The 243793-nt window shown below is 43.4% G+C and overlaps 3 protein-coding genes and 1 pseudogene across 5 annotated transcripts; 2 read left to right on the forward strand and 2 right to left on the reverse strand.

Annotated features, from left to right (window-relative positions):
- Nucleotides 1-13026: 13026 nt before the first annotated feature.
- Nucleotides 13027-91866, reverse strand: LOC143268222 (insulin-like growth factor 2 mRNA-binding protein 2). Of its 3 annotated transcripts, XM_076549362.1 has the most exons (16): nt 91589-91866; nt 48761-48809; nt 47028-47079; nt 43188-43251; nt 40867-41139; nt 39093-39227; nt 35562-35684; nt 34352-34487; nt 31907-32035; nt 25964-26032; nt 24342-24458; nt 19380-19454; nt 17886-18017; nt 16214-16327; nt 14773-14861; nt 13027-13837 (listed from the first exon to the last, which is right to left on the reverse strand). In XM_076549362.1, the coding sequence occupies exons 1-16, from the start codon at nt 91747-91749 to the stop codon at nt 13789-13791; spliced, it is 1767 nt and encodes a 588-aa protein (XP_076405477.1). In that variant the 5' UTR covers nt 91750-91866; the 3' UTR covers nt 13027-13788. The 3 variants fall into 3 exon arrangements, with proteins under 3 accessions (XP_076405477.1, XP_076405478.1, XP_076405479.1); XM_076549363.1 differs by lacking the exon at nt 31907-32035 and having other exon boundaries at nt 13687-13837; nt 91589-91832; XM_076549364.1 differs by lacking the exons at nt 13027-13837; nt 31907-32035 and having other exon boundaries at nt 14273-14861; nt 91589-91863.
- A 476-nt stretch (nt 91867-92342) lies between these two features.
- LOC143268227 (uncharacterized) lies at nt 92343-168689 on the forward strand. The gene is made up of 10 exons (XM_076549373.1): nt 92343-93091; nt 113080-113217; nt 152729-152799; nt 155767-155791; nt 159297-159419; nt 162810-162880; nt 163548-163572; nt 164945-165058; nt 167889-167959; nt 168627-168689. Exons 2-10 carry the CDS (start codon nt 113184-113186, stop codon nt 168687-168689), a joined length of 597 nt encoding a protein of 198 aa, XP_076405488.1. The 5' UTR covers nt 92343-93091; nt 113080-113183.
- LOC143268188 (bcl-2-related protein A1 pseudogene) lies at nt 109268-109764 on the reverse strand (annotated as a pseudogene).
- On the forward strand, nt 168627-242465 carry LOC143268225 (uncharacterized). The gene is made up of 25 exons (XM_076549371.1): nt 168627-170139; nt 172970-173040; nt 173708-173732; nt 176921-177022; nt 183063-183130; nt 184116-184137; nt 192131-192192; nt 192923-192947; nt 196187-196294; nt 202351-202421; nt 203154-203178; nt 208878-208948; nt 209683-209707; nt 213066-213173; nt 218910-218980; nt 219715-219739; nt 228065-228099; nt 228907-228931; nt 231954-232088; nt 234804-234871; nt 236224-236248; nt 238279-238319; nt 238703-238733; nt 240155-240214; nt 242133-242465. The coding sequence occupies exons 1-25, from the start codon at nt 170019-170021 to the stop codon at nt 242426-242428; spliced, it is 1716 nt and encodes a 571-aa protein (XP_076405486.1). The 5' UTR covers nt 168627-170018; the 3' UTR covers nt 242429-242465.
- The last annotated feature ends 1328 nt before the right edge of the window (nt 242466-243793 follow it).

Below are 243793 nucleotides of genomic sequence, written 5' to 3' on the forward strand. Positions count from 1 at the left end.
TCAGGGTGGCCTTCTGCATCAACAATCATTTGCTTGGTCCTAACATATACCATAGTGGTGCCACAGTCTCAATGCCAGTGTTCTACTCACAGGACCACTAAGCCCAGTATGAGATGTGTTCTAGAGTCATGATGAGAGCACTCATCTGAAAACCAAAGAACTGGTGGTGCGGCCCTGAGGCCCTGAGTTTGATCCCCAATGCCACCAAAACCCCCTCTGTTCACACTATGAGTGGTTGTGCTATCAATTCAGTATAAAGTTGTATTTGTGACTGGGGACTTTTGTCTCTGTTTTTGCTTACACAGAGCAAACGATGGGGGCGAAGTTCCATGGCAAGGTGTGTTCATAGTAGGTCTGCCACTTCCACCCTGTTCTCCCTGCAGCACTCACGTGTTTACCTCCAGACTTCTGGATATAGCCAAGACTTACATGTTTTTCTATTGCTTCCCTAAAGAAGGTATAATAAACCATGCACAGCCCTTGATTTAACCTCAGCTGTTCTAGACCCAATTCCTCATGTTCCTTCGCATTGCTGAGTAATTTAAGGCACTGTGGCTTATTGCTGTACCTTCCTAAACAGATGTTGAGGGTACCAGTCTTTCTTATCATGAACAGTACAGTGAGACAGGTACCTGTCTTGGGGGTAGGTTACTTGAAATGGGGTTGCTGGGTCAAATACCCAGGAGCATTTGTCATTTTGCTAGGTACTGCCAAATTTCCTTGCACAGAGGTAGCTGCTTCTCCCCTCATCCCCAGACATGGCTTCACTGTGTAGCCCTAGTTGTCCTGAAACTCAATCTGTAGACCAGGCTGGCCTTGAACTCACAGAAATCCACCTGCCTTTGCCTCATGAGTGCTGGGATTAAAGGTGTGCACTGCCACCTCTCAACTAGCTTCATTTTTAAATTTGTGTGTGTGTGTGTGTGTGTGTGTGTGTGTGTGTGTGTGTGTGGTTGTTTGGCCTGTGTTGGAGCCCATCTAGGTTTCCTGGTGGCTTTATCCAGCAGTCTGCATAAAGAGGATGATTGGACTACGGGCCTGAGTATCAGGTGTTTGGAAGGGTCTGCACTTGGCTGTACCTAGCAAGGGGGAGGTCCTCTGCTCCTCCCCTTGCATTGTCATAAAAAGTCCTTTGGAATAAAGTTCTGGCCTGATGGATTAGGATGCAGGCCCTCCCGAGGCTATCCTGTATTTTCTATCTATTTCTCTCCCTTTCTATACTTCTAACTAATATTTCCTGCTGCTCCTATTCAAGAGTACTCTGGGGAAAAGTGGGGGTGGGATGGCCCCCCACAGATGGTGCCAGTGAACAAGGACAAAGACAAAAAGAAAATCCAGAGTACTTGGCAAAAGTGAGAGTAAGGACCTACCTGCCAGTAAGCAGTTGAATCAGTCCAATTTTGTAGTGAAAAATGTTAAATGAGGCAGGGGGGTTTATCCTCAGGAGAAAAAGAAAAAAAGGGGCCTAAAGGATGCCCAAGTGCTACAGTAAATGTTTGTCTTTGTCTATGTTTCTCTATGTTTTTCTCTCTTTTTAGTAAAATAAGCCACAAACTTACTTTGAGATATTAGGGGAGAATAAGCTTTAGGTATATACCTTGTGAAGGCTTAGGTGAATTTAGAGTGGAGTACTGGAGTAGGTTTTCCCAGCCTAGCACACAGAGAGTAGTGTGTCTGGCAGTCTGCGAGTTTGGCAGTCTGAGCGGCTTCAGAAACTCCAGACGCCACTAAGAATGATGGACACTAGGGGCAGCAAAACAGCCACAGCCAGGCATCTGCAGCTGAGGCCCGAGGGACATTAGCGCAGTGCAGGTGGCAGATGCCCGAGGGCCTGCAAGCTTTCTGCAGAGAGAAAGCAGCAGTGCGGAGAGGAGTGAAGACCACAGCAGGTAGTGGATGGAAGCGCAGCCAAGGCTTCATTAGACCCTAGTGGCTGGTACAGTCTTGCCTCTTGGAACCGTAGTCCCTGGCAGTCAGAGCCCCGAGATGCCATGGGAAAGGCAGAGAGCTGAGCAGGTGACACAGCAGAGGTGACAGGGAAGAGGCCAAGAGCCAAGCGAGCAGCTGGAGTGCTGGAGCCCAGGGAGCTAGAGGCATGCTTCAGGCGGGGGCTCTGCAGGAACTGCTGGGACACAGCCCAACCTCCCAGCAGCAGGGTGTGGCTGGAGCCATGGTATCGCCCTGGGGTTATATTCAGCATGCAACAAGAAAGCATCCAGAAGTTTCTGGGACCCAGAGTGCTGGAAGCAGGTAATGGGACCCAAGGAAGCCACAGTAGCAGCTGGATTTCCTCCCAGAGCCAGGGTTGCTGTAGGAAAGCAACAGCTCATGGCAGCTGAAGGAGCCTTGAGCCTGTGTGGCTGTAAGGTGATTGAAAGCTTTCTATTCTCAGGACTCGGAGGTCCCAGAAATGACCGGTTATGAAAGGCACAGACAGACTGGGACTGTAAAAGCTGTAAAACTGAGCTAGCAGCAAAGGCTTTGCAGTTTCTGTTTGCTGGCTAAAAGAAAGTCTCTTTTGAGAGGGCTTTTCACCAATCAGCTCTTGTGGAGCTAATAGCTTTCATCCCGAGGGAAAGACTAATATAAAATGCTGTTGTAATTGAAAGTACTTCTGACCATGAGAACAAAAGTTGCAGAGATACTTGTTTGAACTAAAATTGTTAACTGCAAAAAGGTTTTGGTTGTGAGAAACATTTCTTCATATTTGGAAGTAGAAGTCTAATACCAGAATTTTTTTTTAACTTTTTGCACTTGAAAAACTGAGATAAAACTACAAAAAGGTTTTGGTTATAGGTTTCTCCATATTTGGAAAGCTGGTACCAGAATTTATTATTTGAATCTTTGGACTTAAGAAATGAATTGCATAGGGTTGATTTCATTGCAATGGGACAATTTTGAATTTACTTATGTATATAGTCCCTATCAATGGTGATGACTTAGGAACTGTTTTATGGAACTATTTTTGTTAAAAAATGGAACTGGTTAAATGGAGAAATTTATTTTTTGTGCTTAAGCTCAAGATGAAGTGTATGCATATGTGCTTTATTAGCTGTGGTGATTCATGAATTGTTTTGTGTTTAAAATGGAACTATTTATATAAAAAAGAAACTGCTTATGGAACTGGTTTTGTGTTACAAATGGAACTGTTTAAATAGAGAAGTTGGAGTTTTTTTCTAACTAGGCTTGATATTTAGTTTAAAAATTATAAAGAAACAGGGGAATTAATATTCCTTAGTCTATTTAATTTAAAAAAAGTATTTTCTTATTGAGTGGATTAATGTTATGTTTTGTTAGTAAGAAATGCAAATAGTTATACTAAGAGATTACTTTAAAGTGTAGAGAGTTTTATTAAGAAATTGCTTTTGAATGTTTTGCTGAAGTTTTTTTTAAGTGTTAATGGTTATATTGAGAATATTGCTTTTAAATGTAGGTTTGTAGGAATTATAATTGTATATAATATTTATGTTAGTTATTATGTTATCCTAAACGGAGAAGTTTGGGTTTTCTTCTAACTAGGCTCGAAATTTAGTTTAAGAAATTATAAACAAAAGGAAATGTTATATTCTCAGGCTATTTAATTTAAAAAATATTTTCTTGTTACTTGAGTGGATTAATGTTATGTTTGTATAGTTCTATTAAGAAATTGCTTTTGAATGTAGCTTTGTAGGAATTGTAATTGTGTATGGTAACTTTTATGATAGAGTTATTAATCTATTGATATTGATACACCAAGTTAGTTCAAGTTCAGGGAGTATTTAAGTTTGATGTGGATGCATCAGAAGTTTATCCTATGTTGTGTTAGTAAGAAATCCAAAGGTTATATTAAGAGATTGCTTTAAAGTGTAAAGAGTTTTATTAAAAAGTTGCTTTTGGATTTTTTGCTAAAGTTTTTTAAGTGTTAATGATTCTATTCAGAGTTTGCTTTTGGATGTAAATTTGAGAGAACTGTAATGATGTATAGCAATACTTATGTTAGAATTATGTTAACCTGCTAATGTTAATGATGAAGCTAAGTGAGTTTTTAAGTTTGATGCATTTGCATCAGGAGTTTGACTTGTTTGATGCAGTTGCATCAAGAGTTTTTTTTATTTTAAAAGGGTTTGATGCAGCTAAGACTGCTGTAGTCATATTAGACCAATTTCCAAAAGGACATTCCATCTATATCATCTTCTACTCCTTCAGTGGGAGGTGTGACAGATTTGGAGATTGCTGTGAGCTCTTAATAGGAATTTTTTTCTTTTTCTTTTTTTTAAATATTAAGAAGGGGGACCTGTTGGAGCTCATCCAGGTTTTGTGGTGGCTTTATCCAGCAGGTTTGCATAAAGAGGATGATTGGACTATGGGCCTGAGTAGCAGGTGTTTGGAAGTATCTACACTTGGATGTACCTAGCAAGGAGGATCCCTTGGCATTGTCATAAAAAGCCCTTTGGAATAAAGTTCTGGCTTGATGGATTAGGATACAGGCCCTCCCGAGGCTATCCTGTATTTTCTATCTGCTTCTCTCCCCTCTATACTTCTAATATTTCCTGCTGCTCCTACTCAAGAGTACTCTGGGGAAAAGTAGGGGTGGGATGGCTCCCCACAAGCCTGTATGTATATCTATGTATCATGTTCATGCAGTGCCCCTGGAAGCCAAAAGAGAGCATCAGATTCCCTGGAACTAGACTTATCGTAGTTAGCTGCTATGTGGGTGCTGGGAATTGACCCTGGGTCCTCTGCAAAAACAGCCAGTGCTCTTAACCACTGAGCATCTCTCTAGCCCCCAAGAGGTATTATTTTGTATCACTCCCTGCTGTTTCCTGCAAAGCCTGAAATACTTATTTTGTTTCTAGCTAAAGGTGATGAGCCTCTCTGATTTAGAGCATTTCAGTCCTTAACAACCAGCCAGTGGAAACCTAGGAGGAGAGTGGCAGGCAGTTTTTAATGGGTAGTCATGGGAGAGGCATGAATCACATTTGTTCATGTTCTGTGGCTAGAACTTAGTCATAGGGCCACATCTTTCAACAAGGATCTTTAGGATACAGTGTGATTGAGGACTAATCAGATAGCACTTTGCAGCAATCTTTAACATTTATTCAATCTTTTTTCTGTTTTAAATTTTTTATTACTGCATATGTGTGGAGTGTGTGTGCATAGGTCAGAGAACAACTTTGTAAAGTTTGTTTTCTCCCTCCTCCTTCCCATGGGTTGCATAGTTACTTGGCAAAAACCTTAACCTTCAAAGTCATCTTACTGGTTCTTTTCTTTGAGAGGGTCTCACTATGCAGCCCAGCTTGGCCTTGACCATGATCCTCTTTCCTCAGCCTCCTGAAAGTTGAGATTACAGATATCTGCCACTATTAGTGGCCTGGGAATACTCTCAGCTGAATCATTGCAAAAAGGTAGTTTGGGTATAAAAATCTCCAATAGTAAGTTACCTCCTTGGGCCTATGCATGAGTCATTAACCAGACTTACAACACCAGGCATTCACTCCCTCCATTTGGGTAGGCTTCAAATCCAGCATGGAGAAGTTGGTTGTTCCTATAACACTGTGCCATTATTGCACAGGTGGGCACATCTGGCCTGGCAGGTTAGTTTTGATCTTCCAATTGGAAGAGACCATTGGTAACTTTTCTTGCCCAGCTGCCTGCTTCACATCTTGTGGGAACTTTGAAAATTAGCCAACAGGGAAGAAGTAGTTTCCAGCTCAGTTCTAGCTTGCTTTCTTTGAATGTTGCAATCAAGATGCATGGTGTCTTCCATGGAGGCTTCATCCTCTAGTTCTGATGAGTAACTGACAAGAGCCTGTATTGCTCTAAAGGTTTCTGAGTCCTCCCTGATCAGATCCTGTGATGGCTAAAGTTGTATTTTAAAATACTGTGCTTAGGAGATCTTTAAAGCAAAATTGCCTCTAATATGTAAATCCTAATTGACCAAGGACAGATCACTTCCTGGAATCCTGGGGGCTATTTATTATTCATGCAAGATAACAAGTCACACCTTTTCTCTTCTGTAAAAAAGCTTGGTTGCCCCAACTGCACAGGATGTGCTTGATTACACACAGGCAGAAAGAATGTCAGGATGTATGTTTGCCCAATTGGACAAAAGTGGGGAGTATATACCTTTGTGATTTGTGCCTTTATAGGCTCCTGACTAATGTAATTTATATCCATACTATGGCAATCCCGGGTATGAACCTGGCCAGTGTCCATTGTCCTGGCCAGTATTTAATAAAGCCTGCTTCAAATTGGGCTCAAAAATTGTAGTTGTGGTCTTATTCTCATCAGGTGAGATTTACAATCCCATGATGGTGTCCCACACCCAGTACCAGGGTTTATTTAGTGACCCTTTGCTAGGGGCAACAGTATTACCCATGCAGGGTGTCTGCCTGTAATCCCTTTTGCATTTTTTTAATTGGGTTACAAGATAGTGTCTGCACACAGCTTTTTTTTTCGAGACAAGGTTTCTCCGTGTAGCTTTGTAGCTTGTCCTGGATCTTACTCTATAGACCAGGCTGGACTTGAACTCACAGAGATCTGCCTACCTCTGCCTCCTGAGCGCTAGGATTAAAGGTATGCAACACCACTGCCTGGCTTCCACATAGCTTTTTGTACACCCCTTGTTTTGGCTATCACTTACCCCTTGACCCCTTGATTTTCAATCCCCCAGTGTGTCCCCTGCTTAAACCTTTCTGCCCCTAATTGAAGGGTTCACAACACGCCCCCCCCCCCCCCCGTCGCATTTACCAGGCGGACACTTCTGCCTAGCCAATTCCAGTCAGGCCGGACACCTCCGCCTAGCAAGTTCCGGCGCCTCACACGTGTTCTTGAGACCGGGGGTACCCCCGACCACGGTCTTCATTGGCTACGGTCAGCCCCTATCGCAGGCCTAACTTTTCTAGCCGTCTCCCACGTCTGCAGCCTGAGATATTTCTTGCGTTAGGGCCACCACCGTTGGTGCGTCCTGGGAGCCACGTGAGGCCGGCACGTCCATCTCCTTGACGAAGGGCCAAACGTTGTCTGGATTCCTGGGGAATCCTTTCCTCACCGTGGAGGGGGCCCCTGCTTCTGTGGCTGACGAGTCAAGGAGCAGCCTGCGCCCGGTATCCGCCCTTGGCCTTGGGGACGCCTGGGGCCTTGGCTCCGGATCACATTTATTTTTTATTTTTCTGCCTCCGATGCAGACATGGGAAACAAGGCTTCCAACCCTGTTAGTCCTTCCTCTCCGTTAGGCTGTCTTGTTGAAGCTTTAAAACCTCTCAGTTTAATGCCTTACGTAAAGATTTCTAAGCTAACTTGTTTATGTTCAAAAAAGTGGCCAAAGTATGTTTTAAAAAATAACAAAGAGCCGCCGAGTGGCTCCTTAGATCCCGATATTTCACGGGAGCTATCCAATCACTGTCGGTGTTCAGGCAAATGGAAAGAGTTGCTTTCTTCTTTCTCAACGCTAAACTGTCTCTTCTCGTTTCCTTCTCTCCTGCTCATATGCTCCTAGCTGTACGTAAACCAGAGGATTCTCTGACTCTGGAATCTCTGACACTAGATCTTGCTAAGGAACCAATAATTAAAATTCATGTTCCATCCTCTCTCTCTAACAGAACTCTCTCAGATACAAAGTAAGCTGGGTTCTTATACATCTAATTCTGCTTCCTTTATTAAACAGTTTCAATATATAACTCAATCTTATAGTCTCACCTTTCATGATTTCCTGAGGAGCTCAGGTGTGTATGGGAGCAGGCTAGGACTCATACAGACGAAATTCATCAAACTAACCTTTCACATCCCCCAGGAGCTGAAGCGGTTCCTGACCGAGAGCCACACTGGGACTACAACACCCAGAGTGGCTGTCTAGCCAGAGATAGGTTTATTACCTGTCTCCTGACAGGCCTCTGTAAGGCTGCCCTAAAACCAGTAAATAGTTCAGGATAAATACGAAAATCTGTCTCTTGTTCCCCAGACCTACCTGACTAAAACTTAAGCATCTGGAGAGCAAGGCTCCTGACCCCACAGGCAAAAGAGTCACCTGTGGCATTTAAGGTGTGCCAGGGAAGAGATAAAAGCCGGAAAACAAAATTGCCAAGTGCTGGCACTCGCTGACTTCCAAAAGCTGTTGGGTCCCTGTTTTAAATGAGGAAAAGGCCACGGGCTACCGAATGCCCTGCCAGGCCATCAACAGCCTTGTTAAAAGTGCCGCCTAGAAAGACAGAGTCAGCTGACTGCCCCCAGGCACCAAGATGCTTGGGTACATCAAGCTAAGACCTCCAACAGACCTAGGCTTGGCTACAGACATGACAGGGAACCCAGAACGCAGCAGGGAAGCGATCCGTTTCTTTCCTTCTGGACACCAGAGCCATTGACTCAGTCCTGGGAGTTTTGGGATGCCACCTCCTTTATTGTCGGGGTTGGGGGACAGCCTTATCTACCTCAGCAGACACCGCCATTTAATTGTATTTTCAGAGGCATCCCTCTCACACATACATTCTTAGTGGTGCCAAGTTGCCCTGTACCTTTAATGGGGAAGGATCTCCTAGCTAAGGTAGGAGCGTCCATTTCTTTTCACTCCACACATTTGCCTCCTCCCAGACACGCCAGCAGCTCTCCGACTTCTCCTAGCCAGTAACTCTACAGACTCCAAATATGCTTTTCATATCCTCCTGTCCCACGCTGCTATTTGGAGGGAGCGTGGACTTCTCACAGCAAAAGGAGGATCCGTGTCTAACTCAGGCCATATAATGGCCATGCTGGAGGCTTCCTACCTCCCCAGGGCTACAGCTCGATTTTACCCATATGGCCACTGTCAGGAAAAGTTAAATATCTCCTCAGACCAGTTCTAACACCAGGTCTTTTTTCCAAGCCTCCAACTGTTCCAGATAGCCTGTTAACTCCTCTTTTATGTCACCTAAGGTCTATTCCATGGAGCTATGCGGACTGCTCACTGCCTCAGCCGTGTGACAATCCTTGCCCATCTCCAATACACATTGGGGATCAGGTTCTTCTCTTTCCTCCAGACCAGCGCCCTTTGCCCCTTTCCCCTAAGTGGCAGGGACCCTTCAAGGTAATTCTTGTAACCCCCACAGCTGCTAAACTTGAGGGCTTTCCTCACTGGGTCCACCTGTCTCACCTAAAACCCTTTATCTCACCTCCATCCCAGAAAAATCTCTCTTCATATACAGTGAAACAAACAGGGCCTCTCACTCTCAAGCTCCAGAGGACATCAGGATCCACTGCCTTGTCACCGATTCCAGAGGAATAAGGTATCACCCCTTCCTTTCCCAACCAGGGCCACACAGAGCCGGAGGCAAAAAGAACCATCAAAAATACCTAGGCGGTAAAGAATAATGTAATACAACAATTTATCATTGTTCAATACGCAGCAACTGATCACCTGTGTTTCCTAAGTGCTAACCTAATAAGGGAAACAGGTGCCTTAAATAAACTACCTCCAGCAAGGCTTGCCTAAGGAAAACAGGTGCCTTAAATGAACTACCTCTAATGAGGCTTGTCTCAGATAGAAATTAAGCAGAGTACTAAGACCAGATCTACCTCAGGTAAATGTCACATGCCTCTATCTGGGCAGGCCAAATCTACCTCAGACAAATGCCAACTCCAAAATAAAATAATAATGATTCTTTCTCTCTAAGCTCTCTCTATGTCAACAGTATCTTGTTAAATGGGAGGCCCCCAGCACCAGCACGGATGGACAGCCGCAGAACCAGGAGACGGCAGAACGTCGTTCCAGGACCTCCACCATCATCCCTGGACTTCACAAGATACCCCTCACCCCCCCCCCCAAGAGCCAACCAACGCCCACTATTCAGCTGGAAGCAGTCTTTGAGAGAAACGTCGCCCCCATACCCAGTCAACCACAATTTTTTCTTTTTTTAAAAAATAAGAGTCGGGAATGAAGGGTTCACAACACGCCCCCCCAACGGTCGCATTTACCAGGCGGACACTTCCGCCTAGCCAATTCCGGTCAGGCCGGACACCTCCGCCTAGCAAGTTCCGGCCAAGGCATCTCGCGTGACCAGAATCCATGACATTACATGGCAGCGTGCAACGTGACCATGTGATCTACACACACGCGTGGAGTAGTGACGTGACCTGGCCACGCCCCCAGCCGGTTTTAAAAGTGGAGCGCCATGTTTCCCAGTCTCTCTTCACACACGTGTCTCTCCCACAGGCCTGCGCACTCTCTATCCCTTTATCTCTAATAAACTCTTATAAGCGGATTCTGTCGTGTTTCGTGACGTTTCCTTGCAGGGTAAGAACACAACGCAGCTAAATAACTAACACTAATACTCCCCTTTCTTTTTACCTGTGGTTCTGTTTCTCATGCCTGAAGGCACCACCCCTCTGCCCTCCAATGCCCACTTCCTACTTTCCTTTCTTTCACAGCAAAAAAACCAAGAGTCACAATTAGGATTCACATGTGAGAGATACCACGTGGCATGTGTCTTTCTGGAGCTAGGTGATCTCAATAGTACATTTTTTTCTAGTTCCATCAGCTGCAGACTTTATAATTTTTTCTTAACAGCTGTATAAAATTAAGTGTATAGACACTATATTTTCTTTTTATTAAACTTTTTAGTCTTATGTGTTTGTGAGCCTCACATGTGTGGGATTGCCTGAGGAACTGGAGCTGGAGTTACAGGCAGTTTTGAACCATGTGGGTACTGAGAACCAAACCCAGGTCCTCTGGAAGAGCAGTAAGCCCCTTTAATGCTGAACCATAACCCTGGCCCCATGTACCACATTTTCATTATATATTCATCATCTAGGCTGCTTCCATTTCTTAGTTACTGTGAATAGAACAGCAATTGTTAATATTCTGACCCATCCCTTGGGGCCACCCTGGGTCCTGACATAAAAGCCTCATTTTAAGGAAAATCTCCTCCCCCCTTCCTCTCTCTTCTGTTCTCTTTCTCCATTTCCATGATGTGTGCACACCTCAGCTTTCTCTCTTATCTTTCCTCCGTTTCCCTCTTTCCTTTCTTTCCATCTATTATAATAAACTCTCCACGCGGATGCAGCGCCTGGGTGTGAATGACTTTCCACGTGCAGCTGCCCCTGCTGCATCTGCCCAGTGTGTTTTCCCTCACATGTGGGATACCCTGGCCTGGCCAGCTGGGAGTTCTCCACTCCTGCAAATTCGTAACAGCAATGAACACAGATGTGCTGCTCAATGCTGTCCTCTAGTACAGCATCACCCTTGCAATCAGGAACGCAGTGCTGGGGTTGCCTGCTCTGGGCATTCGCAAGACCAGTCCTGCTAACAGTCATGGATGGGGGTGGGCTCACAGCGTTCTACCCCTTCCTGCTGAACTATCGGTTATTGATAGATTCTTAAGGAGGGGAAGCTGTTGTCTTCAGTTGTATAGCCACTGCTGAGCCCACCAGGCTACAAAGGAAGCCATGGAAAGTTACATAGGACAAAGCTAACAGATGAGAAGGTGTGGGAGATACGGGGTAGATAAGGGTGTAGGGGAGCTAAGAGGAGATGGAGGTAAAGAGTAATCTGTAAGGATTCTGTAGATGCACAGCTCGAGGGGAGGGGGTCTCCTCTGGCGCCTTATACGTCATCAGCGGGCGACTGCGTCCCAGCCTAAAAGCCAGACATGCACCCCCACGTGTTCTCTCTCTCTCCCTCTCTCCCTCTCTCCCTCTCTCTCTCTCTCTCTCTCTCTCTCTCTCTCTCTCTCTCTCTCTCTCTCTCTCTCACACACACACACACACACACACACACACACACACACACACAAACACACACACCCTCTCTGCTCTTGGTCTCTGTCTCTGCTCTGTCTCTGTGCACCCCTCTCCTTCTGTTTCCTCTCTGCCAGGCCTGGATTCTCCTGTCCTATCCCCTCTTCTAATAAAGCCCATTCTAACTCTGGTAACCATGGCTCATGATTCTTCCACCCATGATTCTTCCACCATCCACCAAACCAGCACCGCCGCTGTAACCAGCGCTGATCTAGTGCCGTATAACCTTTCATAATCTGTACGCATTAATTTGTTAATTTAATTAACCTTGATGCATAGCCTTCTTAAGATTTCCTTCTGGCTATGATGGGACACCACGTGTAGCCTTGAGGCAGGGGGAAGGGCTAGGACTTGCCTCTACTGGATGTGCCTCCCCCTGGGAGGCCTTGCCTTCTTGTGGGGGGAGTGGGGGGTTAGTTGGGGGTGAAGGCTGGGGGAATGGGAGGGGGAAGAGCGGGGATCTGATTGGTGTGTAAAATGAAAAAAAATTCTTAATTAAAAAAATGGAGGGAAAAAAAAGATTTTCTTCTGGAACCAAACAAAGAGACCTAAAACTGGGTTGATTTTTGCTTCTGAATTTTTGTTTCACAACTTTTTTGGGGGATTATAGCCCATTAGAAATTTTACCAGGAAAAAATTCAGAACCTGTAGCTATATTAAAGGGTTAAAGGTGTGCATCACCATGCCCGTTTTACATATTTCTAAGCTTCCATCTGTACTGATATTTAAAGAGGGACAATTAGGAGACAGGTGGCCAACTCAGCAGTTCTCAACCTATGGGTCGCAACCCCTGGGGGTTGTTGAAAGACCCTTTCACAGGGGTCACCTAAGACCACTGGAAGACAGATATTTACATTATGATTCATAACAGTAGCAAGATTACAGTTAGGAAGTGGCGATGAGATAATTTTATGGTTGTGCGTTACCACAACATGAAGAACTGCATTAAAGGGTCAGCATTAGGAAGGTGAGAACCGCTGCTCTAGAGGAAGGGAGAGCCTCTGTCCTGAGTTGCCTGACATGTCCTGCCCGGGCATGTAGTTCTACAGATCCGCACAAACTGCCATCCCACGGGGACCCAGCAGAGGCGCACTTCCCACAAGCCCCCAGGCGAGACTGCTGTGCCCGCTGCACACTGACTCACGGAGCTGGGTCCCTCCCAAGAACCAGGTGGACAAGGAGCTGCCCGGGTCCGACTGTCCAACTACTGTCCCCCTAGGCCTCCAGCTGACACCCCCGGGGGACACAAGGCTCAGCAAATAAGACACCAGGACGCCAGGATCTTGTTAGCTTGGATATATTTTTTTTTTCTTTTTTTTGTCACAGAACACTGTTTGCAGTAGAGGAAATCGGCATTGCAGTCTGGTGGTGTCTTGGCTTCTTCACATAACCAGGACGTGGTCATCCTTCAGCGCAAAAGCCCTCATGGCACGTACCCTATTGAAATTCAGGACGGCTCCAATATCATCTGTTTTTCTTTGTCGTTTTTTAAAAATAAACATTTTTAGATTTGTCCACAGAAGGCCACGCAGGCTCTTGGCTAGCGGAAGACAAGTCTGAACAGTCGCTGCACACTTGGGCTGCCGCCTGCTCCAGGCTGGCAGTTGAAATCTTTTTTTTTTTTCAACTCATTTTTATTAAAAAAATAAAAAATGCTCCAACTATCAGTTTTACAAAATCTCTAAGGGAAACACAAGAGCAAGGTGCTGAGGTAAAAAACACCTGAGGTAGCTTTATTTGTGTGTTTTTCTCATTTTAAAAAAATCTGCAAATTTAATGCCCTGGGCCAACAACCTCGTATAAATTGCTATTTTCCTGCACTTTAAATTTTTAAAGAAAGAAATAATTTCACTACTAAATGTTGATGGCTTGTATACCAAAATGTAAAAAGACAAAGTACATTCTTTCTTTCTGGAGTTTTCCTTTGTTTGGTTGGCTGGTTGGTTTGGAGGGTTCCCGCTTTCCTCTTCCGAGATGGGAGGAGTGCCATCGACTCTTGTTCGCTTGAGGAACCAAGTGTAAGCTGAAGCTGGTTCGTGTGTTTCACGTTTGTTCCGTTTGTGTGATGTGATAACTCAGAGCACTGCTTTGCCTGGGGGGGGGTGTGCATAGATACGGGGGGAACAGAAAAGGACGAAGGGGTTCAGAAGGATGGCGGGCAAAGAGGAAGGGAGGGGAGGGAGATAAACAGAGAGAGATAGAAATATATAGCAGTATGCAAAAAAAAAAAAAAAAACCAGTTTAAAACCTGTGAAGCAGAGAAAGGGGTGCATGGGGTAAACAGGTGACAAGGGCCTGGGGCCCCTCCTCGGGGACGGTATCCCTTCTGTTGATAGACACAGGTGACCCACGACTGCCATTAAGTGTTCCTGACGAGATCTCCCTCCAAGTGAAGTTCGTGTGGGCGGCTCAAAGTTCCTTTCTCTACCAATGGACCTCACCCAAGACTTTATTCTTTGAAGTCTAGAAAAGCCTGCTTTCTCTTCAAAAAGAAAACAAAATTAATAATCGAGTAAAACTTGTAGTTAGTTGAGTTATTTGATATATTATTTCTAAAATATATTAACGCTGCAGGCACCCTGTGTAACCCACAGGCCACACATCTTAACATCTTTCCCCTTCTAGTATGTACAGACATGTACAGAGACAACGCTCCACAGCAAAGAAAAGGCTGCGGATTTCGCTTTGCTTTGAGTCACCTATGTTAGTTCAACTGAAAGGGAGAGCGTCCTGGGAGCCGAGGAGGGATCTGAGTGGATGGGCAGTGGATGGCTGGAAGCCTGCAGAAGCCAGGGGAAGCTGGGCACAGGCCAACTGGTGTTTCTGGGGAACCCGGGCCCTCCCTATGGCCTCCTGGATCCCAGGATGTGCAGGGGTCTGCAGGCCCTGGCTGCCCTGCAGACTTCTCACTCCTCAGGATGGTCTTTGGTTTGCTCCCGATCTGCTGGCTGTTTGGTCTCGTCTCTCTCGGGGGGGTTGGGAGGGTTACATTCATCTCTTGTTTGCTGGCGCCTGTGGGGGCCTCACTTGCTGCGCTGTGAGGCGACTCCCTGAGGGTATTTCTGCTCCTGCTGCTTCACCTGCTGTACAATTTCCCTGATCTTGCGTTGCGCAGTCTGCAGCGGAGAGAGGGAGGGAGGGCACAGGGAAGAGACAATCCCAGTTCTGGGGCCCCCACAGGGAAACAGAGGGCTCCGGACTTGGGAAAGGTTGAGTGCTCGGACCAATCTTACTTCCCCCAGGTCCCTTCTGCCCACGTTCAGCTGCCAGGGACAGAAGTTTTCTTCCCTTCACCAAGCCAGCCGGGTGCAAGGTGGGAGGGGGCGGGGAGAGGAGGGTGCACTGGGGTGGGAGCGGGGGTACCTAGCAGCTCACAGGGAGCAGATGGCCAGGGAGTAGCAGGAGAGGTCAGTGATGGGGTGGAGGCCAAGGGCCCTGCCACGCCCACCTGAGCTCTGGTGTGCCCCTCCCCTCCCCACCCCTTTCCGAAGCACTGGAAAGACCAGGAAAGGGGAGACACTAGCGCCCTGACAAGCCCTGAAGAACAGGAGTTCCAACCCTGAGCCACAGCTTCCCACGGGCTGAACTCTGCCACTGGCCCAGGCAGCAGTCACAGGCAGCTGGCCACCGAGCAGCTGGGAGTCGTTTTCACAGCTGCCCTTCTTCTTTGGCCTCCAGGAGGATCACAGCCGCCCTCTTCTAAAACCCGCCCAGCAAAAAAGCATCAAGACATCGAGGCCACACACTGGGCCACATGTCCCTGCAGCGCTGGCTTCTGTGAGTGCAAGGCAGCAGTGACGTGGAGTTCTGGGGAGACCCGGGAAGAGAGCGGCAGAATACTAGGTCCCTTTCCTTGGTATTCTGAGCCGCCCCTTGGGGACTTCTTGCCCAGCGTCCTGATGTCGTCTTATGTAAAGTCCTCTTTAAGAAAAAACTCCCCCTTCATTGTCTCTCCTGACTCATGCCAGAGGTAGAGTGCACCTCCCTCTTTCGCGCTCTCTCTCTCCCCCTTTAATAACAAACTTTCCGCGTGGACATCTGTGTCTGGATGCTGAGATTAAACTCTCCACCTCTCCACACATCTGCATGGCCGGTCTCCCTCACCCACCAGGGCACCTTGGCCCAACCCGCCAAGGCCTCCCTCGTCACAACACCTCTGTGAGTAGTCACTTTCCACAGTGAAAGGTGGCCACCTGGCTGCTCTGCTGGGGGCTGGCTGGACATGTGGCTCCTCAGAGGAAGGCTGGGAGGGCAAGCGACGCTAAGCTCCCGACCCCAGCGCATCATGCTAGGAGCCTTGCACCAACCGTTTCCAGTCCCCGAGGTCAGGGGCCAGGGAGGGCTTCCCCCGTGTGTGCTGTGTGGTGGTCAGGAGGGGCTTTAAGCACACGGCCACTCGACACAAAAATACAGTACGTGAATTAGTGGGAGGAGCTGGGCAGGAGGCAGGGCCCTCACAGGATAGTACCTGGCTGGTGAAAAAGTGTCCGATGATCCTGACGATCACTTCCTCATTTTCATCTGGGGTTTGGTCACGAGGCACGATAACTTCTGCGCTTGTCAAGTTCTGGAGCTCATTGACCTGGAAAGGCAGAGAAGGAAGTGAGTGAGTAACACACACACACACCCGGCCCCCCAGCCCGCCCACCCCGGTCACCCATGAAGCTGATACTTGGGCTGTGGACGGAGAAGCTAACCGCCCGCCCCCTTTCCTTCTCCTGCCTCAGCTCCTGTAGGTTTGGCTCCAAAGGGCTGACTGACAGAGAAATGGGGGTGTAGCCCTAACTCCACGAGGCTCTGCCTCTCAGGCTGAATGCTCCCATTCTGCAGACACTCGTGCGGACTTCTAGTAAGAGCCCAGGTCAGTGGCCCACTTCTGGACCTGCTTCCCTGGCTGCTGGCCAGGAGCTATGGCCTCCTCTGACTCAGAATAAACCCACCCACTTCCTTCTCCTCCCTCTCCTCACCCCCCCCCCCCCCCGCCCTCTTCTTTCCTTCCTTTGCCCCCTCTGCTCCCTTTGGGCCAAGGTTGGCCTTGAACTTGCTCTATAGGCGAGGATGACCATGCACTTCTATCCTCCACTCTCCGTTTGGCTGGGTTCTACCTGCCCTGGCCCTTGGCATTGATGCTCAGCTCACAGGCAGGGTGAGGGGCTCAGAGGGGTGGCCACCCACAGCTGGGGAGAGAGAGGATTCAGTGACCGCTTCCAGTCTCGGTCTCCAGCACTTCAAGTCTGTCGAGCGGTCAGTGTGCGTACCTGGGGTTTGGACTGCACTTGTGGATCCTAGCCAACTACATTCTCTTGTGCATGACTCACCACGTCTAGAATCTGCACTGCCCGACCCCAGTTCCTGCCACTCAACGTCACTTCATCATCACAGGCCCAGAACTGCTCCGGTCACCTCCTCACCAAGTGAGAAAGCCAAAATCTTGTGTCCACAGATAACCTATTGATGTCTAGGGATCAATATTCTTTTCTCGGGGGGGGGGGCGGCTGAAGGTTGACCCCAGGGTCCCATACTTGCTAAGTGCATGCTCTATCGCTGAATTATGCCTCCAGCTCCGCAATCCAGCTGACGTGTGTTACTGAGACCTTCAGACTGGACACATAAATTACACTTTCTCACCCTATTGCTGAGCTAACTCCCCTAGAGCGGATGGCCAGACTTGAGAAAGAACCAGAAAATGGGATGTGCAGTAGGGAGTGAGAGGGTCCCTGGAGACTGTGGTCCAGAGACAGCACAGGGCAGCTGCAGCCTCCGAACTTGGAAACCAGACAGAGAGGGGTCTCCAACGGGTTCTATCTGCTACATGTGGATGTGAGGGTGGGGGTAGGTGGGATGGGAGATGGCCTTCTTGTCTTGGGATATAAACAGGGCTGGGTGGCATAGTGCTCAGGAAGAGGGTGGGCTTGACACCATGGAACTGGGCCCTTAGTGCTAGAGCCCAGCGGATGACCTTTCTGTCCTTGGAATCCCCATGCCTCATGCATCCTGCACGTGCCGGAGCCCAAGCGTGTCAGCCCAAGGCCCTCAGACATGCTGAGAGCGAGCAAAGGAGCGAGTGAGGGTCTGAGGGGAACCGGGCATGGCCAGGGCAGGGAACTCATCCAGGTGAAGGGAGTCGGGAGCCAGCTTACGGTTTTCCCCCCTTTGCCGATCACGCGGCCGGCTGTGGACGAGGGAACACGGATGTGGGCTTCCAGCTTCACCTCTTCTTTGGGGTTAAAGAAGTTTTCTTCCTTCAGCTTCCCAAAGATCCGTCCCTGAGCCTGAGGACAAGATGACTGGTGATCGGGCCACTCGGTCAGCGCTGTGCGGGAACTCGGGAGTCCCAGGGACGGGATGTGTGGGCTTCCCTCCAGGCACGGGGCAGCTGCCCACCCGCCTCAGTTCTGCCACCCATCTCAGCCACCACGCTCCACCGTCTGTGCATGCTGCCGAGCCTCGTGATCTGCAGGTGACTGCTTCCTCTAAGGAACGTGTGTGTCTAGGCAAGGGCAACCGTGAGCCACCAAGACTGCACCCTGTTTTCATATGCCCAGTGCCTGTAAGTACGTGATTGGCTGAATGTGTTTAAGGCATTCTTAACCCCCCTCCACTGTATGCTCAGTTCTCTGGTTACTGAAGGAGGCAACAGGATCTGCTAAGTCTCAACACGCCGCTGCTTTTGTGGTGCTGAGAATCAAACTCATGGCCTTGCACATGCTGGCCAAGTCATCATCTCATCATGTACTTAGTCGTTAGTATGTTGTGGGACCATCGCCACTATCCAGAATATTCTGGATCCATCTCAGGGATGGGACAAGCCCATAATCCCAACCTTTGGACAGTCGAGGAAAAGAATTGCAGGTTAAGACCAACCTGAGCAATTTAGTGAGGCCCTGAATCAAAACTGAAAGAAGAGGACTAGGAATGTGGCTCAGTGGCCGAGTGCTTGCCGCCTCCTATGTGTGAGGCCCTGGGCTTAATCCCGAGGACTGCCCGCCACTCTCAACCAGCCTACGTCTTTCTCTATGGTTTGCTACTGGACACATGCACGTGGAACCATGGCCTCCATGCTCTTATTTCTCTAGGGTCATTCCTCTGTAGCATGCATTGGACAAATCATTCTCTTTTGTGGACATACCACATTTTGTTTATTCAGTGCCAAGCTTCTGGTCCCCTGTGATTTTCATTGTAAGAGCTGAACTTTTATAAATCAAAGCACATTTCTGACTTCTTGAAACGCAAGTTTTAACGTTCCTCGAGGAAGGACATCAGACACAGAGCCATGCTCCTCGCAAAAGAACTCTCCCCCAACGCTGCTAGAATTCCCTCACAGACTGCCAGAACTTCCACGACAAAAGGTTCTCCTCTGCACCTATGTTAACGCTCTCAGCTGGAGAAGCCCAAGACGGCCGCCCAATCAGAGACATGCTGGAGGCACTGGCCAACTGGGCACCAACGGACACCCTGCCTTTCCATGGAGAGAAGACAGAGCACAGAGGAGAAACGAGGAACCAGGCACAAGTCTGACCCGTGAGCAGCAGAAGGGGAAGTGGACACCAGGCTGGCAAAGCAGCACCTCAACTCCCCTGGGCCGTCTGCCCAGCACCCAGAGCCTGCAGGCCGGCATGGGCTTTGGTACTGACCTTGAACTGGGCTTCAGGTGGCCCGGTGATGATGACCATCCTTTCACTGACATCTGGACCTTCTGCCGGAGCTATCTGCGGTTTGAGAAAAGGAACGTGCTGATGCCAAAGCTCCTGTGCTTGCCGGAGAGCATTAAGAGCATGCCGGCACCAGCTGATGACCAGCCTCTGCCTCTGAGCGCCACACATAATGCCACCTCTGCCCTGGGTCTTAGGAAGTCTGACCGTAATTCTCAGTATCAAATATGGGTCTCTGGCTACCCAGGGCCAGTAGTTACTGCCTGTCCCTGCAGTGAGCACCCTTCCAGAACTTGCCTCTTCCCTCAGCCAAGTCCTAGGAGATACAGGCTCTGCCAACCCCCAGGCTCAGAGGGAAGGGAAGGTTAGTCCACAATGCTCTCCAACTGGTATCTAGCTGCTTCCCGCCATGACGAAAATGGACTAAACCTTTGAACTGTGAGAAAGCCCCAACCGAATGCTTTCTTTTATAGGAGCTGCCGTGGTGGTCATGGTGTCTCCTCACAGCAACAGAACATGTACTGTGACAGGAGTTGGCACCAGGGAGTGACAGGCCTGACCACGCTGCTTGGGGGTGGAATGTAGACTTTGGAACTTTGGATTAGGAAAGCAGCTGAATGCTTTAAGCAGGGCTTAAGGAGCCACTATCACTAGGAGCATGACGGCCAGTGTTGAAGGCAATTTGGACTGTGAAGTCCCAGCTCAAGAAGGTTCAGAGGGGAAGGGTATTAGTAAATGGCCTAGAGACCATTCTTGCGATGTTTGGCTGAAAAAAAAAAAAAGGGGGGGGCTGCTTTTTGCTCTTGTCCCCACCCCCCACCCCCCAAAAAAATCTGCCTGAGGCAAAATTGAAGCATTTTGGATTAATGGCACTAGCAGAGATTTCAAGATAGACTAGCACTGATTCTGTTGTCTGGATATTAGTGGTCACTCTCATGCAGATCTATAATGAAAAGGAGCAAGCTGAGAAAGGGAAAATACAAAATGTACATTTTGAGGAGAAAAGGAACACCAGGGAGTATAATAGAGATAAGTCTCGTACTCAGGGAGATAAAAAGTTTCAAGAAAAGCCTGATGCTCAATGGAATAAAGGGAGTGGTGACCTCAGGGCAAGATCCCACCCAGCTAAGCTTCCAACTTGTGAAAAGGAATTAAAGAAAAGTTTAGTCATGAAGAAAACCATCAACAACAGAAAGCTGATGAAAATGTATTTGAATGAGGGGGACAAGTTCCAGGACCAGCAAACAGAACTTGGCAGCTTCAGCCATGTGGTTCTGGCTTTAGAGTCCAGGATACAAGTCAGGTGCTGTGGACTCTCCCTCCATGGCTAAGAAAAGCTACAGACACCAGTGTGCTGGGGCCCAAAGAGGCCATTGTGTGACGCTGTGAAAGTGAAGCCTGGATTTCACTGGAGACCCCAAGATGTTGGAGATGCCACAGTCATGAGGTAGCTGCTGAGGAAAGCTACTCATGGGGAGTGGAACCAGCTCAAGAGAGAGCAGTGTGCTGCAGTCAACAGAGCTGAAAGGAGTTGGAGATCTGAAGAGCGCTTGATATCAGACCTGGAGATGCAGAGTTTGGACTCTGTCCAGATGGTTTTTAGTTTTTAGTCTTGCTTTGATTCACTAATTCCTCACTATGCTCTCTTTCTTCTCTTTTGGAATGATAAAGTATATTCTGTGACATTGTATGTTGAAAGTATGGCACCTGCTTTTTGATTTTGATTTTATAGGGATTATAGTTAAGAGATTGTCATGCATTTCAGAAGACACTTTGAACTTTGGAATTTTAAACAGTGTTGAGACTATTATACACCACAGGGACTTTTGAAGCTGGACTGAATGCGTTTTTGCATTATGATATGGCTACAAGACTATGGGGTCCAGGGAGTGGAAAGTGATGGTTTGAATAAGAATGACCTCCAGAGGTTCACAGTGGAACGTCTAGGGAACCGCACATTGGTAGAACACTGACTAAGACAAGGTCTTTATTACATTTTCTCCCAGCACATCTCGACTTCCTTAAACAAATCTTTAGGGGAGGAAGAGGAAGAGGAAAAAGGAGAAGGTGACAACAAAACTGAGCTGGACCTGGCAGTTCATGTCAGTAGCCCCTGCTACTGAGGAGGCTGAGACAGGACGGTCATTCGAGACTAGATGTTAGAGGTTAGCTTGAACACACGCACGCACGCACGCACGCACGCACACACCTCTCCTCTCAAAAACAAAACAAGTAAATTAAAACTCAATCATCAAATCAAGGCAGAATGAAACGTAATTCAAAGTCAAATGAATGGGAAGCACATCAGGAACATAGCGGTGAGGAGCCAGGAGCCACAGGTGAGCACACAATGCATCGTGCAACGCCTGACACAATTCTCAACTCAGCTTCTCTAGAGCACTGGCCCAGCCAAGCACAGTGACAGCAGAGCAGAGCACACTCAGGAGGTGGAAGCAGGAGAATCAGGACTTCAAGGTCATCACAGGCGCCAAGGTAAGCTGGCGGTTAGCCTAGGCTATGAGACCAAGTCGCAGGCAAGCAAACAAAAGATAGGTGGAACATCGTCCATTACAGGGCCGCTCAGGCAGAGGGAACCCAGGGTCAGGGAGGTGCCATTCACTCTGCTCTGTGGTATACTGTCTCCAAAGCTCAGAGACCTTCACTCAGAGGTCTGATTCTGTTTTCACCCCATCTAGGCTCTAAGCCAGGGTCTACCCTGGGACTTCAGGGTCCAGTGCTGTGTCCCAGCTTCCTTGGGAACACTCATCCACTGCATGGTGTCACCTTCACTGATCTAGAAAGGAGGACCCTTCATCGAGACCTCTGGAGACTCCTCTGGCCTTGCTTACTTACTCTGTGGCATGAGGACAAATGAAAGACATAGGTAACCAGTAAGCAAGCTCCCGAGGACCACCCTCCATGGTGGGCAGTTATTGCTTGGTGGTAGCCGCAGCATGTTCAGGGGATGGAGACTGGGGCAGGCTGGCCCTGAGACAGGTGGCAGGAAGCCCTGTCTACTTCAAGATTCACCATTGGCACAGAGTCCTGAGAATGCTGTGGAGCGATGCCTACAGGACTGATCAGACCTGCGTCTGAACTCCCTCGCTCTTCGTTTCCCTGAAGGCGCTAACTGGGAATGACTCTGAAGATCAGTAAGGTTGCTACAGGAGGAGGAGGCCGTGGAGCAGAAACAGGACAATCTGGGCAAGTCTCGGCTGTCACACTCTGTAGTTTTGTGGCCTGGGTAGATAGTCAGACCTCCTGGCTCCACTTCTCATAAGCATTAGCAAATGGGGAAGTTATTGCTGTGGTCAGCAATAGCAGATGGTCAGGATCCTAGAGGTCAATGGAATTTATATCTAAGAGCCTAGGCTGCCCACTTAGGTTCCTTGCTCAGTTCCTATTGTCTCACTTCTTCCAGTGAAGTGGGGCTTGGATGAAGGAACCCCTCAAGGCTCTTTGGTCCAAATTGTCTCACTGTGGGTTTTCAGCATCTCAGACTACAGCACTGAGCACCAGCAAAGATCTCCTGGATGCAGCCAGCCTGTTCTCATCGCTACTTTCTCCACTGTCTAGGCCAGGAAGCTGCCTGTGTCAGGCCACTGGACATAGAGGACCGCATGTCCGCATCACAGCCGCCCGGTCTAGGCTTCACCCTGTGTGAGTACGAGTCTCTGACTGCAAGCAGACAGATGCAGGCTGAGGGTGCAGCAAGGTGCAGTTCTTTGCCAACGGCACTGCAGTCCTCATTCTGCACAATTCAGAATATTCTGGGTTTTCCTGTTTGTTTATTATTTTCTCTGTCATACTTGCTGCAGGAGAAACTCCAGCTCTTAGGGAGAAAGTGTAAGTATTCTTTCTCTCCAAGTCATGAGACTCAGTTTCATAATTCGGGGTTGTCTCATGGTAGCCAATTGTCTTCCACAGCAGTGGGAAGTGTTCCTGGCAGTGTTTAGCATCTTAGCAGAGCTGACAGACGGGCTTGAAGCAGGCCCACACCAAACAATCCTTGACACCCGAGAGAGGCAGAATCTGGGGCTAACGGCAGCCGCATCTGCACACACCAATTTTCAAGCCAAGAGGACGTCCCTAGCCTTCTGCTCAGTCCTGGCCTCCTAACAGGTAATGCCATCAGCTCTTGTCTGCCCATGATTTTATCAGCACCTTCCAGAAAGTTCTTCATTCAATTTGTTTTCTCATAGTCTGTAAGTCCTTGAAGCATAGACTAATGCTGTGGGATGGTCTGTATGTCAAATTGCTCTGATTGGTCAATAAATAAAACCTGATTGGCCGTGGCTAGGCAGGAAGTATAGGCAGGACTAACAGAGAGGAGAAAACAAAGAATAGGAAGGCAGAGGGAGACACTGCCAGCTGTGTGGCATGTGAAGATGCCAGTAAGCCACGAGCCACATGGCAAGGTATCGATTTATGGAAATGGATTAATTTAAGCTATAAGAACAGTTGGCAAGAAGCCTGTCACGGCCATACAGTTTGTAAGCAATATAAGTCCCTGTGTTTACTTGGTTGGGTCTGAGAGGCTGTGGGACTGGCGGGTGACAAAGATTTGTCCTGACTGTGGGCAAGGCAGGAAAACTCTAGCTACAGACTAATGACGCACCGGTGTGCTGAGTGCTAGCACAAATGCTCCTTCCACTCGAGCACATCCCCTCAGCTGGGGGGTGGGGGGGATCTTCAGCCTTCTTTTATCCTCTTGAGAAGAGGGGACAATGCCAATCCTCAGAGGACCCGGTTTGGTCAGTACTAGTATCTTTCTTCTAACGTAGTTGTTTGGTGGAACTGGAAAGGACTATGAAGAAGAATGGGAGCAGACAGGAAGGGTCCTGGAAATACATTCTGCAGATTCTGTCTCTAGGTGGTGTAAGAACTGTCTGGCACTGACCAGAGGAGACCAAGGGGACAGGCAGCTGGCAGCAATGATCTTACCTTGATAGAGGCACCAGCAAATCGAGCCAGCTGTTTGATGTGCACCCCCTTTTTCCCGATGATAGCACCCACAGCCTGGGTTGGGATGAAGAGATTCACAGTCTCCTGCTCTGGGTACTAGAAAAGAACACGTGCGAACTGTCAGGCTCACTGGGCACCTCACAGCCCAGCCAAGTACCGTAAGAGTATGGGAAGGCCTCACTACCCAGGGAGATGGCCAACACGGCATGGTGGATCTTTGTGTGACCTGGTGCTCTCTACATGAACCCAAGCGGGATTGCATGAGCCTACAATCCCCTCTGGGTCTGTTTGCTGGGCACAGGCAGCCTGGGTTCTCTGACATGCACAGATTTGATATGTATGTTTCCTGTGCCTTCATCCGAGACCAGAATGGTTGTGGGGGCTCAGTGGATTAAAAAGTGCTTGTCACGCAAGCCTGATGGTCTGATCCCTGGAACCCACGGTGGGAGGAGACATTTTCTGAAAGTTGTCCTGGCCAGCCAAACACACCTGCCCACAGACAGAGGGACAGCTGTCCAGTCCCTCCATAACTAGAAATACCATTTCACAAGGCGGCTCACTCTGTGCCCAGGCCCCATGGCGAGTACCAGGGATGGGCAAGCCACTTGTCCCTGGAAACCCCCGAGGAAAGAGCGGCTCTTAGGTCAGGCTGCCAATGGTTCTTGTGGGAGTGCTGTGTCTTCAGGGTCAGACTTTGATTAAAGAACACCGACAAGGAAAAAAAAGGTGTGGTGTGGTGTGTGCCTATGCACACGTTCATGGGCACACGCACACATTGGAGGCCCGAGGTTGATGCTGCCGTCTTCCTCACTCACTCCCTCCCTTAGCTTTGACACCGAGAATCTTATGGGACCTGGCCAGTGAGATCCAGGGGTCCCATCACTACTTCCTCAGCACTAGGAGCACCACCACACCTGACTTTTATGTGGGTGCTGAGGATTTGAACCCAGGTCTGCAGGTTTGTATGGCAAGTACTGTGCCAACTGCGCCACATCCCTTGCCTACTGGAAACTTTTCTTTAGCTTATTAATATTTGCTAACTGGTTTTCTTTGTGTTTTTAATATATTTTAAAAAGTGTGTGTGTGTGTGTGTGTGTGTGTGTGTGTGTGTGTGTGTGTGTGTGTGTACGTAAGTGCAGGTGCCTACAAGAGCTAGAGACACTGGATCCCCTGGAGTTACACGTAACCGTGAATCACCTGATGTGGGTGCTGGCATCTCCAGTCCCCTGAAGAGCAGTGTGCACCCTTAATGACTGAGCCACAGCTCTAAGTCTTTGGTTCTTTAAGGAAGGATTTTACCCTGTGTGTAGCTTAGGCTGGCAGGAAACTCACTACACAGCCCAGGCTGACCACAAACTCAATCCTTTCACCTCCCACTCCCAGGGTCATCTAAGAGGCCACACAGTCGAGGAGGCTCCCCAACACTGAGTGAGAAGCAGGGTGGCTTGGTACTTACACTCTGAGCCATATCCTTCTGGGACAGCCTAGAGCCACAGTGACCAGTCACACTGTAACCAGTCACTGGCCTGTTCACCGGGGCCATGTGGGGCAGCTGTGGAGCAGGAAGGATGGTGGCCGGGGCAGGTTTGAGGGGCACTTACGGAGTGATGATGCGGGAATGGGCCGAAATGGTGATGAGGGTACAGACTGGAGAAGTATCCGGAGTGGGTCTGCATATTAATGAGACGTTCAGTGAGTCAGGTGTCCGTTTCCAGGCGGCGCATGTGCTCTGTAACCAACACCACCGTCCCATCCACAAACTTGTGCCTTTGTGTCTCTAATCCCTGAACCCTTGACAAGGTGTCACCTGGCTGCATCAGGCCCCGGGCCGGCCGCAGCTTCTAAGATGAGCCTTGCTCTCTAGGCATTCAGCCCAGTCCCACTGCTCAGACCCGCCTTTCAGTGAGGACAGGGCTCGTGGCTCCTGTTCCATGGGGGAACGACAAGTTGTGCATTACAAGCACAGAGAATCCTGGGGACAAAAGCCAAGAGTTATTCAGAACAAGCAAATGTGATCTTGGGAGGACGGAGCAGTTAGCTGCATCAGAGATTCCCAGAGGAACAGAAGCTCAGTGTGGAGAAACTGAGAGTGTCAGTAAGAGAGAGGGAGCAGACAGACAAAGACATCGTGTGCAGATGTGGAGAGGAGAATCAGGAGGGCAGATGTGGACTCACGACGCAGAGCTGGCTATGAAAAAATCACAGTTGAAGCAGTAGCTACTTTTTAATTGAATACCTGCAGTATAGCAGGGACAATGATATTCTACATCTATTTATAAGTTCTTAACCCGCATAGTGATAACATACCCGAGTTCATAGTCTTCTGGGTAGGACACTTACTAAGTGAGCAAAGCTGTGTTAATTATGTTTTACATAAGGTCATGTAAACAGTGCTATCACTGTTACCCCCAGCAAGACGGTGGCAGGTGCGGAGCACCAAGGCACGCAGCCCTGCCCGACAGAGGGCCATGTGGGTGAAGCTTGGAGCCCGAGGACAGCTGAGGCCCCGAACACATTTCAGGGTGATGTGTGTGTCTTCCACCGTCTGCATCTCCAGCTAGACTCAGCTCCAGATTAAGATCCACCTGTGATTTCTTACCAACAAAACCAACTGTTCTTTTGAGCTCGGAAAGAAAAGATGAGTGCTTCCCAGGTTCTAGGGAAGGGCCACAGCTGTGGGCAGCATCAGGGCTCTTGCTCTGGTTGAACTGAAGAGACTGCAGTGATGTCTCTGCCCACAAGAGGGCATCACCAGACTGGGATCCCAGGAAAGCCTCGCGTTTTGAAGGTGGGCCAAGAGGAAGCTGCATCTTTTTGAAAACTCTCTGGGAAGCACAGGGACTCCAGGTCCTTTATCTGTGCAGGCTCCTGTTCTGGGGTGCGGCTAGTAGGCACAGGGGAGATGATTCCTGTAGCTTTTTCGCTCAAGGCTCTAAACCAAGGGAGATAGGGCCTCTGCCTGCCTCTGGCCAGAAGCATTATTCCTTCAGTTCTCATAGCAAAAGTGATTCCTGTAAATTGTGATTCTAACACCAATGCAAGGCCAAGAACAGATCTAGAGCACAGCTTGTATTCCAAGTCCTCAGGGTCCTAACATGAACACGGCCCAAATCAGAACCATCCTGGGACAACGAAGAGATTTTTAAATAAGCTATAAAAGGGTGATGAGGACAGACTCCTTTTATCCATAAGTCAGAGCCACAGGATTGCTAGAAGGACAGAATTCTTTCTCAGCAACCAGGAAGTCATTTCTAGCTGAGACTCGGACCTAATCGAGTGTGAATCTCTAGCTCTTTTACAAAGTGGACCATTTTTTCAAAGCTTTCTGAGTCCACCCACAGACTCAAATGCCTATATCAGATTGTGTTTGACCATCCACTCACTCACTCACAAGCTTTTGAGCACCCATGTGGGAGACCTTATTTTAGGAGACAGGGACACAAAGGACTTATGGTCTATGTGGGAGACAAATGCAGAAAAGAACTTCAGAGAAGTCTTCAGACATTGACCACAAAGACGGAATGAACGAGCAGCCCCTCCGGCTGGGCCTGGAGACTCCAAGCCCAAGATCACACATGGCCCTCGGCAAGAAGTATGTGGAGCAGCGGGGTTCCTAGGTCAGGCCAGGATAGGTTGGCCTCTTTGAAATTTAGACAGAAGGCTAGCATGGCAAATACAAAGGCATTTGGAAGGGCATAAGGAGAAGGCAGGGGGTTGAGATCATGCCTTGTAGACCTGGTCCAGATGTGGACTGACCTCAAGAACATCTGTGAGCCAAAGAGTGTGGACTGTTTCAAGTACGAATGAGTATTTATCTACAATGAAGTCGGTGTCTGTGTCCTTTCTCTTCCCATCTCCCCTTGCTAAGGTGGCGGTGACGGTATCCAATAGAAAGTGATAAATTGTTTCCTCTGGTGATATATATATATATATTGGTTTCTTGAGACAGGGTTTCTCTGTGTAACTGCGCTATTTCTGGATCTCACTCTGTAGACCAGGCTGGCCTCAAACTCACAGAGATCCGCCTGGCTCTGCCTCCCGAGTGCTGGGATTAAAGGTGTGTGCCACCACTGCCGGGCATATTCTTTTTTTTTAAATGGTTTTATCAAGACAGGATTTCTCTTTGTAGCCCTGGCTGACCTGAAACTCACTCTGTAGACCAGGCTGGCCTCGAACTCACAGAAATTCATCTGCCTCTGCCTCCCAAGTGTGGGAATTAAAGGCGTGTGCCACCACTGCGTGGCTCGCTCTAATTTTCTTAATAAGAGTTGCAGACTTTCACTTTTCCATTTTCTACTGGCTTATGTATTTGATGGTGACAGTTCCCTGTATTCCGGGCTAGCCTCAAACTCCCTGTGTAGCCGAGGATGAACCTCTGCTTTGCTGCCTCACCCCTCTGTGCTCTGGTGACACGTGACTCCACACACCTGGCTCCTGCGGTGCCCAGCACCCAGGCCTGGGCCTCACACCTGGCTCCTGCAGGCACCAGGCCCTGGGCTTCTTTGCCTTTCACAAGTACTTACCAATTGGGCCCAGTCTCCTGCTAGGGACTTTTGTTAAATCTACAGGTGATAAGGGTTTCCTGCTCATTGTGGCTGTCTCCTGCATTCTCTGGGATCTTGCTTTCTTTCAGAACTTGATCACTGTGTCTGTTGACTGGCCTCGCTGCCCTCCCCCCCCTCTCAATTTTATTTTATGTGCATTAGTGTAAGGGTGTCAGATCCCCTGGAACTGGAGTTACAGACGGTTGTGAGCTGCCGTGAGGGTGCTGGGGATTGAACCTAGGTCCTTTGGAAGAGCAGCCAGTGCTCTTAACCACTGAGCTACCTCTCCTACCCCACCCCACCCCACCCCCAACACTGATTCTTTATACATGCCCAATGAGATTTCATTGTACTTTCATGTATTTAAGTTAACTCGAGAGGATATATTAATGAGACCATGGGGAGGTTTGTTGATAATGTTCTCCCGAGGCTCTACCTGACCTCACTGAAGAGTGGTTAAGAGCTCAGGCCGCACCAGTCCCGTTGGCAGGGGCGTGGGTGAGCCAGCCCCGGAGTTGTGAGCATGGGAGAGCCGCCCCCCTTGCCATCTGCCACGAGGCATCATGGGCGGGAGAGAGATTTATATATATATACACATACACTATTAGGAATCAAGAAGCAAATGACCACAAGGTCAGATATTAAAAAATGGAAACAATCTGTTATGCACAGCCTCATGGCGTTGTTGTTTCTAAAATAGAGACAAAATGGATTCTCCCCTCACGCTGGAGAGCAAACCCAGGGCCCTGCATGTGACAGGCAAGCATCCCTCCACCGACTCTCAACCCAACAACTGAAATGGACACTTCATAGAAATTACAAACTAACCAAAAAGGCCAAAAACTTTGAAAAGAAATGGAAAAAAAGTCATCTTTTTCTAAACAAAAGTTGCCAGATCAAGATGTTTCATGAGTAGAATTTATCCTATCTAAAAGCAACAACAACAACAAAACTCAGTATATTTTCTTTCATTTTGTCAAATAGTAAAAGCCGCCAGCTTTCCAGTCCATTCTTTGTGGGAAAAAAACCACAAAAACACAAGCCAGCTTTCTGCTGAAACCGCCAGACAGTATAAAAGTGTAGTGACTCCCGTGTAGACACAGTTGAACGGAATGGGATGAGGTGCAGGAATTCGATGAGGTAGGCTGGGGGACAGCTGGAACTGGGCAAGGTGGTGCATTCACCCTTGCGGGGGTGGGGTGGGACAGGAGATCAGCGGCTCGAAGCCACAGTTAGTGAGACCAGCTTGGGCTACCTGAGACCCTGTCTCAAAGAATCACAAGCAAAACAAAGGCAGAGCTGGATTTCCAGTTGACTGATAAAACAGCAGATAACTCAATAAATTACTTTGGGAAACTGGCTCTTCACTTGGAAAAATAATAAAGTTAGATCAAGATAAATCCCCTGTAAAATAGTTATGAACAACCCCCAGCAAAACCAGCAACTAAAAATTAGTGTAAGGAAAACATTTTTACAGTCTTGAATGAAGAGGCTTTTTCCTTAGCATGGCATTAAAGGCCACGCGCCCCCCCCCAAAAAAAAAATCACATATTCAGTTTTTATTTATTTGTTTCATTTTCTTGAGACAGGGTCTACCTACGTAGCCCAGACTGCCTGAAACCTCTGGAATCCTACCCCCTCAGGCTCTCAGGTGCTACGATTAGAGGCAGGAGCCACCATTCAAGGATTAAGAAAACATTATCTTTATGCTTAAAAATCCAGCACCAATTTGGTCTAAGAGAATGCTGTGACGGTTAAATTGCATACATCATTTCCTACTGTAATTCCAGTTATCAGGGGCTTTAGCTTTCAGACAGACTCTAAGGCTCCTTATTCAGCCCGTCCCAGGAAGTGAGCCGTCTTCGGTGGCTTCTAACGGCACTTACTCGGAGATTACGTCTCACAGCAAAGGTAAAGGATGTGAACTCCCCATCCGCCGCCCCCGTGTGTGTCTGCCACGACCCCTCCATTACACAGCCCAGTGGTGGCTCCTTCCTTTCCTTTAAGGGAAATTGGACAGAACCGAAGAGATGGTATGCGGTGACTCCCAACACCTCAGAAAAGCTTCTGCCGGATGGAAGGTGCTGGGCCTGGTGCCAGCTCGTGCCGGTTTTGAGTGAACGCAAGGGGGCCCCTCCCCAGGAGCCACTAGCCACGCCCACTACACCAGGGAGCAGAACAGAACTGGCTCACCCACCTGATTCTCCCCACTGAGACAGTTTATACACAAAACAAGCCATGTGTTTAGAGAAGAAAAAGCGGGGGAGGGCAGCTGTCCCGTGTCTGGTGTCCGGTGTCTTCAGGCCCCACTTGGTCATGTACTAATCCTGAATGATGATTGTGAATGAGGGCAACAAGCGGGAAACATACCATTCACGTTTCTTCTGAGAGTTATGAGTCAAACCACACTGACTGATAACCTACTAAATATCAGGCAGTGTGCTGTTTAGACTCAGACACTGGGGCCTTTTCCTTTTAAAACTTCCTTTCAATAAAGTATGTCTGAATTATGGACAAAGGTGGGAATGTGTATCTACTCAAGAATAATCCAGGTGTCATCTGTATTAAACAAGGGACACTCATGAATGTTGTCTGAAACAGCCACGGGGTTTCTCTGTGTAGTTCTGGCTGTCCCGGAACTTGCTCTGTAGACCAGGCTGGCCTTGAACTGCCTCTCTGCCTGCCGAGGGCTGGGATTAAAGGTGTGCACCACCACTGCCAGACCAACAACTTTTATTTTTATAAAACGGACCTCGAGTGAAAGCATCGGGAAGCGAGCGGCTCTTGTTCTCTGTGGCAGGACACTTACCATGTTTGAGAGCACACGTTCAGAGCTTGGATCGGTGTCAATCTCCCACTGGAAAAGCTTTCACTCGAATAATAATCACCCACGGAGACAGAATGCAAATAACCACTTTTGCCCTTACTCAACATGGCCGAGTAGCTGAGCTGCCTGGAGGAGCCCAGCCTGGGGGAGCCTCAGGACACCGAGCTACTTACAGCGAAGGGGTGGTAGGGGGCACTGGGGGGGACCCCACGGGGCCCTGCTGGTGGAGGAAGCACGGACAGTCCTGTTGAAAAGATGCCAAGTGCACTGAGGTTCAACCCTGGGATTAGATTGGCTTGTTGCTGGGGACAGAAACGAAGAAAAAAGATGAGGGAGAGAAGCCCAGAGAGGCCAGGCCGGCCGTGGCCACTCCCCACCTCCTGTCTGCACAGCACCAGTGTTTCCCTGTCTGTCCCGCCCCGGTACCTGGACTTCCTCACCTTGTACTGGGCGTGGACAACAAACCTCACCCTCTCAACCTAACTCTGACATTCCCTCAAAGCTTCCCCGTCCCCCTTGGGTGTAGCTACGCATCTGACTGTGGTCAGCCACGCCTTCACCAGCTGCTTTCCTGCTGAGCCCCGGCTGCTACCCACCATTCCTGCTCCCTCCACACCCTGCGCCCTTTCACCTCTGGACTCCGGTGCCCTATCATTGGTCCTTCCTGCTCCCCTGTCCAGGTGTCTCCCCGACCCCCTCCCAGTTGACATGGCCTTTTCTAGGCTCTCCTAACACTCCTATTCCCTCAAAGATACAAGACAGAATCACGGGCTCAGTGGCTCACTTCTGCCTCACTTCCCGGGGTCAGTGGCCATGTTATTTAGAGCTGTATTCAATATCTGACACACAGTACTCCATATTAACATTTGCTGGATGAGAACAAACACCAGTGTTTTCTAACCACCCAAGGACGGGTCAGAACCTTCAAGATCTCCTTCCTTATTTCACATTTCTACCTAGCATCCTCACCAGGGCTGGAGGCAGAGAAATGCAGTCCCTGTGCTGGCCTGTGCCCAGCCTGCCTCAATCCTTCTCTGTGGGTCAAGTCACTCTAGAAAAATGTCCCTTTTTGTAAAAATGGAGAACAGCAAGCCTGGATCCTTCACCATCACCTCACGCTGTATGTTAAGAGCTGGTGATTGTGTGATTTCTCTCACAGAGAGAGCATGGACTTGGCACAGGTGTCTAAGGGACATGTGCTGAAATGGTGATGTGTAGGGCACCTACACCCCTTCTGAGCACATCCAGGTGTTCACGGACAGAGATGTTTAGCAAAGACAGAGTCCCCAGGAGAATGAGACGGCCAGAAGAAAATGCCACCACGCTGCTCACTCAGGATGCTCTGCCTCTGCCCATCCTGGCCCACAATTACTGTGTGGTAGGCAGTCATGGGGGGGGGGGTTCCAGAGGTGGGGGATGGGATGCTGACCCGGGGAAGAACCGTGCAGCGTTGCTGAGGGAGGCGGGGCGGCAACACAGATCGCCGCCAGGTCAGTGTTTACTCCTCTGTGAGATGTGAGTGTGGGGCATGGGAAGAAGAGGAAGGGTCCAATGGAGCCTAGAGGTCAGTGAGGTTGATAACTGTGGGGGCTGAACTGTGGCCCATGACGGCTGGTCAGAGGACCCTTTCCAGTCTCAGAAGATGATAGTGAAAAATGAAAGATTTCACTCTTCTGAGATGAGCCTGGACTTTGCTGACGGGGAAACAATTTTAAACAATTAATAAGGCGAGAATTAAGGAACAGGAAGAATGTGCTAGAGAGCGCTCAAGTGGGTGACAGCATTTACTAGGCCAACTACAAGCGCCAACCAGCAAGCAAGAGATGCCAATCAGGAGTTAGCCCCTGCCTTCCTCCCACCAGCCACTCAGAAATGCCTGCTTCAGATAGACTTTCCCCCCAAACAGCCCAGACTAGACATGGTCTCTCTACCCTATGACGCCATCTGTTTTAACCCTGAATAATTAACTCCAGGCCTTACCTATGCTACACACATATTACCACAGAGGTAAACCTCCAGCCCAGTCTTTTAAATATATAAAGGAGATAGGGTTTCACTATGCACCCCCAGCTGGCTTAGAACTCATTATGTAGACCACGCTGGCCTCGAACTTACAGACATCTACCTGCCTCTGTCTCTCCAGTTCTGAGATTAAAGGTGTGTGTCACCAGGCCTGGCTAAAGTATATACTTGGGATTTTAAAGAAAGAGAGGACACAATATTACACAAAGTTTAGAAAACAGGGGAACCCACTTTCCTGGACCCGTAATTTTTATTCTCATATCACAGCATCCAGCCCTGTTGACCCACATTACTGTGTGTGTGTGTGTGTGTGTGTGTTTGTGTGTGTGTGTGTGTAGCCCAGCTTTGAAACCTTCCTGTTCCAATATATGTGATCATGAGCATCACCCCACTTTGCGGTCTGGAAGGTAAGATTTTACTGGCTCATGCTCATCTGTGTTTACCAGATTAAAGACATCTTTAATCCTAGGAAGTCGGACGCTCTTCCCATCTGCCCTAAGGCACCTCCTCCTCAGCTGAAGGACAGCTATCCTTACAGAGCTCGGGTCCTGCCTTAGCTGTCGGAAAGCCAAGCGAAGGAAGGGCTGGGCACTTACATTAACGGCCAGCATATCGTTTTCGAAGGCCTCTCGCAGCTTCTTCATGATCTCTATCTCAGCATTGGCGCATGCATCAATGGCGCCCTTCACCGTGATGGTTCTCTCAGGGTTATAGATGCTCAAATCCTGCAAGCTGGCCAATGAGGAAAAGATGGGAAGAATAAAATTCCAGACCACAAACACATCCTGGTAAAGACTTGATTTTTTTTTCCTAACACTGTAGCATAGAATCCTGCTATCTAGTCGCAAGTCTTACTAGTGATTAGTACTATGAACCTTGGCTTCACGAATGCTAGAAAATGTTGTGGAATAATCTTTTTGTACACTGTGAAGATATGTTATTCTGATTTGTTTACTAAAAAGCTGAATGGCCAATAGTTAGGCAATATTTTCAGGCACATAGGATGCTGGGAAGAAGAGAGGAGTCACCAGCCAGACAGAGAAGAAGTAGAAAAAGTAAAAAAACATAGATTAAAAGATATGGGTTAGGACTGGAGAAATGGCTCCGAAGTTAAGAGCACTGGCTGTTCTTCCAGAGGTCCTGAGTTCAATTCCCAGCAACCACATGGTGGCTCACAGCCATCTGTTATGAGATGTGGTGCCCTCTTCTGGCCTGAGTTACACATGCAGACAGAACACTGTATACTTAATAAATAATTTTTTTTTTTTAAAAAAGATATGGGTTAATTTAAGTTATAAAAACTAGTTAGAAACAAGCCTAAGCTATCGGTCAAGCTTTCATAATTAATAAGTTTCTGTGAGGTTATTTGGGAGCTGGCTGGTGGGACAGAAAATTCTGACTACAGGAAAGCCTTCTACCTCTGAGCTATGTCCCTAGCCCCAAGTCTTACTTTGTATTTTGAGAAAGGTCTCACTAAAGCTCTCCTTGAGTTCACTGTGCGGCCAAGGCCAGCCTTGGACTTTTGCTTCAGCTGCCTCTTCTCCCAAGAGCCTGGATTACAAGCTTGTGCCGCAGAACTGACCGGATTTTTTTTTTATCTTAACAATTTCATGGTGCTGGGGATGGAGCCCAGGGCCCCCCTCTTGCTGGTCAGTGCTCTGGTGGGCTATAGAGCCAACCCTATGGACCTGCTTCCTGCTGCTCAGAGTATGGCACGGCTGAGCATTTCCACTCTGGAGAAAAGTAGAGGCTAGGAAGACTCAATCAGTCGCTCCTGAACATAAGTAGTCTGAAGGGGGAGCTTACGATGAGATGGTGATCTTGGTCCCTGTGTCATGTTCAATTTTCTTCAAATTTCTGCCTTCTTTGCCAATCAGTCTTCCAACCAAGCCATTGTGGGCCAAGATTTTCAGAGGCACCTCCTCAGCTCTAAAAAAGAGAAAGTAGATTCACCACTTAGAACAGACGCTGCGTTGTCTCTGGGCGTCGTTATCTTCACTTCTTACAAATGGAAACCCATTTTTTAAGGTTCTTTCCCACTCTTAGCTAATAAATCCTGACTGAAATGAGCCACACAGTGGTAACTCTACTTCCAGTTTCTACTCACTAGTAGCCAGGTGGCAGTGAGTGCGTCCAGATGCAGGCCAGTGGGAACTACACTAAAAAATAGAATCCCATAGAATCTAGCAATCCCACTTCTGGGTATGTATCAAAAAGGAATCAAAACCATGACTATTTGCAAACCGACATTCACAGCAATATCATCAAGAAGCAGTCAAGGCACAGCAGTATAATCCAGATTGGGGGGTGGACATTTTATGTGCTACAGTGTGGAAGAACTTGAGGGCTGAGATAAACCAGTCACAGGAAGACAGATCCATGTGACCCACTCATAGCAAGTATTAAAGGCAGCGGTTCTCAACCTTCCTAATGCTGCGGACCTTTAATGCAGTTCCTCATGTTGTGGTGACCCCCAACCACCATTATATTCTTTTTTTTTTTTTTTTTTTTTTTTTTTGGTTTTTCGAGACAGGGTTTCTCTGTGTAGTTGTATGAGTGTTTTGCCTGCATTACAGAAGAGGGCATCAGACCTCATTACAGACGGTTGTGAGCTGCCATGTGGTTGCTGGGAATTGAACTCATGACCTCTGGAAGAGCAGTCAGTGCTCTTAACCGCTGAGCCATCTCTCTAGCCCCCCATAAAATTATTTTTGTTGCTACCCTATAACTAATTTTGCTATTGTCATGAATATCTGGTTATAGAGGACACCTGACATGTGACTGTGAAACGGGTGTTTGACCCCAGGAGGCTGTGACCGACAGGTTGAGAACCATTGGTCTAAGTAACCCAATTGGTGAGAACAGCGAGACGAGACTAGAAAGTCAGAAGCTGTTGAATGGGCCAAGGGAGGTTCAGGTTTGTAACCTGAGAAAATTCTGGACATGTATTTTATAACAGTGTGAATGAATACATTGTTATGTGTATTTTACCACAATTCTTCCAAACATTTAAAAAGGCACACAACGTGACAGCCTTCCTTTCAAGTTTGGGATATCTTCCTGTGGTGATACAAGGTCTGAGATACTGTAAGGAAAGCAAAGCAAACATCCCAGATCATTGAGTCCAAGGTTCCAGCGACCTCGGAGCTTTTCTAACTTAGGGCTCTGTGTTATTTGACAATACGTTTCTCACTACTTACGCCACTTGTATTTTCTACTAATTGAGAGCGGAAGTGTCTGAGAGGCACATCATTGCAAGGCACCCAAATCAACAATATGGTAGAGGCTGTCCCAGGATGCACCCCTCAGAGGGCAGAGGAGCCTGTCTGCCTTGCTCTCTGCGCATCCCCAGTGCATACAGCCACATCCAGCACACTTGGCAAATTAAAGGAAGCTTAGTGTCTTATTGTGTATCATGTGCCTTGTCCTCGCCCCCTCTGGTCCTGTCCTCCCGGGACCCTCGAGTCACTCCCTGCGTCCCCGAGTCTTGGATGAGTCTCGTGTGCAGGCTGATTTCTCACCGCCATGATTACTCCTGCTCATAGCTGTAGCTTCTACACGAAGCTCAGTGCTCGGCCCAGGGCAGCTGCTCAGAAAAACTCAGACATTCAAACTCTATCGTGGTTCTGTCCGACATCTTAAAATCCCCATCTGCACACCCATCTTGTGGCCATTTTATAAGTGGCGTAAAACTAATCAAAAGAACCAAGGGGGGTGTTATTTGTAAAAGCCTCAATAATTTAGATCAAAGAAGGGTTCCCTCAAATTAAAGCCATGACATTTAGGGGGCTTCAAACAGTTGCAAGTAAAGTAAATACCTGATAACTGTCAGGTGAGATGGGAGAACAGATCTGTAACGTTGATCTTTTTAGAACACTTTAGTCTTGGTTCCGCACATCACATCTGCTATTATTTGCCAAATGAGTTTGATATTCAACGTTTCTCTATAAAGCTGCCACCACTGCCCACAGATTTTGAAGACTGACAGTCTTTTTTAAAACTACAGATAAATTTAAGTAAAACCTAAGCTGCTGGGTACACTTGTGAAGGACTTTTCTTTTTCTTTTTCTTTTTTTTTTTGAAACAGAGTTTCTCAGTGTGGCCCTGGTTGTCCTAGAACTCTCTGTAGACTAGAACGGCCTTGAACTCAGAGACACCTGCCCTGCCTCTGGAGTGCTGGGGTCAAAGGTGTGCATCACCACCACCCAGCTATTTTTCTTAATTATATGAAGTGGGAAGATCCACCTTTAACCCTTTAATCCACCTTTAATCTGGGCCACAACTTCTGCCAGCAGCCTGTAGAAAGGACTGGAAGAAGGAAGCTCCTGCTTTTGCTGGCCAGTCCACTCCTTCACTGGCATCAGAGTGTACCTCTTTGGGATCCCATCTACTGAAGACCATCTGAGACATGCAGCCTCATGGGCCAAACAAGTGCTGGACTCTTGGATTTCTTATTAGTGGACAGCCACTGCTGGACTAGCTAGACCACATAGGTCACAGCCTGTAGGCCACTCTCATAAATTCCCTTTCTCCCCATCTCTCTCTCTCTACACACACACACACACACACACACACACAAATATATACACAGACACATATATACATATATGAACATATACATTTATATGAACATAAATTCATATATGTGGAGGTCTTGTATGTGTATATATATAACATACATATTCTAGTTGTATGTAGTGTATACATTACATACACATTCTATTTATATATAATGTTCATGTGTATGAATATATGTATATATACATATGTAAATTCATTCTATCAGTTCTGTTCCTCTAGAGAACCCTGAGTAATACAAACATGATCCTCTCTACCTTTATTGAATAACACACTTAAGAGCTTTTTAACATTTTTTTTCATTCTTCTCTCACATATTACATCCCAACCACCATTTCTTCTCCCTCCCCCTCTTCCCCCTCTCCTCCAGATTCCCCACCCCCCCCACCCCACCCACCACCCACCCCCATCTTCCCTCAGAAAAGAGCAGGCCTCCCAGGGACACCAACCAAGCACAGCATAATATGCTACTATAAAACCATGCATATACTATCACAGCTGGACAAGGCACCCAGGAGGAGGAAGAGAGTCCATAAGTAGGCAGAAGAGTCAGGGACTGCCCCCACTCCCACTGTTAGGAATCCTACAAAAACACCAAGCTACTTAGTCATAACACACACGCAGAGGACCTGGGTCAGACCCTACAGGCTCCCTGGCCTCTGTGAGCCCCCATCCATCCTAGACAGGTGATTCTGTGTGCTGTGTTCTGGCGGAGCTTTTTAACATACTTCTTAATCTTACAGCACTGCACGAACTTACAGTTTGGTCTCATCAGCCTCTTTCTGCATAATTTCAAGAATCATGCGGCACGCTTCAGATGTCCCTTCTGGGGTGGCATGGATGGTGACAGGCTTCTCTGCAGCCCCAGAGTTCTCCTTTCTGTGGATGTCTACCCTATAGGGAAAGAATCAGGAGCCATAGCAAAGCAATGCCCAACAGGGCCTTGGACGCAAGAAAGCACAGCCCCGGCCAACACAGTGAGGAGAGCGGAAATGCCATCAGCACACTTGCAGCTCAGGCTGCTCTCCGAGGGGCCGGTATGCAAGGGGGCTTGGACCAAATGTAAGCCCCCCGCAGCTCCGGTCAGAAGGGGGCCGTTCTGACAGGAGTGGTGCAGGACCAAGGCACCCAGACAACCTGCTACTAAAGCCAGCTTGGCTAATGAAGTATTTTGTGCAGCCTTCAAATGTCTAGAGAAGTGAAGAGCAACATGAGAAGGGAGCAGCCCAACAGAGCAGTGCTGACCTCTGCCATACATGAATCCGAATTCCAACACCAAACTCGAGCAAGCTTTGTGTATCGGAGCGTGGGCAGAGGGACAGAGAGACAGAGGGACAAAGGTCTGCCTCTCTGCCTTCCTAAGGTTCTGGTTTCCTTTCTGTTGGCAGTCTGCCTTCCTCCAGGCTCTGTCCACTTTCAGAGTCTCGTAACTGATGGCAGCCCCTTCCACTTCACTGTTAGAAAGAACCCAGTCTTCAACCTCTTTCTCAAACTGGGACCCACACTTCGAGAACTAATGTCGCTTCGCTGAAACGTAAGCCACCTTACACAATTTTTGCAATCAGAACAGAGACATAAAAATTACTTTATAATGCTGAGATAAAAGGCGTGCGCCACCACACCCAGCTAGACTACAACTTCTTACTTCAGCATTTCCCTCCAGGGAATATGCACGCTGGGTCTTAACCATCAGTGTCTGGGGGCGGGGTGGGGGGTGGGGTGGGGTGGGGGGTGTCCTCTGCAGGTTACAGGACATTCACTCAGGACTGGAGTAAGACACACCAGCTCAGGTAAGAGTATTTGCTAGCAATCTGGTGCTTTGCAACGTCAGTTCATTTGATCTGCCCAATTGTGTGCTTTCTCACAACGATCCTGGTAAAACACAGTGGCTTCCTTTTTCACAGAAGCAACTGATACTCAAAGAGATGAACTAGTTCATAAAAACCTGAACACACGTCACTGTTTTCAAGTCTTACGTCTTCATTACAGTGTGCTGTGGTCTTAACGGTCACATAAAAATCAACAATTGTACAAATCATTTTGCCCACTGGCTGCTACCTCCAGTTCAGCCTTCTTACACAGAAAGCCAGACACAAAGCCAGATACTTGCTTGTTCGATGTAGCAGTGACCCACAGCTTCTACAGAAAACAACCTAGATGGTCTAAAGAATGGCTAACCCAAGGCTGACTCAGTAGAAGGTAAGAGCTCACACCAGAGCATCCTATGACCAGGGCTCCTCTCAGCCACTGTGGAACCAGACCTGCTCACAGAACGCCAGTGAAAGGGACCATCCTTCCTGGAGGTCCTCAGTCTTCTCTTCATGGACTCAGCCTTTCAGGGAATGATGATTACGTCATCAGCATGACCACTCACCACAGCCCCCACCAGAGGTGAGTCTAGCCAGTCTATCGGGAGAAGAGCTGCTCCATATGACAAAGCCTTCCACTATAGCAACAAGTGCTCCGAGCATGGCGGAGACAGGATGCAGGCGACCCCTCAGAAGGAAGCAAAGGAAGCCCTGGCGGCACGTACCGGGACTGGGTCTGTTTAGTGATGTTCTTGATGGTCAAGCCCTCCTTTCCGATGATGGCACCAACAAACTGGGTGGGGACCAGGATCCGCAGCGGGAAATCAATCTGTCTGGCCTGAGAAGAGCTCCCGGGGCTGTGGCCTTGTTCCCGGGAGGAGTGGTCCCCACGCTGGACTCGCTGAGGGGGCGGAGGAGAGCTCACCTCTTCATCGGGGATGTAGGAAATCTTGAAGGAGTAGTTCTCAAACTGATGCCCACTCAGCTTCTCAATGGCTCTGAAACACAGCGGGGTAGGAAGGCTTAGCGGAGAGTACAGGAAAGCCTGGGTGTCTGGAGGAGGGGCTGACTCACTTTGCTCACTAGCCACTTATGTGGTGCCTGTGCCAAGCACCAAGGATGCAGAGACAAATCCCGTCTCACCCCTGGAGTCTCAGGGGACGATCTTTCCGCATCTAGGTCTAGGTGACTAAGGCACAATTCTGCGGTTTGCATCCCCATCCCCAACCTCACCCCCCCCCCCGAGACTAAACTCCTCTCACCAAAAACTCTAAGTAGGGGTCCAAGAGAATTGCTTTCTAACTGTAACACGTCTTCATGATTATCTTAATCATATCACAAATTTAAATACATTCGAGAAATTCAGAAACCCATAAACACAAATGAGGGAAGCTATAGAATGGATAGTTCCTTGTCCTTATTATGCATTGTTTACTAAAACGTATTAAAAATGGATATTCTATTTCTGGTCCTTAAAACTCAGTTAACATGCTAAACATTTTCCATCATCAAATATTTTTATAGAATCCATTGCCCACTCCACTGGACACAACTGTAAACGAGGTCAGCCTTCTCCACTGGACACAACTGTAAACGAGGTCAGCCTTCTCCACTGGACACAACTGTAAACGAGGTCAGCCTTCTCCTCTGGACACAACTGTAAACGAGGTCAGCCTTCTCCCGGTTCGCTGTAACCTTTGCTACTGAGCCTCCCTAAGCTTGGACATTAGGCCCAGTCTCTTGAAAAATCACATTACCCTGGGTACCTCTGAAGTTACAGCTCTTCCTCAGGGGCAAACGCCTAGAGACCAGACTGCCCAGTGTCCGGCTGGTAACGTCTCAGTATTCACTATTCTCTAGCAGATAGGGTGTGTCTGCCCTCAGTCCTCAAGGTTACAGATTATCTACAAATAACCATTATAAACAACAAGATCTACCTCTGTGTTTCCAAAACTGTACATGAAGTGGGAGAATGCCTTACATGTTTCTGCAGCCATCCTACTGGGTAACACTGAGGGTTTGCGAATTCATTCCAAAACAGAACCTTCTGAATTCAATGAAGGCAAGCGGGTAACGTGTAGATCCAGCCACGTGGCACTGGGCTATGGCTAGGATGGGCAGAGGTGGCATGGCCTGGCCAAGCTTCACAGCAGATGAGCCCGTACGTTTAGCAATGACCAATTATTTACCTTCCTGAGCCTGTCGGTAGGAAAATGGGTACACTATGTCTCCACACGTGCTGAGAACTGCAACAGCAATGAGGTAATTACCTTGGAATGGGTATAGCCTGGGCTACACACAGCCAGGAAGTACGACTACCCGTTATACTTCTAAGTTCACCGGCCTATGAGGCACTTCAAGGACCTCCTACCAACAGAAACTTCTTAGCTAGGCATGGCAGGACATGGCTATAATCCCCCCACCTCAAGCCCAAAAGATTTAAAAAAAAAAATCTTGTTTTTTGTTATTGTTTAAAAAACTTTTAGAAGTAAACTCTAATCATTATTGAAGCAACAGAGTAATGAACGGAATAAGAGTAGAGAGTCCAAGTCCGGCACATGGGTGGAATATTCCCAGACAATTAAGCCTGCTGTTGTCGCTGAGGTGAATCCTTTTTAAAATATCGTACACATTAAAAACTACTGCTTTAGTCTCCATTCAGTGAGTGTGGACAGAAGGCTGTGCACACTCCTTGTGGAGAACGAGCATGCTCCAGGTAAAGAGGCTCCAGGTAAAGAGGCCCCAGGAAGCTCGTCAAAGTGAGCCCATGGGTGCGGTATCATAACCGCTGGTATCCTTCCCTTCCTGCTGATGCCAAGTTCAACACTGTTCAACACGGAGTCCCCTGGATGATCACCCAACAGCCTGGGACGAGCTCCCTGGGGTTGCACAGACATGGATACCCTGGAGTTGTCCTGGCATGCCCAAGAGGATGTGGACTGGCTGGCACCTGTCTTCTCAGGAAGGGTTTCCAGGAGCAGGACTCAAAGGAAACCAGAGACAAGCCCGAATACACGTTCAAGGAGGCAAACCCAGACCCACTTACATCTTTGCTTCCTCTCTGGTCGCATAGGTGACGTTGACAACAGCGGTTTCTGTATCTGTATTGACTGGGGGAGAAATGAAAATCGCATCATCATTTAAAAAGAGCTATCCCCCTCCAGCCCGGGGAAGGCTAACTTCAGGGGGAAACCCTTAACCAGAGTCATGTGCACCTCTGTTTACTATCATTATAGAATCTGTAAATCAAATGTATACCACACTCTGTAATCAGTTGCACCTATAAAACGGTGCCCTGAATTTCCCTTATTTTTTTTAAAGATTTATTTATTTATTAAGTATACAGTGTTCTGCCTGCATGTACGCCTGCAGGCCAGAAGAGGGCACCAGATCTCATTGCGGATGGTTGTGAGCCACCACGTGGTTGCTGGGAATTGAATCAGGACCATCTGGCAGGACAACCAGTGCCCTTAACCACTGAGCCATCTCTCCAGCCGGAATTTTACTTACTTTATAAACATACAATAATAGTAAGGAAAGTCAACCATATATATCTGTGGCATGCAGTGTGTGTGTGTGTGTGTGTGTGTGTGTGTGTGTGTGTGTGTGTTTCCATCCATCCATCCATCAACCCATTCATCTATGATAACAACAGGAGACTGAGGCAGGACAGGAAGCCTGGGTTATACAGCAAGTCCCTATCTCTAAACAGACACAGACATGTAGACAGAGAGACAGACAGACACAGACACAGACACACACACACACACACACACACACACAATTCATTCAAAGGGCATGATTGATGAAGCTTGCTTTAACCCAGAAAACATAAATGTTTACACAAAAACCAAGAATGACTAAATTGGATCCTCTATTCAAAACAAGACGTTGTGGAATTTCAAGTCAACAGCAGTAAAAAAAAAAAAATTCTGGAAAGTCACAATAAAGCTCCCTTTCAAAGTAGCAATACTCCTTCTTAAACTTCAGGGGTTCTAGGACCATCCCCGTTGTAACATTATTAAAATGTAAAGAAATGTGACTCTGAGATTCTCAAAGGAATCTGGCATCCCCCAAACATTAAAGACTCTAAGATAAAACCATATTTTGCCCAGTAATTTCAAAGCAGCTTCAGACTTGATGGGGGAGATGCTGGGGGACCAGTAGGAAGGAGGTGCACAGTCAGCAGTAGCTATCAGCACAATGATTGACACATCATCAGCACCGATCCCGGCCCTGGCCTCTGCCCTGGTGCACTCAGGCTGCTCCTAATGGTTCTTACTCACAGATGCCCACAGAGCAAGCGGGGGTATATCACCGTCCTCACTCAGTGTCAGTGCTAAGTCAGAGGCTTCCAGTCTGCAGCTTTCTAGACCGACAGAGAAGGCTGCAGATGCAGACTCCCAGAAAAGGCATCCTCTAGGAATCCCGGATCCTGCGATTTTGCTCTCGCTTTTCACTAATAGTCTCTGCCCTTCAAAGATATGTCTTCTGCAAGTCACGTTGTCCTTAATTCTAGAGGAAGCTGAGCTCCATTTAAATAATTTACTTCATTGCTCATGAAAGCCATGTTCCTAAGACTTTACTGACAGGCTCTACTGGATCAAAATCACCCAAGAAACACGACAAATGAGCAGCTCGGTGGCTTGCTCTGTGCCTCAAGGTGCTGGAAGTTGGGCAGTCTCCAGTGCTCAGGTGCCGAAGGGCAGCCTGCTGCCCCAGGGCCCTTGAACATCTTCTCAGGTAGCACCATCCTGAATCGATTTCATGGTTACAGCTGCTAATCTGTCTCCCTCTCTCCAAATCTGGGATTCCAGGTATGGGCCACCACACCCAGACCAGCACTTTGTTTTTACAACTTTTTTTTTTCCAAGTTCCCACCTGCTACTACTAGAATGTCTTCCTTTCAACGACAAGGAAGTGAAAACTGAGAACAGAGTTCATAGAAAGCATTTTTCCTTCCGAGTGCTTTTCTTTCAACTCTGAGCATGGGCAAGCAGTTATGAGAAACAGAGAAATGTTCTTAATAATCGTGGAGGGGAGCATACCCACGTAATTGCTGTTTCAAAATGAGTATGCTTAGTACACTGACAGACTGGACCATCTGTAAGAAATCGGATTCTATATGATCTTTCCCTAAGGACTTTGTGATCCTTTACACTTGTCTACAAAATACATCAACAGGTTTCCCCTGAGTGATGTGACCATTCGACGCTATAGGAAGGGTAGAAATCACACTTATTTTACGTAAGTGGAGACGGAATCGGTGCGGTTCAGTTGGTGAGGCTGAGCGACTGTCCACGGGTTCACAGGCAGGGGGCGATCAGGGCCAATGTAAACGCCACCTTTACCATACTTTGGCGTCTTCATTGTCAGTGTCCTGTGATCCACCTTTCCAAGACTCCTACAGAGCTATACAGGACATCAGCTTCAGGTGTCCTTTTGGTTCCCCTTAAAAATCAGTGCTTTGGTCCTTAGCCAATAAAAATGAGTAGCATGAGAGAAGGAATATTTCCTGGGCATATGCAGTGCTGTTCCTGTGATGGTGGGCCTCAGATCTGAGTGCACACAAAACCACTCAGAGATTCTTGATTCAACCATAAGCCATTCCCTCCACCCCTGTAGTAGGAATGGTCGAGGAAATGGACTCAAACCAGTTGCCAAGGCATGGGACATAACGTACTTCCTTATGAGCCGACCTGGAGTCTGCCTGAGGGCCTAGCAACAGACGCTGTCAGAGGTCCTGATCATGACCAGCCAGTGAGGGATGACCACACAATGCCACCAGGTTGGGACACAGCGTGGGTGCTGGGAGGAGGGTATATAAGGCCTTCCCCGTTATTGAATAAATGAGTTTGCTGTTTGCCTTCAACTGACTCCCAGTGTCTGTGTCATTGATGCTGTGCCTTCTCGATCCCTCCCTGCAAGGGAGCCGTTAAAATCCAGCAACACACCCTGAGTCTCTGCATGTTTGTGGTGAACCCTAGGAACCTACATTTTCATAAGTGTCTCAAGACTCCTGGCAGGGAAAATCTACCTCATAGTAAACAGATGTTAGGTTGTGTCCTCACCTCCTAGTGAGCTGGAGTTAGTTAAGTAACAGCAGTGTTAACTATTCTCAGATGAATTAAGCTTGTCCCATCCGAACTATGTTTATCCAGAGCTTATGCATGCAGGTGCCTGAATGCTGGGTGAGGTGGCCACACCTCCAATCCCAGCACTCGGAGGCAGAGGCAGGCAGGCCTCTATATGAGTTTAAAGCCAGCCTGGTATATATATATATATTGAGTGCCAGGTCAACCAGGGCTACACAAAGACACCCTGAAAGAATATTCCTTGCTGGGCGGTGGTGGCTCACGCCTTTAATCCTAGCACTCAGGAGGCAGAGGCAGGTGGATCTCTGTGAGTTCGAGGCCAGCCTGGGCTACCAAGTGAGTTCCAGGAAAGGTGCAAAGCTACACAGAGAAACCCTGTCTCAAAAAATCAAAAAAAAAAGCCGGGCGTTGGTGGCGCACGCCTTTAATCCCAGCACTCGGGAGGCAGAGCCAGGCGGATCTCTGTGAGTTCGAGGCCAGCCTGGGCTACCAAGTGAGCTCCAGGAAAGGCGCAAAGCTACACAGAGAAACCCTGTCTCGAAAAACCAAAAAAAAAAAAAAAAAAAAAAAAAAAAAAAAAAGAATATTCCTTGAACTGAACTATATAGATATATAGAGATGACAGATGCCTCTGACAGGCAGCTGTACAAACAGACACTAGCGGAAGAACATGTCAAAAGCGTTGGGACTTACTACTTCTCCCTGATGACCCCAACCTGTAAGAAATATGATGCCCTCTCCAACATTCAGTGAGCTAACCTCCTCGTGTGTTTAACCTCCTCGCTCATTACCTTGTTCCACATTCTCCACTGTCCCACACTCAGCCAACAGTCCATCCAATACCTGTAAAGGAACAGCAAGAAAAGATCATAAAAAAGACACTGATTTGCCTCCGCAAGTGAAACACATTAAAACAGAGACATAGGAATAGTGTAAATAAGTTGGCATTTCAGGTCTTCCATAAGAACTCTACACATCTAAGAATTCAGGACTTTTTGCTGATTGCTTCCCAACAGCCTATTCAATAAGATGACACCACACAATTTTGGAGTCTGGTAACTGAACAGTTATACTCATCTGATGACTCAAAACCATGCTATTGAAATGAAAAGCAGACTAGAAGACAGAGCTCATTTTTCTTTAGGGGATTTAACAATTCTTCCTTTGGCCTCCTTATTTATTCAAGTAATAGACTGTGTAGACTTTTCCATAGTAAAAAACTGTTCTTGAGGATGGAGAGATCCCAGCACCCACATGGCAACTTATAACCACCTGTAACTCCAGTTCTGGGGGATCAAATGACTTCTTCTGGCCTCGTGTGTTACTGAACACATGTGGTGTACAAAGACCCACACAGACACACACACACACACACACACACACATAAAAATAATAAATCTTTTTAAAAATTTGTTCTTTTGCTTTGTTTTGTTTTGTTCTGAGGCAGGTTTCTCTATGTAACTTTGGAGCCTTTCCTAGAACTCACTCTGTAGAACAGGTTGGCCTCGAACTCAGAGATCCGCCTGCCTCTGTCTTCCGAGTGCTGGGATTAAAGGTGTGTGCCACCATCACCTGGCAAAAGTTTGCTTTTTTAAAAAAAAGATTTATTTTTGAGATAGGGTCTGGCCGTCCTGGAAATCCCTACATAGACCAGGCTAGCCTCAAACTCAAGAGATCAGCCTATCTCAGTCTCCTAAGCACTGGAATTAAAGTCACACACCACTATACACCACAATGCCTGGTTATTTTGTGTGTGTGTGTGTGTGTGTGTGTGTGTGTGTGTGTGTGTGTGTGAGAGAGAGAGAGAGAGAGAGAGAGAGAGAGAGAGAGAGGGGCATGCGCTTGCAGAGGCCAGAGGTATTGGATCTGGGGTCATAGGTAAGCCACTCAATTTGACTATTGGAAATGGAACTTGGGTCCCCTGCAAAGGCAGCTCTTCAGCCTCGTCCTGTTTCTTCTTCCGCTTTTAAAGATAAAGATAAAACAGCTTTTTTTTGAGGCTGGTCTGGTATCCTGTGGGTTAGGGCAGTTTGTTCCTAACAGTGGGGCCACTCCTTGCATCCTACTGTATTTAAGATAGCAATCTTAGACTTGGAGTGCCCTGCAGATATATCTTTAATGGTTACTCATGGCAACTAACTCAGAACAAAAACAAACAAACAAACAAATCTACTCCGACAAAGGACTTTCTGTTTCCATAGGTTTCCCGGTGCCTCAGCCAATCAGAATGGGGAACAACAAAAATCGTTCATCAGATCATACGCTAAGAATCACAAAGGGGTGCACACTTTGTCCCCTGGCTGGTGTGCAGGTGTTTGTGGTGTGGTACCTGAGGGAGAAGACTGTGAGAGGCCAGAGGGCACCTGGCTGGGGAGGGAGAAACAAACAACCTCTAAATCGCACCGTGTGCCCAGCCCTGGAGAGGAAGGACAGGACCCAGAGGTGTGGGGGACACGTCTCAAGGTCTCTGAGTCCTAAAGCAAAAGGAAGCTAAGGCAAGGAGGTGTCTGGAGTCCCGGCTTACCTCCCACTGCAGGTGAGGCGGGATGTTCCGAATCTGGATTTTTCTGCTCCTGTAAAGACAAGAGCAGTCTAGAACATTTTCTCCATACACTCCAACTTCAGCAAATAACAAAATCAGACAGAAGATCATAAACCAAGTTCACTGTCCAACTATATGCACCAACCCCCCCCCCCCACACACACACACAGAGAACATTCCTACAGTGGATAGTAGGCTCCGGGTTTTAAGGTTTCCAATTACCTTGGGAGGAGAAAAAAAAATCCACAAATCGCAACAAGTTAAAGAAACTACAATTTAAATACAGATTTACATTTCCAATTTCCTACTAGAGAAGTCAGAAGATAAACCACCATATATTGTTTCTATGATTATTCTCTCAAAACATTCATGCTTGCAACTGATCCTACCCCCAGGTTCAAACACACTGGGTAAGGTCACAAATACTATGGGCTTAAACAAAATCAGATTTTGTTTCATGTCAAATTTCATTTAAAAATTTATTTCCAGAAGGTAATTTATTTGCGGTTCGAAATTAAAACATCATAACAATTTTCCATCTCCCGCTCCCCACTGGAAGCAACTTCTTTCTGTGTATCTTCAGTTTCATGTAAATACAGACTTACGTCTCTTACAGAAGCACCGGTACGTTCTCCAGTCTGTACCTTGTTTTTTCACCTGATAGTAACACACTGACAATCTTCCTGTCTTAGAAAGCTTCCTTGTCTGTTTCCTACCCCATGAATGTCTGGCATTTATTTCATCTAGCCACTTTCCTTATCGTGAGTATTTAAACTCTCCCCTCTCCCCTCTCTTCCTCCTCTCCCCTCTCCTCCCCCCTATCTTTAAATTCAGAGGCCGTTCATAAGACACCCTGAAAGTCTGATGGCTCTAAATGATTTAGGTATCTTCTGTGTTTGTTTTTGTTTTTCAAGACAGGGTCTCTCTATATGTAGCCCTGGCTGTCCTGGAACTTGCTCTGACCTCAGACTCATACAGATCCTCCTGCCTCTGCTCTCCGAGTGCTGGAATTAAAGGTATGTGCCGCCCAGCTCTTCTGCCTTTTTTTTTTTTTATGTAAACAATTACATAGAAAATGTAATTAAAATTACACAGAAAATAAGCCAGGCATGGCGATCTAGGTTTCTTATACTAACAATCATAAGACAGGAGGATCATAAGTTCAAAGCCAGCCTGGGAAGAAAGGCATCATGGTCTTTCTATTCTCATCTGCTGAGACCCTATTAAACCCTGGGAAGACCCACCAGTGTACAGAAGTGCAATTTTCATTGAGCTCCAATTCCATCAACACTCATTTGCGGGGAATGCTGGAGGAGGGATGTGGTCCCCATTCCTTTTCCCTTCTTTCTGGTGCTAGTATTTCCAAACAGTGTTTGTACAGGGCCACATGCATCCCCATGGCTTCAACCTTGGCAACAGCCTTGGAGGAACAAAGAAGTACAGACTACGAGAAGGAAAACCAGTGAAGCGAGCAGCTCATCTCTTCCCTGCACGTGCAGGTTTGAGAAAGTGCCCGCGGAGGCCAGAGGCCAGCCTCGGGTGTGTTCCGGCAGACTCCGGGAGCCTAGAGACAAGGTCTTGCAGCAGCCTGGAGCTCCCCAAGGCTACTAGGTACACTAGGTTGGCTGGTGCAGGGGTCACACGCGTGAGCTGCCGTGTAGTCTTTAAAGTGTGAATGCGCTGTGCTAATGGCTAGTACGGGTGAGGATGTAAAACCTCACATCTTATGGCCGGATGGAAAAAGCAGCAAGAATCAAGAGCCACTTTGTTGTCTCCAGGTCCTAAAGCCTGGCTTAGCATGCTCTTTGGCCCCTGTTCTTCATAAAGAGGCAGGCCTACGGTGGCTGCACGGAAATTTCCTACAGACGGCGCACCAAACCCATCTGTAGAAAAGTCATCGGAATTTAAGAAGATAGAGTATGTCTTAAAAAAAAAAAAAAGTTTGTTATTTCCAAATATAAATATTGACTAACTGCTAACCAAAAATATAGCCCACAGACAGCAACTTATTCATGAGCTCAAGGACATCCGAACAAACATAGCTACTGCACAGTGAGTATCTATCAGCACGTGATAAATAAGTTATATACATATATAGTTATATATATAGTCATATATAGTTATATATAAATAAGCACAGTTATAACAGACAGCTGTTAAAAATGGAGTAGATATATACACACACGTACCCTTGCAGGGAACTCTCTAAGGCACATCGTTACAGAAAACCAGTTACTAATTAAGTTGATCCTGGTTTTGTAAATTATTTGTATGTATATGTGTACATGGGGGTGTGTGTGCACTATGTGTGGGTGCCCATGAAGGCCAGAATCAGACCCCCTAGAACTGGAGTTACAGGTGGTTGGGAGCCAGCCACCAAGGGTGCTAGGAACTGAACTCGATCCTCTTACAGGAGCAGTTCATGCTCTCAGCCACGGAACCACATCACCAGCCCCCCGGACGCAGACCATAACATACGGGCTGTTATTATGGCTGGCTTGTATCTACTATGTAGCCAAGGATGGCCTTGAACTTGTGGAGACAGATTCTCCTTTCTCAGCCCCTCAGCTACTATAAGAGTTTTAATTGTTGACCTTTGTTTTTAAACAAGTAAGACAGGGCTAGAAACACAGCTCAGCAATCCAGAGCACCGAAGAGTAGGTCTGTACACATGTATACGTGCAGGAAACTCACTGACGATGGCCGAGCAAGGCACTGATCTATGACTACAGCAGAATGGCGCTCGGAGCCATGTTATTGTTTCATCCCTTCAGCAGAACAGTAGTGTTTGGTTTTCTCCTAGGTCCACGGCCTATGCAGTCTCCGTGCCTTGGCCACCCAGGCAGTGTAGGGCTGGGGTTCCATCTCACAGAGTGGGCCCGAAATCTAATCAGGTGGTGGCTGGCCACTCCCACGAGCTTTGTACCACCACTGCACCAGTGTGTGTGGCAGGCAGGCCGCCACGGAAGACAGAAGAGCTTGCAGCTAGGTCTGTTTGCCTTTCTCCTTAGGGAGCATGCGCAGTGCCGTCCGGCGCCGTGACTGCTAGTCAGTCAGGTGAAGGTTGTTCTATGTACGTCAGCCCGACTTCTTCGTGTTCCGTGAGTTATGCAGGGGCTGTCTTCAGCAATACGGCCTTAGCATCCGTTTGTGGGGAGCCACCCATGGCTTGGGTTGTTTAGGGGTTTCCATGGGATCCCTTTGGCCAACACCTTGATTAAAAGTTACCCATTTCCTGCACTAGAGGTTTTGTTGAGTGACAAGAGATGTTTGGCGGGGCCCTGCATTTAACGATTCCATTTAGATTTCTTTCGCATATGGACATATTTTAAGAAGCTTTTACTTGTTGGGTGGTGGTGGCACACGACTTTAATCCCAGCATTCCAGAGGCAGAGGCAGGCGGATCTACAGAGTTACAGGACAGTCAGGGTTACATAGGGAAACCCTGTCATTTAAAAGAGAGAGAGAGAAGCTTTTACTTTATTGGATTTCCATATGAACCCTCAAATGACCCTCAGTTGAGTGGTCCCTCCCCATACTCCTCCCCCATGGCCCCCTTCTTTTCCTCTCTTCTGGTTTGATCCTCCTGTTCCAGTCCATGATCACACTGCATCCCCCAGCCTCTCCTCACCCACCCATAACTATCTTTTGTATTTTTCTTCCCTAGGGAGATTCTTCCTTCTCCACTAGTCCCTTACTCTATACCTGGACTCTGTGGTTAAATGGTGGGAATGTAAACTTGTACACCCACTATGGAAATCAGTGTGGCAATTCCGCAGGAAGCGGGAATAGACCTACCTCAAGATACAGTTATACCACTCTTGGACATATACCCAAAGGACTATCCATTCTACTATAGACACTTTCTCAACCATGTTCACTGCTGCTCTATTCATCATAGCCAGAAAGCTGGAATCAGCCTAGATCTCCATCAGCAGACAGAGAAAGACAATGTGGTACATTTATTTACACAATGGACTACTACTCAGCTGTTAAATCGAAATCATGAAAGTCACAGGTAATCATGAAAGTTCTGATGTAACCCAGACCCTAAAAGACAAATATGGTTATACATTTGCTTACATGTGGGTGTTAACTGTTAAGTCTTTGATAAGCAGGGTATAATTGACATAACTGTCATTTTAATCAATATGTAAGATTTATTCATTAAAAGCATACCAGAACTTGCTAAGTAAAGAGGGAACAGGACTGTGTCAGTCAACATTCCTATCTCCTGCTCTATTACTGCAGAGCGTCAGTTTATTTGACAAATCATCTGTTCAAGTGCAACAGCAGAGGAACTACAGGTAGCTCATCCCATACCCTAACTGAACAGCCCTCAAATGACGGCGCTTCTTGCAACAGATACTTCCATGTGAAGGCTGCATTTCAGGTGAGCAGAAAGCAGACCTGATTAAATTCCCATGTCAGGATGCTTGGAAACATAATCTCTAAAATGCTTGTCCACATCAAGGAATAAAGGAACTGAGAACTGGGAAAGGAGGTTGGAGATCACCACAGAAGGACCAACAGCCTGGACAAAAACCTCTTTAGGAAATTGGAAACCAGGCCCAGAGGGGCATTCCTATAATCCCAGTGCCCTTGAGGCTCGGGGAGGAGGATTGAGAGTTACAGGCTAGCCTGGGCTACACAGTGAGACTGTCTCAAAGGACAAAAGGAAGAACAACATGAGAGGGATGATAAAATAGAGGAAGAGCAAAGGAGGGAAGGAGGAGGGCGAGACTGGGATGGGGAGATGTTGTCATGGGAAAATTCCAACACTTTTCTGAAGCTCTGAATATCATTCCCTCTAGATAACATCCCGCATCACGCTCCTCCAACCCATTATTTACAATATAAAGAAAAATAATGGTAGCTTTCCCGATCTTCTCTGTGGGCTCACCGATACTCTCTTGCTCACCCCTCTATCGGTTTAATGGGATGTAGACTAATAAAATCCCAAAGATACATCCAAAACATCCTTCACAGTTTTTAGCAGGAAGATATCCCCACACTACAAGTGCTCCTTATATCAACGGCTCTATGCTTCTCACTGAAGCCTTACCACTGCTAGTGAAGTGCCTATCACTGTCAAAAATTTTCAGATAAATAAACCGAGTTATCTAAGTCTCAGTTAGGGAGTGACAGGTTTTTTGCTTTATATATTTAAATATTTAAAAATGTCACACTGGAATTGCCAATTCAACAACAAAAGTTTGTATTTCAAGGATGTATTTCTGTTTCAATAGACCCTGGGTAGGATGCATCCCCTTAGACAGAAGAACTACTAGCCTTAGGGATGAACGTGTAAGCCTTTCCTGCAACATCAACCTCACTGCAGATTTTCACCACACCATCTCCTACTGGTGGGGACATGTGGAAAAGTCACCTTCTTCAGCTTTGCCAGGCTGTGCCATGCCTCATGGGGCAAGACCAAGTTTTAGAACCTCCCCAAAATACAGGTGGGACACATTCCAGAGAGCTCCCAGAGAAGAGTAATAGTGTATTGCCTGAAAAGAAGAACACATTGGAATTCAGGGACGTGAGACATTGGATACAAAGACTGCATCTGTCTGTGCATCCCAAAGACGCGCACTTTGCTTCAGCTTTCCAAGGTTGAAACAGAAGAAACAAAAACGCAAGTAAGCATTCCATTTAGTCTCTCATTCTGCTGTGATGGAAGGGCTGCTGGGGGTGGGGGGGTGTTCTGAGACACAGTTTTGGAATGTAGCTCAGGCTGGCCCTGAACTAGCTATATAGCCCAGGCTTGGCTCAAACTCATGATCTTTCTGCCTCAGTTTCCTGAGTGCTGGGATTACAAGTATGTGCTTTCATGTGTGATGAAGTTTCCACTTAACAAAACCCATTTCTCGAAAAGTGATTAACTAGCTTTATACGAGCCCTGACTTAAAAATCTGTATAATTAAAACTAACCATGTTACAAACAAATATTTACATACATCAGGGAGTTCAGATAAATAACAAAGAACCCAAGTTCTGATGTGGCACCTGGACAGGCTCGCTCCTTAGCATCACACCCACCGATTTTTCTACGTCATACCTGGATCTACCCTGTTTTTTCCCCCTCTGCTCAGCATCCTTCTCACTTTTCTTCTTCTGCCCCAGAAGGCAGGACCACAGCAATGTTCAGCGACCAGCAGCCTCTGAGCATCAGCTGCCTTTTCCCCTGGTCCACCCCATTTTGTTGATGACAGTGGCTAGTCTCTAAACAAGTCACCTCTTCCATTTCACATTATAAACAATGAGCCAACACCATTTTATCCCCCGCCCCCAAAAGAAGAAACTGTGTCCACCATCTTTATCATTATAGTCATGATGAATACTACTGATGTTAAATTCTCTCTGGAGTCCAAAGCTGTGCAAACCACATATTCCCCCTCATAAGCACCTTCCACCAGGCCAATCAGATCGTGTGTGAGGCCTGGGGTCCTGAACAATTGGACCACCAGTACCCAAATATTCCTACCAAAAGCTAATAGTACTGTGATTGATTTTGAAGACTAGGATGATCTTTAAAGGTTTTAACTAAAAGTATTGCCAAATCAGGCAACAAACACCTGCTGTATCTATGAGAAGCCAGTCCTTTCAAGTTGTCCAACCCGTGGGCTGCATGCAACCCAGGATAGCTGTGACTGTGGCCCAGCACACCTGCAGGTGACATCATGTCATGATATCAAAAGGCTGAACACCTGTACACCGGGGGGTCAGGGAACAAAGTAACATAACCTTTGCAGCTTACTCTCTAGGGAGTGAAACACCAGCCTCCATTCTCATAAACACTAGGACAGCTGTTTGCTCAATCCAGGTCCCTATCTTTCCCTCGCTCATTTTTAGATATTTTTTTTTCCTACTAAAAACAAAGCACCTTTAAATGCCCATGCCTGTATAACATCCTTGTGATGTAACACACTCCAGTAAAGGCAAAGAGCCCCCGGGAAAGCTGGTGTTGGGCCCTGCCGCTGTAGCACGGGCCTGTTGAAAAAGCTCTCCTCTACACCCATACTCCACCCCTGCATTTAGCTCTCGGAGTTTCTCTTTGCCACACAGGAGAGCGACAAAATCCTAGGATGCATCTGCAACATGCTCCAGGAGGAAGAACAGGAAGGAGAAAGTTCTAATGGCTAATTATCATAATGCAAGGTGATCCAGAAAAGTAATTTCTCCGAAGTGGGGGGGGGAGGGGCGAACACCTGTAATCCTGGCTCTCTGGAACCTTAGGCAGAAAAAGCTCCTAAGTCCAAGGCTAGCCTTGGCTACAGAGCAAATTTGAGAGCAGTCTGTAATCAAGACCAAGCAAGAAGCACGTTTTGAAGGTCACGAAGAGATGCCAGTCAATGACCACCTCTGGCATCTCAGGAGGTGCTGTGGTTTGGGAATCCCTGAGGGTCCACAGGGTGGAGGCAGGGGCATACACCTGTAAGGAGCAAGGGAACCTCTGGGAAGTAAGCCAAGCATAACGCTCTTGGGTCACTGGGGACATGAGGCATTTCCTTGTGACTCCTTTGGCAGCTCTTACCCTCCTTGTTCAAAACATCACATGTTCACTGGTGCAACTCCCTTCAGTACTATTCACATGTGCCGACAGCTGTTACGGGCTCAAATCAAATCTGTGTGTCAAGTAACCCTTTAATCTCTATAAAGTTAGCTGCCTCGGGGACTTGTTACGGCAATGAAAAGCCAAACTGCAACATGTTAATTCTTGTTTTAAATTAGCTTCTAGCACTAACAATTACACAATCTGAATACACAGAAATTCACTTTTGCCAGGCGGCGGTGGCACACGCCTTTAATCCCAGCACTCGGGAGGCAGAGGCAGGCAGATCTCTGTGAGTTCAAGGCCAGCCTGGTCTACAGCGCGAGATCCAGGACAGGCACCAAAAGTACACAGAGAAACCCTGTCTCGAAAAAAAACAAAAAGAAAAAAGAAATTCACTTTTGAGGATGGGGCCTGTCACCGAGCCGCATCCCTAGCCCAAAGTTATCTTTTCAATACTCAAAATTTAATGCTTGCTTACATGGCAGCCTGTAGCCAAGTTTTAGAAAAAGTCATCTTAAGAATATATGGTTGTAAAAACTCTCAGGGCAACTGCTATAAGAATTCTCCCTAGGGAGGTGGAAACAAAAACCTTCATTACTGAGCACCAACAAAACCAAGGCACCATTTTGCTCAAGTCCAACTTGAGGAACCAATGAGCCCATTGAACCTACTTACAGAGCATGCGTGAGGGTGACCCCAAGACAGCCAGGCCACTGAAAGGTCTCATGCCAACATGGATGACTTCCCCATAGCATCGCAGCTAACTTCTACAGTCTATATGCTCCAGCACCTCCCAAGACTACCAGAGCGCCAGCAATCAGGGCAGAACTGTACACAAATGCCCGGGAGGTGCTACAGGATGGCAGACCCTCAGCTGAGTGTCCAACAACCCTCCCCACATCTCTGCCACGAAGAAACATCAACGGTCACTAATCCTGATCTGGGGGTCACTTGCACAGCTGTTCTGACCAAAATGGTTTTGTGTTCCACAACTTCCTTCACTTCATACACAACGACAAAGGAATATAATAGTGTTCAGCCCAAGAATCCATATGGTCTAACACCAACATCTCTGTTTCTTCTTTCCACCCCAGTATCTCTGTGTCTGCCCCAGACAGGCACTGGCATCCATACACTAGATGATGTACACGCCCCTCGGAAGGATGCATCCCTGGCCCTCAGTTACAAAGAGGCACTAAAGGCTACAGGAAGAGTGACCCACAGCTTCTTTCCTGCTGGACCTTCCAGACTAGTGAGCGTTCCACATAACTAGACCAAAGAATGCCTACAGAATACAGTGCGACCATTTGAGGACCATGTACAGAGCTCAGAGGAGAGGAGGTGTGTAGGAACTAAGTTTAATCCTGAAGGAAGAACAGACATCCGGCAGAAAGAAGAGCAAAGGGCACTTATCCTGCAGAGAAAACGGCATAAGTAAGGCTGGCAATCCCAACCAGGTAGCAGCAGGTTCAATATGGGCAAACTCAGGAAAGTCCCGAATCAATCACCGAGACGCCAAAGTACACAGAGAAAGCACACTGTGATGCTACACAAGGCTGCAATGAGCCGAGGCCAAACAAATACACGCTAGGATCAGGAGTCCTGGGGGGTGGGAGGGGACGGGTCAGGAGAACGCTCACAGAGGGAGCCATCTCCCCACCCTCACCCCCACCCAACAACTCACAGGCAGAGCACCTGGATTCGGAGACAGACAGACACTAGGACCAACCCGTGGGCTCTGCTTGCCCACAGCGGCCATGTGTCGTCCACAGACTAAACAGTCTTGACCCCTCAGCCAGCAAGAGTCTTGTTTCCCATTAGGTGTGAGCCCTCTGGGGCTGCAAATGGACAAGAGGTGTGACGGGCCTGGAAGGAACAAGAATATTCTAGAGATCTTGCAGAGCTTCCTTTGGCTATCCCAACTGTTAGACAAAGGTCCTCAAGATACTGGAATTTCCCCCCAGGAATCTCAAGCTGGGAGGAGGTGGCCGAAGCCTGGTGCCAGCCAGCCGGGGTCATTTGTCCTCCTGTCCCCTCCCTCCACTACCTAGAGGAGATCCCACATAGTCCTGACCAACTGCGTGGCCACCTTGCAGAGAAACTAGAGCCCAGACAACGATGGGTTAATAACGGGCAGGACACCCTGGGTACAACCACTTACCTATCTAGCCTTCCACCTAAGTTAGGAGCCAGAAAGCGGACTTGGGGGAGGGGGCAAGCCGCTGGACATCGTTAACCCTCTTCTTTCTCCGTGTGGCCACAGTGAATGATTCTTTTTTTGTCTTTTCACTACTGGTTTAATTGGCTTGTGAGGGTGGGTGGCTGAACCTGGCTTATTCGGGCAGTCAAGGCTCAGGCTCTAACCCTAAATAGCTCCTGTAACAGTGAGAGGTCAGAGTCTAGACAAAATGTATTGTTAATAAATTCTTATAATTGTCATGTGCCGCTCCCACCATAGTACAGATGTAGAAAAGCCAAAGGTTCCAGTTCAAAGCCCATCTACCCAGTATTTAGTGGACCTTGGGGGAACTGTTGGACCTCACCAACTCAACTCTTATCTGGTCTCAGAACTGTTAGGTTGGAAGAGTACCTACGAAGGGCCACCATGATTTCTGTCACATAGGTGTTCTGTTTTTCTAGCTAAAAGGAAGATGAACCAGATTGTATCGGCGTTCTCAAATTAGTCTGGATTTTGTGGTAGGCGGAATTTCCTAAAGATGACTTCATTTAAAAAAAAAAAAATCCCACCCTGACTTTGCTATTTTTCCCCACTGAGATATTCCTCTGAAATCCAGCCAGGCTCATGACCAATGAGAAAATGAGTCTCTTACTTCTGAAGCTAGAACACACAGCATGCTTCTCTGAGGAATGCTACCCTCAGATCTCAGCCACTATGGTAGAAGGAAGAACAAGCAACCACAGAGAAAAGCCACAGCTTCAGCCAATAGCCCAGCTGAGGTCCCAGATGTCAGCCACATCAACCTGCCAGAGAGAGAGAGAGAGAGAGAGAGAGAGAGAGAGAGAGAGAGAGAGAGGAGAAAGCGGCCTCCAGCTGTCAAATTATCTTGGCCACTGAGTCTTCCCAGCAGAAGGCCCAACACAGGGCAGAGACAAAATATGTCTGACTACACCCGTTCCATTCTTGACCCACAGAATCTGTAAATACATAGGTTTTATTTTAAGCCACCTAATTTGGGCTTCCTATGTAATAACAGAGACTGCAAACAGATACAAAGTCTTTTAAGGCAATGGAGGATCCTGAAAATGTTTGGGAGTCGTTAAAAGCAAGCTGAAGGTTTCTAGGTTAATCTGAGTGTGGTCACCCGAGGTGAGGGGAGTGTATTTGGAGGAAATCACCAATCTTGTGGAATGCAAACACTGAATGTCCTGGTAGGAGCAGTTTACATGTACATATTAGATTCAGAGGTCAAGGAAAAGTGAGATATTCAAATGACTCCAACACCTGAACTAACGCAACTGCCAGAATCAGACATCTCCAAACAGGTGTTCTTGGTAGATAATGAGCGGAGAAAGAAAGTAAATTTTATTTGTGATGATTGGAGTTAATTTGACAGAATTTAGACTCATCTGGGAGATGAGAATCTGGGCATGCCTGTGGGGTGTTATCTTGATACATTAACTGATGTGAGAAGACCCATCTTAATGGTGGTGAGACATTCCCTGAGCAGGGGCTCCTGGAGGAGGCAGAAGGAGAATGGAGAAGGCAGGCTGAGCAGCCGCAGATATTCCTTGCTTTCTGTTTCTTGTTGTGATACAATGTAACCAGTTACTTCAAATTCCTGAAACCTTGATCCTGCCGCCATGACCGCCTGCCATCTGGACTTGTAAACAGAATGAATTCTTTCTCTTTTGAGTTGCTGTAGTCAGTGTTTTATCACAACAATAAGTAACTAAGAAATTGTTGCACCAGGAGCAGGTTTGTGGCTGTGATAAACCTGACCATGGGGTGGTGGTGTAGAAGCCCTGGGAATGGTTTCACAGTTAAAATGCGGAGGAGTTTGGTGCTTCATGCTAGAAAAGCCCTAATGCGCTGGAAGCAGGGCTTAATGGGCCATTCTGGTGAGTGTTTAGGAGACAAGAATGCTTAGAAGACAGAGACAGTGAGTGAAGTCAGCTCATGAGGTTTCAGATGGGAGAAGAAAAAGTGTATGAGGAACTGGGCTCTGGGGAATCTGGCTGCATTCTATCTGCATCCTGAGAACCTGAGTCTAAAGGAATTCAAACGTATAGAACTAATGTGTTTGGTAGCGAGAATCTTCAGACAGGATAGATGCTGAGAAAGTAGATGTAATCGCTAAAAAGGAATGAGTTCCTGAAGACAAAAATCTCACACATCAAAGGCTCCAACATGTGAAAACAAGCTTTTCGAAGAGAGAGAGCTGGAACTGAGAATATGGCTGAGCAATCAGGATCCCTCCTCCTCCAAGGAGACTGTTTTCCAAGGGTCAGCACACAGCAGCTGATACACCTGTGGCCCATGGGAGCCAGGCTATATCTCAAGCTGGCAGCAGAACTTGGGAGGTATGAAAGATGTAAGAGTGAGAGGATTCTGGAGCCTTGTTCCAGGGTTTCAGAGAGCAGCTGAGACCTGGCCATGTGTGGCGGGGTCAGAGCTCCTGCCAGGGACCCTTCAGAGCCCACTATGTATTATGACGGCCAAGCCCAAGGTGCAGTAGGAACTTCAGGGTGTCTACCAGAGATGCCAAGACGATGGGACGTCCGTCACGGACAGCTCCAGGCATAGAGTGGAGCCAGACATAGAGAGAGGCTGTGCGTGCTGCAGAAAGAGCTGCAGAGCTGGGGCTAAGCAAGCCCTTTGGAGCCACTCAGTTTTACCATGAGCCTCAGATGCCACACACGGGGCTGCAGGATTGGGTGTCGGCCCTGCTGGATTGTAGTCTGATCATTTGTTGCTATGCCAAGATTTCTCTCTTCTGGAATAAGAATGCTTATTCTGTGCCATTACATGTTGGAATAAAGAATTTTGTTTTTTGTTTGTTTGTTTATTGGTTTTTACTTTTGTTTTTTTGTTTTTAAAAAAGAGCTCACAGTTCCAAGACTTGGCTCTTTTAAAGTGTTAGAACTGTTCAAGAGTATGGGGACTTTTAAAGTTGGAGAGAATGCATTTTACATTGTAACACAGTCATGAGCCTATAGGGACAAGAGATGGAAGGTGACAGCTGAAGAAACGTGTGTGGGTGTCTAGCTGACAAAGGGTGGGTTTGTGATGGTTAGTGATAACTGCTGACTTGACAGAGCCTATGATCACCTGAGGAATGGGCCTCTGGGTATGCTATGAGGTCTTAACACTAATCGACATGGGAAAATCAATCTTGATTGTAGGCAGAAGCATCCTCTGGTCAGGGCATTCTAGACTGTGTAAGATGGAGGAGGGTACCAAGCATGGGCAACCACCATCCCCTGCTTTCTACTTCTCACTGTAGATGCAATGTAACCGGCAGCCTCAAACATGGCTTCCCCACCATGACAGAATCTAGCCCTGAACTGTGAGAACACATCTTTTATCCTCTGAGTCACACTCACTGGACTATTTCATCACAGCAAAAGAAAAACTAAGACACCATCCTGAACATGTTGGGCCTACATGATGTCTAGACAATCTGTGAGGCACCCAGCAAGCAAGAAGTTAGACATTCATGACCAGAAGTTGACTAATGAAGGATTTGGGCTGAAACCTTAGAAATGAATGAGACCATACTAAGAAAGTTCTGGCCTCCAGGTGCCTACATTCAGTTAAATCAACAAACAGGAGGGACTAGGGTTGCTCCATCAAAGAGACAGACTTCTCAAAGTGCCAACCAGCTTCTGGAAAGATGTAATCAAAGAGACAAATGACTGATATTGATCCAAACAACTGGGGCCTAAAAAGGCCAAGATTAGAGGAGAACCTCTTTGCCACTGACGGAAAGTCAAACAGACACATGGACTGAAGAACAGAGACGACAAAATGTACATTTCTAAGAGTGTGGGGGTCACATGGCTACCTGGACTTGTCTATCTCCAGGGTACACACTAGGTTCCTAGACAGTTCTCTGAGTTCCTCAGCCCGTCCTTCAAACTTTAGGAGAATGGTTCTAGCGTCAGTTGAACCCCACAAATTTCTTGGGTGGTATAGAGTATCACTGAAGGAAACAGGCTGTCCAGACTGCAAGGCAAAAACCAAGGCAGGGTTAAGATGGGGCAGCCTTCTACCTGGGAAACTGCACAAGAAATCCGGCTGGCTGGATTCCTTGTATGTCTGTAGTAAATTCTATGATCAAAAAGCTGTTCTGGGAAAGTTGTGGGTGGAATAGATTCATTAACAACTCTAAGGCTCTGAATCCCACTCAAAAGTGATATGAAGAAGAAGAAGAAGTGGAGACCCTGATTGGAGAAACAAAAACAGTGAATTCCAGAAACGGGCATTCTAAGAACAGGAAGCCAGAGCACGGGGAGGCATGGGCTCTGAGAAGGAGGTGGTCTTATGCCTGCTTTCATGTGGGTTACCCTGCTTCTTCCCAGTGGGCAGACACAGCATCAAACAGCTGGGCTGAGCTGGGACTCTGGACCTCAAAAGCAGAATAGTAACTGGATAACCCACATGCAGAGTCAGCAAAGAGGCAGTTCTGCAGATCAGAGCACCTCAGTCCCCAGCAAGAGTGAGAGCAAAAAGAAGTTACAGTTTTCTAAGACCTTGCTAGAAGTTCCTGGAGAAACAACACTAAAATTCTTCCAGTGCTGTGCTTACTTTCCCCAAAACACTGTTTTTAATGAAGGAAGGCAATGATGATCATGTCTGAACAGCATGCAGGGGCTTTTTTTTTTTTTTTTTAAATAAGTGAAGAGATCCGAGGTTTAAGAAAAATCAAGCGAGCATAAGGAAGGCATTTGGCTGCCTACTGCACACTATTTGGTTTAACACTTAACAATACTTTAAGGAAAGTCTGGCAGTCCCACTTTATAGAGACCAAATGAACATTTGGAAGGGGTACAGCTGTACTGCCAAAGCTGTACAACTAGTCCATGCCAGAGTCAGCAGGCAGGCCTGGCAAGCCTGCTTCCAGAGCCCATGGGCTGGACAGATCAACCTGTTAAGAGGTGCCTCTTAAGAGTAACAAGTTCGCTGGGCAGTGGTGGTGCACGCCTTTAATCCCAGCACTTGGGAGGCAGAGGCAGGCGGATCTCTGTGAGTTCGAGGGCAGCCTAGGCTACAGAGTGAGTTCCAGGAAAGGCTCAAAGCTACGCAGAGAAACCCTGTCTCAAACAAACAAACAAACAAACAAACAAACAAACAAACAAACAAACAAATAGAAAGAGTAAGAAGTTAGGCATTAGTCAAGTGTGAGCTAATGAGCTTTGTGGTAATGCTCCAACAACGACTATACCCTAGAACCGGAGACTGTATGGAGGGGCACTTCCATCATATATCATAGACACCTCCACCTAGACAGCAATTCACACACATGTCAGAACCACTCTGCGTGAGAGGCAAAGTTCCTGCTATCACCCTTGTCTTTGGAGAGCCTCCTCTCTCAGCACGCCCATGCTCCTGTCCAATGGACCAACACATGCTCCACAGTATCCCTGACAACCTGCCATCAAGCACTCTCTTCTCTCCATTCCTTCAGAGTCTGGACTCAGGACGGAAGAGGCAGGATCACCAGACAGACCAGTCTCTGCCAAGCTGTTAGCTGATATACCTACCATCTGGGATACAAGCTTTAATGTACTTAAGATGTGTCTTACCATTATACGGGCACTATACAGGAGGAATTGCAACGGATGGATGGATGTCTTGGGCATTCTAGAAGGCTGAAAGAAGAGAACTATTTTAGGGCAAGCAACCAACCAACCATGCAACCAATAACCTAAGTACGGAGTCCTACCTACACTCACTGTGGCTTAACTACTACTGGGCAGATCAACTCATTCAGGGAAGTGCCTATTATTATCACACCCATTTAACGACAGGCAACAGTCACAGCAAGGCTGAGTAACCTTGCCAAGTCACAGCCAGTAAGAAGCAGCAGCAAGGTCCAAACTCACACTCTAGAGACACCCAGTCTTACTCTTGACTACTAATTCCCACAGTGCTCAGAGTGATCTGAAGATCCTCGGGGTGCCCAAGATCCTTTTGGGAGTCCATAGGAATAAAACTACTTTCCTCATCACGTCAAGATGCTTTCCACTTGCAGATATTTGCAAAGGTTCTACAAATCAATGGTAGATTCAACTACAGATGTGTCAGCCTGACCGGAGGCGTGGGCAATGAGCTAACTACAGATGTGTCAGCCTGACTGGAGGCGTGTGCACTGAGCTGTATGAAGAGTCCAGGGGTCCCTCTGTCATGTGCTGATGAAGCAGTAAAAATTATTAAAGTTTAGTTTGTAGATTCCAGAGTCAAATCTAAAAAAATGTGATGCAACAAGGATGAATATAGCACTCGTATTGCATACTGAAGTAAGATGACTCAGGAGAGACATGGGAACAGCTACTTTCTGCACGGAAATTCAAATCCACTCACAGTGACTGGCAACAAGAGACACTTGGAATTGGGGTTCTGACAGACAGTTCTTGAAAATGAACAAAAGTAGTTGTTACACCAGTATTTGTTGCCAATGCTGAAATTTGGTATCTCGGGCAAAACTTCGATTTTTAGAAACCGTGTGTACAATGCCATGAGCCTACAACTTCTCCGTATTTGAAGGTTTGGGGGTGAGAGTGGTCACCGCGGTGGTGCACGCAGTTTTATGACACTGGTGTGACAAGTCAACCTTTACAAGCTCTGAGCTGCCCAACAATCTAATATTTTCCAAATGACGGCACCATCCCGCGGCAGTCAATGGTTTTAAAGTAACGTATATTAAGAGTCAGTCACAGGGCTGCAGAAACGGCTCAGTGTTTAAGAGCACTGACTGCTCTTGCAGAGGACACCCATGTGCAGAGGACACCCAGTTGGGTTCTAGGCGTTCCAACTGCCTCTCACCTCTAGGCACCTACATTCACGTGGTACATGTAAGTGCATGTGAATGTGCGTGCACACACAATAAAAAGAAATCCATGAATCTTCTTTTTAAGATTATTCCTATAGAGCCAGGCCTAACGATACAGGTGTGAGTCCCAGCTACTCAGGAAATCGAGGCAGAAGGATCATAAATTCAAGTCCTGCCTGGGCTTCAGAGTTGATTCAAGGCCATGCTAGACAATTTAGTGAGACCTTGCATCAAAATGAAATAAATGAGTGCTGGGATAAAGGTCCATGGTGGAGAGCTGGTCTAACATATGTGAGGTCCATGGTGGAGAGCTGGCCTAGTGTATGTCAGGTCCATGGAGAGCTGGTCTAGTGTATGTCAGGTCCATGCAGAGCTGGTCTAACGTATGTGAGGTCCATGGAGAGCTGGTCTAACGTATGTGAGGTCCATGGAGAGCTGGTCTAGTGTATATGAGGTCCATGGAGAGCTGGTCTAGTGTATGTCAGGTCCATGGAGAGCTGGTCTGGTGTATGTGAGGTCCATGGAGAGCTGGTCTAACATATGTGAGGTCCATGGAGAGCTGGTCTAGTGTATGTGAGGTCCACGTAGAGCTGGTCTAGTGTGTGTCAGGTCCATGGAGAGCTGGCCTAGTGTATGTGAGGTCCATGGAGAGCTGGTCTAGTGTATGTGAGGTCCATGGAGAGCTGGTCTGGTGTATGTGAGGTCCATGGAGAGCTGGTCTAACATATGTGAGGTCCATGGAGAGCTGGTCTAGTGTATGTGAGGTCCATGGAGAGCTGGTCTAGTGTATGTGAGGTCCATGGAGAGCTGGTCTGGTGTATGTGAGGTCCATGGAGAGCTGGTCTAACATATGTGAGGTCCATGGAGAGCTGGTCTAACATATGTGAGGTCCATGGAGAGCTGGTCTGGTGTATGTGAGGTCCATGGAGAGCTGGTCTGGTGTATGTCAGGTCCATGGAGAGCTGGCCTAGTGTATGTGAGGTCCATGGAGAGCTGGTCTAGTGTATGTGAGGTCCATGGAGAGCTGGTCTAACGTATGTCAGGTCCATGGAGAGCTGGTCTGGTGTATGTGAGGTCCATGGAGAGCTGGTCTAACGTATGTCAGGTCCATGGAGAGCTGGTCTAGTGTATGTCAGGTCCATGGAGAGCTGGTCTGGTGTATGTGAGGTCCATGGAGAGCTGGTCTGGTGTATGTGAGGTCCATGGAGAGCTGGTCTAGTGTGTGTCAGGTCCATGGAGAGCTGGTCTAGTGTGTGTCAGGTCCATGGAGAGCTGGTCTAGTGTATGTCAGGTCCATGATGGAGAGCTGGTCTAGTGTATGTGAGGCTTCAGGTTCAATTTTAGAAATGGGAAGAAAGAAAAAAGAAGGGAGGGAGGGAGTGAAAGAAGAAAGGGAGAAAAGAAGGGGAGAAGGAAGCAAGGGAGGGAAGGAGGGAGGGAGGGAGGGAGGGAGGGAGGGAGGGAGGGAGGGAGGAAAAAAGGAAGAAGTCAGTTAGCTAGTTGTTCCTATGGTTTCAGATACAACACAGCAATGAAACTTAAAAAAAAAACAAAAAAACAAAAACTATCGCTTGAGGGCTGGAGAGATGGCCTAGGACACTTGCTTGTCCTCCCAGAGGACCCAGGTCCAATTCCAGCACCTAGAGGCTCAAATCCACCTGTAACTCCAGCCCCAGGGGATCTGATGCCCTCTTCTGACTTCCATGGGTACCGCAGACCTGCGGCACACAGTCACACATGTAAGTAAAACACTTGACATGAAATTAACCGATCTAAAAGGAGAAACTACCACTTGTCAATCTTGGTGCAGCATTAAAGAAAGACACACACGGTTATCCGAAAAGGCTGTTAAAATATCCTTTCTGGGGCAACGAGTCAGTCATCTCAATGGGTACAACCTAACTTTGACCTCTGGAACCCACATGGCGGAGGCAGAGAACTGACTCTCTGACAAGCTGTTCTCTCCCCTTCTCTACACATGGAAAATGCAGATCATGAGAAATGCTCACACACCTCAGCTTGCCACAGCGTCTGGCTCAGTCACTGCCGAGGTCCACCCCCACTCCTCACCACGATGCTGTCATCCAGCTGCTACCCCTTCCCTCCTTCGGCACCTGGCTCCGCCACGCTCTCAGCATTCACCCGGAACTAGGGAAGGCTGCAGTGAAGCATCTCAGGTCTGTGCAACACCGATCTTGTTTCTTTAACCCTAGAGAGCGACAGCCTTAGAACTCACCTACACCTATCCCTTTATCTTACTACTGAGCTGACAGACAACGGCAGAGGACAGGAATGTCCTATCTTCCCAACTTCGGTATGTTCCAGGGAAACCGGCATACGAGGACAATAAGAAAAGGAGCCGAGGAATGGTTAAAAGAGAAATGTTAGTATGTACTTAATCCCATCAACACTACATGCCGGACCAAAGGCAGAAGCTGCGGGGGGTGGGGGGTGGGGGTGGGGTTTCCTCAGATTTAACAGATATTAGAGCAAAATCAGAAATCAGAGAAATCACAGCAAAATAAATGAAATATAAACACATATCCCTTAAATACATATAGTAGAGTAGGAATATAAAAGGCCTAGGATGCTCTCTATCAATAAAACAGGAAAGAAATAGAGGGAAAACAAACTTGGTGATAGTAAAAAAATAAATAAATAAAAATAAATAAATAAAAATAAATAAATAAAAACATACTCATATTACAATTTAAGCATTTGTTCTGAGCCGGGTATGGTGGCTCGTGCCTTTAATCCAAGCACTCGGGAGGCAGAGGCAGGTGGATCTCTGTGAGTTTGAGGCCAGCCTGGTCTACAAAGCAAGTTCCAGGACAGCCAGGGCTGTTACACAGAGAAACCCTGTCTTGATAAACCAAAACCAACCAACCAAGGAAGATTCGGGTATTCAAACATCACCAGGACTTCAGCACGATCTTACACTCTTTTTTTTTTTCTTCTTTTTTCATTCATTTTACACACCAATCAAAGATCCCCCTCTTCCCTCCTCCCGCCCCCCAGCCCCCGCTCCCTACCCACTCCCCACTCCTCCCCCCACAAGAAGGCAAGTCGAGGGCGGCACATCCAGGAGAGGCAAGTCCCAGCCTCAAGGCTGCTCTTAACATCTTTGTCAGAAGGGGGCGCAGCTTTCCTTACAGATTCAGCAGCGGCAGGGAAGCCCCCAATTCCTCAGAAGGCTGCTCACCTCTGCCAGAGCATCTATTGGGCCAGGCGGCCCAGCAGGAATCAGCATCTGCAGGTGTGTGTGTGTTAAATGCCTTCCCCAGTCTGTATTATTAAATTCTACCAACAGTTCCTAGCTGGGCAGAAAGTATGAACTCCTTCCAGCTGGGATCACATAGGTAAATCCTATCTTAAAAATCTGAAGCATCAACTCCTTTTGCAAGAAGGAACAAGATGGACGTGCCCAAGGCCAGAGACAGCATCTTCTCTTATCTTTGCTTTTATGATGCTGTTGTCACATGTGTGTCTAATTTGAAGCCGAGACCTTGGTGAGGAAATAAAAACTTAATTACAGGACTCTTCAGGGAAGACACGGTGAGCTTTACACAACAGGTATGAGGCCAAAAATCTAAGACCCAGGTTGTGGCCACAGTCACTAAATACTCCCCAAGCCCACTTCATACCTGCCAGGTCTCGGAACTCACTGCATCCCCAGTCCTTCGGACATCACCGCCAGACTCCAAACTAGTCCCCTAAGGGAGGCTCATAAAAAGTGTTAGAGGAGTGAATAGAGACGCCACACCCAGTGGGAGCAGATTAGTCTAAGACCACATGCATGCATTCACTAACTCCACTCTGACCACACTGGCCACTCCAGTAAGAGGCCTCTGAAAACGAGCTGGCTTGCTCCCTCCCGGAAGTTTTACTCGGTGGTAGTGTCCAGCTCCCTGGCGGCCCTCAGGTTTCCCTTTACAATACTGTTAGATCAGACCAACCACATTATAATAAAGTTGGTTGTTCCCACATCTGGTTGGACCCAGGACCTGCCTCGTACGGTTCCTTCCAAGAGCCTCAGCGGGCTCCCTCAGGCTCCTTCCGCATCAGGCACCACACCCCTTTCAGGTTTCTGAGTTGAAGGCGATCTCCCCTGCCTGAGTTCCTCAAAGCAGAGATAATTCCAAGGCTACCTTGCAACTAACTGTCCAGGCAGGAATCAAGGCCTTCTACGGGGACACTTATGCCCCTCCACCCCAGCTGTCTGACTGTTGAAATGAATGGACCGCAAGAAATTGGAATTTCCCCAGGAGTCTCAGGCTAGGAGGTGCAAAGGCTGGGACTTTGGTTCTATTTAAACCTAAACTTCATGTCTGGACAGATGGACTTGAGGAGAGAGTTCTCACTGGATCTCTCTTCTTCCTAATTCGGCCACACTGAATACATCTCCTTTTTCTGCTTCTCATGAGTGTTTAATTGGCCTATGAGATTGAGAGGCCAAACCTGGCTTAATAAGGTTGCCAGAGCCAAGACTCTGATCCTGCAAACTCTCTCAATGAAAGGTGAATGTTTTTGCAGCTTTCACCTAAGATTGTATGTGATGCTCCCATTGGCTGGCTCTGGTGTCTGTTCCCTCCTGGAACATGACCTCCCAACTACAACACGTGCAAGATCATGCCACACTCAGGCCATGACAATTCAAGGGCAACTGAGCTGCAAGGAACTGGCTGCCCAGCTTCACCCACTGTGGCCATTCATCACTGCGCTCTTCCATCCTGTTTATACTCAGAGATCCCAGCAGAGGGCACCAGGAGGGAGGAAGCTGATGGAGTTTAGAAGGAACCGTAGTCTCAGTTTCAATGAGTCTCCATAACATCAGATTGAGTCAGCTCCCACGGACTGCAACCTGACGCCTCCTGCTGACACTGATATGCAAAACTGTGTAATCAGAACTGGGTGGCAAATCCACGCTAGGAAGAGCATGACCTCAGCCTTCAAAATTAGACCTGGACGAAAGCCCTCAGCAGCTCAGAGTGTCTCCTGCACAGCAGCTTTTGACATTCCTTCCAGACTTTAATTTCAAGTTAATAGGTTTCGCCATAAAAATAGATTTTTTTATGCTGAACATTATTTTTTTCCTTTAGAGTTTTTTTTTTTTCTTTTGGTTTTTCCAAGACAGGGTTTCACGGTGTAACAAACAGCCTTGGCTGTCCTGGATCTCACACTATAGACCAGGCTGGCCTTGAACTCACAGAGATCTGTCTGCTTCTGCCTCCCAAGTGCTGGGATTAAAGCCATGTACTACCACTGCCCGGCTCTTTTAGAGTTTTTTAAAAATGGGTTTTAGGGGCTAATTTCTAGTTGGCTTGGTGGTTGAGAGCACTGACTGGTCTTGCAGAGGTCTTGGGTTCAGTTCCCAGCCCCCACATGGCGGGCACAGCTATCTGCAACTCCAGTTCCAGGGGATCCAAGCCATTTTCTGGCTCCCACTGGCAGCCAACAAAACTCTCAGACATATATGGTTTTTTTTTTTTTTTAATTAGTATTTTGGGTTAGCATACAGAGTCATGGGTTTTGCTGCAGCGTTTTCATGGCCAGCATTCATTTTTCTTTCTTGTTTTGATGGTTCTAAACACGTGGTGTTTCTGTCCTTCACATTCATCCTTCCCCAGCAGTCTCTGGCCATGCTGTGCTAGTCAGCTCCTTTCATGTCTCCTATGTCCTTCCTTCCAACAGTGCTGGCTCCTCTTTAAATTCCTTCCAATCTGCCGACATCTCTCTGTAACCGATGCGTACCCCACCCTTACAAACACTCTAGGTTTCTCAAGACTTCTCCAAAAACCCCTACAGTAAAAAACAAACCAAAAGGGGGTAGTTCAAATCTGTGACCTAAGCTTTGATATAAAATTCTACCAACACTGTGCGTGAAAATGTGCGTGTCTCATTTGCACAATTAAAGCAAAGATATGGGAAGCAGACAGACTCACTGTAACAGCCTCCCTAACAAACTATTCCCAAGACACACTACCCACGAGCCCTTCCTTCCTGCTTTCAGGCTACTGGAACAACAGACAGCAAAGAAGGAACATTTCTCCAGGAACCCTGTGTTGGGGGAGGCAAAGGCTGAATCCCGGATGCCAGGCAGAGGCAGAGCTCACCCCCCAGGAACATACACTAACTTTCTGGCTTTGGTTTGGTCTTCTATAAAACTTCCAACAGTGACCCAGGAAACATGAAAACAACTAGGGCTCTTTTTCTCACTGCTTTGGGTAAATGTAAATAAATTCACTTTCCTTTATCAATTTGCTTTTCATCAATTTTTTTTTAAAGAAATGGCAGTTTAGGGGGCTGTAGAGATGGCTCAGTGGTTAAAGGCACTTGTTGCTCTTCCAGAGGATCCAGGTTCTCTTCCCAGAACTTATGTGATGGCTCATGTAACCCCAGTTCCAGGGGGACCTGATGCCTTCTTTTGGCCTCTGCAGGAACTGAATAAATGTGGTGCACAGACATCCATGCAGGCAAAACACCCATACACATGATGAAGGAAGGAAGGAAGGAAGGAAGGAAGGAAGGAAGGAAGGAAGGAAGGAAGGAGAGAGAGAGAGAGAGAGAGAGAGAGAGAGAGAGAGAGAGAGAAAGAAAGAAAGAAAGAAAGAAAGAAAGAAAGAAAGAAAGAAAGAAAGAAAGAAAGAGCGAGCAAGGAGGGAGGGAGGGAGGGAGGGAGGGAGGGAGGGAGGGAGGGAGGGAGGGAGGAGGACAGCTTATAACTCTAAGTACCTCCTTATACCAGAATTACCAAATACAACTGGGGCTGGAGAGAGCCAAGATCTTGTCTCAGACTCACAGGATCCTCTGACACTGGACTTCAGAGCACTGGCTCAGAAATCTTACTAGTTCCTCTAATTTGAACGTGGGCATGTGTGAGCAGAGGAAACACGTGCACTGTGTCCATGGTCACTGCTTGTGACCTGTGGCCTGCCGTAGCCCTTGTGATGTTCTCAGTCAGGTTCCGATGGACTCCACTTAGGGTCAACAAGATTCAGCAAGCTCAAGAATTCATCAATCTACGCTTAAACAGAAGTCAAGGCCCTAAGAAACCAAGCTTCTTGGGAAGTGGCACTCTAATAAACATGAATGACTTGCATAACATTTTTTTCCTCAGGCAGGGTCTCTTTCTATGTAGCCCTGGATGCCTTGGAACCCATTATGTAGACCAGGCTGCCCTTGAACTCACGGAGTTCTGCCAGCTTCTGCATCCCAAGTGCTGTGATTGAAGGTGTACACCACCATGCCTGGCTCTCATCACCCACATCGTTAAAAGCCAGGTGAGGCAGCTTCTACCTGTAATCCCAGTGCTGAGGTGGCAGCGACAGGAAGATCTTTGGGGCCTGCTGGCCAGCCAGTACAGCTGAATTGGTAAGCTCAATGTTCACTGAGAAACTGTTTCAAAGAACGAGAAAGAGGCAACTGAGTGAGATGCCCGACGTTGGCCTCTGTTCTCAACATACAAACACGCAGGCAGACCCACAAATGTATGAACATACACATGATGAGTCAAACGCTGATTAGAGTTCTGAGTTCTGGTTGGGTGAAGTCTACTAATCGATGACCATCTACAGTTATCTTCTTCAATCGGATGTAACAAGCCAGACCATCTACAGCCACCCTCAATCAGATGTAACAATCCAGACCATCTACAGCCACCTTCAATCGGATGTAACAATCCAGACCATCTACAGCCACCTTCAATCGGATGTAACAATCCAGACCATCTACAGCCACCCTCAATCGGATGAAACAATCCAGACCATCTATAGCCACCTTCAATCGGATGTAACAATCCAGACCACCTCCAGCCACGCTCAATCGGATGTAACAAGCCAGACCATCTACAGCCACCCTCAATCAGATGTAACAATCCAGAAGTCAACAGCAGGCACTCAGCCCAATCGGGAAGAAAACTTTGAAAAGTTAATGCTAATAGTTCCTCTGCTAGCTAAGACTGTGCTTTAGGAGGTTCCCTGGGAGGGAAATGTGGGCTGAGGGCAGCTAGTACAACTAACACACTCTCAACACATCTCTGTGTGACACCAGCAGCCTCGGGCTGTCGCGGTGAGTAACTGCTGGTGCATCTGTCACCTTTGACACTCCAGAGACAAGATGCAGATTCCCGGCACGTGGGAGATGCCTTCCAGTTACTAAGCACGAGCACTTTAATACGGTCTTGCTTTATTCCTGAGACAGTCATTCAAGACACTCAGGAAAAAATATTTTAAAAACTAATTTTAGGGGGCTGGAGAGATGGCTCAGCGGTTAGGAGCACTGGCTGCTCTTCCAGAGGTCCTGAGTTCAATTCCCAGCAACCACATGGTGGCTCACAATCATCTGTAATGAGATCTGGTGCCCTCTCCTGGCCTGCAGGGATACTTGCAGGCAGAACACTGTACACATAATAAATAAATAAATCTAAAAAAAAATAAAAATAAAAAATAATTTTAGTTGTTAGTATTCCAACAATGATGTTACTTTTGATGTTCTTGACCTGAGTAGTAGTGACTTGGGGATTTACTTTATACTCATTCACTGAATTGGGGGTGGGGGGCGCGGCGCTGCATACACTTATTGTATATGTCTTTGTGTTTAAAAAAAAAAAGAATAAAAGGTAGTAACTGTCCACCATAAGAAATGAGAGAAGAAAGAGAGGAGGAAGCTGGGCCAAACAGGGTGCAGACTCACATTTTTTGTTGTGGTTTTTTTTTAAGTCCTGGAACTCACTCTGTAGATCAGGCTAGCCCCAAACTCATAGAGATCCCCCTGCCTCTTTCTCCTAAGTGCTGGGATTAAAGGTGTGTGCCACCACCACCTGGCACATCCTTTGTTTTTAAAAGATAGAAGCATAGTTTTCATTTTTCTGTCAAACTCAGTATACTATGCTTTCATGTAGAAAAACAAATCTATTTCTTAAAGCAAACCTTAGTTAACTGAGACGCCTGTGTGCAGCGTCCTCAGCATTTGTCCTGACAAACTGAAGGGAGAGGTAGTGGGCGACAGTCTGCTCTGACCTCTTCCCACCACCTGTCATCCAGAAAGGACAGAGCGGTTCCAGTTCCGGGTTAGGATCAGGCAGGATGGACGAGTGTCCCAGGGAGGGGGCCAAGTGTCCTGCCAGGACAAGAAAGTTAGCCAGAGGCCAAGGAAAAACAAATTTCAAAGGTATAAGGTTACAGGGTTCAAGGTTAGGGAGCATCTTCTGTTTCTGTTATGTTGCGCGTGACTCTGTGTGTGATGTTCGAGCATGCCTGTGCACGTTTGAATGTGTGTGTGTGCAGAAGCTGGAAGTTGATGCCAGGTTCTTCTTCAAACACTCTTCGCTTAGTTACTGAGGCAGGCTCCTCACAGAGGCCGGGACCTGCCATTTCCAGCCAGTCTAAGCTAGCTAGCGTGCCCCGAGGTATTGTGCTGGGGCTCACAGGTGGCTGTTACGCCCACCTGCTTTATGTGGGTGCTGGGGATGCTGCCCCAGTTCTCACACAGTCCACAGTCTAGCTGCTTCCCAGCAGGTTGGAACATCACACTTGATGCACTAAATGCCACTGGGTAGTAACAAAGGTCCTGGGCTGCTTATGTAGGCTTGGATAGCTTAGAACTCGTAGTGATTCTCCTGCTTCTGCTACCAAGTACTGGGATTGCACACATGTGCCGCTGCCACACCAGGATTCACAAGTGCTCTTTGAGTGAGTTAAGAAATACGGATTTTAGCTTGGACCTGCCTCAACTGAGTGTAATCAGGCTCTGCTGACTCCCCTTGTCTTAAGGAGGTGGGAATGAGAGGGAAGCCTGGGGGGTGGGAGGAGGGAGGGGAAGGGATCTGTGGTTGGTATGTAAAATGTATAGAAAGTTTCTTAATAAAAAAGATAAAAAAGAAATATAGATTTTAGCTAGGAGGTGGTGGTGCACACCTTTAATCCCAGCACTCGGGAGGCAAAGGCAGGTGGACCTCCGTGAGTTCAAGGTAAGAATAGAGACTTCAGAGTGAGCCTCCAGGACAGCCAGGGCAACACAGAGAACTCCTGTCCCAAAAACAAATGTATCTATAAGTGAATGAATGAATGAATGAATGAATGAATGAATGAATGAATAGAAAGCTGTCTTGATTTAAAGCTGCTGTATATTCAGAAGCTCTCAGAGCCGTTATCACTCTGGTCCTGTACCTCTCACCAACCTTTGTTACAGTACTGTCCCAAGCCCTGGCCTTGAAGACTGGCTACTGAGGGTCTTAGAGGCCTTTGTTGTTTTCTATCTATGGACAGAGACTAGTCCGGTTTCTTTAGTAGGATGTCCCCAGTGGTGACTAGAGTTCTTCCTGTCTTTTTAAAAAGGGATCCCGGGACCAGGATGGCTCAGCGGGCCAGGGTGATTGCCGAGCAAGCCTAGAGAATTGAATCCAGTGTCCTCGGGGAAGGTGGATGGAGACAGTGGATTCCGCAAAGCTGTCCTCTGACCTCGGCCTACGTGCCAAGGCCCAAATGATACATTAAAAATCAGAATAAACAAAGAGGATTCTCTAGCTGAGCGTGGCGGCACATGACTGTGCCCAGTCCTCAGAGACAGGAGCAGTGGCCATAAATTTGAGGCCATTGTCTACATAACAAGTTACAGGCGGAAACTACAGTGTGAGACCCTGACTTGACAAAACAAAACCCCTTCCTTCACACCACCACACCGTCCTCAGCGGCAGTGAAAAGGGGCACATGGTGTATGAGTCCCATGACTACTGCCCGCCTGTGTCCAGTGTAGAGAGCGCATCCGTGTGCCCTGACATCAGGAGCGCATCCGTGTGCCCTGACATCAGGAGCGCATCCGTGTGCCCTGACATCAGGAGCGGTGGCTGGCAACCAGAAAGAGCCCACAAGGCCTGCCGTCACCACTGTGGGAAGTCAAGCATCAACAGTTCAAGCAGCAGCAATTTCTTTTCACCAACGACTAGTTACATAAAAACCCTCCTTCCCAGTCAACGTATTCTAGACCGGTAGAACTGGATCGACACGATACGTACAATCGTTAGAGGCTGAATTCCTTCATCACAACATCACCATGGCAACCCCCTTCTCCGATGTATGGCTGCCCCTGCATAATTCTAAAGTCAGCCTAAATTCCATTCTTCTCAATTTTCTTTCTTTGCTTCTTTTTCTTTTTTCAAAAAATTTTAACTACTTCTTTGGGAATTCTGTACAATACGTTCTGAACACAGTCACCCCTCCCCCCCCCAACTCTTTATGGATCCACTCCTTTCCCTCCTCATCAACTTTGTACCTTTTATCTCCAACTTCTTGACACGAAGAGCTTCTATATCACTGACAAACTCAATCTCATTACATCTCTGGTCAGTGACTAAAACAATTTAAAAATAGGTGTTGCAATTTAAGAGAACTTCTCTGTTCTCCAGTTTGAGCTTACTGAGAAAATTTATCATTAACTTTGTATATGTGCGTACATGCCCCACGGTGCAGGTGTGAAGGTTAGGTCAGAGGATGACCTGAGGGAACTGGGAGTCTATTCTCTCCTTTCTAAACATGTAGGTGGTAGGACTCGAACTCAGGTCTTCAAGCTTGGTGGCAAACACTTTTCACTCACTGAGCTGTCTTGCTAGACCAAGAACAGTAATTTAGCCTAAATATTTACACATTGAGGCTGGTTGATAAAGGATAATTGCCTATTGGTTTATTTATCACTCATCTAGACTTAAGAAATATCACAGGGAAAAAAAAAAAAAAAAACCACTGAGAAGTTGAGGTCCTCACTTGAATACGGAGTTAAAACACATAATCATTATTGTTTAGACACTAACAAAAATGAACTCCGGAGCCTACAGTCCAAACAGGCAATTGGCATGGATACAAGTATAAACAGTTCATGGAGACTGGCCACAAGTCCTCACTCTGACCATCTGACCTCCTGTCTCTGTGGTGACTCCCTGGCTAGCCACCTCCTTCCAGGCCCACCATCCTTGGGCAAGCTCATTTCTTATGGGCATCTCTTCTTGCTCAGGGTAAGACTGAGCAGGAGAAAGTTTTCAAGTCCCTTCCCTTCCCACTGAACGATCCGACTCAGAACTAGCCTGGATGTGGCCTCTCTTTAAAATGCTCGTTTACAATGAAAAGTCACATTATGTTCAAAAGGTCCCTGACAGCAAGCCAAGAAAATAAATTAGTTTAGTTCAGAGAGCAAAGAACCTGTTCCTGAGATAAACCAGGCAAGTATATAGACCTAAGAACATCTAAAAGTGCACCCAAAGCAGCCATGTCTGGGCTCCTAGTCCCTAGCTGACCTAAGGTGTAAAGCTCTCGGGAATTCCCGCCTCCACTGAGCATGTAACTACTGGGTGACAGTGACCTAAAACACTTGATTTAATCAGAGAGAAACATTGACATTGCTGAATTAAAAAGCACTTTTAGGGCCAGGGAGACAGCAGCTCCCCAAGTAAATGTGTTGCCACCAAGCCTAATTAGTAACTTGGGCTCCATCCTGGGACCCAGCTCCACATGGTGCAAGCAGAGACCTGCCTCCCACAAGGTGCCCTCTGTTCCTCACATGTATCACAGAAAAATACAAAGTAAATAAACCAGAGCCGCTTTAAACATGTTTAAAAGCATGTATATTCATTTTTCCGCAATTCCAACATTGATGGTCTTTAAATTTCTTACTCCAAATCAGCTGCTGTACTTCCCCCATTTTTAATGGGAAATTTAATTTTGTTAGCGAAATTTGTTTAAAAAGCAAAGTGTATTTTCTACCTATTTCCTATGGCCAGAAGCTAGTACGAGTATATTGTAGAGCTTTTCTTTTCAGTCAAGAGGGAGAATTAAGATACACAAGATACTTAGATGGCTGTGTTTTAATCTCTCATTCACCTGATACTCAGAGAAGTAAGAAGGAACTTAAGCATCATGCTGTATGGTCCAATTAGTCAGCATTATCAAAAATGCCAGGGCCGTGTGAAAGAAAGGAACGTTCTGCTTCACTGTGCGGCTCAAAGGCTTCTCGTCGAAATGAATAATGTCAATGGAGGGATTTCCTTCCCAACATTTGAGCTCCATGGCCACCGTGGCTCCCCTGGTGCTGGTGGTGACTGGTGCCACTCCTGACGACTGCCAGCTTCTTCAGGAATGTTCTCTCCCTCTCTCCATGTCTGACCTTTTTTCTTATTATCTTTTTTCTATTATTATTATCTTTTACTGCCTCAAGGAGTCAGACCTCGTACCGGGAGAATCAACATCACTGGGTAAGATCCAGGGAAGGTACTACATAATTATCTTGGAAAAAAAGTCAACTCACATCTCTCTTGTAAAAAGTTAATTATCATCTCCCAAAATAAATCATACCTGGGGAGTCCACTCAGCCACTGCGCCATGAAAAATAAGGCGACTGTCTGACCCAAATGCAGCAGGGCATAGCCATGGTCTCCAGTACTCACTTTAAAATCCTACCTTCTAAGACCATCCCTGTTCCTGAGATCCATGTAACATGTAATAAAGCAGCAGAATATACCCTTCTCCCACTGAGCCCAGCTCAGGGCCAGGGAGTCCTCTGATTATCCTCCTTCCCTCTGTCCAACTTGAGCATCTACTCACTAATTCAACAAGTCCTGTTTCTTCTCTTCACAATCTCGGCCTTCTTTGGACTTTTTCAGTCAATATCCCAGTACAGACCTTTTCACTCAGCTCATACCCGCTCACACCCACAGCCTCCCCATCTGCTGCCCGTTTCACCCATGGACACCTGCTTACTATCTCACAGCTGACTAGAAACAGAAGCGGCCACAGAATGAACTGTCTTGTCCAGCATGCACAATTCCCCATGGTTCCAGACAGTGTTCCAAACACATTCCAAAACTCAATGGGCTCACTGGCCACCTCGCCAACAAGCAGTCCTTCCCATAGAGAATGTGAACCGTTTACCCCCAGCCCTGTGAGTACTCTGTACAATCCTGATCCACGAGAGTGTCTCATGGGGCTGTGTTCCTCATCCTGGCTGTGATGTTAGATTCTTTCTGTGCTGATACTCTAGTCATAAAATTGGTCTTAACATTTTCTCCAAAAACGTCCTAACTTACAGATATAGAGAAATGGTACAATTACCCCAGCTTTAACAATTAATCACCCTGTGGCAATCTTACCTCATGTATCACCTAACCCACACAGGCGTGTCTAACCTGTGGCCCACAGGCTACATACACCCCAGGATAACCATGAATGTGGCCCAACTGAAACTTTACAAGGATTGGCATTTTGTCTGGTAACCCGGTCTGTGGTTCTCAACTCTGCAGGTGACAATGTCAAGAAGCTGAACGTTATTCCCACTGCTACTTCCTAACTGTGATTTGTCTGCTGTTCTGCGTCATAATGTAAGTTTCTACTACGCAGGATATCTGAGGGGCAACCCCCGTGAAAGGAAACCCTGTCCTCATGAGCAGGCATGCCCCTCCCTTGGGCCTCTGATGGACATCCTTGGCCCATACCCTGCCGGGTCCCATCTGCAGACATAGAAGCCACCAGTGTTACCACCAGGCCCTGAGAGCTCCCTAGCCAGTGCTCCCGCTCTCCTCTTCGTCTGGAGCGGAGGATGGTTTCTCAGCTCGGCATTCCCGTGCTGACTTTTTCAACGTCACGCACACATTATTACATACATTCCCCCAGCCAAATGCTTTCCTCGCTTTGGGGTTCTACCTTAATTAACCTTAGTTTTGCTCATTCCCATTAATCCCCTTTTATTTCAAGTTATGGGGATTTTTTGTTTGTTTTTCTGTTTTCTTTGAAGACAGAAGCTTGCTATATACTCCAGGCTGGCCTTGAACTTGTAATCCTGTGGTCTCAGCCTCCTGAGTTCTGTAAGTGTAAGCCACCATGCCCAGTCTACTTCAGATGTTTCTACGCTTGATCTAGAACACCATTCCTGGACCCAGGTAAGATTTAAGCACACACCTTTCACCCCGAACATCCTGGTTCCTGTCTTAAAGCCCTGCAGGATCCCTCCCACTCGGGTATGATGATTTTCTTTTTTAATGATGGGAGCTTAGGTGGCATTCCCTAAAGCTTGGTCCTGGGGTTCCTACAGAAGCAGCAGCAGAAGCAAAGGAGGCAACTGGAGTGGAGATGACTCCTGTGTACCCCCCAAGGAGGCGCAGGTACAGCGGAGCCTCTGTGTGGACTGTGTAGAAAGGCTGGAGATGAACGGTGTAAGAATGAAACCTAACCTGACAGAAAACGGAGGCATGGACTGTGGCTGCTGCCTCAGTGGCTGTGCAGTGTGAAGCAACTTAAGCAAGAATCACACTTCACGGCTGGAAGAGTGTGAAGTGTCTGCTCCCACTCCAAGGACCGCTGCTAGGACATTTTAAATGGTAGCACTGGTTGCTTTGCTCTGGCCAGAAGAAAAATCTCCTGGACCAAAAACCCAGGTCCCTCAAGGAAAAGCCACACTAGCAGAGGGCACATGAACTCTTCATCGAGTTCAACAAGACTCTCCCTATCCCCAGGACACAATGATTAATGGACCATGGGTCTGAGTATGGTTTGAATAGGAATGGCCCCCACAGACTTGTATGCTTCGCCCACAGGGAGTGGCACTATTAGGGGGTGTGGCCTTGTTGGAGGAAGTGTGTCACTGTGGAGGCGGGCTTTGAAGTCTTATATGCTCAAGCTATGCCCAGTGTGGCTCACAGTTCACTTCCTGCTGCCAGCAGATCCAGATGTAGAACTCTCAGCTCCTTCTCTAGCACCATGTCTGCCTGCATGCTGCCATGTCCCACCATGATGATATTGGACTAAACCTCTGAAACTGTAAGCCACCCCCAATTAAATGTTTTCTTTATAAGCGCTGCTGTGGTCATGGTATCTCCTTACAGCCTAACTAAGGAACCCTAACTAAGACACATGAGTTTTTTTTCCATGTTCCAATCTTAAACATTCATCACCATTTTCCACCGTAACAAAAACCCTTCGGCTTGGATTTGAACTCTAGTATATAACACTTAGGTCACTTCAGCAAAGTGACACTTCCTGTATTCAATCCAGAAGGCACACGGTTTAAAATCTGCTATTATATCTGTATCACTGCTCATATTAAAAAAAATTTTTTTAAAGGGGTTGTTTTGTTGGGTTGTGTGTAGCAGTGTTAAATTTTGAGGTAAGCTTTAATCCCAGCACTTGGGAGGCAGAGGCAGGCAGATTTCTGTGAATGTGAGGCCAGCCTGGTCTACATAGTGAGTTCCAGGCCAGCCAGGGATACATAGTGTTGAGATCCTGCCTCAAAAAAAATTTTTTTCTTTGAGATACAATATGGGAAATACTGTAACTGAGATTGTGTTTTGACCGTATTTGATTATAGGCCAAGCCCCGATAGAAGCGTGGCTAGAGCCCCGCTCTACTGTACCAGAGCTGTGACCAGGTAACTCACACGTGTTGTAGTCTATGACAGCCAGTGCTCTAGGAGAAAGCAGCCCTGGTGTAAGGAAAACACTGGGTAAAGGTGCTTGCTGCCAAGCCCAGTGACCTGGATTTGACCCCCAGCACCTATCTGGCGGAAGGGGAGAGGACTCCTGACAGCTGTCCTTGACTTCCACACACACGCCAGGGCACATCAGCACATCTGCCCACAGTAAATAAATAAAGTAAAAAATTTAAAGTTAACAGGTTCAATTTGGGGGGCTGGAGAGATGGCTCAATGGTTAAGAGCACCGACTGCTCTTCCAGAGGTCCTGAGTTCAATTCCCAGCATCCACATGGTGGCTCACAACCACCTGTAATGAGACCTGATGCCCTCTTCTGGCCTGCAAAGACACATGTAGGCAGAATACTGTATACATAATAAATAAAATAAATCTTTAAAAAAAAAAAAGGTTCACTTTGTTCTAGTGCTTCTGAAAAAAGACGTGTGTGTGTGTGTGTGTGTGTGTGTGTGTGTGTGTGTGTGTGGTGTGTGTCTGCCAGCAAGTACAGCTGTGTACCATGTGCATGCAGTGCCTGTGAAGGCCAGAAGAGGGTGTGAGATCCCCAGGAACTGGAATTACCGGCAGTTACAGCTGCCATGTGGGTGCTGGGAACTGATCCTGGGTTCTGCACAAGAGGAAGTGTTCTTAACAGCTGAGCCATCTCTCCAGCCCTCATTTTACTAATTTAAAGTTTATAAATATTCATATTTCACAGAATAAACTCTATTAACTGGTCTTTCATCCTACTCTGATTTCCTGGTTTATTTTCTTAAAAACAAACAAAAAAAAAAAAACTTTGAGCCTGGCAGTGGTGGTACACACCCTTAATTCCAGCAGAGGTAGGTGGATCTCCAAGTTTGAGGCCCGCCTGGTCTATAGAGTGAGTTTCAGGACAGCCGGGGCTACACAGAGAAACCCTGTCTCATAAAAACAAAAACAAACAAAAATTTGAGACAGCATTTCACTAGACTGGCTGGAAGCTGTAATCCTCCTGCCTCTGGAACGCTGACACTGTAGATATGCACTAGCACATTTGTTTGTTTTGTTTTCAAAAGACTTCCGAAGCCTGGAAGACCATCAAAATGACCAGGGGAACTTCCTTTGCTGCGCTGGGAGCTGAACTTGAGCTCTGAACATGCTGGGCAAGCGTTCTACCACTGCCCTCCATCCTCAGCCTCACTGAACTGCCAAACCTACTGCACACAGCTTCATGGGTCCTTGACTGAGCACAGGCACTAATGTTTACAAAATGCTTTCCAAGGGCTGGGAGACGGCTCCGTGGGTAAACTAATACTCCTGGGCAAAAAGAGAACCAGAGCTGGAAACCCTCAGAACCTGTGCAGAGGACATGAGAGCAGGTTCTATGATCCCATGTTCCTATAGTTAGGGTGGCAGGGAGGGGAGGCCTCCCAGAAGGTCATGGGCCAGCTAGTCTGGTATACACTGCAGCAAGCGACAAAAGCCTTGTCCCAAACATGGCATAAGGCAGATGACACCTGAGAGTGTGTTCTGACCTACACACACACACACACACACACACACACACACACACACACACACCCCTAAGATTTTTTTTTTAAAGCTTTCCAATGATTCAAATTCAAGTCTGGGTTTGAAAAAAATTAAATGGCTCTCTCTTTTTCAACATCTAGCCATCTCTTGAAAGAATTTTTTTCAATGGGCGGTGGTGGCGCATGCATGCCTTTAATCCCAGAACTCAGGAAGCAGACCGCATGCGCGCACTTGCATGCATGCGTGTGTGTGCGTTTCTTCCTTCAGATGAATCTCCAGGCAACACATCAAAATTGGCTTCCTTAGAGGGTCCCGAAGGCACTGCAGGCACACCTCTAATATCACACAGTCTCTGCATTCCTCCTGTGGTGCAATGCTCTGCTGTCCACTGTCTTCGTCATAAAGAGTGCTATCATCAAGTTCATGCCGCAGCTGCGGCATGTGCTAGCTCCGCCCTCTCCTTCAATAACATGCAACTGGTGACTATTTCCAACATGCTCCAAGCCTACACGACACTGTCAGGACAGGAACTCAAAAAGGACACGAAATGAGTAACTCTCTCATCAATCACAAGGAGAGCTGGGCTAGAGATGGCTCCACAGGGGAGAGTGCTTGCTGACCTTCCAGAGGACGTGAATTTCACTTCCCAGTATCCACATTGGGCAAATCACAACAGCCTCTAATTCCAGCTCCAGGGGATCCGACCCCCTCTTCTGGCCTCCTAGGTACCTACACACACATGAACACCCTACCACACACACACATAAATAAAAAAATAACATTTTTAAGAAAGTATCAAGTCGAGACTAGACATCCAAGGCTATGGATAATACTCAGGGTAGAACATTCGCCTAGAATAGATGTCTAAGATGAGCTGGACCCCTCTCAGCTGCAGAGCTGAGGCATGAATGAAAATGTTAACAGTGATTATCTCTAAGATTCACAACTGAGTGTGAGTAAGAGTGTGTACATGGGGGAGTAATTTTCCCGAGTATTTTGAGGCATACTAGCGAGAAATACTTTTAAAGACAGTGAAACCAGCCTGAAGACTGGAAATGGACATCTATTCTAGGCGAATGTTCTACCCTGAGTATTATCCATAGCCTTGGATGTCTAGTCTCGACTTGATACTTTCTTAAAAATGTTATTTTTTTATTTATGTGTGTGTGTGGTGGGGTGTTCATGTGTGTGTAGGTACCTAGGAGGCCAGAAGAGGGAGTCGGATCCCCTGGAGCTGGAATTACAGGCTGTTGTGATTTGCCCAATGTGGATACCGGGAAGTGAAATTCACGTCCTCTGGAAGGTCAGCAAGCACTCTCCCCTGTGGAGCCATCTCTAGCCCAGCACATGATGGAAAAGGAAGCATCATGGGACAGAGAACTGTGAGGTTAGGGAGTGCTACAGAGCCAACGCCGCTCCAGACTCAGGCTTTGGACGCTTGGTATCCAGCTGGTGGCGCTGGATCCCTTAACAGGCTGTGGAACCTCAGAAGGTGGGGTCTGGCTCCAGCACTCTTGGCTTCCATGTACCATGATGTGAACATCATCACCAAACTCTCCCATGGCCATGAACTGCTGTGGGGTATTTGTACAATGTGTGAAGATATATTGCTGTGATTGGTTTAATAAAGAGCTGAACAGCCAATAGCTAGGCAGGAGGTACAGGTGGGACTTCTGGGCGGAGAGAAAGGAAGTAGGAGATGAACTGAGGCACGTGAAATGCCATCGAGATACAGAATGAGTTAGACACACAAAATGGGAGAGAGGTAAAAGCCATGTGGCAGAATGTAGATTAATAAAAATATGGGCTAATTTAAGTTATAAGAACTGTGGGTCAAGCCTAAGGGAAGGCGACACTTTCATAATTAATAATAAGTCTGTCCACACCGTATCTGTGAGCTGGCAGCCCACAGGAAAGTCTGATTACAATGAACCGAGCTACTCTGCCAAGCTTCCCTGCCGTGGCGGACTAAAACTCTCTCACACTGAACCAAAATAACTCTTCCTCTCTTAGGTTGTTTCTATCAGGTACTATGGTTACAAGGAGAGACCACAAACAGGGAGCCGGGCCTGCCATTCCAGCCACATGAGAAGCTGGGGTAGGAGGGTCCTTCAGGCCCAGGAGTTCAACCACAGCCTGGATGGCACTGAGGCTACTCACCCCCAGAAACAAAAACAGCAATTTAAAAAACCTACAGAAATGCCAGAGGATTTATAACCAACAACTGGGAGTGAGTGAAGGTTTTTAAATGGTACCTTTTACTATTAGAAAAATAATACCTTTCTGGGGCTGGCGATGGAGAGTCAGCTAGAACAGTGTTTGGCTAGCATGCACCAAAGTCCCTTGAGTGTGGTCCCCAGCCCATATCAACTGGGGTAGTGGTACGCGAAGATAATCTCAGCACTCAGGAGGTAGAGACAGGAAGACAGAAGTCCAACGTCATCTGTGGTTCACTGCATGGTTTGGGGGCCAAACCTGAGCTTCAGGAGGCGCTGTCTCAACAAACAAACACCCCCTTTTTTGTGTGCAGGAGACCCACCCACCTTACACAGAGTAGTAGGATTTACTCAGTCTACTGTTTAAAATATAGGTCACAAACAAAACACGCTTTTACAGGCAACACAATTGTGTTGGGCCAAACATCTAAACATCATGACCTCTCCAAAAGGGCCACATGAAATTACCCAGTGCAACAAGTAATTGCCCTTAAGTTCTTCCCACCATGTGCGCCTAAATAAGACTCTGAGTGCTGAGTAAGTCATGCAGAGGTGGCAAAGCTCAAACAGGAACAAGGGCCAAAGGCTGAGGCCAGTATTCACTCAGCAGCTCCAGTGGTTTGCTGGCACCCTGCTTCTCTTGAGTCCTACCCACTTCATGAATCTAGGACATGGTTTTTTTTTTTTTTTTTTTTTTTTTTTTCTTTTTTTTTTTTTTTTTTAAAGCATTGATCAAGCAATTGAAACAGACTGATGTAGTTGGAAGGTTTCTTGGGTCCTGCCTGCCCCTCCCCAGACCCACAGCCATTATAAAAGAATCATCTAGAGGTTTAATATTTATAACTGCTCAGCCACTAGCTCAGGCTTATTACTAACTAGTTCTTACACTTAAATTAACCCATAATTCTTATCTATGTTTAGCCACGTGGCTTGGTACCTTTTCTCAGTTCTGCCTTGTCATCTTGCTTCCTCTGTGTCTGGCTGGCGACTCCTGACTCAGCCCTTCCTCTTCCCAGCATTCTCCTCATCTGCTTACCCTGCCTATACTTCCTGCCTAACTACTGGCCAATCAGCGTTTTATTAAACCAGTGTACAAGAGCATGATCCCACAGCAGACTGAAACCATGGTGTAGACAAGTTATTGGCATGAAGATCCAGCGCTTTGGCAGCTTTGGGAAAACACCGAGACTTTAACTTTGTCTTCTGTTCTGAGGCCACCACAAGATGTTTTGTGCTGATGTTCATTCCTCAGTCATGAGAAGTGGTTGGAGGGGCCAGGCATTACGTTATCTCTCAAAAAAATATTAATTTGGAGTTGAGTTAAAATTAGCAAGGGGGAGGAGGAAGGAGAAATAAATCACCGGACTCAAGTGATTTGGGAGCAGAGTAGCAGATACCTCACGGCAGCGGCGGGAGAGGCGTACATAGGTCCTGCCAGCCCGGCCCGTGGTCCTCAGGGTAGGGCCAAGGCTGAGTGTGGTGAGACCTGTCAAGTAAAACCCTCAGGAAGTTGCGGCCCGGGTCATCCCCTCCGCAGGCTGGAATCTGAGTCAGTATGGCTTGTGACTAATGACTTGTCACAATGTCAGCTGCTTCATCGTAACATAATTACACATAGGAGAGAGATCATCACCTATTTTTAGGAATCGTCCTTCTGGGAATCATGGTGCTGATGGCCTCCAGAAAGCCACTTCCAGACCTCTGACATAAACCTCCCAAGACAGACTCCCCTCCTGGCCACCTGATGGAGCTCTGAGGTCCCGCCCTCCACTCCCTTGAGAGCTGAGCTGCTCAGGAGTTGCTTTGGTCCCACAGAACCTGTTTGTATACCTGAATGAGATGGCCAGTTCCTAGCCACCACGCCAGCGGTGGAAGTCGCCGCAGACGTTGTTGCAGATGGGAATGGAGGAACCTCACCTGGTCTTCCCATTTCCAGAAAGTCGTCTTTGTACCTAGGACATCTAGTAACTAGCACACAACTCAGCGCTTCAGTCTGTAGGAGGTGAGTCATGAGTCAATCACTGCTTATGTGTCCTAAACCAGTCCACAAGCTCCCAGAGAACACGCCCTATAACAGTCTCTACCAATGCTATTCCGTTCAACTGGGTGTTCAGAAAGTTCATTAAAATGGGGTCAAGGGGCTCCTCATATAAGAGTCCTTATTTAGTAGAATCACTCATCAGGCAAACGGAGCTAAGTTTTGCTCAAAACCCTAGGAACTTACCAGACTCAGAAGTTGGCCCTTAACTCCCTTTTTTTTCTCTATTCCTTTTCTGTTCTTTCCTGCCCTCCAAGCTAAGAGAAGGATAATGCAAAAGCAGCTTACAAATATGACTGGCAGAAAGATACAGTAAAGAAAGCCAAGTTACATGTAATACTGTGAGACCAAAATGAGAACAAAATGCCTCCATCTTAGAAATAAGGCCTAAGCTTTCTCCATTTTAGGTATAGGCTTTGAGTTACTGGAACCAGTCAACCCAGATTCCAGAAATTAGAAAGTGCAAAGTACAGAGTCACAAGATATTCATTCGGTGATGACTGTTTAACCAAGGAATGTTCCAACCCTGGTTTCCAGGGTAACTGACCACAGAAATGTCCCCACCTGAGGGCAGCCAATGAGAAATGGTGATGGGCAACCCCTTAGAAGTAAGATTAAACCATGATTTCTAGAAGTCCCTAGAAGCGAGCCAATCAGAATTGTACCCGTACTAGCACCCCTAAATGATGTAACCTTGTGGTTTTTGCCTTTAAAAACTGAGCTTGCAGAAAGGTGGGCACTTCCTCCAGCCTCCACTGCATTGGATGTATTGGACAAAGTCCCTGCCTAGGCTTGTATTGCTTTCAGATATCCCGAATTAAACTTTGCTTTTGCATTCCGGCATACTGGTCTTTGGTGGTCTCTCTGGGGGGTCGCGATCTGGTCACAATAATACAAAGGGAAGAGAGAAGTGAAGCAAAGCATACCAAACCAGGGCTGAGGAAGAAAGTCAACCCCCGGTTTCTGAAAAGCTGTAAAGCTGTTGGAAGGCTTGGCATAAATGAAGAAAATGGAAAGGGGGAACCCAGATTTGGAGGAGGCCCAAGGCTTAGACACCACTTACTATATGAGAAAGTAATTTTCTCAATCTCTTTAAAGCTGAGGATAGAAACCCAAGAGCTGAATGAATAGGCAGTAAGGCACACAGCTACAATTCTGTGTGAGACTATGCACATGCATTTGCCTTCCTGCCTCAAGCCCACTTACATGCTATTTGTTAAGAAGGGAGGAAAAAAGGAAACCCGTCATAACAATGAAGACAACAAAGCAGAAATTTGACTGATTCCTGTAAGACAGAGGGAGAACGAGACAGCATTTACAGACAACGCAGCGCTAAAACATGGACACAGGAGGCAGGCAGAATCCATTCTTCCCTGACAATTCCGACCAGTGTCTACAAAAATGGGGCTTCTTGTAGCTAACACACTTTCATTCATAAGTATACACAGACAAGAAGGGCCAGGAGTTTCATTCAGTGGTAGGAGGGCTTCACTACCATGTTCAAGGTTCTCAGTAGATGCCCATTACCCCCAAAGGACATAAATATGCATAGCCAATAAATGATTTTCAACCATTTTGAAAAGCCAAAGTACAAAATAGAAAGATTTCTAAAATGAAAAATGGAAGGAAAAAAATGATTCAGTGTTAAACAGATAATTCAAAAAAAAAAGATTATTTTTGATTTCTAGTTTTCTCAGACAAGCTGAAAACAATAACTGAATCTATAAAACATCAATAGGTTGCTATGGAAAGGAAGCAATAAGAAATAATTATTGGAAATTAAAACCACGATTAACAAAATGAAAACAATCTAGGAAGAAATCCTGCATGGGGAGACAAATTAGGAAAAAAATAAAAAAAATGTTAAGAGACACAGAAGATCAATCGAAACTTTTTACTATCTAATTAACAAGAATTCCTAGAAGATCCAGAGGAAAACTAGTTATCAAGATGTGGTGGTTTGAATGAGAATGGACACCATAAGCTCATCCATTTGAATGTGTTCTCAGTTGATGAACTATTTAGAAGGATTAGTACCTCTTGTGGAAGGTGTGTCACTCAGGGTGGGCTGTAGAGGGCACGAAATCCTTGTGCTCACAGATAAGCACTAGGGAAACCAGGAACGTTAAACTAAGGCTTGTCTCTTCAAAGGAAGAGATGTATCATCTCTTCTCTGCCCATAACGCTGGGAATGATTTGGTTAATAGCCTGGTGACCTCTGAACTATTTCTATGGCCAGACCACACATGGTGTTTGTCTCAGTCATCCTCCCCAGACCCTTATCTTGAGCGTTGTTTCTCAGCCAGTAGAGCCCATCTTTATCGGAGATGTCACACGTACTTTACAAATGAGAGCAGAGGTAGTTAATAACCTTTGCACTATCTGTATGACCAACACCACACCAGCTCTTCCCCCAGACCTTTAACATGCCGCATGTAGTCAATCTATACAATCCATCTTAATTGAAACTCTTTCCATGTACCTTGGAAAGAGTTTCAATGTAACCATGTCTTAAGCTTTGTTGTACACACAGGATTGAATTAATTATCACCAGAAAACTTTTTCTCAAAATGTGCTGTGCTTAAATATGCCTAACATAAACTGTCCTTTGTTAGCCTCTAGAAGTTTGAACCAACAACAGCCACTGAGTTGTGTTGAGGAAGGCTGACTTCTTGCTTCACACTGATGATACCCTTCTGGCCTCTGGGATCACAGAGATCACTGGAGTGGGTTTTGAGGTTTCAAAATCCCACAGCCCATGACATCCAGTCAGTCTCAGTCTCTCTCTCTCTCTCTCTCTCTCTCTCTCTCTCTCTCTCTCTCTCTCTCTCCCTCCCTCCCTCCCTCCCTCCCTCCCTCCCTCCCTCCCCCTCTCCCTCTCCCTCCCTCCCTCTCGCCCTTCCTTCCTCCCTCCTTCCCCTACTTCATTTTGTGGTTAAGATGTAAGCTCTCAGTTACTTCTCCAGCACCATGCCTGCCTGCCTGACTCCATGCTTCCCACCATGATTACAGGCTAGTCCTCTGAAACTATAAGCAAGCCCCAAATTAAATGCTTCTTTTTATAAGTCACCTTGGTTATGGTGTCTCTTCACAGCAACAGAACAGTAACTAAGCCACAAGATATAATACATAAATCAAAAACATCAGTCTCTAGATTGGAAGTCATAGATCTCGAACAGAATGAGGAAAAAAATAATCAAAAACTTGAAATCAATTGAGCAGTCAAATGGGAGTTGTTGGGTCTAGAGAGATGGTTCAGCAGTTTAAGAGCACTTAATGCTCTCACAGACAACCTGGATTCAAATTATAGCAGCTACACTGGGTGGTGGCGGCACATGCCTTTAATCATAGTACTCTGGAGGCAGAGGCTGGCTGATCTCTGTGAGTTCGAGGCCAGCCTGCTCTACAAAGGGAGTTCAGGACAGCCAGGACTACACAGAGAAACCCTGTCTTGAAAAACCCAAACCCAAACCAAACAACAAAACAAAAAGCACCAAAAAGCCCAAAACAAACCAAAAACAGATTACAGCACCTACACGGGGGCTTACAACCACCCTTAACTATATTTCCAGGGGATCTGGCACCCACTTCTGACCTCCAAAGGCATCAGGTGCACTTGCACGCGCGCGCGCACACACACACAATGCACTTACACACATGCAGGCAAAACATTCATACATATGAACTAAAAATAAATAAAGGTTGCCAATCACATTGGTATTTTCTTTAAAAATAATTTAAGGATGTAATCTAAAAAAGTTGAGAAGAAAAAGTACATAAGAAAGAAGGCAACGAGTACCAGATACAACCCTAACTCAGAAGCAGAAACCGGACTGTGCGGATGCAGTTGCCTCACAACATGAAAATTAATCTACCCCTAGATGAACACAAATTATTACAACGACACAATTTAAAACTAGAAAAACAGACCCAAATTCAGTGTTCTAAGTATGGAGAAATAAAATGTAGCACATTTTTGAACAGCTGTACCACTGAGCCTTATCTGCAGCCCTCAATTTTTCATTCACCTGCTTCCTCTGCTAGATCTTCTGATCCTTCGGGGGCAACGATCATCTTTTTCATCTCTAACCCAATACACAGCAAAACGGTTTGCTACTAGGTGATAAACATATGGGAATGAATTAAATTTAAACCGGGAGGTGAGGGCGTGGATCGACACTCTCGGCATCTTCTTAAGCTCGCAGCAAGGCCTTTTCTCCCAATAACAAAATAACTCCAAACGTGCCGGGTCCAACCTCCCATAGAAGCTCCGGGGCTATCCACAGGCTCCGCCCCCTGCCCTGGGAAGCCAGACAGGCGCCAGGAGCATAAGTGCGCCTGCGCAGACGCGCGAGCCGAGTCCAAGCTTCCAGGCGTTTAAGTCCGTTCTTGCACCTTCGGAGTGAGGAGTGGGACTGGCGCAGCCGCTCCTCCGCACTTCCGCCTGCAAACGCTGCTTCAGCTCCGCCCGCAGGCTCCGGGCTCTGGGCACTGCTTACTGCGACCGCCGCCGTCACGTGGCAATCACCGCCCAGGCCACGCCCATCACCTTCTGCGGAGGGGGAAGGGGAAGGAGGCGTGGCCTCTGTAGACTGGCCGAGGTATACCTGCCTCTTAGGCGTCGGAGCCGGGCCCCGTGTCTGGTGGCAGCGAAGGGCAGCGTGCTGGGGCGTCCTTGGCCTTTCCTGCACGGTAGCTGGGGGAGGGGGGGGGGCTGTGCACCAAGCCCAGGACATTTACCCTCCCTCACAGCCTGCGGAGGTAGCCGTGCTTCTGCAGAAGGTCCAGCAAAGGACTATACTTGCGGACTCGGTACTCGTCTAATTACCTTAACGGTGTGCAGTGCCCGGCTGAAGAGGCATCAGAAGAAGGGCAGAGCGAGCCAGATGCGCGTACATCATCGCCGGTGGACACTTGGCTCCTCCTGGCCAAAGGACAGAACGTTCTGCTTTACCACCAAGTGCCTGTTTCAGCCAGTTGGCTCGTTACTGATGGACTTGGGGGCCGCTGTTACAGCAAATGGCAGGCCCTTTCTGGAGATGGATGTCCCGTCTCTGGGAAACTCAGGACTCAGACACGCTGTTCACTTTATCGAAGAGTTTTGCTGCTGTCGGAGCCTGCTGTTCAGAGACAGATAATGCCTTTCTCTAGCAGATGTTTGAGTGGAGAGAGGAGATTATAGTAAGTGGATGTGAGGAGGAGGGCTGACTCGGATTTATACCACCATCACCCCCATGTTACCATTCAATAGCTGAGGACTGGCTTTTAAAGAGTTAATTTTTCAGAGCTGGGAAGATGGTTTAGTTGGTAAAATGCTTGCCACACAGGCATGAGGAGCCGAGTTCAGATCTCCAGCACCCATGTAAAAAGGTATATAGTTCATTTCTGTCAGATCTAAGTGCCTGAAGACAAAGCAAGGCGGAAGAGGGAGAACAGAGAAGAAGAGAATTCTTACCATGGACCGTAAAACAAGCAGTGAATTCACTTACATCTGTGGTCTCATCTTTACGCTTAGAGACCTAACAATTCAGGTCAGTGTGGCCACGTAATATCCATTTACCAATACTTGAACATGAGTGTGGTCTATGGATCAGCGTCCCCAAAAGCATGCCAAGTATGGAGAATCCTGTGCCATTCCCACGCCTAGGCAGTTCAAATGGTCCTCAGGTGATCTCTATCCGTATTAATGTTTGAGAATCACTACCATAAATCAATGTATGCAGCAAGGATTAATCTGCAGAAGAAATTTAAAACTTATCGTGCATGTGGTCCTAGGTTTTATCACCAACACCACACACACACACACACACACACACACACACACACACACACAAGTTGTATGCGAATTGCTGCTGTTGAATTTTGGAGGCAGGCTTTTTCTAGATATCCATTGCTATTTTATGTGGCTTCATATCATGGGCACATCCCTTCAGCAATAAACACGTAGTCTGTCAATATAACCTAGGGGTAAGCCTAGCATACACAAGGCTCTTGGTTTGATTACCAGTTCAGCAAAAATAGTGATAATTTTGTCCAGTATGGCATGGGAGAAAACATTTTTTTTAACTTAATCCCAATCTTTGACAAAAATACTTTAGTTCCACATGTACATTTTCATCAAGGATATCGTTGCACCAGTAAATACATGCAACCTTAGGTGTAAAGCTCTTTGGGGTTATGAGTCTTCAGAGGGTTCTGTATGTCCTCTCACAGGTAAGGCTTCATGACAGTATCACTGATATCTCCATTTCCCCAATGTTTTCAACCATCTGGAGCTATTATTTTCAGCAGAAATCAAAATCATAGGAAGACTCAATAACAAACTGGTGTCAGACACTAAGGAAAGATGTTGTAGTTGACACTGTAGAGTAGCTGAAACAAAAGAAGAGATCAAGTGTTCATATAGAAAACAGGTTGTTAAAGATCTTACAGGCTAATGTCTGAACCTTGAAGGTTCTAGGCCATTCTGAGCCACATAGGTCTATAGGAAGACCCTGACACAAAACCAAACCAAACCAAAGAAATCTCACACAGGATATCTTGAATTGGTGGCACACACCTCTAATCTCAGCATTCAGAAGACTGAGGCAGGAGGATCATCCTAAGCTACACAACAGAGACTGTGTCTTAAAACAAACAGTTTCATGGTTTGAATGTGAAATTCCCCCACCCACAGCCTCATGTGTCTGAACACTTAGTCCCTATCTGGTGGCACTATTTTGGGGTGCTTTGGAACATTTCTAATAAGTGGATCACTGTGGGCAGCAAAGGTCACAGGTGATATCTTGTTCTGATTCGCCTCAATAGGATTTTAAGTAACTTCCCACCTGGTCTTCTTGCTTATTCCTTTTCCCTTCTCCAGTTTAAAGGTGGTAAAAAAAAAAAAGAAAGTCCATGCTGTTTAGGAAGCACCATTGTTAGAGTGCTTGCCTTGTATGCACAGAGCCTGGTGGTGATAATGGAGCTGTAATCCTAACCCTCAGCTGTGGGAACAGAAGGATCAGGTGTTAAGGTCCGTACTGACTTGGCCCAATATCTCCATTCCCTCAGTTAGGAATCACACCGCAGAGATAGTGTTGATAACTGAGATCTGTGGTGATATTTTATTTGTGCTGAAATGTGATTTTATTTGTATGTTAATAAATAAAGTTGCCTGGAGATCAGAGGTAAAAGCAAGCCATTAAACATAAGTCCAGTGGTGGTAGCACATGTCCTTAATCTGATCACATGGCAGGCAGAGTCTCTGTGTGGTCAAGGACACTGCTAATCGTGGTGACACGAGCCTTTAATCCCAGTACCAACCATAGAAACCTAGAGGTCTGTGTAGACAGGCAGTGACAAGGAAGTCATGTGGTTGGGTTTAGAGCCAATGAGAAGGCAGAACAGAAAGGTAATAAAAAGACAAGTCATATCGGAAGAAACTCTCTCCTCTGGGAAGCAACGAGGTGAGAGGTAAGATAAGGTCGTCACGACTCTCTGATCTCTTTAGCTATTTACCTGTGTATTTGGTTCTGTGTTTCTTATTTACTAAGACTGTTTAGAATTTCGTCTACAGAGATCCCTTGTAAAGATGTGCCTGCCCTTGGAAAAAGGGGCTCTGTCTTTATTGACTCTATTAATAGTCTGAATGGAAATGTAATGCAAGTGATCTAGATCAAAATAGAGGATTTCTATATGGCCATCACACTTGACCTAAACATTGGAAGATGGTCTAACAAAAGACAGACAGTTTTGTCACACACCCAAAAATCAAGTTTAAAAATGACTTGATATTCATTCACTTAACTGTTTTTCTTCAAACCACTCCAGTTTCCTGCTGTAGGAGCACAAAGAGAAGTGATCCCTTCCTGACTGCTAGAAAGGCAGACTGATCACATATAGTCTGACTATTGATTATGACTTGACCTGGGGGAAGTGAATTCTACCTTTTGTATCTTGCCTAGGGAGAAAGTGGGGGCGGGGGGGGGCAGTGGTGGGGGAAGAAGGCAAGAGAAGGTTGGGGAGAAAAGTGGTTTGAGTCCTTCCTTTTAGGGTATCATTTCTGACCCCAGCACTGCACATCTGACTGTCCTACCCATGAAGCCCAAATGAAAGGCCAGAGAGTACAGGTTGAGGGGAGTGCATCGGTGAGAAACTGTGAGCAGCCGGGGACTCCGAGATGTATAAAGTGTGGACTCAGAAAAGACTCAGGGGGCAGATTTTAGCCCCATATGGTTTAGCCTAGTGACACAGAATGCCGTTGTATAATAGGCACACCCTTATGGAAGAGTCTCTACCTCCAGGTCATCATCAGCCTTTACTTCAGTACCTGTCCCTGTGTGGAGTATTGTTGGAGTTCCAGGCGGACTCGAAAACTTAAAACATGAAACACATCCAGGAACAGATATCAGTCATTTATTCCTTCAAGAGGGAACAAAACATCTGCAACTCCGGGAAGTCAAGTCCTGCCATCTGAGTTGTTTGCAAATGGACGTACTAAGTGCTGGTCACCATTGTCACAGGAGCCCTTGTCTCTCCCGTCAGTAGTGCTTTTTCCTAACCCTTGACAATAACTTGTAACCAACCCCCCTAAATACTGAAAATTATCCCAGACCCAAAACCCATTAAAAAGACCAAAAAACCACCCACCCGACACCACCTCTTTGGGAATGTGGGCGTCGTATTCTTAAAATTGCTTCCTGCTGGGTATGGGCGAAGTTTTCTTTATCCTGAAAGAAAAATTTTAGGTTAATTGTCAAATTCTAGGAGAGGTAACTATATCCTTCATTATCCAGTCTGTGTATAATGCCAAAGTTCAGGGTTTATCTCAAGTCCTTATTCAAGTAGTCTTTGAGACTGGATCATCTCAGCTAGTCATCTCAAAATTGCTCTGAGCACCTTGTAGTTCAAAGCTGATCTGTGGATGATGTTTGTCAGCTTAATGATATTATTATTGTCCACGTGGAATTGTTGTTGTTGTGGGGCCCCATCTTCTTTCTGGAGACTTCAGTTGATGTTAGGCCTGGCCCTGATTTCCTGCAGAAAACTGATAAGAGACTCGAACACAAAGACATGTATATGCAGGTAATTGAAGCCTTTTTTTTTTTTTTAGAATTAGTTAGTAATCTAGATGCCATTTATATCTTAACAAAGTTTAAAATGTATAAATATCTATATATATATATTAATCTTGTAAATTTTGATATAAAATTCATACTTTAAGAAAAGTTTAAAGAATCAGAATAGAATCAAAGAGTTGAGATTAGTAATAGAATAGTCCCTTAATTAATTTTGCTTTTGTCCTGTACCATAGCAGAAGATGGCTCTTTTATTCTGGCATGATACAGGGAGTTTGTATTTTCATTTTAACAACATGTTTGAGTTTAAAGAAGGAGAGAGCCATTCTCCAACTCCAAAGTCAGCTTTAAATTTTAATTGAACTGGGACTATTAGAAGACCAATAGTGTTAAATCTTTAGAGAAAAGCAGAAACATTTAGGAAGACATAAAATTTTTTAGATAATATATACCCATACACCGTTTCACTCTGTTTCTTGGGATAGATGATTTGTCCCTTTTCCTCAGTTGTCTCATTTGTCCAGTGTTCTTCAGATTCCTTACCCTTCATTCTCCTAAAAGACAAAAACAAAAACCTTTCCCCAAGACTAATTTTGGGGATGTTCCTTCTTGGCAAATTATTATCTGATTAAATGAAAAGGCATGTGTTACTGGTACAAGTTAGTTTAAATTGGATGTTCATGCTGGTTGATGAACTATCACCTCCTCTAATTAAGAGGTCTCTATTGTTCAAATCGAACCTTTATCAATTTTGATGGTACCCACAGCTTATCTTCTCCTGTAGAAACAAAAGCAAAACCTCGTCCCCAACGTAATACATACCCTGGTTTCCATTCTGAGGTCAGCACACCCTTAAAGTATATAGGCTGATTTAATTCTGTAGTTTTTTCTATTATCCAATGTCTCTCTGCAGCTGTTGTTCCTTTCTCATTGGCATTCAGAAATTCAAAGTTAGAAGAGCATTATGCAGTCTCTTTCTGGGAGTTTTTGTTACCCATTTCTGTTTATTTAGCATATCCTTTAGAGTTCTGTTTGATCTTTCTATAACTGCTTGACCTTGGTATTCCTGTAATATGCTTTATATTGTAATAAGCAAAAAACTGTTTCATTTTAACAGAGACATATGATGGAGCATTGTCAGTTTTGATTTGTGCAGGTATACCCATAATGGCCATGACTTTTAGCAAATGAGTGATTACAGAATCAGCTTTTTCAGAACTCAAAGCAGTTGCCCATTGAAATCCTAAATAAGTATCGATGGTGTGGTGTACATATTTCAGTTTTCCAAATTCTGCAAAGTGAAACACGTCCATCTGCCAGATTTCATTTCTCTGAGTACCCTTTGGGTTACATCCTGCTGGTAATGGCGTTTGATTGTAGAAGGAACAAGTAGGACATTTCTTTACTATTTCTTTGGCTTGTTGCCAGGTTATGGAAAAATCCTTTTTTAAACCTTTACTATTGACGTGATGTTTTTTATGAAATTCTGAGGCCTCCAGCACATTTCCTATCAATAATTTATCAATCTCATCATTGCCTTGTGCTAGAGGGCCTGGCAGACCAGTATGGGATCGAATGTGAGTTATATATAAAGGATGTTTCCTTTTCCTGATTGTATCTTGTAATTGAATAAATAGTGAAGTTCATTCTGAAGCATCAGGGATAAATTCTGCAGTCTCAATATGTAACACCACTCTTTCAGCATACTGAGAGTCAGTTACTATGTTGAGAGGTTCTGAAAAATCCATTAATACCAAGAATAACATACAATTCTGATTTTTGAACTGAATTATATGGACTTTGAACCACTTTACTTAAATTTTCTGATTTGTAACCTGCCTTTCTTCTTTATTGGCATCTGTATAAAATGTACGAACTCCAGATATGGGTTTTTGCCGTACAATTTGAGGCAAGATCCAGTCAGCTCTCTTTATAAGATCAATTCTACTGCTTTTGGGATATTTGCTGTTAATTTCTCCCAAAAAATTACTGCAAGCTCTTTGCCAAGGTTCACTTTCTGTCCATAATTTTTCAATGTCCTCCTTAGTTAAAGGTACGACAATTTCTGCTGGGTCTATGCCTGCTAATTGACAAAGTCTCAATTTTCCTTTGTAAATCAAGTCAGAGATTTTTTCCACATAAGTTTTTAATTTTTTATTTGGTTTATTTGGTAAAAATATCCATTCCAATATAATATCTTCCCTCTGCATTAATATTCCAGTAGGAGAACGCCTAGAAGGTAAAATAACCAAAATGCAATCCAGCTTTGGATCAATATGATCCACGTGTCCTTCATGCACTTTCTTTTCTACCAAGGCTAATTCTTTCTCAGCTTCAGGTGATAATTCTCTTGGACTATTTAAGTCCTTGTCACCTTCTAAGGTTTTGAACAAATTAGTCAGTTCATCATTTTTTACCCCAACAATAGTTCGTAGATGAGAAATATCTCCAAATAATCTTTGAAAGTCATTAAGAGTCTGTAGCCTATCTCTCCGAATTTGCACCTTTTGGGGTCTAATTTTTTGTAGCTCTATTTTATATCCTAAATAATTAATAGAATCTCCTCTTTGTATCTTTTCAGGAGCAATTTGTAATCCCCAGCAAGGCAAAATTTTCTTTACTTCTTCAAACATTATTTCTAAAGTATCTGCATTTGAGTCAGCTAGTAAAATATCGTCCATATAATGATAAATTATAGTTTTAGGAAATTTTTTACGTATCACTTCCAATGGCTGTTGTACAAAGTATTGGCACAGAGTTGGGCTATTCAACATTCCCTGTGGGAGGACCCTCCATTGAAATCTTTTAACCGGTTGAGAATTATTATAAGTAGGCACTGTAAAAGCAAATCTTTCTCTGTCTTTTTCTTGTAAGGGTATTGAATAAAAACAGTCTTTTAAATCAATAACTATGAGAGGCCATCCTTTTGGTAACAGAGTAGGCAAAGGCATCCCAGATTGTAGAGAGCCCATTGACTGAATTACTTTGTTAATTGCTCTAAGGTCTGTTACCATTCTCCATTTACCAGATTTCTTTTTAATAACAAATACAGGAGAATTCCAAGGGCTGGTTGATTTTTCAATATGCTGAGCATTTAACTGTTCTTCTACCAGCTCTTCTAAAGCCTGGAGTTTCTCTGTTGTTAAAGGCCATTGTTGGACCCATACAGGCTTGTCTGTTAACCATTTTAAAGGTAAAACTGTTGGTGTCTTTGGAAGATCATCAGTTATTGTGCCCTGTTCTTGTATAATATGGATGGCTGGTGACCACTCATTAGAACAATATCTTCTAATATTTCTCTCAGTAACATGTGCTAGTTTATGATTTGTTTCTGAGATTGGAGGGATGTTAATCTGAGTATTCCATTGTTGCAACAAGTCTCGACCCCACAGGTTCATAGTTATGTTAGCCACATATGGTTTTAATTTTCCTCTCTGTCCTTCTGGACCTATACATTCGAGCCGTCTTGCACTCTGTGTCACCTGAGATAATGTCCCAATTCCTAACAGTTGAACGTTTACCTCCTGAAGAGGCCAAGTTGGATGCCAAAATTCTGGTGCAATTATGGTAACGTCCGCACCTGTGTCTACCAGACCAGACAACAAAACACCATTTATTTTTATCGTTAATTTTGGTCTTTGTTCATTAATAAAAGCTTGCCAAAAAATTTTCTTTATGTTTTCTCCTGAATTTTCTATTCTCTCTGTTTCATCATCCTGACCAGCATGATTTATTCCAATAGGCATTTGGTTATTTAATCGCTCAGAGCAGGGATTTCCTCTATGGCTTCAGGAAAGGTTTGAACTGGATTTGCAATGGGGGCCTGCCTGAGGCCCCTCTGGGAGTTTCCCGAAGACTGAGGCAAAGGATTACCCTGTCTGTCCTTTGTTGATCTACATTCGTTGGTCCAGTGTTTTCCCTTACCACACCTTCTGCATACTCCAGAAGGAAGGGGGCATTCTGTTGCCATTGTTCCTTGAAGAAACATTTTTCTGGGAATGACCTGTCTACAGTCCCTTTTCAAATGTCCTTGCTTTCCACATCCAAAACATCTAACACTCCTCAAACCTTTTGAAATTACTTCTCCTACCCACGTATCATCATGCTCATCAGCCTCAACATTAATTGTTTCTCTAATCCAATCTTCCATAGGTTCAGATCTTGCCCTTAATGGCTTGATTATTCTTTTGCATGCTGCATTCGCATTCTCAAAGGCCAAAGATTCAATTATTGCCTTACCAGCTTCTGAATCCGTGACCATTCTCTTTACTGCTGAAGCCAGTCTTTGTAAAAAATCTGTAAAAGACTCTTTTGGGCCTTGCATCACCTTTGTAAATGACTCAGATTTTTTTCCTGGTTCCTCAACTCTGTCCCATGCATTCAAGGCTGCCGTTCGACATAAAATTAGGGTTTGGACATCATATAAACATTGTGTTTGTACTGAAGCATATTGGCCTTCTCCAATAAGCTGATCCTGGCAAACTTGTATTCCTTTATCCCTCCATTGTTTTTCTATGTTTTTAGCCTCCTCCTTAAACCAGGTCAGAAATTGAAGTCTCTGGCTGGGTTCCAGAACACCTTGTGCAAGGTCCCGCCAGTCCTGTGGTACTATCCTATTATATGTTGACCAAGAGTTTAACATTTGCTTTACATATGGGGAATGCATACCATAAGATACTATTGCCTCCTTAAACCTTTTTAAATCCAACATTTCAATTGGAGCCCAAATATTTTGTGTAGCCATTTGATCAGGCATCTGCTGTATGGTTACAGGATAAATTAAGAGTGACTGTGTGAAAACAGGCTTTCTTTCTGTAACCTTATGATCCAGACTTGAAACAACTTCACTGTTAATTTCTTCTGTCTGAATTTTTACAGGTTTAACAAGTTCTTCTAAAGCTGTTATCCTGGCACTTAAATTGACTATCTTTTTAAATATTGAAATGAGGATTACCATAGTGATAAGCTTCATAATTTCACCAATACTAATATTATATAGTTGTTCCATTGTCAGACTGCCTAAAATTTCGAACAAAAACCAATTTTCTTCCAATGTACACATAAAACCCATTTTTTAATGTAGAAAAAAATCTCTTTTAGATAGTTTCCTTTAAAATATCTGATATGTTATGACTTACCAAATCTGTGTAGAACAGTAGAAATCCGAGGGGATTTTCAAAACAGCCACCTAGTGTCCCAGGTGTAAATCCAGAGAGAGAGACAGAGAGAGAGAGAGAGAGAGAGAGAGAGAGAGAGAGAGAGAACGCACAAGAAAGCGTAGCCGGCTAAAGCCACGTGTTCCCTCTTGTGCCGAGTCAAGGCTTGGGTCTGGCTTCCTTAAGCTCCGACCACGTGCGTTGGCTTTACAGGCAGGGCCCTGTTCGGCAGGGCAGGTCTGAGTTGTTTGTAGCACCGGCTTTAAGCTAGCAGGCTTTAAGCAAGCAGCTCAGTTAGTCCGGCCTGAGGCCAAGGACTAGGGGGCCGCTGCTCCGACTATTAAGCCGGCCGCCGCCTGCCGCTGCCTGCCGCCCTTGCGGGAAAGCGGACCTGCCGCCAAGCCAAGCGATTTTTAATGGATTCTTGTCACGTTGGGCGCCAGATGTAGATGTAACCAACCGTCTTATTAAATAAGAAACACAGAAACAATGTAAAAGAGAAAGCTGAGAGGTCAGAGCTCAGAGCTAAAATCTCACCCTTCCTTCTGCTGTCCCAGCTTCCTGAAAGAGAGCTATATCCTGTCTGTACATCTTTTTTATAGTATTATTGTCCTGCCTTCTCATTGATTGTAAACCGAAACACGTGACTGCCTCGTCACTGTCTGAGTGTACAGCCCCCTAGGTCTTAAAGGCATATGTCTCCAATGTTGGCTGTATCCCTGAACACACAGAGATCTATGGGATTAAAGGCATGTGCCACCACCGCCACACTCTGTCTATGGCTCTAATAGCTCTGACCCCGGGGCAACTTTATTTATTAACATACAATCAAAATCACATTTCAGTACAATTAGAATACCACCACACTCTCTGTACCACCACCCCTGATATTTTTTATATCCATGTAGTAAACATTTGCTCAACATCTTGTAGGTTCCAGCATTTCAATGTCTCCAAATGGGTATCCCATAATAGGAATAATCCAGAAAATGGGAATCAGGTTTAGCTTCTCGAGAGTCAGAAGACTTTGGAAATTTCTGCAGATCTTGAAATTAGTAGTTGTGGAATCATCAGCAAACCAGGCAGCCATCAGTCAGGGGAAAATGTCTGCATGTGGTGTGCAGAGTCAGCTGTGAGGCAGATAGGTACAGTGATAGCCTCTAAAATGATCCTTTATTAATAGAACAACTAGTCATTTCTGGGCAGCATGCTAACTTCTAATATTTTCAACTTCTAAGGCAAAGACAGTAAAAGAAAAAGTTAAATGAAGGTATGAAACAGTCATAAATCTATAAAAAACTAAAATTTAAAGAACCACAAACCAGGAAAATATATTTATCAGGAAAGAGTTCATTCCAATGTAAGAAAAAATAATCAGGCCTTAATAGCTAAAAAGAGAAGTTCGCTGAGACATAAATCGCTAATAATATATAGGAAAACACTTTACCATCAATTAAAGAGCTTTACATTATAATACAATCAATTTTTTTATACCTATAAAAATACTTTTTCAAGCAGATTCTTTCAAAACTATTTCCTTTAGTGGAAATAGTGCCATTTGAATCTTAAGGCTAATATATATAAAATAATATAAAATAAATATACAAATAAGGATTCATTATCACATCAGTAATGTGGTAATAAACAAGAAATGCCAACATCTGATTACTTCTGGGAGCAGTGAAAATTTGCTAAATTGGGCTACTCTGGTTTTGAGAACGGCTAAAGCATAAGTAATATACCAAGCTTGCATGTTGTGTTTATATTTTCTAAAACTCATGTTGAGTCTTAATTGTATTTTGATATTATTAAGAGTTGGAATCTTGGGGCTGGAGAGATGGCTCAGAGGTTAAGAACACTGGTTGTTCTTCCATAGGTCCTGAGTTCAATTCCCAGCACCCATATGGTGGCTCACAACCATCTGTAATGAGATCTGGCTCCCTCTTCTGGCCTGCAGGGATACATGCAAATAGAACACTGTATATATAATAAATAAATAAATCTTTAAAAAAAAAGAGTTGGAATCTTTAAGAAGAGGATAAAGGGAAATGAGCAATGTCTTTTTTTCTATTGGGACATGACCTCACGTGCCTCACAGCTGACTCTGCACACCACATGCAGACACTTTCCCCTGACTGGTGGCTGCCTGGTTTGCTAATGATTCCACATGGGAGCATCCCCTCCATGACTACTAGATCGAGACTCTTACATAAGGGGTGGATTTGTTATCAAAAGATGTGCTCAGTCCTCTAGTCATCTTCCCTCCCTCCTCCCTTCCCTCCCTCCGTCCCTGCCTTCTTATCTCACTTCCTGCAGCAAAAAGGCTCTCACCAGATGCAGTCCTTCAATACTGGTACCCTTCAGTGCTGGTGCCCTTAGATGCTGGCCCTCTCAGAGTCCCTTAGCAACTTCGTTTCTATTATCATTTTCTGTGCAATATTCCATTATGGCATTACAAAGCAGGCTGACACATACTGTGCCAATAACCCAAAGAGAATTAAAAGCTCTGATTTTTTTTAAAGATATAAGTGGATACCACAGTCACTCCTCTAGAGATTCATTGGAGAGCAGTTTTGGTAGATGGGCTAAAGCTCGATGGTGGAGCATGTGCTTAGCATTTACAGGTCTTGGCTATTTATACCTTTGGAAATGCCTTTACTGAGATGAATGGTTAATCAGTCATCTTTACATATCTGTGTATCCACTCTGCTGATTTGCTTTGTCAACCAAATTAACCCACGCCATTAGAGTTAGAGGAAAGAAGTCGGGAGGGGAGGGAGGGGAGGAGAAGAGGAGAGGACCTCTTAGTTTAACTCTTCCTATTCTAGTTACTTGGAAGGGACCAATTCAGTGTATCCCCACTTCTAAAAGGAGTTTCTTTTTGTATTTAGAGTAGTTTTTTTTTTTTTTTGGTTTTTCAAGACAGGGTTTCTCTGTGTAGCTTTGCGCCTTTCCTAGAACTCACTTGGTAGCCCAGGCTGGCCTCGAACTCACAGAGATCCGCCTGCCTCTGCCTCCCGAGTGCTGGGATTAAAGGCGTGCGCCACCACCGCCGGGCCTTAGAGTAGTTTTTAAAACTATAAATTTCTTGGAATTTCCCATGTAATCCCCATACTTGAATAATTCTATTTTCATACTCACAAAGTACTTTTATCAGAAAGCTTTCTGGTTCTTTGCATATAGGTATTGTTGTCTTCATTTTTATTGTTTATGCTATATTATTACATGACTTAATATAATTATTATTACATTATGCTATATTGTGTTGTTATACATATTACATAGGAAACATGAATCTTGGAGTGCCTCCTAGGTAACTTAACCTAAGTCATGCCTCTAATAAGCAGGGAAATTTGGAGTTCAGGCCTCAGATGTCAGTGTCGGTTCCTGAGATCTGTAGCTGTGTGTCAGGTACCTTGTGTGCAGTAGGCCCTATGCTAAGCATGAAGGATACAGAGATGTGCAATGTTCCTCTATCCTTTGCTTCTATGTAGCTGAGACTGCAGACACTAGCTACTAAAATGTGCTCTAGTGGCTCTAGGAACTATCTTTTCCTCCCAAATGCTCATGATAGCTGAAAAAAATCACATTAAATCTTCTGCCAGGCAAGAATGAGTCCAGCTTTGCACTTCAGACTGGTAGAGGGAACTGGAGAAAATAATAGTAAATGTAGAAGTTGAAGAAGAGCAGAGATGACAGGCTGGAAACTAAAGGAGATATGAAGGAGAAGGAAAAAACAGAGGAAGGATGAGAGGGAGGAGAGGGAAGGATGAAAGAATGAGGAGGAGAGGGATGGGGAAGGATTCAATCTGGTTTTTAAAAAAGAAGGAATGAGATTATGCATCCCATTATTAATGCTCAGTCTCATGGTTTTTACTTGAGTGTACCTGAGGTTTATGGTGACTAATATCTAACTGAAGTGGACCATATAACTTTTGGAGTCTAGATATCCTTGGATTTGCTAAATAGAAGCTATGCGATATTAATGTTATTAACATGAGTATTTATCAGTAGTAACAATAGTCTTGAAATTGTACTGAGTGCAGATTTGTAGGAATTGCTCTGGAAGCATTGTATGTGAGTAACTCATGTGATCCTTATACCAGTCCCAGCAGATAGATTGTAGTATGGCCTATTTTTACAGACAAGGAAATGAAGTACAGAGAAGGTATATAAGTTGTCCCATTCACGTAGATGATAAGCACTGAGCCCTGAAATAAAGCCAGCCCTGTTTGAATTGGAGCTGGTGTTCCTAATATCTGTGCTGTACTTCTTTATCATATCTTGATCCAAAACTTCCCATAAAGTTTCAGGCATATTTCAAGTGTAACAAGACTATAGCTTGCATGTTTATGATCATTTTAGAGTTTTCTCTTTCAGAAAAGTAAAAAGGAAAAAATTGTAAAATTCCTATTTCCCCTTTCTACTGGGTCCCCTGACTGCTAGCAAACACATGGGCATTTTCTATAAAATGAATCATTCTACAAAAGTAAACTCATTCATTGAAGCAGATTTGTCAATGGCACTGTGGGGAAAAAAACAAGCAAACAAAAAAGAGATTGCGATGCCTGTGTGTATTGGCTCACTATAGAACTATTTGCCATCAGCAGAATAAGTGATTTCTGTTGGCTGGAAAATGGTATTGAGATGGCTTTACAATGATCTTAAGGAGCACTTCTGATATATCTACAGCATAAGCTCCCAGGTGTAAAAGAAGAGATCTGAGAACCCACATAGAAACTTTATGAAGGGTGAAGGTGTGGGGGGAGGGGGAAGGTGTGTGTATTGCATGAGATGTCCTATTATATCTCCATTAGGATAAGTTTTTCCTACTGTGTACATGCTAATATCTCTATGATTCCCAGGCGAATGCATTTCTAGAAATTCTAAGAGACCATTCCATACCCTTGATTCATTTTTAATTCTACGAATCCACACAATATATTATATTAACATGTATTTAAGCAACACATATTCTGTGTCTTACACATATTGTGCTAGACGATGGCAACATAGAGTAAACCTATAGAGCTTGTAAGACTATTCTCTACAGGCTCATTTGTGGCTTCTGTGCTAGAAGACACCTGCCTTCACTTATCTGTAACTATGTTTTTCAACCCAGGGTACTTAAAATAGTATTTTAAAGAACACTTTAGGGACTGGGGAAGTAGATCAATTGTGGAGCTCCTGTGTTGCATGAACAAGGCCTTTAAAAATCAGTCCATAGCCCCATAAATAAACAAAAATTAAAAGAGTTCTTAATATGTTCTGCTGAATGCACATGCTGTCCAAGAGCTGTTTATTTGCACACAGTGCAGCAGAGATTTTTCTGAGTCCTTCCTACAGCCAACCAGGAGAAACATAACCAAACATCTGGCATGTTTCACCTAGAGCCAAATCCAGGCATGTTAGAAGGAAGAGCTACAGGTAGTTGAAAGCAATCAAAAAGGAGGACTGCTTTACAGTGTGACCTAGCAAACAGACTCACCAAAGCAGAAGTGGAACAAAGTCTGTGTTCAATCAAGTCAATTGCATCAAATTCCAAACACTTGTAATTGCTGAAGACATCTACAGCTTTAGAAGATAATCAACAAACTAAAAGAAATCTGCCACGTATAAAAATAATTTGCATTCAGGTTGTTCAAGGAATTCCTTTGTTAATAAACAATTGGAAACCAGGCAAAAGAAACAAGCAGGCAAATCTTTCAGTAAGAATTAGTCAATGAACATGAACTTGAGCTCAGCATTAAGAGAACTTTAACTATACTAGTAACCTAGGGCAAAATTAATTAACATAAGATACTAAGTATATGTATTAACAAAGTGGAGAAATTGTAATAGATTACTAGGACCTCCTTGTGCCAAGGAAATGATGGCTACTCTAACACGCTGCTGACAGGATTATAATTTGGGAGAACCACTATGGAGCAGAAAAATCTAGTAATTTCAAAATGGATATAAACCACGAGCAAATAACTCTAGGACCAAATATCCACTCTAGAAAACACCTATACACAGGAGAGGATTCATATTGGTATATTCAAAGAAACATTGCTTATGACAGAAAACTCTGGAAATAGCCCAAATAAACAGCTCTTGGACAGCATGTGCATTCAGCAGAACATATTAAGAACTCTTTTAATTTTGTTTATTTGTGGTGCTAGTGATTGAATTAGGGGCCTTGTTCATGCAACGCAGGAGCTCCATAATTGATCTACTCCCCAGTCCCTAAGGTATTCTTTAAAATACTATTTTAAGTACTGGGTTGAAAAAACAGTTACAGGATAAGTCTATGTATTATTTAGGGTGGACAGATCAAACAGACCTTCATATGACCAGATCTGGCCTTCTACTGACTTGCTGTGTAGTTGAAGATGACTCTGAACTTTTGGTCCTCTTATCTTTTGTTTCTGAGTTCAGGAATTACAGATGTGCACTGCCATGTCTAGCCCAGATACTAATTTGTAAAGCATTTTTCAGAAAGACTACCATGGGGCTGAGGGTACAGTGCTGTGATAGAACATGGGTTCAGATTGTGTTAGGCTCTAGGTTTGATCCCTGGTGACAAAGGGCTGAAGGGGCGTCTTTCTAGCCAAGCATGGTAGTGTACATCCAGAGCCCCAGATCTGTGGAAGGCTGAGGGTAGTAGCATCACTATACTCTGGAAGTTGGAGGCCAGCCTGGGCAAAATGGTGAAATCTCTCCTCCAAATGAGAATGGGAGATGCTACAAGTATTTTCTTTGGGTGTGTTCAATAAACATGCTTTGTATATACAATAGTAACAGTGGACATTGCTTGAGGGAGATAAAGGCTGGGGATGGGAGAGAGACTACATGGGGACAGAAATGTTTTTCAGCTCTGTGTTAAGCATATTGAGACACAAAGTGAAGCATCTAAATCTAGCTGGGCAAGGCTTCTGGATAACCTGAGCTCCAAAAATTCTTGGCATAGTCCTGGATTTTTGAGATACTGTTTTTTTTTTTTTTTTAAAAAAAGCAAATTTTTATATTTGAATATCCTTTAAAAAGGTTCCTTCCAGTGAGGCAGTACATCATTTATTTGTATCATGAAACTTCAATAGCCCACAATTTATATATTAGAAAATGGGAAAGGTCAATGTGTAAGTAAGGAATGCACAAAACTGGGCAGGTTACTGTTACAACACCGCAAAGTACAAATGAGAAGATCTAATCCCAGCTCTTTCTGTCCCAATTCTCCATAGTCATGAGAATCCTAGCAAAAGGCGACACTTGAGGGTCTGCACTGCTGATCCGGAAGATGCAGTCAAAAGCTGCTGCTTCCAGTCCCAGACCTCAAGACTAGTTCCCAAGCGAGAAGAAAAGCTGGGCAGACCAATGTTTGCCGACCGTAGAGTTGTAGGGTCCATTGGAAATGACCCAGGAGAGTTCTGCTTTCTTTACTTTTAATTAAAAGTATCTAAAATAAGATCTAGAAACAGACTGAAATCTTTTAGTTGTTATTTTCTTGTTTGTTTTAATTAGTAAGGAAACTCTCCATTCCAACTTTGCAGTAGAGAAATGTAAAAGGAATGTCATCACACATACCCAGCCTCCATTCTGCCGTATCCATTCTCCTGTGTTGCTCATTATGAATTCAGCCACAAAACTGGAAACTTGCTTGTAAGCATTCACATCCAAGCCAATCTGCTCTTGGGTTTTTTTTTTTTTTTTTTTTTGAGAACATCCCCAAAGGCAAATACAGTCACAGTCCTTCCCCAGTTAATGATGCCGTCTTCAAATTCTTTTTCCATCACTTGATTAAATATAGTTCTGGTGGAATCTATGGATCCCACATCAAAATCATCCAAGGATAATTTCAGGTTCTTTTCAACTTTTTTTTGAACTGAGAAAGCAACTCTTTGTAGCACTCTGGATGTTTTGCTTGGAGCCAATTCTAAAGCGGGTACCTGCAGGACGTACTGAAGATAGTCCTCAGCCAGAGTGGATAAACATGAACTCACAGTCAGTCATCTTGCCTGGCAGAGCTGACTGGAGCTGTCCACCCGGAGGCCAAGGAGGCAACTAAGGCAAAGACAGGTTCTGGTGCCGGAGGGCTAATCTTATTTGGAGGCTCCTGGAATTCTCTTTACATAGGTCCCTGTGTAGGCTACATGTGAAAGCAAAAGCTCAGACTGTGAAGGAGGAAAATGTTTGAGAGCAACACCATTTCCTTTTCCTTTTATGATTCAGTAAAGCATCAAAAATGAGAGGAGGTGGAGAAGTCAGATCCCCATAAGTTCCTGGGAACTAGAGGCCCTTCTGAGTTGCTCTGGGAATATTACCCTTGAGATGTAGATATACTAGGTTGAAAGGAGGGAAAAAAAGCTAGCTTCTTTCTTCTCATATTTATAATTTCTGATAGGAAACAATCTGGCTTTAAGCCCAACTCCGCAATATTCTTTTTTAAGTATGCATCTCCTTTTGTTTCACGCCTGTGCCTGAGTTTATGTATATGCAGCATGTGCATGCAGTACCCATGGAAGCCAGAAGAGGGTGTTGGACCCCTTAGCACTGGAGTTACAGGAGGCTGGTATGGGTGCTGGGATCTGAACCTGGGATCCCCTGAAATAGCAGCAAGTGCTCTTAACTTCTGAACCACCTTTCTAGTCCTTAATACATATTCTTAAATCATATACATTTCCCTGTATCTGGGTCAGTAATCATGGGAGAAATTAGAAGGAGCAATGATCTTAGAGTCACAATGCCTGGTCTCAGTTGTAGACAAGTCCTTCTTCCTGTGGCCTGAACTGTGGAAAAGGAAGCCATCTAGACTGACTTTAGGGGGCTGAGGTGAAACCAAAGGAGATGACCTAGATAATGCGCTCCTGTCACCGTGTCTGGTGAGATTGGGTGCTTTGTGGTGCCGCTCTTCATTCTTTTAAGAATTAGTGATGATTTGGCTTCTCAGTCATCTCCTGACCCAGTGAGTACAGAACTTTGGTAGCAATTTGGAGAGAAGCTTGGTAGAGATGGTGAAATCAGTGGCTAAAGTGATATTGCCGACTTTGGGTTGGAGCTTAAGTCTCCTCACCTGAGTATGTAGCAGTGAAGGCAGCTGCTGAATGCATGAAGATGAGGGGCCATGCTTCTGACGGCTTCACACTGAAGAGCCAGTGTGAGGAAATAGAGACAGTTCATATCCGTGGAAAAGTCAAATGTGTCTTTACCCTCCTTCTATACATACTGTCTGTGGTTTTGATTCTTTGCATCAAATTCCTATGAACAACTGCAAACGTGGAAGACAAATTCATTTGCAACTTGTATTTACGATCCGTTACCATAGAGTTGAGGAGGAGGGGAGAGGGGCTGCTTAGGGTGCTTGGAAATAGAGAGACATGTGGTAGCCATGGAAATACATGAGAGTTGTTGATTCAAAGCCCCAGCTCATCTGTTTTAAATGTACCTCCAACTTTGCACTAGAGGCCACAGGTCCCACAGTCTCAGCCAGTGACAGCAACTGTGAAGCCACCCTCCTGTACAAATGGTTGCACAACTTTCCACAACAGGTCGATTATATTAATCTTCTTCTTGAGAGCTCTCCAAGCCCGAGCCTACTGCTTTCCATGCTTCTCTTCCTTCCTCCCAAGGATCAGTCCTGAATTACTCTCTCGCAGCTTGCCAGTTTCTTCTGGCTCCCTGGGCTATCTCCTCACATCTACTTAACATAGAATCTTCTTTTTGGAGTATCCATACAGAACAGAAGAATTCATGGTTAAAGGGCCACCATACTTCTATTAAATTTTGCCATGCAAAATTCCTCTGTGACTATTTCTGTTAGCCCACAGAATCACAAGGCCATGGGAAAACTGCTTTCTGGCTTCTAATCAGATTTGGGCATCCTAAGGACCACTGAAACAATAGGAAGATTGTACACACACACACACACACACACACACACACACACACACACACACTCCTATGATGCTCAGAATTTCTGACAAAGCAATGGAAGAATGCAGCTTACGAATTTCAATAAAGTCTTCTGTGGTCAAGGGTATCTTCTGCATCTCTTATTACTTACTCCTCTACCTATTTCCCAAGTCTGGACCCAAGAAAAGCAAATAGTTGATCTTTGTTGAATAAGTGAAAAGCTTACTTCAAAATAAGGGTCCAACTATATTTAGATTTTATATTTCTGAAATATTAATCCAAAAATGAGATGTTTTAAAATTTTTTAAAAGAATTTTGTTGCTTTATTTAACTTATTTTGGAGGGTTTCCAATTAATTACATTTTAAGGCTAGATGAAAGAGAAAAAGAAAAAATTTCACCATCACCACTAAACAAAAAAAAAGAAGAAAATAAAAACGGAATTTTGTATATCAAATAAAGTGTAAAAGGTCTAGAGGCAGAGTAGTACACAGAGGGAAGTGAGGGTAGGAGGCATGCAGCTGACCAAGAAGAACATACAAGGGCATGTAAAGTATCATTCACTACCACTACATGTATGTGTAGAATTTTGTGTAGAATAGAGCCTACCCCAATACACTCTGAGCAGGTCAACCATACTAGGTGGAAACTGAAAACCATACATTCATTATATTACTCCATAAATGTAGACTAAGGAACAATGTATCAGGACTGTTGTGTAGACTTTCCAGCCTACAAAGAGTTTTCAGTCCAGGAAAAACTATAGCATGCCATACACAGTACAAGGATCTATTGAATGGAATGATTAGAACTCTAGTAGGTTCAAATATAGAGATATTTCCCGAATTACAAACTAAGGCAGTTGTAGTCTGAGCTGTGCAATAGTTCTGAAGCTCTGAAATTTATCTATTGTGAATTAAGTGAGGCAGACTGATTGGAAAGAGAAATGATGGAAAGAGATTTGCCAATATTTCCATATTTAAAAAGTCCTTAGGCTCAGGGTCTGGTATTTATAATAGCTGTAGGGCAGCTGGTTAGCAGCTTGCCCAGGTTCAATCCCCAGCAACACAAACATGAAAGAAAAACATGGCCTGACTAGGCTTTTCTTTGTGCTTAATAATGAATTAAGAACTTCATCCTTTTGTACATTTTTTTTGCTGTCAGTGTTTTGATTATTAGTGTGTATATCCTTGTGTATTTTCGTTGAACTTGTAAAAGTACTCCCATGTCCAACTATCTATGCTTGTAATAAGCCAGCCTCTCAATACTCAAGGCTTAAAATAGTAACCATGTGGTTGTGTGTGTGTGTGTGTGTGTGTGTGTGTGTGTGTGTGTGTGTGTGTGTGTGTGTTTCTCACGACCCTGACATTGGTCAGGACCCAATAGGGCTAACTGGTATTTATTCCTTAATGTCTAGGATTTGGCTGAGATGACTTAAAACAGTTGGGACTCTTTTCCATTCTGACCAAGCAACAGTTGTGATAGGAAACAAGAGGACAGAACCCCAGATCATCCCAGCTGATGAAGAGCCAGGGTGATGCAAGCTCAAGACAAGGTAAGTAAGTTTCAAAAGAAAGTACTGAGGTCAACTGCTTCCCCCAGAGGAGGAACCTGAGAATTTGCTGGGCTTTTTGCTGCTTCCTTGGAAGTGACATGGGGGAGTTCTGACTCTGCTTGGCTCTTTCACGTCTCTGAATTTAGCATAACTACTTCCCTATTCTGAAGCCCAGACCAAGGCAAATTCTCTGTCAAGAAAGATGGTCTTCACGTATACAAAATAAGGAGACGGTATCTTCAAGGTATGGTTGAGGAAAAGTTTTTTTTTTTTTTTTTTTTTTTTGGACAGGGTTTCCTGTATCTCACTCTGTAGACCAGGCTGGCCTTGAACTCACAGAGATCCGCCTGGCTCTGCCTCCTGAGTGCTGGGATTAAAGGCATGCGCCTCTACCACCTGGCAAGGAAAAGTTTTTTATTGTATATATGTACAGCCAGAGGTATCTGGAAGAGTCCAGAGAAGGGAGAGAAAATAGTAGACTAAACATGACCAGTATACTGAACTGGGGGCGGGGGGTGGGGTGGGGGTGGGGGTGGGGGGAGCGCCATGAGAGAGGTCCAAGAACCAAGAGAGAAGAAAACCAAGACAGGGGCCGGAGAGATGGCTCAGTGGTTAAGAGCACTGGCTGTTCTTCCAGAAGTCCTGAGTTCAATTCCCAGCAAACACATGGTGGCTCACAACCATCTGTAATGAGATCTGGTGTCCTCTTCTGGCACGCAGGGGTACATGCAGGTAGAACACTGTATACATAATAATAAATAAAAGGGAGACAAAAAAAGGGAGAGAGAATCAAGACAACAAAAAGAAGGCACATGTCCAAATCGGCAGGGTCCTATAGGGATGAGAAGCTGGGGAAAGGGAAGGCCATGAGCTGGAGAAGTTTAGGGTAAGGGGTTGGGGTGAGAAGAGCTAAGAGGAGTCATGGACTCTATAACAGGTATTCGCAATGCTGAGAGAGCCTAGAGGCCAGCATGTTCTTTGGTGTGTTAATAGGTACCACAGTCAGCCATTTGTCCCCAGTTTCTTTTGGACCTGACACACTAATAACACAGTTGAAGCACAAAAGAATGAGAGAAATAAGCACAAGAATCCACCTGTGTGTCTTTCATGACCTCCTTCAGTCCTGTGGGGTCAGGCCTTCATGGTCAGAAAGTTCCATTGGAGACAAACCCATCCCCCCAGTTCCCTGGGTTATTTTTGTTGGTTGTTTGGTTTCGTCTTAAAAACAAACAAACAAACAAACAAACAACAACAACAAAAAAAACTGGAGGCTCTGAGTGACAAGGTTCAGGGTAGAAGTGCATTTTCACTATGGAGACTGAGGTCCAGGCTATCCTATGAGCACAAATGTAAGCAGGAGTTCCCCTAATTTTCTTCCCATATTCCCGAGGAAGGCTCAGGAGGGTTCTGCAGAGACCCAACTAGTTGTGAACTCAGTGAGTGGATCAATACCTGAGAAAGCAGAGAAACATCATGCAACCTGGGGTGGAACGTTATCTAAGGGTACAGAGGCACAAGGAAATGAAAGGGGAAAGGATGGGGGAAGTGAAGCCGGGAATGGGAAGCCAGGGGAGAGGTTATCTTTAAGGATACAGCCAGGAAACCCCTGTTGTTTTACTGTCTGTCAGCTTGGCAGCTGCACCTGAATCTAGGGCTATTTTTAGCTGCTGTCTGCAGCTCTGCAGCCAGTGCCCCTCTACTCAGGCTTTGGTGGGACTTCCTGTCCTTCTGACATCGGTTCTGCCACAGGTTTTAACTAAGTCTCTATCATTCTATTTACCAATAAAGACTTGGGAGTCAGATGATGGGGTGAAAACCTGCTAGCTCAGAGAAGCCTAAAAGCAACCAACTGACTGACCTTCCTCTTTGGCTAGTGACCCAGCAAGAGTATCTCTCCAGCTGTTCCAAACCCAAAAGACTGCCAATACTCCAAATCTCCCTACTACTTCCTGTCTGTCTGTCTGGCTCCCTCATACTCTCTATGGCTAACTCCTGTCAACTAGTTGCAGGCTCTGGTGGTTTTAACTTTAACATAGTAAAATTACATATAACAAACAAGAATTACAGTTATGGACTGGAGAGATGGCTCAGTGGTTAAGAGTGCTGGCTACTCTTCCAGAGGAACCAGGTTCAATTCCCAGCACCCACATGGCAACTCATAACTGCCTGTAACTCCAGTTCCAGGGGATCTGACACCTTCACACACACATACATGCAGGCAAAACATGAATGCATGTGAAATAAAAATAAATAAATTTAAAAGAGAATTACAGTTAAACTATCTAGTCTATTTGTATTTTGTGAATTTAAAGAAAATATCTATCTTATATTTGTGAGTCTAAAGTTTCATATCTACCTTATCTCTTATCATAACCAAGGAAAACCATAATTATAACTATCTAGTCTTCAACTATATCAAAGACTTCAGAAGGATATAATATTACCTAAGTAAACAGGAAGTACATTGTAAGCAACTTCCAAAAATCTAGAATGTCAAAGACAGCTGCCTGGACAGTCACCCAAAGTTCTTCTGCAATGTTGGGGCATCCATCTTCAGCCTATAGGTCTAGAGTCTCTCAGTCGCTTTTCTCTGTGTGCTCTAGAATGTCTGGCAGTTTCCTCTGTGAAGCAGGAACTTGAAGGACCATCTCACGTTGCAAAATTCAGTGATCACCTGCCTATGGGTCCTGTATGTTCAGTCGATACAACATTTTGTCAAGCAGTCCAGGCAAGAACAGTTTCTGCCCAAATGGCTATTTTTGCCAAGAAAAAAATAAATTCCATATGGAGTGTCTTTGATGCCCATCTTTCTTTGAAGTAAATCAGTGCTGCCAGGAGCAGACATGTCTCATTGTCCAGGAAAGTCTAAGTTTTTTAAAACATTTAAAATGCCATTAAACATTAAAATCCCATATTCTGTGGGTCTTTGAAGTGTTTGAAGATTAACTAACTAATTGAAATATATCTATATATATCTAGAAAACTTAACTAACATGACTATAAGTTTGATTATCATGGATGACTAATTATTAATTTGTATTTCTCAACTATACACTACAGTTTCAAATGAGTTGCACAAACAAAATACTTTAAATATAAGTAGAAATATATATACAGTATAACAAAATTAACTTTAAATTTGTATCAATAAACTAAAATTCATAGCAATGTAAAACATTTTAAACAAGTTGCTCTTTAAAAGTAGGTTCAACAATTCACCCTTTTATCCTATCATATCTATATCCTATATTTCCACACCATATCCCCCTTTCTTCTTTTAGAAAGATAATGACTATGACCAATAACAATTTGTGACCAACAACCTAAACAAAGACAAACATCCATAATCCATTATTTGGGAATGTGGGCATAGTGTTCTAGGCTACTTCCTGTTGATAGGGGGCACTGATAGGTAGTCATATGGGATCCTGAGAAAATTCAAGATAATGGTCAAGTCCTGACTGGAGTAGTCGGTGAGACTGCTTTGTCTGAGCCAGTTGCCTTGAGACAGTTCTGGATGTTGGATCATCTGGACCATGATGACATCAGAGACCTTTCAGGGGGTCTTGACTGGTCAAACCATATTAGCCTGGAAGCAGCCCACAGGTTTTTATCTTCTGTGGAAACAAAAGCAGAATCTCTTTCCCAAAGCAACATATCCTTAGACATACATTTTGAAATTGAGATACCTCTAATATATACATATTGATTTAACTCAGCAATTTTTACAATCAAATGTCTCTTTCCAAAGACAACATAATCCAGACTCTCTATGCAATATCCATCTTTATATGGCTTATTTTTTATACTTACTTCCTTTACTGTCTCTTTAAAGATTTTCTATTTTAAAACTATCTATTCCTTTATATAACTGCATATATTCCTTTTTCTCTCTCTTCCAAGCCTACATGCATTTTTACACAGATTGTAAACTATTTCATCTGAATCTGTTTTATTGTGTATCTATTGCTTTAAACTGCAGTATGACTAGGAATGAAATGGCAGCTGAGGCTGCTGGCTCCACCCACCTCAGCTTCCCAACATGACAGAACTATGTTTACAGCCAGCTCTAGGAACCAGGCTCACCACCAACTCTGGTAAGCAGTGGGTCTATGCTTCCATCGAGCAGCGTGTAGCCCAGAACCGCCCCCCCCCTTCTTGCCTGTACTAGCAAAGGCTAAATCCACCACTTAGCATAATGTGTGGCTTGGAGAGGCCTCTGTGTACCACGGGAATACATCATGCTGCAGGTCAAGCCCACACACTGCTGCAAAACCGCCATAATGTAGCTCACGGCTTGCCTGAGAGACACAACTAAGAAGCTGTGTTTAGCTCTGTTTTAGAATCTTTTTTTTTTTCTTAAAGCTTTCTCAGGTTTTAGGTGGAAACACTTGCTCCACAGTGGGCACCATTTGTAGCTGAAGTTTTCCTGTGTCCCACCCAGTCTACAGCCGCTCAGACCCAAGTAAACACACAGAGGCTTATGTTAATTAAAACTGCTTAGCCATTAGCTCAGGCCAACTACTGACTAGCTCTTATACTTAGATTAACTCATTTCTATTCATCTATGCATTGCCACGTAGCCTGTGGCTTACCTGTTCTCTGATACCTTGTTCTTTGGGTGACTGGATTTGAGTCTGCTGACTCCTCCCTTCCTTCTCCCTGTATCTCCATTTGCTTTCCCACCCAGGATTATTCTGCCTGCCTATAGGCCAAGTCAACTTTTACCATCAACCAGTGAGAGCAGCACACATTCAGTGTACAGAAGGGAACTTGGTGTCATGAGATACGAATTTATACAAGTCCTGCACATGAGAGAAAGTGTGGTATTAGGCTTGAGTTCAACTTAGTTCACTTAACAAAGATTTCAGTTGCACCTCTTTTCCTAACAAATGTTGTGATATTATTTTTACTTACAGGATCATAAAATTCTACTGTGAATATGTATCATGCTTCCTTTATCCATTTCTTGTTGATGAGCATCTAGGCTGGTTCTATTTCAGGCAATTATAAATAGTACAGCAATAAATGTGGATGTGTAGGTAAGGTATTTCTGTCTATGTTAACTTGGCATCCTTCAAATATATACGTAAGAATCACATAGGAGATTGAAATGGTCATTCAATGTTTAATTTTTTGAGGCGCCTCCATACTTATTTCCATAGTGGCTGTACAGGTTCCCACTAGCAATGATAAGGGTTCTCCTCACACACCCTCCTCTCCTGCATTTGATGTCATTTGTTTTCATGATCATGGCCATCTGACTGGGTTGAAATGGAATTTCAAAATAGTCTTGTGTCTCCTTGATGACTTGGAACACTTTTCCAAGTATTTATTGCCCATTTGTATTTCTTCATTTAAGAATAGTCTGTTCAGTTCATTGGACCATTAACTGGTTTAGGTGCTTTGTTTTTATCTGTTCCATTTTTGTAGATATATATTTATATATATCCTAGAAATCAATGACTTGTTTTATGAGTAATAGGCAGATTTTTTCCCCCATTCAGTAGACTGACGCTTTATTCTAATGTTTCTTTTATAGTGCCAAAGATGTTTTAATTTCATGTAATCTCTCATTTGTCAATTTTTAGAACTATTTCCGATGTATTAGAGTCCTTTTCCAAAACTGCTTGCCTATTCCTGTATCTTCAGGTGTTTTCTTAGATTTTCTTGGAACAGTGTAAAGTTTATTGTCTCACATTAATATCTTTGAATCATTTTGAATTGATTCTGTGGAGGGTGAGAAATAGAGATCTAGTTGTGTCCTTTTACATGTTAATCATTTCCTCAGAACCATTTGTAAAGGAGGCTGTTTGGCCTCCAGTTTATATTTCAGACAGCTTTTCCAAAATGATATGACTGTGACTCTAAGGCTCTATTCCTAGATCATCTATTCTAGCCCACTAATGGGCTACACACCTGGTTTCATGACAGTGCTCTGCTGTTTCTGTTCCATAACTATGTCATACAGTTTGAGATTGGATACTGTGACATACCCTGCATTATTCTTTCTGCTAAGAATTACATTAGTTAGTAGGAGTATTGTGCTTCCATATGAGATTTAAGATTGTCTTTTCTTATTCTTATTCAAGAATGTCATTGTCATTTTGTCAGAAATTGCTTTGAATATGTACATTGCTTTGAGTAATATGTATATAATATTCTGCCTACCCAAAAGAACAGGAGGTCGTTCCATTTTCTAGTGTCTTTCTCAATTTCTTTCTTTAGTTTCATAAATTTTCATTGTAGGTCTTTTACTTTCATGATTAGGCCTATTCCCAACTGTTTTTAAAAAAGCTATTATGAATGGGATTTCTCCCTAACTTTATTCCCAGTGAGTTTACTATTGATATATACAAAGGGTACTATTTTTGTGTTTCAATTTTTATATCTTGCTACTCTGCTGAAAGTGTTGACAGAGCTTATAGTTTGCTGGTGAATTGTTAGGGTCTATTAAGTATAAGGTTGTGCTGTCTGCAGATAGCAGTAATCCACCTTCTCTCCTTTCTGTTTGTATCCTCTTTCTCTAATTTTCTTGTCTTAATGCTCTAGCTAAGACTTTGTATTTTATAACAATGGAAGGTATGTGCATTCTTTTTTATTTGTAGCTTTCAGAGGAAATGATCCAAGTTTCCCCCAATTAGTATAACACTGATACTTGTTGTATACTGCCTTTATTATCTTGAGATTATCTTATCTTCTGTTCCTAGTTACTTTGAGGTTTTTATCGTGAAGGGATGATGGACTTTATCTAAGACCTTTTTTTTTCATTGATTAATATAATTATGTGGTTTCTATTTCTAAGCCTACCTATGTTCTGAATTACACTTGTTTATTTAATCCTCCCTGGTGTGAAACCAACTTGATTTTCTTAATATGTTCTTTATTTCAGCTTGTAGGAATTTTATTGAGACTACTTGGATCAATATTCATCAGAGAAATTGATCCACAGTTATTATTATGGTTCTGTTTAAGTTCTTTATAACTTCTTGTTTGTATTTTGGTAGATAATTTTTCTACAGATTTATCCGTTTCTTCTATATTCCTTAGTTTGGGGAAGTGTATAAATTGTCAATGTACCCTTTAATGACTTTTTGTATTTTATATAATTTTTTTCTCTAAATTTTCAGTTTGGGTCTTTTCTCTCTTTTGACAAATTGGGCAGGAATTTGTCAATCTTTTTTTTATTGGTTCTATATAGTATTCTTTTCATCTCTGTTTCCTTATCTTCTGCCTTTATTATTTATTGCCATCTACTATTTTAGAGTTTAGACTGTTCTTGTTTTTAGGAACTTGAGGTACATCCTTAAGTTATTTACTCTAGATTATTCTGGTTTTTTTCTAAAGATTTATTTATTATGTACACAGTGTTCTGCCTACATACCAGAAGAGGGCACCAGACCAAATTATAGATGGTTGTGAGCCTCCATGTGGTGGCTGGGAATTGAACTCAGGACCCTTGGAGGAGCAGCCAGTGCTCTTAACCTCTGAACCACCTCTCCAGCCCCTTGTTCTGGTTTTAGAAAGTACTCAAAACTATATTTTTCTCCTCATAAAACTGCTTTAGTTTTGATATAATGTGTAGATGTAACCAACCATCTTATTAAATAAGAAACACAGAACCAATGCAAAGAAGAAAGTCAAGAGGTCAGAGCTAGGAGCTAAAACCTTACCCTTCCTCCTGCGATGGTCCTACCTCTCCGAACCAGAACCACTTCCTTTGTGTCTGTCTTTTTATAGTGTTTCTGTTCTGCCTTCTCATTGGTTGTAAACCCAACCACATGACCGCCTCATCACGGCCTGTCTGTATAGACCTCCAGGTTTTCTATGGTTGTTATTGAGATTAAAGGCATGTGTATCCAATACTGGCTATTCCATGAACACACAGAGACTTACCTAGCTCTACCTACCAAGTGCTGGGATTACAAACAGACGCCACCACTGCCCTGCTTTCCTATGGCTTGCTAATAGCTCTGACCCCCAGGCAACTTTATTAACATACAAATAACATTTGAATACAAATAAAATATCACCATAATAATGTATTTTTATTTTCATTTGGTTCTAAGGTTCTTTCAATTTCTTCAACAGCTCTGCAGGTCATTCAAAAATGTACTGTTCTGTTTCTATGTATCTGTGTCATGTGTGGTCCTTGCTACTTAATTATAGGTTTTTCTTTTTTGCACTGTGGTCTGGTAAGATACAAGATAATATTTTGGTAATTTTATATTTGCCTGGATTGGATTTGTGGTCTAAAATGTGGTCTGTATTAGAGAAGGTTGGTAGGCCCCTAAGAAGGGTGTTCATTCCGTTTTTGTTGGATGAAATGTTCCGTATACATCTGTTAAGTCCATTTACTTTACAGTATAGTCTACCTTTTCTCTTTTTCTTTTCACTTTTAATTTGGATCACTTCTCTTGAAATGAGAGTGGAGTATTGAAATTATCTAGTATTATTGTATCGGGATCCACCTGACCTTTTATGCCCCTTGGACTTTGTTTTATGAAATTGGGGACACCGATATTTAATGCATGTATTTTTACATTGCCATATTTTCTCAGTAATTGTTCCATTATTTAGTATGAAGTGGTTTTCTTTATCCTTTCTATCCTTGATTTGAATCCACTTCATCTGGTAGAATAGTAGCTATGTCAGATTCACATGTTTCCATTTGTTTGACTGTTTCCCATCATTGGTTATTAGTCTGTGGTTGTCTTTATTAGTAAGGAATGCTTCTTAGAGATAACAGAAAGTTGGATCTGTTGTTTTTTTTCTTTTTTATTTTTTTTTTTTTAACTCAGGCAGCCAGTCTTTTCTCTTCATTGGTAAATTGAATCCACTTGTATTTAAGGTTACTTACTGAGTCCAATAATTTTGTTAGCTGTTTATTGTTTGATTTTTTTTCTCTCCAATCATTGTATCAGGGGTTCTCTGGTTAATTGTGCTGGACATGATGACCTCTTTCTCAGCTCTTCTTTGTTTAGGCATTTCTCCCATAACATGCGTTTCCTGTGCTCTTGAATTTGAGCCTGTCTTCCTTTCTCTCCCTTTTGTAGCGTTCCTCTAAGCACTGTCTGCACAGATGAGGTTGGTGGTGATACACTGCCTTGGGGTGGGCTTGTTTTGGAATCCTTGATTTTTTTCTTTCTTTTTTTTTCCTGTCTATTTAAAAATGTCTTTGTAAGGCAAAACTCCTAATTGTCAGTAATTTACTTTCAGGGCTTGAAATAGCACCATTCTAGGATTTCCTGGCTTTGAGGGTTGCTGCTATTGTTTAAATGTTTCTGCCTTTGTAAATGAATTGGTGTTTTTCTCTTACCACTTTCAATATTCTTCTTTTACTTTGTAATTTTGACATGTTGACAATACTATGTTGTGGATAAGTATTCTGGTCATGTCTGTTTGGTGTTCTAAATGGCCCTTTGTTTGAATATTTATTTCATTGTCTAAGATTTAGGAAATTTTCTTCTCTAATTTTCTTAAATAGGTTCTCTGTGCCTTCCTAATGTGTATCTCAGCTCCTTGCATCCTACAGATTTGAGAGTTTGGTCTACTTCCTGCAGCCCAGAGCTCCTGGACATCACAGTCATACTTGTTTTCTTTTTCTTCATTAATAGTTGATGATTAGTATTTCGCCCACTTTTCTTCCTGATGTTGCTGAGTCTGTATTGGAAAAGTGTCTGATGTTTGCCTGAGCCGCCTTCATAGAGGGGGTTTTCCCTTTCATTATCTCGGGGGCCTCAGAAGGCAGCGCTTAACTACAATAATGGGCTGCACAGATTTTCTCGCCCTTGCCCTCCTTAGAGACCCCCCTAGATTGTACCTCCTAGGATAGCTTTGAGCTGAAAGCCGTCCCTCAAGTGTATTGGAAAGGAACCACAGCAGACAGAGAACTGGTGTTTGTACTTTCAGAGTCTCGTGAGCACTAACCTAGTGGGGGATTGACGCTATGAGGACTGGGTATGCGTCTGCCACGTCAGATTCTCAGGCTCTACACCACAATAGCACATAGTACCTCCAAAACTTGATCCACCTTCTGATCCAAGGATCAAAGCTACTAAACTCTAGGTTAATTCTCAGTTAAAGATGTTGAAGATGATGGCCTGTTCTTAGGCACCAGGGGCAAGTCTGTCTTTCCTTATGCAGTTTCTAGCCTAAGCCAATCTGATGTGGGATGTCTTTCTGTATACTATGAATATATGTTGCTCTCATTGGTTAATAAATAAAGCTATGGTAAGGCAGGATAGAGCCAGGCAGGGAATTCAAACAGAGATAAAGGAGAAGAAGGGTGGAGTCTGGGAGAAACCAGCCAGCCGCCCAAGGAGCAAGATGCCAGCAGACTGGTAATGCCATGGCCACATGGCAATATATAGATCAGTAGAAATGGGTTAATTTAAATAGTAAGAGATAGTAATAAGCCTGAGCTGTTCAGCCAAGCAGTTTGTAGTTAATATCAAGCCTCTGAGTGATTATTTTAGAAGCAGCAATGGGATAGGGTGGGACAGAAAAAAGCCTCCATTTACACCAACCTCCTGCCACCTCTGTCCTGAAAGCACCAGCTTTGCTATAACAACCCCACAATTTCCTGTTGTTATTATTATTTTATAGTTCATCTCATGTTAAAAAGAAATAAATCTTCCTTAATTTGTAACCTCCCACAGCTTTGCTACATTTTCAAATTTGTCACAATAATTTTCTGTATCATTTAATCCATATGCCTCCATTTCCTCACAGTCACTGCTTCTTTGAATTCACTCTTTGAAGCACTTTATATCCACCTGCTCATCAAAACTGTACTCAGGATGGTGTGGCTGGCCAATGGGAAGTGAGCGGCAACAAAGGAAATTCTTGGATTCCAGCAATGCATGTGTAACAGGTGTAGAATGGTGATGTTGGTCCAAAATGTGCTCAATTCTAGGGCTTCCTATCCTCACCATTTCTCTATTAGTTCTTTCCCACAGACTCTAGACTTATATATCCAGTTGACTACCTGACTTTTCTACTTAAATATCTAACAGGCATCTCAGGCTTTAAAATCTCCGAATGAAATTTGACTTCCCACTTGTCTGTTCCCATAGTGTTTTTTATCTTATGAAAAGCATCACCCTCCATTGCATCCAAGATATATAGAACATTTGCCTTTCTTCCCTGTTAACCACATGCCCAAAGCTTGGCCTTGGGAAAATAGGTGAGAGAAGTATGTGTCACAGGGAAACATTCCCCGCAGGGATGAGGGACTCAGCCATTTCTTCCTGCCATGATACTCCAGAGGAAATTCCAGTTTATAGAGGACCATCAGGATGGTCTGATAGCCAAAAGGAAGAAAACAAGTTGTTTTATTTAGAATATTTTTACTCTTGCAAGTAGGGTTACCTATAAAGCCTTTGCTTTTTAATACACTTGGGGGGGCTTCTATCTATCTAGTGAAATGTAAGCTCCATAGGAAACCCCCTCCCTTCATTATTCTTGACATCTCAGGCACCAACCCTAGTTGCAGATAGCATTAACAGCCATATGTCTCCACCATTAGAAAGTCTTGGGGTGTTTCTAGAATCTTTTTTTCCCATTTTAGCTCTCATATATTTTTTAAGCAGGGCGGTTAGACATAAAGCACTTGGCCAAGCCTCCCACTGAGGGCAAAGTCCCATCCTTAGAGCTCAGTCCCCCTTGTAGATCTTAGTTTAGATGCAGAAGAATTAATGATGAGCGGTAAATTCTGTCATTTCATTCTGTGTATTCTACTCTGCCATACCTGGAAGCTGTAGAGTGTCGCAGACCACCCAGAGGGAGACCACCATTGTGGGAGAACCAGGGAGAAGGCTTGAGGAGAAGTCAGGAATCGGCGAGGAAATGACAGACAGACATACAATAGATTGTTGTGTTATTGTAGATTTACTTTTGTAAGACTAGTGTTTATATTTTTTTACAATCAAGGAACTTGGCAGGGGGATTACATTAGACTGATAATTTTTATAATCATTTAGAATTAGTAAACTTTTTTAATTTTACAGAATCAGTAAAAAACAATAGTAAAGTATATCAGTATCTATTTTTGTGTAGACAATAGCAAAGTATTTTAGTATCTATTTTTGTGTATCACTTTTGTAGTTTGGTGTTTATTGTGGTGGTTGTTTAAGGGCATGATCTCAGAATTTTGTGAAATCTGTTTCGTGTTAAAGACCACATCTGTGAAAACCAGACGTTTATCAGCCAAGGTTTAAGTTACCCTCTATATACTTTTTGTATAATTTTATTTATTTTTTTTAACTATTATACGTTTATTTATCTTTTTAATTGTTATATATCTTTTTATATTAATACCTTAGGGCTGGCTTTATATTTTTTATGATCTGTTGACTTTTTTTTTTATTATGAAGGCACCAAGGCTTTTTAGTCTTGGCTAGCCTTTCCATGAAAGGCAAATCATTTTAAAGTTGTTTTTTTTTATGATTTATTTTTCATAACACAGAAAAGACATACAGAGAAAAAGCATGATTAGTGTAAACAAGGACTGTTGTCCTGAGATCCTCAGGCCGTATGACGACCGTTGGACTTGGGGAAACTGTTTGAGGTCTCGCTCCAGGAAGCTTTAACCTTAGCCCTTTTGTTGTTAGACTTTAGTATAGTGGCAAGCTTTTAAGCTTTGTTATAGCTACACAGGTGTCACAGCTGTGGGTGTAGCAGTTTTTTCTTTTTTGTTTTTAAAATGAAGCTCGAACATGTTTTGTTGTACTGTTTGTACAGAAGTATAGAGACATTTAATGAGACAGGGGAAAAGAAAGATGACCAACACCACCAGTAAAACAAGCATTCCAATGACTATAAAATATTGTAGTTAATCCATTGGATTTAAATCTTTGATTTTTTTTTTTATTTTTGAAGTTAGGTCTTGTAAACCTCTTATCTGTAAATGAGCCTGACTCATAGTTGAGATGTTTTTTTTGAAGTGTAATGTCTGTATTTTGTCAGACACCTTGTAGGTGGGCCTTGACCTTGTCCCAAGGCTGAGAAGTATTATAAGGCAATGGAGTAACACAGATGGACTTGAAATTACCATGGCAGTGAGCAAACATTGTGGTTTTGAGGTTAGAAATATGTTTTTTTTTTTTTTTTTTTTTTTTTTTTTGGTTTTTTGAGACAGGGTTTCTCTGTGTAGCTTTGCGCCTTTCCCGGAACTCACTTGGTAGCCCAGGCTGGCCTTGAACTCACAGAGATCCGCCTGGCTCTGCCTCCCGAGTGCTGGGATTAAAGGCGTGCGCCACCACCGCCCGGCGAGGTTAGAAATATCTTGTCTTAAGGCCAAAACCACTTTTTTTAAAACATTAATTTTTGACTCTAATTTTTTATCTATAGCTTTTTGTTTTAGTAGAGCCATAGTAATATTTTTACTAAGAGTATTTACATAATGAGTAGTATGAATTTTTTGAACTAGAGCTGTGGTTGTAATAGAAAAAGTAGTAATTATAGAAATCAATGTAGTAATGCCCAAAAATAATGTAGTAACAAACCGTTGTGGCCGAATCAAATCTCTTAAAGTATTTAATATTTGTAAGGCTGAATTGTCATACCAAGGCTCAGGGCCTAGTTTTATAGGCAACATGACAAAAGGAGGTCGCCGAACCATAATCATGGTTTTTAACTTTTTTTGTTTTGAGGAAGTGATATAATTTGTTAATTTATAAGAACTACAAATTATCCGAAATGAATTACCATTTTGTGAAATATTAACAAAGGAAGATTGTGTCAAGAGTAAAGCATTAGGGTAGGATACACAGGCTCGAAGACCAATGGCCTCTGGTTGAGTATGGTTAGGTTTTTTTTTTTAGTATCATATTGGCAGCTGTAACAAGCCTAAACAAATCAGAATGTTTTTTAGTGATGTTGTCTTGTTTTGTAAACCAGGTGGGCTCCACGAGGCCTGGAGAAAACCATCTCTTGAGGGGCTCTTTATGTCTCTCAAAGACATATTTATGAAATTTTTTTTTATGAGTATTTAAGTAATCTTTATAGGTCTCTCCGTTATCATTAGAATTAGAGTAGTCCCAAACTTTAAGCATGTCCAACGACCCCCGTGGTTCATACCACGCAGCAGCATTAGGAAAGCCACAAGTCAACCAAGCTGGAAACTTGGACAAGGAAGAATCCCAAAATTGATCCTTGTCTTTATATTTTTGAATGTAAGGAGTTATAGGAATAGTATTAACTTGAGTAAAATTATCTTTATATAGTTTGTCTCCTAAAGTTTGTATCTGTAGTTCTTAAATCTATCGTCTACCAGCATTTGTTTTGTTTGGACCGTCAGTCAGGAAGGTTTTATAAGATGTAGGAAAGCAGCCGTAAGGCACTTTTTCTTGTAGCGTTAGGCAGATTGGTAGTGAATCTGTTCTGTCTTTAAAATTTATAAGAGAGGAGGAGCTGTTTTGAGCGTTAGAATCTTGAGCTCCACCCAACCTGACTGAATTATTTGTTAACATTTTGATGGGTTTTCGATCTAACCATCCCATTGGCTGAATGATTGGGGGATTAGGAACATACGCCCAAAAGGAAACTCCCTGAGCTACTGGTAGCGGAGCAAAGAGCAAAGACAAAAAGGCAGTGAAATAAAATGAAGCGGTGAGGGGCTTTTTTTGTTTAATCAGCAGTTTTTTTGTGTTTTGAGTCAGAAGCTGAATTTGTGACCAAGTCACTTTTATTTTATTGTCGCCGCCGAGTTGTATTTTTTTTATTTTTGTTAGTAGTTTTTTTTGTTGTTTTTTTTGGAGGCGCTTGCGCCTTTTTTTTTTTTTTGTAGGTCGGATAAGGCGATCTGGGATCTAGATAGGGGAATCGGCATCCTGTGGAAAGACACAAGCATACCCTCGTCCCGCGGTTATGAGAACATCTGGTTCCTTCCATGTGTTAGACAATAAATTTTTTTAATACACCAATGGTAGAGGTGTACTGTGGAACTCACGATCCCAATGGATTAGGGCTGTAGTGAGTCTTTTGTCATTAGTATTAAGATGATTGAGCACAAATAGGGCATGAGATAAAACATGATGAGGAGTAAAGTACCCATTTGAGGCTTGTAGCCTCTTTATTTGTAGCTTTAGATTTTGATGAGTTTTTTTTATGATAGTTTGTCTCTGTGGATTATAGGGTATTTTTGTAGTGTGGGCAATTCCCCACTGGCTGTAAAATTGTTTAAATGTTTTTGAAGTATATGTTGGTCCATTATCTGTCTTTATTTGTGATGGAAGGCCCATAATCTGAAAACATTGTATGAGATGTTGAACCACATCTTTGACTGTTTCTCTAGTCCTGGCTGAGGCAAAAGTGAAGTGGGAATAAGTGTCTACTGTAACATGGACATATCTCATCCTACCAAAGGAGGAGACATGAGTCACATCCATTTGTTAAATGACATTTGGTTTTAAACCTCTAGGGTTTATACCCATTTTTGGTGGATGATGAATAGGAGGGCAATGTGTACATTCCCTCACTATTTGTCTTGTCTGTTCTCTTGTTATAGAGAACATTTTTTTTAAAGCAGATGTATTTTGATGATGTATTGTATGATTTTGTTGAGCTTTTTGTATAGCAAATGCTCCTAAAGAATTTTGTGTTAGTAGATCTGTCATAGCATTTTTCTGAGCCAGTGGGCCAGGTAGTTTGTTATGTCCCCTTATGTGTCCCACATAAAATTTTTGTGATCTATGGTGTACCAAATTTTGTAATTTTTGTAAAAATGGTAAAATAGGGGACTTTCCTGATAAAAGAGCAGTTTTTAATGTTGGAAACAAATTAGTTACATATTTAGAATCTGTAAAAAGGTTAAGCTCTTGAGGAAACTTCTTAAAAGTTAAAATAACAGCTCTTATTTTTGTTTGTTGTGTAGAAGTTTTTTTTCTTTTTTTTATCCAAAGCCCATGTGTCTGGGTGAAAACCGCAGCTCTTCCTGTGGAAGAACCGTCTGTAAAGATATTTACAGCATGATTTAGGGGGCTGTGAGAGAACCAGACAGGAAATATCAGTTTTACATGTCTTGTAAACTCTATTATAGGATGTTTAGGGTAATGATACAATATTTGGCCTGTGTAATTTTGTAATGTCAATATTTAATCTTTATTGAATTGATATAAATTTTTTAATTGTGTCTTATTATATGGAATGATAATAATATGAGGCTCTCTGTCAAATAATTTTCTGGACTGATTGTGGCCTTTGTAAATTAACAGGGAACACAAATATGGATAATCAGCTAACATTTTTGTTTGAGTGTGTGGTAAATGTAGCCATTTCAACACCCCGTCCTGCCAAAGACAGGCAGTAGGTGTATAGGAAGTTGTAAAAATTAACAAAGACTAAGGTTTTTTATAATTTATCTGTTGTATTCTAGCTTTAGTTAAGGCTTTTTTTTACTAATTGTAAAGCTTTAATAGCTTTTTTGGTCAATTTTTGTTTTGATCTTGGATCTGTATCACCATGAAGAATTGTATACAATGGACTTAGCATACCAGTGGTAATTTTTAAATAAGGTCTAAGCCAATTAATGTCACCTAGAAGTTTTTGGAAATCATTTAAAGTCTTTAATTTATTCCTTTTAATGGAAACCTTTTGAGAAGTAATATAACCTTTTTTAATAATTTGACCCAAATAATTTAACGGCCTATCTCTTTGTACCTTATCAGGGGCAATTACTAGACCATGTAGAGTTAATGTTTTAATAGTTTTTTTTAATATTTTTTTTAGCTGGGCTTTATCTTTATGAGCCAAAAGTATGTCATCCATATAATGAATAAGATACAAATCACGATGTTCCTGTCTTATTTTTTGTAAAGCCAAATCTACAAATTTCTGACACAATGTGGGTGAATTTTTCATTCCTTGTGGTAAAGTTACCCATTGATACCTCCTAAAAGGCTGTTTAAAATTCTCTGAGGGAACACTAAAGGCAAAATATTTACTGTCTGAGGGGTTAAGTTTAATGGTAAAGAAGCAATCCTGTAAATCTATGACAATTATATGCCATCCTTGTGGCACAGCCACAGGTGAGGGCAGACCAGGCTGTAAAGGTCCCATGTCTTTTATGACTGTATTAATTGTTCTAAGATCTTGTAACAGTTTCCATTTTTTTGATTTTTTTTTAATTATAAAGACAGGAGTGTTCTATGGACTATTGGATTTTATTATGTGTCCTTTTTGTAATTGTTTTTGTACCAGTTGTTTTAGAGCCTGTATTTTTTTTGTTGTTAGGGGCCACTGACTTACCCATACGGGCTCCTGAGTAAGCCACTCTATTTTATCTGTATAAAGATGTTTTGCAGTGGCCCCTATGAAAAATTTTGATGACTAATTTGGTCTGAGGTTACTAACTTTATATCCATGGAATCTAACATATCTCTTCCCCATAGTGTAAAGGGAAGAGAAGGAAGCACAAAAGGTTGAATCAGTTTTTTTCTGTCTTTACTCTTTTATTTTAATAATGTAGTGCTCTGCATAACTCCTGAAGCAGAGCCAAGCCCTAACAAAGAAGAACCTGTCTTATGGACGGGCCAGCTACTGGGCCAATCTGAGGCAGCTATACAGGTCCTGTCCGCACCTGTATCCATCAGACCCTGAAACTTTTGTCCATTGATCATGATATACTTAAAGGGTCTCTCTCCGAGATCCTGTATCATGAATGCACCTTTAGTGGATCCAAATTGTCCTTGTCCTCGAGCAGCCTTAATAACAGGATTGGGCAACTTAACAAAAGGCAAAAGAATCAATTGAGCTAGCCTCTGTCCTTTATGAATTTGTATAGTTTTTGTTAATGGTTTCACCATAACCTTGATTGTATTTTTTGTATCTGTATCAATAACTTCCGGTAGGACTTTAAAATTTTTTTGATAATTGGAGCTTCGTCCAATGACTATTCCCACAGTTTGTGGCAACAGAGTGCCCTTTATATTAGTGGGGACCAATGTCACTCCATCCCATTTGGATAATATCATATCCTTAGTGCTAGCCAGATCCAAGCCGGCACTCTCTGGAGTTGCTCTAGGCAAATCATGAATAGTAAATTCTGGAGTATCAGGGTTTAACACTGAGGGAGGTGTCCTTTGCCTGGCCTCCTCTCCCTTGGGTGTGGGGTTAGGAGAACACCCCTGACCTAGTTTTTTGTCTTTTTTAGATCATCATTGGAATTTCCCCTACCTAGGGGAGTTCCATCCTTATGAAACTTTGATTTGCACTCATTTCTCCAATGTCTACCTTTTTTGCAGCGAGGGCATAGGCCAGGAACCCCCTTTCTGGGTCCTGCTCTGTCTCCCTGCCTGCAGTCTTTTTGCATATGTCCTTCTTTCCCACATTGAAAACAAGTAGGAGATTGGGTGGCCTTCTTGCCATTCCCATATGTCTGTTTTACATAGGCGCTGAATTTCTGTCCTTTCATTGCTGCGGCGTAGGCCATTCCTTCACTACAACCGGTGAGGCATCTTGGCATGCTTTTATATAATCTTGTAGGGTTCCTGTTTTTCTGATTGGCCTAATCAGATCTTGACAGAGAGCATTGGCATTTTCCCAGGCTAACTGCTTCAAAAGAATGTCCGTTCCCTCAGAGGGAGGGAGCATTCTAGAAATAGCTTTCTCAAGTCTAGCTATATACTCTGGGTAAGGTTCCTCAGTACCTTGCCTAATGTTAGCCAATGCTCCTCCTTTGGTTTCCCGAGGAGGAATCTTACGCCATGATTGTACGGCGTTGGCTGTTATCAACTGCAAGATATCTTTAGGTATCTTGGTCTGAGATTGTGGGGTGGTGTAATCCTCTGTCCCCATAAGCATTGACATAGTGGGCTTAGGGCCACGTTTCCTGAGGGATTGTACCACAGTGTCTTTATTCTTGTCTTTATACTTAGTCCTCTAGAGGATATAATCCCCAGGGCTGAGAGTGGCTTTTGTGGTTTGCATCCAGTCATAGGGTGTTAACCAAGAGCTGGCAACCACATCCACTACTTGCAGTGTGTAGGGAGCAGAAGCCCCAACATTTTTTACTGCATTTTGTAATTCTTTTAACACCTTTAATGAGAGGGGCTCCCATACAGGACCCTCATCCTCCCATGATTCTGTAACAGGAAACACCCCAAAGGAGGCGTCCCCCATCCTGCGTGCCTCTGCCATGGCCCCTTGGAAGCCAACAGGCGGCAAAGGAGGATGTTTCCTGGGTTTTGGCACAGGCCGCTGACTGGCCGCAGCGCCAAGCACCTTAGGAGATCGGGGATTATCAAAGTGATCCCGATGATCGTCTTTCCATTCCTGCTCTGCTTGTTGATCATCAAGACCCCAATCATCATTATTGTCTTCCAAAGTACTATACTGCAGAGGAGGAGCAGAGGCAGTGAGCGGCATATACTCTCCCTCGTCTCTTTCCTCCTGGCCTACTTTTGTATAAATAGGGGGTTCCCCCTGTTCAGAAGCGGTTTCCCTGTAGAGTCCCTGAAACGGGGTTGTCTCTGACAAGAGATCCCTCAAATGAAACCACAATTGAAATGCCTGAGGGGGCAGAGTCTTTTTACCATTGGTCTGCACATATTTACGCATTTCTTTTTCCACTCTCTTCCATTCCTCTGAGGTCAAGGAGCCTTCCTCAACGAACCAAGGGCTAGTCTTTCTTAGAAATTCAATAAACTGTTCCACATCTGAAACTGATGTCCGGAACCCTGATTTGGCTAACATGTGTTGTATCATAGTAACCAACATTTTTTCATTCTTAGTCAATGAGTGTCCCATGGTTTCTTGATTACTTACTCTTAACCGGTGATCCTTTACCGGCGGGACTGCAGCTCCCTGGTAAGAACCGTACCTGACTTTAGAGGAAAAAAGAGAAAAGAGGGGAAAGATTACCTGTCCTTCAGGTCCCTGTTCGGGCGCCACCTGCCGCAGACCACCCAGAGGGAGACCACCACTGCGGGAGAACCAGGGAGAAGGCTCGAGGAGAAGTCAGGAATCGGCGAGGAAATGACAGACAGACACACAATAGATTGTTGTGCTGCTGTAGATTTACTTCTGTAAGACTAGTGCTTATATTCTTTTACAATCAAGGAACTTGGCAGGGGGATTACATCAGACTGATAATTTTTACAATCACTCAGAATCAGCAAACTTTTTCAATTTCACAGAATCAGCAAAAAACAATAGCAAAGCATATCAGTATCTATTTCTGTGTAGACAATAGCAAAGTACTTTAGTATCTATTTCTGTGTATCACTTTCGCAGCTTGGTGTTCTTTGTGGTTGTTGCTTAAGGGCATGATCTCAGAATTTTGTGAAATCTGTCTCGCGCCAAAGACCACATCTGTGAAAACCAGACGTTTACCAGCCAAGGTTTAAGTCACCCTCTATATACTTTTTGTATAATTTCATTTATTTTTTTCTAACTATTATACGCTCATCTATCTTTTTAATTGTCATATACCCTTCTATACCAATACCTTAGGGCTGGCTTCATATTTTCTATGATCTGTTGACTTTCTTCCTTACTATGAAGGCACCAAGGCTTTCTAGTCCTGGCTAGCCTTTCCATGAAAGGCAAATCATTCCAAAGTTGTTTCTTTTCCTTCATGATTCACTCCCCACAACACAGAAAAGACATACAGAGAAAAAGCATGATTAGTGCAAACAAGGACTGTTGCCCTGAGATCCTCAGGCTGCATGACGACCGTTGGACTTGGGGAAACTGCCTGAGGTCTCGCTCCAGGAAGCTTCAACCTCAGCCCTTTTGCTGCCAGACTCTAGTACAGCGGCAAGCTTTCAAGCTTTGCTACAGCTACACAGGTGTCACAGCTGTGGGCGTAGCAGTAGAGGAAGAAGGGAGTGTAAGGGCTCAAAGCAGTGATTCCAAGTCACAAAGCATCTACTTCTATAGCCATCCTGGCAGGCATGAAACAATGTAAAGATATACTTTTGGTCCTCCCTTTGGTATTAGGACACTGATACCATTGATGCCAAGAATCTCATACTGAGAGAAGGAACAAGCCAGGACCCTTGAGGAAGCCAGGAGGACTTATTTTCTGAGAAGAAACTTAAAACGTATCATATTGCTTTTCAGGAGACTGAAGCTCAGACAATGGTAGAGGGGGTCAGGAGGGAGGGACTAGCTTGACCAGCACTGCTGAGCTATGGATACCTCTTGATTTTATTCAAAACTAAACCTCTGATAGGATCCTGAGGATGGTCTTGATGGAGGAGTCAATGAACCTCTTTGTTCCTCTTCCCAGTGTACTATCATAGCCAACATCAACAGGCCTTCCTAGGGTGCCATCTTGTATTGTCAGGGCAGCATTCATGGAAAGTGGTCTGGTGGGGCTGAAGCAAAGAAAAGAGTTCCTTTATCAGTCTTTCAGTTCTGCTTTCCACTACTCAGTGTGTCTTTAATTGGTTAACGAGTGTCTTAGTTACGTTTATATTTCTGCGATAAAACATCATGGCCAAGGCATATTATGAAAGAAAATATTTTAATTTGGGGCTTAAAGTTTCAGAAGGTTAGAGTCCATGACCATCATGGCAGGAAGCATGGTATCTGGGAGGCAGAAATGGCACTGGAACAGTAGCTGAGAACTCGCATTTTGATCCACAAGTAAGAAGAACACACACACACACACACACACACACACACACACACACACACACACAATGGCAAAAAGTCTTTTGAAACCTCAAAATTTGCTCCCAGTAATAGCACCTCCTCCAATAAGGCCACACCTCTTAATCCTTCCCAAACAGTTCCAACAACTGTAGACCAAGTGTTCAAATATATGAGCCTATGGAAGCCATTTTCATTTGAACCACCATAGTGGGATTCAGAGTCACAGTTTGGACCCTAACATAGGTACCACTTACACATCAAGTATAGGAACTGTACAGCTGAGGATGCCTAAAGAGATCTTCCTTTAACATATTCTACCCCTCTGTTACAACCTGGGTGTATTAGCAATTCTAAAGAGATATGCTGAACACCCCAAGCTTATAAAAAGCCTCTTGAGGCAATACCAGGCTTGTTCTCCTAAGAACAAGAGGGGCTGAGCTCCAATAGACACATGACAATCTAATCAAGAGGATAGCCCTCGTAACCATATGACCACATTTTAGAATATCTGTACTATTTCCAGGATGGTTGCACTTAAAGCCATCATGCAGTCAAACAAACCTATGGGGTCAGGGAGGACAAAAAGACACACAACTGGACAATGTGCAGAGAGACGAATTTTGGAACACTCAGTCCTAAGTGATATGCTTCATCAAGTCTGCCCCTCATGGTTCAGGGACCTATGCAGAAGAGGAGGTGGAAAGATTTCAAGAGCCAGAGGTGACAAACCACTCTAAGGAAACACTGTCCTCCAGATGTAACAGGATTGACGCACATGTGAACTCACAGAGCCCATGGCAGCGCACGTGGCACCTTCACAGGGGTGAGCCACACAGGGTCCCCACTCTGAGAGAGGGAAGTGGACAGGATTCCTACTCCTAACCAAGAAGCTATTTGCAACCAATACCTATGGGCAGAGGAAAAATAAGTTTTCTACAATGTCAAATAGATGGCATTTGCAGAGTTCTTGACCTAAGCCCTCATGTTGATGATAGACTTCACTGACCACACTGCTTACTGTTCCGTGCATTAATAGCTTCTGCACACAGCTTGTTGCTCATTCTGGTGTGACCTCCTGGTGTACAGACTTGCCTTTCTGTATCACTCAGCTCCATGGCCATCACCTAGCAGCAGTGCAGTAAGTAAACTTCCAATTAGATGATGATGAATGAGTACACTGTATATTGGCACCTTCCCCACACTAACTTTCAAGGCCTTTGTGAAGTGGTAGAGAAAGCTGAGTTACTCGGGCCTAAGTGTTACATAGCTACTACAATATTAGTAGGCTTGAAGGACATCATAATAGTTTAAAACCCAGGTCTACAACTACAGTCAACTAATCAATGGTCAAGAAGAATGGGACCTGAGTCATATCTCTGATCCTGGAAGGGAACATGACATCTTGAACTGCTAAGAAAACTTTAATTGATAACTGTCAAAACCTGGTTCTGGAGAAAACTGGTAACTGACAATACCTGATTATTGAGAAAATAACCTTAATTAAAAAAAAAAAAAGATCCGATCCCCATTAGGGAATCTTCAAAAGCATGGTCCTAATATCTCAAACTGCTAGCCACAGATTGCTGCAACTTGGCATCACCGAGCTGCAGCCTATTGCCCTGTGACCCACACTTTAACCTGAACCAAACTTTAATCAACCAGAACTGCTCTTGTTTGTATGATTCTGATTTGCACAGGCCCTATTTACATGCCCAGGAATGCATAATTGAGGATTGTGTGCACTACAGTTTATGCTGACCTCCCAGACTAGGTAATCTGAACTGCATTTCTTTGCATGGGATGAACTACATGCCAGGAAAGTACACAAGGAAAGTCCCCCTTACTATAAAAGTAGTTTGCTCAAATGGAGACACCCCCACACCTGTCTCCCGCCCGCTGCCCTGTGCTCTAGAGGATACTGTAGTTACTTCCCAGCCTGCCTCCCTTTTGTAATCTACTCTATAAACTATTATTCCTGTTCTGGTCTAAAGAGTGAATTTGTTAACTCTACACTCATGCCTGCCCTACTACTGTAGTGGCTGAACACTCAGCCTGCTACAAAAATCTTATAAAATTACTATCTAACAAGAGGCCTCTGATAATGAGCAAGGGATACCATATTCACTCCCCATAAGAGTCAATTCGACTCTTGTCAATCACCCACACAGGAAAACACCCATCAGGGGCCTTTGGAATAAAGCTTGCTTAAAACATAAATTGACACAATAGTATCTTTGGTCACTGTTAACTTACCCTTGTTGAGAGTGCCAGACTTTACTCTGTAGTAAAGACTGTCTACCTCCTGTACTATAAAATGTCTCATCAGAATTCTCACCATAGTGATAACAAGGACCAGGGAGAAGAGGCAGAGCCCAGGGTGAAGTTTTTCATGTATTTTTTTTTTCTTAGAAAACAAAACGGGAGAAAAATTGGGTAAAACTTGGACTGGTCTTTTTGTGGCAAGGATGTGGGGAAAGGAAAAAACATTTTCTTTGGTGGTGGGAGTGCAAATTTGTACGGTCACTATGGCAATCAGTGTGGTGGTTCCTCAGGAATCTGGGGATAGATCTACCTGAAGATCTAAATATACCACTCTTGGGCATGTACCCAAAGGATTCTACCTCCTCCTACAGAGACACTTTTTCATCCACATTCATTACTGTTCTAGTCTAGATGTCCATTGACTGATTGAGAAGATATTGAAAATGTGGTACATTTACACAAAGGAATTTTGTGTTTTTTTAAGCTGAATGAAATTCCATTGTGTAATTAGACTAGAACATCCTTGCCAGCATGAGCTGCCATTTGTCTTATTGATGATTTTGGTTGACTGGTATAAAATGAAAGTAGTTTTAATTTGCATTTCCCTGATGGCTAATGATGTTAGCCATCAAGATTTCTTTAAATGCTTCTCAGCCATTTGTGTTTCATCTCTTGAAAATTCTCTGCTTAGTTCTATTCCATTTTGAACTGGGTTATTTTCTTGATGTTCAGTGGTTTTAGTTTTTTATGTATTTTAGATACTAAGCCACTATTCAATACATAATTGGTAAAAATCTTTTCCCATTCTATAGCCTGATACTTTGTCTGAATGATAGCATCCTTTGCCATACAGAAGCTTTTCGACCTCATGAGGCCCCAATTAGTAATGGTGGGTCCTAGTGCCTGTGCTACCGGTGTTCTGCTCAGGGAGCATTTTCATGTGCCAGTGAGTTCAAGACTATTCCCCACTTTCACGTCTATCAGATTTGGTGCATCTGGCCCTATGTTGAGCTCTTCAGTCCATTTGGAATTAAGTTTTGTGCAGGATCATATGTATGGATCTATTTGAATTCTTCTACACGTAGCTGTCCAGTTTGACCAGCCGCATTTGTTGGAGATGCTTTTTGTTTTACAGCTCTGGAGGGAAAGGTATTCTGACTGTTCGGGAAGTCAAGCTATACTTGGAGCTGCAATAGGGCAGACAGCTCAGCTCTGGAGGGAAAGGTATCTTGAATGCAAAGTCAGGCTATACCTGAAGTTGGGATGCAGTAGGGGGGCGGTCTCCCTGCAGTATAGAGCAATCCTGCTCCTCTCCTGGAGAAAGCCATCACAGCTGAGCTTTGTTCTGCCTACACCCTCCCCGCCCCCCATTTAGGGGGACTTCCCAGAAGAGCGCTGCTGCTTCTTCTCCTCTCTGGCCCAAGATGTTGCTTCTTCAGCTCAACTCTGCTAAATGGGAAACCCCTGCAGAAATGTAGCAATCTCCTCAGGCTCTGGTGAAAAGCTGTTACCTTTTTCTGCTCCATCTTACTCAGTCCCCTAAGGGATGTCTCAGCAAGGTTCTTCTGTTCTGCACCTGCAAATGAAGATCTTCACCTAATACTCTTTTAAGAAAGACATTTATCACTCTGGAAGTTGCAAACAGCCCAGCACCAAAGTTCACACTGAAACCCTGCCGGCGGCCCTTTCTGATTTCATCTCTGTAACGCCACTGCTCGGAGGCACACAGGTAAGTTTGGTTTCTAACATTTTTTTTTTTTTTGTCAATTATAAGTTTTTGTTTTTAATGTTTTGAGGTAGGCAATTGGTTCCTTTATTGAAGTACAAATTGAGAAAAAGAAAATGCTATTTCTTTTAAAGTCCAGTATTAAACTCTACCAGCTGCACTAGTGGACAGCTGACAGAAGTGGAGTTAGAAGAGACAAGAGTATTGAATCTTGGGAGAACAAGGAAAGAGAGACCATGATAAATGAAGGCACTATAAGAATAGGGAGAAGCAGAGTGCTAGGGAGGTTCCCAGGAATCCACAAAGATGACTCCACCATAGACTACCGGCAATGGTAGAGAGGGTGCCTGAGCTGACCTACTCTGGTAATCAAATGGCTGAATACTCTAACTGTCATCATAGAGCCTTCATGCAGTGACTGATGGAAGCAGATGCAGAGATCCACAGCCGGGTCCCAGGTGGAGCTCCAGGAGTCCAATCAATGAGAGAGAGGAGGGATTCTATGAGCAAGAGATATCAAGACCATGATTGGAAAAAGTACAGAGACAACTAGCCAAACTAGTGGAAACACATGAACTGTGGACCAATACCCGAGGAGCCCCCATGGAACTGGACTAGGCCCTCTGGATAAGCAAGACAGTTGTTTAGCTTGAACTGTTTAGGGGGCCCCCAGGCAGTGGGATGGGACCTGTCCCTAGTGCATGAGCTGGCTTTTTGGAACCTAGTGCCTGTGGTGAGACACTATGTGCAGCCTTGGTGCAGGGAGGAGGGGCTTGGACCTGCCTTAACTGAATGTACCAGGCTCTGCTGACTCCCCATGGGAGACCTTGCCTTGGAGTAGGTGGGCATGGGGGTTGGGAGGAGGGAGGACAGGGGAATCTGTGGTTGGTATGTAAAATGAATAGAAAATCTGTTAATTAAAAAAAAAGAAGAAGAAAAAAGAAAGAGACTTATTAGGAAGGAGGAGTCCAGGAGAGTGGCTGCCTCTGCCAGGGTGGGAAGGAACAGTCCACAACTGAACAGGCAGAGATGTTTATATAGGGCTTCTTAGGGGTGGAGTTTCTTGATGGAGAAGATTTTCTACTCAGAGATTGGTTAGTTTTCCTGCTCAGGGATTGGTTGGTTTCCTTGATTGGAGGCAGAGATGGCTTTGGTTTCAGGGTCAAACTCTGTTTCTTTTAACTGGCCCTTTTCAGCTTTTTGGCTCTAGTTCTAAGGCCAGGGCATATTTATTTCACTGGCTCTGATTCGAGGGACAAAGTATGTTTCTTTGGCACTGGTTTCAGAGTCAGGGCATGTTTCTTAGTTTCTGGGTTCAGGGATAAAGTGTTTCTTTCACTGGGTCAGGTCTCAGATTCAGGGTGTGTTTCTTTCACTGAGTCTGGGTTCAGGGCCAGGGTGGGTTTCTTTGGCTGGCCCCTTTTCCCTACAATAAGTATGGACCTCTTTGAATTCTTTTACATGTAGCTATCCAGTTTGACCAGCAGTATTTGTTGGAGATGCTTTCTTTTTTCAATTGTGTATTTCTGGCTTTTTTTTTTTTAATCAAAACCAGGTGCCCATAGGTATGTGTACTTATTTCTGGATCTTCAATACAATTCCATCGATCAATGTGTCAGTTTTTATGCCAATACTGTACATACTCTGTAGTACAATTTGAGGTTGGGGATGGTGATCTCCAGCAGTTCTTTTATTATTCAGGAAAGTGTTAGCTATCCTGAGATTTCTCTCTCTCTCCCTCCCTCCCCCTCCCTTTCTCTCTGTTTCCACATGAAGCTGAAAATTATCATTTCAATTTCTGTGAAGAATCACATTGAAATTTTTATAAGACTTGCACTGAATCTGTAGATTGCTTTTGGTAGAATGGCCTTTTTTTTACAACATTAATCCTACCTATCCATGAGCATGGGAGATCTTTCCATTGTCCAATGTCTTCTTCAATTTGTCTATTCAGTGTCTTAATGTTTTTATTATATGCCTTTCACTTGGTTAGGGTTATCCCAAGGTTTTTTTCATTTATTATTATTGTTGTTGTTATTATTATTAAAGAGATTTTTCTATTCATTTTATATACCAACCACAGATTCTTCTGTCTTCTCTTCTCCTGCCCCTCAGCCTTCCTCCAACCCACCTTCTCCAAGGCAAGGTCTCTGAGAGATGTTGTTTTCTTGATTTCTTTCTCAGCCTGTTTATGATTTGTATATTGGAAGGCTACCATTTTTTGTGTGTTAATTTTTAATCCTGCTACTTTTCTGAACATGTTTATCGACTGTAGAAGTTTCCTGGAGGAATTTTTAGGGTAATTTATGTATATAATCATATCATCTGCAAGTAGAGATACTTTGACTCCTTTCCTGTTCATATCCCCTTGGTCTCCTTCAGTTGTCTTATTGTTCTTGCTAAGACTTCAAGTAGTATATTGAATAGGTATGGAGAGAGTGGACATTTTTGTCCTGTTCTTGATTTTGGTGGAAATGCTTTGGGTTTCTCTACATTTAGGTTGCTGTTGGCTGTGGGATTTCTGTAAGTCATCTTTATTATGTCAATGTATGTCCTTGGTATCCCAACTCTTCAGGAAGGAGTGTTGGATTTTGCAAAGGGTCTTTTCTGCATCTAATGAGGTGACCATATCATTTTGGTCTTTCAGTTTGTATATATGGTTCATTACATTGATTGATTTACCCATGTTGAACCATCCCCATGTCTCTAGAATAATGCTAACTTGATCATGATGGATAATCTTTTTTATGCGTTTGAATTTGGTTTTTTAAGTATTTGTTGAGAATTATTCCAGCTATCTTCATAAGGCATACTGGTCTTTAATTTCCTTTATTGTGGTTTAGTTTTTAGGATAATATTGGCTTAATAAAAAGAATTATACAATGTTCCTTCAGTTTCTATTTTTTGTAATATTTTGAGGAGTAATGGAGTTAATTCTTCTTTAAGGCCTGATAGAATTCTGTGCTAAATTCATCAGTCCATAAACTCTTTTTGGAGTAGGAGACTTTTAATGCTTTTATTTCACTAGGTGTTATTTCACTAGGAGATCTATTTAAATTGCTTATTTGATCTTGATTTTACTTTAGTAGGCTATATATATCAAGAAATTCATCTGTTTCTTAGGTTTTCCAGTTTGGTAGAGTACAGAATTTTTAAAGTATGTCCTTATGATTCTCTATATTTCCTTGGTGTCTGTTGTAATGTTCCCCCTTTTTTCTCTAATTTTATAAATTTTGATCCCCTTCTCCATATTTTAGTTCATTCTGCTAAGGGTTTGTTAATTTATATTCTCAAAGAACAACTTCATTTCACTGATTTTTTTTTTTTTTGGTGTGTGTGTGTGTGTGTGCGTGCATGTGCGCGTGTGCATGTGGCATGTGCTTCTATCTCTTCATTTCAGCCATGAGTTGACTATTTTTTTGCTGTCTATTCCTTTTGGGTATTATCTTCTCTTCCTCCTCCTCCTCCTCTTCCTCCCCCCTTCTTCTCTTTCTCTTTCTCTTTGTCCTTCTTCTTCTTCTGTTGGTCTTTTTCATCAGGACTGTTAGCTCCCCAATAATGACACAGAAACTTATTAAATTATGAAATCTCAGCTTATAGCTTAGGCTTTTTTCAAACTAGTTCTTATAATTTAAATTAACCAGTTTCTATTAGTCTACATCCTGCCATGTGGCTCATATCTCTTACTTCTCCATCTGCATGTCTTGTTTGTTTCCTGTCTCTCAGCACCTCTGCTCTTCCTCCCATTGTCCTCTGTGCTCCCCAAATTCTGCCTAGCTATTGGCCATTTTAGCTTATTATTAAACCATTCACAGTGACATATCTTCACACAGTGTAACCAAATATCTTGCAACATTTCCCTCTTCTTGGGAAATAAAAAAGAAAGGGTTTTTAACTCTAACATAATAAAACTATATACAGTAAGAACAATTATCAAGTAAGGATTACATTTACAATACCCAGTCCATTTGTATTTGGCAGATTCAAAGAAAATACTCCATTATTTGTCCTATCTTGGTGACTCCAAAGTTTTTGTACCTAACTTATTTTCTTTCATAGCTAAGGAAAAATATAACTAAAACTATGTAGTCTTCAACTTCATCAAAGACCTCAGAAGGATATAATATTACCTGAGTAAACAGGAAGTGCAGTATAAGCCACTTCCAAACCTGTAGAAATAACAGACATCTGGCTGCCTGGACAGTCACCCAACATGCCTCTACAATATTGGGTCATCCATTTTCTGCCTACAGTCTATCTGTCAGACTTTTCTATGAATCAGGAATTTTTGAAGGACTGTCCTATCCTGTCTTGGTTGCTTTTTTGTATGCCCTGCTTGTCCAGTTTGGGCAGTGTAGTGACAACAGTAGAGGCAGAGGCAGTTTCTTGCCCAAATAGCCAGTTTTTGGCACAAAGAAAGCAAACTCCATATGGAGTTTCTTCAGTGGCCATCATCTTCTCTGAAGTAAATTGGTGCTGCCAGGAGCAGACGTGTCTCACTGTCATGAGAAGCCCTATGTTATTAAAACATTAAAATTCTGTATTCTGTAGGTCTCTGAAGTGTTGGAAGACCATCCTATCTATTTAAGATATGTCTCTGATTGACCCTGAAAATATACCTAACTTGACTGTAATTTTGATTGTAATAGAAGACTAACTACTAACCTGTATTTCTTTATTATCCTAAATAGCTTTCAAGGACAAGAACTTTACATTACATTTTTAAATGAGCTACATAGGCACAATATCTTAAATAAGAGTAGAAACATACCTTCAGTGTAACAAAAATAACTTTAAATTTATATCTATATACCAAAATCCATACCAATGTAAAATATTTGAGGTTAATAGTTATCTTTTTCCCCTATATTACAATATCCCCACTAAATTATAACAAACATCCATTACCCACTGGATTACCATAAACTACTCACTCCACCTCTTGGGAATGTGGATGTTATGCTCTCTTAACTTCTTCCTGTTGTCTGGGGACACTGACATCTTTGGGGGACCTTAAGAAAATTAGAATGATGGTCAAGTTCTGGCTAGAATAGCCTACAAGGTAAGACCATCTCAGCCAGCAGCCTTGAAGCTGTTCTGGATGCAGAATTCTGAGGAAACTGCAACAGGGGCATTCTGAGAGGCTGGATCACCTGGACCATCTGTTTTCCTTGGTGTCTGGTCCCCTTGCTCTGAAAACACAAGCTTTCAAAGGTAACATACATATCTAAATTATCACAAGTATGGCCTCTGTGGTGTGCACAAGTCAGTTAAAGATGATTTTTTTGTTTTATGTTGTAGAATATTATTTTAAGATGTATTACATTTGTTTGTTCTGTAGAACATTGGCTTAATGATAAAAGGATGTGTTGCATTCTTTTATGTTGTGTTTTTTTGGCTTTGTGAAGTACTCTAGACAGGCTTTGCCAGTCTAGAGTACTTGATATTCTGGTGAAGGGCTGATGGCCAGTGGCAGGCCAGGAGAAAGGAAGGAAAGGGCTGGCAGAATAAATAGAAGAATAAATCTGGGAGGAAAAGAAAGAAGGAGCCAGAGAAGGCTAAGAGGACTTCAGGGGCCAGCCACCCAGCCACATAGCCAGCCATGGTGGAAGAGTAAAATTAAGATATACAAAAGTAAGAGAAATGTGAAAGCCCAGAGGCAAAAGGTAGACAGGATAATTTCAGTTAAGGAAAGCTGACTCAAACAAGCCAAGCTAAGGCCAGGAATTTATAATTAAGACTAACTCTCTGTGTGTATTTATTTGAGAGCTGCATAGCGGAACCCCCAAAAGAACAAAAACAGCCAACAACAGTTTTCTGATTGAGCAGGTAAAATATACATCACTTGTCTTGTAGTTTTTGTAGGATTATTTCTTTATGTCTGTAGCCAGGATTTTTATGGGGTTTCCCCTGATCAAATATGATCCCAATTACCTTTAATGAATCCATAGCCTTTTATTTCCTTTGGAAACAAAAGCATAACTTCTTCCCCAAAGTAACATATTTTTTTTAATTCAATTTAAGACATTTAAAAATATATAGAGAGACTAGTTTAATTTGGTAGTTTTTATAATCCAATGTCTCTCAGCAGCTATCAAAACATTTTGCTCATCAGCAATCAAAACGTTTAAAGACAATACAACACTATACAGGATCCAGGCTTTCTGTATATTTCCCATCTCTACATGGCTTATTCTTTTTTTTATTTTTTAACTTTACTTCTCTCTTTAAAGACTTTATGCTGTGGATATTGTTCTATATAAATAAAACACTGATGGCCAGTGACCAGGCAGGAAGTAGGTGGACAGGCAGGAAGTAGGTGGGACAAGGAGAGAGGAGAATTCTGGGAAACAGAAGGCTGAAGAGACACTGCAGCCACCGCCAGGATAAGCAGCATGTGAAGACGCCGGTAAGCCACCAGCCACGTGGCAAGGTATAGATTTATAAAAATGGGTTAATTTAAGATAAAAGAACAGTTAACAAGAAGCCTGCCACGGCCATACAGTTTGTAAATAATATAAGCGTCTGAGTGATTATTTTATAAGTGGATTGTGAGACTGCGGGGCTTGGGGAACCTGGAGAGAAGCCCTCCAGCAACAACTTTATTTTTAAATTATTGCTTTTTACAACTGTCTATATCCTTTTTTCCCCCTTAAGCCTTCACACATTGTTAAATGCACTGTAACCTGTCTAGAGGCTATAACAAATAGCTTGTGTTTGGACCTGTCTTTACTAAGCATCTGCGTCATTCTCTGATCACATGACATACAGCTCAGCTTAGCCCATGGCACTGGCACATGGTACTAGTGGCTGGCAACTGGCTCCATCCCACAGGCAGCAGCCTGAAGCCATGTCTTTGTACACTGCCAAGAACTAGCCTGCCGGAGAGACTACAGGACTAGTTCTTTGCCCATAATTTTATTTTTTGTTTTCTCAGGCCCTATGTTTGGGTATTCATACCCTCCACATTAGAAGCCATTTATAGACAGATTTTTTTGTTGGGACCAACAGCTCCCCAATAATGACACAGGGATTTCTTATTAATTATTAAAGCTTGGCCTGTAGCTTAGGCTTGTTTCTAACTAGTTCTTATAACTTAAATGAACCTATTTGTATTAATCTATGTCATGCTATGAGTCATGTCTGTTACTTCTCCTACTGCATGTTTTGTTTATTCCCATCTCTCAGCATCTTTGTCTTTCTTTCCAACATACTCTGTGCCCCCAAAATCCTGCATAGCTATTGGCCATTTAGCTTTTTATTAAACTAATCACAGTGACATATTTTCATACAGTGTAATCAAGTATCTCACAATATTATCTTTTTCCTTCTTTTTTTAGAGCTTCCAGGTTTACTATTGAGTTGCCAACATTAGATCTCTTTGTTTTTTTTGTTTGTTTGATTTATATGTGGACACTTGCATCTTAGAATGCCTTCTTTGTGTCTCATAGCTTTGAGCATGCTGTGTTTTCATTTTCATTCAATTTGAAAAATTTCTTTCTTGATTTCTGTTTTGACTCAATTTTCATCAGTAGTTAGTTATTTAGTTTCCATGTCTCCATTCACTTATTGGCATTTCTGCTGTTGTTTATATCTAGGTTTAATCCATGGTGTTCAGATAAGATACAGAATGTTATTTCCATTTTTTTTTTAAATATCTATTGAGACTTACTTCATGTCCAGTTGTATGGTCAATTTTGGAGAAAGTTCCATGAGCTGCTGAGAAGAAAGTATATTCTTTTGTGTTTGGATGAAATATTTCCTAGATATCTACTAGGTACATATGGTTTATGGCATTATTTAACACTAGCATGTCTCTGTTTAGTTTTTATCTAGATGACCTGTATATTGAAGAAAGTGTATTGAAGTCACCCACTATTGCTGTGTGAGGGTCACTATGTAATTCTAGCTGGGATTAAAGGTGTGTAACACCATCACCTGGCTTAATCTGTATTTTTAATTATACATTACATTTTAAAATGAGACGCATAAGCATAATAACCAAAACAAGAGTAGAAACATACATGCAGTATTACAAAATTAACTTCAAATTTGTATCAATATATAAACACTCATACCAATATAAAATATTTAAGACTGGTAGTTGTATTTGGTTTAAAAATAGATTCAATAATCTATCATTTTATTCTATTATTTTTATATCCTCCCTTTTTCTTTTCAGAATGGAATCTTGAATCTAATCTCTTTTGGTCAGCTTTTTTTCTGACCATTACCAATAACAACTTGTAATCAACCCCCCTAAAATTATAACAAACATCCATAGCCAATATTTTGGGAATGTGGATGTTGTTTTCTATAGACTGCTTCCTGTTTTCTTGGGGCACTATTAATCTTTGAGGGAACTTTGAGAAAATCAGGATAATTGTTAAGTCTTGGCTAGAGTAGTCTGTGAGGCTGGATCATCTTAGTCAGCAGCTTTGAAGCTGTTTTGCATGCTAGATCACCTTGGTCCATCCATTTTTATTGGTGTCTGTTCCCCTTGTTCTGAAAATATATAGACTTTTAATGGTAACATCCATATCTGTATCAATATAAATATAGATTGTGCATTGTACACAAGTCAACCAAAAGAGGACACCAGATCTCATTACAGATGGTTGTGAGCCATCATGTGGTTGCTGGGAATTGAACTCAGGACCTTTGGAAGAGCAAGCAGTGCTCTTAACCTCTGAGCCACCTCTCCAGCCCGATATTTCCTATCTTTATGTGACTTGTTATATTTTTTAAAGTACTCTATTCCTTTTTAAAGGACTTTCTCTACACTTTATCTTTTCTATCCCAAGGGTATGCATATTTTAAAACATGCTGTTATCCATTTAGAAGTCTTCATCTGAATCTGTCTTTACTGTGTATCTGTAACCTTTTCTGTCTGCAAAAACCCTAAACCTGCCATGCAGTATGCTGCTGGGAGATACTTCTCTCTACTGTGCCCCATGTGATGGGAACCCACCGTGTGGCTTAGTTCATGGTGTGGTGGCCATTGCCAGGAGCTTTGTCACTGTACTGCAGCAGGCATGAGAGACACAAGACTAGGAAGTCATGTCTGGCTCCATTTCTGTGTGTTTAGAACCTTTTTTAAAGCTCGCTCAGGCTTTATGTGGAGGAACATGGCCCTGGAAGTTGGGTGCCATTTATAGGCAGAGTTTTCCTCTCCTGACCCCCGATCCCAGATAATCAACATGGAGACTTAAGATTACTTATAAATGTCAGCCAATAGCTCAGGCTTATTACTAACTAGCTCTTACATTTTAAGTTAACCCATGTACCTCAATTATGCTCTGCATGTGGCGGTACTTTTATTAGCATGTTACCTACATCTCCTGCTCCCTCTGCATTGGGCTGGCAACTCCTCTGACTCCACCCTTTCTCTTCCCAGCATTCTCAGTTTGGCTCTCCTACCTAAGCTTATCCTGTTCAGCTATTGGCCAGTCATCTTCTTTATTAAACCAATCACAGTGACAAATCTTCATAGTGTACAGAATGGTTACTCGACAGCAGGACTATCTCTGCAGACTGAAGGAAATACCAAAGACCTGATGTGTTGTGGATTATTAGCTTGGGATGTGTTACATTTGTTTATGCTGTGCAATATTTATTTAATGATGCAAAGATATGTTGCATTCTTTTATGCTGTATTTGTTTAACTCTGTGAAGCTATGTTACTTTGTCTCCCTAAAACACCTTATTGGTATAATAAAGAGCTGAATGTCCAACAGCTAGGCAGGAGAAAGGATAGGCAGGGCTGGAAGGCAGAGAGAATGAATTGGAGAAGAAATCTGAGAAGAAATCAAGGAGCAAGAAAAGGAGAGGAGAACTCCAGGGGCCAGCCACTCAGCTACACAGTAAGCTGTGGAGTAAGAAGTAAAGAAAGGTATATAGAAACAGAGAAAGATAAAAGCTCAGTGGCAAAGGTAGATGGCATAATTTAAGTTAAAAAGCTGGTTAGAAACAAGCCAAGCTAAGGCCGGGCATTCATAAGAAAGAATATGCCTCTATGTGATTTATTTAGGAGCTGGATGGTGGGCCCCCAAAAAGCAAGAGTAAAAAACAAAAGAAACTACAGAGATCTTTTCTGAAAAAATAAAAAAGAAAGCATAGCAATATAGAGAAGATAGGACTTTGGTGAGAAAGGCATGAACAGGTATAGTGCGTTCTCGATGCTCCTGTAGTCATTACCCCTATCTTAGCCAGAGTTAATAAAGGCTGTACAGATGATCAATGAGGATGCCACCTAGAAAACGATGTGTATAGGCACTGTTGTAGATGTAACAGTCTTATTAAATAAGAAACACAGAGCCAAATGCAGAGTCAAAAGCCCAAGAGGTCAGAGCAGTAGCTAAGAGCTGAGACTTAAAACCACCTTCTTAACCTTCTTGCCGCTGCTGTCCTTCCCCTCAGAAAGAGGCCTACTTCCTGTGTGTCTGTCTTTTTATTGACTTTCTGTTCTGCCTTCTTATTGGTTGTAAACCCAACCACATGACCCCCTCGTCACTGCCAGTCTATACAGACCTCTAGGTCTCTATGGTTGGTATTGAGATTAAAGGCATGTGTCTCCATGCTGGCTGTATTCCTGAACACACAGAGATCTGCCTGTCATGTGATCAGGATTAAAGGTGTGTGCCACCACCACCCAGCTTCTGCTATGGCTTGTTATTAGCTCTGACCCCCAGGCAACTTTATTTAAACATACAAATAAAATCACACTTCAGTACAAATAAAATATCACCATAGCTCCTGTAGTCATTACCCCTATCTTAGCCAGAATTAATAAAGACTGTACACATGGTCAATGAGGATGTCACCTAGAAAATGACGTGTACAGGCACTGTTTATTATATTACCAATGCACCTGGCTACTGTTCTTGTCAATTCGTAATGAGGACATATCCAGGCCTGGCTAGTGGAAGGGAAGTTCCTACTCATCCCAACCATCATGTGACAACTTGGCTCTGAGTGACTTTGAATCTGAGCATCTCTAGAAAATATGGAAGCCTTGTTCACCTCTCAGTGTGGTCCTCTAACCAGAGAATCACTAACTGATAGGCACTAGGCAGGTTGAAAATATTGGAGGAAGATCATATATTTCTGCTAAGCTAGGGCCCTTCTATAGTTTCTCAGGTAAACAGTGAAGGTAAACAGTGAAAATAAATACATTCTCTACTGTTAGTTACATGAGTAACCAACACAAACCTCATGCTACCTGAGTTCACTCATGTTGCTCACTCTTCTGCCATTTAATAGACACCACAGAGAAATTCTGTAGTGCATCCATTTCCTTGAGGGCAAGTTGTGTGTGTGTTTGTGTGTGTGTGTGTGTGTGTGTGTGTGTGTGTGTGTGTGTGTGTGTGTAGGGAAAACATTTACTTTGTAGTTGGCCATCATGAAGTAAAGTACAGTGGCATTTAAAATAACCCAGGCTGTAGTCTTGGACTTATATGAGCTGACTTGCCTAGATAGCAGCTGTTGGGTGTCACAGTATGATGAGTTCACAATGAACGTTCTATGACATGCTGCTGACATGTACTTAGATATGTTCGCACCGCAGTGCAGAGTGCCAGTATATATTGCGACTTGCCTCCAATATACACGCTTATAGATACAGAGATATTGTTTTGGAATTAGAGTATAATGGGGAACTGCTGTAGTCGAGGTATGACATTACTAGCCATTGAATACTTCAATTAGACTGGTTAATGTTTCTCAAAATATCTTTAAATATTTATAACTTCTGTGTTGTTAGAATTATGTTTTATTATGTATTATGTATATTCTATTCTCTATGAAATACTTTGAAATACAGTCCAGAAGAGGCTAGCTCCCCAGAACTGCTCCAGGGTTGTGAATAGAAGACCTCTTTCAGAGCTATAGCTGTCTTCATGAATTGTTCAAAACCTAAATATAGAGATGTTCATATTTGTGAAGAGCTGTTAATTAAGATTGTATGTTTTCAATGATCTTATAATACTAGACATTTTAATATGTAATGTTAATCCATCAAGAATTCTGGGGTTCATTTCATTAAACAGGTATACACTGACCATGGTAAAGTAGCTAGAATATTCTAGAGAACAATGCTGGCTATTTTTAGGCATGGACATTTGATTGATTGTATACTTAGGTCAACATAGGAATCATTTAAAAATCTATACCTCTTTTCAATAGAGATTGGTAAATTTGAAATGTAGGTCTTTAGGACTATCAGTCATATGCCATTGAAGAACAGTGACCTGGGAATTTAAAATTCAGGACTTTGGATAGCAGGATATTTTACAATATCTAACCTTCCCAAGTGTTGACACTGCTTGGGTTATATTCATTAAATGACTCAGCAACAGCATAGACACATGTTCTTCTTTATTGACTATGTGAATTCCCAGGGTGGAATAACACAACAGAGAGAGAGAGAGAAAGAGAGAGAGAGAGAGAGAGAGAGAGAGAGAGAGAGAGAGAGAGAGAGAGAGAAGGGGAGGGGAGGGGAGGGAGGGAGAGAGAGGAGAGAGGGAGAGAGAGGGAGAGAGAGGGAGAGGGAGGGAGAGGGAGGGAGAGAGAGAGAGAGAGAGAGAGAGAGAGAGAGAGAGAGAGAGAGAGAGAGAGAGAGAGAATATGCTTAAGTAGAAGAGCCAAGATGTGAACCCAGACATATTGCCCACTATCCTGAGTCTCTAAACACATGTCAGGATATCTGCAAGTCTGTAGAAGTCCTAGGTACTATCTACTTTATGACATAGCCCAGGACAGGTATTGTTACATCAGTGTCACATTTCATCCTAGTCATTATAAGGAAGTACCAGTACTTCTCATCAGTTCACAGATACTTAGGGTTGGGACACTCACCTTTACCCCTGGCCTAAAGACAATTACAAATGGGGAGATCTTTGATTGGTGTCTAATGGCAATACAAATGTGGCCCTTAGAAGTACAGAGACCTTGTGAGCTATACACCCTGAAAGAGTGACACATAAGTACCCAGAATATCTACCCAGTTTTTAGAGTATGCATCACCCTTGAAGCAACTCTCATGTAGAACTGTGTTAAAGGACTTGAATGATCAACAGGATCCAGACAATCATTCTTCCCCATCACTGCTGGTTTTAAATTGGATGCCACAAAACACATGAATACAAAGGTTCATAGAATAGTAAGAAAAGACTAGAAGGAGAAACAAGACACAATATGCTTATTATTGCTTTCCACTCTTCAGTAAATTATTGTTGTATGTCAAAGGATGAAGGATCAATACAGTTACACCATATGCCTCATACTAAATTCACTTCCCCAGTAAAATGTATATGTTATCAAGGCTAAAATTCTATGTTCTTTGTGGTGAATGCAGAATCAGAATGTATCAATTGATGGAGGTTGAAATATGTTTGTGAGATATGCTGAAGGGATTGTTAGTTCTTCTGGGCTTCAAAATGATCTCAGGAATTGATGGTGATATGTTGTTTAATTGTGAGATTTATTTTAATGGAGAGAGTGAGATGGCTCAGTAAGTATCAGTGCTTGTCACCAGACCTGATGTTTTGATTCTGTCCCCAGAATTCACCTAATGGAAGGAGAGACTTGGCCACCAAAGGTTGTCTTCTGATGTGCTCCCTCCCACACTGAATAAATGTATAAAAGCTTTTTAAAACATGCATTCAGTAGTTACATATTGAAACACAGACTCTCACATTGCTTTAGATTCCTATTCTCTAGAAAGCAGGAAAAAAAAAAACCCTGTTTATTATTATTTTTTTAATCTTTGCCTACATTTGCCATTAGGAAAAACAGTCCAGTAGTCGCTTAACTAAGTCTAATCACATGTACTGATGCCATGCACTTTTATCCATGTCAAGTAAAGATGCTTGGGTGGGTAAATGGTACCATGAACTGACAGTTATTTTTCTGTCCCTCTAGTTACACCTGAACATCAAGTTGCAACACCATCTTCAACTGATGTACAGAAGTCCCCCAGTTCTTTGACAAAGGTAAACAGTTTCTTTATGAAAGAGTGAAAAGCTGCTTTAATGATTCTTCCCTTAGGTTTTGGTGGCTCTCACACTTGAAAAATAAAGTTGGTTAGGTTATCATGGGTGTTAAATAGTATATTTAGGAAGAAGGGAAAACAGAATTTGACCAGATTAGTGATTGCATAGAACACCCACACATGCTTATGTCAGGTATTGATTTTGAGTCAAGGGGACAGGATGTCTTTGGGAGCATGGTGTTCCGCTTTTGACAAAAGTATGTAAATTTCACTTGGAAGTTGATAGGCATATCATCCATGTAGACTTGAATGTTCACGTAAGGGTCTCCCGCTTTTATGACTTCTAGAGCCTCTGGTTTAGGTTAAATTTGATTGTTCCCCAAAGATCAATGTTGTGGAAGCTTCATATGCCCCAGTATAGGGTGTCCAGTTGCTCAGAACTCTAAGTCATGGGATGCACGTACATTATTAGAGTGCCTCATAAAAGGGCATAGTAGTAATATAGTAATCATAATAATCAGTAGAATACAGGAAACTTAGATATTTTTGTACCACTCTAGAAATCACAACAGAGATGGGGCTATTTTTTTCTCAACACAGAAACACCAACTCATCCTAAGCCTATGAGGTCTTAAATAAGGGCGATTACAATTCTGAATACCTTAAATATCCTAAAACTATGGCATGTAGGACTGGGTCTCATACAACCCAGACTTGCCTCACACTGCTGGTCTCCTGCGTTTCTACCACCCAAGTGCGGGAGCTACAGGTGTAGACCAGTATGCCTGACTCAAACACATGGAAGTGCACGTTATCCTCGGGGACCACGAAACCCTCGGCCTCGACTGGGGTGCGTGCGTGCGTGCGTGCGTGCGTGCGTGCGTGTGTGTGTGTGTGTGTGTGTGTGTGTACGCCCGCGCGCGTGTGTAAGGGGGTCCTACCCAACTCATGGACACACCCTTCCCTAAGATCCTGGCCTCGAGAGGAGGCCGGACGGGGCCTGTTTGGGGCCCTCCTTGAAGAGAGGGGGGACATTTTCCAGTCAGAATTCACGTCCTCTTCCAACACCCCCGCCCCCGGCCAGCCCCGGGGCCATCTGGGGTCAACAAAACGGTATTTCCCCTTCCGGAAGCCCCTGCCAACACCATGTGCAGACCGGAGTCCTCAAGTCAACCTCGCCCCCGCTCAGCTGCCGCCAGGAGAGAAGAGAGGCACCACGCAGCCAGCCACGCTTCCAGCTTGTGAAAAACCGCAGGAAGCCTGGGCGCGGGCGGGCAGGCGCGGCCCTCCCGGGGCACCCGAGCTACGGTCTGCGCAAGCGCAGAGGGCGGCCATGCAGGGAGGCACCGGAGAGCCACCGGGCCGCGGGGTTTCTCTGCCCGGGAAAGTCAAAGGCGGAGCCCGGGGCGTTTGTTCGCGAGGCGCGCAGCAGGAAGCGGGCAGCGGAGAGAAACCTGTTGTGGCGATGGGGAGACCCCAGCCCTGCCACGTCAGCCCCTGCTGTGTCAGAAAACCCCGGCCTCGCTCTCCTCACGCCCTGCCCGGTTCCTGGACGCTAAGGTCTTTTTTCTAAGATGCCGCCGCTGGCATCCTGGACTGTGGGCCCGGAAGAGAGAGAGGGACTCCCGAGGCATCAGAACAAGGCGTGGCCTTGCGAATCGGACGCCCTGGACTAGGCAGGGAATATGCAGTCTCCGGGAGACCCGTGGGAAGCTGAGGCCGCCTTTGAACTAGCGCCCTCGAAAGCAAACCCCGGCGGCGGGCGCGGGAGAACCAGGCGTCGGCGGCAGTTTTTGGGGAGAGCAAAAGAGCACGTGGTGTTGGCTTTTATGTGGCGGCACGATGTTATTCATTAAGCGGCACTGTTACCGAGCGAGAAAAGGTTCGAGGCACCACGAAACCCACTCTCAGAGTTTATTAGGGAAGGAGGGACAGAAGAGAATGTGCTTGGACCTATGGAAGATCTGTGGGGACAGGGGGAGGAGAAGAAGGGGACAGGAGGCTGTGACTAGCTTTCGGTTTTTGTTTTTTTTTTTTTTGGTTTTTCGAGACAGGGTTTCTCTGTGTAGCTTTGTACCTTTCCTGGAACTCACTTGGTAGCCCAGGCTGGCCTCGAACTCACAGAGATCCGCCTGCCTCTGCCTCCCGAGTGCTGGGATTAAAGGTGTGCGCCACCACCGCCCGGCCCCTGTGACTAGCTTTTTATGGATTCCCCTGCCCGAGGGCATATGTAGCTATGCCACGTATGCGCATAGATTGCCTAATGCAGCGCATGGATTACATAGGCCATAAAGCCTTGGAATGACTAATCATTTTGGCAGTACATGCTCGGTCATGTAGGGGGGGGGAGTGGCCACTGACCAGGAATTCCAACCCATGGGCCACAGAGGGACTCTACAAAGAAAGCCGGTGGTATGACAACCTGAGCTCTGAGCTTCAAGCCTCCTGTCTGGAAAAACTGGGAGTTCTTGGCTCTGTGACTTTTGGCAAACGTATCCTTTCTGTGTCTACATTGCCTTCCTCAATAAAGTAGCAATAACAATATTTACTTAATTGCCTTAAAATATTAAAAGATATTAATCTGTCCTGGCACATAATAAGTGCTCAATAAAGGTTAATTCTTGTTTCAAACAAACAAACAAACAAACAAATCATAGTAACCAGATATAGAGTTGCTCTGTCATGTCGTGATATACCTTAGCTGACCATCAGTGGAGGCGAAACACATAGGGATACCTGATGTGGCCTCTAGTCAGCAAAAGTGAAAAACAGACTAGTGTTTGTCACAAAGAAGACGTCCTGAGATATTCTGTCAGTATCATACGACATACTAATCCAGAATCTTCCACCCAAGGGCTTGGCAATCCTTGGTGTAATAATGCCCAGCAAACACGTGAGCCAAAGTGTTGTACAAACAGAACTCACCATAATCTGAGTCTCAAAGTGTTTTCTTTACTGTGTTTTGCAGGTGGACCCAGGAAAAGACAGATGTGGTATGTATTCCAGAGTCACTGAAGACATGTTTTAGATGTGAATTGTGTGAATACTGGTTGTCTTTTGTCTAGTGTACCACAGTAAGCAAAACACATTCATCAATTGACAGTTGGGAGTTTGATTTAGAAAAAAAAGTGATACCTCAAGTAAGAAATCATAGTCATGTGTCTACAGTTGCTACGTCTAGCTGTGACCTCCTTAGTTTGGGATTTTGTGCACCAGGCTATGTTTAAACTTATTTTATCTAGACAGATGTCCATGTCATTGAACCCAATTTTCAGGAAAACTGTTGTGAAAAAGAAATTAAGGACCTGAGCCCCCATGCCAGCTGGCCATAAGACAACCGTGGAGGGTCTAGCACAGGCTCCATTCTTGTTCTGGGAGACTTTTTTTTAAAAAACTATATTTTGTTTACTCCATCTATGTTGATTGAGTAAACAAAATACAATTTTTTTAGGAGTGGGGGATGAGAACATAGGGAAATGGGAGGGTCAAGCTGGAACAGGGACAGAGTGGGAGGGCAGGGAGGAAGATACCATGATAGATGAGGACATCATGGAAACAGGAAGAGGCAGGGTGCTGGGGAGACTCTCGGGAGTCCACAAGGTTGACCCCACCTTGTTCTGCTGGCAGTGGTCCAGAGGGTGCCTGGACCGGTCTACTCTAGTGACCAGCCTAGCAAATAACCTAGCTGTCATCATAGAGCCTCTGTCCAGTGGCTGATGGAGGCAGATACAGAGATCCACGGCCAGGCACCAGGCTGAGCTCCGGGAATCCAATTGATGAGAGAGAGGAGAGATACTGCAGGAGAGGGACATTGTGATCATGATGAGAGGACGTGCAGAGATAATGGACCACAGTAGTGGAAGCCCATGAACTGTGGTCTGGTGGCTGTGGAGCCCCCATGGGACTGGACTAGGCCCTCTGGACATGGAAGACAGTTGTTTGGCTCAAACTGTTTGGGGGGCACCCAGGCAGTGGGATCGGGATCTGTCCCTGGTACATGGGCAGGCTTCTGGGAATCCGGTGCCTGTGGTGTGACACCTTGCACAGCCTTGGTGCAGTGGGAAGGGGCTTGGACCTGCCTAGGCTCAGTGAGCTGGGCTCTGCTGACTCCCCATGGGAGACCTTGATTTGGGGGATGCGGGGTGGCTTGGGAAAGAGGGTTGGGGATGGGAGGAGGGAGGAGGGGGTCTGTGGATAGCATGAGGAGTGAGTAGAAAATTTCTTAATAAAGAAAAATAAAATTAAAAAAAATGTAACTGGAAATGAGCCAGCTGGTTTATATTAAAATTGTAAATTCCTTGAGAAAAAAATAGTATTCATGATTTACCTATAACAATGTGTTTAAAGCTCACCACAGCCATATGTAGTGAGTTGATATGTGTTTTCCTAAGCAGATGAATACACCAACGCCCAGAATAAGTGACGAGGATCTTCACATATGCAGTGCAACGACTGCATTTAATACCCTGCCTGCACACATTTAGCAAGTGTGGAAGAAAACAGCCCATGTTGTGGTGTAGATCACAGATTCTTTGCTTACCACTACATTGAGATAGGATGGATGTGTGCTAGACTTCGTGGGCTCCTTCCAGTAAAACCTGAAAAACTTTAAGGTGTTTAACAATATTAGTATGGACACAAAAAGCAACACAATTTAGGCACAGTATCCACTAAGAACTCTAGTCTCCACCTGGATGTTGATCTGTGATGTCGGACTTTTTGGACAACATAGTGTTTTGTTTTTGAGACATTATCTCACTATGTATCCATGGCTCTCCTGGAACTAGCTACATATATACCCTTCTGACTTGGATATCACACAGTTCTGCCTGCCTGTGACTACAGAGAACTGTTATACAAGGAGTTCACTACCACACTCAGTGAGACTATATATTTAAAAATGGGGTGCACTCTATTATGCTCCAGGAGTTTTCTTCTCAGTGGTGATTGGTCCTCATGTTTTCAGTGTGACCACTCATATATGTGTGTACACACACACACACACACACACACACACACACACACACACACACACATATATATTCAGCAATGAAGAGTATATGGCTCAGTAACATCATTTCAAAAGTATTTTATGCACAGTGTGTTTACATTTTCAGTACTTTGTTATATGGTAGTTTGTATTAAGAAAAGCTAGTATGCTAATATGGGCTGGAGCTTGTGGCCCAGTTGCCTCAGTGCATGATTAGCATAACCACGCGCAGTTTGCTAATTAAACCCAGAGTCTGACTCCTAATTCTGCTCAAAATGTGCCCAGGATGTCTCAATCTTATTAGTCCTTGTCCTTGAGAAGTGGAAGAAAGAGAGACATAAGTTCATTCTTTGCTGTAGAAATTTCAGGCTAGACTAGAACACAGATCTGTTCTGGAAAAATTAAACGGCAATATAGAGAAGATAGGACTTTGGTGAGAAAGGCATGAACAGGTATAGTGCGTTCTCGATGCTCCTGTAGTCATTACCCCTATCTTAGCCAGAATTAATAAAGGCTGTACACATGGTCAATGAGGATGTCACCTAGAAAATGACGTGTACAGGCACTGTTTATTATATTACCAATGCACCTGGCTACTGTTCTTGTCAGTTCGTGATGAGGACATATCCAGGCCTGGCTAGTGGAAGGGAAGTTCCTACTCATCCCAACCATTATGTGACAACTTGGCTCTGAGTGACTTTGAATCTGAGCATCTCTAGAAAATATGGAAGCTTTGCTTACCTCTCAATGTGGTCCACTATCTAGAGAATCACTAACTGATAGGCACTAGGCAGGTTGAAAATATTGGAGGAAGATCATATATTTCTGCTAAGCTAGGGCCCTTCTATAGTTTCTCATGTAAACAGTGAAGGTAAACAGTGAAAATAAATACATTCTCTACCGTTGGTTGCATGAGTAACCAACACAACCTCATGCTACCTGGATTCACTCAAATGTAGCTGACTGTTCTGACAATAACAAATACCACAGAGTAATTCGGTAGTATATGTACATTTATTTGAGGTCAAGCTGTGTGTGTGTGTGTGTGTGTGTGTGTACATGCATGTATGCATGCATGTGTGTGTATGTGGATGGATATATATTTATATGTATGTATGTATGTTTATTCATATGTTTTGCACTGAGAAGTTTCACAGTATATAGCACCCTAGTAAACACTACTCAGAAAGGAGGGAGTTTATAAAGTTTACCATATTTATGGGACTCCAAGAGAGACATGGACATTGTTTATCAGGTAAAAGCAAACTTAATACAGTCATGTTGCTCTTCTTTTAACAACACCACATTGATGTGAATTTAGACTTGCCTACACCACCAATGCAGTGCATGCTGGAGTGTGCAGTGCACTCAGTGATCCTCCTAAAACACCACTGTGACTCTGATGATGGTGCCTAGAGAATGGGCATGCCATGGAGTGTACTAAAACAGACTGGTTTCCTCTATTTTCTGCCATGAAACTGACATAACTGTCTCTACTGTTAATGCAGTCCCAGAATACAATCTATTGGAAAAGAACCATCAACAGCAGCACATGGTTGCTCCTGAGAATGCTGAAATACCGCAAGTCCAGGCAGACACTTCTGGCCATGTACCATCTACTGAAAGAGAAGGTACTGTTGAAATGCATTAATCTCATTGGGTGACATATGGTAGTTGTGGATCATCATTGTATGATAGGAGGGAAAGGTGATGATATTACCATAGTTTCCTGTGTAGATAATGTTGACTTGCATAGTTCCTCAGCTGAAATTCAACCACACGATTTAAGAATGTAATGTAAATTCACCTTTTGCAAACATTGAGTAACAAGAAACAGAAGAAAGGTGAACTCAATCTTGTCTCTGTCACTGTCCCTTCACCTGGTGTAGGCAGGAACAGGTGAGGCAACCTCTCTGTTACTTTCTCCCACATACCGGTGATGTAGATGAACTGAATGTAAACAAGCTCAAGATTGGCATGGTCATTGTCAAAATTGTCAAGAGTGAGCACAAAATTTGAAACAGATAACAGCATTTCTAGTCTGACCAAAGGGGAGTGGGTCTCTGGAGTAGTGTGTCACACCCTATGCTTATGGGAAAGAACAGAGGCAAGGTCATGGAAGGAGGTTTCTGTGTTCTTCCTTTTCAAAGGCATCATGGTAGCCTTGTCAGGGGTAATATTCTTGGGTTCATCTCTGTCATTTGAAGGCAGTCTTTCAACACTTAGCGCTTATCCCCATTTACCACTACCAAGTGTCCAAGCCTGTCATTGTACTTAGTAGCTCTCCATGGAATCTGTGCATAAGGTTCTTTCCCAGTTTGTGTGATAAAATACTATGACCCAAACATGCCAAAGAAGGAGTGCTTGTTTTCCCATGATACCATGAGTATGGTGTGCATATTTGCTGAGAAACCATAGATACAGGAGCCTGAGGCAGAGGTCCAGTGCAACAGAAATAGAGAAAAGGAGTGTTTCTTTTTTTTTTTTTGGTTTTTTTCGAGACAGGGTTTCTCTGTGTAGCTTTGCGCCTTTCCTGGAGCTCACTTGGTAGCCCAGGCTGGCCTCGAACTCACAAAGATCCACCTGGCTCTGCCTCCCGAGTGCTGGGATTAAAGGCGTGCGCCACCACGCCCAGCTAAGGAGTGTTTCTTTATGCTCAGCTCACCTTCTCCTTCTACAGTCATGGATCTCAGTCCAGGAGTAATGTACTAACAGCTGAACCATTTGCTACCTCAGTTAACCTTGTCAAGATAATGCCATAGAGGCATCACCAGAGCCCTGACCTATCAGTTGACTCCTGAGATTTGCCGTCATAATGCCCACAAACAGTTTGGGGTTCCAGTCTATGATAAAGCCAGTCTCTCTGGTGAGAGACAACTTGCCCCTGTGCATTCAAATGTGTGTATAAATTTCTTACCAAGTGGTCCTGGTGATACTGAATGAGCAGATCCTGTCCCTGGGTCCCCTGGGACATTTGTAGTAGTGCTTTCTTGGTCTTCTGTTGATCATTTAGTCCATCTTCAAAGGACAACCAAAGATTAGACAGCTAAATAGCTAGCAGGCTTCTGTTGTACGGCCTCATTGCAACACTGGCAATGTCCTGACAAGTAAAGACCTCATATATGTCTTTAGCTTATACCAGTCTATGTTCCTTGTCTTTAAGTGCCATGCTAGGTGATTTCAGTCAAGGGAGATTTCAGGCTGATATCTATCATGGAACCTTTGACTTAATGGATGAGAAAGGGTCTGCCCTTTGGTTGATCTTTGGTGCTTTTAGAGACATCCTTGCTTCATCCTCCAATATGCAGAGACTGTGTTTGTGAGTTTTCCTAAAATATTGCCCATGTTCCTCATAATACAGGTTATACACCCGAGGGGGTCAGCTCTCCAGACACCTGCAGGAGGTGCCTGTCCCCTGTGCTGTCACTACTCGAGTCTCTCACTCTTGGCATGTCTGACCTGTCTCTTCTTTCCTGGGGACATGAGTTTATGCTCTAAGGAGTCTCTCTTCTCTACGTGGCTTTACTTTTTCTACTTCAGTAGGCTCACAGCCCAGGGCCATCAGAACTACGTCTGCGTCCCTTGGATTCTCACAGTCTGCAGTTTTTTTTTTAACTTCCTATTGTGCACTATATCTGTAGGTTCAATGCATACTGTCCTCTTCTGACCTGTGTGTGACAGAGAGACAAGATTCTCCTCTAGCCCCCCCGACTTTCATCTCCGTTCTTGTTACCTCTTGCCACCCTCTCCCTCGCTCCAGCCACTTCCCTTTCATTATTGCCATGTTTCTTGGTCTGGAAAACCTTGGAGGCCCATGTGGTCCATTTTTCCAGTTACTTTATTGGTTATTTTGTGTACTGGAACACGTTGTCCAGGCAATGTGGACTAATTCCCACACATGTTCTCATCTTGTCCTGGGTGTTCCAGGTCTTTCTGTAATCATTTATTGTCTCACAAAGCTCATGAGATTGAAAAGAACAGTGGAGAGAACAGAAAAGAACCTTTTTCAGAAAAATATGTCTGGAAAGTCAGTTGACTCTCTAGAAAGGGTGTGGATCAGACCTTTATTACATGTATATAGATAAAAGTCTCCTGATGGCCAGCTGAGGTTGATGAGAGTAGCAGCTATCCTGCGTTCAAATCATCTCAGAGACTGATTGAACTCTGTGATTTTTATCATAAGGTTACTTTTCTGTGGTTCTTGAGTGTGTAGCAGTAAAAGCACATGTGGTAAAGACTGAGATCAATAATTTGAGCCTGGAACCTTCATGGTTGACTGAGAGAACCAGGTGCAGAAGGGTCACTTCTGCTGGATGCACTGCCAGCTGTTGAGCATCCCAAATATAATAAATGTAAAAAGAAATTTTTTGAAAGATTTATTTAATCCTTACATGATACAACTATTCTTTCACACTGCTTAAGATTCAGATTTCATAGAAAGGAAAATATATCTGTTCCTCATTTCTCTCCAGACCTGTACGGGGCCTTAATTTGTCTTCCTGGAAGACAGTCCAGTGACAACCCAACCATATTTTCCATTAGATTTAGTTGCCATGGAAGAATCCTCTTGTACACTGTAAAGATTTGTCACTTGAATTGATTTAATAAAAGGCTAATTGGCCAGTAGCCAGGCAGGGCGACCAAACTGAGAATGCAGGGAAGAGGAAGGGCAGAGTCAGGAGTCCCCAGCGAGACCCAGAGGAAGCAAGATGAGAATACTGTAGGGATAAAAGGTACCACACCACGTGGCTAACTATAGATAAGATATGGGTTAATATAAGTGAAAGATCAAGTTATTAATAAGCCTAAGCTACCGGCCAAGCATTTGTAAATACTATAAAGCCTCAGACGCAATTATTTCAAAAACAACTGCTGAATGTTTAGGTGTTGCTGAGGGGACAGAAAAGTCTGATGATATTTAGACCCATGTACTAAATCCATGCAGTTTTATCCACATCAAGCAAAGATGCCCTGTAATAATACTAAGTCCTGTGAGCTGAGAGTCCCTTCCTTTCCCCTAGTGTCCCCTGAACCTACCACCAGTGCGGCCTCACCCCGCTACAAGAAACATCGACGAGTGAAGACTGTGAGGGTAAGAGGGCCTTTCCTTTCTCTGAGGTAGAAAGGTTACCTCGGTGGTCCCCTTGTGCTTCAGTGGGTATCACATTTCATTCATTAAACTGATCTGAGTCATCACGGATATTAGAGAGCTTATTTAGGAAGAGGAGGGAATGGAACTGTACCAACTTGGTCCTGATCAAGACAGCATACATCACAATGTGGCACAACTTTGTGTCCTGCTGTATGAGTGATCCCACCAAGGTGGGGGCCTCTAGTTTACACCAGTCCTCATGGTTGAAAGATCCTCTGAACATCCTCAAGCTGGACACACTAAGCTTCCAACCATATACTCAAGTTATTTGTAAACCATAGTCTAGAAACAAAAAATACCTTAGTGAAACATAAAAGTTTTTATAGATGGTATGTGATGTAAGTTTTGCAACCCTCTATAGGCCAGATAGGTTTACCTGATCTGCCATTGAATAAGAAAAAGTATGCCCAGTACTAGTTTGTATCACAAAGGACAGAGTCCCAGATCTCTGTGACATCATCGAATAATGTACCCATTAATATAGTCTCTTTGTTACTACTCTTCTCTGTCCTGATTTCAGTCACACGATGTTAGTGGGCAAAACAGCTTTGTAGACATTGCTCAGCATGATCATGACATTAAATATTTTCTTTCCTATTGATTGCAGGCGAAGACCAAAAAACATAGATGTGGTATGTATTGTGGGATCATTTTCCTAAGACAAAACTGAGGTAGGAATTGTGAAAACACTGGTTGTATTTTGTGTGATACACCACTGTGATGTAAGATATTAATGATATGAGAATTGTTGTGTTAATTTTTCTCTTAGTTTCTTTTGAAGGCAAGGGCCACAGCAAGTAAGTAATCATGGATATTTCTATGGTTCTTGTGTTCAAAAGAAATCTTTTGTTATTTGAGGGTATTGTACTTCAATTCTTGTTTAAATCTGTTTTCCCCCCAAAAGTAGGATGCCTTTTTCACAACCTAATTTCCAGTTACTGATGTGTAAATTGAAAATCAGAATACAAGGTAACTACAAAAATGTATTCAAACCTCATCTCAGATATGCAGGGTCAGTTACATGCTTGTGTTCCTTCATAAATGAGTTAACTAGAACTCAAGAGGTAGTGATGAGGCTCCTTAGCTGTGCATCTTAAGAGCCACTTCTTACCTCATCAAGGGCACAGTAATCCCCGTGGAGAGCTCTGTCCTCTTACATCTGTCTGCAGTAAGGCAGATCGATAGGGATCCCAAACACTGCAGTGACGGCTGTGGTGGTTGGAAGTCCTAGGAAATGTCACTCAGCATGCAACAGACAGTCACTGCTTTGAATGGTAGAGGAGCACAGTGCTCCTTTTAAGATGACAGAGTCTCACAATTAAATAAAATATACAGAGGAGTAGGATGGATATTTCTAAAATGGGTTTCTCTGGGATCTGGAGAATAGCATGAACAGAGTAGACAACAGAAGCATGGGCCCAAAGAGGAACACAATTTAAGGACATGTGCACTGAGAACTGCAGTCACCACCTGGAGGTTGATGTGTGCTACCTTATTCTCTGAGAATATATTGCTTTTGGGGGCGGGTTTCAGGGACTCACAGTTTGTCCTTATCTATACTGGAACTACCTACTTATGTACCATACTGGCCTAGAAATCACAGAGCTTCACCTCCTCTGCCTACAGAGAACTGTTATGAAAGCAGTGCACTCCATATCCAGTGGGAATACATCTTTAAAGGTTGGGTACACTCTGCTCCATGTGTTTTTCCTCTCAGGGTTGGTCAGTGCCTGTGATTTGAAGGTGAGCACTCATTAGGTACATGTATTCAGCAAGGAAACACACACACTGTCACACTGCCATGAATTTAGGACTTGCCTACACCACCAATGCGGTGCATGCTGGAGTGTGCAGTGCACTCAGTGATGCTCCTGAAACACCACTGTGACTCTGATGATGGTGCCTGGAGAATGGGCATGCCATGGAGTATACTAAAACAGACTGGTTTCCTCTATTTTCTGCCATGAAACTGACATAACTGTCTCTACTGTTAATGCATGCCAGTTTCCAGAATTAAAAGAAGACTCTTTGGGAAAGGGAAGATATCCCCCAAGGATGCTGAAGTACCGGAAGTCCAGGCAGACACTTCCGGCCATGTACCATCTACTGAAAGAGAAGGTACTGTTGAAATGCACTAATCTCATTGGGTGACATATGGTAGTTGTGGATCATCATTGTATGATAGGAGGGAAAGGATGATATAACCATAGTTTCCTGTGTAGATAATGTTGACTTGCATAGTTCCTCAGCTGAAATTCAACCACACGATTTAAGAATGTAATGTAAATTCACCTTTTGCAAACATTGAGTAACAAGAAACAGAAGAAAGGTGAACTCAATCTTGTCTCTGTCACTGTCCCTTCACCTGGTGTAGGCAGGAACAGGTGAGGCAACCTCTCTGTTACTTTCTCCCACATACCGGTGATGTAGATGAACTGAATGTAAACAAGCTCAAGATTGACATGGTCATTGTCAAAATTGTCAAGAGTGAGCACAAAATTTGAAACAGATAACAGCATTTCTAGTCTGACCAAAGGGGAGTGGGTCTCTGGAGTAGTGTGTCACACCCTATGATTATGGGAAAGAACAGAGGCAAGGTCATGGAAGGAGGTTTCTGTGTTCTTCCTTTTCAAAGGCATCATGGTAGCCTTGTCAGGGGTAATATTCTTGGGTTCATCTCTGTCATTTGAAGGCAGTCTTTCAACACTTAGTGCTTATCCCCATTTACCACTACCAAGTGTCCAAGCCTGTCATTGTACTTAGTAGCTCTCCATGGAATCTGTGCATAAGGTTCTTTCCCAGTTTGTGTGATAAAATACTATGACCCAAACATGCCAAAGAAGGAGTGCTTGTTTTCCCATGATACCATGAGTATGGTGTGCATATTTGCTGAGAAATCATAGATACAGGAGCCTGAGGCAGAGGTCCAGTGCAACAGAAATAGAGAAAAGGAGTGTTTCTTTATGCTCAGCTCACCTTCTCCTTCTACAGTCATGGATCTCAATCCAAGAGTAATGTACTAACAGCTGAACCATTTGCTACCTCAGTTAACCTTGTCAAGGTAATGCCATAGAGGCATCACCAGAGCCCTGACCTATCAGTTGACTCCTGAGATTTGCCATCACCATGCCCATAAACAGTGGTGATCAGTTTGGGGTTTCAATCTATGATAAAGCCAGTCTCTGGTGAGGGACAACCTACTCCTGGGCATTCAAATATACATTTGAAGTACTTACAAAATGGTCCTGGTGGTAAAGAATGAGCAGATCCTTTTCCCGGCTCCCTGGGGACATTGGTAGTAGTGCCTACTAGGTCCTCTGTGGACCATTTAGTCCCTCCTTGTAGGACATCGCAGACTGCTATGTAGTTAGCAGGCTTCTCTAGCAACACTAGCCTCATTCTTACCTTAGCGATGTCCTGGTAAATAGAAGCCTCATGTGTGTCATTAGCTCTAAGCAGTCTATGTTCCTTAACTTTAACTGGCATTCTGTGTAATTTGAGTCAAGGAGGGTTATAGGGTGATATCCTTCTTTGATCCTTTAAATTAATGGATGACATAGGGAGAAAGGATCTGCCCTCTGGATGATCTTTGGTGCTCTTAGAGGCATCCTTGCCTCAGCCTCCAATATGCAGAGACTGAGTTTGTGAGCTTCCCTAAAATACAGCCCATGTTTCTCAGAATAAATTGTATGGACAGGAGAGGATCAGTTCTCTATGCACCATAATGTGTGTCTGTTTCTTACGCTGTCAGTACTTGAGTCTCCCACTTTGGCGTGGTCTGACCTGTCTCTTCTTTCCTGGGGACATGAGATTATGCTCTAAGGAGCCTCTCTTCTCTAAGTGGCTTCCCTGTCACTTTTTCAGTAGACTCACAGCCCAGGCTAATCAGAACTATGTCTGCTCCTCTAGGATTCTCTCATTCTGCAGATTTTTTTTTTTGCTCTCTATCATAGACTATAACTGTGGATTCAGTGTGTAGTGCCTGCTTCTGAGCTGTGTGTGACAGAGAAACAGGATTCCTCTTCTAGTCACTCCCTTTCTGTCTCTCTTCTTATGATCTCCTGCCCCTCTCCTTCCCCAGCCACTTCTCTTTCATAATTGCCACAGAAGCTTATGTGGTTCCTTCTTTGTGTTACCTTATTGTGGGTTCTCCGTACTGCAACACATTGTCCATGCAATGGGTCCTAAGTCCCAGACATGTCCTTATTCTCAGTCCCGGGTGTTCTAGGTCTTTCTGTAATCACTAAATGTCAGTTTCTCACAAAGCTCATGAGACTGAAAAGATCACTGGTAGAGAGCAGAAAAGACCCTTTTCAGAAAAACATGCCTGGAAAGTCAGTTGAGTCTCTAATAAAAGTGTGGATCAGACCTGTACTACAGGTACATAGGTAAAAACTTCACCTGAAGCTGAAGAGAGTAGCCATTGCCCTACCCTGAAAGTCATCTCAGGGACTGATTGTACTCTGTGGTTTTTATCATAAGATTTGTTATAGGGGACCAGTGAGATCTTAGCAGTAAAGGCACTTGCTGTAAAGACTGAGATCAATACTTTGAGCCTGGAACCTACATGGTTGACTGAGAGAACCAGGTACAGAAGGGTTACTTCTGCTGGATGCAGTGCCAGCTGTTGAGCCTCTCAAACAGAATACATATAAAAAGAAATTTTTGAATGATTCCCTTAATCATTACACCACATAATGGATTCTTTTACACTGCTTGAGATTACCATTTCCTACAAACAAAAAAAAAAATCTGCTCCTCATTTCTCTCCAGAGCTACTCTCTGCCTTTATTTCTCTTCCTGGAAGACAGTCCTGCAACAACCCAACCATATTGTTCATTAGGTTTAATAAGATGTTCCAAGTCCAGTTGCTTTTACTCACATCAAGCAAAGATGCCCTGTAATAATACTAAGTCCCGTGAGCTGAGAGTCGCTTCCTTTCCCCTAGTGTCCCCTGAACCTACCACCAGTGCGGCCTCACCCCGCTACAAGAAACATCGACGAGTGAAGACTGTGAGGGTAAGAGGGCCTTTCCTTTCTCTGAGGTAGAAAGGTTACCTCAGTAGTCCCCTTGTGCTTCAGTGGGTATCACATTTCATTCATTAAACTGATCTGAGTCATCACGGATATTAGAGAGCTTATTTAGGAAGAGGAGGGAATGGAACTGTACCAACTTGGTCCTGATCAAGACAGCATACATCACAATGTGGCACAACTTTGTGTCCTGCTGTATGAGTGATCCCACCAAGGTGGGGGCCTCTAGTTTACACCAGTCCTCATGGTTGAAAGATCCTCTGAACATCCTCAAGCTGGACACACTAAGCTTCCAACCATATACTCAAGTTATTTGTAAACCATAGTCTAGAAACAAAAAATACCTTAGTGTAATATAAAAGTTTTTATAGATGGTATGTGATGTAAGTTTTGCAACCCTCTATAGGCCAGATAGGTTTACCTGATCTGCCACTGAATAAGAAAAAGTATGCCCAGTACTAGTTTGTATCACAAAGGACAGAGTCCCAGATCTCTGTGACATCATCGAATAATGTACCCATTAATATAGTCTCTTTGTTACTACTCTTCTCTGTCCTGATTTCAGTCACACGATGTTAGTGGGCAAAACAGCTTTGTAGACATTGCTCAGCATGATCATGACATTAAATATTTTCTTTCCTATTGATTGCAGGCGAAGACCAAAAAACATAGATGTGGTATGTATTGTGGGATCATTTTCCTAAGACACACCTGAGGTAGGAATTGTGAAAACACTGGTTGTATTTTGTGTGATACACCACTGTGATGTAACATATTAATGATTTGAGAATTGTTGTGTTAAATTTTTTTTCTTAGTTTCTTTTAAAGGCAAGGGCCACAGCAAGTAAGTAATCATGGATATTTCTATGGTTCTTGTGTTCAAAAGAAATCTTTTGTTATTTGAGGGTATTGTACTTCAATTCTTGTTTAAATCTGTTTTCCCCCCAAAAGTAGGATGCCTTTTTCACAACCCAATTTCCAGTTACAGATGTGTACATTGAAAATCAGAATACAAGGTAACTACAAAAATGTGTTCAAACCTCATCTCAGATATGCAGGGTCAGTTACATGCTTGTTTTCCTTCATAAATGAGTTAACTAGAACTCAAGAGGTAGTGATGAGGCTTCTTAGCTGTGCATCTTAAGAGCCACTTCTTACCTCATCAAGGGCACAGTAATCCCCGTGGAGAGCTCTGTCCTCTTACATCTGTCTGCAGTAAGGCAGATCGATAGGGATCCCAAACACTGCAGTGACGGCTGTGGTGGTTGGAAGTCCTAGGAAATGTCACTCAGCATGCAGCAGACAGTCACTGCTTTGAATGGTAGAGGAGCACAGTGCTCCTTTTAAGATGACAGAGTCTCACAATTAAATAAAATATACAGAGGAGTAGGATGGATATTTCTAAAATGGGTTTCTCTGGGATCTGGAGAATAGCATGAACAGAGTAGACAACAGAAGCATGGGCCCAAAGAGGAACACAATTTAAGGACATGTGCACTGAGAACTGCAGTCACCACCTGGAGGTTGATGTGTGCTACCTCATTCTCTGAGAATATATTGCTTTTGGGGGCGGGTTTCAGGGACTCACAGTTTGTCCTTATCTATACTGGAACTACCTACTTATGTACCATACTGGCCTAGAAATCACAGAGCTTCACCTCCTCTGCCTACAGAGAACTGTTATGAAAGCAGTGCACTCCATATCCAGTGGGAATACATCTTTAAAGGTTGGGTACACTCTGCTTCATGTGTTTTTCCTCTCAGGGTTGGTCAGTGCCTGTGATTTGAAGGTGAGCACTCATTAGGTACATGTATTCAGCAAGGAAACACACACACTGTCACACTGCCATGAATTTAGGACTTGCCTACACCACCAATGCGGTGCATGCTGGAGTGTGCAGTGCACTCAGTGATGCTCCTGAAACACCACTGTGACTCTGATGATGGTGCCTGGAGAATGGGCATGCCATGGAGTATACTAAAACAGACTGGTTTCCTCTATTTTCTGCCATGAAACTGACATAACTGTCTCTACTGTTAATGCATGCCAGTTTGCAGAATTAAAAGAAGACTCTTTGGGAAAGGGAAGATATCCCCCAAGGATGCTGAAGTACCGGAAGTCCTGGCAGACACTTCTGGCCATGTACCATCTACTGAAAGAGAAGGTACTGTTGAAATGCACTAATCTCATTGAGTGACATATGGTAGTTGTGGATCATCATTGTATGATAGGAGGGAAAGGTGATGATATTACCATAGTTTCCTGTGTAGATAATGTTGACTTGCATAGTTCCTCAGCTGAAATTCAACCACACGATTTAAGAATGTAATGTAAATTCACCTTTTGCAAACATTGAGTAACAAGAAACAGAGGAAAGGTGAACTCAATCTTGTCTCTGTCACTGTCCCTTCACCTGGTGTAGGCAGGAATAGGTGAGGCAACCTCTCTGTTACTTTCTCCCACATAGCGGTGATGTAGATGAACTGAATGTAAACAAGCTCAAGATTGGCATGGTCATTGTCAAAATTGTCAAGAGTGAGCACAAAATTTGAAACAGATAACAGCATTTCTAGTCTGACCAAAGGGGAGTGGGTCTCTGGAGTAGTGTGTCACACCCTATGCTTATGGGAAAGAACAGAGACAAGGTCATGGAAGGAGGTTTCTGTGTTCTTCCTTTTCAAAGGCATCATGGTAGCCTTGTCAGGGGTAATATTCTTGGGTTCATCTCTGTCATTTGAAGGCAGTCTTTCAACACTTAGCGCTTATCCCCATTTACCACTACCAAGTGTCCAAGCCTGTCATTGTACTTATTAGCTCTCCATGGAATTTGCGCATAAGGTTCTTTCCCAGTTTGTGTGATAAAATACTATGACCCAAACATGCCAAAGAAGGAGTGCTTGTTTTCCCATGATACCATGAGTATGGTGTGCATATTTGCTGAGAAATCATAGATACAGGAGCCTGAGGCAGAGGTCCAGTGCAACAGAAATAGAGAAAAGGAGTGTTTCTTTATGCTCAGCTCACCTTCTCCTTCTACAGTCATGGATCTCAATCCAAGAGTAATGTACTAACAGCTGAACCATTTGCTACCTCAGTTAACCTTGTCAAGGTAATGCCATAGAGGCATCACCAGAGCCCTGACCTATCAGTTGACTCCTGAGATTTGCCATCACCATGCCCATAAACAGTGGTGATCAGTTTGGGGTTTCAATCTATGATAAAGCCAGTCTCTGGTGAGGGACAACCTACTCCTGGGCATTCAAATATACATTTGAAGTACTTACAAAATGGTCCTGGTGGTAAAGAATGAGCAGATCCTTTTCCCGGCTCCCTGGGGACATTGGTAGTAGTGCCTACTAGGTCCTCTGTGGACCATTTAGTCCCTCCTTGTAGGACATCGCAGACTGCTAAGTAGTTAGCAGGCTTCTCTAGCAACACTAGCCTCATTCTTACCTTAGCGATGTCCTGATAAATAGAAGCCTCATGTGTGTCATTAGCTCTAAGCAGTCTATGTTCCTTAACTTTAACTGGCATTCTGTGTAATTTGAGTCAAGGAGGGTTATAGGGTGATATCCTTCTTTGATCCTTTAAATTAATGGATGACATAGGGAGAAAGGATCTGCCCTCTGGATGATCTTTGGTGCTCTTAGAGGCATCCTTGCCTCAGCCTCCAATATGCAGAGACTGAGTTTGTGAGCTTCCCTAAAATACAGCCCATGTTTCTCAGAATAAATTGTATGGACAGGAGAGGATCAGTTCTCTATGCACCATAATGTGTGTCTGTTTCTTACGCTGTCAGTACTTGAGTCTCCCACTTTGGCGTGGTCTGACCTGTCTCTTCTTTCCTGGGGACATGAGATTATGCTCTAAGGAGTCTCTCTTCTCTAAGTGGCTTCCCTGTCACTTCTTCAGTAGACTCACAGCCCAGGCTAATCAGAACTATGTCTGCTCCTCTAGGATTCTCTCATTCTACAGATTTTTTTTTTTTGCTCTCTATCATAGACTATAACTGTGGATTCAGTGTGTAGTGCCTGCTTCTGAGCTGTGTGTGACAGAGAAACAGGATTCCTCTTCTAGTCACTCCCTTTCTGTCTCTCTTCTTATGATTTCCTGCCCCTCTCCTTCCCCAGCCACTTCTCTTTCATAATTGCCACAGAAGCTTATGTGGTTCCTTCTTTGTGTTACCTTATTGTGGGTTCTCCGTACTGCAACACATTGTCCATGCAATGGGTCCTAAGTCCCAGACATGTCCTTATTCTCAGTCCTGGGTGTTCTAGGTCTTTCTGTAATCACTAAATGTCAGTTTCTCACAAAGCTCATGAGACTGAAAAGATCACTGGTAGAGAGCAGAAAAGACCCTTTTCAGAAAAACATGCCTGGAAAGGCAGTTGAGTCTCTAATAAAAGTGTGGATCAGACCTGTACTACAGGTACATAGGTAAAAACTTCACCTGAAGCTGAAGAGAGTAGCCATTGCCCTACCCTGAAAGTCATCTCAGGGACTGATTGTACTCTGTGGTTTTTATCATAAGATTTGTTATAGGGGACCAGTGAGATCTTAGCAGTAAAGGCACTTGCTGTAAAGACTGAGATCAATACTTTGAGCCTGGAACCTACATGGTTGACTGAGAGAACCAGGTACAGAAGGGTCACTTCTGCTGGATTCACTGCCAGCTGTTGAGCCTCTCAAACAGAATACGTATAAAAAGAAATTTTTGAATGATTCATTTCATCATTACACCACATAATAGATGCTTTTTCACTGATTGAGATTACCATTCCCTACAAACAAAAAAAATCTGCTCCTCATTTCTCTCCAGAGCTACTCTCTGCCTTTATTTCTCTTCCTGGAAGACAGTCCTGCAACAACCCAACCATATTGTTCATTAGGTTTAATAAGATGTTCCAAGTCCAGTTGCTTTTACTCACATCAAGCAAAGATGCCCTGTAATAATACTAAGTCCCGTGAGCTGAGAGTCGCTTCCTTTCCCCTAGTGTCCCCTGAACCTACCACCAGTGTGGCCTCACCCCACTACAAGCAACACCGACCAGTGACGACTGTGAGGGTAAGAGGGACTTTCATTTCTCTGAGGTAGAAAGGTTACCTCGGTGGTCCCCTTGTGCTTCAGTGGGTATCACATTTCATTCATTAAACTGATCTGAGTCATCACGGATATTAGAGAGCTTATTTAGGAAGAGGAGGGAATGGAACTGTACCAACTTGGTCCTGATCAAGACAGCATACATCACAATGTAGCACAACTTTGTGTCCTGCTGTATGAATGATCCCACCAAGGTGGGGGCCTCTAGTTTACACCAGTCCTCATGGTTGAAAGATCCTCTGAACATCCTCAAGCTGGACACACTAAGCTTCCAACCATATACTCAAGTTATTTGTAAACCATAGTCTAGAAACCAAAAATACCTTAGTGAAACATAAAAGTTTTTATAGATGGTATGTGATGTAAGTTTTGCAACCCTCTATAGGCCAGATAGGTTTACCTGATCTGCCACTGAATAAGAAAAAGTATGCCCAGTACTAGTTTGTATCACAAAGGACAGAGTCCCAGATCTCTGTGACATCATCGAATAATGTACCCATTAATATAGTCTCTTTGTTACTACTCTTCTCTGTCCTGATTTCAGTCACACGATGTTAGTGGGCAAAACAGCTTTGTAGACATTGCTCAGCATGATCATGACATTAAATATTTTCTTTCCTATTGATTGCAGGTGATGACTATAAGACATAAATGTGGTATGTATTGTGGGATCATTTTCCTAAGACACACCTGAGGTAGGAATTGTGAAAACACTGGTTGTATTTTGTGTGATACACCACTGTGATGTAACATATTAATGATTTGAGAATTGTTGTGTTAAATTTTTTTTCTTAGTTTCTTTTGAAGGCAAGGGCCACAACAAGTAAGTAATCATGGATATTTCTATGGTTCTTGTGTTCAATAGTAATCCTTTGTTATTTGAGGGTATTGTACTTCGATTCTTGTTTAAATCTGTTTTCCCCCCAAAAGTAGGATGCCTTTTTCACAACCCAATTTCCAGTTACAGATGTGTACATTGAAAATCAGAATACAAGGTAACTACAAAAATGTATTCAAACCTCATCTCAGATATGCAGGGTCAGTTACATGCTTGTGTTCCTTTATAAATGAGTTAACTAGAACTCAAGAGGTAGTGATGAGGCTCCTTAGCTGTGCATCTTAAGAGCCACTTCTTACCTCATCAAGGGCACAGTAATCCCTGTGGAGAGCTCTGTCTTCTTACATCTGCCTGCAGTAAGGCAGATCGATCGGGATCCCAAACACTGCAGTGACGGCTGTGGTGGTTGGAAGTCCTAGGAAGTGTCACTCGGCATGCAGTAGACAGTCACTGCTTTGAATGGTAGAGGAGCACAGTGCTCCTTTTAAGATGACAAAGCGCACAATTAAAGTACAGGGGAGAGTGGGATGAATAGTTCAAATTCGATTTATCTTAGATCTGATGTATTCCTGTAAGTTTTGGAGAAAAGCATTAACAGATTAGACAATATTGGCATGGGCACAAAGAGCCACAAAATTTAAGGACAGTGTGCACTAAGATTTCCAGTCATCATTCATTTAATGATCTGTGCTGCATCATCAATCCAGCAATTCATTTAAATTTTATTTTTTTAATTATTATAATTTTATTAATTTTGATATATTTATGCACCGTATTTCATCTTATTCATCCCTTATAACTCTTACTGTTCATAGATCCTCTCCCTTTTTACATTTTTCCAAATTTTATCCTTAAAAAATAACTTGCTAGTCCATTTTATGTTAAACATATATGCAAACATGTAGGGGCATCCACTGAACCTGGGATAATGCTACAGGGACAACACCTTTAATTAATCTCTCCCTCCCTCACACAGAAGCCATAAATTACCAATAGCTTCTTAGTTAGGGGTGAGAAAGGTTTTTGAACCTCTCTTCCCTACAAACCACACTGTTGACCTCTTTGATCTTATATGGGTCCTATGCGAGCAACCAACAATATACTTGTAAAGGAGAGCTGGACAGTGAGCAGTAAGGCTACTTCCTGTCATGGGTAGTTAGACTCCATGTTGCCTATTCCATTTTTGCTCTTGGTGCATTTACACAGGCAGCAGGGAAGAGTGCCACTGGGCATCATTCTATCCACATTGGTGGTGTCTACATGCTCGGGCTCTCACCAGTGAGCTAATGTGTTAAGTGGCGCTCTTATGGTGATTGGCTTAGTACATGCCTATCGTGTCTAAAAACCCGAGTTTCATCCCAAGTACTCAATGTAATGTACCCAGGATTACACAGTCTGTAATCTTTGATTTAGAGTGGTAGATTCAAGAAAGTCATAAGTTCAAGACCAGCCTTTTCTAAATAGTGAATTTTAGGCCAGCCTGGGTTAGAGGCCTTTTTCATCAACAAAACATAACAAATAATCAATGAAAAAACAAAAATAATAAACTGAAATAGAAGATCTGTTGATGGAAGGAGAGTGTATAGAAGCTGACTCTGCCAGTAACAGGTTGACTGAATTGCAGAGGTTGGCCACATGCCCATATATATGTATGTGATTAGCACAAATTGAACTTGGTGAATTACTTAGGGAGACTAAAAGAGCACAGAGCTGGTAAGGAGTGGAGAGATATGAATGGAATCAAGAGAGTTAGGGTGATGAGTGGAGATGAATATGATCAAAATACATTTTATGGAATTCTCAAAGAATCACATATTTTATTAAAAACGATGAGGGAACAGTGAGCAGATAAGACGCACTGCCATGCCTTGTGCAGCCACTGCCTTCCTCTTATCTCTTGGCACCTCGAGAGTAGTTACACCATGAAGCACTAGACCCCTTTTCTTGTCGGTTCATGTTGAGGGTTTATACAGGGTTGGCCAATTTAAAGGAACTGTTTTTTTTTTTTGGTCTAACGTTCATGTGACAATTTCATTTAGAATAACTTAGATTCTGAGTCATCACAGAAGGCACAAGCATAAGTCACCTCTCAGTGTGGGTCCTTGATGATCAGAGTCACTTGCTGAGAGGTACCTGGTAGGATGAAGATGTTGGAGAAAGGCTGTGTTTACTAATTCAGAGACCTTCTACAACTTATTTTGGAAGAAATACATAATTGGAGTCAGGGATCAAAGGCACAGCATCTATCTCTTTGCTTATATCTGGCAGGGACTTTGATCAGAGCATCATGGATATGCCTAACATGGTACCCAAGGTTAAAAAGTTAGAGGAATACACAGCTGCTTACCTTCTGAACCTACTTAAAGTGATACCATATGTCCTGCATGAGCTGTGAAATATCCCGGATAAGAAAAGAATGAAATTAAACAACCACTGGTCACTGTTGTGTAGCACACTAAACACTTGCTCAGGATTCAGTCATTCTTGTCTAATTGAATTGTTTTTACATTTCACAAACATCATAGAACACTTGTACAATCCATGTGCTTTTCCTTAGGGTTTAACATATCTTTTACACCGATAAGACTCCTGGGGGTCCTTATGAATTTTTAGTTCACTGGTGCAAAGATGTGATCACAGCGGGATTGCATAGATTTCACTGTGTCATGATGCTCTAACTGGGATTTGAACGCTGCGTATCAGTCACCACACCAACGTAACATAGTCACATTGCTCTTCCTTCTCTATTGTCACATCTGTACTAATTTAGACTTTACCTACATCATGTGACCATAATAGTCTTTATCTACATCATCATGTGATGCATAATTAATTGGACACTGACACAGTGATCTTCCTGAAGCACCATTCTAATTACAGTGACTTACCTGAAAATAAATAAGGAGATCAAGTGACAAACACTCAACTATTCTAAGTTTCCTCTGTTTGTCTGCTGTGAAGCTGACATAACTTTCCCTGTTGTGACTGCATTCCCTGTTTCTGCAGTACTAAAGAAAAGGACCATCAAAACAACCGTGATCCCACTTGATACAGATGGACCACAAATCATCTCCGGTACCTCCAAAGAAACATACATTAAAACAGAAGGTACTGAGGGAATTATGTTCAGTTATGTATAATAGATGCCCTTTATACTATGCACTATTTATAAATCTATAGAGACGTTTTGCTGTAGTTTTTAGTGTGTAGATACTGTTAATTTATCTAGCTTATCTGTAGAAATACAACCACAGAATTTAAATAGGATAAATAGGTTTAAAGGTTAAAGGTAACCTTTGCCTTTCATTAAGTAGTGGTAAACCATAGGAAACCTGAGACTTTCCTATGAATGAGTATGGCTTCACCTGGGGTAGGCATGAATGACTGAGCCACCCTCTCAGTCACTTTGTCCCAGACATGGATGATGCAGATGTGGAAAGTCTCAAGAGTGATCTGTTTAATGTCCAGAATCTCAAGAATGAGGATGAAATTTGAATTAGATAAAGGCATTTCTAGTCAGGTCCATTGGGAGAGAGCCCTAGGCATGGTCATCTTAGACCTTGTACTTGGGAGGCCAAGGGAGTGGGAAAGATCAGCAAGGACACAGAAACCTGTGTGCTTTTCCTCTTTCCAATGCATAATAGTTAACACTGGTAGGGTTAAGGGTGCTTTGCTCCTGGTTCTGTTATTTAAAGACTGTATTTCCAAGAACACATAGACTGTTCTTCCTCTGCCACTCCCAATGCACAAGCGTTGGAATGTTGTTATACCTCTCCTTGGAAATTTTGTTAGGATTACTTTCCCAGAGGCAGTGGGCAAAGAAAGGTTTAGTTTGCCATATAGTTTGAGTTTGGAGTCCATAATTGGGAAGCAGTAGAGGCAGAAACTTGAGGGAGACTGACCTTGCAACCAGAGCCCAGAAGCAAAGAAAAATGAATGAATGTACTCTCCTGACTTTTCTTACTTTTATACTGCCCAGAATCCCATCGAAGGGAATGCTCGTACCCATAGGGAACAGCTCTTCTCATCTAACTTAATCTAATCAAGATAAACCCCAAGGGCATGCCCAGAGGACACAGACCTCATCAGTTTGACAGCTGGGTTTCAGCATCATGGAGCCTATGAAGTGTTGTTTTTCACTTTTGAGTATAACCTGTATCAGGGCCAATTTATCTATAGGGAACAACTTTCTCTCCTTACCAGGACCCATAGGTAAATGTCTTATAGTGTGATCCCAATGATGCCCGAGAAACAGGTTCTCTCTCTTTTTCTCCCAGGTCTTGTAGCAGCACTTCATGGACCCCACAGGGTGGAGTGGCTAAAGAGACCCAAGAATGGCTTTTTGTTCTGTCAAAACCCCAAGGCTACAATGTCCTGGGAGTAAGGGCTCAGTGTATGACTTTAGCTCTTTTATTTCTTTTTCTTTTTTTAGTTTCTCAAGATCTCTGTGTATTTGCCATGACTATCCTGGAACTTCTTTGTAGACCAGAATGGCCTTGAATTCATGGAGATCTGCCTGCCTCTGCCTCCTGAGAGCTGGGATTATAGGTGTGCACCTACCACCTGGTGACTTGAACTCTTTTGTAGGCAGTGTTCCTCACCTCAGACTGACATACAGGATGGCCGAGACAAGGGAGATTAGAGGTCTGACATCCATCTTAGATCCTGAACTCTAGCACACACTTGGCCCCATTTCAGAAATTCTTGGTTTAGCCTTCAATATTGAGAACATTCAACATTCAGTTCCTAGGACTAAAGGACTATAGACACTTGGGTATCGGCTATCTTGGCACCTATCTGGTCACAGGGCTGTGTCTGTCCTCTGTGCTGTCACCATTTGTATCTTTCACTTGTTATAGGCTTTCCTGACTTGTCTTCTTTAGGGGAAGGAGTTCATAATCTCAGAAATGAGTTTCCTGTGTCTTCCTTGGAGCCTCTTCATTAGGCTCGAGGCCCTTGATCCCCACAAGTGTGTTGGCTTCTCCTGCATTCTCTCATTCTTTAGCTGTGTTTGGCTCCACCATAACAGGCAGTGTTTGTAGAATTAATGCATTGTGTTACTCACTGTATACTCTGGGTCTCCTGCTTGTGAGTAGCGTGTCCTACAGAGCCCCATGACCCCACCTCTAGCCGCACACACTTCATATCCCTCGTTACAGTTTCTTGCCCTTTATCCTTCTCCAGAAATTTCCCTATTTCCTGGGTGCCATGTTCATTCTGCGTTCTGTGCCTGGCTATCCTTAGAGTCTTGGAGGTTCTTTTCCACTAATTATTTAGTGCCTGACACTGTATAGTAGAACACACTGTCCACAGAATATAGCCTAACCCTCTGGCATGCTCCCATACTCAGTCCAGATAGTTCTTTGCCTTTTGTATTATCTCTAATTATCTCTTCCTCACCAAACTCACCGGACAGGAAAGGCCATTGAGAGCAAAGATATCAAATCTTAGTAGTTTATCTGGTTCAGTCCTGGATCTGGTAGGCACAGCTAAAGGGCTCCTGATGCCTAGCTGTATGGCATGGATATGTGAAGAGAGAAGAAAAGGCTGGACTCAGTCAGCCAGAGGAAGTCCCATAAACAGGGCAAGACTGTATATTAGAAGAACAATAAACCCAGAAAAGGTTGTCCCAAACCTTAGGGATTGTAAGGAAGAAGGTGAAGGAGTGACTGGCATGTGGTCATCACATTGGCCCTCATGAAACTCTCAGTGCTATGACACAAATTAGGAAGGTATCTTGTCTGAAATTTGACCCAACACTCCACTCTCTCTCCACTAGTAACTGGGCTGGAGGCAGCCTGTCCTGTACAGAATGCCTCTTTTGCATGGGAGGACAGAAACCCCACTGAGTTATCTCTCTCCTTATAGCTTTCCCTAAATGAAGTAAAATGAAGGTGCGTATCCTTGACATTGACCTTGTGAAAAAAAGTCCCTACTTATTTTTGTTGTATTTGCAATTTCCTTAAAGACTTGTGCCAGCTGTACAAAGCTTACATGTATACTACATGGCCTAGAAATATTATGAAGTTAAGATTAAAACATACATGCATAATTTACAGGCCATTATCTGTTTTGGTTTATTTCCACAAAATATGTATGAAGTATGATAAAATCTTAAATTTGATCATTATTTACACACTTACAGGCCATATGGTGAGTTCTGTTTGAGAGATTTGCAACCAAGATCAACATACCATTTCAAATAGCTTTATAAGATTTATCATTGAGGTAATTAATGGCTCAATGAGAAGAATACTTACTGAAAAAGCAGTAGATCTGAGCTTGAATCTGCTCACACACATACAAAAAAATTGGACAGAACTGTTCATATTTGTAATCCCATGCTGTTGAGTGAATGGACCGTAGTATTTCTAGTGCTTGCTAGCTGTCATCCTATCTATGGCATCTGTGAGAGACCCTGTCTGAAAGAAAGGAGAAAGGGTGATACATCATGGTATGCCATGCCCTCTTTTAGCTCTCATATTTTAATTGTCAGGCACTTACACACACACACACACACACACACACACACACACACACACACGATACAATTACCTGAAATACATTTTACGTTACTGCAACAGTCTCATAACCAACTTCTATTACTATTGCAATAAGGTCAAGTATTTCAAACATATCGTAAAATCCTTGAGATTCTAATCACAAAAGTTGTGATCGTCTGTGGCTTTCTCATATAGTTCCTTGCTTCTAATATACATAGCATTTCAGTTGTTGGCCTTAACCCTTAATTTCACCAATAAAGCTGCCAGACCACAAGGAGCTTAATATTAACAGAAAAGATTTTAGGAAGTAGAGTAGTCTATATGTGATTTTTACTTCATGAAAGGTCATATTCCTAGCATCTTGAATTTTCAGGTTACTTATACTTTGCTTAATTTAAATTCCCTTCCCCAAAAGGGAAGGGAGAAATGTTGTAACTGAATTATAGTTTCAAAAATTAAAACGGGGGTCAGAATCCCCTTCTCCCTGAAATCCAGGTGTGCTGTCTTTGTTTTTTGTTTTGTTTGTTTGTTTGTTTTTTTAACTTGTCACAAACCAGAGTCATTTGGGAAGAGGAAACTTCCATTCAGAAAATGCTGCCACCAGATTCACCCATAGGCAAGCCTGTGGTGCATTTTCTTCATTGATGATTGATATGTGAGGGCCCACCTCACTGTAGGCAGTGCCACCCCTATGGTGGTGTCACTGAGTGCTGTAAGAAAGTAGGCTGAGCGAGCCTTGGTGAGTAAGCATCACTCCTTCATGGCCTTTGCATCCTCTCCTGACTCTGTTCTTACCCTGTTCAGTTCCTGTCCAGAGTTCCCCCAGAAACTGAGTGTGAAGAGAGAATTGTATGCTGAAATAAACTCTTTCCTCTACAAGTTGTTTATGATCATAGTGTTTGGTCACAGCAATAGAAACCCTAAGTAAGACACTGTGTAAACTATTAAGGAGCATGGGATTATGTCATTTGCAGAACATAGATGTAAGTGAATATACTTGCCATGTTAAATGTCTTATGTTCATTGAAAAAGGCAAGTCCCAGGTAATTTCTTTCATTTGAAGGACTAGGTTTTTATGTAAAAATAAAATTACATATGTGTATATGATGTGAACAAAGTAAAGGGAACTAACGAGATGGGAGGAGAAGGCGGTGGTGTGGGTGCAGTCTTACATGCAAGTGCTCTTCTGAGAGTGGTACACTATGTGATGGTACACTGTGACTATACTGTGCCAATTGAAAAGGATATATTTCTTATTCTGACTTCTGTCCAGTGTTACCTTTAAATTTGAGACATATGTTAATTTTGCTCTTTTTTGTGTGGTAATTCCATAAATGTTGGTACTTGATAGTTGATAATATCATTGTTGTCAGCTATACCCAAATTGACTGTTTCCCAATTGCTCTACTAACTCAACATTGAACTTAAATTTCTGGAATTTTTGATTGATTCTTTCACATTGTACTTTGGATGAATTCTTAGATAATGTGAATTTGGAAGGTGGTTCCATGCTTCCTTTCCTTCTTTCGTCATGACTTGCAGAGTTGTGTTACTATGTACAGTTGTCTCAGTATTTCCTTAGAATTTTTTCCAGACTCCTTAGCACCAATATCTGAAACTAATCAAGCCCTTATATTACACTGTGTCTTATAGGGCTATAACACATACATGTTCTCCATGCTCCTTAGAACCCTGTAGAATACTGACAATACTCAGCACAGTATAACAAAATATAATACACGATATGCTATACTTTAGGGAATAATGTACACACAACATAGGCAAGAATATTTTCAGATATGTTCATCCTAGTAAAATTTCCCAAGTAAAATGGATACATTAGCATGGATTATAACTAGTGATAAATTCTGAGTCAACATATATGGATTGGTGGAGGTTGAAATAGATTTGAGACATGTGCCTCAGGAAGTATCAATTGTTCCCTGCTTTAAAACAGGAAGTGACAGTATTTTGTTGCTTAATCATAAAGCTTCTTTTATTAGAAAAGATAGGTTGGATCAGTGCATAATGACTTTTTCAGCCCAGCCTGCTGACCTAACTGCAGTTGAATCCCACAACTCACATGGTGAAAGGAGAAAACCAGACCCCTGAAGAGCTCCTCCTAACTCCACCTGCACACAGACACACATGCATGGTTTCCTCCAACCAGAATAAATGCAGTGTGTATTTTGAAAGACTTATTTACTTTCATGCAGTGAAAGATTCTTCCACATTGATTTAGATTCCCATTGTCTAGGAAGCCAAAAGTTCTGTTCCTCATTTCTCTTCAGTTCTTCTCTTTGCCTTAATTTGTGTGACAGTAATATAATCCACAGTTCTGGAATAAGCAGAAAGCAAACCATTCCTAACACTTTGGCTGGCTCTTAAGATTCTGTTCCTTATACTGGATCGCCTTGCCCAGCCTTATTGCAAGGGGGGTGCTTAGTCCCATGGCAACTTGTCGTGCCATGATTTGTTGACACCCACGGGAGGCCTACCCCTTTCTGAACAGAGAAGCAGAGGAGGAGTGGATTGGGGGGAACAATTAGATCAAGTCACATATGCTAGCCACATAGACTTCTATACATCCCTGGAGTAATTAAAAACAATACCATGTGTTGACAAGTTACTTTCTGTCTTTTTAGAGATACACGAAAACTCCACTACATTTTCTTCTAGAAAACAGGGAGAGCTACCCGTGATGATGGTGGAGGTAAGACTGCCTTTCCTCTCAAAGTAATATAAAAAGTTACTTTGTCCCTTACATTGTAGTGGATATGAAATTCAGTTAACAAAAGCCAGGTGCATCATGGGTTAGCTCAGGGAGAAAAGGAACTGGAATTGTGCCAGCCTGCTCCTGACTGAACTGAACATAAAAGTATGCAGTGCCATTTATCACAGTTTGTGTGAGAGGATAGTTTCTCCTGAAGAAAAGGGTTCCTCTTTAGATGCGTGTATAATTTTCACTCAGAAGTTGACAGCCACTTCTGGTTTCTAAAATCTTGATGCAGTTTATGTTCTACTTATGTTCCAAAGTTTCTGGGTTTCAGCATGGAGATGTTGAGTGGTAAGACTTCTACTGCATGAGGATTAGTGTAAATAATTGAGGCCCAGCTGGAGGAGGAATTATCTCACAGTCAGGTTATAAAGATACAGCTTGGCTTAGGGAACATTCAGCAGAGACCAAACAAATTAATTTGGCCTTTGAACCAGCAAAAGTGGGAATGGCACAAACTATAAAGTCCCAGTTCTTCTGGGACATTGTCACATAATATACTAACACATAGGACTCTTGCCCATTTTTTTTCTTTTTTTTTTTTATTATTATTATTATTATTATTATTATTATTATTATTATTTTACAACACCATTCAGTTCAACATAATAGCCACAGAATCCCCTGTTCTCCCCCTCTCGCCCACCCCTCCCCCCAGCCCACCCCCCATTCCCACCTCCTCCAGATCAAGGTCTCCCCCGAGGACCGGGGTTGACCTTGTAGACTCAGTCCAGGCAGGTCCATTCCCCCCTCCCAGACCGAGCCAAGTGTCCCTGCATAAGTCCCAGGATTCAAACAGCCAACTCATGCAACGAGCCCAGGACCTGGCACCAATGCATGTCAACATGTGTTCTAAAGACCCATGTAAACAGAATTTAGTATGACCTGTGCCTCAAACTGTTTTCTTTCCTTTAAATTTCAGGTGGAGTCTAGAAAACATACCAGTATGTATTATAAAATCTCCTTGTTAAGACACATTTTAGAAAAGTATAATTACTGGGTATCCTCATGTCTAATGCACCACTGTGATCTAAGCCACCTATAGGGAAGAACTTGGATTTTGGTTTTTAAAAAAAAAGTAGTACCTGAAGTTAAAAAAAAAAAAAAACTGGGGTTGTCTACTGTCACTGGATTCAGATCTGATCTCGTTAGATTGTTTGAGATGTTCTGTACCAGGCTGTGTCTAAATCTGTTTTTCCCCAAGATAGGTATCCTGATTACCCAGTCAAATCTCCTGTGACAAACTAATGAATTAACAAATTAGGATGAAAACTTTACCTACAGTATATATGTTCAAAGCCCATTACATGTGGTACATTTATTTGTTTGTGTGCTACTCTATGGAAGAATAAACCATGGCACAGAGGTAAGTGATGAGGCTGTTCAAGAATTGATCAAGAAACATTTCGTAGCCCAAGCACTTAGTAATCCCTAACTTCCAGCATCCCAGCATCTGCCTTCAATAGGTCAAAACTGCAGAGATCAGGACCCTGTAGTGACTACCACAGAGGGGAAATGCCCAGGGCATTACTTCTCATCTACATACAGACATTCCAAAGAATGAAAGGTTAGAAAGCCCACAAGCTTCTAGTCAGATCAGCGCTTCTGAGAATGGGAGACAGACACTGCATGGGGAGATGGGGCAGGGGTTTTTCACTTAGGCTTTTGCTATACATGGCTTTTTCCAGTATTCTCTATTGTCACGTTGCCATGAATTTAGACTTTACCTACACAGTCCATGTATTGCTTAACTGATTCAGTGATCCTCCTGAAGCTCCATTCTCACTCTGTTGACTGTACCCGGAAACAAGCCGTCAGATCAAATGGACAAACACACAGTTGTTAGGTTCCTCTGTTTTTCTGTCATGAGGCTGACATGACTCCCTGTTATAATGCATTCCCAGTTCCTGAATTCTTAAGGGAAATTTGTCAGGAGCAAGCTGTTGCCCCTCAGGATGTGGAAGGATCTCCCATTCCTGAAGTAGCACACAAACAACACCAATAAAAATGGAAGGTGCTGTGGGAATTCCATAATTCTGTCCAATTGTGTATACTGTTGCAAATTATTTTCTTTCATATATAAATCTATAGAGAAGCTTAAGACTTTTTCCTATGTAGAATAATACTAATATATCTACGTCTTCAATGTATATACAACCACAGAATTTAAAATGCATCTGATGTCACCTTATTCAGTAGCATGAACTGGTGGAAACTGAGGCTCATCTTGTATGCATCAGGGTGGTTTCACCGGGTGTAGACAGGAATGGGTGAACCACCCTCTCTCATACTTTCTCTCACATGTGGGTGATGCAGATGGAGTAGGTCTGATGTTCCTCAAAGTGACCTGGTAAAGTTCCAGCGTCTCATGACTGAGGGTGAAATTCACCTTAGATAACAGTGTTCCTGGTTTGATCCAATGAGCAAGGATCCAGGGGTGGTCATGTTACACATTGTGTTAGAGGATCAGGGAGTGGGAAAGATATCAATAAGGACAAGGAAAATGAGAGGGGGGTGTCCTTTTCCTCTTTCAATGGCACAGTGGTAAGCAGAGTCTGGGGAAAGTGTACTTTGCCATTTGAAGACAGTATTTCCCAGGACATTACTCCTTTTTCAAGGGTTGCTTTTTAAAATTTAATGTTTTCCTTTTCTTTCTTGAAAACTTATACAATATATTCTGATCTTGGTTTCCCCTTCTCCATCTCTTCCCAGATTCTCCCCACCTTACCACCCATCCACTATCTTTATCTCTCACTGTAGAAAAGAAACAAGCAAATTAAAAAAGAAAACCAATATATAATCAGTGTAAAAGCACAACAAATACACACACACACACACACACACACACACACACACACACTCACACACACACACACTCAAAAAAGCAACATAAAAACACCAAATCAGAAACTATAATATACTTGTAAAAGACCAGTAAGATTTTAAAAATGCTCCCCCAAAAGCAATATGAGACCCAAAAAGTCTACAAAACCATTAAGTATGTTGTGTGTTGGCCATCTACAGCTTGCATGCTTGCATTGGGTCTACCCTTAAGCGTGGTTAATATACCTAATGAGACTCTATTGGAGAAAACTGATTTTTCCCTTGAGTTTGCCAATGAAGATAGCTTCTTGGTTAGGAATGGGAGCTCCTGTTCACTTCCCCCTTTGATGTAGGAAGACACATCTTTAATCTAGATCTTTTGAGCTGGGAAAAGACAAGCAATTGAGGCATGAAGACACATGCCTTTAACTGAGAACTTGAGGCAGGAAGCCACACTTTAATCCAGCCCACACCTCCTGCTGGAAGCCTATATAAGAACATGGAAGAAGGAAGCTTTTGCTCTTTGCCTGATTGTTCTGGTCTTGTTAACAAGTGCATTCCTTCACTGGCATTACAGCCTATTTCTTCCAAAGATCCAAATTAGAAGTGGGTCTTCCTACTTCAACTTAAGAAAAAAATTCCTCACAGATATGCCCTCCATTTTGGGGGGTTAGTTCATTCCAGATGCAAACAAGTTGGCAAGCAATAACCATCACACCTTCTTAAGCAATAATGCCAAGAAGAGTTCATTAGTCATCCCACCTCAGCTAACCTAATAGATATAATCTCACACTTCCATGCCCAGTATTGGGTATCATCCAATTGACTGTTTGACTGTTGAGATTCACCATGATTGTGCCCATGAAGTATTGAGTTCACTTTGTGTACTAACACGATAGAGCCATTCTGTCTGGTGAAGGACAACATTCTCTCTTATACTCACAGAAACCTGTAGATGATAGTCTATTGTAGGCAGAGTTTCTCTGGGTGCTAGCAGCAGCTTCATAAAAACCACATTGAGCTTTAACATAAATTATAAATGTTTACCCAATAGCTCAGGCTTATTACTAACTAGCTCTTACAACTCATTCCTATTAATGTATATTCTCCCATGAGGCTTAGCGCTTTTACGTCTATCCAATTAGGTATGTCTGACTCGTTCTGCATCTGGCTGGCAACTCCTCTGACACCACCCTTCCATATCCCATCATTCTCAATTTGGCTTTCCCACCTAACTATTACCTGTTCAGCTATTGGCCATTTAGCTTGTTTATTAAACCAATCACACCAACATATATTCACAGTGTACAAAAGGATTATTCAAGAGCAGTCTAGCAGTTAGGGTCCAATGAAGCAGGCAGAACAGAGCCCTTCCCTTTCTTCCTTCAGGACTTGTAGCAGTCCATGCATAGTCCTCTGTTCACTGTTAACTCCTGCTTCACGTGGCACCAACAGGGTAGAGTGCTGGGTAAAATGGATGTTTACTCTGACAGAACTACCACGTCTCCTATATACTGGCAAGGAAAGGACTAGTGTTAATGGGTAGCTCATTTCCAGCCTATGCACCTCATCCTGGACTGCCATGCAGGATGACTGAGGTGTAAAGAAGGTCAGAGACGTGTCCTTCATCCTTGAGCCTCTGACCTTATGAGTGAGCAGGGATCTGATCTCTGACCCCTACCTTGGCTCTTTTTCATGCATTCTTGATTCTGATTCCAAGATACAGATGGTGCCTTAGGAAGTTCCCATAAGCTAATACCCATGTTCCAAGAGCTGAAGGACATGAGCAATTGGGGATCCACCTTCTTGACACACATCTTGCTACAGGCTGTGTCTGTCCTCTATGTTTTGTATATTTATGACTTTCTCCTGGAGTATCTGACATGGTGGTCTTTGGGTGGAAATGAGTTCATATCTGAGGATTGTGTTTCCTCCAGGCTCTCATCTCTTTGGTAGGTTGATGGACTTTGATCTTTACAAGTCTGTCTGATCTTCTGCATTGTCTCATTGAACAACTCTGGGCTTGGCTCCTTCTCACAGACAATCTCAGTAGCCTTAATACATTGTGTCTCCTCTCCTTAAACTCAACAGTTATTGCTTCTGAGCAAGGTGTCCCTCCTAGACCTAGGAGCAGTCTCTACCCCCATTATCTTCTTCCTCCCTTCTCTGGTGCATTCCTCTGGGATCATGGGTCCTGTAGACACTGCACCTGGTAATGCATCAAGGTGTGTGATATCCTTTCTACCTGGGAACATTGAAACATTGCTCAAAAGAATGCCCAACTGAGTCTCTTATGTCCCATGTCTCTTTTATTCCATAATTTTCTCTCCCTCACTAAGCTCATCAGAGTCACAAGACAACTTGGAGAGAAGAAGACAAAACAGAAACCTTCTCTGGAGACTGCATGCCCAGAAAGACGGTTGAATCTTAATAGGTTATCTGACTCATGCCCTTGCCTTGTGGGTAGAGGTGAAACCTTGCTGTTGAACAGCTGATACACTTGAATATGAAAAAAGAGAGGGAAGAGTTGAGTCTAAAATCAGCTAGGAAAGGTCTCCTAATCAGATTAGTGTAAAAGAACAACTAAATTACATTAAAAAAACCTGAAAAAGTTTGTCCCAAAATTTATGGAAAGTGACAAAGCCAAACCACTGACTTTTGATGGTCCATTTGGAACTCTCAAACACCTAATGCTCTGACCCCAATTAGTGCAATGTCTGCTAACTTCCTTGACACTGTGTCTACTTTATACCCGTCTGTAGCTGTGCTGCAGGCACCCTCATGTACAGACACCCTCATTTTGCATGGAAATGCAGAAGCCTCTGAGAAGTGTCCACCTTTAGTGCTTTTTTGAAGACAAAACACATGGCCTTCACCTAGGCCTTGCCAAAAATGTACGACTTCTGTGCATGGATCTGGCTACCACTTTATGTCTGAGACTAAGTGGTGGGATGAGTTAAGGGTCCTGGGTGAGCTTTCAAAAGATGGTCCTAGTATTGGCCTCCATAACCTGTTTGGTGTGGCATAGTCACACAGGGTGAAGAGTGAGTATCATGGGTCACAGTCAGCAAAAGGGCTGACACATGTGCTGCCTTTCTGGGTCTGGGCCTGCCGGTGGGTAGAATGGAAGGAGAGAAGTGATTCAGACTCATAAGAGAGTTGATAAATCTGCCTGGGTCTGGGCATAGAGAGGCTTCATGGGTGGGCAGCACATTATGATAGAACAGGTTTAGAATAGGTTTAGAATACTCCAGAGAGCTGGGTATGGGGCACTTACCTGTGTCCATACCTGAATTGGCATTAGGTTGAGGGTCCCTCATAAAGCTAGGCAGGAAGGACAATGGAGGATGACCCCTGCCAATACCACCACTGAGGGATCTGACACTAGGGGATCAGAATGGAGGGCAAGTGGTAACTGAGTGTGTGGACTAATGCAGGATAGTGCATACCCTCCTCTCGCATCCATGTGCATGAACACTTACCTGCAGCCAAGCAAATGAATCTAATCCACACCTATGATCAAACCTACACTCACACATGCACATTCATGCATACCCATGAACAAGAAATCTGAATGGCATGTGGCACAATTGCAATAAATTCATAACCATTTCTGGTTAAAGATGTAGTCAAGTCAATTATTGCCAAATATCATGCCACCATCGGGAAACTTAATCATTTGCATGATTTGCTTGTATTCCCAGATCATTGCACATTGCAGAGATTGTTGATTCCTTGGGTCTCTATTGCATTGGAACTGATTTATGTAACATTTCACTTGCTCAATTTGAGTGTTTATTTCACTCATAAGACCGTCAATCATTAGAAAGCAATTACCTACACAATATTGAGAAAATCTAAAGTTCTCGTTGTTGGTTTAGCTGATTTTATGAACATCACATGAACCCACTAAAATTGATATACTTATGATATGAAATGGATACATAAATATTGTCTCCTTCTGAAAATATGAAATAAAGAAGCAAAATACATTAAATATATAGATTTCCATTAATGAAATGAAATGTTTAAAACTCCTCTCCATGTCCTTTGAAGAATGGAAATTATCATTTCAACAATGCTTGAGTTTGCTAGACAAATCTTTTTAAGAAATTTTTTATTCATTCCACATATTGACCACAGATACCTCCTTCATCCCTTCTGCTCTGCCTCTAGCCTTTCCCCACAGCCTACCACTCATCTCCTCCTTCAAAAATGTATGGCCTCCCATGGAGAGTCAGCAAAACCCAGAACATTCAGCTGAGGAAGGTCCAAGCCCCACACCCTTTCATCAAGGCTGTGCAAGATGTCCCACATTAGGCAATGGGCTCCAAAAAGCTAGCTCATGCTCCAGGGATAGATCCTATTCCTACAGTCAGGGTGCAGTGAAACACACCAAGCTACACAAATATCTCACCCCCACCGAGGGCCCAGTACAGTCCCATGTAAGGCTCCACAGCTGTGGGTCCAGAGTTAATGAGTTCCCACTAGCTTGGTTCAGTTGTTTCTGTAAGTCTTCCCATCATGGTCTTGATGCCCCTTGATCATAGAATCAATCTTCCCTCTCATCGACTGGACTTCTGGAACTCAGCCTGGTGCTTAGCTCTCTGCATGGGTTTCTATCAGTTATTCACTGAAGGCTCTATGATGACAGTTAGGGCTTTTCACCAATCTGATCACCAGGGTAGGACAACTCAGGCACCCTTTCCACTATTGCTAGTAATCTTAGCTGGGGTCATGCCTGTGGATTCCTGGGAACTTCCCTGACCAGGTTTCTCCCTATCCATACCATAATGTCTCCCTCTATCAAGATATCTCTTTCATTGCTCTCCCACTCTGCCCCTGTTCCAGTTCCACCATCCCATTCCCCTATGCTCACATCCCATACAACTACCCTCCATTGTCCCCCATAACCCCCAGTTCACTCAGGAAGTCTCATCTATTTCCCTCTCCCAGGAATTCCTTGCATCCCTCTTAGGACCTCCTTGTTACCTAGCTTCTCTGGTATGTACTCACTCATAAATGGATACCAGAAGTAAAGAAAAGGGTAACCAAACTACAACCCACAGCTCCAGATAAGATATACAAATATTTTAATATTTGCATATTGATGTTATTCCTTTTCACCAGCCTCACTGGTTATGTTGATGGACAATTTTTGCATCCAACTGAACTTTCAGATGTGCTAACACCTGCTGAATGGATGTCACTCTGGATTCAAAGTTGCCTATTTCATCTTTCAAAATGGTCTTTGCTTCTCCTAGTAGTTCATGGGTTTTTTCTTGAGAGTGGCTAATGAAAGCACTCTCATATATCACTAGGCATTTATCTGCCAACATTCTATCGTTACACATCTTCTAAGTCCTGGAGTTTTTTTGTATTTCTAGTTCTGCTCTTAGCTTGTGATTCTCTTCCTAGTCCGTGCAAATTTCTTTATGTTTTTTGATCTTGGAGTAAAATGCTGACATCCTATACAGCTGCTTCCTTCATAGTGATTCTCTTCTTTCCAAGTTGAGAGTTTCATGTGAGACTTTTACTACATAAAAGATTGTATTCCTGCCGTCCTCATCTGTCAACTCTTACCTGAAATTGGAATGATAAAAATTGTAAACACACACACTAAAGTTTAAACACAAGTTTGGCCACAGGGAAGGATAAAATTCTTCTTTCCAAGGAAATCGATGCCTTCTCTAAGCCCAATGACCTGGATTTGAAACTCAGAACACACCTGGCAAAAGGGGAGGAAAAGATCCCACAAGCTATCCACTGACCTCCACACCCAAAATGAGACTTCACAAGTGGCCCTAAACAGAATACATGTGAAAATGTTAATTTAACAATACACAATCAAAGACAGATTATTTTATGTTGCTTTGGGTGTCCACTGTCTAGAAATGCAACAAATCTCTTACTCATATCTCTCCTGGTCTTTCTCTGCTTTAATTTCCTTCAAGGGAAGACGGTTCAGCAGCTGCCCAACCATCCTGTTCAGTAGGTCTAGTCACATGTCCTAAGTCCATGCACTTTTACCCACATCAAGCAAAGATGCTACATAGGTAGGAAGCAGGACCAAGAGCTGACAGTCTGCAAGCTCATGACTTTCTGTCCCCCTAGGTTTAACGGAAAATGATGACACACTTAGACCAGATGGCCGCACAGAAGAAAATCCCTTGGAGGTAAGAGGGCCTTTTTCTCTCTAAAGTAGAAAGGTTACTTTAGTGATCTTATGTTTCAGAGGATATCCCACTGAACAACAAAACTGAGCAGGCATCATGGGTATTAGAGAGTTAGTTTGGAAGGGGAGAAGAAGAATTGTACCAGCCTGTTCCAAACTGAATAGAGCATCAAAGCATCCAGTGTTAATTATCAGTCTTGTGAGCAGGCTTTTTCTTCTGGAGAAAAAAGATCCTCTTAGATAAAACTTAAAGTTTTGGTTTAGAAGTTGTCAGGCACTTCAGATCCCCTCAATTTCCATGCAGTACGTTCTACAACAGTCATATGGAGCAATCTTCCTATGTCCAGGGTAGGGATGCTGAAGGTTAGACTTTTAACACGTGAGCATTAGTGTAAATAATTGAGGCTACATTGTGGCAGGGTTAATTTCATAGCAGGATCATAAAGATGCTCCAGCATGTTGCAGTGTGGCTTAGGGAACACGCAGCAGAGACCAAACAGATAGTGCCTCTTGATCTGGTGTGGGAACCAGCAAAAGTGGGAAGGGGTACAAGTGAGGAACACCAGTTCTTTTGTGACACCATCATATATACTAAAGCAGAGTCTTTTATTTGAAGACTCTTTCCCACTTTGATTGGCATTATATCATGTTCATATGTGTTTCAAGGACCCATGCAAACAGAACTCATCATGACCTAGGCCACAGACTGTTTTCTTTCTTTTATGTTTCAGGTGCGTTGCCGCAGCCAAAGAAGGAGTATGTATTATGGAATCTCTTCCTTAAGACACCCTTTACAAATGAATTTTATAAATACTGGGTATCCTTATATCTAAGCAGCCACTGTGATTTATGCCACCTATTGGGAGCATTTGGACTGTATTTTTTTTTTAAAGTGGACCCCTAAGTTAAAAAAAAATAGTGGAGGCATTTGTCCATATGCACTGGATTCAGCTATGATGCCTGTAGTTAGTCTGGAATGGTGTATACCAGGCTACATCTAAATCTGTTTTCCCCAAGATAGGTATCTCAATTGCTCAGTCCAATCTACAGGGACAAGCTGTTGAATTACCATATTAGGATACACGCTTGACCTAAAGTATATATGTCAAAGCCCATCACATGTAGTACATTTATTTGTTTGTGTGCTACTCTATGGAAGAATAAACCATGGCACAGAGGTAAATGATGAGGCTTTCCATGCAGATCAAGAGACCTTCTATAGCCCGAGGTCTTGGTAATCCCTAACTTGCAACATCCCAGTATCTGCCTTCAATAGGTCAAAACTGCAGAGATCAGGACCCTGTAGTTACTACCACAGAAGGCAAATGCCCAGGGTATTGTTTCTCATCTACCTACAGACATTCAGATAAATGAAAGGGTAGAATGCCCACAGGCTTCTAGTCAGATCAGTGATCTGAGAATGGGAGACAGACAATGCATGGGGTGATGCGGCAGAGGTTTTTCCCTTAGAGTTTTACAGTACAGTACAGTACTGATTTGGAACACACACACACACACACACACACACACACACACACACACACACACACACACAGTTAGTTAGAAGAGTAGCCATGCTTTGAAAGAGGGCAAGGAAAGGTTTATGGGTATAGAGGAGGGTTTTCATTGAGAAACAGGCGTGGGAAATGATGTCCTTATTATAGTATCAAATAGGAAAGAAAGATTTTTTAAAGAAATAGTTAGATATGATTGTTTTTGCTTTCTCTTATATTTCTTTTGTCATGTTTGGTTGTTTCTTTCAGAAATTTTTATTTCAAGTGGGAGACAGATAGGGAGTGCATCCAGATGAGGGGGGGGTTGGGAGGAACTGGCAGGATCAGGGGGAGATGAAACTATAATTTAGGAATATTGTATGAAAAAATCTGTTTCCAACAAAAGGGAAAAAATGAAAAATTAAAAAATTCTCTCATGCAAATTTAAGATCACGATTTTAATAGAACAAAAATAAATGTAATATATATAAAAAATAATTACAAGATTTAGTAAATAGACAACATTAGCATGAGCACAAAAGAGACACTCATCTAAACAATAATATCCACTAGGAACTCCAGTTACCACGTGTCTCTGGATCTGTGCTGAAGCATTTTCTTAACAGAAGGACGTTTTTTAAAGATATATTTATTTTCATTTTGGGTATACAAGTGTTCACCTGCATAAATGTATGTGCACCATTTGTAGCTATGATACATATGCAGACTCAAATTAGCTGTATGGTTTCTAGCAACTGGAGTTATAGACTGTTTTGAGCTGTTTTTTCTGTGATAGAAACCAACCAGACCTGTGTCCTCTACAGGAACAGCAGGGGATGTTAACCTCTGGTCTCCTTAGCTCCTGGCAACAGGTTTTTAAATGTGAGCTAGACTCTGGGCTCCAAGGGGACTTCTGCTCACTGGTAGTCAGTGTCCATACTGCCTGTGAGTGGAAGCACTAGGGGGACCACAGGCAGCAGGTAGGAGTGAGAAGAGCATCGTTATTTGCAAAATGTTTTCTGTATATTTGCTCAGGCATGTGCTACGAAGGCCTTTGGCAAAGAAGAGCTAGTTCTTGAGAGAGAATGTGGTTATTGCATACCTACCATTTCTAAGGCCTTGGGTTTGAGCTCCCAGTATGCAAAAGATGTGCTGTGGTTGTATAGCTTTATAAACCTCCTTCAGAGGTGCCGATGGGAGAATTTTAAGTTCAAAGTCATCTATTTCTACAAAGTGGCATTGAGATCACTGTGGGCCAGAGACCGTTTCTCTGAAAAAAAGTGAAAAGAAAACAACAGAGGGGAGTAGGACTTCGTCCATTGCCCGTGTGTCTGTGTGTGGGAAAAGATTCTGGAGAAACAGAGCTTTCATGAAGCATAGATGAACAGCACCTTGCAAACTCACATGTAGCCTGTGTAGACTACCATTCTTTTAGCTGAACTCAGTTCAGACTGTCCACACAGTTTCAGGGGACATCTGTCACCTACAATGGCACCAGGCTGCTTTTCCAGCCTCTTCCTGTAGAGGGTTTATCCAGGTTTGGTGAGATTAAAAGAGTTTCCTTTCCTCCCATCCTCCACGTGACAGCTTGGTTTAGATTGACTTGGAGCCTGGAAGCATTGGTATCCTCCCAATTTTGTTCCGGAGGTTCAGACTCAGTCACTGAGAGGCCGGTGACAGGTTGAGGATGATAGAGGAAGGTGCTGTTTACTGATCCAGGAATCCCACAGCTCATTTGGGAGGTAGCTCACACTTGGAGTCAGGGACTGCCTGCAGAGCATGTCTCCTGTCAGTTGTTTCTGTCAGGAGAGGTCGTCACTGGCACACAAATGCAGCTGTTACTGCTCCATTGTGTGAAATGTCACAAGTTTTCAAAGCTTCTTACCTTCCTACCTCCCATGGACAATGCCATACATTGTCCATGAGATGTACTACTATATAAGGGGCAGTCAAAGAATGAAGAATAACAGTTCTCCAGTGTTCTAGAGTAAATGAAACAGTTTGTCTGAATTCAGTTACTCCTGTGTAGCTGAAGTCTTCTGGTATCTCACAGACATCACAGGGCACTTCTGAATGCCTGTGCTTTTTCCTATAGTATATATTACAAAGATCTGTATTAGCTTAGTGAGTCCTGTGGGTAGTCCTTAAGAAATTCTTAGGGTCTTAGTGAGCAGCTGGTGAATGGAGCCATTGCAAAGGTGTCATGGGCTCTAAGAAGGATTAGAGTGATACCACTCTGCTCTGACACCACACTCACAAAGTGTGTTCAGTCATGGGGCACTTCCTTCTGCATTTCCACATAAATTAGCTTTTACTTGTCATGTTCATGTAATGCTTAACTGGTTGTACACTATTCAGTGATCCTCCTGAAGCACAATCTCACTCTGATGACTGTACCCGGAAACAAGCAATCAGATCAAATGTACAAACACACAGTTGTTAGTTTCCTCTGTTTTTCTGCCATGAGGCTGACATGAAACTCTATTCTCGATGCATTCCCAGTTTCTCCTTTATTGAAGAGAATTCAGCAGAGAGAAGCAATACCGCATACAGATGTGATGACACCAGAAATCTGTAAATTTTATTCTATAGAAATTCCTAATGAAAAAGGTATGTTGTGAATTCTGTAATTCTGTCCAGTTGTGTAATGTGGTGATAATCATTTTCTTTATATGTAAATCTAAAGAGAAGCTTAAGACTATTTCCCTATGTAGGATAATTCCAATATATCTAAGTCTTCAATGTAAACACAACTACAGATTTTAAAATGCATCTGATGTCACCTTTGGCTCTCATTCAATAGCATGAACTGTTGGAAACTGAGGCTCATTAGTATGAGTCAGGGTGGCTTCACCTGCTGTAGACAGGAATAGGTGAATCACCCTTAATCCTTTCTCCCACATGTGGGTAATGCAGATGGAGTAGAGCTGATGTTCCTAAAAGGAACCTGGCAAAGTTCTAGCATCTCATGACAGAGGGTGAGATTCACCTTAGATAACAATGTTCCAGGTATGATCCAATGAGCAAGAGTCCACTAGTGGTCATGTTATGCATTGTTTTTTCAGTTAGCAATGGGGTAAAGATTTCATTAAGGACAACAAAAATAGGAGGTATCTGTTCTGTTCCTGTTACAAGGACATAATGGAAAGTGAGCAGAGTGTGCTATTTAATGTGCTTTGCTTATCCTCTCATTGGTACACATTTCCTCAGAACATTTACTGTTTTAAGTCTGTGATACTACCAATAATTCACGGTTTGGGATGGACTTACTAGCTCTGCATTGTAACTATGCCTGCCTGGATAATTTATTCAGTTGTTGTCACAAAATCTTGTGAAGATAACCTAAAAGGGAAATGGTACATTTTCAATATAGTCTCAGCTTATAGACTGTAACACAGGGTAATTATATATACAGGCAGGAATCTGTGGCAGAGTCCCGTTATAACATGTCAGCGACCAGAAGATTTAATGCTCATGCTCAGCTTACCTTTTTATATATCCTTGATCCCTTCCTAAGCCATGATGTCATGCAGAGTTCAGTAGTCTTTCCACCTCACCTAAAGTACACTGCTCTAATCTCACACTTGCTGCCCAGTACTGGGTATCATCCAATTGACTGTTGAGATTCACCATGACAGTGCCCATGAAGTGTTGTGTTCACTTTGTGTCCTTACCTGTGATAGATCCACTGTGTCTGGGGAGGAACAGTATTCTCTCTTGTACTCTAAGGAACCTGTAGGTGATAGTCTAGCAGAGTAAGCCCAATGATAAAGGAAGAACAGAGCCCTTCCATTTCTTCCTTCAGGACTTGTAGCAGTCCATGCATAGTCCTCTGTTCACTTTTAACTCCTGCTTCACGTGGCACCAACAGTGTAGACTGCTGGGTAAAATGGCTGTTTAGTCTGACACAACGACCACATCTGCAATATACTGGCAAGGAAGGGCCTAGTGTTAATGTGTAGCTCATTTCCAGCCTATGTGCCTCATCCTGGACTGCCATGCAGGATGACTGAAGTGTAAAGGAGGTCAGAGACTTGTCCTTCATCCTTGAGCCTCTGACCTTATGAGTGAGCAGGGATCTGATCTCTGACCCATACCTTGGCTCTTTTTCATGCATTCTTGATTCTGATTCCAAGATACTGAGGGTGTCTTAGGAAGTTCCCATAAGCTAATATCCATGTTCCAAGAGCTGAAGGACATGAGCAATTGGGGAGCAACCTTCTTGGCACACATCTTGCTACAGGCTGTGTCTGTCCTCTATGTTTGTATATTTATGACTTTCTCCTGGAGTATCTGACATGGTGGTCTTTGGGCGGCAATGAGTTCATATCTGAGGAGTGTGTTTCCTCCAGGCTCTCATCTCTTTGGTAGGTTGATGGACTTTGATCTTTACAAGTCTGTCTGATCTTCTGCATTGTCTCATTGAACAACTCTGGGCTTGGCTCCTTCTCACAGACAATCTCAGTAGCCTTAATACATTGTGTCTCCTCTACTTAAACTCAACAGTTATTGCTTCTGAGCAAGGTGTCCCTCCTAGATCTAGGAGCAGTCTCTACCCCCATTATCTTCTTCCTCCCTTATCTGGTGCATTCCTCTGGGATCATGGGTCCTGTAGACACTGCACCTGGTAATGCATCAAGGTGTGTGATATCCTTTCTACCTGGGAACATTGAAACATTGCTCAAAAGAATGCCCAACTGAGTCTCTTATGTCCCATGTCTCTTTTATTCCATAATTTTCTCTCCCTCACTAAGCTCATCAGAGTCACAAGACAACTTGGAGAGAAGAAGACAAAACAGAAACCTTCTCTGGAGACTGCATGCCCAGAAAGACGGTTGAATCTTAATAGGTTATCTGACTCATGCCCTTGCCTTGTGGGTAGAGGAGAAACCTTGCTGTTGAACAGCTGATACACTTGAATATGAAAAAAGAGAGGGAAGAGTTGAGTCTAAAATCAGCTAGGAAAGGTCTCCTAATCAGATTAGTGTAAAAGAACAACTAAATTACATTAAAAAAAACCCTGAAAAAGTTGTCCCAAAATTTATGGAAAGTGACAAAGCCAAACCACTGACTTTTGATGGTCCATTTGGAACTCTCAAACACCTAATGCTCTGACCCCAATTAGTGCAATGTCTGCTAATTTCCTTGACACTGTGTCTACTTTATACCCGTCTGTAGCTGTGCTGCAGGCAGCCTCATGTACAGACACCCTCTTTTTACATGGAAAGGCAGATGCCTCTGAGAAATATCCACCTTTAGTGCTTTTTTGAAGACAAAACACATGGCCTTCACCTAGGCCTTGCCAAAAATGTATGACTTCTATGCATGGATCTGGCTACCACTTTATGTCTGAGACTAAGTGGTGGGATGAGTTAAGGGTCCTGGGTGAGATTTCAAAAGATGGTCCTAGTATTGGCCTCCATAATCTGTTTGGTGTGGCATAGTCACACAGGGTGAAGAGTGAGTATCATGGGTCACAGTCAGCAAAAGGGCTGACACATGTGCTGCCTTTCTGGGTCTGGGCCTGCTGGTGGGTGGAATGGAAGGAGAGAAGTGATTCAGACTCATAAGAGAGTTGATAAATCTGCCTGGGTCTGGGAATAGAGGGCCTTCATGGGTGGGCAGCACATTATGATAGAACAGGTTTAGAATAGGTTTCGAATACTCCAGAGAGCCTGGGTATGGGGCACTTGCTTGTGTCCATACCTGAATTGGCATTAGGTTGAGGGTCCTTCATAAAGCTAGGCAAGAAGGACTATGGAGGATGACCCCTGCCAATACCACCCGTGAGGGTTCTGACACTAGGGGATCAGAATGGAGGGCAGGTGGTAACTGAGTGTGTGGACTAATGCAGGATAGTCCACACCCTCCTCTCACATCCATGCACAGGAACACTTACCTGCAACCAAGCAAATGCATCTAATCCACACCTATGATCAAACCTACACTCACACATGCACATTCATGCATACCCATGAAAAAGAAATCTGAATGGCATGTGGCACAATTACAATAAAATCATAACCATTTGTGGTTAAAGTTGTAGTAAAGTTTAATTATTGGCAAATATCATGCCACCATTGAGATACTTAATCACTTGCATGATTTGCTTGAGTTTCCATGTCATTGCTCGTTGCAGAGATTGTTTTCTTGGGTCTCTATTGCATTGAAACTGATTTATGTAACATTTCACTTGCTCAATTAGATTGTTTATTTCACTCATAAGACCGTCAATCATTAGAAAGCAATTACCTACACAATGTTTAGTAAATCTAAAGTTCTCATTGTTATGGTTTAGCTGATTTTATGAATATCACATGAACCTACTATAATTGATATACTTATGATATAAATGGAACATGAATATTGTCTCCTTCTCAACATATGAAATAAAGAAGCAATATATGTTAAATACACAGATTTCCATTAATGAAATGAAATGATTAAAACTCCCCTCCAAGTCCTTTGAAGAATGGAAATTATCATTTAAATCAATGCTTGAGTGTGCTAGACAAACATCTTTTTAGGAAACTATTTATTCATTTCACATACCAACCACAAATTTGTCCCGCATTCCTCCCTCTCCCGTCTTTTCCCCCAGCCTACCCCTCATCCCCTCCATCAAAAATGTATGGCCTCCTATGGAGAGTCAGCAAAGCCCAGAACATTCAGCTGAGGCAGGTCCACACCTCTCCCCTTTCATCAAGGCTGTGCAAGGTGTCCCTACCATGGGCAATGGGCTCCAAAAGCCAGTTCATGCTCCAGGGATAGATCCTATTCCCACTGTCAGGGTGCCATGAAACACACCAAGCTACACAACGGTCTTGCCCAGGCAAAGGCCCAGTCCATTCCCATGCATGATCCACAGCTGTGGGTCCAAAGTTCATGAGTGCCCACCAGCTTAGTTTAGTTGTATCTGTCTTCCCATCATGGTCTTGATGCCCCTTGCTCATAGAATTACTCTTCCCTCTCTTCGACTGAACATGCTTGGCCATGGCTCTCTGCATCTGTTTCCATCAGTTACTAGATGAAGGCTCTTTATGACAGTTAGGGTAGTCACCAATCTGATCACCAGGGTAGGCTAGCTCAGGCAACCTTTCCACAATTGTTAGTAATCTAAGTTGGGTCATGCCTGTGGATTCCAGGGAACTTCCCTGACCAGGTTTCTCCCTATCCCCATGATGTCTCCTTCTATCAAGTTATCTCTTTCATTGCTCTCCCATGCTACCCATCCCATTCCCTGCTCAACCGTCCCATTTCCCCATGCCCTGATGCCATATCCATACTTTCCATTGTCCCACCCTAACCCCCAGGTTTCTCATCTATTTCCCCTTCTGAGGGCGTTCCTCATGTCCCTTTTAGGGTCCTCCTTGTTATCTAGCATCTCTGGTATTTACTCACTCATTAGTATATACCAGAAGTAAAGCAAAGTTAACCAAACTACAACCCACAGCTCCATAGAAGATAGACAAATATTTTAAATGCATGCTGATATGTATCCTTTTCACCAGCCTCACTGGTTATGTTGATGGACAATTTTTGCATCCAACTGAACTTTCAGATGTGCTAACACCTGCTGAATGGATGTCACTCTGGATTCAAAGTTGCCTATTTCATCTTTCAAAATGGTCTTTGCTTCTCCTAGTAGTTCATGGGTTTTTTTCTTGAGAGTGGCTAAAGAAAGCACTCTCATATATCACTAGGCATTTATCTGCCAACATTCCATCGTTACACGTCTTCTAAGTCCTGGAGTCTTTTGTATTTCTAGTTCTGCTCTTAGCTTGTGATTCTCTTCCTAGTCCGTGCAAATTTCTTTATGTTTTTTGATCTTGGAGTAAAATGCTGACATCCTATACAGCTGCTTCCTTCACAGTGATTCCCTTCTTTCCAAGTTGAGAGTTTCATGTGAGACATTTAGTACATAAAAGATTGTATTCCTGCCGTCCTCATCTGTCAACTCTTACCTGAAATTGGAATGATAAAAATTGTAAACACAGCCAGGCGGTGGTGGCGCACGCCTTTAATCCCAGCACTCGGGAGGCAGAGGTGGGTGGATCTCTGTGAGTTGGAGGCCAGCCTGGGCTACCAAGTGAGCTCCAGGAAAGGCGCAAAGCTGCACAGAGAAACCCTGTCTCGAAAAACCAAAAAAAAAAAAAATTGTAAACACACACACAAATTAAACACAAGTTTGGCCATAAGGAAGGAAAAAATTCTTCTTTCCAAGGATATCAATGCCTTCACCAAGCCCGATGACCTGGATTTGAAACTCAGGACACACCTGGCAAAAGGGGAGGAACAGATTCCACAAGCTATCCACTGATCTCCACACGTAAAACGAGACCTCACAAGTGGCCCTCCAAACAGAATACATGTGAAAATGTTAATTTAACAATACACAATCAAAGACAGATTATTTTATGTTGCTTTGGGTGTCCACTGTCTAGAAATGCAACAAATCTCTTACTCATATCTCTCCTGGTCTTTCTCTGCTTTAATTTCCTTCAAGGGAAGACGGTTCAGCAGCTGCCCAACCATCCTGTTCAGTAGGTCTAGTCACATGTCCTAAGTCCATGCACTTTTACCCACATCAAGCAAAGATGCTACATAGGTAGGAAGCAGGACCAAGAGCTGACAGTCTGCAAGCTCATGACTTTCTGTCCCCCTAGTAATACCGGAAAATGATGAAAACACACTTAGACGAGATGGCCGCACAATGACAGAAGAAAATTCATCGGAGGTAAGAGAGCCTTTTTCTCTCTAAAATAGAAAGGTTACTTTAGTGATCTTACGTTTCAGAGGATATCCCACTGAACAACAAAACTGAGCAGGCATCATGGGTATTAGAGAGTTAGCTTAGGAAGGGGAGAAGAAGAATTGTACCAGCCTGTTCCAAACTGAATAGAGCATCAAAGCATCCAGTGTTAATTATCAGTCTTGTGAGCAGGCCTTTTCTTCTGGAGAAAAAAGGTTCTCTTTAGATAAAACTTAAAGTTTTGGTTTAGAAGTTGTCAGGCACTTCAGATCCCCTCAATTTCCATGCAGTATGTTCCACAACAGTCATATGGAGCAAGCTTCTTATGTCTAGTGTGGGGTTGTAGGTGGTTAGACTTTTAATACATGAGCATTAGTGTAAATAATTGAAGCTACATTGTGGCAGGGTTAATTTCATAGCAGGATCATAAAGATGCTCCAGCATGTTGCAGTGTGGCTTAGGGAACACGCAGCAGAGACCAAACAGATAGTGCCTCTTGATCTGGTGTGGGAACCAGCAAAAGTGGGAAGAGGTACAAGTGAGGAACCCCAGTTCTTTTGTGACACCATCATATATACTAAAGCAGAGTCTTTTATTTGAAGACTCTTTCCCACTTTGATTGGCATTATATCATGTTCATATGTGTTTCAAGGACCCATGTAAACAGAACTCATCATGACCTAAGCCACAGACTGTTTTCTTTTCTTTACATTTCAGGTAAATTGCAGAAACCGAAGACGAGGTATGTATTATGGAATCTCTTTCTTAAGACACCTTTTAGAAATGAATTGTATAAATACTGGGTATCCTAATGTCTAACCAGGCACTGTGATCTATGCCACCTATTGGGAAGCATTTGGACTGTACATTTTAAAAAGTGGGCCTCTAAGTTAAAAACAAAATTCTAGAGGCATTTTTCCATATGCCCTGGAATCAGCTACAATGCCTGTAGTTAGTCTGGAATGGGTGCACCACCCTCTAATTCTTTCTCCCACATGTGGGTGATGCAGATGGAGTAGAGCTGATGTTCCTCAAGGCACCTTGTTCCAATGTCTCATGACTGAGGGTGAAATTCAACTCAGTGAATTTGGATCAGTGTACCTGGTTTGAATCAATGAGCAAGGGTCCACTAGTGGTCATGTTATGCATTGTCTTTGAGTTAGGAATGTGGTAAAGATTTCATTAAGGACAAGGAAAATAGAAGGTTCTTGTTCTATTCCAATTACAGGGACATGATGGAAAGTGAGCAGAGTGTGCTATTAAATGTGCTTTGCTTATCCTCCTCTCCTTTGTACACATTTCCCCAGAACATTTATTCTTTAAGTCCGTGATACTACCAAACTTTCAAGGTTTGGGATTCAGTTACTAGTTCTGCATTTTACTTCTGCCTGTCTGAATAATTTGTTCAGTTGTTGTTAAAAATTCCAGTGAAGATAACCTAAAAGGGAAATGGTAGATTTTTCAATATAGTCTCAGCTTATAGGCTGTAACACAGGGTAATTATATATACAGGCAGGAGTCTGTGGCAGAGTCCCGTTATAACATGTCAGCGACCAGAAGATTTAATGCTCATGCTCAGCTTACCTTTTTATATATCCTTGATCCCTTCCTAAGCCATGATGTCATGCAGAGTTCAGTAGTCTTTCCACCTCACCTAAACTAAACTGCTCTAATCTCACACTTGCTGCCAAGTACTGGGTATCATCCAATTGACTGTTGAGATTCACCATGACAGTGCCCATGAAGTGTTGTGTTCACTTTGTGTACTTACCTGTGATAGAGCCAATGTGGCTGGTGAGGAACAGTATTCTCTCTTTTACTCTAAGGAACAAGATAGTCTTGTAGGTGATAGTCTTGCAGAGTAAGCCCAATGATAAAGGAAGAACAGAGCCCTTCCATTTCTTCCTTCAGGACTTGTAGCAGTTCATGCATAGTCCTCGGTTCACTTTTAACTCCTGCTTCATGTGGCACCAACAGTGTAGAGTGCTGGGTAAAATGGATGTTTACTCTGACAGAACTACCACGTCTGCAATATACTGGCAAAGAAAGGCCTAGTGTTAATGTGTAGCTCATTCCCAGCCCGTGTGCCTCATTTTAGACTCCATGCAGGATAACTGAGGTGTAAAGGAGGTCAGAGACTTTTCCTTCATCCTTGAGCCTCTGACCTTATGAGTGAGCAGGGATCTGATCTCTGACCCCTGCCTTGGCTCTTTTTCATGCATTCTTGATTCTGATTCCAAGATACAGATGGTGTCTTAGGAAGTTCCCATAAGCTAATACCCATGTTCCAAGGGTTGAAGGACATGAGCAATTGGGGATCCACCTTCTTGACACACATCTTGCTACAGGCTGTGTCTGTCCTCTATGTTTTGTATATTTATGACTTTGTACTCGAGTATCTGACATGGTGGTCTTTGGGCAGAAATGAGTTCATATCTGACAAGTGTGTTTCCTCCAGGCTCTCCCGTCTTTGGTAGGTTGATGGACTTTGATCTTTACAAGTCTGTCTGATCTTCTGCATTGTCTCATTGAACTACTTTGGCCTTGGCTCCTTTCCATAGACAATCTCAGTAGCCTTAATACAATGTGTCTCCTCTCCTTAAACTCAGCAGCTATTGCTTCTGAACAAGGTGTCCCTCCTAGATCTAGGAGCAGTCTCTACCCCCATTATCTTCCTCCTCCCTTCTCTGGTACCTACCTCTGGGATACTTAGTGTTATAGACACTGCATCTGGTAATACATCAAGGTGTGGGATATTCTTTCTACCTGGGAACATTGAAACATTGCTCAAAAGAATGCCCATCTGAGTCTCTTATGATACTGGTGGGTAGAAGTGAAAGCCTGCTGTTGAACACCTAATGCACTTGAATATGAGAAAAGAGAGGGAAGAGTTGAGTCTAAAATCAGCTAGGAAAGATTTCCTAATCAGATTAATGTAAAAGAATAACTAAATTATAAAAAAAACTGAAGGAAATTTTTCTAAAATTTATGGAAAGTGACAAAGCCAAACCACTGACTTTTGATGGTCAATTTGGAACTCTCGAACACCTAATGCACTGACACCAATTAGTGCAATGTCTGCTAACTTCCTTGACACTGTCTCTACTTTATACCCGTCTGTAGCTGTGCTGCAGGCAGTCTCATGTACAGACACCCTCATTTTGCATGGAAAGGCAGACGCCTCTGAGAAGTATCCACCTTTAGTGCTTTTTTTAAAGACAACACATATGGCCTTCACCTAGGCCTTGCCAAAAATGTACGACTTCTATGCATGGATCTGGCTACCACTTGTGTCTGAGACTAAGTGGTGGGATGAGTTAAGGGTCCTGGGTGAGATTTCAAAAGATGGTCCTAGTATTGGCCTCCATAATCTGTTTGGTGTGACATAGTCACACAGGGTGAAGAGTGAGTATCATGGGTCACAGTTAGGAAAAGGACTTACACATGTGCTGCCTTTCTGGGTCTGGGCCTGCTGGTGGGTGGAATGGAAGGAGAGAAGTGATTCAGACTCATAAGAGAGTTGATAAATCTGCCTGGGTCTGGGCATAGAGGGCCTTCATGGGTTAGTAGCACTATATGATAGAACAGGTTTAGAATAGGTTTAGAATACTCCAGAGAGCCTGGGTATGGGGCACTTGCCTGTGTCCATACCTGTTTTGGCATTAGGTTGAGGGTCCTTCATAAAGCTAGGCAGGAAGGACTATGGAGGATGACCCCTGCCAATACCACCAGTGAGGGTTCTGACACTAGGGGATCAGAATGGAGGGCAGGTGGTAACTGAGTGTGTGGACTAATGCAGGATAGTGCATACCCTCCTCTCACATCCATGCACACGAACACTTACCTGCAACCAAGCAAATGCATCTAATCCACACCTATGATCAAAACTACACTCACACATGCACATTCATGCATACCCATGAACAAGAAATCTGAATGGCATGTGCACAATTACAATAAAATCATAACAATTTGTGGTTAAAGTTGTAGTAAAGTTAATTATTGGCAAATATCATGCCACCATTGAGATACTTAATCACTTGCATGATTTGCTTGAGTTTCCATGTCATTGCTCATTGCAGAGATTGTTTTCTTGGGTCTCTATTGCATTGGAACTGATTTATGTAACATTTCACTTGCTCAATTCGAGTGTTTACTTCACTCATAAGACCATCAATCATTAGAAAGCAATTACCTACACAATGTTTATTAAATCTAAAATTCTCGCTGTTGTTGGTTTAGCTGATTTTATGAATATCACATGAACCTACTAAAATTGATATACTTATGATATAAATGGATACATGAATATTGTCTCCTCTGAATATATGAAAAAAGAAGCAATATACGTTAAATACACAGATTTCCATTAATGAAATGAAATGATTAAAACTCCCCTCCAAGTCCTTTGAAGAATGGAAATTATCATTTAAAAAAATGCTTGAGTGTGCTAGACAAACATCTTTTTAGGAATCTCTTTATTCATTTCACATACAAACCACAAATTTGTCCCTCATTCCTCCCTCTCCCGTCTTTCCCCCCAGCCTAACCCTCATCCCCTCCATCAAAAATGTATGGCCTCCCATGGAGAGTCAGCAAGCCCAGAACATTCAGCTGAGGCAGGTCCACACCTCTCCCCTTTCATCAAGGCTGTGCAAGGTGTCCCTACCATGGGCAATGGGCTCCAAAAGCCAGTTCATGCTCCAGGGATAGATCCTATTCCCACTGTCAGGTTGCCATGAAACACACCAAGCTACACAACGGTCTTGCCCAAGCAAAGGCCCAGTCCATTCCCATGCATGATCCACAGCTGTGGGTCCAAAGTTCATGAGTGCCCACCAGTTTAGTTTAGTTGTATCTGTCTTCCCATCATGGTCTTGATGCCCCTTGCTCATAGAATTACTCTTCCCTCTCTTCCACTGAACATGCTTGGCCATGGCTCTCTGCATCTGTTTCCATCAGTTACTAGATGAAGGCTCTTTATGACAGTTAGGGTAGTCACCAATCTGATCACCAGGGTAGGCTAGCTCAGGGAACCTTTCCACCACTGCTAGTATTCTAAGTTGGGTCATGCCTGTGGATTCCAGGGAACTTCCCTGACCAGGTTTCTCCCTATCCCCATGATGTCTTCCTCTATCAAGTTATCTCTTTCATTGCTCTCCCAAGCTACCCATCCCATCCCCTGCTCAACCGTCCCATTTCCCTATGCCCCGATCCCATATCCCTACTTTCCATTGTCCCACCCTAACCCCCAGGTTTCTCAGGAGTTCTCATCTATTTCCCCTTCTGAGGGCGTTCCTCGCGTCCCTTTTAGGGTCCTCCTTGTTATCTAGCATCTCTGGTATTTACTCACTCATTACCAGAAGTAAAGCAAAGTTAACCAAACTACAACCCACAGCTCCATAGAAGATAGACAAATAGTTTAAATGTATGCTGATATGATTCCTTTTCATCAGCCTCACTGGTTATGTTGAAGGATAATTTTGCATCCAACTGAACTTTCAGATGTGCTAACACCTGCTGAATGGATGTCACTCTGGATTCAAAGTTGCCTATTTCATCTTTCAAAATGGTCTTTGCTTCTCCTAGTAGTTCATGGGTTTTTTTCTTGAGAGTGGCTAATGAAAGCACTCTCATATATCACTAGGCATTTATCTGCCAACATTCTATCGTTACACATCTTCTAAGTCCTGGAGTTTCTTTTGTATTTCTAGTTCTGCTCTTAGCTTGTGATTCTCTTCCTAGTCCATGCAAATTTCTTTATGTTTTTTGATCTTGGAGTAAAATGCTGACATCCTATACAGCTGCTTCCTTCATAGTGATTCTCTTCTTTCCAAGTTGAGAGTTTCATGTGAGACTTTTACTACATAAAAGATTGTATTCCTGCCGTCTTCATCTGTCAACTCTTACCTGAAATTGGAATGATAAAAATTGTAAACACAAACACTAAAGTTTAAACACAAGTTTGGTCACAGGGAAGGATAAAATTCTTCTTTCCAAGGATATCGATGCCTTCTCTAAGCCCAATGACCTGGATTAGAAACTCAGAACACACCTGGCAAAAGGGGAGGAACAGATCCCACAAGCTATCCACTGACCTCCACACCCAAAATGAGACCTCACAAGTGGCCCTAAACAGAATACATGTGAAAATGTTAATTTAACAATACACAATCAAAGACAGATTATTTTATGTTGCTTTGGGTGTCCACTGTCTAGAAATGCAACAAATCTCTTACTCATATCTCTCCTGGTCTTTCTCTGCTTTAATTTCCTTCAAGGGAAGACGGTTCAGCAGCTGCCCAACCATCCTGTTCAGTAGGTCTAGTCACATGTCCTAAGTCCATGCACTTTTACCCACATCAAGCAAAGATGCTACATAGGTAGGAAGCAGGACCAAGAGCTGACAGTCTGCAAGCTCATGACTTTCTGTCCCCCTAGTAATACCGGAAAATGATGAAAACACACTTAGACAAGATGGCCGCACAATGACAGAAGAAAATTCATCGGAGGTAAGAGAGCCTTTTTCTCTCTAAAATAGAAAGGTTACTTTAGTGATCTTATGTTTCAGAGGATATCCCACTGAACAACAAAACTGAGCAGGCATCATGGGTATTAGAGAGTTAGCTTAGGAAGGGGAGAAGAAGAATTGTACCAGCCTGTTCCAAACTGAATAGAGCATCAAAGCATCCAGTGTTAATTATCAGTCTTGTGAGCAGCTTTTTCTTCTGGAGAAAAAAGGTTCTCTTTAGATAAAACTTAAAGTTTTGGTTTAGAAGTTGTCAGGCACTTCAGATCCCCTCAATTTCCATGCAGTATGTTCCACAACAGTCATATGGAGCAAGCTTCTTATGTCTAGTGTGGGGTTGCAGGTGGTTAGACTTTTAACACATGAGCATTAGTATAAATAATTGAGGCTACATTGTGGCAGGGTTAATTTCATAGCAGTATCATAAAGATGCTCCAGCATGTTGCAGTGTGGCTTAGGGAACATGCAGCAGAGACCAAACAGATAGTGCCTCTTGATCTGGTGTGGGAACCAGCAAAAGTGGGAAGAGGTACAAGTGAGGAACCCCAGTTCTTTTGTGACACCATCATATGATATACTAAAGCAGAGTCTTTTATTTGAAGACTCTTTCCCACTTTGATTTGCATTATACCATGTTGATATGTGTTTCAATGTCCCATGCAAACAGAACTCATCATGACCTAGGCCACAGACTGTTTTCTTTTCTTTACATTTCAGGTGCATTGCAGAAATCGAAGACGAAGTATGTATTATGGAATCTTTTTCCTAAGACACGTTTTAGAAATGAACTGTGTAAATACTTGGTATCCTTATATCTAACCAGCCACTGTGATCTATGACACTGGGAAGCATTTGGACTGTATTTTTTAAAAAGTGGGTCTCTAAGTTAAAAAAATAGTGGAGGCATTTGTCCATGTGCACTGGATTCAGCTATGATGCCTGTAGTTAGTCTGGAATGGTGTACACCAGGCCACATCTAAATCTGTTTTTTCCCAAGATAGGTATCCCAATTGCTCAGTCCAATCTACAGGGACAAGCTGTTGAATTACCCTATTAGGATACACACTTGACCTTTATAAAGTATATATGTTCAAAGCCCATCATATGCAGTACATTTATTTGTTTGTGTGCTACTCTGTGAAAGAATAAACCATGGCACAGAGATAAGTGATGAGGCTGTCCATGGAGATGAAGAGACCTTCTATAGCCCCAGCACTTGGTAATCCCTAACTTGGAACATCCCAGTATCTGCCTTCAATAGGTCAAAACTGCAGAGATCAGGACCCTGTAGTGACTACCACAGAGAGCCCAGGGCATTACTTCTCATCTACATACAGACATTCCGAAGAATGAAAGGTTAGAAAGCACACAGGCTTCTAGTCAGATCACTGATTCTGAGAATGGGAAACAGATACTGCATGGCGAGATGGGGCAGGTGTGTTTCATTTAGAATTTTATAGTACATGGATTAATCCAGTAAGAACTAATGAAAAATGGAAGAAACACTTCTCAGAAAAAGAGCACAACAATTGTTTATACAATGCTCAGCCCTGAACACATATACATATAAAGCATAAAAGTAATATTATGTATACTGATCAGGTTCTATTTATTTGATTTGGAACACACACACACACACACACACACACACACACACACACACACACACACTCCAGTTAGTGAGAAAAGGAGCCATGTTTTGAAAGAGAGCAAGGAAAGGTTTATGGGTCTAGAGGAGGGTTTTCATTGAGAAACAGGTGTGGGAAATGATGTCCTTATTATAATATCAAAAAAAAGATTTTTTAAAGAAATAGTTTGATATGATGGTTTTTCTATATCTTATATTTCTTTTGTCATGTTTGGTTGTTATCTTTCAGAAATTTTTTTCTAGTGGGAGACAGACAGAATGGATCCAAATGAGATGGGAGATTGGGAGGAACTGGCAGGAACAAGGGGAGGAGAAACTATAATTTGGAATATTGTATGAAAAAAATCCATTTCCAACAAAAGGGAAAAAATGAAAAATTTAAAAATTCTCTCATGCAAATTTAAGATCAAGATTTTAATAGAAAAAATGAAAGTACTATATATCAAAAAGAAATAAATGATTTAGCAAAAAAAAACCAATAGCATGAGCACAAAAGAGACACTCATCTTAACAACAGTGTCCACTAGGAACTCCAGTTACCTCTTGGCTCTGGATCTGAGCTGACACATTTTCCTAATAGGAGGATGTTTTTAAAGATTTATTTATTTTTATTTTGTGTATATGAGTATTCACCTGTATGAATGTATGTGCACCATTTGTATCTATGATACATATGCAGACTCAAATTAGCTGTATGGTTTCTAGCAACTGGAGTTATAGACTATTTTGAGCTGTTTTTTCTGTGTTAGAAACCAACCAGACCTGTGTCCTCTGCAGGAACAGCAGGGGATGTTAACCTCTGGTCTCCTTAGCTCCTGGCAACAGGTTTTTAAATGTGAGCTAGACTCTGGGCTCCAAGGGGACTTCTGCTCACTGGTAGTCAGTGTCCATACTGCCTGTGAGTGGGAACACTAGGGGGACCACAGGCAGCAGGTAGGAGTAAGAAGAGCATCGTTATTTGCAAAATGGTTTCTGTATATTTGCTCAGGCATGTGCTATGAAGGCCTTTGGCAAAGAAGAGCTAGTTCTTGAGAGAGAATGTGGTTATTGCATACCTACCATTTCTAAGGCCTCGGGTGTGAGCTCCCAGTATGCAAAAGATGTGCTGTGGTTGTATAGCTTTATAAACCTCCTTCAGAGGTGCTGATGGGAGAATTTTAAGTTCAAAGACATCCATTTCTACAAAGTGACATTGAGATCACTGTGGGCCAGAGACCTTTTCTCTAAAAAAAAGTGAAAAGAAAACAACAGAGGGGAGTAGGACTTCGTCCATTGCCCCTATGTCTGTGTGGGAGAAGATTCTGGAGAAACAGAGCTTTCATGAAGAATGGATGAGCAGCATCTTGCAAACTCACACGTAGCCTGTGTAGACTACCATTCTGTTAGCTGAACTCAGTTCAGATTGTCCACACAATTTCAGGGGACATCTGTCACCTACAATGGCACCAGGCTGCTTTTCCAGCCTCTTCCTGATGAGGGTTTATGCAGGGTGATGTGATTAAAAGAGTTTCCTTTCCTCCCAACTTCCACGTGACAACTTGGTCTAGATTGACTTGGAGCCTGGAAGCATTGGTACCCTCCCAATTTTGTTCCGGAGGTTCAGACTCAGTCACTGAGAGGCCAGTGGCAGGTTGAGGATGATAGAGGAAGGTGCTGTTTACTGATCCAGGAATCCCACAGCTCATTTGGGACGAAGCTCACACTTGGAGTCAGGGACTGCCTGGCAGAGCATGTCTCCTGTCAGTTGTTTCTGTCAGGAGAGGTCGTCACTGGCACACAAATGCAGCTGTTACTGCTCCATTGTGTGAAATGTCACAAGTTTTCAAAGCTTCTTACCTTCCTACCTCCCATGGACAATGCCATACATTGTCCATGAGATGTACTATTATATAAGGGGTAGGCAAAGAATGAAGAATAGCAGTTCTCCAGTGTTCTAGAGTAAATGAAACAGTTTGTCTGAATTCAGTTACTCCTGTGTAGCTGAAGTCTTCTGGTATCTCACAGAATCACAGGGCACTTCTGAATGCCTGTGCTTTTTCCTATAGTATATATTACAAAGATCTGTATTAGCTTAGTGAGTCCTGTGGGTAGTCCTTAAGAAATTCTTAGGGTCTTAGTGAGCAGCTGGTGAATGGAGCCATTGCAAAGGTGTCATGGGCTCTAAGAAGGATTAGAGTGATACCAATCTGCTCTGACACCACACTCACAAAGTGTGTTCAGTCATGGGGCACTTCCTTCTGCATTGCCACATAAATTAGCTTTTACTTGTCATGTTCATGTAATGCTTAACTGGTTGTACACTATTCAGTGATCCTCCTGAAGCACAATCTCACTCTGATGACTGTACCCGGAAACAAGCAATCAGATCAAATGTACAAACACACAGTTGTTAGTTTCCTCTGTTTTTCTGCCATGAGGCTGACATGAAACTCTATTCTCGATGCATTCCCAGTTTCTCCTTTATTGAAGAGAATTCAGCAGAGAGAAGCAATACCGCATACAGATGTGATGACACCAGAAATCTGTAAATTTTATTCTATAGAAATTCCTAATGAAAAAGGTATGTTGTGAATTCTGTAATTCTGTCCAGTTGTGTAATGTGGTGATAATCATTTTCTTTATATGTAAATCTAAAGAGAAGCTTAAGACTATTTCCCTATGTAGGATAATTCCAATATATCTAAGTCTTCAATGTAAACACAACTACAGATTTTAAAATGCATCTGATGTCACCTTTGGCTCTCATTCAATAGCATGAACTGGTGGAAACTGAGGCTCATTAGTATGAGTCAGGGTGGCTTCACCTGCTGTAGACAGGAATGGGTGGACCACCCTCTAATCCTTTCTCCCACATGTGGGTAATGCAGATGGAGTAGAGCTGATGTTCCTCAAGGCACATTGTTCCAATGTCACATGACTGAGGGTGAAATTCAACTCAGTGAATTTGGATCAGTGTACCTGGTTTGAATCAATGAGCAAGGGTCCACTAGTGGTCATGTTATGCATTGTCTTTGAGTTAGGAATGTGGTAAAGATTTCATTAAGGACAAGGAAAATAGAAGGTTCTTGTTCTATTCCAATTACAGGGACATGATGGAAAGTGAGCAGAGTGTGCTATTAAATGTGCTTTGCTTATCCTCCTCTCCTTTGTACACATTTCCCCAGAACATTTATTCTTTAAGTCCGTGATACTACCAAACTTTCAGGGTTTGGGATTCAGTTACTAGCTCTGCATTTTACTTCTGCCTGTCTGAATAATTTATTCAGTTGTTGTTAAAAATTCCTGTGAAGATAACCTAAAAGGGAAGTGGTACTTTTTTTGAATATAGTCTCAGCTTATAGACTGTAACACAGGGTAATTATATATACAGGCAAGAGTCTGTGGCAGAGTCCCATTATAACCTGTCAGTGACCAGAAGATTTAATGCTCATGCTCAGCTTACCTTTTTATATATCCTTGATCCCTTCCTAAGCCATGATGTCATGCAGAGTTCAGTAGTCTTTCCACCTCACCTAACCTAAACTGCTCTAATCTCACACTTGCTGCCCAGTACTGGGTATCATCCAATTGACTGTTGAGATTCACCATGACAGTGCCCATGAAGTGTTGTGTTCACTTTGTGTCCTTACCTGTGATAGAGCCAATGTGGCTGGTGAGGAACAGTATTCTCTCTTTTACTCTAAGGAACAAGATAGTCTTGTAGGTGATAGTCTTGCAGAGTAAGCCCAATGATAAAGGAAGAACAGAGCCCTTCCATTTCTTCCTTCAGGACTTGTAGCAGTCCATGCATAGTCCTCTGTTCACTGTTAACTCCTTCTTCATGTGGCACCAACAGTGTAGAGTGCTGGGTAAAATGTCTGACAGAACTACCACATCTGCAATATACTGCAAAGAAGTGCCTAGTGTTAATGTGTAGCTCATTCCCAGCCTATGTGCCTCATCCTGGACTGCCATGCAGGATGACTGAGGTGTAAAGAAGGTCAGAGACTTATTCTTCATCCTTGAGCCTCTGACCTTATGAGTGAGCAGGGATCTGATCTCTGACCCCTGCCTTGGCTCTTTTTCATGCATTCTTGATTCTGATTCCAAGATACTGAGGGTGTCTTAGGAAGTTCCCATAAGCTAATATCCATGTTCCAAGAGCTGAAGGACATGAGCAATTGGGGATCCACCTTCTTGACACACATCTTGCTACAGGCTGTGTCTGTCCTCTATGTTTTGTATATTTATGACTTTGTACTCGAGTATCTGACATGGTGGTCTTTGGGCAGAAATGAGTTCATATCTGAGGATTGTGGTTCCTCCAGGCTCTCCCCTCTTTGGTAGGTTGATGGACTTTGATCTTTACAAGTCTGTCTGATCTTCTGCATTATCTCATTGAACTACTTGGGGCTTGGCTCCTTTTCATAGACAATCTCAGTAGCCTTAATACATTGTGTCTCCTCTCCTTAAACTCAACAGTTATTACTTCTGAGCAAGGTGTCCCTCCTAGATCTAGGAGCAGTCTCTACCCCTTTTATCTTCCTCCTCCCTTCTCTGGTACCTACCTCTGGGATACTGAGTCCTCTAGACACTGTACCTTGTATTGCATCAAGGTGTGGGATATTCTTTCTACCTGGGAACATTGAAACATTGCTCAAAAGAATGCCCATCTGAGTCTCTTATGATACTGGTGGGTAGAGGTGAAAGCCTGCTGTTGAATACATAATGCACTTGAATATGAGAAAAGAGAGGGAAGAGTTGAGTCTAAAATCAGCTAGGAAAGGTCTCCTAATCAGAGTAGTGTAAAAGAATAACTAAATTATATAAAAAAAAAACAGAAGGAAATTGTCCCAAAATTTATGGAAATTGACAAAGCCAAACCACTGACTTTTGATGGTCAATTTGGAACTCTCGAACACCTAATGCTCTGACCCCAATTAGTGCAATGTCTGGTAACTTCCTTGACACTGTCTCTACTTTATACCCGTCTGTAGCTGTGCTGCAGGCAGCCTCATGTACAGACACCCTCATTTTGCATGGAAAGGCAGAAGCCTCTGAGAAGTATCTACCGTTAATGCTTTTTTGAAGACAACACATATGGCCTTCACCTAGGCCTTGCCAAAAATGTATGACTTCTATTCATGGATCTGGCTACCTTGTGTCTGAGACTAAGTGGTGGGATGAGTTAAGGGTCCTGGGTGAGATTTCAAAAGATGGTCCTAGTATTGGCCTCCATAATCTGTTTGGTGTGGCATTGTCACACAGGGTGAAGAATGAGTATCATGGGTCACAGTCAGCAAAAGGGCTGACAGATGTGCTGCCTTTCTGGGTCTGGGCCTGCTGATGGGTGGAATGGAAGGAGAGAAGTGATTCAGACTCATAAGAGAGTTGATAAATCTGCCTGGGTCTGGGCATAGAGGGCCTTCATGGGTGGGCAGCACATTATCATAGAACAGGTTTAGAATAGGTTTCGAATACTCCAGAGAGCCTGGATATGGGGCTCTTGCCTGTGTCCAACCCTGAGTTGGCATTTGTTTGAGGGTCCTTCATAAAGCTAGGCAGGAAGGACTATGGAGGATGATCCCTGCCAATACCACCACTGTGGGTTCTGACATTAGGGGATCAGAATGGAGGGCAGGTGGTAACTGAGTGTGTGGACTAATGTAGGATAGTCCACACACTCCTCTCACATCCATGCACACGAACACTTACATGCAACCAAGCAAATGCATCTAATCCACACCTATGATCAAAACTACACTCACACATGCACATTCATGCATACCCATGAACAAGAAATCTGAATGGCATGTGCACAATTACAATAAAATCATAACCATTTGTGGTGAAAGTTGTAGTAAAGTTTAATTATTGGCAAATATCATGCCACCATTGAGATACATAATCACTTGCATGATTTGCTTGAGTTTCCATGTCATTGCTCATTGCAGAGATTGTTTTCTTGGGGCTCTATTCCATTGGAACTGATTTATGTAACATTTCACTTGCTCAATTTGAGTGTTTATTTCAATCATAAGACAGCAATTTCCTACACAATATTTAGAAAATCTAAAGTTCTCGTTGTTGTTGGTTTAGCTGATTTTATGAATATCACATGAACCTACTAAAATTGATATACTTATGATATAAATGGAACATGAATATTGTCTCCTTCTCAACATATGAAATAAAGAAGCAATATATGTTAAATACACAGATTTCCATTAATGAAATGAAATGTTTAAAACTCCCATCCATGTCCTTTGAAGAATGGAAATTATCATTTAAAACAATGCTTGAGTGTGCTAGACAAACATTTTTTAGGAATCTTTTAATTTATTCATTTCACTTACCAACCACAGATTTGTCCCTCATTCCCTCTCTGCTCCCACTCCAGCCTTTTCCACCAGCCTACCCCTCATCCCTTCCTTGGAAAATGTATGGCCTCCCATGGAGAGTCAGCAAGCCCAGAACATTCAGCTGGGACAGGTCTACATCTCTCCCCTTTCATCAAGGCTGTGCAAGGTGTCCCTACCATGGGCAATGGGCTCCAAAAGCCAGTTCATGCTCCAGGGATAGATCCTATTCCCACTGTCAGGGTGCCATGAAACACACCAAGCTACACAACGGTCTTGCCCAAGTAAATGCCCAGTCCTTTCCCATGCATGATCCACAGCTATGGGTCCAAAGTTCATGAGTGCCCACCAGCTTAGTTTAGTTGTATCTGTAAGTCTTCCCATCATGGTCTTGATGCCCCTTGCTCATAGAATTACTCTTCCCTCTCTTCGACTGAACATGCTTGGCCATGGCTCTCTGCATCTGTTTCCATCAGTTACTTGATGAAGGCTCTATGATGACAGTTAGGGTATTCAGCAATCTGATCACCAGGGTAGGCTAGCTCAGGAAACCTTTCCACCACTGCTAGTATTCTAAGTTGGGTCATGCCTGTGGATTCCAGGGAACTTCCCTGACCAGGTTTCTCCCTATCCCCATGATGTCTTCCTCTATCAAGTTATCTCTTTCATTGCTCTCCCAAGCTGCCCATCCCATCCCCTGCTCAACTGTCCCATTTCCCTATGCCCCGATCCCATATCCCTACTTTCCATTGTCCCACCCTAACCCCCAGGTTTCTCAGGAGTTCTCATCTATTTCCCCTTCTGAGGGCGTTCCTCGCGTCCCTTTTAGCATCCGCCTTGTTACCTAGCATCTCTTGTATTTACTCACTCATTACCAGAAGTAAAGCAAAGTTAACCAAACTACAACCCACAGCTCCATAGAAGATAGACAAATATTTTAAATGTATGCTGATATGATTCCTTTTCATCAACCTCACTGGTTATGTTGAAGGATAATTTTGCATCCAACTGAAATTTCAGATGTGCTAACACCTGCTGAATGGATGTCACTCTGGATTCAAAGTTGCCTATTTCATCTTTCAAAATGGTCTTTGCTTCTCCTAGTAGTTCATGGGTTTTTTTCTTGAGAGTGGCTAATGAAAGCACTCTCATATATCACTAGGCATTTATCTGCCAACATTCTATCGTTACACATCTTCTAAGTCCTGGAGTTTCTTTTGTATTTCTAGTTCTAGTGCTCTTAGCTTGTGATTCTCTTCCTAGTCCGTGCAAATTTCTTTATGTTTTTTGATCTTGGAGTAAAATGCTGACATCCTATACAGCTGCTTCCTTCATAGTGATTCTCTTCTTTCCAAGTTGAGAGTTTCATGTGAGACATTTAGTACATAAAAGATTGTATTCCTGCCGTCCTCATCTGTCAACTCTTTCCTGAAATTGGAATGATAAAAATTGTAAACACACACACTAAAGTTTAAACACAAGTTTGGTCATGGGGAAGGATAAAATTCTTCTTTCCAAGGATATCGATGCCTTCTCTAAGCCCAATGACCTGGATTTGAAACTCAGAACACACATGGCAAAGGAGAGAAACAGATCCCACAAGCTATCCACTGACCTCCACACCCAAAATGAAACCTCACAAGTGGCCCTAAACAGAATACATGTGAAAATGTTAATTTAACAATACACAATCAAAGACAGATTATTTTATGTTGCTTTGGGTGTCCACTGTCTAGAAATGCAACAAATCTCTTACTCATATCTCTCCTGGTCTTTCTCTGCTTTAATTTCCTTCAAGGGAAGACGGTTCAGCAGCTGCCCAACCATCCTGTTCAGTAGGTCTAGTCACATGTCCTAAGTCCATGCACTTTTACCCACATCAAGCAAAGATGCTACATAGGTAGGAAGCAGGACCAAGAGCTGACAGTCTGCAAGCTCATGACTTTCTGTCCCCCTAGTAATACCGGAAAATGATGAAAACACACTTAGACGAGATGGCCGCACAACGACAGAAGAAAATTCGTCGGAGGTAAGAGAGCCTTTTTCTCTCTAAAATAGAAAGGTTACTTTAGTGATCTTACGTTTCAGAGGATATCCCACTGAACAACAAAACTGAGCAGGCATCATGGGTATTAGAGAGTTAGTTTGGAAGGGGAGAAGAAGAATTGTACCAGCCTGTTCCAAACTGAATAGAGCATCAAAGCATCCAGTGTTAATTATCAGTCTTGTGAGCAGGCCTTTTCTTCTGGAGAAAAAAGGTTCTCTTTAGATAAAACTTAAAGTTTTGGTTTAGAAGTTGTCAGGCACTTCAGATCCCCTCAATTTCCATGCAGTATGTTCCACAACAGTCATATGGAGCAAGCTTCCTATGTCTAGTGTGGGGTTGCAGGTGGTTAGCCTTTTAACACATGAGCATTAGTGTAAATAATTGAGGCTACACTGTGGCAGGGTTAATTTCATAGCAGGATCATAAAGATGCTCCAGCATGTTGCAGTGTGGCTTAGGGAACACGCAGCAGAGACCAAACAGATAGTGCCTCTTGATCTGGTGTGTGAACCAGCAAAAGTGGGAAGTGGTACAAGTGAGGAACCCCAGTTCTTTTGTGACACCATCATATGATATACTAAAGCAGAGTCTTTTATTTGAAGACTCTTTCCCACTTTGATTGCCATTATATCATGTTGATATGTATTTCAAGGACCCTTGCAAACAGAAATCATCATGACCTAGGCCACATACTATTTTCTTTCCTTTATATTTCAGGTGCATTGCAGAAACCAAAGACGAGGTATGTATTATGGAATTTTTTCCTAAGACACGTTTTAGGAATGAACTGTGTAAATACTTGGTATCCTTATATCTAACCAGGCACTGTGATCTATGCCACCTATTGGGAAGCATTTGGACCGTATTTTTTTAAAAAGTGGGTCTCTAAGTTAAAATAAATAGTGGAGGTATTTGTCCATGTGCACTGGATTCAGCTATGATGCCTGTAGTTAGTCTGGAATGGTGTACAACAGGCTACATCTAAATCTGTTTTTCCCCAAGATAGGTATCCCAATTGCTCAGTCCAATCTACAGGGACAAGCTGTTGAATTACCATATTAGGATACACGCTTGACCTTTATAAAGTATATATGTTCAAAGCCCATCATATGCAGTACATTTATTTGTTTGTGTGCTACTCTGTGAAAGAATAAACCAAGGCACAGAGATAAGTGATGAGGCTGTCCATGGAGATGAAGAGACCTTCTATAGCCCCAGCACTTGGTAATCCCTAACTTGGAACATCCCAGTATCTGCCTTCAATAGGTCAAAACTGCAGAGATCAGGACCCTGTAGTGACTACCACAGAGAGCCCAGGGCATTACTTCTCATCTACATACAGACATTCCGAAGAATGAAAGGTTAGAAAGCTCACAGGCTTCTAGTCAGATCACTGATTCTGAGAATGGGAAACAGATACTGCATGGGGAGATGGGGCAGGTGTCCAGTTACCACTTGGCTCTGGATCTATGCTGACACATTTTCCTAATAGGAAGACATTTTTTAAAGATATATTTATTTTTATTTTGGGTATGTGAGTATTCACCTGTATGATTGTATGTGCACCATTTGTATCTATGATACATATGCAGACTCAAATTAGCTGTATGGTTTCTAGCAACTGGAGTTATAGACTGTTTTGAGCTGTTTTTTCTGTGTTAGAAACCAACCAGACCTGTGTCCTCTGCAGGAACAGCAAGGGATGTTAACCTCTGGTCTCCTTTGCTCCTGGCAACAGGTTTTTAAATGTGACCTAGACTCTGGGCTCCAAGGGTCTTCTGCTCACTGGTAGTCAGTGTCCATACTGCCTGTGAGTGGGAGCACTAGGGGGACCACAGGCAGCAGGTAGGAGTGAGAAGAGCATCATTATTTGCAAAATGGTTTCTGTGTATTTGCTCAAGCATGTGCTATGAAGGCCTTTGGCAAAGAAGAGCTAGTTCTTGAGAGAGAATGTGGTTATTGCATACCTACCATTTCTAAGGCCTTGAGTTTGAGCTCCCAGTAAGCAAAAGATGTGCTGTGGTTGTATAGCTTTATAAACCGATGGGAGAATTTTATGTTCAAAGTCATCCATTTCTACAAATTGGCATTGAGATCACTGTGGGCCAGAGACCGTTTCTCTGAAAAAGGGAAAAGAAAACAACAGAGGGGAGTAGGACTTCGTCCATTGCCGGTGTGTTTCTGTGTGGGAAAAGATTCTGGAGAAACAGAGCTTTCATGAAGAATGGATGAACAGCACCTTGCAAACTCACATGTAGCCTGTGTAGACTACCATTCTGTTAGCTGAACTCAGTTCAGACTGTCCACACAGTTTCAGGGGACATCTGTCACCTACAATGGCACCAGGCTGCTTTTCCAGCCTCTTCCTGATGAGGGTTTATGCAGGGTGATGTGATTAAAAGAGTTTCCTTTCCTCCCATCCTTCACGTAAAAACTTGGTTTAGATTGACTTGGAGCCTGGAAGCATTGGTACCCTCCCAATTTTGTTCCGGAGGTTCAGACTCAGTCACTGAGAGGCCAGTGGCAGGTTGAGGATGATAGAGGAAGGTGCTGTTTACTGATCCAGGAATCCCACAGCTCACTTCGGATGAAGCTCACACTTGGAGTCAGGGACTGCCTGGCAGAGCATGTCTCCTGTCTGTTGTTTCTGTCAGGAGAGGTCGTCACTGGCACACAAATGCAGCTGTTACTGCTCCATTGTGTGAAATGTCACAAGTTTTCAAAGCTTCTTACCTTCCTACCTCCCATGGACAATGCCATACATTGTCCATGAGATGTACTATTATATAAGGGGCAGTCAAAGAATGAAGAATAGCGGTTCTCCAGTGTTCTAGAGTAAATGAAACAGTTTGTCTGAATTCAGTTACTCCTGTGTAGCTGAAGTCTTCTGGTATCTCACAGACATCACAGGGCACTTCTGAATGCCTGTGCTTTTTCCTACAGTATACATTACAAAGATCTGTTTTAGCCTAGTGAGTCCTGTGGGTAGTCCTTAAGAAATTCTTAGGGTCTTAGTGAACAGCGGTGAATGGAGCCATTGCAAGGGTGTCATGGGCTCTAAGAAGGATTAGAGTGATACCACTCTGCTCTGGCACCACACTCACAAAGTGTGTTCAGTCATGGGGCTCTTCCTTCTGTATTTCCACATAAATTAGATTTTACTTGTCATGTTCATGTAATGCTTAACTGGTTGTACACTATTCAGTGATCCTCCTGAAGCACAATCTCACTCTGATGACTGTACCCGGAAACAAGCAATCAGATCAAATGTACAAACACACAGTTGTTAGTTTCCTCTGTTTTTCTGCCATGAGGCTGACATGAAACTCTATTCTCGATGCATTCCCAGTTTCTCCTTTATTGAGAGAATTCAGCAGAGACAAGCTATACCCCATACAGATGTGATGATACCAGAATTCTGTAAATTTTATTCTATAGAAACAACTGATAAGAAAAAAGGCATGTTGTGAATTCTGTAATTCTGTCCAGTTGTGTAATGTGGTGATAATCATTTTCTTTCATATGTAAATCTAGAGAGAAGTTTAAGACAATTTTTCCTATGTAGGTTAATACTAATATATCTAAGTTTTCAATGGAAACACAGCTAAAGAATTTAAAATGCATCTGATGTCACCTTCGGCTCTCATTCAATAGCATGAACCAGTGGAAACTGAGGCTCATTAGTATGAGTCAGGGTGGCTTCACCTGCTGTAGACAGGAATGGGTGGACCACCCTCTAATCCTTTCTCCCACATGTGGGTAATGCAGATGGAGTAGAGCTGATGTTCCTCAAGGCACATTGTTCCAATGTCACATGACTGAGGGTGAAATTCAACTCAGTGAATTTGGATCAGTGTACCTGGTTTGAATCAATGAGCAAGGGTCCACTAGTGGTCATGTTATGCATTGTCTTTGAGTTAGGAATGTGGTAAAGATTTCATTAAGGACAAGGAAAATAGAAGGTTCTTGTTCTATTCCAATTACAGGGACATGATGGAAAGTGAGCAGAGTGTGCTATTAAATGTGCTTTGCATATCCTCCTCTCCTTTGTACACATTTCCCCAGAAGATTTATTCTTTTTTTTTTTTTTTTTTAAGATTTATTTATTATGTATACAGCATGTGTCCCTGCAGGCCAGAAGAGGGCACCAGATCTCATTACAGATGGTTTCGAGCCACCATGTGGTTGCCGGGAATTGAACTCAGGACCTCTGGAAGAGCAGTCGGTGCTCTTAACCACTGAGCCATCTTTCCAGCTCCAATCTTATCTTTTTTTTTTTTTTTTTTTTTTTTTTTTTTTGCTTTTTCGAGACAGGGTTTCTCTGTGTAGCTTTGCGCCTTTCCTGGAGCTCACTTGGTAGACCAGGCTGGCCTCGAACTCACAGAGATCCGCCTGGCTCTGCCTCCCAAGTGCTGGGATTAAAGGCGTGCGCCACCACCGCCCAGCAGAACATTTATTCTTTAAGTCCGTGATACTACCAAACTTTCAGGGCTTGGGATTCAGTTACTAGCTCTGCATTTTACTTCTGCCTGTCTGAATAATTTATTCAGTTGTTGTTAAAAATTCCTGTGAAGATAACCTAAAAGGGAATTTGTACTTTTTTGAATATAGTCTCAGCTTATAGACTGTAACACGGGGTAATTATATATACAGGCAGGAGTCTGTGGCAGAGTCCCATTATAACCTGTCAGTGACCAGAAGATTTAATGCTCATGCTCAGCTTACCTTTTTATATATCCTTGATCCCTTCCTAAGCCATGATGTCATGCAGAGTTCAGTAGTCTTTCCACCTCACCTAAACTAAACTGCTCTAATCTCACACTTGCTGCCCAGTACTGGGTATCATCCAATTGACTGTTGAGATTCACCATGACAGTGCCCATGAAGTGTTGTGTTCACTTTATGTCCTTACCTGTGATAGATCCACTGTGTCTGGGGAGGAACAGTATTCTCTCTTGTACTCTAAGGAACCTGTAGGTGATAGTCTAGCAGAGTAAGCCCAATGATAAAGGAAGAACAGAGCCCTTCCATTTCTTCCTTCAGGACTTGTAGCAGTCCATGCATAGTCCTCTGTTCACTGTTAACTCCTGCTTCATGTGGCACCAACAGGGTAGAGTGCTGGGTAAAATGGCTGTTTAGTCTGACACAACTACCACATCTGCAATATACTGGCAAGGAAGGGCCTAGTGTTAATGTGTAGCTCATTCCCAGCCTATGCGCCTCATCCTGGACTGCCATGCAGGATGACTGAGGTGTAGAGGAGGTCAGAGACTTTTCCTTCATCCTTGAACCTCTGACCTTATGAGTGAGCAGGGATCTGATCTCTGACCCCTGCCTTGGCTCTTTTTCATGCATTCTTGATTCTGATTCCAAGATACAGATGGTGCCTTAGGAAGTTCCCATAAGCTAATACCCATGTTCCAAGAGCTAAAGGACATGAGCAATTGGGGATCCACCTTCTTGACACACATCTTGCCACAGGCTGTGATTGTCCATAGTGTTCTGTGTATTCGTGGCTTTCTTTTGGGAATTTCAAGTTGCCCCACAGAGATCCAGGACCAGTCTCCACCCCCATAATCCTCCATCTCTCTCTTCTCTAGCCACTTTCTCCTACTTTTGGAATGCCATGTGGACTCTAGACTCTGTACCTAGTAATACATCAATGTGTGACAATTCCCTTATTCCGGGAATTTTTTCATGGTGTTTCATACTATAAAACATTTCTCAGAAGTGTCCCCAGAATGAGTCTCTATGTGTCGTGTCTTTTATATTCTATAATTTTCTCTTCCTCCTTCTCTAAACTTATCAGTCACAAGAAAAGAGTCCGGAACCCAAAACTTCTAGTGTACTACATTTACAGAATGACATTTGAATCTTACTAGGTCATCTGGCTCATCCCTTCACCTGATGGGCATAGGTAGAAGGCTGGTTGTGTGCAACTGAAGTTCTTGAACATGTAAAGACAGAGAAGTTAACCAGAGTCAGCTTGGAGCAGTCACATAAACAGAGTGACACAAGGCACAATAAGAAAAAAAAAAAACTAAGTGATCCATGCAACTACATGAGCCGGGCAGTGGTGGTACACGCCTTTAATCTCAGCACTCGGGAGGCAGAGGCAGGTGGATCTCTGTGAGTTCGAGGCCAGCCTGGTCTACAGAGTGAGTTCCAGGAAAGGCGCAAAGCTACCCAGAGAAACCCTGACTCGAAAAAAAAAAAAAAACAACTAAGTGAAAACACATACATAGACACACCAAGACACACCCAGGGACACACACACATATACACACAGACACTATACACACAGACAGATATAGACACAGACACACACACACAGACACACACACACACACACACAGAAGAACATTGTCTGAAATCTTAGCAAGTATGACAACAGTAAAGTCACTGACATGTTATGGTCATTTGGACCAAACACCTGAAGCTGTGACTCCAATTATTAGAATATCTGCTCCCTACAATGACCTTGTCTTGAATTTACCTGCATCTATATACTGATGGCAGCCTCGTGTTCACAGGCCCCCATTTTGCATGGAAAGGATCACCTCTGAGAAATGCCTAGCCTTTGTGCCTTCTCTAAGAGAAGTCTCATGTCTTTGGTCTTCACCTTGCCAAAAATGCACAACTTATAATCATTATTTAGGAGTTTTGGTAAGTTTAAAGGGCTTGCAGATATATATGTATATGTTTATATATATATATACATATATATATCACAAAGCTGAAGTGTTATAAAGACCAGAAAACCATGTTCATAAACACATGTAGATTAGCCATTGTGCATTGTTCTTTCATAAAATATGCACCACATATGATGAATTATTGCAATTTATCTCATTATTCATACTTACCAAGATTGCATCATTTTTACCTTTGAGAGATAATGTAATGGGACATGAACATTCACTTTTAAATAGTTGTTTAAAGTTAAGTACATGGTGTACAGATGCTCAGAAGGTGATTAGACTGTGCACACATTGGTACCCTGTTTTGTTTTTAATTTTTTAAATTTTTATTTTATAATTTAATTTAATTTTACATATACCCATGGATTCCCTTGTTCTCCCCCCCTCCTGCCCTCCCCCTGCCTTCCTCCCAGCCCCCCCCCATTCCCATCTCCTCCATGGCAAACACTCCCCTGAGAATTGAGTTCAACTTGGTAGATTCAGTCCAGGCAGGTCCAGTCACCTCCTCCCAGGATGAGCCAAGTGTCCCTGTATAAGCCCCAGGTTCCAAACTGCCAGCATATGCACTGAGGGCAGGTCCCGGTCCCACTGCCTGGATGCCTCCCAAACAGATCAAGCTAATCAACTGTCTCACTTATCCAGAGGGCCTGATCCAGTTGGGGTCTCCTCAGGTATTGGTTCATAGTTCTTGTGTTTCCCTTCATTTGGCTATTTGTCCCTGTGCTTTTTCCAACCTTGGTCTCAACAATTCTCGCTCATACAAACCCTCCTCTTTCTTGCCAATTGGACTCCTGGAGCTCCACCCGGGGCCTGGCCGAGGATCTCTGCATCTGGTTCCCTCAGTCATTGGATGAGGTTTCTAGCATGATAGTTAGGGTGTTTGGCCATTCTATCACCAGAGTAGGTCAGTTCCGGCTGTCTCTCGACCATTGGCAGTAGTCTATTGTGGGGTATCTTTGTGGATTTCTGTGGGCCTCTCTAGCACTTTGCTTCTTCCTATTCTCATGTGGTCTTCATTTATCATGGTCTTTTATTCCTTGTTCTCTCTCTCTGTTCTTGATCTATCTGGGATCTCCTGTTCCCCTAAGCTCTCTTTCCCTCCACCCTTGCCCTTCATTACCCCCACTCACGTCCAGGTTGTTCATGTAGATCTCGTCCATTTCTCTGTCATTGAGTGATCCCTATGTTTTTCTTGGGGTCCTGTTTTCTAGGTAGCCTCCCTGGAATTGTGAGTAGCAGTCTAGTCATCTTTGTTTTACATCTAGTATCCTCCTATAAGTGAGTACATATCATGTTTTCTTTCTGAGTCTGGGTTACCTCACTCAGCATGATTTAATCTCCAGTGCACATATAAAAAAGTTCAGACAATTCTATGCACACCCGTAACCCCAGCATATTCAGGGCCAGAGAAGGATGATTCTGGGTCCTGATGACTATTAGTCTCAGTTTAGCTTCAATGAAAAACCTTGATTGAAGGAAGGAAGACAAAAGTGAAAGACCAGGATTGTTATAATTTACATTTTTAATTCTTTGAGAATTTAATGTGACTACTGTGTTTACATCATTCTATCCCACCTTCTCCTCAATCCATCTCATCCCATGTCCCCCCTTCAAATATATGAGTTCTTCTCTGATAACTACTATACTTACATAAACAGAGGAGTTCATTTAATGTTGCTCTTATATATACCTATGTGTGCTCTTGTATGTTTAGTGCAGTTAGTTCAGGATTAGATAACTTATGAGGAGACTTACCTCTGGAGAAAATTCATCTCTCTGCAACCTCTCTGTAGCTCCTGGTCTAGGGTGCCATATCAGTAGGGGCTGTCATGATGCAGGTCCTATTTGGGGAACTGTGTTGAGATTTCATGGGCTATATCATCCCTGCCATGTCTAGAAGACACTATCTAGCAGCATATGTCCTGTCCCTCTGGTTCTTATAGTCTTTCCAATCCTCTACCAAAATGTTCCCTGAGCCTTAGGTGTGGGGGTTATCTTATGCATCTACAATTTGGGATCCCACAATTTGTCTTCTGACCTCTACATGCAAACTGAAGCATACCAGTGGTCACTCCAAAGAGAATACCTGTGAAGATTTGTATTTAATCTTCAATCTGATAGATTATTTTATGTTGCTTTAGGTCCCCCACTGTCTGGAAATACAATTCTGTTACTCATATCTCTCCAGGCCTTTTTCTGTTTTAATTTCCCTTCAAGGGAAGACAGTTCAGCAGCTGCCCAACAATCCTGTTCAGTAGGTCTAGTCACATGTACTAAGTCTATGCACTTTTAGTCACATCAAGTAAGGATGCTGCATAAGTAGGAAGCAAGACCATGAGCTGACAGTCACTTTCTGTCCCCTTTAGTGCTACCTGAAGAGACAGAAATAAAGGTGGAGAAGGTAAGGGGGCCTTTCTTTTCTCTAAGATAGAAAGGTTATTCTAGTGATCTTATGTTTCAGTGCATATCCCATTGAACAATGAAACTGAGCAGGGCATCATGGGTATTAGAGAGTTAATTTAGGAAGAGGACAAAGTGGAATTGTACCATCTTGGTCCAGACTGAATCAAATCTTCCCGTGTCAAGTGTCACAGTCTGTATGAGGGGGGCTTTTCTTCTGGAGAAAAAAGGCTCCTCTTTAGATAAATGTGTGTAATATTGACTCAGAAGTTAACAGGCATATCATCTATTAAGATGTGTGTTTTTCCTTAAGGGGCCTCTCCTATTTGTTTTCCCATCCTGTCATCTAGATGGAATTTGTGTTGTTCCCCAAAAGTCTCAATATGGTGGGAAGCTTCATGCATCCAATATTTGAATATTTAGGGTATAATACATTTAAAACATGTGCACTCGTGCAAATAATTGGAGGCCCCCTCTTAGAAGGAATTAATCTCCCAGGGCAGGTTGTTAAGTTGGTCTGCCATGCTGGGATGTAGCTTAGGGAGCCCTCAGTGAAGGCCAAACAGAAGAGGTGCTCTGCTCTCACTTTGAGTCAGCATTAGTGTGTGATGTATTAGTTTTTGTCACAAAGTACGTAGCCCTGGTTTTCTGTGACATCATCACATAATGTATGAATACAGTCTTTTTTTTAATGTCTTTTTCCTATCCTGCTTTACACTATGCTGTGTCATAGGGTGAACCAAAGAGCTATGCAAAAAGACTCTGTATGACCTGAACCTCAAAGTGTTTTCTTTCCTTTCAATTACAGGTGGAGAAGAGGAAATTTAATTGTTGTATGTATTACGGAATCTCTCAAACACATTTTAGAATTGTTTAAATGCTGGCTGTCTTTTCTCTGGCACACCAATGTGATATAAGACTCCTATTGGGAGTGAAACTTGGGAATTTAAGCAGGGAAAAGGCAATGCCCTAAGTAACGAGTCTTACCAATGTGTCTACAGTCACTGCTTTCAGTTCTGATGCCTCTAGTTATTTTGGCATTTTGTGTACCAGGCAGGGTCTAAATAGATTTTTTTCCCAATACAGTTATCCCTATGACAGAGTCCACTTTCCAGTGACAAATTTGTCAATTCAAAAAGCAAGATACACATTTTACCTTTAAAAAAAAAGTGTTCAAAGCTCACCGTACAGATGTGTGATAGACTTGGTTTTGTTTTGGTTTTTTTTTTGTGAATTTCTCTGGAGAATGATAGCTCAAAGTGTATGGATAGGTCATCAGTCTTTCCAGTGGTAGAGCTCAGGAAGTACTTTTTATTTTGTCAAGGGCTCAGGGATACCTATATGAGAGGCCCATCTTCCCAGCATCTGCCTGCAATAACCCAGCCCTAGGTAAACAGCAGACAATGATGAGCACCAAGTGGGCAGAAAGCCAGGCAGTACTCTTTAGCTGCCTGCAGACACTCATAAGTATGATAGATGGAAATTTGTAGATGTAACCAACCGTCTTATTAAATAAGAAACACAGAACCAATGTAAAAGAGAAAGCCAAGAGGTCAGAGCTCAGAGCTAAAACCTTACCCTTCCTCCTGTGGTGGTCCTACCTCTCTGAAAGAGACCTACTTCCTGTGTGTTTGTCTTGATATAGTCTTTCTGTTCTGCCTTCTCATTGGTTGTAAACCCAAACACGTGACTGCCTCGTCACTGCCTGTAAGTACAGCCCTCCAGGTCTTAAAGGCGTGTGTCTCCAATGCTGGCTGTATCCCTGAACATACAGAGACTTACCTAGCTCTGCCTACCAAGTGCTGGGATTAAAGGCATGTGCCACCACCGCCACGCTCTTTTTATGGCTCTAATAGCTCAGACCCCAGGCAACTTTATTTATTAACATACAATTAAATCACATTTCAGTACAAATAAAATACCACCATAGAAAGTCCATATGTTTGGTCAGATCAGAGCATTTGACTATAGGAGACACTGCACTGAAAAATAGGTCGGATGTGTGTGATAACTGGATTTATGGAAGAGATGGCTCATTCCAGTAAGAACTATTGTAAAAGCTTAACAGATTAGACAACATTAACATGAGCCCAAAGAGCCACACAATTTATAGGCAATGTCCACTAAGACCTCCAGTCATCCCTTCATTCTTGAGCTGCACTGGATCATTCTTTTGGCTATCTATACATCTTTAAAGGTGAGCTCGAGTTTGTGTTCCAGTATTACTTCTATTACTGGCAGTCAGTCTCCCTGCTGCCTGCTGTGTCTGAGCACTCAGTGGAATGATATAAGCAGCAGTGAGTTACACAGGCAGAGCATGGCTGGGTATCATCATTCTGAAGATGCTGGCTGTGTTAGAGTAACCTCACAGTCAGATTTGTCAAAGAGGGTCAATGGGCAGGAATGTAAAGACCAGTTCGGTTTAGTGTGCTTCTAGCATGTGCACAATCCTGGATTTGATCCCAATGACTGTATAATATGTGCCCATTGTGGCACACTTCTGTAAACCCAATTCTTCAGAGCTAGAGTGAGGAGAACCATAAATTGAAACTCATCCTTTTATACATAGGGATTTTCAGCCTGATCTTGCATTAGAGGTATTTCTAGAAGTTTAAAATAATGGTTAGGGGATGAGCTTGACTCAATTGCCCCGTAGAGTCTGTGGGTAGAAGAGTGTGTAGAAACTGGACTTTGATGAGTCGAGCAGAGCAGCTGTGGTGCACACTTGGTGCTAATACAGACCCTGCCCTTCTAGCTACATTTATCTGGGTTGTCCATACAGTGGCTGAGGATATTTGTCATCTAGAAAGCCATGTGCATACTTACCACCCAAATGCCAGACTGCTTTCCTTACCTGGTCATGTTGAAGACATCAAGGAAGGCTTGGCCAATTGAAGGGAAGTTTCATTTTTGTCAAACCATCGTGCAATAACATGATGTAGAATGATTTGGACTCTGAGTATTTCTAAGGAATATGCTCGAATCTATAATCTCTCAGTGGGGTTCCCTGGCAGTCACAATTAGTCAGTGGGAGGGATATGACAGGTTGAAGATGCAAGAGAAGAGTCACATATTTGTACTAAGCCAGTGCCCTCCAGTGACTCCAGTTTTGAGTCAGGGATTGGAAGGTAAAGAATATCTCTCTCTCTCAGGCTGCTCCTGTCAGGGGTTTGGTCACAGTGACAGGGGTGTAACTAATGTGGTCCTAACGGTGAAAAGTCGGGAGTGCACACAGTTGTTTACTTCTCAGTCATGTAAGGCTATTAATACCGTATGTTCTCTGTGAGCTACAAGGACCACAGGTGAATAAAGAATGAAAGTCAACAACAGCCACACTTCCCATGCTGGATGCAATGGATCACTCTAAATTCAGTCACTAGCTTCTAGCTGAATTCCTCTGATATTTAACAAACATCATTGGAGTATTTCTGCTGTACATGTGCCTTTCCTTATGATTTACCATTTGTAGTTCTCTTTTAGACTAGAAAGTATCATGAGAAGTCCTTCTGAAACTTCCAGTGTTTGGAGAAAAGCATGGAAGAAAGAGGAATCGTATGAACAACAGTGTATTCATGCGATTGTCAGAAGGAAGGGCTGCCATCTGGCACCAAACCCATACAACACATTCAGTCCTGCTCCTTTTGTATTGCACCAGCCACGTAAATGCAGACAGTACCTATATTGTCTGTATACTGCTTAATCACAAAATGTGATCTTCCACAAGCAACACTCTTGACACTGATGACTAGCTGGAACAGGAAATTAGACCATATTTACAAATACACAGCCATGATTAGTTTTCTGGTTTTCTGCCGTAAACTAACATAACTCTCCCTGTTGTGACTACATTTTCAGTTACTTCATTCTTTAGAAGATTTTGTAGGAAAAAAATTATCATCCCTCAAGTTACGGAGGAACCTCCAGCTACTCCAGTTGCTGTTCCAGGCAGTGGTAGCGCATCTGATGAAATAATACAAACCCAAGAGGAAGGTACTGTACATATTGAGGCTTTGCTTCCATTATATGTAGCAGTCAGTTATCCTCTGTGCCATAGGTAAAACTGAACAGATTTACCAGAACTTTCACTATCTGAAATATATCAGTGTATCTATCTCATCCCTAGAAATACAACCATAGAATTTTAAGAGGTATTTAAAAAATTAAATAAAAATAAAAGTCACTTTGGCTCTCGCTGAATACTATGAACTAGAGGAAAGCTGGGGCACATGTATAAGTTGATGTAGCTTCACCTGATATGGGCAGAAACAGGTGAGTAACCCTATCTGCTACTTAATCTGTGGGAGCCCGTTCTGGGGTTCCTCGTGGCTTTACCCAGCAGGTCCGAATAGAGGATGATCAGGACCACGGGCCTGAGTGTAGGTGTCTGAGATGGTCTGCACTTGGCTGTGCTGGGGGAGGAGGTCTTTTGCTCCACCCCTTGGCGTCTCTATAAAAACCCTGGGCAAGAGACAGTCGGGGCCCGTTGAAATAGGTTCCAGGCCCTCTCGAGGCTATCCTTTATTTTCTATCTGTTTATCTCCGCAAGATTCTCCGCTATAAATCCTTCTATCTAATATTTCCTGCTGATCGCACTCAAGAAAACTCTAGCAAGCTGTGGGGGTGGTGGGTAAACGCCCCACATTAATCCACATGTGGGTGACACAGATGGATTAGATCTGAAGAGTCCCCAAAGTACAAGTGAAATTTGAAATATGTAACAGCCTTCTTGGCCAGGTTCAATGGGAAAGGGTCCCAGTAGTGGCCATGTCACACCCTGTGCTTGGGAGTGCGAGAGAGCAGGAAAGAGATCTGTAAGTACGAGGAAAATGGGAGGTTCCTGTGCTTTTCCTCTTTCGGAAGCAAATGATCCATTTTATAATTCCATAAAATATATACAACCTATCAAAGAATCACAACCATGTCCTCTGAAAAAGACAGATGACCTTTACCTCAGCCATCTTTCCAGGCTGTCAAATGTTTACATGGCAAGCCATGGCATCTGGCATAATTCCCTGTTTGGAGCAATCCCAATTATACATTTTTGTTTGACTATTTGTGTGTCTATTTAATCTTATGATCTTCCATTTAGCCTTTTCAAACATCCTCCGTGCTGTCCCTCCTTTGTTCTGTTCTGCCATCCCTTTCCCCACTCAGACCTCCCTCCCTTTACTCCCCCTTTTCCCTTCATGTCACCTGTGCTCCCCCATGACCCCCTTACTATCTTCCTTCCTCCTTACCAATTAATGTTCCCTTTCTAGTCTCCTGAACTCTATAGGTTCTCCAAGTTAGTATCTAAATCTTAAATTTCACACTACAATCAGATGAATATTATGATAATGTCCTTTTAAAGCTACCAACTAGAAACTTTGAGTTTTAGTAGCACATTACTACATATTTCATGTTTTCAAAAATACCTTATGGTTTTTGTTGTTAATCAGACATTGCTATAAAATGGTTTTACTACCTTGAAGTTGATTATTGCTCCTGTGTGTTTTAAATCTTCAGTTTCTTTAGTGACTTTGTGAATGAATTGTTTACAATGATTATTCTCTTCCTCGTGTGTTTCTGGGGGTTTTCTGTAATAGTGAATTAGTGATTGGAGTGAGTTTTAACTGCATACAACCAGCAAGTATCCTGTCTTTGTCATGGGATTCTACTGGTCTGTGGGGGAGAGCTTCAATACACTGGAGGGTACAGAATTCTTAGTTTAACCTTCCTATGTGAACAGAACTTCAGTGTCAATGGGAAAAGAAATAAAGCCTCATGTCTTGATTGTTCAGAACCGTGTGTGTGTGTGTGTGTACATTGTCCTCCATTTGTGTGAATCTTAGATTAACCAAAAGAATGTAGGAAGTGTGTAAATTATCTCCATGATACTCGTTTTATTGTGATTTCATTTTATGGAATGTTTGCCCCAGAATATACCTATTACCACAGGAAACCACTGGAAAAATATGGTCTGCCAATGCTTTTAGCAGATGACTTGGGAAAGTGCTTTCTACTCCAAAGAGAAAAATTACATTGCTCTATTAGCCTACTCTAAAAATAGTATCTATTCCAGAGAAAAGCTGTGCTGCTCCAACACAACAGCATTTAAGGTTTTCCTTTCCCTGGGATGTGACTGCCCCTTTATGGTTCATGCACTGAACTAGGGAGTGGAGCATGGTGCCACTAGAGGTTAAAATGCTAATTCAGTGGTTCATTGAATTAGCTTCTGGATTGCTGTGAGCCTTGTTTTGTTTCCAGCATTCTGAGGTACCCAGATGTGCTGCAGAGGGGACACGTTATCATGGTCTTTATTTTCTCGTGTTCACCAATACCACTCCATAAACCATATTCCTTTTGGTACCCTGGAAAGTGTGTACTAGATGGCAACTTAGCATAAATTAAAACTCACATTGTTTCTTAGTTTTAGAAGACCATCCGTCTGGTCTTCAAGTGATTGATAGGAGTAATGGGAAGCTTGTACCCTTGGAAGACTTTTATTGTCTTCTGTTCCCATCAGCACACTGCAAGTGTTCCATTTTCCATTTTTTCCCTGCTTCTCGTTGACTCAGTGCTTTCAATGAGGATGCTCCAGCAGCCCTTCGGTCTAGCCTCGAGAGCATAGCCATACATATAAGCCTGTTGTGTAAGCTAAGCACTGTTCTCTAAGGAAGCCATGGCCCACAGCACCAGTGATGAACAGTCACTCTCTCTTCCTAGATACTAAAGATGCCCCTGATATTAAACAGTTATTTTCTAAAGAGGAAGAAATCGACCATTCTACTGAGGTAAGGTGGACTTTCTATGACTGAAATAGAAATGTTGCTGTCTGACTTTCCTATTTTATTTGAGTTTGCCTATTAAAATATGACAGTATGTATATATACTATGCTGTGTTTTCTGGAATAGTAGAATAGTTCCTTGCCGATGGACACCTTATGAGAAAGAGCATTTGTGAATGGCACAGTCAGGGTACAGAATATATGCTATCACCTGTCCCTCTGGAAAACAATGCTTCTTCTTTAGATTATTTTGTGGTTGGTGACTGAAGGAGGGTTAGAGATACATCATTCTGAAAAATATCATAGGTTTGTCACAGATATATCTTTGTTTTGCCAGCCATTAATGTTGGCAGTGAAATAAAGGCTACACAACTGTCTCACCATGCAGAGGACCTAGTCCAGTCCCATGTAGGCACCACAGCCATTGATCCAACTTTCATGAATTCCCTCTTGTTTGTTTGGTTGTCCCTGCGTGTTTCCACATCATGATCCTGATGCACTTGCTCATAGAATCCTCTTGTCTCTCTTTGACTGGACTCCTGGAGCTCGGTCTAGTGATTGGCTGTGGATCTCTGCATCTGCTTCCATTAGTTGGAGAAAAGTTCTGTGATGACAGGGTATTCACCGGTCTGATCTCTGGGGCAAGCCAGTTCAGTTCAGGCACCCTCTCTACTATTGCTAGTAGTCCAGGCTGGGGTCATCCTTGGGGATGCCTGGGAACTTCCCTAGCACCTGGTTTTTCTCTATCCCCACGATGTCTCTCTCTATCATGGTATCTCTTTCATTGCTTTCCCCCTCCCTGTTCCAGTTCAACCATCCCATTCCCTTATGTTCTCATCCCCTATCCCCTAACCTCCATTGCCCACTCCTCATACCCAGTTTACTCATGGAGATCTCATTTGTTTCCCCTTCCCAGGGCAGTTCATGTGTCCCTCTTTGGGTCTTCCCTGTTAGTTAGCTTCTCTGGGGTTGTGGGTTGTTGCCTGATTACTCTTTGCTTTATATCTAGTATCCACTTATGAGTGTGTACATAACAAGTTACCATCTCTGGTGCATGAGCAGGCTTTGTGGAGCCCACTACCTATGACGGGATACCTTGTGCAGCCTTGAGGCAGGGGGGAAGGACTTGGACTTGCCTCTACTGAATGTGCCTCCAAATGGGAGGACTTGCCTTCTTGTGGGAGGAAGTGAGGGGTGGATTGGGAGGGGAGGCTGGGGGCATGGAAGGAGGGAAGAAGAGGATCTTTGATTGGTGTGTAAAATGAATGAAAAAAATCTTAATTAAAAAAAAGAGAAAGATATGTGCCTGTATGCCCCATGATGTTACCCTCAAAATGTCTTTGTTTCTATAATTTCAGGGAGCCTGGGAAGAAGACCAAAGCGGTAAGTATTGTTTAACTCCTTGGTGAGGAAGAATGTAAATGTTAAGATAGGTAGGGTGTCCCTTACTGTCTTCTCTTTGAAAGGCCACCAAACTTGCTGTTTCTGGAGAGAGCAAAACAGTCAACACGACTTTTTAAGGGTGTTCTAGATGCCCTTGACAGCCAGGTTTCTGCATAGATTTCCATGAGGCTGTGTGCATAAAGAATATTAGGGTTTCAGGTGCTTCAATGTCTTGTTTCCCTGCATGGGTAATGGTCTATGGAGGACATAGTTTATGCTCCCATTCATACTTTAAATGAACTTTATACTTTATTAGTTCATCTAGTCTTCATGACATTTGTGCTTGGGGATTGTTATAACCCCTGCTTCAGAACAAAAATGAAGAATCTCTGATCAAAGTCAAAAGCAGAAAGTTAAAACATGAATCCATCTGGGCAATCCATTGCTCTTGCTTCCGTGGTTGAGCCTTAAATTCATTTAAGAAAATTTTGAGAGCATTGTCAGCAGGGCTGAGGGTTTACCATGTGGTTCAGAGATGCTGCCTGTCCATGACAAATTGCCTCCATGTCATTTTAACTGCATATTAAACTAGACCACATCCACAGATGCTTGAAGTCACTTGTGTGAAAAATCCAAAGACTCCCTGCTGTGTCCGGTCATTTCACACAGACCTTTGGAGTTTAAAGCAATCATGTAGGACAAGGCGACTTACTTCTGTAGATTTTGGACTCATGTCTTAGAAGCTGTCCCAAAACAAAACAAACACACACACACACACAAAAAAAAAAACAACTGAAATATTATAGTACACTTTCTAATAGCACTATGAGCAATAAGATTTTCCAACCCAGCTTGTCAGTAACCAAAGCAGATCAGTTGAGCAGCCTGTGCAGTTCTGAGAAACACCTGTTGGTGACACATAGCAAGTGTTAACAATCACACATACTGTGCTTTGAAACTTTTTGTTTTTTGAAATTAAATTATATCATTTTCCTCTTTCCTCCCTCTGACCATCCCCATGCGTCACCCCCTTTCTTCCTCGAATTTATGACCTCTGGCCTCCTTCCCTCCAACTGTAGATTGTAGTTACATGTGTGTGTGTGTGTGTGTGTGTGTGTGTGAGAGAGAGAGAGAGAGAGAGAGAGAGAGAGAGAGAGAGTGCATTTGTGAGTGTGTGTGAGTGTGTGTGTGTGTGTGTGTGATATATTCCTAAATATATAGATATAATCCACTCTTTCCATACAATGTTATCTGTATTATGAGATTTCAGAGCTGACCAGTTGTTGTTGGAAAACCAACTGGGCTGTTCCCAGGGGAAGAGGATTTTTTTCTCCCACTCTCCACAGTTTTGGTTGCAGCACTAATGTTCTAGATGGAAGGTTCAGGCCAGGCCCCCCACAGTCACCTGATCTCTGCATTTTTATTTGTTGTAGTTTTCTGTTATGATTTCATTCTGTTGCAAAGAGAAATTGTTCTGTTGGATGGTAAAAGCTACACTGACCTGCAAGTATAGGATAAATATTTAGAATACAGTTAGAAATTATGCAGCTTTAGTGTTATTATTTTTATTTTGAGACAGGGACACATTTATCACAGGCTGCCTCTATCTTGCTCTATGGTTGAAGCTGAGGCCTGGTCCTCCTTCCACTACCTCCTGAATGCTGGGATTATAAGGGTTGGGGATTTAGCTCAGTGGTAGAGCACTTGCCTAGCAAGTACAAGGCCCCAGGTTCGGTCCTCAGCTCCAAAAAAAAAAAAAAAAAAAAAAGCAATAAGTATATGCCACAAAGTGTGAACCAGCTAGATTTATTTTATATTGTTTAAAGTGGCTTTAATTGAGGAACAAAGAACCTAGGTCTCATATTGATCTGTTTTATTTTTTCTTTTCTGGAACATCCTTCTACACTGGAGGATGGCCCAGCAGCAGCCCAAGCTATCTCCATACACACGTGTGCACATTGAAAATATTCCCTGAGTGTTTTATAATCATTAGTTGCCAACATCCTCACAGTTACTCTGTTTTCTCCTAGATTTATCTGGTGCTATTAGTGTACCAGAATCCAGACAAATGGTAAGCATACCTTTGTGTGTCTTCTGTAGAAATACAGCTCTATTTGGGTTCCATGTGTGTTACTTTTTGAAAGACAGTTTCCTTTGTGGAGTTCAGGGTCTCCAGCTCTCTGGTATCGTTGACATCACCATATTCATTAAAATTGAAACATAGAAGGAGTTCCCTCAGAAACTCCTTTCCCTGTTCTAGTAAGGATTTGCTTGCAATGTTAGTGGACTTGGGAGGTACAGTGCCAGGAAGGAAGGCTCTTTCCGTCTCTACTGGTGTCATATGCAGCACCAGTAGAGCTCTATTTCCACCGGTCTCTAAGTCATCCAGAGAAAACCAGACCATTGTGAAGGATACAGTATAGCCCAATCTTAACAATGCTTTCTTTTTCATAGTTGCAGATCACATCTGTTGTGTTTGGAAATCGTAAGTATCTGAAATCTCTCTCTTGTTCAGGAAATACCTTAGTGTTTCATTCCTAAGAAGCCTGAATCAGGATTCCTGTTGGAAAGGAGAGTTGAAAGTTAAATGATTAAATGGTTCTGCCATAGAGGCTCTGTGGAAAATCCCAAGAAGAACCTGGGTCAACTTTGTGTGAGCTGGTGTGGCTTTACCTGGTACACTATGTCCTGATGTTCTTGCAGATATAGCCCAAGTGGGGGACACAGATGTTGAAGAGCATCAGAATATCAGTAGTAAAGAAAGCTTTCCTAGTAAGTAACAGCATGCCCTGTTGGAGTTGATAGGAGAGGATCCAGGTAACAGTAAGGTTGTACCTTCTGCTTGGCAGGCTAAGGCAGTATGAAAGGTATCAGTGAGATGTAAATTTGCCTGGAGATTTAAATACTACTCCATCCAGGCATAATGGTAAAGAGAGGTAGAAGCAAACATACCAAACCCCACTGTCAATGGGAGTTGGTATGATTAAGAGCATTATCTGTTCTACCAGAGGACCAGATTTGAGCTCCAGCACCCATAGAGCTGCTCACAACTATCTGTAACTCAGTTCCAGGGTATCTCATGCCCTCTTCTGATCTTGCCTGGCATTGTATGCATGTGATATACAAGCATTCATATGCAGGCAATGCAGATGAAACAAACTTAGAAATAAAAGTATGGTCTTCACCGGAACACCCATCCTTCCTGCCTCTGTCCCCGACAACGCTCCTAGCCATCAGTTGTAATCAGTAGCGTTCCTCGGAAATTGTGTGTATTCTGATGTAGTCTGGAAATATGTGTATATCTGGTGCTCACTTTTGATTGGTGAGTTGTGATAGAAGAAACTGTCAGTGGCTCACAACTGTCGGTAGTCAATGACATGAACCTGAGTACAAAGGTCTTGTAGTGTGGGCCCAATAATGCAGAAGTGAATCCTCTTCTGGCTGGTCCTGCAGGACTTATAACAGTACCTCCATGTTTCCATTCAGTCTTCTTTTTCCTTAAAATCTTGAAGTGCCTACTTCTATTTATTCATTTGTTTGTTTGTTTATTTATTTATTATATATACAGTGTTTTACCTGCATGTATGCCTGTGTGCTAGAAGAGGGCACCAGATCTCATTATAGATGATTGCGAGCCACCATGTGGTTATTTGGAATTGAACTCAGGACCTCTAGAAGAGCAGCCAGTGCTCTTAACCTCTGAGCCACCTCTCCAGCCCCCATTCAGTCTTTATATAAAAGACAATCTTATGGGTGGGTGGCAGAGTGAGTATACTGGCCTCACTGAAGCACCTTCCATAACCTAAGATGTCAAGGAACCAGTGGGAAGCTGAGGCTGATCTGGTGTGAGCTGATGTGGCTGTATCTTCTGTAGGCAGAATGAGCCACTCTGTTGCTTTCTTCCAGGTGATGCTCCTGAACTGCAACTCAGGGAGTTGGGAAAGGAGTCAAGTCTTATAGCTCCAGGTAGGTAACAACATTGCATTCTGGGTCTACTCTGTCATGTGGACATGGTGTCAGTGGGGACAGGGACAGAAGGAAGCCTGTGTGTGAGCTCATTTCCAGCCTGTGCTCCTCACACTAGACTGACCTGTAGGGCAAATGAGTCAAAGGACACATTGACACCTATCTTGGAGCTTCTGACCTAGTACTTGAGCATGGATCTGGGACTCTGTGGTCCAGATAAGGCCTCCTTTCCAGATATTACTAGTTCATCATGGATGTACAAAATCCCAGGAATTAAAGTGCATGGCCACTTGTATTTTATCTCTTGAGTCCTCTCTGACTTATCCTCTGTGTGTCTGAACCTCAGTTTCCTGCCATCTCATCAGATCACCTTGCCATATCTTCCAGTGTGTTCTGTCCTCTAAGCTGTCTGAAACTGATACGGCTTCATGCTTAGTATAGTTCTCACCTGTCTCCACGGGTCTAGAGTATGAATCAAAGGAGATTATATTCCCCAAAGGTCTTTTATGGAACCCCTGCAGTAAGGTGAGGGTCTTTCTTCATTGCAAAGTATGTCTGCCTGCCCTCTACCCTTCTACTTCTGATGGATTGATTCTGCTTGTGTAAACTCAGGGACGACTCTTTCTAATCAATGTGTCCACAGCGATGAAGGAGCCCACTTCACTGGCCACATCATTTGACCACTCTTCTGTCCCTTACCTAGAGCCTTCTCCACCCTCCTCCCTATTTCCTGAGTGGAATGGCGGCTCTGCACGTTATGCCCAGTAATCCATGAAAGTGTGTCCCTGCTGCCTTGTTCTTGATTCTGCATACCGAGTTGACTGGCCCACCTGATCGGACCTAACCTAATCCATCCTGGATCCCTGGATTCATTCCTGTTTTATGCATAAGTGTACCCAGTTGTCTTCCCCTTCCCTTGAAATGTGGCCTCACCTGAGTCCTTTACAGAGTTTATGGGAGAGCCAAAATCCCAATAGGAAGTGTATACAATGGGACATTGCTTAGGGACATGCCCAGCTAGACACAATTGAGTCTTACCAGGTCATCTGGTCACACCATTACTTGTGGAAAAGAGGTGAAGTGCTGTTCTTGCCTAGCTGGGGAAAGCAGGGAGCTGAACAGAGTGGGAACAGGGATGCTAAGCACAACACAGTTAGCAAGCAAAGCTTTGTTTCTGAAGTGAAAGGAGACCCAAGGGGAACATCCAAAAGTTACAAACAACAGAACAGCAGCCAATAGAAAATTGTCCCCAACAATGTTGGTAGCATGGATGGTGGCACATGTGGGAGCAGTCACTCACCTAGGATGGCCAACCTGGTCCCTGCAAGAAATACCCAGCAGTGTCCCAGAGCTCTGTTGTGGGGTATTGTGTTCCCCAAAATATTGTGTACCCTAATAAACTTATCTGGGGTCAGAGAACAGAAAAGCCACTAGATACTTAGGATAGGCAGTGGTAGCACACGCCTTTAATCCTAGCATTCCAGAGGCAGAAATCCATGTGTTCAAGAATACAGCCAGGCATGGTGACTCACGCCTTTAATCCCAGAAAGCAAGCCTCTAATCCCAGGGAGTGATGGTAGAAAGCAGAAAGGTATATAAGGCGTGAGGACCAGAAACTAGCAGTGTTTGGCTGGTTAAGCATTTGGCAGGTTAAGCTTTTAGGTTTTGAACAGCACAGTTCAGCTGAGAGTCATTGGGATATGAGGACACAGAGGCTTCCTGTCTGAGGAAACAAGATCAGCTGAGAAGTTGGCCAGGTGAGGTTAGCTGTGGCCTGTTATGTATCTCTGATCTTCCAGCTTCACCCCAATACCTGGCTCACAGGTTTGATTTTATTAATAAGACCAGTTAAGATTCATGCTACACTTTGTGCCATGACTCCTTCCCTATTTTGAACTTATTCCTACTCTATCCCTAGAGATAAATGTACTATACCAAGCCCCACCTAAATCTTCAAATGAAGATACGAATGAGGAGGAGGAGGAAGAGGTGGTGGTGGAGGAGCCGGTGGAGGAGTTTGCAATGGAAGAGGAGGCGGCAACAGATGAGGAGGCGGAAACAGAGGAGGAGGAGGCGGCGGCGCCTAAGGCGGAAGCAGGGGAGGCAGAGGAAGAAGAGGAGGAGGAGGTGGTAGAGTTGGCGGCAGCAGGGGAAGAGGCAGAGGAGGAGAAAGAAGAGGAGGAGGAGGGGGAGGAGGGGGGGATGAAAAGCTAGTACCAATAAAAATATAATGCCTATAATCGTATATAAATGTGTTTTTTGTTTTTATTTCTATGTCTCTGAGCATGCCCACTGGAGTCACCCCTCCAGGGTGTTGTGATAGACAGTTGTAACCCATCCTGTGGAGCTACTTAGTTCTCCGTAAGAGTAGCAAGCACACTTGGCTGCTGAGCCATCTTTCTAGTACCCAGATCTCTTATCTTGAAGGCACATTTGATATTTTGATAGTATCTATCCACAGATACAGATGGGCTTAAAAGCACTCCCCCAGAATACTTCTAACACCTAAGACAGGAGGTGTGGATGTCTCCAAGAGGAGTATATCATCCCTGAACATCCCCTTGTAGTATACTCGGGTCCTGGAGGCCAACATAGGCAAAGTTCCTCCAGAGACACCTCAGAACCTCACTGGGTAGCTGGGGAGCCTAAGATAGCAAATTTCAATGGTGCTCCTTCAGAGGCTAGGCTTGTTCCCTGGGGTGCCCTCCAGATCTCCAGTCCTTAGATAAAAGTGACAAGGGCCCTCCCCCTGCCACATGACTGAGGGGACCTGCTTCGGTGGCTTCAGGCTTTGAATATGGCCCACCAGACCAAAGCCCTTCCTTGAAGGGTCCCGTGTACCCTCAACAGGTCCTAGACACTGTGGGATTGGGTGCCCACTGAGAGGTCATCCTCACTGGGTGAGCAAAGCAAGTGTGGCGAGAGCTAATCTAGTTGCCTGCGAGAAATTCATGTCTAGGGCCAAAGATCACATGGGCTACCTGTATGATGCCTCTGAAAGTAGCCCAGGGATTAGCAAAGAAACCCAGTGTTGTAGATTAATTCTAATTGATCTTAATAATAATAATAATAATAATAATAATAATAATAACCCAGATTCAGATGTCAGGGTGAAAGCTGAAAGATAAGAGAAGCAGAGCAGCCAGTCACTAGAGTTCTTACCTCCTCAAAATCATCAGACTGAAAGGGGACTGGGTTCCTGTCTCCTCCTACCTTACATTCTTCTCTCCACCCAGCCATATCACTTCCTGTCTTCACCTCCCTAGTGCTGGGATTAAAGGCGTGAGATCCCAAAAGCTGACCTCAAAGGTGTATGTCACCACTGAATGGCCTCTATGGCTAGCTAGTGGTTGGCTTTGCCCTCTGATCTTTAGGCAAGCTTTGTTAGAGCATACACAAAACATCATCACACAGTGTGCTAAAGGAAGCAGATTCTGAGTACACAGCTGGCTGCTTAGGTTCATGGCCTGGAACTTGGACATCCAGAATGCACCCAGGAAGAGGTTTAGCCCAGTTTTATAATACCTAGAAAACTACAAGTTCCAGCATAGTCAAATGCTGCTGCTAGGGCAAGTTGTC

Source organism: Peromyscus maniculatus, chromosome 12 (assembly GCF_049852395.1).
Source record: "Peromyscus maniculatus bairdii isolate BWxNUB_F1_BW_parent chromosome 12, HU_Pman_BW_mat_3.1, whole genome shotgun sequence".
NCBI lineage: Eukaryota > Metazoa > Chordata > Mammalia > Rodentia > Cricetidae > Peromyscus > Peromyscus maniculatus.

What these genes read in the sequence shown, in the direction of transcription:
- LOC143268222 (XM_076549362.1), bottom strand. Translation starts at nt 91,749, where the DNA reads ATGCCGAGAGTGTCGATCCACGCCCTCACCTCCCGGTTTAAATTTAAT. An exon ending in CATTCCCGCATCATCACTCC is followed by an intron (nt 24,459 to 25,963) that starts GTAAGTGCCCCT and finishes GTTCTTTTCTAG; the next exon opens with TACCCAGAGCAGGAGACTGT. An exon ending in GTCGCCTCACAGCGCAGCAA is followed by an intron (nt 13,838 to 14,772) that starts GTGAGGCCCCCA and finishes ACCCCCCCCCAG; the next exon opens with GCAAAGCAGTGCTCTGAGTT.
- LOC143268227 (XM_076549373.1), top strand. Translation starts at nt 113,184, where the DNA reads ATGAAGAGCCAGGGTGATGCAAGCTCAAGACAAG. An exon ending in GACGAGTGAAGACTGTGAGG is followed by an intron (nt 162,881 to 163,547) that starts GTAAGAGGGCCT and finishes TATTGATTGCAG; the next exon opens with GCGAAGACCAAAAAACATAG. An exon ending in GACCAAAAAACATAGATGTG is followed by an intron (nt 163,573 to 164,944) that starts GTATGTATTGTG and finishes AATGCATGCCAG; the next exon opens with TTTCCAGAATTAAAAGAAGA.
- LOC143268225 (XM_076549371.1), top strand. Translation starts at nt 170,019, where the DNA reads ATGCCAGTTTGCAGAATTAAAAGAAGACTCTTTGGGAAAGGGAAGATA. An exon ending in AACATACATTAAAACAGAAG is followed by an intron (nt 177,023 to 183,062) that starts GTACTGAGGGAA and finishes CTGTCTTTTTAG; the next exon opens with AGATACACGAAAACTCCACT. An exon ending in AGAAATTCCTAATGAAAAAG is followed by an intron (nt 213,174 to 218,909) that starts GTATGTTGTGAA and finishes CTGTCCCCCTAG; the next exon opens with TAATACCGGAAAATGATGAA.